General features: G+C 44.0%; 1 protein-coding gene across 2 annotated transcripts; it reads right to left on the reverse strand.

Moving 5' to 3' along the window:
* Window positions 1-19318: 19318 nt before the first annotated feature.
* On the reverse strand, window positions 19319-232995 carry TMEM91 (transmembrane protein 91). 2 transcript variants are annotated; one of them, XM_069207521.1, is made up of 4 exons: window positions 232341-232995; window positions 50768-51327; window positions 39823-39966; window positions 19319-22719 (listed from the first exon to the last, which is right to left on the reverse strand). In XM_069207521.1, the coding sequence occupies exons 2-4, from the start codon at window positions 51212-51214 to the stop codon at window positions 22561-22563; spliced, it is 750 nt and encodes a 249-aa protein (XP_069063622.1). In that variant the 5' UTR covers window positions 51215-51327; window positions 232341-232995; the 3' UTR covers window positions 19319-22560. The 2 variants fall into 2 exon arrangements, with proteins under 2 accessions (XP_069063622.1, XP_069063623.1); XM_069207522.1 differs by lacking the exon at window positions 232341-232995 and adding an exon at window positions 210396-211135.
* Between the last annotated feature and the right edge of the window lie 55363 nt (window positions 232996-288358).

Below are 288358 nucleotides of genomic sequence, written 5' to 3' on the forward strand. Positions count from 1 at the left end.
AGCAATTAATCTGCCCCATTGCATCATGGTAGATGTAGTATCTTCAAAAAACGAACTCCATTAATTTTTAAATATTTCACCTTTAACTAGGTACAGCCTTTACTGTGCATCTCTGGACACATGTGTTTCTGGGTTAGTCCCTTCTTCAGCAGAGAACATATTTGCGGGGTGCTGGGAATGCTGCCATAAATCACCCGGTTTCAGTACCTCTTCCCTGGCCTGCTGGTGCCTGCTCCAGAGCTCGTCAGCCCAATAGCTCAAGGGAGCCTTTAAAGTCACAAACAGTTAGGAGCGCACCTGCCTGACATCCCAGCAATTAATCTGCCCCATTGCATCATGGTAGATGTAGTATCTTCAAAAAACGAACTCCATTAATTTTTAAATATTTCACCTTTAAGTAGGTACAGCCTTTACTGTGCATCTCTGGACACATGTGTTTCTGGGTTAGTCCCTTCTTCAGCAGAGAACATATTTGCGGGGTGCTGGGAATGCTGCCATAAATCACCCGGTTTCAGTACCTCTTCCCTGGCCTGCTGGTGCCTGCTCCAGAGCTCGTCAGCCCAATAGCTCAAGGGAGCCTTTAAAGTCACAAACAGTTAGGAGCGCACCTGCCTGACATCCCAGCAATTAATCTGCCCCATTGCATCATGGTAGATGTAGTATCTTCAAAAAACGAACTCCATTAATTTTTAAATATTTCACCTTTAAGTAGGTACAGCCTTTACTGTGCATCTCTGGACACATGTGTTTCTGGGTTAGTCCCTTCTTCAGCAGAGAACATATTTGCGGGGTGCTGGGAATGCTGCCATAAATCACCCGGTTTCAGTACCTCTTCCCTGGCCTGCTGGTGCCTGCTCCAGAGCTCGTCAGCCCAATAGCTCAAGGGAGCCTTTAAAGTCACAAACAGTTAGGAGCGCACCTGCCTGACATCCCAGCAATTAATCTGCCCCATTGCATCATGGTAGATGTAGTATCTTCAAAAAACGAACTCCATTAATTTTTAAATATTTCACCTTTAAGTAGGTACAGCCTTTACTGTGCATCTCTGGACACATGTGTTTCTGGGTTAGTCCCTTCTTCAGCAGAGAACATATTTGCGGGGTGCTGGGAATGCTGCCATAAATCACCCGGTTTCAGTACCTCTTCCCTGGCCTGCTGGTGCCTGCTCCAGAGCTCGTCAGCCCAATAGCTCAAGGGAGCCTTTAAAGTCACAAACAGTTAGGAGCGCACCTGCCTGACATCCCAGCAATTAATCTGCCCCATTGCATCATGGTAGATGTAGTATCTTCAAAAAACGAACTCCATTAATTTTTAAATATTTCACCTTTAAGTAGGTACAGCCTTTACTGTGCATCTCTGGACACATGTGTTTCTGGGTTAGTCCCTTCTTCAGCAGAGAACATATTTGCGGGGTGCTGGGAATGCTGCCATAAATCACCCGGTTTCAGTACCTCTTCCCTGGCCTGCTGGTGCCTGCTCCAGAGCTCGTCAGCCCAATAGCTCAAGGGAGCCTTTAAAGTCACAAACAGTTAGGAGCGCACCTGCCTGACATCCCAGCAATTAATCTGCCCCATTGCATCATGGTAGATGTAGTATCTTCAAAAAACGAACTCCATTAATTTTTAAATATTTCACCTTTAAGTAGGTACAGCCTTTACTGTGCATCTCTGGACACATGTGTTTCTGGGTTAGTCCCTTCTTCAGCAGAGAACATATTTGCGGGGTGCTGGGAATGCTGCCATAAATCACCCGGTTTCAGTACCTCTTCCCTGGCCTGCTGGTGCCTGCTCCAGAGCTCGTCAGCCCAATAGCTCAAGGGAGCCTTTAAAGTCACAAACAGTTAGGAGCGCACCTGCCTGACATCCCAGCAATTAATCTGCCCCATTGCATCATGGTAGATGTAGTATCTTCAAAAAACGAACTCCATTAATTTTTAAATATTTCACCTTTAAGTAGGTACAGCCTTTACTGTGCATCTCTGGACACATGTGTTTCTGGGTTAGTCCCTTCTTCAGCAGAGAACATATTTGCGGGGTGCTGGGAATGCTGCCATAAATCACCCGGTTTCAGTACCTCTTCCCTGGCCTGCTGGTGCCTGCTCCAGAGCTCGTCAGCCCAATAGCTCAAGGGAGCCTTTAAAGTCACAAACAGTTAGGAGCGCACCTGCCTGACATCCCAGCAATTAATCTGCCCCATTGCATCATGGTAGATGTAGTATCTTCAAAAAACGAACTCCATTAATTTTTAAATATTTCACCTTTAAGTAGGTACAGCCTTTACTGTGCATCTCTGGACACATGTGTTTCTGGGTTAGTCCCTTCTTCAGCAGAGAACATATTTGCGGGGTGCTGGGAATGCTGCCATAAATCACCCGGTTTCAGTACCTCTTCCCTGGCCTGCTGGTGCCTGCTCCAGAGCTCGTCAGCCCAATAGCTCAAGGGAGCCTTTAAAGTCACAAACAGTTAGGAGCGCATCTGCCTGACATCCCAGCAATTAATCTGCCCCATTGCATCATGGTAGATGTAGTATCTTCAAAAAACGAACTCCATTAATTTTTAAATATTTCACCTTTAAGTAGGTACAGCCTTTACTGTGCATCTCTGGACACATGTGTTTCTGGGTTAGTCCCTTCTTCAGCAGAGAACATATTTGCGGGGTGCTGGGAATGCTGCCATAAATCACCCGGTTTCAGTACCTCTTCCCTGGCCTGCTGGTGCCTGCTCCAGAGCTCGTCAGCCCAATAGCTCAAGGGAGCCTTTAAAGTCACAAACAGTTAGGAGCGCACCTGCCTGACATCCCAGCAATTAATCTGCCCCATTGCATCATGGTAGATGTAGTATCTTCAAAAAACGAACTCCATTAATTTTTAAATATTTCACCTTTAAGTAGGTTCAGCCTTTACTGTGCATCTCTGGACACATGTGTTTCTGGGTTAGTCCCTTCTTCAGCAGAGAACATATTTGCGGGGTGCTGGGAATGCTGCCATAAATCACCCGGTTTCAGTACCTCTTCCCTGGCCTGCTGGTGCCTGCTCCAGAGCTCGTCAGCCCAATAGCTCAAGGGAGCCTTTAAAATCACAAACAGTTAGGAGCGCACCTGCCTGACATCCCAGCAATTAATCTGCCCCATTGCATCATGGTAGATGTAGTATCTTCAAAAAACGAATTCCATTAATTTTTAAATATTTCACCTTTAAGTAGGTACAGCCTTTACTGTGCATCTCTGGACACATGTGTTTCTGGGTTAGTCCCTTCTTCAGCAGAGAACATATTTGCGGGGTGCTGGGAATGCTGCCATAAATCACCCGGTTTCAGTACCTCTTCCCTGGCCTGCTGGTGCCTGCTCCAGAGCTCGTCAGCCCAATAGCTCAAGGGAGCCTTTAAAGTCACAAACAGTTAGGAGCGCACCTGCCTGACATCCCAGCAATTAATCTGCCCCATTGCATCATGGTAGATGTAGTATCTTCAAAAAACGAACTCCATTAATTTTTAAATATTTCACCTTTAAGTAGGTACAGCCTTTACTGTGCATCTCTGGACACATGTGTTTCTGGGTTAGTCCCTTCTTCAGCAGAGAACATATTTGCGGGGTGCTGGGAATGCTGCCATAAATCACCCGGTTTCAGTACCTCTTCCCTGGCCTGCTGGTGCCTGCTCCAGAGCTCGTCAGCCCAATAGCTCAAGGGAGCCTTTAAAGTCACAAACAGTTAGGAGCGCACCTGCCTGACATCCCAGCAATTAATCTGCCCCATTGCATCATGGTAGATGTAGTATCTTCAAAAAACGAACTCCATTAATTTTTAAATATTTCACCTTTAAGTAGGTACAGCCTTTACTGTGCATCTCTGGACACATGTGTTTCTGGGTTAGTCCCTTCTTCAGCAGAGAACATATTTGCGGGGTGCTGGGAATGCTGCCATAAATCACCCGGTTTCAGTACCTCTTCCCTGGCCTGCTGGTGCCTGCTCCAGAGCTCGTCAGCCCAATAGCTCAAGGGAGCCTTTAAAGTCACAAACAGTTAGGAGCGCACCTGCCTGACATCCCAGCAATTAATCTGCCCCATTGCATCATGGTAGATGTAGTATCTTCAAAAAACGAACTCCATTAATTTTTAAATATTTCACCTTTAAGTAGGTACAGCCTTTACTGTGCATCTCTGGACACATGTGTTTCTGGGTTAGTCCCTTCTTCAGCAGAGAACATATTTGCGGGGTGCTGGGAATGCTGCCATAAATCACCCGGTTTCAGTACCTCTTCCCTGGCCTGCTGGTGCCTGCTCCAGAGCTCGTCAGCCCAATAGCTCAAGGGAGCCTTTAAAGTCACAAACAGTTAGGAGCGCACCTGCCTGACATCCCAGCAATTAATCTGCCCCATTGCATCATGGTAGATGTAGTATCTTCAAAAAACGAACTCCATTAATTTTTAAATATTTCACCTTTAAGTAGGTACAGCCTTTACTGTGCATCTCTGGACACATGTGTTTCTGGGTTAGTCCCTTCTTCAGCAGAGAACATATTTGCGGGGTGCTGGGAATGCTGCCATAAATCACCCGGTTTCAGTACCTCTTCCCTGGCCTGCTGGTGCCTGCTCCAGAGCTCGTCAGCCCAATAGCTCAAGGGAGCCTTTAAAGTCACAAACAGTTAGGAGCGCACCTGCCTGACATCCCAGCAATTAATCTGCCCCATTGCATCATGGTAGATGTAGTATCTTCAAAAAACGAACTCCATTAATTTTTAAATATTTCACCTTTAAGTAGGTACAGCCTTTACTGTGCATCTCTGGACACATGTGTTTCTGGGTTAGTCCCTTCTTCAGCAGAGAACATATTTGCGGGGTGCTGGGAATGCTGCCATAAATCACCCGGTTTCAGTACCTCTTCCCTGGCCTGCTGGTGCCTGCTCCAGAGCTCGTCAGCCCAATAGCTCAAGGGAGCCTTTAAAGTCACAAACAGTTAGGAGCGCACCTGCCTGACATCCCAGCAATTAATCTGCCCCATTGCATCATGGTAGATGTAGTATCTTCAAAAAACGAACTCCATTAATTTTTAAATATTTCACCTTTAAGTAGGTACAGCCTTTACTGTGCATCTCTGGACACATGTGTTTCTGGGTTAGTCCCTTCTTCAGCAGAGAACATATTTGCGGGGTGCTGGGAATGCTGCCATAAATCACCCGGTTTCAGTACCTCTTCCCTGGCCTGCTGGTGCCTGCTCCAGAGCTCGTCAGCCCAATAGCTCAAGGGAGCCTTTAAAGTCACAAACAGTTAGGAGCGCACCTGCCTGACATCCCAGCAATTAATCTGCCCCATTGCATCATGGTAGATGTAGTATCTTCAAAAAACGAACTCCATTAATTTTTAAATATTTCACCTTTAAGTAGGTACAGCCTTTACTGTGCATCTCTGGACACATGTGTTTCTGGGTTAGTCCCTTCTTCAGCAGAGAACATATTTGCGGGGTGCTGGGAATGCTGCCATAAATCACCCGGTTTCAGTACCTCTTCCCTGGCCTGCTGGTGCCTGCTCCAGAGCTCGTCAGCCCAATAGCTCAAGGGAGCCTTTAAAGTCACAAACAGTTAGGAGCGCACCTGCCTGACATCCCAGCAATTAATCTGCCCCATTGCATCATGGTAGATGTAGTATCTTCAAAAAACGAACTCCATTAATTTTTAAATATTTCACCTTTAAGTAGGTTCAGCCTTTACTGTGCATCTCTGGACACATGTGTTTCTGGGTTAGTCCCTTCTTCAGCAGAGAACATATTTGCGGGGTGCTGGGAATGCTGCCATAAATCACCCGGTTTCAGTACCTCTTCCCTGGCCTGCTGGTGCCTGCTCCAGAGCTCGTCAGCCCAATAGCTCAAGGGAGCCTTTAAAATCACAAACAGTTAGGAGCGCACCTGCCTGACATCCCAGCAATTAATCTGCCCCATTGCATCATGGTACATGTAGTATCTTCAAAAAACGAACTCCATTAATTTTTAAATATTTCACCTTTAAGTAGGTACAGCCTTTACTGTGCATCTCTGGACACATGTGTTTCTGGGTTAGTCCCTTCTTCAGCAGAGAACATATTTGCGGGGTGCTGGGAATGCTGCCATAAATCACCCGGTTTCAGTACCTCTTCCCTGGCCTGCTGGTGCCTGCTCCAGAGCTCGTCAGCCCAATAGCTCAAGGGAGCCTTTAAAGTCACAAACAGTTAGGAGCGCACCTGCCTGACATCCCAGCAATTAATCTGCCCCATTGCATCATGGTAGATGTAGTATCTTCAAAAAACGAACTCCATTAATTTTTAAATATTTCACCTTTAAGTAGGTACAGCCTTTACTGTGCATCTCTGGACACATGTGTTTCTGGGTTAGTCCCTTCTTCAGCAGAGAACATATTTGCGGGGTGCTGGGAATGCTGCCATAAATCACCCGGTTTCAGTACCTCTTCCCTGGCCTGCTGGTGCCTGCTCCAGAGCTCGTCAGCCCAATAGCTCAAGGGAGCCTTTAAAGTCACAAACAGTTAGGAGCGCACCTGCCTGACATCCCAGCAATTAATCTGCCCCATTGCATCATGGTAGATGTAGTATCTTCAAAAAACGAACTCCATTAATTTTTAAATATTTCACCTTTAAGTAGGTACAGCCTTTACTGTGCATCTCTGGACACATGTGTTTCTGGGTTAGTCCCTTCTTCAGCAGAGAACATATTTGCGGGGTGCTGGGAATGCTGCCATAAATCACCCGGTTTCAGTACCTCTTCCCTGGCCTGCTGGTGCCTGCTCCAGAGCTCGTCAGCCCAATAGCTCAAGGGAGCCTTTAAAGTCACAAACAGTTAGGAGCGCACCTGCCTGACATCCCAGCAATTAATCTGCCCCATTGCATCATGGTAGATGTAGTATCTTCAAAAAACGAACTCCATTAATTTTTAAATATTTCACCTTTAAGTAGGTACAGCCTTTACTGTGCATCTCTGGACACATGTGTTTCTGGGTTAGTCCCTTCTTCAGCAGAGAACATATTTGCGGGGTGCTGGGAATGCTGCCATAAATCACCCGGTTTCAGTACCTCTTCCCTGGCCTGCTGGTGCCTGCTCCAGAGCTCGTCAGCCCAATAGCTCAAGGGAGCCTTTAAAGTCACAAACAGTTAGGAGCGCACCTGCCTGACATCCCAGCAATTAATCTGCCCCATTGCATCATGGTAGATGTAGTATCTTCAAAAAACGAACTCCATTAATTTTTAAATATTTCACCTTTAAGTAGGTACAGCCTTTACTGTGCATCTCTGGACACATGTGTTTCTGGGTTAGTCCCTTCTTCAGCAGAGAACATATTTGCGGGGTGCTGGGAATGCTGCCATAAATCACCCGGTTTCAGTACCTCTTCCCTGGCCTGCTGGTGCCTGCTCCAGAGCTCGTCAGCCCAATAGCTCAAGGGAGCCTTTAAAGTCACAAACAGTTAGGAGCGCACCTGCCTGACATCCCAGCAATTAATCTGCCCCATTGCATCATGGTAGATGTAGTATCTTCAAAAAACGAACTCCATTAATTTTTAAATATTTCACCTTTAAGTAGGTACAGCCTTTACTGTGCATCTCTGGACACATGTGTTTCTGGGTTAGTCCCTTCTTCAGCAGAGAACATATTTGCGGGGTGCTGGGAATGCTGCCATAAATCACCCGGTTTCAGTACCTCTTCCCTGGCCTGCTGGTGCCTGCTCCAGAGCTCGTCAGCCCAATAGCTCAAGGGAGCCTTTAAAGTCACAAACAGTTAGGAGCGCACCTGCCTGACATCCCAGCAATTAATCTGCCCCATTGCATCATGGTAGATGTAGTATCTTAAAAAAACGAACTCCATTAATTTTTAAATATTTCACCTTTAAGTAGGTACAGCCTTTACTGTGCATCTCTGGACACATGTGTTTCTGGGTTAGTCCCTTCTTCAGCAGAGAACATATTTGCGGGGTGCTGGGAATGCTGCCATAAATCACCCGGTTTCAGTACCTCTTCCCTGGCCTGCTGGTGCCTGCTCCAGAGCTCGTCAGCCCAATAGCTCAAGGGAGCCTTTAAAGTCACAAACAGTTAGGAGCGCACCTGCCTGACATCCCAGCAATTAATCTGCCCCATTGCATCATGGTAGATGTAGTATCTTCAAAAAACGAACTCCATTAATTTTTAAATATTTCACCTTTAAGTAGGTACAGCCTTTACTGTGCATCTCTGGACACATGTGTTTCTGGGTTAGTCCCTTCTTCAGCAGAGAACATATTTGCGGGGTGCTGGGAATGCTGCCATAAATCACCCGGTTTCAGTACCTCTTCCCTGGCCTGCTGGTGCCTGCTCCAGAGCTCGTCAGCCCAATAGCTCAAGGGAGCCTTTAAAATCACAAACAGTTAGGAGCGCACCTGCCTGACATCCCAGCAATTAATCTGCCCCATTGCATCATGGTAGATGTAGTATCTTCAAAAAACGAACTCCATTAATTTTTAAATATTTCACCTTTAAGTAGGTACAGCCTTTACTGTGCATCTCTGGACACATGTGTTTCTGGGTTAGTCCCTTCTTCAGCAGAGAACATATTTGCGGGGTGCTGGGAATGCTGCCATAAATCACCCGGTTTCAGTACCTCTTCCCTGGCCTGCTGGTGCCTGCTCCAGAGCTCGTCAGCCCAATAGCTCAAGGGAGCCTTTAAAGTCACAAACAGTTAGGAGTGCACCTGCCTGACATCCCAGCAATTAATCTGCCCCATTGCATCATGGTAGATGTAGTATCTTCAAAAAACGAACTCCATTAATTTTTAAATATTTCACCTTTAAGTAGGTACAGCCTTTACTGTGCATCTCTGGACACATGTGTTTCTGGGTTAGTCCCTTCTTCAGCAGAGAACATATTTGCGGGGTGCTGGGAATGCTGCCATAAATCACCCGGTTTCAGTACCTCTTCCCTGGCCTGCTGGTGCCTGCTCCAGAGCTCGTCAGCCCAATAGCTCAAGGGAGCCTTTAAAGTCACAAACAGTTAGGAGCGCACCTGCCTGACATCCCAGCAATTAATCTGCCCCATTGCATCATGGTAGATGTAGTATCTTCAAAAAACGAACTCCATTAATTTTTAAATATTTCACCTTTAAGTAGGTACAGCCTTTACTGTGCATCTCTGGACACATGTGTTTCTGGGTTAGTCCCTTCTTCAGCAGAGAACATATTTGCGGGGTGCTGGGAATGCTGCCATAAATCACCCGGTTTCAGTACCTCTTCCCTGGCCTGCTGGTGCCTGCTCCAGAGCTCGTCAGCCCAATAGCTCAAGGGAGCCTTTAAAGTCACAAACAGTTAGGAGCGCACCTGCCTGACATCCCAGCAATTAATCTGCCCCATTGCATCATGGTAGATGTAGTATCTTCAAAAAACGAACTCCATTAATTTTTAAATATTTCACCTTTAAGTAGGTACAGCCTTTACTGTGCATCTCTGGACACATGTGTTTCTGGGTTAGTCCCTTCTTCAGCAGAGAACATATTTGCGGGGTGCTGGGAATGCTGCCATAAATCACCCGGTTTCAGTACCTCTTCCCTGGCCTGCTGGTGCCTGCTCCAGAGCTCGTCAGCCCAATAGCTCAAGGGAGCCTTTAAAGTCACAAACAGTTAGGAGCGCACCTGCCTGACATCCCAGCAATTAATCTGCCCCATTGCATCATGGTAGATGTAGTATCTTCAAAAAACGAACTCCATTAATTTTTAAATATTTCACCTTTAAGTAGGTACAGCCTTTACTGTGCATCTCTGGACACATGTGTTTCTGGGTTAGTCCCTTCTTCAGCAGAGAACATATTTGCGGGGTGCTGGGAATGCTGCCATAAATCACCCGGTTTCAGTACCTCTTCCCTGGCCTGCTGGTGCCTGCTCCAGAGCTCGTCAGCCCAATAGCTCAAGGGAGCCTTTAAAGTCACAAACAGTTAGGAGCGCACCTGCCTGACATCCCAGCAATTAATCTGCCCCATTGCATCATGGTAGATGTAGTATCTTCAAAAAACGAACTCCATTAATTTTTAAATATTTCACCTTTAAGTAGGTACAGCCTTTACTGTGCATCTCTGGACACATGTGTTTCTGGGTTAGTCCCTTCTTCAGCAGAGAACATATTTGCGGGGTGCTGGGAATGCTGCCATAAATCACCCGGTTTCAGTACCTCTTCCCTGGCCTGCTGGTGCCTGCTCCAGAGCTCGTCAGCCCAATAGCTCAAGGGAGCCTTTAAAGTCACAAACAGTTAGGAGCGCACCTGCCTGACATCTTAGCAATTAATCTGCCCCATTGCATCATGGTAGATGTAGTATCTTCAAAAAACGAACTCCATTAATTTTTAAATATTTCACCTTTAAGTAGGTACAGCCTTTACTGTGCATCTCTGGACACATGTGTTTCTGGGTTAGTCCCTTCTTCAGCAGAGAACATATTTGCGGGGTGCTGGGAATGCTGCCATAAATCACCCGGTTTCAGTACCTCTTCCCTGGCCTGCTGGTGCCTGCTCCAGAGCTCGTCAGCCCAATAGCTCAAGGGAGCCTTTAAAGTCACAAACAGTTAGGAGCGCACCTGCCTGACATCCCAGCAATTAATCTGCCCCATTGCATCATGGTAGATGTAGTATCTTCAAAAAACGAACTCCATTAATTTTTAAATATTTCACCTTTAAGTAGGTACAGCCTTTACTGTGCATCTCTGGACACATGTGTTTCTGGGTTAGTCCCTTCTTCAGCAGAGAACATATTTGCGGGGTGCTGGGAATGCTGCCATAAATCACCCGGTTTCAGTACCTCTTCCCTGGCCTGCTGGTGCCTGCTCCAGAGCTCGTCAGCCCAATAGCTCAATAGCACCTCGTTTTTTGAAGATACTACATCTACCATGATGCAATGGGGCAGATTAATTGCTGGGATGTCAGGCAGGTGCGCTCCTAACTGTTTGTGACTTTAAAGGCTCCCTTGAGCTACTGGGCTGACGAGCTCTGGAGCAGGCACCAGCATGCCAGGAAAGAGGTACTGAAACCGGGGGATTTATGGCAGCATTCCCAGCACCCCGCAAATATGTTCTCTGCTGAAGAAGGGACTAACCCAGAAACACATGTGTCCAGAGATGCACAGTAAAGGCTGTACCTACTTAAAGGTCAAATATTTAAAAAGTAATGGAGTTCGTTTTTTGAAGATACTACATCTACCATGATGCAATGGGGCAGATTAATTGCTGGGATGTCAGGCAGGTGCGCTCCTAACTGTTTGTGACTTTAAAGGCTCCCTTGAGCTACTGGGCTGACGAGCTCTGGAGCAGGCACCAGCATGCCAGGAAAGAGGTACTGAAACCGGGGGATTTATGGCAGCATTCCCAGCACCCCGCAAATATGTTCTCTGCTGAAGAAGGGACTAACCCAGAAACACATGTGTCCAGAGATGCACAGTAAAGGCTGTACCTACTTAAAGGTGAAATATTTAAAAAGTAATGGAGTTCGTTTTTTGAAGATACTACATCTACCATGATGCAATGGGACAGATTAATTGCTGGGATGTCAGGCAGGTGCGCTCCTAACTGTTTGTGACTTTAAAGGCTCCCTTGAGCTACTGGGCTGACGAGCTCTGGAGCAGGCACCAGCATGCCAGGAAAGAGGTACTGAAACCGGGGGATTTATGGCAGCATTCCCAGCACCCCGCAAATATGTTCTCTGCTGAAGAAGGGACTAACCCAGAAACACATGTGTCCAGAGATGCACAGTAAAGGCTGTACCTACTTAAAGGTGAAATATTTAAAAAGTAATGGAGTTCGTTTTTTGAAGATACTACATCTACCATGATGCAATGGGGCAGATTAATTGCTGGGATGTCAGGCAGGTGCGCTCCTAACTGTTTGTGACTTTAAAGGCTCCCTTGAGCTACTGGGCTGACGAGCTCTGGAGCAGGCACCAGCATGCCAGGAAAGAGGTACTGAAACCGGGGGATTTATGGCAGCATTCCCAGCACCCCGCAAATATGTTCTCTGCTGAAGAAGGGACTAACCCAGAAACACATGTGTCCAGAGATGCACAGTAAAGGCTGTACCTACTTAAAGGTGAAATATTTAAAAAGTAATGGAGTTCGTTTTTTGAAGATACTACATCTACCATGATGCAATGGGGCAGATTAATTGCTGGGATGTCAGGCAGGTGCGCTCCTAACTGTTTGTGACTTTAAAGGCTCCCTTGAGCTACTGGGCTGACGAGCTCTGGAGCAGGCACCAGCATGCCAGGAAAGAGGTACTGAAACCGGGGGATTTATGGCAGCATTCCCAGCACCCCGCAAATATGTTCTCTGCTGAAGAAGGGACTAACCCAGAAACACATGTGTCCAGAGATGCACAGTAAAGGCTGTACCTACTTAAAGGTGAAATATTTAAAAAGTAATGGAGTTCGTTTTTTGAAGATACTACATCTACCATGATGCAATGGGGCAGATTAATTGCTGGGATGTCAGGCAGGTGCGCTCCTAACTGTTTGTGACTTTAAAGGCTCCCTTGAGCTACTGGGCTGACGAGCTCTGGAGCAGGCACCAGCATGCCAGGAAAGAGGTACTGAAACCGGGGGATTTATGGCAGCATTCCCAGCACCCCGCAAATATGTTCTCTGCTGAAGAAGGGACTAACCCAGAAACACATGTGTCCAGAGATGCACAGTAAAGGCTGTACCTACTTAAAGGTGAAATATTTAAAAAGTAATGGAGTTCGTTTTTTGAAGATACTACATCTACCATGATGCAATGGGGCAGATTAATTGCTGGGATGTCAGGCAGGTGCGCTCCTAACTGTTTGCAGCTTCTCATCGAGATTACAAGCAGTCAAACGGGCAGGATAAGTCATTGCCAGGTAGATCAACCTAGATGCTGCCAGGCCCTTCTCCATTACTGCTATTCTTTTCAGGGTTGGCTGTACAGTATATTTACATTTTCAGTCGGTGCATCCTTTTCCTGACGGACTGTCTGAACACAGTGGGCCAGCTCCCTGTGGTCTTTCTCATAGCTCAATGGTCGTGGGAGGACTTGTGTGGTGGCATTTGTGACTGATGGAAGGACTCTGGAGTTTATAATAAGTACCCTGTTATATTTTGATGCTATACCTAAAAAGTTAACCAATCGAACATTCAGGGGCTTATTTACAATGAGGAACAGGGTCAAGACTGATTTGCATATGGCTGTGTCCAAACCGGGGTGGCATGGTGAGCAAAAGAACGATGGATTAAACCCAGATCTGTGACTGGAGGTGAGTGTTTGCATTGTTCAGCACTCCGTCCATCATCCTTTTGTGTTGCTTATTTACAAGAACCTGTGTGCCGCCGGGATGTCCCTTTCATAGTGACGGTCTGACGGCGCACACTGCAGAGCAATATCTAAAAGGTCACATGAAGCCACCCTGAGCGGCTTTTCATGGCCTTGTAGATATGGAATGATGCAATGCAGCGCAAGTCAATGCCTTGCCTCACCCTGCCATACGGAGGCGTGCCATGAGCGTTAAGGTGGGTGTTCCCACATACCAATCATAGCATTTGGCACATTGCCATATTTATGAGATCCCGTAAAGCTGTGAATGCGTCAAAATCCTATGGGGAGGTGTAAGGGAGGTGCAACAAGGAAAAATACCTTTATTTCTAGTCGATTTTCCTCTTTCTATGTGTGTGCATTTTGCAGCACACATAGAAAGAGGAAAATGCCTCTCGTGATTGCTTTTGTGCAGAAAGGTGTCCCTTCCTGCACAAACAAAATCATCCCTGTAACCCAGATACCCTTGCACGATAGTGGAAGGATGCCTGGTTGGTGTATGGCAGCCCATTGTGCACTAGCACAGGGGAAAACAATAAGAATGTGCCATATCTCATAGATATGGTGCATTCCTGCTCTTTTCTTTTAATGCAGGGCAGCGCCGCAAGAATCCTTGCGGCACTGCCCTGCGCCAAAACCTCATAAATGATGCCCTCAATGTAGTGTTCTTAGGGCTCAAGTCGTCAGTACCAGCGATGCTGCAAGACCGGATTCCTAAATTGTTGAATTGTCTGTCAGTAGGGCTTTTCTTTCCTTTGGCAGTGCATGGCAAATGCAGACAATGTGAATTACTGATTTACTTCAACATCTACAACGTCTGCAGGTATTTCCTTGTCTCATTCTCAACCACTTGGGGATATTTTCTGGTTTTGGAAAGTACCTGAACCTCAGTGCCATAAACTTGTTCTTCTTAAAAATTGAAAAAGTGTTGACTAGATAGGCCTGGGGTTTTTGATCACATAGCAATCGATTGCCATCCAGGCACGAGATCGCCTTGCCAGTGAGTTTTTGTATTCTAGCCATGACAAGAATTTGTTGATGGCCATTTTGAATACATGCTGTGAAACTTGGAGATTCTTGATTCCTCTTACTGACAATGCTGCATTGTTGTTTCCTCTCCAAGCTTATTACACCAACCCTTCCTATCATGCAGACGGGAAGGTCTGACGCCCTACCAGTTCTATTTTATTTTCTTTCAGCTTAGAAGACACAAGCTGTTTAGATAACTGTGACCTAGGTTTGCATTCTCCCTGAATAAACATTGAAAGGTGACCACTTCACCAACAAGCATTTTCAAAGTCAAAGAGTCTTGCCTTTTGACATTGCCAATGCAGACCTATTTGCTTCGACAATGCTTTTTGCTGAAGTTGTTCAGCATTGATAAATGGAATTTATTTTTATTAACTATGCTAATCAAAACTGAAAATAAAACAAGTGCACCGGTTTGTATGTTCACATGCCTCATGACGCATTTTTGCATATGTGTCATGACTCTACGGCTGCCTGGTGTGATGACATATAAGTACGCAGGTATCTAGACCAGGCTTCTCCAACGAGCAGCTCATGAGTTACTAGTAGCTCTCTAGCTACCTGTAAGTGGTTCTCTTGAGTGCAGCACAGCCTCCTAAATTACAAGCTTTTATTTGGTTGAAATAAACATGTATCCTAAAATTGAAAGGTGTGTCTTTGCGATGAAAATGTGTGTGTTTTCACAACTAATAAGGTGACATTTGAAGAAAAATTGATTTTCTAAATATATTTAAATCTTATGTCTGAGTGATAGATCATACAATATTACTAATACTACCCTAGAAAAGGATGGAGACCTCTGATCTAGATGCATGTGTGAGCACATGTCAAAACACAGCGTCCATTGTGTTTTTTATTCTGAAAAGGAGTGTGGAAGAGCTTTTGTCGAATGGAGCGGCCCAGCAGTGAATTAAGCCTGCAGATCGTCCAAAACATTCTATCAAATTCTGTTAAAAAACACAGAGGGAGAGTAGTGGAGGGATTAGAGGAATGTTGGTTGTGGCAAACAATGAGGGAGCACCAGAGGGTGGGGTGATTTAGGAGGTTATTATCAATGCAGAGCATGATGAGGAGGGTCAGAAAAGCAAGGGGAACTGGAGTGTGAGTGCAACATGGAGGGCCCAGGGACAGAGGTGTGAAGAAGGGAAAAGCACACGGGAGACAGTAAGAAAACATGCACTGCCATGGAGTGCTAAAAGAAAATAAAAAAATAGTTTCCTGAAAGTAAGCCAGAAGGACACAAGTCATCCAATCTAAACATAGTAAAGAACAGATGCTCCAGAGGCGAGACAAAGGAAGAATAGGGAGAAAAGCCATCACTTAAGAAGCAAGAAAATGAGATGGACCAAGAAACCCTCCAGGCAAGAGCAAAGGGTTAATCACTATATTAACATGTTAGAATTTCTTAGAAACAATACCTCTTCAACAACAGACAGCAAAATCTGTCTACAGGTGAGACCTAAAAAACATGGGTAAATACCAGACAGGAACATGGTTCACAAATATAAATGACCAGCTCATACACGTGACAACATATCTCTTAGTTTAGCCTTAATAAATGAAATCCCTAATTGTATCCTTTTTGACACACAATAACACATATCAACAGCAAATATAAGTACTAAATACATTTTTATCAGTTTCAGTGACTTGATTATACCTTTGAATCCTGTTTTTGTTTTCTATAGCCATGCATTTCAATGCGCTTCCTTCCATCTCATTTAATGCTTTCCTTTCAGTGCTGTTGCATAATTGAAAATCAAATAATGTAAATTCTGTTGATCACAGGACATTAGTTTGTTTCTCCACCTGTCGGTAATGTTAAAACAGATAATAGAATTGACTGAATCTCTTTCATCCTATATGAAGCTGTCTCACATTGCACTGTTCGAATTTTGCAAGCATTTTTTTTATCTCTTTCATCCTCCCGAGAGATATTGCTAGGTTTTAGATCTTATCTAAATATAAGTGACAATAACATGGCCACATCTTCAAACCATCTCCAGGTAACTGACAAGTTGTTGGTTATGCACACCCTAGTTTTGTGAGTTTCATAGAGCGCATCTCAGATTCATCAGTTAAGAAACCCAAAATACAGAGCTAGGAGGCAGTTATTGAGCATTAAATGGGAGGGTAGTAGTGTCAGTATTCTAGATTTCCCTGTATGATTTCTGGAAAAAAGCCTCAATCTTTAACATGACATTTCACAATACCATCATAGTGTTACCAGTATAGGAAGAGGTGCCTAATGCAATGATTAAAGACATACCGCTCTCAGATAGCTTTAACTGTGGAATAATATGTTGGCCGTCTTTCACCTGTTTATCACCGGCAGTATCTTCATTGGTCATCAAATCTCAAATGTTATTAGTTCTGTATTTGGAATGTTATCAATTTCTGATTTTCTCACAAACTCCATAGTGTTCAATTTTTCTGCATTAACCAGGCTTTTAGTTCGGTAACTACATTACCCTCAGTAGCTTTCATGTGTTCCCACACCTAAAAATTTGCCTGAGTTCTATTTCTTTTCTCTTCTTGTATTCTGTCGTCAACATTTCCTTTTATCTTTGGATGTAGCCCAAGCTATTTGAGGTATTTGTATACTAGATTAGTACTCAGTTATTTTTCTAGCAATTGTGATATTAAACAAGATTTTCTTTTTAGTTTGATGCTGCGTATTCGCAGTAGACTAAGCTGTATCCTGTGGAAAGACGGGTGGATTATTTACTACACCTCTTGTCAGATTGTTGAAGCCCTGTTTACTTATCTGTACTCCCCTGTTTGTCGCCTTATAGGCCCAGGAGTAGAGGAGGTGTTTTGGTTTGAAAAAAGTAGATAGGGCCTAATTTATACTTTTTTAGCGCCTCATTTGCGTAATTTTTTGCCACAAAAGCAGTGCAAATTTACAAAGTTCCATTATATTTTGTACATTCGTGCCACTTTTACGTAAAAAAATGACCAAATACAGAACTAAAAAAGTATAAATCAGGCCCTTAGTTTCTATTTCATTATTGTCTTCATGTACTGAAGCTCATTTTACTTTCTTTACTATGTGCTTAATGCATATCTTTTCCCTGTAGAGCAGCAATACAAAACATTACATTTTGAGTGAGTAAATAGCAGCACTGCAATACAGGCATGAAGAGCTTAGTACACTTTCCCAATGTATCATGTTCCGCATTTTACCAGCAATTGCTCTGTGATTTGGTTATTGGTGGAAAATTGAGCAAGTTCAGTTAGCGATATTTAAGTCGCAAGTCACCCCACTATCAGCCGGTCCCGCCACGTCATTGCTCCATTCTTCACACTTCAGACCACACAGTCCAAATCCCCATAACTTGAAGGCCATTCCTTAGCCTGTGCTAATCAACAAATCCTCTCGATAGACCTCTTGGCACCTTTGTTTCCCCCATTTCTGCTGGGGAAACACTTGCGCCTGCGACTTTTCTGCTCCACAAAATGCCTTTTTACCTCAGCTATCCATGAGCATCTTTCAAATCCTTCGGCTCGGGATGGGAGCACAGAACCTAGCACAGACGAGATGATGACCAAATGGAGGACAGGTGAGCTGGATTCAGCAGCCAGTACTGGCACTGCTGGCAACATCAGCAGCACTAGCAGCACACCTGGACACCAATGTCCTTCAACCTAGTTTCACTGAACCACACCCTCTTATTCTATAGGTGCTCCTCAGTCCCACAAGCATGCTTAGTAGTGACCGCTGCTGAGGCAAATCGGCCAGTCAGGTGAACAGAAAACATTCCCCTTTGCTCTAAATATGAAAGGAAAATGTTAATTTTAGTTGTTGAACCACGTTTGAAGGCCATTAAGTGGCAATGTGGACACGTTGAAGGACAGGTACAAAATGAAATTGAACTGTATCTGAAGAAATGAAACATTACACCATAGACAAAATACGTGTAGCTGAGAAATTAAAACAACTACTGAAAAATAAAGGCAAGTGAAGAACTGCAGAACAACAGGATACGTCTAGCCTAGGGCGAGTTTGTGGGTGTGAGGCCACATCGGAAGTCTCACAAGAGGAGTCAACGAATAAATCAAAACTCACTAAACTCATGAAATGCTAATTGGGCATCAAACGTTAGAAATCAATCAATGTTTAGATAATCACACTGCACAGCACTATACTATTATTAGATTTATGCATTACTATCTTGAAATGCTTTAACTCTGGGACACAATAAGTTTCACAGAGGTGTTGCACGTAAAAGAAAAAACTACACATCTAGGAACATTGATCCTGGGACCCAGTGTTGGACTTGGACCTAAAATCGGCCCAGGAACCAGAATAAAACTGGCCCTTGTTACCAAACCAGATGCTACATAAGTGGCCCACATTTGCAAATCAGCCCAGTTTTGAATTTGTAAAGACACGCTGTATGTGTATTTTGCAAGGAATGGAAGACTGCATTCATTTGTGCCAGCTGCAGCCAGTGCTTGTGTTAAGATCAGGGAAATCAATAGTAAAAAAACAACCCATCTATCCATAAAACAGGCCCACAAACTGCTAACAAAGCGGCCACACACTGTCAGACCAGCCATTGGGCACTGCCTGATTGCTCTGTAGGCCAGTCCCACCGTGCTGGGACCTTTCCCTATCACCTTCAATGTTTGAACGCTTGGCAATGGGTATACAAGGTCAGTTAAAGCTGCAAGTTCTTGAAATATCATTCACTCCTGTCAAGGGCACATATTCACCGACAGGAAAATGGCTCGCAAAGACACCATTTTGATTCTGGCACACACATTTAGCAGAACTGATTGACAGATAGGCATGCTGCAGCTGCACATGCATGCAGGTACACATATGCATACCCACACACAAACAAATCCTAACACACATAGGAAAGATTACATACACACCATATAAACATGCTAAACGACTCAAGCACTCATCAAGTGGCCACGAAAAAAAACACATTTGTGTCACGTGTACTCTTGCCAGATAGCGAGTGAAAATAGACCAAGGCTTGGGATGCATTCCATGATTTATTCCGGGTTTGGAGTTCCAGTCCAATTCCATGAAATCCTTCTATCAGATACACTGTACAAACAGAACCAGTTGAGTCCTGGAGCCAAGCTCCACTACAAAAAGTGCACACAGTTCAGTCATCGAGCCTAGTTCCGGAAGGAGGAAGAGTGACTAAAATGTTTATAAAGAAAGTCTTGGATTTACTGTACAGGGAGATAAAAAAAAAACACATGCTGGACTTCAGGAAGGCTGATCAGTGGGGAGGATGGAGCTCATGGTTACCATAAGGCCTGTATCTGCCAACTTTAGTATCCAGTTCTACTCAACGTTGTATGGTCCCTGTTGCGTTTCCTTAATGCAGGTGTACTTCCTCTTCTTTTCATGGCTCTTGGAGCACATGCACGTTTTTCTTGTCTGTGAAAAAAGTTTTTCAAGTTCGTTTTGTAATGGCCATCTGGCAAATCTTAGAGACTTTGAAAGTTTATGCTTCATAACAAGTTAGCATTCAATTCTTGGTTAGACCAATAAAATATATACAAAAATTCTCTAAGTATCTAAAATTGAAATTGAGCTCTCAGTTCCAAACATTTTTTGATTTTATTAATCACAAATCCGTGGCCTTCACTATTCCACTTTGAAAAGGAGTAGACTTTTAATTATTAGCGCCCTGGCAATACACACATGGAACAAGTACCCCAGATTGTAATTAAATAAGTTTAAGCTGAAAGAATTTCGAACTTTGGTACAATCTTGCCTGGCACGGTGTGAAATCAGGCGTACAATATAATTGTATATTTTTTGGTCTGCAAGACATAGCGTGTTGTACACATATTTTTTTCTTTTTCGGCACAATTTGCAAAGTGCCACCACAATGGTTTCGAGGCAGCTTTTGAATTATCTCCCTAGACTACTCTGCCACTGTCTATGCAGCATCAAGGCTTGAAATATGCAGGGAAAGAGGGAGCGCCAGCTTGAAGAGGGATTTAAGGGGCGCCATTTATTTATTAACGGAATGCCTCTATGGGAGAAGATTTTATGACTTAACCCTTCCCTCTATACAGAAAACCATTAGAAAGGGGAGACAAAACGCCGACGGCAATAGTTTAACTAGGTAAGGACGATGCTTTAAACTTTGATTTCCAAAATTCAGTGAACCTAGTAAACCTCGGATATGGGCCATTTTGGAATAATTACTGGTGTTCACCAACTTCTCCCACCCATGCTAACAGCAGAAGATTTCTGCATTAAATTCGTTTTCACTATACAATTTTCTCACAAAAACGCTTTTGCATGACCTGTAGTTAGCTAATATTTTTTCTCTATTTTTTTCCCTTGCTGAAATGTATTTTTAGTGGAAGACCCGTGCTCATGCCATGGACGTAATTTAGGGGTCACCCTGGGTTGCAGTTGCGACCCCTGGCTTGCCCTTTCCAACCCTTGGCACTATCTTGGCGACCCCTGGCCTCAGAAGTATCAAAATCAGTGCCAGGAATACAGTGGCAGCTCATCCTTATGGACGTTGGTTGGGGCTCCACTCTGTTTTCTTTCGACGTTTCCATTAAAGGAACAATGAACAATGTTTCATTATACAATATAAAATACGGTACAATTTGCTGGAATACAGCCTTTCCTTGCAGCAGAGGTAAGTAAAATAAATGTGATTTTAAATGTAAGTTGTGTGCATGCTTGCGGGTGAGTGTGTGTTTATGTGAGAGAGAGTGTGTGGGTAAATGTAAATGTGTGTATGTCGGAGAGTGCATATGTGTGTGACATTGAAGGTCAAAGGGCATGTGATGTCCCTTCCGCTACCCCTAGCATTTTGGTGAATTGATGTTCATGCGCATCCTCCTATTTGTTTTTTAGTTTTCCTAAACTGTGTGAAGTCCACAATGAATGAATGTTAAGAAAAAAGCTGAGACATAAAAAAATAAAAAAATTACAACTTCGCAAACCCCCCTAAACGTAGCTCAATTTTACTGGTGTTTCATTCGTGTAACTTTTTCCTAGCCACTGGGGTAACTATCCAGTAATTTAAGTAGTGACCATTTATAATGTTTAGATAGTTTATAAGTGCTCCCAGTTTTGCAGAGGGAGGCCGAAGAAGATCATGAAATCTGCCTACTGACAACAGCTCCATTGAAATTGATCGGATAAATCTGAATAACATGTTAGAAAGAAATCCTGGGCCTTCTTGATCCACAATTGACAATTTAGCTTTTGGAGCATATATTCCCTTCTTCTGATATGGATCATAGATTTCTGTCAACAACAAGTTTGCCACCAGCATTTGGAAGGGCCGTTCTCTTGCTTCAGCCAACCTGTCCATCTCATCTGTTCCATTCCAATTAGGGTTTAACTTGTTACTGAAAAATCCCATTAATTTTGCATAAGGTTTATTAAGAGATCTTTGGAAATGTGGAATTCCTGGTCAACATTTATGTCTTTTTACCAATGAGGCAAAGGTTTTTTCATATAAAAAACGGTTCAGAGAAGGCTCCACATCTCATTGGCTGTGATATCAGCAGGGGAATAAACTCATCCTGGCCATGCGAGGTGTATTGATGCTGTAGGAGGGTGGGTCTGCAAGCAGAATTAGTTCAGACCTTTCCAGTTGCAGATCTGGGGAGAGTATCATTGTGCACTCGTGCCACACACTCAGTGAGGAACTTTTAAAGAGAACAAGAAGCCAGACCATTGATGTAGATGTAAGGGTGATGGTGCCATGGCTCCAGGTAAGCGTCACTCATGGACAATTGTACTGGTTCTGAGCTTTTAAAGCTCATTAATGGTCCAGGAAAAGAAGCAGTAGGCAAGTTAGAGAAAGTGGGCAGAACTTTGTTAGAAAGAGTTTAAAAGAATTTTGAAGTGGCATTACAATCTGACAATAGCTCAGTGAAAACATGTGTGGGTCCATTTATAGGTGCATCTGTGTACTTTTCAGTTGTAAACCCTCAGGCATGTTCTAAACAACCATTCTTGACTCGTGCTGATGTCCCTTCCTCTGACTGCGCTTTATCATTTTGAAGTGACCAACCAGTAGCATTGAAATTTTCTGCATTGCCCTTGCTGCTCCCTTTTCTTTTTGAGTATTTATCTTTCACCGCCCTCTCTGAGCGAGAGCCACAAGTATTATGCTCGATGCCTGTCTCTTGAAAAAGCAAAGAGCACATTGGGAGAGCGAGACCTCTGTAGTTGTAGCACACATGTCCTAACAAGTGTTCTTCTCCTTGGCAGTCTCTGTTAGGTGGGCACCTTATTGGACAAATAAGCGATGAGTGCCACAATAGCACCAATGTATGTGCAGGTGCCCAAGACAATGGATAGGACAGCCATGAAGAAAGTCTGGCGTGATGCAGTGCTGGCTTCATGGTAGTCACCCTTCGCAGATGCCTTGTTGGTCTGTGAAAAGAAAAGAGAAGAAAAAGAAGATTAGGGAGGAAACATGATTTCACTGTGATGGCTGGTTCATGGAAACACTTCTGAAACGTGGAAAAACTAAAGGGAACACCCCTAAAGGAGATTCGGCACTAATGGAAATAGCTTCTTTCATTTTTAAATTTTCTGAAATATACTTTTGTGTATGCAATACAGTTGGAAGATCAATATTCACATCCAATCACAATACTTATTAAACACCTCTAACGAATAATCATGCAAATGATCTATTCAGTTGACCATAATAATAATAACAAAAAAACTTTAAATATTTTTATAAGAGCTGCTTAATGGAGATGCCTGCTGAGGGCAGGGGAATGGTAATTCAAGGAACAGCCATTTCAGAGGCATAGATGCTAAAGGATGCACCTGCTAACTCATGCTAACACTCAATGGGGGTGGCATAACAGGGGGCAAAGTTGGCATAGGGAAATGACAGCTCAGTGGAAATGCCTGCCATGGAACATGGGAGGTGCAGTTTTTGGGAGATGACTGCCCTAGTGGTACAACTGCTTATTGGAGGCAACTGCTCAATGTTCACTGCTGTTTAATGGACATTATTGATCAGGTAGTTCAACTTTTTAATGGAGACCACTGCAAATGGAGGTGTCTTCTTAAGAGTGGGCACTTAAAGGGTAAAGTAAGAAAGTACACTTATTTCAGTTAATAAAAATCATCCACAATTGAAATCCACACACATGCAAAACCCTCCCCAGAGTCGATCGACAGTACAAACACATTCTGTCCACATTGCATGCATGCCCGCCTGAGGCACCAATAATGGCTTTTCCCTGAAATCCAAAAATATCCAATCTACATTTCTTCAATTTATATTTTACCTAAAAGGAGAGGTGTCAGCCAGAAAATGCCAGGATTTGCAATTCACCCTGAAGACAGCCTATAGCAACTTAAAGGGTGCGGCTGCTCAGGAGGAGGAGGGTTCATATTCGGAATCACTGACGGACCAAACTACACAACAACTGATCAAATGGATAATCTACTAACAAAGACAACCGTAAAATGTGATGGAGCAGTGCTTTAATGTGGTGACAAACCTTGGAGAAAAACTGTCCAGACCCACAGAGGCCACTTCCTAATAGATGTGCCTGTCATATAACAATGGCTGCGTAATGCTGTTAATTGCCTTGTGCTATAAGATTTAAAGTTGCTGATTTCTAAACAGATCAATATCTGACCTGGGGACTGATTTCAGTATATGATATTTGATGCCATTTATCATTTTTGAATTTATAAGTTTTAGGAAAGAGTTTGCTTGCTTTTCTTGCCCTCTGTGCTCTCTATGTAGTTAATGAGTGGTCTCTCCGGTTGACCCACCTCCCCTCTCTTTTTTCCCACTGCATATTCTTGCTTCTTTTTCTGTACCTTTCTTGGACTAGGTGTGCACTTATCCCACTTTCCCTCTCCATAATCTTTCTCCCTGCTCTCTTCGCATTTAAGGCTTGATTTAGGGTTTGGACGACAAGTTACTCCGTCATTAATGTGGTGGATAGCCCATCCATCGAATTACACGTACCATACACTGTAATGCACTTGCAATACATCGACAGGCTATCTGACACGTCAGCGATAGAGTATTCTATCCGCCAAACTTTACATCAGGCCCTAAGTATCCTCTTTCAACTTTCCATATTACCATGTCAAGTGTTGTACTGGAATATAATAGTGAGTTTTCTATATTGTGTTACAAAACGTTTATAGTGAATATATTCAACAACCAAAATATTCCTCAAGGGAAGTGTAGATAGGTACTTCAATGTGTACTGTACTTGACTCCACATGTATGTACCTCGATGGCATATAAATATCCACAAGGATGAAAATGAGAGCTACGAACAGTAAAACTGTACTTAATGTGTGTGTATATCCATGATATTTGAGCTGTCGATATTGCAGAAACATTCTTGTAACACAATGCTTCTGTAGCTGATATTCTGACATGCAGCCTGTCTTCTCACCTGTCCATACCCTACCCTCGCTATTCTTTTCATGTACTTTGCTACTTCGCATACCTGCATCCTCTCTTCCATCCATGCACCGTACCTGCAGTCTGTCTTATCTATGTTCTCTTTTCGCCCTCCATATCCTTTCCTTCCCCTCATTCTCTACCTGTTCTCCTCTCCCCTTCTCTTCCCATGTGTAGCCTCATCCTCTCCTGTCCTCTCTATACTGTTATTGTCCTTGCGCTTCTCTACCCGCCCTCCCTATTTTTTTCCCTTTTACGGCTATCATGTCCCAGCCTTATCTATTCTCTCCTGGCCTTCCACATAACCCCCAGCCCGAACCTAGATTTTCCGTTTCTGTCCCGGCCCTTCATGCGCTTTCCCTGAACTCCATGTCATCTCCTTGAATTCCATATCCCCCCGTACCTCACCACCCTCTCACCAACACCCTATTATTTTCTCTTTTCCGACCATTGCCATGTATGTTACATACACTCTCTGCCCCCTTCATGCCCTCTTATTCTTTTTATGCAATTCTTCACCTGTTTGCTCTCTTTCCTTCTCCCACCCACCCTAACCCCTAAGTACCCTTTATATCTTTTTCCCTGTCCTTTACATCATCCCTGCAATTCCATTCACTTCCTGTCCCATCCTGTTACCCAAGAGTTCACTATCTTCCTTCACATGCTAAATCCTCACCTTGCCCTTCCTAAGATTCCTATTTTTTTCTCATATTAACTATCTCTCTCCCCATACTCTCTCTACCCTTCCTATTCCTTCTATGCACTTCCTACATTTTCATTGTTACCCCCACCTTCTATATCTTCGTTCACACTCTTCTTCCACTGTTCTACTCCCCAGCCCTTCCTTCTCCCTGCCACCGCTCTGTCTTCTTGTCCTGCTTTCATCCCTTCCCAATCTTCTCCTTGGCCTCCCTATCCCCTTTCATTCTTCCTTTCTCTTCGTCATCGCTGTCCATCTTCTCCTCGTCCTTTTCCTATCATCCCAGTCTTCTCCTGTCTTTCTTCTTTCACCCTCAGCTGCACTCCCTCTCCCTGCTCTTCAACCCTCTCTCCTCACTGTGTCGGCACCCCAGCCATGCCCTGACTCCCTCGCTACCCCCTCAGTATATCCTCATCATGCCCTCTGCCTACTTTTCCCGTATTAGGCGTTCAAAGGGTTTTAGCGTCCCTAATCTGTATTCCCTTTTGCATGTGTCAAAATGCTCCTTCAGGGGCGTTACTGGAAGTTCATGAGCTGGACCCAAGGCATTGGATGTGCTCTGCTGCATAGGATGACACTTTCGGGTGGTGTGGTTGGCAGATCTCTGAGGCTGCCAGCTCGAAAGCACCCTGTAACACTCCACAGCTCCCTACTGACCGCCATTGAGATCAAGCTCTCATTTAAAGTAAAACATGAGTACTTACTAGGGGAATTACCCATTGCCCCTCTCTCTCTGTTTTGCATATTGGTTCTGTAAGCTGCATCATAGTGCTCTGCCTATCCCTAGAGTGAAGGAAATTCCACCATCAGGTTACCCATTGTATTTAGCCCTAGCTCGGCAAATCAAATATTTTTTTGTCTGGATTGCTTTACAACTCCATTAACCCCTACAGTGGCGGCTAGTGCTTAAGGGGTGCTAAAGCGCCACCCCTACTAACTCAGAAGGGACATAAAGAGAAGCTGTGTCTAACAGCTTTGAGTGGCAGAAAATGTAAACACCTGAACTGACAAATCTGTTCAGTTTTATTCAGGTGATTAGTTTTCGCGACAGAGTGTTGACATCTCAAAGTGCACATGTCAGCAGCACAAGCGTGGGAGTCACTGACGGGGTCAATTTGATTGTGATTGTATGAGGGGTGCTTTATACTGCAGCCCTCTCACACACTCACAGTTCCATAGACATGCCGCACATGCTTTGCTCAGCGCAGGTGGTCTAAAGATAGGGGCCAGTTTGGGGGGTGGCATGTTTTGAGCTAAGCAGCCACACGTCCTATGAGAAGGCTGAATAGAGAGGGGAAAAAAGGGCCAACCCAAGTCCCATCCTGGCTTCTGATAGGCTGTCAGCAAGGGTTTCTGTGCTTGTTGCAAAGAAGAATCGCGGAGAAGACTTGTAATGAAACAGAGTCGTAGTTTGAAAGAGTGGGATGAAATCAGCGGTTGAAGTTCAGTAATAAAAGTATGGGAACTGAGATGCTCCATGCAATGGGTTTGGAGTCAGTACGCGTGTGGGAGGGGTCAAACATGTAGCATAAATACCAAAATATTCTGTACGTTTTTTGCTCCTTTACTGTCAGGTAGCTACATTTAAAAAGACATGCAACTTAAATGAAAAATAATAAAATAAATGTTACTCATTGGAAAAAGCACTATAGTACATTATGAAGCCTGTATTAGTTCATCCACTGCAGAGGTCTGCTTGTGACCACTGAGCAAGAGAATTAAATCTTGGTTGTTGCAGTGGAGAATTGTGGCTTGTCTATTTTTAATGCTGTAAGGTCTTAGCCTGTGACAGAAAGAACTGTGAATATGAAAGTCATTATTTTAAACTTGCATTGCACACAGTATAAGCTGCTACAAAATGCCTAAAAAGTTTAAGATAAAATTGGGTTTCCAAAATATAGATTTTAGTAATATCCAAGCTGTACGTAACACCATTTTTTATTTTATAACTGTCCCTTCAACACCTCCTATGGGGTAGTATCCGCCATATAAATACAATTACAATTAAAAGCTTGCACTTCACTGCTCGGTTGTTATCTCTTTGCACTACCACAAAAAATACATTTTTGTCACCACAAAGCTTTGAGTCATTGGATCCAATAACGGCAGTACTGCTCCCAAAGATCTTTTACAGTTGGAGATTACCATTTACATTTGCAGATTAACTCCTTGTGCACATTTGCGTTTCTTTCAGGCAACAGACACCCTGGCAGGAAGTCTTGTTTAGCTGCCTTCTGGCTTTGGTTTCACAGCACAGAAGACTCACTGAATGATACTTCAGCTAAAGCATTTAAACTATCAGAATTAACATTCCCGGGACAGTTTTGGGGAGCGGTTTTTCATAGATCAAAATTGTGCCCCTTTGACCCCGCCCACTTTGACCTCTGGATGAAGTCCATCAAAAAAAAATAAGAGATGGCATGTGCCTGCTGCAAGTTAATGGGAGAGGGTGTGGAAGAAGTTTTACAGTGTGTGTGTATTGGCAGAAGATGAAGAGTGTGCAATACTTTTTACTTAAGACTGCATGTTTGTCCTCAGAAGGATGAAAGGCAACACCACTCCACAACTGGTAAACCATATGAGTTTTGACACTGGACCAATATGCTATTTTATGGTCTTCATATTTTTCCAAACACGCATCAGATGAACTGTGCCTTTTGGGATGCTTGAAGTTAGGAAAAATGTATTGTAATTCAACATTACATTTAATCGTTTTGCTGCCCTTTTAATGATGACTGTATAAAGAAAAAAGAGATAAGGCAAAACATAATGTTAAACAAATACACAACGCTGCTACTACTCCAATTTAGAAGGAATTTTAGTAGTAGTATTTTAGCATTAAAGCAAGCACCAAGATTTTTAGTTTTAATATTGTTCACAAAGGGAAGTTTAAAATATTACCACTGCTGTTTGTGCTTAAGATTACCTGCCTGATAAAACCCAAGTGAGCATAGCATCTATATATCTCTCATTCTCACCCAAAAGGCATTACTAATACTCCCATCTGTTTGCAAGCATCTTCTTTCTACTCTAGGAAGCACACCTTTCCCAGCTTAGTAAATACTTTTTTCATAAACTGATTTAAAGTCTGGGGCTCTGGAGTACCTAGAGTCCCTTTCAATAGCAGAGGGTGCCATAAATGCATATAGTCAGTTAAAAATCCAATATTTCAATGAGGGCCAACTTCAGAAAATACTAGAGGTGCTTAAAGGTGCTCACAGCTTGCATTTTGGGTCTCACTGAAGCTGAGGGGGAGAAGGATGCCTTGTGTGTTTAGAATATCCTGTATGATATACATGGAAGTCAAAGCAAAGACACATGGTATAGAATATCCTACATGATAGAAGTGGCTTTACCCCAGCAGATAAATTGTATTGTGTAGATGGAATCGTCTGATTTATAAAGAGAGACCAAGTCAGAGGTGAGTGCAATGTGTAGAGTACCCTGTATGGGGGAGATGGAGGTGCCCCAGAAGCGACAGATATGTTGTGTTTCAGTAGCACCCTGATCCAGCATGGAAGAGTCCCTTGAAGCAACAGTCAAAGTGCAGAATATTCTATATGTTGGAGTGGCCCAGGTAGAGTTAGGCACATTGTCAGATTATTCTACACAATGGTGATTAAGGCCTAGGCAGAAGTTCAGTGCCCCCATAAACAAGATTGTGGTCAAAGCATATACAAATTCTGTGTGTCTGCTGAATATATTGTAGGATTCCTTGATGAAAGCTCTGCAAGTTGTATATTATATTGTTGGCCCAGGAAGGCAGAACAAAGGACTTCCTCTGAGAGAGGGTGTAACACTCTCTCCCTTTGGAAATAGGTGTGAAGGTTGGGGAGGAGTAGCCTCCCCCAGCCTCTGGAAATACTTTGATGGGCACAGATGGTGCCCATCTCTGCATAAGCCAGTCTACACCGGTTTAGGGATCCCCCAGCCCTGCTCTGGCGCGAAACTGGACAAAGGAAAGGGGAGTGACCACTTCCCTGACCTGCACCTCCCAGGGGAGGTGCCCAGAGCTCCTCCAGTGTGTCCCAGACCTCTGCCATCTTGGAAACAGAGGTGTTTGTGGCACACTGGACTGCTCTGAGTGGCCAGTGCCAGAAGGTGATGTCAGAGGCTCCTTCTGATAGGCTCTTACCTCTCTTGGTAGCCAATCCTCCTTCCTTGGTAGCCAAACCTCCTTTTCTGGCTATTTAGGGTCTCTGGTTTGGGGAATTCTTCAGATAACGAATGCAAGAGCTCATCAGAGTTCCTCTGCATCTCCCTCTTCACCTTCTGCCAAAGGATCGACCACTGACTGCTCAGGACGCCTGCAAAACCGCAACAAAGCAGCAAGACGACTACTAGCAACCTTGTATCGCTTCATCCTGCCAGCTTTCTCGACTGTTTCCAGGTGGTGCATGCTCTGGGGGTAGCCTGCCTCCTCTCTGCACCAGGAGCTCTGAAGAAATCTCCCGTGGGTCGACGGAATCTTCCCCCTGCAACCGCAGGCACCAAAAGACTGCATCACTGGCCCTCTGGGTCCCCTCTCAGCACGACGAGCGTGGTCCCTGGAACTCAGAAACTCTGTCCAAGTGACTCCCACAGTCCAGTGACTCTTCAGTCAAAGTTTGGTGGAGGTAAGTCCTTGCCTTCCCATGCTAGACTGCATTGCTGGGTACCACGTGATTTGCAGCTGCTCCGGCTCCTGTGCACTCTTCCAGGATTTCCTTAGTGCACAGCCAAGCCTGGTCCCCGACACTCTAACCTACAGTGCACAACCTTCTGAGTTGTCCTCCGGCGTTATGGGACTCCCTTTTGTGACTTCGCGTGGACTCCGGTTCACTCTTCTTCCAAGTGCCTGTTCAGGTACTTCTGTGGGTGCTGCCTGCTTCTGTAAGCGCTCCCTGACTTGCTGGGTGCCCCCTCTGTCTCCTCCTCCAAGTGGGAACATCCTGGTCCCTCCTGGCCCACAGCAGCACCCAAAAACCTCTACCACGACCCTTGCAGCTAGCAAGGCTTGTTTGCAGTCTTTCTGCGTGGGAACTCCTCTGCAAGCTTCATCGCGACGTGGACATCCGTCCTCCAAAGGAGAAGTTCCTAGCTCTCTTCTTTCTTGCAGAACTCTAAGCTTCTTCCATCCGGTGGCAGCTTCCTTGCACCGTCAGCTGGCATTTCCTGGGCTCCTGCCCACTCTCGACACTGTTGCGACTATTGGACTTGGTCCCCTTGTCTTACAGGTACTCAGGTCCAGAAATCCACTGTTGTTGCATTGCTGGCGTTTGTTCTTCCTGCAGAATCCCCCTATCACGACTTCTGTGCTGTCTGGGGGTAGTAGGTGCACTTTACACCTACCTTTCAGGGTCTTGGGGTGGGCTATTTTTCTAACCCTCACTGTTTTCTTACAGTCCCAGTGACCCTCTACAAGCTCACATAGGTTTGGGGTCCATTCGTGGTTCGTATTCCACTTTTGGAGTATGTGGTTTTTGTTGCCCCTATACCTATGTGCTCCTATTGCAATCTACTGTAATTTTACACTGCTTGCATTACTTTTCTTGCTATTACCTGCATAATTTTGGTTTGTGTACATATATCCTGTGTATATAACTTATCCTCATACTGAGGGTACTCACTGAGATACTTTTGGCATATTGTCATAAAAATAAAGTACCTTTATTTTTAGTACTTCTGTGTATTGTGTTGTCTTATGATATTGTGCATATGACACCAGTGGTATCATAGGAGCTTTACATGTCTCCTAGTTCAGCCTAAGCTGCATTGCCATAGCTACCTTCTATCAGCCTAAGCTGATTGAAACACCTCTTCTACACTAATAAGGGATAGCTGGACCTGGCACACGGTGTAAGTACCTCTGGTACCCACTACAAGCCAGGCCAGGCTCCTACAGGTACCCAGTGTAAACCTATTTTATCTTTTAAGCTCTATGTAGTTAAGTTGTAACTGCTCTATGATCCTGTACGATCTAGCTAGCTTTTGTCTCCCAGGCATGTGAGTTAAAATCCTGCCAAAATGCAGCAGAGAGCTGAACTAGGTCAAAGACAATCAACCACATAGTGGAGGGGTAGTTAGCTTCTTAGCCTGGAAGTAGAGCATGACTTTGCTGCCATGTAGTGTTCTTTATAGAGATGTGTCCTTAACTTGTTTTTAAATTGGAGTAGGGTTTGGCTGTCTTCGTGGATGTCAGAATGTCACTGCAGATCCTGGGTGCATAGACGGAGAAGGCCTAAAGCCTTGTTTTTTTCCCTTTTTGCACTTCTTCATCTCTGGGGCAATGGTTGCCTAATAGTTACAGGTGCACCAAGAACCACTGGAGCTGATTGCTTATGTTACTCATGTAGTCAGATGTTGCTGATCCCAATGGCATTGTAAATAATAATGCTGGTGCAGGCTGGATTAGGGGCCAGAGCAGTCTTTATGGTGAGGGTGATGTGATAGATTTGTACAACCTTTGATTTTCCTGCCTGTCATTCCAAGTACAAAAATAGATTTTAATTATGGTTAAAACATAAAGATGCTGTGTACATTTTGGAAAACTGAGTGCCATTTAATAACCAGATTGTTTTAATTATAAGTAATGCATGTAGCTCTTTAGTCAAAGTTATCTTCTTGAGGGCAAAGCTTGTCTGGTACAGTACATAAATGTTGGAATAATACATTCAAAACCTCTGGATTTTTAGCAAATGTACAGTAACATTGTGCTGTGCAATCCACTATTAGGCCCTGCTGCTTAAACATTTTCACATTTGCAGAATCCATCCAAACTCCCGAAAAAAGTATCGGGCTATCTCGCTTCACTCTCTCCATACTATTTAAGGTAGGTGTTTATTCCCCACCACTTCCAAAGTTCACCTTCCGCACCTGCCCTAAAATGGCAATATTGAGGACTCTGATGTGAAAATGTTGAGAATGATCAAATTGGGGAATTTGTGCTTGCAACTCCCCACTATGCTGCATTACTTTTATTAAAGATTTATTTCATTGTTACTTTGAAAGGGTATTGAAAACCTTGCAGCACATTTGTACCTCAGTTGGTTTTGCTCCTTGATTACTGAATATTGGTGTTCCTAACCAGCAAAGGATTGGCAGTCTGGCATGACAATGGGGCTGCATTGATATAACCATGGCAAATAGTAGAGCAAACAGCAATGCAAGATAGGTGTATAAGTATGAATTTTATTGTATGCTAATTGCATTTACATAGCATTTACTACCCCTGACAGTACAGCACACTGCACAGGAAACCAAGGTTAGTCTATAGTATTGATTTTTAGAATTAACACTGTGCCCTCAAAAACAATCTATGCAATTATTCCAGTTTCTTTCTGGTAGATTGAGTTAAAATGAGTTACGTGTACTTTTTATGGGGCGCCCTATCCTACACAAGGCTCTGAAGCATTTCATTTTGAGAAGCACTCTGCTCCGGAAACCAAGATTAGTGATTAATCTAGTAGTATTTGGTTAATGTTGGTTATTGGGGCTAGTCTTTTTTCTCAAGAAATCCATTCCATACATTTACTCCTGTTTCTTTGTGTAACTATAAATTAATTGGAGTTAAATACAAGCATTAGTGGAAGGGGTTATGTGAGTCAATGCAGGTGGTTGGTGGGATTAATATAAGAGCTAGATGAGATTAGGTATTGTACATTAACCACAGCCTGAATTTCCACCAACTGTCAATAAGACTCCACTCCACCTCCCTATTGCTTTCCAACACTCCACACATCCACGGAAGCAGAAGTGGAGGATGTGCCTTCTCCCACATAGCAGCAAAAAAACGAAACAGCATCCCCACGCATCTCTGGACCATCTCCTCTCATCCGGAATTCAATATAGGCCTCACAACCTGGCTATTCGAATGAGATGCTGAGACTTGCAAGCACCTGGATACCCTTGATGGTGATTAGTGACACTTTACAAATCCTGTTTGATTGACTGATTGATTGTTAGGATGCGGGTCTGTGGCTTTCTAAGAAGGAGAGATTGTGATAACTGAAATGATGGGAAATTTGTAGGAATGCAATAATTGAGATTAAGGCAAAAATACACATGCTTTAGACTAGACTATGCTCTGACACAGAAGGCATGCAGAGGATGGAAAGTAAGACGAGAGAGTCATTGGAATAAATAAAAACGAAGATAAGACAATATGAAGAATTAGGTCAAGGGCAATTTTTTACGCATTGTTTTTGGAACACAGGAGAAGCTTTTTAAAACTGCAAGTAATGTGAGGATGCAAAACTGTAGAAAGAGTATAGTGCTATGTTAGGTACTTTTTGATATGCCTTAGAATGACAAGAATAGTCTTTCTGATGCTAGGCTACTATTAGATCACCACTTCAAAAGAACAGATGATCAGCTCAAGGGTTGGAAGTGTAAAATGAAATATTGAGAGCTTTAGAATGCACTAAAAAAATCAGTAACCTCATGATCATAAGAATGTGACAGGGTATCTCCGGTAAATAATGCTGACAAAAAGAAGATTCTACAGATGCTGGAGTGGATGTCTTCTGATGTTCATCCTGAAAGTCTGACTCACAGTATCAATTACAAAACTGAAGAAGGGTCCATTTTGCATGCCCCTGGGCAAGCAAAGAAAAGGATGTGGGTGACAGTGCTTGCATTCATTCGGTTGAAGGGTGGAGACCTAGACACTAAAATGAGGAGACTGGAGACAGGGCTGCTTTTAGAAATTCCACAAGAGCTTTTGTTAGCAAATGGCTGCTGATTAGTCCTCCCCAAACCTTAGCACTGGTACTGGGTTCATGGTGGGGGTGAGAGGTGGGACAGCAGTCTCCTGTGGAAGGTGAGGATCTCTTCAGGTGAGGCTTGTCCTTTTATCGCTCCCTAATTTCTGCTTCACTAAGGCTGAATGACAAACATGGCACAGAAATCTTACACTTCATAGTGCCCGTGCGGTGGGTACTGTCTTTGGAGCCAGGCCCATTGCTACCTTCTGTGAAAAGCATCACTTTGGACAAAGGCTGTGTCTCAAGGGCAGCCCAATCAGATAACTTTAGAGAGAAGCAAACCTAACAGGTTCTACAGCGCGAGACAGTCCTGGAATTCCCCCCTCCCCCTACCCCGTCTGATCATCGAACGTTTTTTGCTATAAAATAACAATGTAATGTTGTCACTCTTAACACAATAGTTGAATTACAGACAATTTAAACAAACTTTGGACGCTGTCGGGTAGTAGGGAAGATGGAATAAGTGAATAATCTGTCCCTCCTTTGAACAATTTGTGACACCCCACACTGACCAGAAAGCAGCTTCCAATTCTAAGCAGTTGCTACTTTTGCTATAAACCTGGAGCAATGGTTTTGCTCCGATTATCCCAACGAGGTGTTATTGTAAAGCCATAACGCATCCATCGGATTCGGTGTTTGTCTATTCACTGCTAAACAGCAGGCCTCAATGACAGGCTATGCCACAACAATGCACAGTACGAAATAGATTTGAGGGCCAAATGACTTACTATAGAAGAAAGACTGTAACTCGAGTCGAAAATGAGCTTTGAAAGACATTATAGCAATGTATCCATAAATTGGCGAGTTTAACTTCTAGAATATGAAGGGTTAATTTATGGGACGTACTCATCCAATGGGAACGTGAAGGATCTGCTTCTTACACGCTTTGTCGTTTAGATATTTTGTAAATCTGTCCCCCCCATGTCTGAGAAAAGTACCTGGCGACAAGCACATGTAACTCATTCATACTGGTTGAAATTCCAGCCGAAGTGACTCTTACTGCATCTAGTTGTTGCAAATGTGGTTCTGAAAACTCTGTGCTTTGTGTCCAGCAGTTAAAGAACAATCTTGCATTTTACTCGTGAAATGCAGACGTTTCACAATAAAAATACAACGTGGTGCTTCATAACAAATATTTTTATTAGCAAAGCACACTGCTTTGAAAGAACAAAAAGAAATGGAGCAGAGGCGCGTTCTGAAGTTGGGAGCGCATGAAATGGGTTTTCAGCTGGGGCAAATGGGTGTTGGGTTCTTCTCCGTACCCCAGCGGGGCGCGCACTCTCCGGCTCAACAGAAGTCAAGACTGGGATATCAACTGGGTTTCTACATGTCAAGAACCAGGACTAAATCCTGGCTGCTGCAAACACAGACATCGCCATAGCAAGAGTGCCATGGGTCCTTGTGGAAAGAAGGAAACATTGCCCCTTACTGCTGGTTGAGCAGCAAAATACTGTAATAATCGGAGTTTAGTGGGCCACTCAAGCTCTGGGCTTGGTGTCAGTGGACCTTCTGCACCACTGATAGCTCGACCCCTGAACATAGGTTGAATGATGCTGGCAAAGCACACATACGAGTAAATGTGTTAGGAAATAGAAATAGTGTCCGATATGAATATAATTAAATTGGTTAATACTTACATACATTATTTACAGTGCTTAGAAACGGTAGACATGGAGCATGATGCGCTATACAGAAGTATGCTTTGTATATGGCAAATCTCTTTGACATTGCACAAAAAAAAGGAAATTCAAGCCCAGATTATTACGAAACATTCACGCAATGCAGAGCAGCAACTAAAGTAGCATTGTTGCGTTGTGTAAAAGGAAAAGAGCAGAACAGTGCCTTACCTACTAAGATGTGGTGCTATTTTTTTCTCTCCCTGCCTGGAGCACTTCAGAGTGTCATGTGGCAATGCACATATACTCGCACCATAGTGCAAGGGTGTGTATGTTTTATAAGGAATATTTTTTGTTATAGAGGGAACCCTTTCATTACAAAAACTATCCTTTAAAATGCTCCTGCTTTTTTATGTGTGCTATAAAACACAAAACGCAAGCAAAGTAGGAAAGACAAAGAAAAATGAAAACATTTCTCTACCTTAGCACTGTCTGCGATGGAATATTGTTTTGGCACACATCTCTGTCTATGAATGTTTGTAGATAGGGTTTTGGCATCAAAACCCATGGATGGGTGCTTGGGAACATCTATGTACTAACCATGGAACTTCCCCTTGAAGAAAAGTAACGCAAAGCAGAGCATTGCGTAACTTTGCGTTACTTTGGGTACTATTCGAGATGGTATATACCAGCATTGCACTTTGCACTGAGTTTGCGTTACAAAATTGACACAAACCTGGTGCAAAGTATTAGTAAATTTGGGCCTCAGTATGGTGTGAATGAATGAGGCAGTGACGTCATCTCACCACCTTTCTCTTCATTAAACGTTGTTTCCAGACTGAACTCTCTCCAATAGTTTATACTTGAAATAAAATAATGAAATAGATATGAGGTAAGTGGCCGGCATAAAACTATTTTCTGATGCCTATATATGATGCCATTTTCTTTATTAACACTTATTCTTGTTAATTAGCCCTTTCCACGTCATTTACTCACCCTTTTTACAGCTTAATTATGGCCGGAGCTCATTTGTCCAGTTCCACTTGCCTTTAAATCCCTTGAGCACATAGAAACTGTTCTGTTGCATATAAATGTATCTCAAATCTAAGCCAACATTGTTGATTGGATCTGCAGTTAATAACTTGTTTTTTTACATGGCTCTCAACACTCTCATGTTTGATTTTTTTAAACGCTGTGAATACCAGGTACAGCTGTTAGCAAATTTAATGGTAAGCAGTTTATTGAACTCAGAAGCTGACAGGTTGCTGGTCTTGCTTGGATCCCAAAGCATGACCTTCAGAGTAGGTAATATATTAGCAGCAAACATGAGCCACTGATCCATTGTAATGGTTTGGCATTTCTGATAGATTGAAAACCCAAATATTATGTTATGTTTTATAAACAGAGACTTGTATGGTGCTGCATTGCCATTATTAAGGCCTGGCAACTCTTTTGGGTTTGGGTACCTTCACAAGGCTCAAGGATTTCATCACAAACCTGAGTCTAGTTTCTGTGTTGAGCAGGATCATCAGTAGTGAGGGTGTGGTATTCGTTTTGTGTAAATGATTGCTGGTGGTATGTTTTAGTGAATGTAGTGTTTAATTTGTGAATGTGGTGGGCATTGACACTCATTTTTATGGATCATGACTTATTTTTCATCAACAGACTTTGATCCAGAGTAAAAGAAAGAAAATCCAAAAAGGGGTAAAAGAACTTTCAGAAGTGTGAAAATGAGAAGTGCGGCTTGTGGTGGAAGAAAGAGGAATGAGATGGAATCAAAGATAGGCAGGATTGGTTTTTCACAACTCTGGCATTTGTCGACTGTGAGCTCCCAAAAAATATTTGGGCCTTTGCACTTAAAAAAAATATATATTTTAATTTAATTGTTGTTGTTTTACAAATAAAACACTGTGTGCGTGTACTCAGAGAACTTTACTAATTCAGGAATGTGCCATCTCAAGGGCAGCCGTATTTCTTGCCTTCCTTAATGTCTGTGTTCGAGATAAGTGGGACTATGGTGTCTTGTTAGGGTCCACAGTATCCCTTTAGGGAAGTCTACCTGCTGGGCTTTGAGTGAGTATCTGTGTAGTGTGTTATGTGTTGTCAATGGAAAGTTTCATTGTTTTCTGTAAAGTGGAACACCGTGTGATCTGGTGGAGGTTCAACAACATGGTGCCAATGAACTGAGATGTATGTATGTTGTTTCCTCTCATACAATTGTTTGGTGGAAGTTATAATTGCTTATTACTGTGGTTCGTACAGAAGTGAGGCTGATGGTAGCCACCGGTATGGAATATCTGAGCTGTTTTTTTATGTGTGTTCGGTGTTTGATGTGGTCTGTGAGCTAGTAGAACTCTTGGGTGTACAGTAACTTCTAGGTACCAATCACATCCTTATGGAATGAGCTGAAAATCACTGTCTTGTGTTCAATAATGCTCCAGAATCATTTGGAGGGAAACTTAACCGGTGAGGTGACTGCTCCTGTCACAACTGTGCTCTTCCTGCTTGTGTTGAAGCAGGCTGTGAAGGAACAACAGACCCTGAAAATAGTTACAGCTGTGCGTTATTCACTATTGTCACAGGTTGAGAACAGTGAATGACCTCAAAATAGGCAGTTCTATAAATTCATGCAGACGCAGAGCAGCAGATTTGCCCATCCTGTCGCAATGAAAGCTTCTTATCAAAACCGAGGTAGCAGTTTGCAAGTGGACACTTTGTTTTGCAAAGTAACTTTTGTTCACCACCAAGGTGTTGTTCAGCTTTGGTGCGGGGACAGTTCAGAAGCAATCGTGCCATAGATCAATGTTTTGATTATTCAGTATAATAGATAGAATTGTAAAAAGTGACTGTTTTACAAAAGTTGCATTTAAAGAGATACTGTCTTTCTAAAATAAACTAATCTGATCCTTTTCTGGAAATTATTGGAGCTAAAAAGGGCTGTTCTTCAGCGACCATCTGCATACTTGCAACGTCTGTATACTGATTATTGGCCATCGCTCCTTTAAAGAAAAGGGGGGTGTTATAAGTTGCATGTTCATTTTTAGTGCATCCTGCACTAATTGAGTGACTTTGACTCACAAAACTAGTTTTTCTAAGTCAACAGCTTTTGAGGGAATCTACTGGTCAGTCCACATCAGTGAACATCTACTTTATGTTCGTTTCTAATTATTTGAAAATCTCACGTTTCTTTCTGTCGTATGTATCACTTTTTAATCTCTATTTCTTCCCAAGTGTAACAATCATCCTTTTACAGGCCTTGGATTCTACTATGTCAGCAAAAAGGATGTAATTTGCTTGTTCCATTATCCACAGAGATGAGCACTTTTTCTTCTATGGGGATAGTCTGCGTAATTAAAAACAGTAATTTTGTGAATTTGCAAAGACTTCATAATGTTTGCTAATAGGCTAAATGGTTAAAATTGGTACTGAAGTCTGTTGCAAAGTCTTCTGTAAAAGTGGGAAGAGTGGAGCGATTTCCCAAATAGTAAATATTTTAACAACAGTAACAATGTGTGCTGCACCTTCTGCTCAAATACTGCCCTAAATGCAGTTCTTAGAAATTCATCATGCATACATGTTTTGTTACTCACACAGATGCTCTGCTGCCAAAATCCCACAAAGGCCCATAAATAATCTTCTGATTGTCGAATTTACATTCAGTTCCATCTCCCTCAATTCTATTAATAGTCCACTTGAGCCTGCATCTATATCTCAGATATGGTTGGGATTGATATGGACGTGAGTGATGTATCCGACTGCTTACTCCAAGGTGAATGATGATGCTTCTATTTCAAGTAAGCCTTGCTTCCTCAGCAACTGCTTTTCCTGAGGGAGTTTTAACACAACACGAAAGTAGATCAATTCTTTGTCGGCAACTTCTTAACAGGCTGTTTCCACCCCTTGCACTGAGCCTGGCCTAGGTGCCGCTTGTAGGAATACAGAAGTATAATACGGCAGGACTCTCTCCCAGTCTTCCTCACCCCTGTGATTGCCTCGATTATTTTTTATTTCGGTGTCACTTACCTTCTGGGACAGGTAAAATGCAGCAATTCCTAAGGGCCAGAAGCAGCAGAGCATGGAGAAGACAGACAATCCCAGGTAATCCTGAGGAATTATCATAGAAAAATTGCTCTCGCTGTCGGTGTCACTCTCGCTCGATGAGTCGTTCTGGAATGCGGCGGCGTGAGGAACCATGGAAAAGAATGGAAAAAGGCACGTGTTAATGTATCATAAAAATGCTCTTTCATTTCACAATCGATATACTCTTTTTATATAGAAAATACTTCGGTTTTCAAACTGAGAATGGCTGATTGATCTGTTCTCTGCACGAAGCATGTTCATTTGTGATTATAAATATCGAAACATATTTTTAAAGGCGGCCTGTTCTCTGTCTTGTTTTACAAATCCATATTTTACAATAACTACTTACATACTATTCTATGGGCTCTCCCACAGGTAAACATCTAACATTTACAACTCCGTTTACTGCCTGCATTTCTCCTGTCCAGGTCATTTAACGAATGTTGTAGAAGTGATAGTGATGTGTCCATTTAAAATAACAAACTAAAAGTCAGTAGTACAAGGGGAAATCAGCAAAATACGCATCGTTATTCGCCACTACCATACCACATTTCAATTTTCAATGCCCTGTTATGATGATTTACTGGACATAAAGGGGTCATCTGGTGAATAATGTCACTAAAGATCTCTAAATCCCAGCTGACATCATTCACGTAATGAACACATACTGTTGGTGACTGCTGGCGATCCTCAAGTGGGCAAACAGAATTGATTTTTTTCTTTGCATTGTATGGCTCCTTCAAGAGAAATACCCTGTCTCATTGGGAAAATGAGGATCCCAAATACATTACTTAGGAGGGGCCCATACGCCTCCTCGTAGTACAAAAGCTCAGAGCAGCAAGAAGTATTTTATTCTCAATATACTTCAGATGTTCACAACAGGACTAACTCTCACTCTCTGATAATTCCCTTGAGTGAATTTTAGTAATCTCTATCACCCAGGCTTGATTTGGAATTCTTCTTTAGATGTGTGATTGTCTCACCTATAAAATAATATGCACCAACTGATTAGGTCTTTGTGAGGGGGAAATAGGATTTCTTGTAGCTGATAGCGTCTAAATGTGTGAGGCAAGTCCAATTACCGGAGAACCTTAGAATATTCAATCATGCTGATTTGTCTCTGATAGTACCAGTTCTTGCAGTGCAGTACCCAAGGAAATGTCTTAATAGGTTGTTCAATATTGCTTTGAGTGATAGACTAGCGTTTTTCTCTGGAAAAATAATTTTGAGCTGGTTGTCTTCTGAAACCTTCACCAGCATCTACAGCGTGTGCATAGGCAAAATTAGGGGCATATTTAGGAGCCCATAGCGCTACTGGAGCGTCACTTTACTTGATGCTCTAGTGGCATCAACATCTGCTCCATATTTACAAGGAGGTGTAATGCCACTTTTTTGTGGCATTATGCCTCCTTGTAAATATGGGACCCTGCTACACAGTTTTCTGCATCAGAGGGGCGTGCAATGGGTGTTGCTGTGGGCATGCCACAGCAACACCCAAGCAACACCCATTGCATTTTGACGCTGCCTCCTATTTTCGAGATTTCGTAAAACCTGAGGCATCACCAAAATGTAATGCCATCCCAGGGGTGGCGTTAGCACCGGTGCAACGAGGAGGAATACTTTTATTCCTCCATGTTTTCTGCTTTTCCTATGCGTGCTGCATTCTGTAGCATGCATAGAAAGAGCAAAATGCCAGAAATGATTGTTTATGTGCAGGAAGGTGTCCATTCCTGCACATAAACAATAATTTGAAAATGACTCTTTGGCACTTGTGTGTGTGCTGCATTCTGCAGCACACACAGAAGTGCCAAATCACCATTAGTGATTGTTTATGTGCAGAAAAGACACCGTCCCACACATAAACAATCACACCCCTCAACGCAGACATCCTTGCACGATGGTGCAGGTATGCCTGCATTGGCAGCTAAATTTAGCGCCAGTGCAGTGGGAAACACAGGGGTGCGCCGTATTCAATTAAAGTGAATATGACGGACTGCAGTGCTCCTAATTTTTGCGCAGCATCGCGCTCCATCATTTTCCTATAAATATGGGCCTAAGTGTTTATACCCACAGTATGTATACACATATATTCTCTTAGAAGTAGTTTGCATAACAATTTCAAGGTAAGGAAGGTGTAAGCAATGGAGGGAGGTGGTTCTATTGCTTTGACTGGTCTAATATTCGAAACAGAGGAAAGGGTGTGACATTCTGGCAACCAGTGTGCCATTGTGTGGTAACAGGTACACCATTGCTAGCAACAGAGGTGGTCTTGTGGGTATCAGGTGTGGCACTGTGGATATCAAGTATTGCATTGTGGGTAGCAGGTGTGTCACTATACGGGGTATTATGGTAGGTACCAGTTGTCAAGGGTAGCAGGCAGGGCATTCTCAGAAGAAGGTACAGACTGTGGGTGGATTGTGCAGCATTGTAGATTGCAGGGGTAGCCTTGTGGGTAGTATACAAATCATTGCTAAAGGAAGTAACGGCTTGTGGGTACCATTTGTGACATTGTTGGTGGCTGGTGTATAGTTGTGGGTAACAGGTGTCCACCTTGTGTGGTGAATTTGGCTTATGGGTAGATGGTGTTTCATCGTGGATAGGGGTTTTATTTTGGGCGGAAGGCAGGTTATTTTATTCAGCACCACAGAGGTAGCATCATATGTAGCAGCCCTATCACCAATGGTTCTATTTGTGCTTTTATGTTTTTTGTAGTTTTTATACAGCATGAAGTCAGGCAGAGGGCATTGAAACGCTTTACATGAGAACCAGTTACATTACAGAAGATGAGCTTCATTTTGTTTTAGGCACGGGCAGATTAAGTGATTTGCTCAAAATAACAGGATGTTGAGCCAGCACCAGGACTCAATCCTGTTTCACCATTTCCAAAGTCGGCAGTAGAAACATACGTAGGAGGTGCTGTTTTCTGGTTAGCAAACGTGTATTGCTTGCATAATAGTTGCATTGTGGTGGCTGGCTTACATTCTGAGCTGTGACATTGTGGCCAGTAAATGGTAATATGGTTACCAAATCACATCTTGGGTCTAGTCTTCCATTTAGAATCTTGAGTCTTAGTCTAGCGTAGTACACGAGGTCTGGATCCATGTCAGATCTTTGAAATAACCTCTGATTATTTCATTGATGTTCATCTCAATCCATTGTATGATCATACGTCACTGGTGACTAATCTGTGAGTCTCTGGCCTGGCATTGTGGGACCATCAATGGGCATTTCTGATCCAACTTGCTCTGCGTAAATTAAACAGGTCTTCAAGTCCCAGAACACATTTTGTTATTAAATGAGTTGCCGCTCCATGTCACCGGTGTCACCTTAGAAGCCTCCTGAGATGGTTAGGCACTGTGTGGGCAGTGGTTGCGAGTGGTGTGAGTGAGTACTCGTTTTTGGGAACAGCACTTGCTTTTTACCATCAGACTTTAAACAAAATAGACAAAGCAAGAAAGGGGCGTAATAAGGAGGATTAGATGGATAGGAAAACAGTGACAAAGGGAGAAAGAAGAGATTAAAGAAAGCCTGCAAGACTGGGATACGGAGAGGAAATGTAGGGTGGTGGAACAAAACTGGCATGAGGTGAAGAAAGAACTATGCAGTCCTGGTCTCAGGGTCAGGCTGGGCTATAGGGTGATCAGGCCGTGCCCGATGGACTGGTCTCAGAGATCAGGTTGTGGACCAGTATTTTTTAGCATTTTGTTTTATTTTCCTGCCAGGTGGGCTGTTATGTACTGTTGAATTCTTTGATATTAAAACAAACGTTGCTTGCAGCAGACACAAATGCACGTAGTCTCTCATTACGTGCACAACATACATACAGCGTGTCTTTACAAGCTCAAAGCTGGACTGATCAGCAGAGGTGGGCCACGTTTTTAGCTATATGGCAGGCGCAGCCCGTCCTTTAGGGCGGAGGGGCCAACCCCACCTCCCCACCCCCCCACCCTCCCACCTTTTGCCCCTCATGAAGAGTGCTGGTCAGGCTGAACAAAGGTCAGCCTGACAGACACTCTTCATGTCCAGGTCAGGCAGCCAGAAGCAGACATGTGCGATTTGTGGCAGACTCTTGGCTGCCAGAGCTGAACTTTGCTGGGTTGAAGAGGTCATAGCTCCTGTGGGCGTGACCTCCTCGGCTCAGCAAAGGTGCTGTGAGGCCCCCCCCCCCCCGGGTGACGAGGGAAGCGTCACCTATTGACTTCGACCTGGCCGCTTCAGGTTTAACTCTTGAAGCGCCCAGGGCGAGTGACAATCAGTGACACCTCGTCACAGAGTGAGGTGGGATCAGCAGTCTCACTGAGCTCATTCCACTCTGTGACGAAGTTGGGAAGGCTGCCTTCCCTCAGGGAAGGCAGCAGTCCCAACCCTCCTGGGATCTCCGAGGCTGAAGGTAAGTGTGTGTGTGTGTGATCTTTTAAAATTAATGTTTGGTGCATGCGTGTATGTTCGAATGTTGATGAGTGTTGTTAATGGATGTGCGTGCATGTGTGTGTGAAAGAATGAGTGTGAGTGTGTTTCCCGCCTGCCCTCTCCTAGAACTGCCGGCCGCCACTGCTATATGGTTCGGTAACGGGGGCCACTTTTATTTCAGTGCACTGACTTATTTTATGTTCCATTCCAACTAGGCACCTCTGGTGCTTGACAGTACTGTTGATATGCTCCTAATAGAAACTTTGTGCTAATGCATTTATAATTTCATAAATCAGGCACTGATATGGTGTCTCTGCCCACCTGTGGGATTCAGGTGTGTCTCCCTGCTGAGTTGTTGTTATGGCTTTTGCCTATTCCACACTTCAGTTCAATTACTTTCCTTCCTGTGCAGCTTCCCAGGAGACTGCATATGCCGGGCTCGTTTTCTCCAGCATCACAACCGTTTTTCTATTCTGCACATGCTGCAATAGCAGCAGATGCAGAGCACTTTAGTGGGATATTGAAGATGCTGAAATGGTTGCTGATTGCAGATACGTGTTTCCCTCGGATTTTTGAGAAATTGATAGAAGAAATCATGTTTCACCTATTTTTCTACAATATTTATTTATCTTTCCTTAGTTCCTAGAGTTCTCTAGCCAACCACTGTAGCCTCACACACAATCAGGGCTGGCAGAGCATTTTTCCCGTTATTGTGGGTTCAAGATACGGGCCCTAACTCACGAAGCCATTTTAGTATGTATGTCAAACCTATATTTATAAAGAGCTCAACATAAAAGTACAAAGTTTTCACAAAAAGGTGACCTTCCACTTGCAAACTGTTTTATCCACGGGCAATAATATCTCATGATGTTGTAATACTGCATGTGAGTAAATCCCATTCAGGTCATGGGGAATGGGTATTTTATGGCTGGGTTTCCTTTGAGAGTTTGTGTAGTCCCATAAACCCTGGAGTTTATGGGTATTCTCAGACTTTTTTTTTCTTACGTGGACTCGTACGGAGTAGTGTTTGCAGAAGTGAGAAGGAGAAACTAAAGAGAGAAGATGTGTTGGCTGCTGGAGGAGGTTGAGTCAGATATTCACTCCTTCCTATGGTAGGAGTAAATCACTTTCCAGAGGGGAGGTGAGAGAACACCCAACACGTTGTTGGGCAGGTAGGTAAAGGTGTTTCAACACAGAATAAATCCATTTAGCATGTGGAGCAAACATGATATTGCACAACTGCTTTTCTCAATATACATTTAGGCACCGTGTACAACTGTGCATATGGGAAATGCCTCTGCGTAGTTAGAATTCCAAATTCAGCATTTGTTTCTGGGAATATGCCTTTGAAACTGCAGCAGCAGGTTTCCACACGCAATCTTGGAAACCACTGTAAATTGTCAAAACGAGTCAATGTACACCGCTGCGAGGTCCTAACCACCAGAATCGAGTTATTCATTTGCTTTAGAATTAGGTCCATAATATTTACAGAAAACTATCACTCTGTGCTGACTACATTTCAAACTTCCTTCTCACAGTCGACTGTACAATGAACATGATGTGATATCGCAGTAGACACTGAAACATAACCTCAGTCTATACCATACTTTGACTTTCCACGGGGTGTCGCCGCTGAGATCTTGCCCCCTCGAGGACATCAGTAAGTACCACTAGGTGTCACAGTTGCACCAGGGTATGCATGCTCTCATCAGGATATTAGCCAATGCAATATTCTGCTTGGCCAGCAGGTGTGTCATAGCCACAAAAGTGATGCGCAACTTCCATCAAATATATAGTTTGCAAGGATTGGATGATACACTGTAAAGAATAGTAGATATTGTTGCATAACTGATGATAAAACTGTAATACTTATTTCATAAATTCGAGTGAAGCTCCTAGAAAATCGTGTTTGATATAATCTCAGATTGTGCTGCTCCCTGCTGCATAATTCTAGTGGCCGTGCCTATAATATCAAACAAGCAATGCTTGATCTCCGAAGACCAGGGTTTTTGGGGGGTCCTGGTTCCTCCCACATACATGTCTGAAAGGAGCGCATAGTTACTATTTGGAAGAAGCACTTTTAGTTTCACTAAGGACCGCATTGTTGTTACAAAATCAGTTGTTAGGACGAGCAAGCACGACATACTGAACAGTTTGTGTGCTGATTAAAGAGTGCGTTCACATCGTTGTGAATATCTGGGGGAGCATTGTACACTGTTCATTTTATTGGCAAATAATGTTTGTCTTGATTGCTTTGTTCATTACTGTGAATTAAATTGTCATGTTTAAATAGCAAACTCTATCAAAGTCTACAAGAGCAGCCAATCACAAGATGATTCATTTTTACAAAACAAAGCACTTCTGGGTTCTCAGTATTTGTATAAATAGTGTGATTTTTTTAACGTAGCCTAACTTACTCAGCTGCTCGGGGACCAGGTTCGAGTTCAGTCGTCGGCTCAACATCCCGAGGCTGAGCAAATCACTTAATCTCCCTGTTTCTACAATTCCAAAAAAAGTGAATCTGATATTTTGTAATGCTGTCTGGTGTTCATGTAATGCTCCTGGGGCAAGTTCCCGCTATATAACAAAATGCAAAAAATAAAAAATGAGTCTGGTGTCCTGTGCAGACTAGGGTTCTATGTGGGGTGATTATGTTCGGTTCCAATTCGGTTCGGTTCTGTGCGGTTCAGTTCGGCCCTGCCAATTCGTCCGCTCTCACAAGTGCTGCCTTGGGTGAGGCATCCACAAGGGACGATTGCTCTGCGGTATGGTCTTCGCTGACCATTAACTTAGAAACATTTATTGTTAGTTGCAAATGTGCAAGAGCAATTCTCATGCAAAGAGTCCAAACATCCCATTAGTAATCAATGCAGAAGATGTGGCTTCTGTTCTGCCTGGAAGCACCTAGAGGTGATCTAGGTTATAGCACTGCATTATTCAAATTTCCTTCAGCTGTGTCTGAACCCCACAACTACCCTAACGTCTACATTTCTTTCGAACAACCTTGAATTTCTCTTTCATCCTCCCCACTGCTTTCACTTGGTGCACCTCGACAAAGTGTGGTCGTCTTTAAAACACTTTGGGGCATATTTACATGAAACTGGCTCAGTGCGGCGCTGCTCCAAAATTGCCAGCACTGTGCTGCCTCAGTTCTGAAATGCAGGGATGTGCCATATTAAGAAAAATAGGGCGCACCCCTGTTTTTTCCCTTAGCGCTGGCGCTAAATTGAGCTACCAATGCAGGCCTCCTTGAACCAAAGAGCAAAAGTGTCTGCGTCGAAGGAAATGATTGTTTATGTGCAGGAAGGTGTTCCTTCCTGCACATAAACAATCTACAATGGCGATTTGGCACTTCTATGTGTGCTGCAAAATGCAGCACACATAGAAGTAGCAAATCGTCATTATTGAATGATTGTTTATGTGCATTAAGGTGCAAGTTCCTGCACATAAACATCCATTAACGTTCTTTGGCTATTTCTATGTGCGCACAGAATGCAGCACACATAGAAAAAGTTAAAACTAAGAAAAATAAAAAGTATTTTTCCTTGTTGCTCCATGCTAATGCCACCACTGGAGTGGTGTTAGTTTTTGGTGCTGCCTCCGATTTACAAGTCCTTGTAAATCTGAGGTAGCGTCAAAAGCAATGGTGATTGCAGTGGAATGCCCACAGCAAAACCCTTTGCATGCCTCTCTGCTGCAGAAAACTGTGTCGGAGCGGCCCATATTTACAAGGTGGCATTAAGCCACAAAAAAAATTGGCACAGTGCCACTGGAGCGTCGCTATAAGTGACGCTCCAGTAGCACTAGGGGCATGGAAATATACCCTGAAATATCCTATTTTTATAAAGTGAAATACAGAACTTCAGCTGTCCAGGAAAAAAAAAGTCCCAGCACTAAGTAGTCCAGAGTTGAAGGCTTTCTCTTAGAATTCAGAACTCCTTTAATGAAGTTTATATAGGTTCATCTTAAATAAATTTCAATAAGACTCATCCGATATTTTTCATCAATAGATCCAAAAATTCACTAGGTGTTATGTCAAACATCCATTATGTGCATTAGTAGCCAACACATGTTTTGTAGCAGAGTGCAGCTTAATGGGCCAATTATTGATTATTTTCCATTCAAGCATTTGCAAATCAAGACTTTCAATCGGATAACATCCAGAAGCAATACCATTGAGAAAATGGTGAGTACAGTGGGGGCAAAGCTCACCATTATTTAGGGTTGCTAACTACTTATCCATCAAACTCCATAAAAGCTAGTGATAAGCCCAAAAGGTTGGGCCTCCTCCTTATGAATACCAAGTAATAAGGAAAATGGAGCAGGGTGTTGCTGTATCTTATAAACCGAATAAAGTGGTGATGCAGACTTTGGCACTTGATTTCTTCCATTTGGTTATACATTGTTAATTCTATTTTTCACTACAGATTAGCATCACACTTAAACATTGCACCACTTCGAAATTAAAGTATGCTCCCTCGAAACGAATTAAGTGCAGTTTCACTGTGCAATGTAAAACGTAGATTTATTTCCATACATAGTCAGACAACAAAAATCTAATACTGATCAACACACCTTAAATTAAACGCATTTCCAAATGTGACACTGAACAAATATAATAGGTGTTAACCCTCTACCTTTAACTAGATACCCCAAACCATCAAACCAGTAACCTAAATCCAACACCCAAAACCTATCACAGTACAACCCAAACAATTAATAACATTATCCTTAACCCTTTACCCTATGCTGTTAACCCTGCACTCCAAACTATTTCCTTCCCCTCATTATACTTATCATATTTGTTATCAAACCTTGCACTGCAAGTCCTTAACATTATACCCTTAGCTACAAACCCTAATCCCATACCCATAATCCTATACTCCTAACCCTTAAACCCCTAAATGCTATAGCTCATACTGTTAACCCTATTCCCTAACCCCTTATTCCTACTTGCAACTCTATACCACGAACTCTTGCTATTATACCATTAACCGGGTACTCCAATAGTCAATTCTTAACCCCTAGCCCCTAACCCCTATACATTAAACCCTTAACCCTAGACATTAAACCCTACACCCATAAACCCATACACCCCAACCACAACCCAAATGCCCTTAATTGATTGATTTACACTTTGCGCACACAAACCGTGGGAAGTATACCTCAGGTAAAGCATTTATTGTGATGCCTAAGTGAGAAGTGCTATGCTCAGAAGGGTTTATTTTGAAGTTTAGTGGCAGTGCATCCAACTTCCAAGCTGGTTTGACATATGTCGCAGCTGTTTCACCTTTTCCATTTGAGTTCCTCTGCTTTGAATCTATCTGGTGGCCACTAATCACTTGGGATTACCAGATGGCCAACTCCCCAACTGAGCCCCAAAATAAACATGGAGACTAAACGAGTCCTACGTGTATTCAGCGAGCAGTAGTGACTCCCGATCAACTTTCATGTAGATATTGATCCGTTTCTCTGTACCTCTTTACCAAATTTGAACCCAAGTATGAGTGCAAATTTGCGCTCATCATTCCGAAATGAAACCCATGCAAGTGTTTGTAATTCCAACTCTGTTCTCTCACCTCTAGTGTTTATTGAAAATGCAATACTGAGGCCCTGATTATAAATCTGTCATGTTTACTGATATAGTAATTTCACTGCTGGAATTATCAATACTAGGTTACGAGTAATTATGTGATACAGAAATGGATGCCATTTTATGTTAGGCCCTGAGAAATGGGGAATAACTGGGAAATCAGTGTTACCGCCTTGGTTTCTGAATACCAATCACTTGAATTGGTTCTTAGTGATCTGATTTATGAATCTGAAGGTGGGGATTACTTGATGCCAAAAAGACATTGCAATCTTCTTGGTTGGGGGAGCTTTTGAAAAATTGAAAAGGGCCTTAATTTTGTTGGCTCTGGTTTCCCACCTTGGCCACCAAAAGAAGATAACTATTGGACCCTTCAGCCAGCAAGTTTTACAATTTTCGGACATCCAGGTATCCTTGTGTAGCACCTCCTGCTGTGAAAACAGTCTATTAGCTTGCAGCCTTCTGGGAAAATACAAAATGATGAAATAGCCTGTAAACCCCAGAGGTAGTAGACAGACTGCAGCCATGAATAATTAGAAGAGGAGTCTTTCCGCAAAGTCTCGGGTAGTTTTTGGTTTGTAACACCTTTCTGCTCAACCACAAAGATAGTTGACAGACTGCTGGCCAAAACATTTGGTACTTAGTCACTATATACCCCCGATGGTAGTTTTTATTCTGTTTAAAGCACAGTCAGGGCAGCAGGGTTTTGAAATAAAATAATTTACATAATCTGTAACTACGATGTTGACAGAACTCACAGTCATTTAACTCTAAGTTGAGAAGCCACTTACCAGCTGTGATAGTATCCTCGTTTTCTTCTTCGAAAGAATCTCGGTTCAATCTTACCTCCCCCACAACGTGAACCAATTCCCACCTCAGATCACCTACCTCTAATTCCGGGAGGTCCGTGTCACCCACGTCGTAGGAGACTGTGTGAATATCCTTATCTTCCAACAACTTTTTAGAGAGGTCCTCATTTCCCACGAGCCCGCTTTCTGTGTCCACAAAAGTAGTTTCAATATAGTCTTTCTTCTTCCAGTTCTGGGGCTCCCCAGATTTCCAAAGTGCTAAATCGGGGTAGAGCCCCGGTTCAGGGGTGCAGTAGGGTTCCACTGTCCTCTGCAAGGTACCCGCATCCAGCAGTTGCTGGGTCAGTTTGCCGCTGAGCTCAGCGCTGGGGTAGGCCGTGTGTGGGAAGTATTTCCAGACATGCCCTGACAAAAAGCCTGCCTTGTCTGAGAAGGAGTCACTCTCCTGGATCAACAGGGCCTTCGAGCCAGTGGAGTTGCTTTTCTTGTCCAGCAGAGGGTGCTGAAGTTCATGGATGCTTTCCATTACGGGAACAGCACAGTACAAGATGTGTAGCAAATGCCTTACGGAGAACCAACTGGAATACCTTCTTGCAAAGAGACGTCCTCTGCTCTAACATTGAGAACCACACGCCTCATCTGTGGATTGAAATAAGAACAAACATTAATACTGTGTGGAATCGTGTTTTACCATATTTACAACAAAAGGGCACATTGGTGCTTCATCTTTCTGTTGCCACAAGACTTGGCTTTCATGCTATCACTATATTGTTCATTATTGCACTAACCAGTTTGAGGTATAAACACAGTGACCCGAAGAGCAAACCAGCAGCCCCATCTACACTGCCGATGTCTCTGTCTTCTGGAACAATATAAACGCAACTTGGTCTCCATGCCTAATTTTGTTCTTACACTTTCATCCTTCTTTTTATTTTCCCTTTTCATATTTTAATGCAAATTCTCTCACCCTCACTCTTGCTGGATCACTGCTACAAACATTTACCCCCTTTCTTTGTAGAAAATCCTTTTACTACACTTCAACCTGAAACCAAATATCCTTGAAACACTTCTCTGCTGGAAAATGCTTGTTTCATGCTGTCTCTGCACTCTTCCCACTCAGACCTCTCCTTTAGACTAGATTGATCATCTCCTTATATTGATCTACTGGTTTCTGGAACAGAAATGACGCTATATACCTAGTCCTACTTTGGTTTTTCTACATTATTCTTTAATAATTTTGGAAAAGTGACCTTTAGCATTGGATAAATGCACCTGAGAAGGCTTTACTGACAATGTATTCAATAATAACACCATTTTCTTCATGAAGATAGCAAAATGTTTACCTCTAGCCCTATCTCTTTCCTGATTCTTGTCACTGATTTATTGCAGTGTTTGAAAACTGAGGTGTTTGGATAAGATAGCCCAATGAAATGGCCTATAATATTTTTTCGTAACCAGCATCTTGCTTACGATCTCATTGTCTGGATTTGCATATTTCGTGTAATTTTGCTGGCTGGAGACTGGTACAAGACAAAAATGTTTTGCAGGAAATGTGAAGCTGGTGTTTACCGTGATAAAGTATGTGTTTGAACCAGTTTCCCATTGATATTGCATATAATTGTTGTATGTTATGCATGTCCTCGCCTATATTTTTTATAAAATACACATTGTTTACTCAGAAAGTATGCAAACTACACAAGGAAAGCATTTTGCAATTTTGCCGAACCATGTCCTGTGTGCTGGCTCCTAGCCCCTCGCACAAATTTCTTCCAGACACCCCTACTTGGAAATGCAGGATCTCAAACTCTACTGAATTACCTCTTAGATTTCACCTTTCTAATCACTCTTTAAGTTGACCTCTCTATGACCCACTCTGAAGCTACTTAGTTTGCGTAAGGACCTGTGCAGAACCGGTTAGAACCTCTTGTTGAAATGTAAGTAGCCTGGCCCCGTGATTATTCCTTGATCCAAGATCTCAGTTGTCTTATCAAGAAATCTGCCAGTTTTCACTGACACAAGCTTCACCCTTTTGAAAGCTACCTGCCACCAAGCCTCGATCCTTCTGCTTTAGAGTACAACATCCCCCCAATATTTCTTGCATGCGCATTTCCTTTAAATTTCTACTACCGATGTGGGGCTTACATGTCTTTAGCTGTAAGCCTCTTCATCATTGGCATGTTGGTGAACAGTGACCATGCATGCTCTTGTTCAGTCCTCCTGGAGCAGTTGAAGAAAACTGCTTGTTGCTCTGTCAAACCACTCCTGCACTCACTGAGGAGTGCAGGTACCTGGGGGAAATACCCTTCTCATCAATCGTAGGTTTTACTTATCCTAGCTTGACCACATAAATGGGTTTTAAGTTTCCCTCCGGTTTCTACAGCAAATGTAGCTAAAAACAATGTTTTCAGTACTGAATACTTAAAAATCTTTATGCTAATTCCAGTTTCTCATTCTCTGCACTAAGTGTCACTGGTGAGCTGGTATTTGTTGCTCCTACCAGGACCTTATTAAAGTCATACTCTGTTTGACTAATATTTGGTATTGATTATGGTTAGTTTACGAAAATGCATATAAAGCACTGATATGGCATTGAGTAAATTGAATGGACCATGCACTATCATGCATATTGTCAATCCCACTGAAATAGCAGGTGGTCCTCAGGGTACCAAGGGAAAGAGACTTGCATAGGGATGACAGAAGAGTAAATTGTGATATCCATGTGTACACAACTAAGCACCAAGACCACTGGTCAGCTGTAGGACTAACTGAAGGGGGGTGGGGGACTAAGGAAACAATTTATCTCTAGGAAAGGATGGTTGTGTGTTATATTTCGACCACTAATCTACCACTGGGAGCCAGTGGAAGGCAGGCATAGCAGAGAAATAGTACCTTATTATTTATTTTTATGTAGTGCATCACTACCAAAGTGATCTTCAAAGAGAACAAAAAATAGATAATACAATCTCCCTACATTTCAAATACAATCGGATAAGGTGAGAGAATAGAAAAAGGTTGCAGAATCGTCAGTACATTTGTGGAGCGATCAGTTGATGACTAAACTTGTAGAGTTTTGAAGGGGTGATATATGTGAATGTGAGATGAAAGAGTGAGTGGGACAGAGGAGGAAGAGAAGAATGAGAAAAAGCAGAAGTAAATCCTCTCCAGGACTAGACAGAGAAAAGGTGAATACATGCTGAGGTAATGATTGAAAAACTGAGGACCTGATTTAGTGTTTGGCAGATGCCCAGCCAAGGGCGCTGAAGGACATTAGCCCCATCACTCTGGCAGACTACTGGTCATCGTGTTTACAGAGGTCCATCAGCCCTGTGGAGAACTCTGTTCCTGAATAGCTGGTGAGCAGCTGCCATATTTTAAGCAGCTTCTCAGCAAACATTTCCTTTCTAAAAACAAATTTCCTCTAAAACAGGTCCTCAGTTTTCAGTGTTTTTCCAAAATAGTTTTGTAACATTTTCAAAATATTTCAGACCCTTGAAGAGACCGCAATACACTTTCTTGGTGATCAAGTCAGTCGTGCATTGCCATGCCTGGCTGTCAGAGGGCTTGTTTATAGTGTAGCCTATGAGCAGTGTGTTTGGTGTTGTATGAGGTTCGGAGGCCTGATATAATTGTGTCAAAGCTGGCATTTTGCAAGGCTTATGCTTGAAAGTGAATGTGAAAGTGAGTAACTGATGAGATTGCAGCTTCTGGATGCTTCTGACACTTTTGTAAACTGCATGAGATGCATCCTGCTTTAGGAAACACCTGTAAGACCAGCACGTTGCTGAATTCTAAATGATTGTTAGGGACCTTTATCACTGTAGGAAAGGTGTTCCACAGGATAAATGGCATTTCATCAAAATAACTCTTGCCAATGCAGGTTTGACAAAAGGTAGGGTGGCACTCTACTTGCATTTTAGACATTCATCATTGAGATTCAACTTGGGCAACTTTATCTGTGTCCCCGCTTTTGCTTATCCCTCATTCAGGCAGGCATCTTATTTAGATTACTACCAGGTTCTTCTCTTCATTGGCAGCTCTTGCTGTGATAGTGTCATCTATTCCAGGCATGTATTTTGCAATTAGGCAAGTGAGCAGGTGGAAAACCCTATGTGTTATGTAGATTTGTAGAAGGCCTATCAAGTCAAAGAAGTCTTTATTCGATATTTCATCATAAAAGACATGCTACACGTCATAATACTTATAAAATTGTCAGTGCTAATGATTATAACAATAAATACAATATTTCATAAAAGCTACTAAGAACTTATTAAATCTATCTAATGCGTCATTTGTTAAATATTTTAACATAATAATAAAAAGGAGTACATTACTTTAAAAAGGCTCAGTTCTAAAATTCAGGATAATTTACTTATCTAAAACATGTAGCTGTTTTAGTGATTCAAAACGAATTATCCATGCCCACCCCAGGAATTTGGCCACCCCTATTGCTATAGTAGGTGAAGGATCAGTTTTAAGGATCCTACAAGCAGTCTCGGCCGATTGTGTGCCCAGACTATCACCTGGCTCTGAGCAGGTGTGAGTCTAGGCACACCTAGGGCCTTGTAGGAATACTCAAAAAGCCAGGTCTGCAGCTTCTTGTGGAATTCAAGAAATGAGGAGGAGGTCCTTATGTGTAGAGAAAGGTCATTTGATGCTTTAGGAGTGATGTAGGGGATCATATCTGGTTTTCCGTTTGTGTGGAATCTGTCAAAGAGCGTCTTCCTATCTGGAGGGAAATGGACTAAAGGCAGTTCCTTGTCCTGAGGAACATCTGTCCAAGTAGCAAATAGACCCGATTTGTGATGTAACTTGATGTTAATTCGACCTTTCATGCCAGACTGCAGCAAATCATGTTTTTCTCTAAAGCAGTTTGTAGTTGAAAAGTGAAGGGGCTATGAAGACATTTCAGAAGAAGTGAGGAGGACAATGTACACCAGAGAGCTTCCCAGAAGGAACCATGGCTGCACAGCCCAAACATGACATGGGCACCCACTCGAAACACAGCCATGCACCCAGCTCCAATAGTCATAGATCTTAGGCAGGCCTATGCCTCTTGCACAAACCACACACAGATACTCGTAGGCACCCACACTCATACTGACTCCCTCCCTTTGTCATATGGTAAAGGTTAGGCTGTGGATACCAATGTGGGATTTCAGATGGAGAGCAGGAGTCCTCAACGTCAGGCATCCAGAAATCTTGAACCAAATTATCAGATAACATTGCCTCAACAGATAGAGTAAACCGTAGTCTAGTAGCGAGAGGTCTCCCTGAGGGTAATAAGAAGCCCACTCCTGGTATCCTCAATCAGCCAGACTGTAATTTTGTATCCATGGAGCCTTGCTACTGGGAACTTGGTGGGCAAAAATAATGCAAAAAAGGAAAACTTACTAAGGTACATAAATGGGCACACCTATCAACAGCACAGAGCATTGGATCCAAGAGTCTGAGAGTCCCATTACATCCCAATTATGGCTGTCCTTTATTACTCAAGCAGGGGGCAGAGGCCATTTTCATAGCCTACATTATAGCCTATGGTACCCTTACTAAGTCACTGGGTAGGAAAAATGTTGCAGCAGCAAAAGAGAGTTCTGGGCTTTTGTGCTTCCATGAAGCAGGCTGCAGTGTTCTGGATTGTCTGCAAATGATGTAAGATAGTGGCCTACCCTTTGGCCTACTAAGCAATGACCTCAATTCCAGACTCTTAACAAGAGATGTAACTGCTGCATAGGTTTTCTTTCCGCTAGCTCCAGATACCCAGTCTATGATATGCTCCGACTGGCTACTAGGGTTTAGTTAGATGTATAGTACAAAACATTACTAGAGTTTGTATACTGATTAGTTGCATGCAGTTTTTAAACTAATGAAGAGGAGGCAATGGGCGGTACAACTAAAATAAAATAAAATAAGAGATCTGTTACACTTTTAAATTATTTGTACACGTATATTCGTTTAGTCCAACTATGTCATTAAATCACCTAATATATTTACGGGTCTTCCCTACAAACCTTCCCAAAGCCCGAAAGCAAACTATCTGTGTTCTAAATTTCGAAATTCTGTAAATTTAAACATTTTACACAGTTTACCCTTGTGTGAGTGTCTTTGCTTATGATTTTGTACTAAAGGGCATACCTCGAGTACAAACACATGCTACACAGGTGCCTTCCCTCTGCGCTATCTTGCCATACAATGTATATTACTCCCTCTTACTTCCTGGCCATTCCCTCGGACAGGAAGTGATGTCCTTTGACTGGGCTGCAGACCCTCCAGCATCCGGGGCTCCAGGAACCTAGCGGCCCTTTATCTCTATTACACCAACATGGGCAGGAGATTTAGGGACAGTCTTAAGGGAAAATGACGGTGTGCGTTGCTGCGCCAGATATGGCAGCGTCGCGCACCTTCATTTTCACAATGCAGGGATGCACTGTATTTAATAGAATACGGAGCACCCTTGTGTTTCCCCCTTTGCCGGCGCTGAATTTTCTGCCATGCCCCAAAGCAACAACCCTTGTATGATTGTGCAAGGATGGCTGCATTGAGGGGGAGATTTTTTTGTGCAGGAAGGAACAGGAAGAGCAAAAATCAAGGAGAAATGAAAACATTTCTCCTTATTGCACCCTGCTAACGGCACCCCTCAGGGTGGCATTAGATTTTGGCACTGCCTCAGATTTATGGAAACCCGTAAATCTGGGGCAGCGTAAAAATGCAATGGGTGTTGCTGTGGCATGCCCACAGCAATACCCAATGCACGCCCCACCCACGCAAAGTGGTGCATGTGAAGGGGCTGTATTTACAAAGTGGCGTTATGCCACAAAAGGTGGCTTAGTGCCACCTTGTAATTACGGTGCAGTACATAGCGCCAGCGGAGCGTCACTAAAAGTAATGCTCTGGTGGCGCTAAGAACTCTTAAATATGCCCTTTAATTTCGATGCAATACTTAACATCTATTTCTGCTTACTATTAAAATAGGATATCACTAGAGAGAAGGGGAGCTCAGAAATACTCCTGTCAAAAACATTAGTCATTGTTCTTACAATAAGATTCAATATATTCAAAAACACAAATTAACTATATTAAATTAAAAAAAATAAAAATGATGGTTTCATAGTCTATTTTCGTTCGCTTTAACAATGCTAATTTAGCACAGTTGTAATGGGCTTCAACCATCCTGTGCCCCCATTAAAAGCATTAGTCATTGTTCTGAAAATAGTTGTAAATGCATTAAAAACACAAAAAAACTGTGCTTTATTTCTAAAACAATGAGAACGGTGCCCAAAGTTCTGCCCAGCTGCCTGTGTCCAGCACAATTAAATGTCTGCGGGGCAAGCACCAAAGCTGCTCAATCTTAAAACCACCTCCTGCCTCTTTAATCTACTACTAGACAATCCCTGCCCCTTTATGTCACTCTGGTAGGTTCCTGCTTTCTCCCTTCATGACAGGTTTCCCGTTTTTCTTTTCTTCCTCGTTGTGTGATTTTCTCTCTCTTGCTCTCAAGAAATGTCTGAGCAGGAAAAATAAGCGTGGGTTCCCAAAAATAGGTACTAGTGGCCTCCACCGGCAACCATCTCAAATTAAGCACAGTCAGTGACTTTGTTTGCAAAATAAGAGTTCCCTGAATAGGCCTGTGCCCCGTTTTCAGGCATGAAAAAACACAGCATGCTTGTTAGAAATGTAAGAACAAATTTCACAGTAGGTTACATTACATGTGGCCTCAGTAATGGTAAAAGGCTCCACATTGGTGATAGCATCTGAAATTCTGCTTTGGTTCACGTGGTCAGAGGCCAGCTGGACTGTCATCAAAGAGAACTGGCAAAGGCATTTCCTGCAGGTCCAAAGGGAGAGAAGTCCTTTAGATAGCTCCACAGAGCCTCAGAGAATGCCCACCATCGAGCCTAAATAGTAGGGTCCGCGTTTAACTCAGTATTTAGTTTGTGCAGGTGGTGCACTCATTTTTGGGGATCTGTACTTATTTCTCATCATCAGGCTTCAACTTGGAGCAAGAGAGAGAAAGTTAGGAAGGAGGGAAAGAAGATGAAGGCATAACAGCAATAAATGGAGAAACAGGGATGAAAAATAACTTGAAAGAGTGAGATAAAGAGGCAGGAAGTGGAGATTGGTGGAAGAAAGAGGCCGGAGGTGGAATCATGAAGGAGATATGACTTAATGCTCAGAGCTGCTCACTTTAGAAGTGGGGACCAGATGCGAGTCACTGTCTTGGCTCCACAGCCTGTGACCCTGGGCAAATCACTTGATCTCCACATGCCAAAAAAATGTATGATCTAATATGGCATTCATTTAAAATGTTCTAATGCCCTCGTCCAAGTTCAAAGTATTTTTTTTTTGTTATTGTGTTTTAAAAAAACTCAAGATTAATCAGTCTAGGTATTTAACAACCAAGGGATTCGGCAGCGCAAACAGTAGCTCATTAGAAAAAAAAAATTACCAGGATAATCCAGTAAAAATGAACAGAACATGACAAGCGGGAGTTGCGCAACTATCTAGTACACGCTATTGTACAATTGATGTAATTAGGAGGAGGCTCCACCTGTCGCCTTTCATTGGTGGACACATCATCAATTTCTATCTTCACGGTTCAGTGACTTTCTGTTTCCATGGTGCGGTTGGTTTAGGTTCATTTGCTGTTAGACCAGTGAGTTGGCTGGTGTGAAATGTATAAAGTGCTTTCAGAATAATGTAAGACTGCCTGTCCAGAAGTTTTACTTTGTCCATTACATCATCTATGGTCAAAGCTGTACGGGGGAGAGAACAAGAGGAAGACGTTTGTGAGTGTCTAAAATTCTCAGCATCGGAGCCAGTGCCACAAAAAACGTAAAAAAAATCCAACCTGGGGCCTGATTCACAGAGAAAGTCAGAAATATCAAATTGCAGTACTACGATCCCGCAAGGGGCACAGTAAGACTCGCCTGGCAACCGCGTTATGACTTATGGAATTAAACTCGGAAACCCCTGGAAATCTGTGTCAGTAGCAGCCTTCCAAGAGCAATCCTTAAATAGTTTTTGTGAATTCCTTCTTTTTTGTATTTGCTTTGGCCGAGGTATGTTGTAATTTCACACAAAATGCATTGAACAATTACTCACGTTTGCAATGCTACATTTGAGGTTGTCTCTACCAGAAAGCATAAGCTGTCAGGTTGCAAAAGAAATTTTGTAAATTTACCAAAATCTTACAGCTGGTATGAAGCACCCCCGTCCCTTACCATTGGCTTGCTTTATTGTCACTCTCGTTTGCTTGCTTCACATTAGATGGCTTGCCACGAGCATCTAATGTGTGCTCTTCCCCTGAAGCATATCCTCTTTACTTGAGTTCTTTCACTGCTCATTTCTAAGGAAATACTTTTTTTCTTTTTGACTAAGCACATCAGAAAGTGCATATGTTTTCTAGCTGCATCTCTCCTGTGCTTCTCTCCAGCACATGCTTCATGTTGCTCTCTTTTCTGTCTGCTTTTCTCCCCATGTGCTGCTCTTCTTTCTTTCAGCTTAAGCACTGCACAAGTGCATTTGTTTTCCAGCTGTCTCCCCTGTGTGCTTCTCTCCCCCTCCCGCTCAATGTTGCTTCTCTATTCACGTGTTGCTGTCTCTTTCCATGTGTTTGTGTCCCCCAAGCATGCACTGCCTGTTGCTCTCGAGACCCGCGTGCTTCTATGGTGTGCTCTCCCGTTTGTGCTCCCCACCTCATGTGAGGCCTTGCCACCTGTCAACCACACACAGTTCCTTGAAGATGATTTTTGACTTTTCAGCATTATATAGAATTTGGTACTATGATAAAAATGCCCAGAATCAGGTTATTGACGTGTTAGTTCTCTTCCCCATTAAGCATAATATGGAGAGAAAGTGCTGTGATTTTCACCAATGATATCAGAGAGCTAAAACCTATTTGCAAACACTCCTGTGAAGATCACAATATACAAATGTTAGCCAGGAAATGCCACTGCCAGTAATTCATCAGAAGTGGCATTCCTTGATAAACCTTGATCACGGATGTGCTCTTATAGCAGAGATCTGTGTATAATCTGCTGGCCACAAGCTTAACTCATCAATAGAGGGTTTAATAAGCCAGCTGCAGAGCACTACATATAGCCAGCAAATCACAGGTGCATATGGAGGTAAGATAGCCCAGTGAATTGATATGTTGGTTGCAGCAATACCTTTCATAACATACAGGTCAGAAATTAATTTCTTAATTTGTAAAAGAACACTTGTTACCAAAGTTTGGCTCAGAAGCCAACATTCGGAATCATCAAAGGTTGGCATGCTGAATACCAAGGCTGCGTACTCTTGATTTCACCTCGTGTGTTTTTAATGTATCACCAAACACTGCCTGCACTTTTATCTCACTTTTACAGGTTCTTTATCATCTCGGTTTCTCTCTTTGTCAGTATTTCTTCTTTCTTTCCACCTTCTATGTTTTTATTTCTCTTGCTCTGAAACAAGTCTATTGAGGACCAAATAGTGCCAGTTCCTAAAAATGAGTGCCAGTGGTTTTCACCCGTCCTTTTTTCACGGGCTGCCTGTAATTTAGCCCAATTGTCTGCGATGAAAGACGTAACAGAAAGCATTTGTCCCTAATTTTAGCCTTTCACCTAAAGTAAAAAATTTAATTAGGACTGATCAGTTTCCCCAAAGTAGAAAATGTAATTAGGACAGATCAGTTTCCCCAGATCCATTGAAAGGCAGGGAGGCTAGTGTGCTCTGAGGGAGTGAGGGGCAGAGAGATAAGAAACAGGCCTTCTTGGCAGGGTGTCTCCTTCCCTAAAGAAATTAAAATGTGTGTAACCAGTAAATCTGCAAATGCAAACAGGTTTGGAAACTTTCATTGATTTTAATCAAAGGAGTCACATGAAGCTTTCTGATGACAAAGATATTTTCTTTTGGAGAGGTACTTTAAGGGTGTTCCAAGGTGAGCTGTGGAGTATATGGTTTTAATGGACTGTTTAAAACAATGTTAATACTAGGTATAAACTGTATATTATTCAAATCTGTATTTTAGACGGTCTTTTTTTTTATTTACCCAAAATATATTTGCGCTTTTTGTAGCAGCCTATATTATGATGTGTGTAATTCATGTTTAAAATAAGAACTTACACAGTTCTTTCAGGTACCTCATGGTACTAACAACAATTGGCAACGCCAATAGGTCTCCTCTACAGAAGAGTCATTGGCTTTGCCAATGTGTTTTAGCCATGTTATACACCAGAGTGGCTGCTATTCAGCATGCCTAAAAGTTAGTGGCATAGTGGTGTAGAGTGAGTGGAGTGCAGTGGCATAGGAGCACTGGTGTAGAGTACAGTGGTGCAGCGTAGAGTGCAATGGGATACAGTGCAGTTGTTTAGAGTGCATTGGCAGAGAGTGCTGTGGTTTAGATTAAAGTGGCATGGAATGGCGTGGGGCAGAGTAGATTGGCATAGAGTGCCGTGGAGTACAGAGGCATACAATGGAGTGGAATAAAGTGCAGTAGTGTAGAGAGGTGCAGTGGCATAGAGTTCAGAGTAGATGCGAGTGGCATAGAAAGCATGGGTATAAAGTGGTGCAGAGTGTAGTAGTGTAGAGTGGTGCAGAGTACAGTATAGTGCTGTAGAGTGCAGTGGTGAAGAGTGGAGTGGAGTGATGTACAGTAGAGTGTCATAGAGTGCAGTGGCATAGAGTGCAGTGCCGTAGAGTATATTGATGTGGAATGCAGCAGTACAGAGTAGAGTTGTATAGAGTACAGTGGAGGAGTGTGCAATGTTGCTGAGTAGAGTGTCAGTGCAGTGGTGTAGAGTGGAGTAGAGTGGCAAAGAGAGCAGTGTCACAGAGTAGAGTGCAGTGGTGTATAGTGCATTTAGAGTGCATTAGTGCAGAGTGCATTGAAGTAGAGTGCAGTGGGGCAGAGTGGCATAGAGTGCAGTGGTGTAGAATAGATTGTTTGAGAGTAGAGTGCAGTTGCATAGAGTGGAGAGGTGCAGGGTAGAGTGCAGTAGCTTAGGATGCAGTGGCACCAAGTGCAGTGGTGTAATGTAGAACGTTTCACAGTGGAGTGAAGTGGCATAGAGAGAAGAGGTGCAGGGTAGAGTGGAGTTGCTTAGAGTGGCATAGAGTGCAGTGGCATAGAGCGCAGTGGTGCAGAGTAGATTAGAGTGAGGTACGGTGAATTGATGTAGCGTTCAGGGGCACAGAGTTGAGTTTTACAGAGTAAAGTACACTAGCATAGAGTGTTTTAGTAGAGAGTGCAGTGGCGTACAGTGCAGTGTTACACAGTGGCATAGCGTGGAGTTGTGCAGAGTAGATTGGTGTTGCCTAGACTGGAGTGGTATATCGTACAGAGGCACAGAGCACAGTGGTGTAGAGAGGCTTAAAGTACATAGGCACAGAGTAGAGTGGTACAGAGTAGAGAGGTGTAGTGTTAAGTAGCATAGAGTGCAGTGGCATAGAGTGGAGTGGTTCAGAGTGGAGAAGAATGTAGTGTCCCACAGTGCAGAGATGTGGAGTGGTGTAAAGTGGAGTGGTGCAGTAGCTTGGAGAGGTGCAGAGTGGAATGGAGTATGCATGGTGTGGTAACACACTCCAAATACAGACATGTTTTTGATTGAAATGACCATTACATTTGCACAGACATACAGTTTTTCAAATAAAACTATACAGTGCACAGATGATGATGTGTGGAAATAGCATCACCTAATGTAATGATTTGTTTTAATCATATAAAGCTATTTGTCTCCAGCACAGTTCAGAATTAACAAAAATGTGCTTCGTTTGTACTCCTAATTCTGATATATTCTGAAGTTTATTAAAATGTTGTTATGTGATAGAAAAAACCCTTTCCTATCCCCAGCACCCAGCAAGATTGTCACATAAATCCTCTCACTTTGAAGTCAGAGGAAGAAAAGTAAACACTAAGACCCATATTTGTACTTTTTAGCACTGCAAATGTGACACAAAAAAAGTATTATTATGGGCCTAAGTTCCCACCGAAGACAGAGCCTGAACTTTGACCTTGTTCTTTGAATGTACAGCAAATGTGATGAGATATGAACAAGATTTACAGGGCTGTGTACAGAAAGGGAGCATTTTGAAGGACACTGTAAATACGGTTTGGGCTAGGAAAAGGACAAACTCAAGCTGGAAAACCTCAAACAAATAAAGCCAGCAACTTGAAAGCAACAAATTGTGAGTTACAAACCACAAAGCCAATGGCAAGCAACTGGAGGAATGCATTCCCAAGGAGGCTCTATGAGTGTATTTAAAGTGACAGCCATGGGATACTTTGTGAGGGAAAGTCCAGTATTTTAGTCCAGTCCATATCTTGCAGATGTTTTGCCACATTAATCACCCAGGTAGTATGACGAGAAGACCTGGAGTGGTGTCAATTTTGCAAGAAATGTCTGTACACCCATCGTATCAGTTTGTCACCAGTCCCCATGGTGTAGAGTTTCTGGCACACCTGATGTAGGGTTAGTGCTAGGTGGCAGACACGAAAGAGGGCATTTAATGATTAAGGTGGTTGTAAGTAAGGAGTTGACCGGGGTGAAGATGGTAGTCTGCCACAAGGGTTTGGAAATTTAGTAGCTTGCCGTCCAGAAACAAATCCCACAATTTTAAGAGACCTGCAGCATACCACTGATGGAGTTTCTCTGAGTACAGCCGTCCTGTGTGAATGAGAAGGCTCAGCAAAGGTAATGCAGGAGCACAGGGTTTCTTCGTGTAAATGAGTTTACAGGTTCGAGCAAAGCAAGAGAAAACTGTGCATGATAACCCCAGATGGTGATCCATAGAATGGTCAGTAGGAAACAATGAGCAGTGCAGTAAGCCCTCCTTAAAAGTCTTTACGGATGAACCCCATCTCATGCAGGGGGGGCAGCAGAAAGTCAGTGAGCCACCCGTTGACCTGTGCAGCTGAATAATAGCGTTCTAAGTCCAGAAGGCCTAATCCACCCGCAGTCACAGGTAGCTTTAGAGTGGAAAGCGCTAATCGACTGCACTCCAGCAACCAAACCAGATGTGTGGCATGTCTGAAGGAGGAATGAATGATGAGCAGGGGAAGTTTTGAAAAAATAATACTATCATTGGGGTAGCACACCATCTTCACTAGTGCCACATGGCTCACTACAGAAAGCAAAAGAGAGGACCAAAAAGCAAACTGGGCTCGGAGGTACCGTGATGCTCATCCTGCAAATCAGTGAGGGAGTGGTAGTTATTAATCACTAGGTATTAAAAGGTAACTGGTTCCCAGTTCAATCGGAGGTATTGGATATAAAGGAGAAAACAGTGCCATATGTTAAAGAAACAATAATTACATTTTAAAATGTTCACATTTTGTTTGTGCAATTTACAGACCAAATATTTTGAAGATTCTATGTGTACTTAACACTTAGGGATAACCCAGATCACTAGTTTGGCTTTTGCTAAATTGCAAATCTATTTTAAGACATGACAAAGTAGGCAATTGCCTTGCACAACCTTGCAAAGGGTCTGGCCCCTGCTCACCCTTCATAAGCATAAACAGCCGACCATTGCACCAGAAGAGTTTGCCAAGGTGGGTGGGTGCTGCTTGTTCAACTACTTGACAGTGCCTCTTCTGTTTCTCTTCCATCTGCAGAGACAACTCCCCAGGTATGCAGTACCTTCCAATAGTCTTGGTGGACACATCTTTTCTGAGTTTAGGAATTTTCCCATATAGTTCTTCTCTTCCTTATTTATCCAGTTCTTAGCAACAACCCTTTGAATCAGTTGCCATTGATCTCCCATTTGATCTTGATTTCATCCTCTTCTTTTATTGTCTGTGATCAGAATTCTGGGCTCCCAGTTCTGAGATAAATGTAGAGTCCCAGGAATACACTCTAGGGCTTTGAGACTGCAGACAAGTTGTGAGTACTTAACAGACTGACATTAGGTGTGAGACTGTCACTCACACAATTTGCCCTGCCTCATTACATTTCTTTTAGGTTGAAAGTCCATGGGCAGTTGTGGTGAGCCAGATGTTTTTGTTCAATTTGTTTAAACTAGCATAAGGTCAGTTCCCAAACTGTTTGCCAGGGGTTTTAAAATGTTTAAAACTTAATAAAAATGTTGCTGTTACTTTCACTTCTGGAAAGATTGGGTAGATTTGGGTAGGGGTGATGGCCTTGACACAGTGCTGAAGAGCATTCATTTACTACTGCACAAGGACTTAATGTGACACCTGAATGTAACACACCAACAGGCAATCACAAAAACACCACAGTGAATAGATAGTGCTATGTTAAAAAAGAGTAACTAAATGCACTGATAACATTGTGAGGCATGGCCTCTCTTGGGTTTGTCTGAAAAATTGACATTTGTTAGTGAATTTTTGTCCTGAATTTTGACGCTTCATCCTGAATTTTTGCCCTGAATTCTGACCCTTTGTCCTGAATTTTTTACAGTCCTGTCCAGAATTTGCCTCAATACCAGGTGGTCACCCTACTGTGGAGGCCTTTGTTACACCACTGGCTTGACCCAGAAATGCATGAGCCTCTGTACCGGAGTCTCTAGTTTAACAGGAAGGCTAACCCCCTTTTTGCTGACTGCCAGGTGTGACAGGATGGCTATGGCTAGGACGGACATTTTATTCAATCAATTAATTCATTGTTCGTTTCGGAAAAAATCTATAAATCCCATCAGAATAAGTTATACAGGTGTAAAAAATTGTTCTCATTAGACAATAAAAAATAAAAAAAATCACAATTCAACAAAACAAGCCTAAATTGTATTTCTCTTCCACAAATCCAGTCAGAACAGTTGTGCTGTCCCCATTTGAGTATCAGGCCTTTGCAGGCTCCTCAGCTGAGGTGCCTGGAGTCACGCTGTCTGGCTGGAACCAGCGGCCTCCAATATTTGTGAATCCAGATTTCCGGCTGCGCACAATGCCAGATTCAAAGCCAATCTTCCAAATGGGCCTGGAAAATCGCCAGATGAAGCTGCACCTGTTAATAGCATTATAAAAAAATGTGTTTGCCAAAAGCCGAGCATTAAACAAGACTGTTTGCATGATAAATATAGCCTCAGCGGCGCAGCTCGGAGTGAAGTTCTCCAGCCTCTCCAGACGTTAGTGCGTGAGGTCACAGCAGTGAGGAACAAAACTGGACAAAACCGGAATTAGACGCCCAACATGTTCAGAGGGAACATGGGGAGCGGGGAAGTGTGTGTGTGTGTGTGTCTCTCTCTCTCTCTCTCTCTCTCTCTCTCTCAGTTTGGTCCTCATAGCGTGGGTAAACACTGTCAGTTCCAGACAAACACTATCCTTGTGAGAACCGGTGCGGTAGGAGGACCGGTCCCCGTATTGTGTTTAGGTAGTTTTGCAAGAGTGCATCAAAAAACTAAAAGTGCAGTTATGTTTGCCTCGGTCTGCCTTATAACCTTACCTACTATAAAAGTGCACATGGAGTTAGAATAGTGAATACACACTTCATTATGGTCAGTGGCCAGTCCTCATAATTATAGGTGTGTCATGTTATGTGTGTGTGTATATATATATATATATATCTATATATATATATATATATATCTATATATATATATATATATATATATATATATATATATATATATAGATATATATATATATATATATATATATAGATATATTTCGATAGATAGATAGCTAGCTAGATAGATAGATAGATAGACCATTTCCAAACAAGTTAATGCTAGATGTCAGTACTATCTATTTGAATCGTTTTCAATTTACAGGTAGGATGAAGGTTGAGTGGGTCTTTCAATGTTTCAAACTCGTGCCCTTTTGATGACCAAATACGTCTTTGCTGAGTTGTTAACGCACTTAACCATCTTACTGCCTGATTGTATAAATGAAATTACGGGAGATAATTTTCCCCTGGTGAATTACAGTGTTGCACTAGTACTGGGACATTGCGCAATGGCATTTTTACAGACTGATCAGTGCAAAATTTTATTTTTGTATTCGACAGTGACTTCAACTGTTACTTTTGAAATGATAAGTCAGGGGAAATGTTATTTGTGCAGAAGAAGAGCAATGCACATTTCAGTACAAAATGACCCAGCAATCTGCCACATGGTTGGGCCCATTCGGCATCTAGACAGCAGAATGTCACTTTCAATCAGGGTCAACGTCAGTTTTATGCCTGCTTCTTCATCGTCAAGTTGAACATCTCCTGCACAACCACAAGGAGGTTAAGGATAGGTGCCAAAAAATGCACTCTCTGAGGATGGCCTTAAGATTGCAGGGTTTCATGCAGATAACTGCCTGAGAGGCAATGTTACCCAGCCCTTCCCTTAAACATATCCGCCTCTCTCCCAAAATACACAAAAGCTTGCTGAGACTGCTATGGATGTCCTGGGTTGTTTTCACACCCCTTATTGACATTGATCATTTAGCACCCCCAAAGAGGAGCTGGAAACCCACTCAGTGCAGGGGTTGTCAACTCACTTTTCCTATTAGTGGTCGAATTTGACTCTTCACCAGCTGACTGTGAAAAGAGACTCAGGGGGTCATTCTGACCCTGGCGGCCGGTGACCGCCAGGGTCACCGACCACGGGAGCATCGCCAACAGGCTGGCGGTGCTCCCTCGAGCATTCTGACCGCGGCGGTTCAGCCGCGGTCAGAAACGGAAAGTCGGCGGTCTCCCGCCGACTTTCCGCTGCTCGGGAGAATCCTCCATGGCTGCGGAGCGCGCTCCGCAGCCATGGGGATTCTGACACCCCCTACCGCCATCCTGTTCCTGGCGGGTCTCCCGCCAGGAACAGGATGGCGGTAGGGGGTGCCGCGGGGCCCCTGGGGGCCCCTGCAGTGCCCATGCCAATGGCATGGGCACTGCAGGGGCCCCCATAAGAGGGCCCCACAAAGTATTTCAGTGTCTGCAAAGCAGACACTGAAATACGCGACGGGTGCAACAGCACCCGTCGCACCTTCCCACTACGCCGGCTCCATTCGGAGCCGGCGTCCTCGTGGGAAGGTAGATTTGCCCTGGGCTGGCGGGTGGCCTTTTGGCGGCCGCCCGCCAGCCCAGGGCAAATCTCAAAATACCCTCCGCGGTCTTGCGACCGCGGAGCGGTATTTTGTCGGGGGTAGACTGGCGGGCGGCCTCCGCCGCCCGCCAGTCTCGGAATCACCCCCTCAATGTCATGTAACACACAGTGGCACCATATGAGCTGGAAATTCTGCTTTTCTGTTCATATGAGAAGCTTGCTTATTGGTGTGGGCACCACCGAAATGGTGTGCGCCAGCGAGCAGATGAACCCTTTGTTATCAGAAGCTGTCATGCTCCTTTCACCAGCCGTGAGCGGCTTATCCTATGTGGAATAACTAATCCACTCACACCCTTCTGTCTCCGGGCTGTGATGGCTCCATTGCCGGTGGCTGGAGACGGGAGCATCCTTCAAGACGCAGCAAGTATCAGAGAGCCTCAGACACTTCTGTTCTCCCCTACACATCATTTTCTTCCGCAGTCTCTCACTCTGTTAGACACATATGCCCTTTTAATCCTCATATCCACATATTTGTGAACTCCATCTATATAAATCACTCTTTGCCACAACTACCATTGAGACCTATGAGATTATTCCTGTGTGCGCTCTTTAGAGAGGCCAAAGATTGGATGAACAAGTAGCTGTCCCACACACACCGACAGTCACTTTGACATAGAAGCACTGCCTTCTGCCTCCACTTTAGAGCTCTCAATTGTGCCCTATAATAAGCGTCCACCCACAATTTAAGCTTACTCGAACAGCTGGAGGTGATTATTTTTAAAGTATGCGCTATACAAGAGTCATATGTTGCGTGAAAAACACAACCCATTGAAAAAAACAAACACGCTTAGAGAATACAAGACGAAGTAAAATATGCAAAATGTAAACAGGCATTGCATGACTGACATGTAATACTATAAGGGTTTTAACAGTCATTGTTAACATATAAAACAGTCTTTTTTGCCAGTAAAGTTAAGAATATGAACAAAAAGCCTTATAGGAACCGGTTTCAAAGTCAGTTTTTTTCATTTACTGCCGAATCTGAAACACTGCCCACTTAAAACCCTGGGGACATACTTTAAAAAACGTACTTTGCAGCTCCTCTTATGATCAGTAATGACTGCGACACGCGTGAGTTTACACAATTACTATGATAAAGTGGAAATTTAAAGACCACATGTACCACAATGCAGTAGGATCACATTAGTACACACAACTGTGACTTGTTTGAGTGCTGTCATGTGAGAGTGTAACGGACCCCTTAAAAAGGAGTCGAACCCCAGGCAGCCCTGACAGTGTGGACACCAAGGGGTATTCCCCACAGGTTGGTGCTTCAGAATGGCCAGTGACGCTGATGAAGTCTCAGTCATATTTCTTTCAATAACCTGATGGGCACTGCAGTTCATCCCCTCACGCTCACGAAACCTCCTATGCGTGGTTTAGGGAAGAATGTGGCATCATCTCTTACTGATATTAATGCAGAGGCACTACGCATATTTCCTAAAAATATAGGGGCATATTTATACTCTGTGTACGCCGAATGTGCGTCAAAAAGTTTGACACACATTCGGTGCAAACCGTGCACCATATTTAAACTTTGACGCCCGAGCCCGCGAACGCCAAAATTCCGCTGTGTGCGTCATTTTCTGGATGCGGGAAACCACCTTGTGTTAAAGACATGCAAGGTAGGCATTCCCGTCCCAAAAATTACTTAAATACCCGTGCGCCTTATTTATCCAGTCGTGCAAAAATCCCGCACAGCCGGGACGCGGAGCCAGAAAATGACGCATAGCCCGATTTGCGCCTAAAAAGAATGCCTGGGTCAGGGCAGGCAGTAAAATGGGGCAAACACACCAGTACTTAATGAAAACACACAGAAGCAACAGTAGAGCTCCAAAAGGAAGACATGGAGGTGCTTTTCCTCCAGCATGCACGCAGACGCAGAGCACAGGACCAACAACAGCAGCTTCTACAACACCAGCAGGGACTCCAAAGGCAACGCAGAAGGCAGGAGAGGATATTCCGCACCAGGACAACCCTTCTGGGTCTCCGCCAACAAGACATCATCCAGAGGTACAGGCTCAACTGGCAAGCCATTCAGCTGCTGCTATGCAACGTTGAGCCACAGTTGGCACCCAGCTTGCAGACACCCCGCACCATTCCACCAGAAACCAAGCTGCTAGCTGTACTCCACATGTTGGCAAGTGGCTCCTGTCAAACCACTGGTGCCCTGGTTGCTGGGATCTCACAGCCCTCATTCTCTGCCTTCCTACCTAAGGTACTGGATGCCATCATCTCCCTCACACCCTGCCACGTCAGCTTCCCCAACACACAGCAGAAGCATCAGGAGACAAAACAGGACTTCTACCAAATCAACGGCTTCCTGCACGTGCTTGGTGCCATTGACTGCACACATGTAAGCATTGTGCCACCTGCTGCAACCGAACATCTATACCGCAACAGGAAGCACACACACTACATCAATGGGCAGGCCATTGTTGATCACCGGGGATTGATCACCAACATCGTGGCAAAGTATTCTGGGAGTGTACATGATTCATTCATCTTCCGCCACTGCACCATCAATCAACACTTCCAGGATGGACGATATGGAAATGGCCTACTTGTTGGTAAGTACAGAAACCTACTTATATACACACAGCACAGCAACCCTGTAGGACACACAACACATACACCACTACATTGACACGTGGCCAGGAAGACAATGAGGTTGTGACACTGCTAGGCATGTGTGATATCCTGACCCATTTGGATATACACCTATGGACAAATGACAGAACCAAATAACAACAGATGCCACTCCACAGACACAAGGGAACAAATTAAAACAACACAATGACAATGACATGGCCTCAACTGCCAGTACAACTTGGAAGATTGATCTTTCAATATCACATAAATAACATTCAATCAAACACCCTTCCAACCAATACGTACTGTGTAAGGGGTGTGTAATGTGTTCTGCTGCAGGTCAAACACCATGACACACATAGCATGATGATGACTACAATAAGGTGACATGGAATCATTGAGGCTGTACCAATATCTCACATCACTCCTGGGGTGACATTGCCCATTACCAATAAGCAAGTGGACTGTGCGAAGAACACATATTGATGTGACAATATTGAAAGTGCACATTCCTACACATACGGATTGAGACAATTTCACACACACACAATAGATGTACAGGCATACGGACCTTCTGACACTCCAAATGACAACCTCACAACCAAGTTAGCCATCTGAACTAGAACATGTTAAGTAGTATAGGTACACGTTAGAACCGGAGTCGACTTGGCAAGGGCAGAGAAATAGGTCTGCAGAGAATTTGTCACACTTGTGAAATTTGTGCATAGTCAATTGTCAACACGTCAGTGCTGACAACGTACGGAGATGTGTTGTACATTGTCAACTAGCCAAATCTAAGGGTCTCACTGATGTTTAAATAATTCTATTGCATATGTGAAATTGGATGGGATGTCCAGGGTATATAGATGCAACCGTGTTATCACCACTGTGGAACTGATTCTGTGTATGGAAGTATCATGTCACCCCCAGTTAAGACACATGTAAACCTCTTTCACATGACATAATGCAAGGGAGTACACAATGTACTGCAACCCTACAAAAATACTGCTGACATCCGGTCAATCAGCCAAACACCTGTTCAGATAAGGAAACAACCCAATGCTGATGGTACATCCTAGAAGCCTAGGATTCCACACAATAACACAAACACAGATGAGTCACAGACAGCACAAGAGAACAACTGCCATGCAAAGTGATAATCATGGTGCAAGCTACATCAACATGTTCTCACTCATTTTCTCTTTCAGCTGATCAGGGCTATGGGATCCAGCCATGAATCATGACCCCATTTGCAAACCCAAGCACTGCAGCAGAGCATGCCTATAATGAGGCACATCTGAGGACATGCACCATAGTTGGGAGACCTTTGGCATCCTGAAGTCAAGATTCAGATGCCTCGACATCACCGGAGGCAGCCTCCTATACTCACCTGAAATGGTGTACAAAATCATTTTGACCTGTGCCATCCTGCACAACATATGTGTAAGAAGGAACATTCCCCTATATGAACCCGACCCACAAATGCCTGAAGAGGAGGAAGAGGAGGAAGCTGTCCATCAACATGAGGGGGACCATCCAAACACAGCTGCAGAATTGCGTCGGAGGCAACATATTGTCCAAAATTTATTTTAACTCTACTCATCCATCACAACTGTCTCACCATATGGCAATAAACACCTTTAACTATTCACTATATCATGGTCTGGGTAATCATTTTTGCATAACTTATCCCTAACGATCAGAATCAGAGTGTAACCTCATGGAGCATTGCAGAAATACAGATTAGGATACAGAAAAATCCACATCATATTTGATGTGTATGATTGTACAGCCAACTTCACATACACTGTAAATGAAATATATCCTGTCCTTTTCACATTTGAAGGGCAATATCAGAGGACCACAACTATTTCACACATACTTGTTGGCAACATGGTTCATTTCAGCATATGGCACACAGCTAAGACACCATCAGTCAATAAGGTAACAAAATGCCTCATACATGAGGCAGTGGATGTGCTATTGCACTGGTGACAAGAAGGTATGATCAGACCCTTGACATCAGTAAGTGTTGCATCAGCTATCTTTGCAAGGAGTATGTGTGACAAGAATTCCATACAAGCAGCAAATGGATAGCACGAGTGCCCCAGGTATGACTAGCATTGCTCACAAGACATCCCATGCACATGCCAGCCCAGGTCTTAAGTCCTGCCACTGCCATGTTCCCTGTCTCACCCCACCCTTCTTCAGAGGGCCCTGGAAAGGGAATATGTGTACCCAGATAATCCCTCATCTACACACACACAGACTCACAATCTGAATCTAGTGTGCTTCCCTCTTTAGTATGGTATGTCATAGTCATTGTTCTTCTTCCTGCATGGACCTCTGCTTGAATAATACACTGCCTTGTAGTCTGTAGGACCTGTAATCACCTGTACATTGCTTCCCTTGTAAAAGGTACTGTTGGGCCTTTGACCTTGATTCTCACCTACAGGACCTATGAGAGACTGAAGCTGCACACACCTGTGAGCACCTCCATGCAGACCAGCCATTTGAACATGTACTGCCCTTGCAGCTGCCTGGAACAGCATAGAGGCTGCCATTTTATGTATAACACTGTTATGCATTGCCGTATAAATCACTTGTGTAACACAGGCCTTGGGTTATTGTGTTACGTTCCAACACACAGGACAAACACAGTTTACATTTTCCACAGTGTTGTCCCAGCTTTGACCAGTCTCAGTCTGCTCACTGTGTATTTGCCTTGTTAAAGTTTTTGATCCTGATTGTCCCTGCATCCTGTTAGCCTGACTGGTTCCTGTCTTTGCATTATCATAAAGGTTCCCTATGGCTAAATTAGTCTCATAGTTGCTTTCCAAGCCCTCACTTTCCTCCTGGGGTATTGTGTCAGGTGGGTCTACAGTGAATACTCAAAAACATTGTATAGCATAATCAGTTTACTTATCGTACCATGTGGTGGAACTTGTCTCTAAATAGCCTTATCATGGCCCATCCCTTGTCTGGGTTTCATGTATGCATGAGTGACAAATAGTGACAGTGAACCATGGCTGTATGCATGGATTGGGCATGGTGCCTCCTGCACAACAAACAACGTCAGATAATGTGCATGAAATGTCAACACATGTTAGGACCCTGACAGTCCACACGCTGATTCACATTGCCCCCAACATATTGATGGGGCTTGCATGGTGAATAGCTGTGAGATTAATCAGCACAGAGGCACTGATGTTCCCGGATGCAGTGGGAATATTAGAGGCCCACCTGTGTACAAATGTTGTGAGTAAACCTGCCGGTTTAAAATTCCTGATCCATTAACTTTGTCAGCACACCAAGGTTGCCCTGTTGTCAGTCTCATAACACTTCTGCAGTACCATAGCTGGACTATCCCCATGTGTGCTCTCAATTCCTCTTTGGCTTTCATTCAATTCAGCTGTGAAGGATACTTTGAAAAAGCAGGAACTGGCTCCACAGACTCATGACTAGACCTGCACGTAACTGTGAAAACATGGACCCCAATAATGACTCAGGCTACACATGGCCTCACACACTTGAACCGGAAGCCTTTGTGCAATTTACCACTAGAAATATGTGAACATGTGCTGCTTGGTCTGCTGGTCCTCAACTGCCACAGGAGAAACATGGCTCATTTATATGACTCCAACTGTGGCGTGACATGGCATTTGTGGCTTGTATTTGGGTCTCGGTGTCACAAACACCGTACCCACATAGCATTATCCAATGCCTGACTCATGGGTAGTATACAAACAAGTGCCTAGGAAGTAGTATCCAACATTCCAGAACATGCGATGGCTTAGTCTTGGAACATTGCCATGATCAACCGTCTTCTATCTATCCTGTGCATGGTTTGCCAGTGGTGGTGCTTATGTTCCAAAAAACCTAGGAAGTTCACACAGCATTTGTTGCTCCATGTATGACAAACACATTTCCTTTCTCATTTCCACACTGAATAGCATCTGATGGTTGGACACATTGACTCCACATGCATACAAGCAGATTTGAGAAAACGCGTCTTGTGATGTTCACACAGTGGGACAACTACAATAGTAAGAGCCAATTCACACACATTGACACATAGGCATTGAGTTACTGTATTGAGTTGCGTAGCCTTGCTATCCTCTCTTGACGCAAAACATGCCCAAACTGGGTAATACCTATTTGTGTCCCACATGTTTGGCCATCTATTGCATCAGTGAAGAGAGCAAATCCAGGTCAACAACTAGAGGATCATGGTCTGCAGTAGTATGATCTGTCGCATGTGCCCACACACCGGAATGCACAATTTTGGTGCAATCAGCCTATCTCTGTATTGTCACACCTGTCACAAATGAGAAATGACCCAAACCCAGTCATAGACAGAAATTTTGACGTATACGCGTCAAAAAAGACGCACATGCATAAAAAAATTACACATATGCATTGAAAAATGACGCTCATTGCCATGAAACATCCATTGGCCCTGGCCAGTAATTCCCTCACTCTACCCCATGAAATTGGTTAAGTATGAGACATATTTGAAAATATGGATGCAGGGTTATTTCTAAGCATGTGCGTAGAAAAAAATGACGCACAGACTGTAAGCGTTACAATATTTTGACGCATAGAATAAAAACGCCCCGCATTTGAGGCAGGAAGTGATATAATAGGATATCCTGTGTACAGAATTGGTACAGTGGGTGTACTTTCACTTTCACGTTGCAATCTGTGATATTTCCTGACTGTGTGGCTGTGTTTTGACTTGTCTCTCTGTGCATTTTTTGATTTTGTCTCCTCTGTGGTCTTTAAATTGTCTTTTTGTGTTTCCTACGTGTCTGTGGTATCCTGTGTAAGTGTATTTTTTGTCATTTCTGCTGTATAAATTTGTCTTTGTACTGTTGGGAATCTGTTGTGGGTAGTGTTAGTTTGGGGATAGTTGGGCTGTTTTCTGTCAATTTTGTTTTCATTTCCCTCTCCTACTTTCCCTTCATTCTCCTTTGTACCCCTTTATTCCCTTTTTTTGTGCAAGCATGTTGGGTAGGCCTCGTCTTGGCAGGATGGAAGAGGAGGAGCTGGGTGGATTTATTTGGCTGGTGTGCCACTTCCTACCCTTAATGATCGAAGCAGGTGGGCGTGTGACACAGGGGTATCACACAGAGGCAAGGAGGCTCCAGTGGGCAAAGGTCCTGTACCATCTCAAGCGAATCTACAACACACCGTGCAAAGACCCCCAGCTGAAACACCGTCGGGCTGACCTGGTTGCCCGGGAGCAAGACCTGCTGAACCACCTAGGGATTGTGATTGTTGGCCCTGTTGGTGAGTACAAATCAGAGTAATGTGCACATTTAAATGCACTGTAGTGACAGTAGCATATTTGTTCATCTTCTGCAGGCAATGTTTTTGGACATGTGGAATGCAAGTTAAACATACAGTTGCCTGTGAGTTATACAATAATTCCTACACGCCATTCGTTGACGCAACAGCTGCACTAACTTACAAAACACAACAGGAGCCTGTAAATTAGTGCTGCCTTCACGTGAATAGATGATGCAAATGTGGCTCTAACATATGTTTTATGCATGGTCTGTAAGTGTACCAGGAAAGACATGTTTTAAATCCAGATATTTTCAGGAAATAATGTGTCCCTCAATTCTTTTGGATACATGTCTGAACTGGATTCTGACACATACGTAACAAGTTATAGCTGACCTCAGGTAACATCTTAGACTGATATATGGACTTTGTTGTGCCACAATTAAATTAGGGATGGATGCCAAAAGTTATGCACACGGGTTCATATCTGATTGTTTGGTGCAACTTACCATAGCTGTGGCACATAAAATGAAGCAAATGATATAAATTGAGGGGTAACAACTGTCCCTGGCCCTCTGTACACTGTACCTTTGTGTTTTACATTGGTCTTAGTCACATTAGTCACAATAGCTGGGTGCCTGGTATTGCAGTCCTCCAGGAAAGTGGCTTTGCATGTCTCTCATGGATACACATGATGAGAGGAATACACTCCATGAATGAGTCTGCTAACAAATGATGGAGCATGTTTGCCACCACATGATAGTTAGGGCCACTGCATGTGTGCAGATATGTGTGTATCACTCACTGGAGTGCCCGGGTCTGTACATGTTTGCAGTATGTCGGATGCAGTATCATCATGTCTGAGAGGCTTGACTTTCTGATTTAATATTACACATAGTATTTGTATTTGGAAGTATTGTAAAGTGCACAGACATTGAGCACATTTCTCCCTTCCATGCTTTACAGGTGGACCTGCCCCTACACTATCGGAGAGGTGGCTCGATTTGCGGACCCAGACATCTGCAGTAAGTGTTGATATTTCTATTCTGTGTTGTGTTTGCTGCTGTTGAGTGATTGACTCCTGTGTGTTGGACACATAGCAAGGTGTGATGCGCTGGTCAATGATCGGATATGTTCCTTGAGTGGAGTATCATTTTTTACCCATCTTTGAGTTGGCCAATCATTAGCGTATAGCCATAATTTGGGATTGTATGCCAGTCCTGTAGGCACGGCCATGTGAATAGGGATGACTTTTGTGGCTAAAACTTAAATTCAGAAAATGTACCAGAGGACCATATTTGTGATTTAGTCAGCAAGTCAGGCCCTGATTCTCACAGAATAGGGATGCCAAAGTCTTACCCACAGACTTCAGCTTCCCTATTCACTAATGAACATGTTTGACTGTATGTTTGACTTCCTAGCAGCATGTAGCTCCACATGTTGTGCTACGAGTATGAGGCACTTGGGTACAATCCCCCACCCCCCCTCAGGCACAGGCGCAGGGTTGTGAAAAGTGTACCTAGGACTGATGATCCCAGTTTAGTGCACAGACATGTAAATCTGTAAGTCACTTGTCCAAACCTAGGATACCCACTCATGATTAGCAACTGCATTCTATCCAGGCAATTCCATTTCCAACTCGCAGATCTTGTGACCCTTGATTGTAATCAAGAAGATAGTCATTAGTTGGCCTGTCACTGGTGGAGGACTTGCATAATTTTTTTTTACGTGACAAATGGCTGAACAATGGTCATTCAAGTTGTTACCCATCTTTTAGAGTATTGCTGTGATGTTTTTTAGGACATGTGTAGGTTGCATTGGCATGTACTTCCTCAGGGACAATCAGTGATCCGTATGATGACATGGGCTTTTTCTGGTACATTAGATGTATTGTCTGATTAATTTCTGGAGCCATATCACACAATGAAGTACCTAATGTTTGGTTTTCTATTTGTTTTAACAGCTGCCAATATGAATCCCACACAGATTCTGGAGTTTCAGCGCAGGGCGATGAGTTACTGCCACATTCTGGATGTGGAGTAGGGGTTCAGCAACGTGGCAAGGTGTTATCGCCATGAAAGAGCCTTTGGAGTGTGGAGGGCATTTGCCCAAGGTGGCCTTCCGTGTCCACCACAGCCACCAGCACCACCACTTACACCCAGGTGGCACCAGCCTTAGCAGGCACCTTTGCAGGACCGTCAACCTCCACAGCAGCAGGACCTGTCACAGCACCACCTGCACCTCCTCCTATAAGCATGGCACCGACAAGGGGACATACTTCTTCAACTGGCACCCAGATGACCCCTACTGCAGTCATTGACCCAGCAGATTTTCAGCAGATGCAATGGAACTTGGACTGTATGTTACAGAAAATTACCAAACTGCAGCAGGAGGTGGCACAAGTAAATAGGAGGGTTTGTGCAATAAAAAAAAACCTGCGGAGGGCGAACTTGTAGACAATATACCCTCATCCATGATTCCCTCCCCTCCCTCCTCTTTCCTGGTTCTTTTAATTAGTGGGTTTAGGGGGCTTAGTGTTAGGTTAGTTTAGGCTGTTAGTTTAGTTAGTAGTAGTTGGAGGGGGGTGGGGCTATGATACTTTTTATATCTGTTTTTTATTATGTGTGTTGGATGATGTTGGGGTTTTGGTGTTTAAAAAAAAAAAAAAATACAAAAAAATATATATTTGTTTAGTATCAGATAGTATGTGTTTAGGTTAGTATATGTTGTCCTCCAAGTGTCCTGTCTTATAAGGGGGTGGGGGGTTAATGTTTAGATTGTTTAGTTAAATGTGATAAGTAAGTTTAGCTTAGGTTAGTTAGGGCCAGTTGTGGGTAATGTGTAGTTAGGATAGGCTAGGTTAGGTAGGGTGTTTCCCCTGCTTTTAGCTTCTGCTTTTACTGTTTAATAAATATTTAGGTAACCCTTTACAGTATATGTCACATGCTTGGGGATCAGGGCCTTGGCATGAGTGAACAGTGTCTCTTTTGTATTAGCTATTGTGTCCCATGCTGCAACCAAATCCCAACTGAGCTGTTACATTGGCAGCTACACAAAAGCTACTTAGCTAAGATTCTGCCATCCACTGAACCCACCACTCATGGTTACTACGGATCCCAGAGTGTTGTTAATTTTTTATGTATGTTTTCAATGTCACATACTTTGCTACCAGAATTGGTATTGGGGACACTGTGTTAAGTCTGCCTGCAGCCTGATGTCCAAGCGAATCCTTATAAGGTGAGTGGTAGTATGCTCTCATGTAGTATGGTATACATAACTCACACCTATCATTTGTTAGAATGTTCAGCCCGGTTACATATTTGTATGTAAACTCATACACATTCATTTATGCAGTATGGTGTGTGTTAGGTAAAATTTGGCTCAAATGTCACATACGTAAGTTTTGGTTTGAAGAAAAATTTGAAGGCAATAATTTTTGGCTTAGACTTCCCTGAAGAAGTGTTATTCTGTCCAGCACACCATTATGGTGTATAGTTTCTATTTTCCTCAGAAATAACCCGCAGGAAGGGCAGATGATGGTACAATCCAGACCACTGTGCATACTTATCAACCAATATTCTTTCAGGTCAGGTGTATTGACAATCTATAATCAGTGACCTGAGGTAAACATCACTGATCTACCTCTCGGTTAATGTGTCACATTACACAGAGACAAAGATGTTGTGTAAGTGCTATTTATTAGAAAGAGCTGTAGTGCAATATATGTACATTGTCCAGGATTGTGAGTCCATTAGTGTGACACCTTCCATTGTGATCCTACACAAGTGCAAAATGACATGCCATTGGACAGGCTGGGTGAAGTGTCAAACAGTGCAGAGGGACAGGATTTGTCAATTAGTTAGTGACAATCACAGGGCAGGGTGACAAGATAAAAAGTGGGCTGAAAAACAGTGCTTGAGTACAGTTGTTGCAAGACTGGCATGTTACAAAGCACAAGACCTTTGCAATAGGTGGCCATGTGGCAGGGACTAGTGCTACTGGGTACTCTTACGGGTGAAGGTGATCTGTTCCACGTCTTCATCTTCTGATGTGTGTGTTGTCTCCTCTGCCCTTGGTGGTGGTGGTTGTGAAGGGGCAACACACCCCTCAGTGTTTGAAGACGTGGAGTCAGACATACCGGTAGCTGCCAACTGTGGGTCTATTAAGGGCAGTGCTGCGGCAGGGAGGAGCTGGTGGTTCTTAAGAATAGCAGCCCACATCACTGTGGTAGGCATCCAGGTCGGCCCTGAGGGGTTCAATATTGCATTCATGCACACGTTGACAGGATTGTTGTTGTAGGTGTTGTGTCAACCCTCTTACACCAGTGCTGATTTTCTTCAACCTTTTTTCAAGTTCCTGCAAGATTGTTGTTCGCCCATGCATGGCTCCCGCCTGTTCTGCATTTGACATCATGCACAAACGCACCCCCTCTAGGCTGGCTGCTATATTTTCCATCCCCACCCGCACCTCCTTGGCCAGCTCCCGCTGTACTCCAACTACAGTTCTCTCAAAGCTGGTGCCAGTGTCGTCAGAGTCCTCAGCTGTGTTGGAGCTAGCAGGTCATGGATGGGTCCTCTGTGATGGCTGCTAGTTCTGTGCTCCTCCTTGTGACTAAAGGTGGGGTCTGGAGGACATCTTGGAGGGTCTGCTGGCTGATGTTTGTCAGCTCATCAACCATGTCATCAGGGTAGTCCTGGACAGGCATATCCGCAGGAGAGCCATCGTCCTCTGCAATGAGATATGGTACAATTAGTGTGTCTGTGTTGTGGGATTTGTAATGTGACGTACCTGCCTTCCTATTAGTTTCACATTGTGATCTTGGTTCCTGGTCATTGTTCCTGTCTTTCATAGTAGCATTCTCCCAGGCCTATGTCCCACCTGCATGTCACATGTATTGTGGTCAGTTTCTGGACTTGTCAGCATCACATCCTCTAGGTGTTGGTTCTGGCCAAATTGTGAATTGCCACCTTCTTGTCATACTCAACCCTCCGTCTACTTCCATTCTCATGGTGAGGCCTTTCACTGGCTGTGGGTGTTCTGATGGCACTTACACAACACTTAACATTCTGGAACTTCCCCAGTCTCTGATATTTCACATCCACCTTTATGTTGATGAGACCTAGCTTATACTATGTATTGTATTGGCATGGCACGATACGGATGTCAGTGTTGGTAGTGTGTACTGCTGATGTTGGGAAATGTGTGCTACACTGGATTGCACTGATGGCCCTAGCAGTGTTCCATTTCCTCCTCTGACTGTGTGGGTGTATTTTTGTAGCCAGTTACATATGTCCCCCCCCCTCAATGCTGTTGTCTGGCAGTATGACATTTGGGATGTTGCATGGTGTCATTGGTGCTATTGTGACCCAGGCATAGGGTGGACCCTGACATATGCAGCATGGGTATGACATTAGTGCTGTGTACCTCATAATGTTTATGACAATGGCTGATGTGTGTAGCAACTATGGACAATCACATTTGACAGGGTTGGAACATTTGTATTGATTTCAGGGGATTGATAACTTTGTCATCCTGAACCCTCTAATTTGGGTGCGTATGATCCATGGGGACGTTACTGTCATTAGCTACTTGACCTGCACACACAGCAGAGGTGGTAATGGCAACTGTTGTCAATGTTAAATTCCACTTGCAGATTTGGCCTGAGGTTGTTAATTGGGCCCTAGTTCATGTAGTGAGAATACTGGTTGACGTGTGACATCATGCCAGTTTTACATTGTCCCTACCCTCCTGGCCTGGCTTTACCTTTCCAACATCCTTGGCATGGCAGCACACCCCCATGCAAAGGTTGTTGGTGTAGGGTAGTACTGTGCCCCAGGTTTCCTCTGAACGGGCCATGCCCCCGTACAGTGCCCTTTTAACCATGCCACTCCCTGAATATCATGACTTCCATGCATGGTGTAGTAGGTATGCCCTCCCCGGTTGCAGTTAACAATTAGGCATTTTAGTTCCCCATGCGACTTACCCTGCATGTGTGTTGTCTTCTGGTAGTGTGGTGTCTCCGTCACCTCTTTCACCAGAATTTCCTGCTCCCCTGCACTGAAGCAACACTTTATTTTCTTCTTCTCCCTGTCCTGGGTCTTGTGTGGGTCCTCCTGGCAGGTTCTTGGTCATCTTCCTGGGGTCTGTGCAAGCATCTTAGCTCTCCTTAGCATATTTTGCTGTGTTTGGCCGCTTTTTGACGCAATTGCATCAAAAAACGACGCGTTTTCGGTCTGTGGCGTCGTAAACCGGCTCACAGTCATTTTCGCCGCATTAACGTTGTTTTTCTTTACGATGTGACGCATTGGTTTGAGTAAAAAAAAATGACTCACACCTGTGGTTTGCACCGCCGTGCGTCAAAGTATAAATTTGACGCAGCACGGGGTAAAGAAATGGCGTTAGCCGGTGGTAACATTTTTGACGCAAAACTGCATCGGTGCAGTTTTGCGTCAAAAAGTATAAATATGGGCCATAGGTTCTGATTTATACTTTTTGTGCCGCATCAGCATCATTTTTTGACACAAAAGCGACGCAATGTTACAAAGTACAATTGTGGCCCATATTTATACTTTTTTAATGCTGCATTTGCGTCATTTTGTGATGCAAAAGCGGCGCAAACTTGCAAAATACAATTGTATTTTGTAAGTTAGCGCCGTTTTTGCGTCAAAAAGCGGCACAAATTAGGCGCTAAAAAAGTATAACCATGGGCCTGTATTTTGAACGTTTGCGCCGCTTTTGCGTCAAAAAGCGGCGCAAATGCTGTGCTTAAAAGTATAAAAATGGGCCTTAGAGTCTCGCCAATATAACATTTGAGACAAGTAGAAAAGCAGGAGTGGTTGGGCAAAATCGGTGGGTGACAGAATTTAGAAAGGTCTACATCATACAGCAGCCACTGCATGCTGCGAGCAAAGCGGTGGATACTAAATGGCTTGCAATCCTAGTGATAACGGTGCACCTGGTAAATATCTATATCGCTTGAACAATGGACAGGCACGATAAAACTGGGGTTATCGACCTCAGTTGTCCAGAGATGCCATACAATGTGCATTCTGAGACCTTCCCTGTTTTGGTCGGTTCATTCCACGGTGCGACTGGCCATTGTAAACACTCTGGCAGCCCTGCCAGCTCTATAAGAGAGTTGGGCACCGGTGGGGCCCTCTGAGGCATAGCGCTGCCTGCTCCTGGCTGATAGCACTGGGGCTGCATTGAAGATAAGCCAAGCTGGCTCCACAGAGAGATTTATGCTTGAGAGATGACTGCTTGAAATAGATTCTGGCCTTCATCAGCAAACACTGCAGGCCCAGATCACCCATCATCTCTGATAGACAGCAGTGCTGTCGGAGGCAGAATGGGATCCCTGCAGATAAAGTGCCCAGGCATATCTACGAGCCTGTGAAATCCGTACACTAGATAGCGGAAAAACGTAAAGACAGGATTTTTCTTCTAAGTAATCAACCCCCTATGAGGGGGTTTTGATGAAAAATTATTTGTACAAAATAAATCATTAAGTTGTCAATGTAAATGTTTTCTCAGTTCTTGATTGACAGCACCACAGTCTCCATGACATATTGTAACCGATTCTTTAATATATTCCAGTAGTGTGAGGTTGGCTTCACTCAGAATAGTAGTATTCGCACCTCATACTATTGGTTCTTAGTGCATCCTTCCGCCTTCAAATCAGTACTTCCATTAGCATGAATGAGGGACTATTTTTATATCTAAAAAGTACACTGATTCATTGTACCATTTGTCACATGAAGTTTTGTGTCTCCTATAAGCATTCCATATAGAAAACAATCCCTTTTTGCTACTCTTTCCCCAACATTAGCAAAACCTATAGGGCAATCTTAATGTAATAAAAGCATTCACTATTCTTTATTAGGGGTTTTGGGCCAGCAAATAATAGAGCACACTGAAATGGTCCCAAGTTGCCATTCAGCCGGCGATCCTAGGTAGTATTAATAAGGCCCTTTTGACTGGCATGGGAGACATAAATAATCTGTCTGACCCAGTTTCGAGAAATCAGGACTTTCTTGCAATACAAAAGGACTTATACTCCGCAGTTAGTAACCATTTTCAAATTAATCATAGGAGGACCAGCCCCAACAGTACAGCTAGTACCTCGTGGTTAAATAAAGACTGTAGAGTAGCCAGAATGGACCTCCTCTCAGCCCTGAAAAGTGGAAGATGCAAGCTCATAAAGTCTAGAAGTACCCAGTACGAAGAATTGCAGCAGGAGGCACAGAAAATGAGGGATTCCCACTTTTAGGATGTCATATTAGATACAGTTAAGGTCAATGACCCTAAAACGTTCTGGAAGTTAGTAGCCAATGGGAGACAAACTACTCAATGTATCATGACTAATCACATTCAGCCTCCGATATGGTGGGAGCATTTTTCAGCATGCTAAGCCACGGTAGGGGAGGCAGACTCCCCCCACTTCTGATCCACCTAGGTCGAGGAGATCTGGTCCAGAAATGGCTCTCACTATAGATCCAGGAGTACAATCAGGAGCATTATCCCAGAAAAGCTGCAGAGATTAATGGAATCGCTGGGAATCTCTCTATTGCATGTATCGATAATTAGAACATTGGAATGCTGGAGGCTCCATTGAAAACAATGGAGTGATGCGGGCTTTTACTGGCTGGTAAAAGCCCGCAGCGCCAACATTCCAATGTTCACTTTGTTCACAGCAAGAGCTGTGAACAAAGCCTCAAGGAGCCCGAGGGGATTTTAATCCCCTCGGGCTCCGTGAACATTTTTTTTTTAATAGAACATTCTGCCCTGAGTGGCAGAATGTTCTAATAGCCTTAGAACCCCCCGTAGAGGGCTCTACCGGCTATTAAAGTCCCTCTCCCTTGTTAAATGCCCTCGCCTTCGGCTCGGGCATTTAACGTGGGGAGCGGGCCTTTAATAGCCGGTAGAGCCCGCTACGGCGGGTTCTAAGGCTATAATGGGTGGTGTACTTGAATAAGCTTACTAAGGCAATGCTGGAGGGTGCTGAGATCCCAGTATCGTGGAAAGCTTCCAAAATAGTACCCATCCATAAGAAGGGCCCAAAGGACACTCCACTCAACTATAGGCAGATTAGCCAACTTTGCTTCCCCAAAAATATTTGCAAGACAGATTCTATTCACTCTTGAAACCTAGATTGAAGAGGCCGACACCCTATCTCATCTCCAAGCAGGGTTTAGAAAAGAGGCAACACCATAGATCGTGATTTAAGATTCATTACACTTACTGGAAAATGGTGGTCATCCAGCAAGAACATATTTATGTCATCTTTGCGGATCTAAAAACGTCACCTGACTTAGCCTGACAAATTGTGAGAGACACTTAGAGTTAAGGGGATCCCTGCTCCACTTCTTGACATTTTACTACGCTTGCAGTTGGATACCTTTAAACAAGTTTGGTGGGGACAACAAGGAGAGCTCACCAAACAGATCAAGGTTAGAGATGGGGTGCATAAGGGCTGTGTATTAGCCCTTACCCTTTTTATGCTGTATCTGAACACATTTGTGGCCACCATGGAGCAGTGTAGAGGTGATGCGCCATGGATAGCTGGCCGTAGAACACTCATACTGTTATTGCTGATGATACTACAGACCTTGATGAATCGGTTTGCTGACTTTTGTGGGGAGAGAGGTCTTGTGTAAAGCTTGGGTAAAACAAAGTTTATGGCTATCAGCCCCCACAGTACCTTTGCAGGGTATGTCTCACTGTTAGGCACTAGCTTGGAAAGGGTGCCCAAATTTGATTTTTAGGCATTAGGCTTTCCTCCAAAATGTTTGGCTCCCACTAATCAGGAAAAGTGCCCTTAGTTGGCCTCACCATGCCTCAGGGGTTCTAAGGTTACATCACCTCTCCAAAAATAGGCAGGATTCACCAGCTCTTAACATATATCAAACAAAAGCAGTAGGGAGCACCCTGTATTGGGCTAAATTATAGGGCCACACCTGGCTTGCACCTTTGACAATTGGCGAAAACAGCTTTCTAAGATCACTTTTAAATCCTCCTACGAGCACCCCCACTCTCCCACTGCTCTGGGATACTGTAGTAAAAGCAATCATAAACAAGGCCAGATTTAGACTGATTGCCTACTGGCGGAGAATGAGGTCTACTTCAGCCCTAGATAGCTACCATTGTGCCGATAAAGAAATAGTGACCTTGGACAAAGGCTATAAGATCAAATGGCTATCCTTTCCCCAGTCAACTCTCTCTCAACTGAGCCTTGAAGACCTTTGGGTCACGGAGTCTCTTAAAACCCATCTCTCAAAGGACTAGCTAAAAGAACAGTAATGGGCTAATGTGTGAGACGTAGGGTATGTAACAAAAATGCAGGCTGTCTTACTGCCGATCTTCTGGACCTCAAACTAAACTGTAGGTTCGAAGCACTTTTGGGTTTCATCTCTGCACCGGTAGCTAGGAAACTGTACATTCAATTCCATTTTGGCACTCTTCCTGTGTTGATGTTTTGTCAGAATGTAAGGACGTATCTAGCCATGACACTATGGCCCATACTTATACTTTCTTAGTACTGCGTTTGCACCGCTTTTTGACGCAACAGCAGCGCAAAGTTACAAAATATAATTGTATTTTGTAAATTTGCGCCGCTTTTGCGCCACAAAATGACGTAAATGCAGTGCTACAAAAGTATAAATATGGGCTTATGTGCCCAGTCTGCCTACCGGTGGATGAGACAGTCTTGTATTATTTCTTCTTTTGCCCAGGCTATGCATGCCCCAGGAAGAGGTGGATTGTACCAATCCATAGACATCTTGGCTTCTGACACTGCTTTATTGCCCTGCGTGCTGAAACTAAATGAGGCAGTAGTGTGCGTGGTAGCCAAGCACTTACATTGGAGTTGAACTATTTAGGCAAACACCATGTCCCCCCAGTAGCTTGCTGCATTTAGCATATAAAGTCGACATTTAGGGGCTAGAACCTAAGAGCTTTGTGTAAAGGGGGCTTTTAATATGTCTTTTTTTATTATTTTATTCTTATGGTCTGTTTGCATTGTTATGCTGCACTTTATTTAATTTTATGACAAGACTGGAGACTCATATTATGCTTCTCTAACTTGCTTTATTTAAAATAGCAGCAGTCAAGAAACTACAATTCCCATGAGGCTAAAGGTGACAGAAAGCCAATGGGAATAAAAAACGTATTGGGAAATACATCAATCGGAACAAAGGACATAGTATAATCACCATACTTGACTGCGACCAGCCCTCTTTCTTGCTGCTCGCAGTCAAGGTAAGTGTTCAGTTACTCCTTTCTCGTAATATTTATGATATTTATATTTTTATATATATTATATACTGTGTTTTCTTCTGCTGCGCCCGCTAATTCGTGCCTATTATCTTGCGCCCGCTGCGCTAATCTCTTACATTCTCGCCGCTCCCCCCCTCCCGCGCCACCTCAACGCTGCACGCACTCTTTCCTCCTTTTAATGGTCAGAACGGGCGTGGCGTCAGTTTGCCGCTTCCGACCAGTTCCTAACTGTCTTTTTCTTACCACTGACTCCGTTTCTCTGGAGAACGTCAGTGAACCATCTCGGTTCTTCCTTGCTCTCTGGGCCGTTTTGAGTCCCCGCCGTCTCTACTCATCGTTGCCTCAGCTCCAGTCATGCCCTGTTGGGCATGTACTGTTTCCTTCGGTGCTCTTCCGCAAGGGATTAACCCTTTCTTTCCCTAACTCTGTTTTACATAATTTTTTCCTTATTTTTTCCAATACAATGGATAATGATAACTCCTCTGGGCATTTTAATAATGACGACGATATCTATTAATGATGCTGTGGCTAAAGCCATTTCCCTTACTATGGACGAAATTACAAAAAAACTCGAATCCTCTGTAAAGAGTATGGTTTCCAAATCCTTACTGGCCCATTCTGCGGGGGATAGCAGAAAACGTAAATTTAAGGATTTGTCAGCCCAAAAAGCCCCCCTTAAGGTCACCACGGATGGTGCTGCGTTGACGGGTGAAGCTTCTTCACCCCAGGTTGAGGACGAGTCTCCTCCCAGGCCTCCTTTGAAGGAGGGGAATTTGAAGGTCTCTCTTGAGAAGTGTGTTGCTAAAATGAAACATACATTGAGCGCGCCAAAAAAGATTGTGATTTCTCATTTTTCTGATACTGATGATGACATAGAGGATATGGATGACAGTTCAGACACCTGGGGCTCCCAATCTTAGTCCTCCCATCCTCCAAAAGAACCTAGACTGGACCATTCCTTCTCTAATCCTTTTGCAGCCAAATTGATTCTAGACTCTGATGGTAATCCCATGTTCGATCCCTCCCTCCTTCACCATCCCAACTCCACCGAATGGTTCCCCTCTTCTCACGTAGGAGATTACATTGCTTCCAGACTGAGACTTCCTTTGGACAAATACACAAGGGCCAAATTGAGATCAGAATGCCGTAGACCATCTCTTTGCTCCAACATTACCTCTACTCCTTCTATCGACCAACCCCTACTTACCTTCTTTTCAAAATTCGGCAAAGACCCACACAAGGGAGTTGACAAGGCCTGGTCGAATTGCCAGGACAAACTTTTGGACCTGGTGGGCCCACTGGCCCGTATTTTTGACATGGCAGAATCGGCCAGAACGGAGAATGCAGACATCGATCCTACGGATCTCTCCTTATGGATTCAGAGAGCCTTCTGCCTCCTAGGCAACGCAAATGCCGCTATTACGCATGAGAGGAGAAAAGGTATTTTGCTGAAATTAGACCCCAAATTAGCTAGTCTAGCGTCAATGGATCCAGGTATCAAAGGGGATGGACTCCTTTTCGGTGATTCGTTCATTAAAGACCTGGGCAAATTTGTTTCTGCTTTTGCCTCCATAGACAAAGCACAACAGTCCATCAAAAAAGTATTCACCCAATGGGTTTTTGCAAGGGCCGGTACAGGCAGGAGCCGCTTTACCGGCCGTTCCTTTCGGTTGCAAGGACTCAGAGGCTTCTTCAACTTCACGTATGGAGCACAACTGTTCAACCCCCAGTTCTACCCCCAACGAGGCAGAGGTTACCAGGGTTGAGGACAGCGTGGATTCAGGCACAACAACCAACAAGGTAAGCCCCATTTCTGGCCTTCCTCCAGTAGGGGGTCATCTTCATTTGTTTGCAGCAAAATGGCACACTATAACAACAGATCCATGGGTTCTCAATACAATTCAAGGTTATTCAATAGAATTCTACTTAATCCCTCATCAGACATATCTTCCCCCTCCTCTACGTTTTTCAACCGAAATGTCCTCTCTCATCTCAGAAGAGATGCAATCCCTTCTTTTGAAATAAGCCATCCAACTTTCCCTTCCGGACCCCTCAGGCTTTCTAAGTACTCTCTTTTTAGTTTAAAAGAAAAACAAAAAATTAAGACCGGTCATCAATCTCAGAACTTTCAATCGCTTAGTTGTATACAGACACTTCAAAATGGAAACTATCGTTCATTTAAGAGATATTCTTCTTCCTTACGATTACATGGTTCGCCTGGATCTACAAGACGCATATCTTTCCGTTCCTATCCATGTGGATCACAGAAAATTCCTTCAATTCCAGTGGCAGGGACAAACTTACCAGTTTTCTTCCCTTACGTTCGGCCTTTCGTCAGCACCCTTGTGCTTCACGAAGATATTGAAACCGGTAACAGCTCATCTCAGATCCTTAGGCATCAGGCTATTAATCTATCTGGACGACATCTTCCTTATGCATCAGAACCGTCTCTCTCTTCAGTCTCATCTCCAAACCACGTGCTTGCTCCTATCTCAACTAGGTTTCCTCATCAACAGGGAAAAATCTATTACAATCCCTTCCTAAAGAATAGAATTCTTAGGGTTTGTAATAGATTCTTCTTCCACTACCCTACATCTCCCTCAACAAAAAGTAAAATCTATAAAATCAGAAATTCTGAAGATTCTCCACAGTTCCCAAATTTCACTCAGATCCCTAGCCAGAATTGTGGGTCTTCTCTCCTCCTCAATCCAGGCATCTTTCCCGGTCCCCTCCATTACCGGGCTCTTCATAGATTCAAAATTTGTCATCTCAGAAAAGGTCTTTCATACTCAGAAACAATCAATCTGGACCAAGAGTCTCGCACAGAGCTTCAATGGTGGATAGACCATTTAAATGCCTGGAATGGCAGAACTATCTTTGCATCAGCCCCAGATCTTGTGTTAGAAGCAGATGCAAGCCGAACGGTTTGGGGCGCCTGTTGTGGTCCAATCTCGACTGGAGGTTCCTGGTCTTCAGAGGAGTCCAAACTGCATATCAATTATTTAGAGATGCTTGCGGGCTCCTTTGCAATCAAAAGCCTAGCAAAAGACAAGGTTCAATGTACCATCCTCCTCCGTATGGACGATGTATCAGCTGTCTGCTACATAAACCATTTAGGGGGCACCAGGCCAAAACCCTTTACGGATCTAACAAAATATTGGGAATATTGTCTACACAACGAAATCTCACTCACTGCAGAATATCTACCAGGTTCCCTCAATGAGACTGCAGATTAGCACTCTCGCTTCCTCAGAGATTCCAGCGACTGGAAACTCCACTCCTCAGTTTTCCAATCTCTCTTCCACAAATGGGGACCTTTCATGATAGATCTCTTTGCCTCCCGCCTAAACACACAATTACCCCTGTCCTTCAGCTGGAGACCGAATCCTTCAGCACTAGCCTCAGATGCTTTTCTACAGGACTAGTCCTCTTCTCTCAACTACGCTTTCCCTCTATTTATAATGATTACCAGAGTCCTCGCTCAAGTCAGACGTCAAAAGGCGACGTTAATAATTGTAGTTCCCTTTTGGCAATCCCAAGTTTGGCTTCCTCCTCTCTTGGAGCTGGCGATCGACCACCCTGTCCTCCTCCCGATTTTCCCTTTCCTTCTTCTGGACCCTCTAGGTTATCAGCACTCCCTCATACTCAACAATACTCTCACTCTTTCGGCTTGGAAAGTATCGGGTCTTCCCGACCTTCCATTCTTATTTCGGCAGAAGCTTCAGACTTTATTAACAAAGCCTGGGCTCCTGGCACCAGGAAAGCTTACAGTTCCGCCTGGTCTCTTTGGACAAGCTGATGTGTGGGAAGGGATCTCGATCCCTTTTCAGCCGATATAATTTACGTAATTAATTTCCTAGCTGCCCAGGCCAGTGGTGGTAAATCTTACAGAACAATCAAGTTGTGTAGATCGGCTATTTTCATGCGGCATGCTTACATCAATGGAAAACCTGTGGGAGAACATCCTCTGCTCTGTCGTCTTTTAAAGAAAGTAAAGTTTTATTTTCCTCCTTTACCCAAGTACTGGAAATTATGGGATGTTAAAGTTGTTTTAAATGTGTTTCTTTCCTGGCAGGATAATACTGACTTATCATTAAAAATGCTTTCGACCAAACTCACTATGTTACTCTGCTTAGTTTCTATTAAATGTTTATCAGATGTGAGAGCTTTAGATATTTCCTCTCGTCAATTTTCCCCTACAGGTGTTTTGTTCTCCATCAACAAACGTACCAAAACTAATATACGCTCAGTGTTTTATCCGTATTTCCCTAACCAACCTAAATTGTGCGTAGGTCAATGTCTTCAGGTTTATGAAGTACGCACAGCCAATCTCAGAACGTCCTCTTTTTCCCATCTTCTTATTTCGTTTCACAAACCTCACAAACCTGTAACTTCGGCTACTCTAGCCAGATGGGTTTGTTGGGTCATGTCTCTCGCAGGTATTGACACCTCAGTTTTTGGCGCTCACTCTTCCAGAGGAGCTATGGCTTCCAAAGCATTTTGGGTGGGTTCTAGACTAGAAGGCATTCTGAGATCGGCTGATTGGTCTAATGACAGTGTCTTTAGAACTTTTTACTGTAAACCAGTTCATACAGCATCTTCTGTAATAATTAACATGCTTTAAACAAGCATAATATGAGACTTCTGTCTTGTCATAAATATAAATTTTCCTAGTAATTTATGACAGAACATCTTAATTTTATTGAAGACACGGAGGCGAGTTTTATCCCACCACAGATTCTCTATAACTGTTGTTTTGTCGATTCTTTCTCCCTCCCTAACAGCATCGTCTACTCAACCTCAAAACTAATCTTGAATGTCAGACGGGACTTCCATCTTCAACAACTTCGTCCAGTAATCGATCTCGTTGCCATCATAAGCCACTTCCTGCGTGTTGGATTCCTCCTCCCTACCAGTTTAGGATGAACTCTTTTCAAGAACTTTGTTCTCTACTGTTGACAGTTGCCATTGTTCTAGCTATGTTTCCTTTGTTTTCTCACACTGATTAGCCTTCTCACATCAAGAAAGAGGGCTGGTCGCAGTCAAGTATGGTGATTATACTATGTCCTTCATTCCGATTGGTGTATTTCCCGATACGTTTTTTCTTCCCATTGGCTTTCTGTTACCCTTAGCCTCATGGGAATTGTAGTTTCTTGACTGCTGCTATTTTAAATAAAGCAAGTTAGAGAAGCATAATACTCGCCTCCGTGTCTTTAGTAAAATTAAAACTTACCATCAGAAATTACTAGGAAAATCTACATTACTTTTTTTTTTGCACCATTTTGTTCTCACCCACTTAAGACTAGAGACATTCCATTGTCTAGTCAGTTTTCCTGTAATCAATGACTGGACCACAGTATTGGAGAACTGTCCCTGTGATTGAGTGTCGACACAAAGCACAATGCACACAGTTTTTTTTGCACATTATATATTGAACAGAGAAAAGAATTTGTGATACCACTTTTAAAAACTCTACAAATACATCAGTGCCGTCCGGCCTTTTTGTATTTGTTAACTCTGCCATCTACCAAAATCTGTAATGCCCCTGCAGTCTATTTGTGTGCAGTTTTGAAGGCAAGAAAGGGCCTTTAGAAAAATTTGGAGATTTTTTATAAATGATTTTTGTGATGTCATGAGGGCTCCCTCCCTAACAAAATACCTGAAAATATGTATTCTATGTTTCTTTTATGATGCTAGCTTCTACATCGAATTTTATGACATAAATCCTAGCTTTTTAACACAAAATTATGATAATATGCTCTATTTTTACCACTAATTGATGCTAATTGGACTATTTGTGATATATGTATTAACTTTTTTATGTGCTTTTATGGTTGTTGATAAATAATCGAATAAAGTATTTTACTACTACTTCTACTACATTACTTAATTATATAATATGCAGCTATACCTTGATCCTGTATGGATGGCTATATGTGCAAAAATACTAAATTAGCTAATCTGTTGCCCATGTTGTACAAGTCTTGGGGCTGTGTACCATAAAACCAGGGTCGGGGGTTGTTATATATATGCCTTTAATGGCTTGTACACTTCGTTCTGTATTTTATTTTTAATTATAGGCATGGGCTGCTATGTTTCCCTCTTGCAAGGGCAGTATCTGGTGCAATAATTTCAAACTAGTTAAATAATTGATCATCTATAAGACCTCTTGTGAGCCCTGAAGAGGCTCAAGCTTTGCTGACTGGTCGGATCACGTTACATGGGCTATAACTGATTTCCATGCAGGTTTTATCACTACAGTATGTGAATATCTATAGCTAACTAATTGCAATCCTTACATGCTGTTTTTCTAAAGCACACTAACAATTATGCACTATGTAGTTTATTGGCAATTAGCAATTAGGTCTACCTTGTTTTAAATCATTTTTAAGCTAATTGAAATCTATCATGGAATAGTTCATTTAATAGATTTGATGGCTTGGGTATGCTTTTATGGTGTATTGCTGAACTAAAGTACTTGTGATGATGATAAAAAGCATTTGTGCATGCAAAACATGGAAAAATTTATGAATGCCTACCTTTACATGCATTGTTACGTTAAAGTCAGACCTATTGGTTTTGTCATTGCTGGTTCTATTTCATGAACAAAAATGGGACAATCTTTAGGTGAGAAGAATATAGACAAGCAAAGTTAGGGAATCAATACAACAAGGAGTATAAAGAAACATCCCTGGGTTGAACCAGGTCAACAAATGGGTAGTCACAAGTCTAGCAATAGGCAGGATTTCTGCTTTAAGACAGAGTCAAACAAAATGGAGGCATGCCACTAGATGCCCCAGGCACATAATGTCACTGTAACAATGACAAATCCCAGGCCAACACTAGATCTTGAGGTGAAATTTGCACCTGGTATAGACAATCTCTCTCTCTCTCTCTCTCTCTCTCTCTCTCTCTATCTCGCTCTCTCTATCTATCTCTCATGCAACACTTCTGTAGGACCTCTCACGTTTTTGCCTAATTGGTTTCCAATAAAATACTTCAGATAACATTATAATGAAGGGTAAATGGAAGTGATGGACGAAGATGTGAATGGGTATTCACACAATGGAGAATTCCATGTATTTATTTCATTGGTTATTATGACTTAGGGTCACACTGCATAAATATTTATCTAATCCTTTTCATTTGAGTAAGCAGAGGTGTCTCTGACATGGACTTCGGTACACCACATGCAAGGAGTATCAGAAGTGACAACACAAAGTCTTGGACCTTAGGGGCATCATAGGAGGTGATATCATATGACCTTTGACTCTCTATCTTCCCTGAAAGTGATGCCACATGGCCTTATCTCTGATATTGCACTACTTGACATTGACTGAAGATTCATAATAGCTGCAAGAATAATATAACACTACATGGACAGATGACTATTTTAAATACCACCTATATTGGAATGCTGACATTAGATATGCCAGGGGAACGATTACTCATTTATTTTTGTATTACATGAACAATATGTGTGCGTCTGAAGAGGACATAGTGATACCACTGGGAACGTTCATTATTTATAACAGAAACTGTCATGATTTAATAGTTTCCCTAGTGTATACCATAAAGTGGAATGTATTGATAAATCAAAGAAAGAGGTAAAAAGAGTCTTTAAAAACACCATAGTAGTTATGTTCATGTATCAATTGATAGAGACAATGTATTGAATATGAACTGTGTTATTGGCTTAAATTATCCCTTGGTGTTAGCACATTTTGATTGATGAGTATTTTCAAGGCAGTATCACATGTATGAAGGACAGAGTGTAAGGTTTTATTCAGTCACATAATTGATCAAATATTCACAGTAATGAAACATGGCAACAACATGTTCGAAATGTGTTTGTTATTTTAGCGATTTTTCTCTTTAATCAGACGAGTGCATATTGCACTGATGAATGTATTTATTTACAAAATCTAAAGTGTAATTTCCTTCTCCTAGTCGAAGCTGCAGAAGGTAAACATTCTCATCAAGGCACTGATTATCTTCTGTCACTGCAGAAACTGCTGGTGATCTTTGAAAGTGTAGGGGTATAGTACGTGCCTTGAATTGTGGCTAGTGAGCTCGACATCTTCTAGGGGTGATTCATGGAGGTTCTCCGATTGAGACGTTGTTTTAAAAAAAATGGGGCCTTGCTCAAATGCTATAAGCTCTAAAAGGACACTGCAGATATTGAAATAATTTAATTGGTGTGATAAGTAAACGAAACCTGTTGCTCTGCAGGAGTTTACACCATTTTTTTAAAATGTGTTCTTGGTGCCCCATAAGTCAAAAATTACCTCCAATATGCCAAGACCAACATTTTGCCATGGTTACCCCCCATATGCCTTAGCTGGCCCCCTAGGCAAAAATGACATAAAATATTCCAATGCCAGAATTGTTCTGTTACGGTTGTCCATACAACATGGATGACCATTATGTCAAAAAAGAACTCTAATATGCCAGGGCCAGCATTTTTCAAGATTACCTATCTTCCATATGCCATGGTTGTCCTCCCATATGCCAAGAATTATGTTCAATGTGGCAGCACCAGGCAGCATTTTGGAACAGGAACCCCTAAATCAACATTTACCTCCTGTCAGTAGCAGAACTTTTCCATGAGTATCCCATATGCTAAGTATTGCCTCTAGTATGCCAGTACCAGTATTCTGTCACAATCAATCAATCGATCAATTGATCAATCTAGGGTGCTTGTTCATTGCAAGGTTTTCACCCAGAGGGGTCTCCAGGCGCTGGGGGGTGGTGCTGCTGGCCTCATCAGGATGTTGCTGGGGGTTGAAGAGCCAGGTTTTTAGCTGCTGTCTGAAGTCCTTCAGGGAAGGAGAGGTGCGCAGGTGAAGAGGGAGGTCGACCCAGGATCTGGCAGTGAGGTGAGAGAAGGAGTGCCCTCCGTAGCGTTCGTGGCGGATGCGGGGAACATGAACCTGGGCAAGGAAGGCTGAGCAGAGGTCTCTGGTTGGTTGGTGCAAAGAGAAGAGGTGGTTGATGTAGGTGGGTCCGGCAATGTGGAGGGCCTTGTATGCATGTGTGAAGAGCTTGAAGAGGCATCTCTGCTGGACGGGGAGCCAATGCTGATCCTTGACGTGTGGGGTGATGCTGGTTCTTCTTGGTAGGTCGAGGACAAGTCTTGCTGCTGCGTTCTGGATGGTCTGGAGGTGGCTCATTATCTGTTTGGTGGTTCCGGCATAGAACACATTTCCATAGTCAAGTCGGCTAGAGACGAGGGCCTGGGTGACAGTCTTACTGGTGGAAATGGGGATCCACTTGAAAATCCTGTGGAGCATGCAGAGGATGTAGAAGCAGGCAGAGAAGAATCTTCATATAGGCTGATCTGTTGCTTCATGGTCAGTTGGGTGTCCAGGATGGTTCTGAGGATGCGTGTGTGGTTGATGGGCGTGGGTGGGGAACCGAGGTCGGTGGGCCATCATGTGTCATTCCAGGGGGAGTGCTTGTTCCCGAAGGTGATTTTTTCAATTTTGTCCGAGAGTAGCTTTAGACAGTTGGTCCTCATCCAGGCGGCAATGTCGGTCATAGTGTTCTGGAAGTTGGATCATGTGGTACTGTCTGAGAATGAGAGGACAAGCTGGGTGTTGTCGGCATAAGAGACAATGCTGAATCCGTGGGTGTGTGTGCTGTCTGCCAGTGAAGTAATGTGGATATTGAAGAGGGTAGGGCTGAGGGAGGAGCCCTGGGGCCCCCTGCAGATGGCGTCTTTGGGTGCAGAGACGTAGAGAGAGAAGAGGATCTTCTTTGTTTGTCCGAAGAAGAAGGAGGCAATCCAGCTGAGTGCCTTGTTTTGGATGCCAATGTTGTAGAGTCTGGGGGTGAGAGTGTGGTGTGAGATGTTGTCGACGGCTCCGGATAAGTCGAGGAGGATAAGGGCAGCTGTGGCTCCTTGGGAGAAGAGGCGCTTGATGTTGCCTGTAGTTGTGATCAATGCAGTTTTGGTACTGTGATTGGTCTGAAATCCAGATTGTGAAGGGTAGAGCAGGTTGTTGTGTTCGAGGTAGTCCGTGAGCAGGCGGTTGATGGTCTTTTCCAAGAACTTGGCAGGGAACGGGAGGAGCGAGATGGTGTTGTAGGTCTTGAGCTAACTGGGGTTAGCTGAGGGTTTCTTCAGGAGGGGCTTGACCTCGGCGTGCTTCTAGGAGCTGGTGGGGAAGGCTGTGGAGATGGAGGTGTTGAGGAGTTTTGTGAGTGCAGCTCCAATAGTTTCTCCTCCTACGTTGTAGTTACAGTGTGGGAAGGTTTCTGCGGGGATATGGAGTGGATGGAGGCCATGATGGAAAGGGTTTCCTCTGTTAAAAGGTGCTTCCATTCGGTGATCCTATGAGGGCAGAGTGGTGGGATGCGGTGTGGGGGTGGTCGAGGTCGGTGGGTTGGGGGGGTCAGAGTTGCTGCAGATGTCGGCGATCTTGTGGTAAAAGTAGTTCAATAGTGTGTCGCAGAGGGCTTGTGAGGGGTGAATCGTGTTCTCTGTAGCAGCGGGCAGAAATATTCTCTGACTATGCTGAGGAGCTCTCTGGCATGATTGGTGTTTGCCTCAAGGCAGGTGCTGAGTGCTTCTTTCTTGGTCTCTCTGAGTCAGTGGTGGTATCTTTTGGGAGCGGTCTTGAAGGTGTCGCGGTTGGTGGTGGTCTTGTTGGATCGTCATTGTCCCTTTAGTCTTCTGCAGTGTTGTTTGAGGGTTTGAAGTTCTGATATGAATCATTTGGTTTGCTTGGTGGGCTTGTTCCTGGTGGTTTTCTGTAGTGGGGCAAAGGTGTCAGCAGCTGAGGAGATCCAGTTAGAGGCGTTTTGCATGCAGTGTTTGAGGGTGTCTGCTGGGACAGGTCTGCTTACTTTCAGGGCGGCGATCCAGGGAGTTTCTGTGAAAGAAATGGCTCTAGTGGGGGCAGAAATTGTCAATGCTATGTTCGCCATCCCAAATCATATGCCCTTGCTTCCAATAGATGTCCAGGGATGGAAGAGTAATGCAGGAGTCACACCTTACATGGCCTCACTTCCATTAGCCCCTTAGCCTGTGACACACCTGTTGTCCTACCGCTCACCTCACCACCCTCTGATCATCCTTACCCCCCACCATCCACAGTTAAGACAAAATTACCTAGTATCCTGCTAACCTTCCATACCACCCACAGCATTAACTGCCCCACCCTCCCATTAATATAAAACTCCCTCGGCTCCTACCACCGACCCCACAAACCTGTGCAGATGGTTGAAAATATATCAGGTCTCCCATCACCATCTGTACATTCCCTTCCCTCCTTGTTCATACCAGCACTCTCCAAACTCACGTTGAGAGTGGAAATCCAGCATTGCTCTCATAGTGGCTTTTTGGCATTGTATAGTTTTCTCTTTCAATGAAGGTCAAGAGAGATCCATGGCTGGCAGGGAATATAGCAGTTGGCACTGGAAGTGTACCGCTCTGTTTCTCCCACCTCCCTGGGACCTGTGGTGAACTGAGAGAAGAGTAAGAAGGGGACTGGGAATAGCACTGACCATTCCACTGCTTCATTCCAGTGTTTAGAGAGCGGCGCAATGTGGCGGATCATAACAGAAGTGAGCGTTTTCTCTTATGACGTAGCAACATTGTATGACAACTTTTTCCCCACTGTATCTATGTCATAGCAGTGAATAACCAGATTTCAACACCGGCTATTTAGCTTATGGGTCCCATGAGAGCCATACATAAGAAAAGGGATTGTGAGTGAGTCATCAGCATTACCTACGAGTATGAAAAGTGCATCTGAACTGACAGACAACGTGTATGACATCTGGGCCAGAGTCCTGAGACTCTTGTGGTAGGTGCATTTGTAAAGATCTGGTGATCTAGTTATGCGCAGGGAAAGGAGTGAACCCTCTCTTTATTGCAGGAGATGGTCAGAGCAATGCAAGCACAGAGTATGAACCTGAAGCAGATCCTGTCATTGTTGCAATGAGCTTAACTCACATGCAAGTGACCTTCAACAGCAAGGGAGAGAGAAAAGCCTCTTTCAAACGTAATAGCTCCTACGAACCACAAGACAGAAAGCCAGTGGCGTAAAAAAACTTAAAGGCCTCCCTTGCAAAGTACCTATAGGGGCCCCCCTTCCACCCAGGACACAGTCAGGGGACTGCCACCTGTGCAGTGTATTGTGCTGATGGGGGCCTGGAGCTTGCCCCTTCCCCTGCAGCGTGAGGGCTGCGGGGGGCCTTTGTTACGCCAGTGCAGAAAGCCACTCCCTACAGCTAGGCTAGTGCTAAATTGATAAAAGAAAATTAGTACAGAGGCCCACCATTTTGCTTTGTAGCTCTCCGCCAGAGCTGCGACTCTGCACTTTCTGTTGCTTAATGTCACACTTGCAGGTTCATTTCATCCTAGCTTTCTCCACTTAACACTGTTTTACTAGCTTTGTGTTCACCTTCTATCACCCCTTTCTGCCTTTCTCTCCTTTACTCTGGGCAAAGTGTAATGATTGAAAAATAAGTCCGGGTCCACAAAAGAAGCCAGGCAGTTTTAAGAGTTCGGAGGAAGGTTAGGGACCGTCCCTTCTGGTCAACTGCAAGGCAGAATTTCCTTAATTATGATGTCCAGTGAGCGAGACATCCTGGAGCTGAAAACAATGTTGCATTGGCACCCTGCAAATCCTCCTCCAGTGCAAGCACACAGTCCAATGGAGGAGGATGGAGAAGGAGTTTCCTCTGTTCAGCCGGCCCTATTTTCACATTGTGTCCTTGCCTCTGGTGGCTTTTCACTTTATGGGTAGACGAGGGAATGCCCTTGAAGGCTTGATCCAGATGCATAGCTCTGGCTCAGCTTGTGGTCCACTTTGACCTGCCTGTCGAAAAAGAGCCAAGCTTTCATGCCTGCCATCCACGCTATTACCTCGGGTGCCAAAATATAAAGACAAAACATTGTTCTTTGATGTAAAACAGGAAAGAGAAAAAGATGCACAGCTAGTGACTGAAATGCACAATGAAAAAGCACAAAAACTGAAAGCAATTACGGCTTCCCCACTTGACCAAACTGTGTGATATTGGTGCAAATATTTTATTTCATCTGCCTCATTTTCCCTCATTATTGGATTTGAGAGCACCTTAAAATACGTGCTCGCATATTTGATTTCATAGTCTACAATCGCAATACGCACATGGGTTGCGCATGACAATTAATTTGCCTCTATTCTACTTATGGCAGGAATGTTTTTAAGCTCAAGTTTAAAAGCTATCACTTTTCGTAAATTCCTCTCAATACAGTGATATAATCTGGTGTACTAAAATGAAACGCTTCCGCATTTTAGAGAAATTTACATTCGCCCTCCAGTACTCATCTTTCTCTTCCCCTGACGTTTGAAAAACTATTTCTATACGTGTTTTAGCATCACTGCACACCCCGCTGTGGATTACTGTAGACATTTCTCTCTGGTACCCACTCTTTGCTCCTTTAGGATGTAGATATATGCATTAATGCTCTATGGGGATCTGCAAGAAACATGATATAATTTATGCCTCGGTAATTAGGGTGGCAACATACATTTTGTGCTCTGCATCAGCTGCTTCCCCCCGCTTCCCCGCCCACCTCCAGATCCTCTTGTCAACATTACAACTCTATGACAAATGTGGTGTGCTACAGTGCAATGTCTTCTTTGTAGATTAATGCATGCTTGAGACCACAATAAAGACAGCATGATAAAAAACAGAAAAACAATAACGAATTCAAAATAGAGAAACCTGGAAATTTATTTTTTTACGAATAATGAAAAAAAACAACAAAGAACACTAAAACAATTAAAATTCCAATATTTTTAAAAATAACAATGTGTCATCCGCGCAAAGTGTTGAAATAGCAGGTAGAAGAAGGGTTGCAAACAGGTTTAGCTCGAGTCTGGTTGACGCAAAGGTAAATGTCATGCAGATTGTAATATTAAGACTAAAGGTTATAGCTAGGGTAAGTGTTAAGGGCCTCATTTACAAAGATTTTGGGAAGGGCAGTGCTGCAAGTTGTTTTGCTGCACAGGCCTAGGCCAAATCAAAAGGGTAGGAATGCGCCACATTTATGAAATACAGTACATTCCTGTCCTTTCAGCCAGTGCCAGAGCACAATTAGTTGCCAAGCGCCAACCCAGGCACCGTTGCGCCATGGTGCAAGGGTGTCTGTGTTGTTGGCAGGATTGTTTTTGTGCAGGAAAGAATACCTTTCTGCACAAAAACTATCCGGGGAGGAGTTTTCCTTGTTTTATGTGTGCTGAAGAATGCAGCACACATAGAAAGAGGAAAAAATGAGGAGAAATGAAAACATTTCTCCTTGTTAAACCTGCTCTGGGAAGGCGTAAGGGTTTGGGGCTGCCCAGCTTTAAATGCTAATGTAAATCTGGGGCAGCATCAAAATCCATGGGTGTTGCATGGGACCGCCCACCACACCGCCTATGGGACGCCTCCTTGACGCAGAGTAAAGCAAAACAGCTCTTTGCACTGCTTTGCCTTACTCCATATCAATGAGGCCATGCAAAGCCACGGAGAGGTCTGCGCCACTGGAGTATCTTAAACATTGTTGCTACGTCAGCGCAGACCTCTTGTAAATATGCCCCTAAATTTCGAGGAAAAGCTAGGATTAGGGGAAGTATAGGGGTAAAGGTGTTTATCTTCCTGGTGTTTATTATTCAGGGGTTCCTGGCCACCTAGTGAATGTCTGTGAGATGCAGGTGCACAACGCCCATGGGGATAAAAGGGCTTTAACCCCGCCCGGTTCGTCGGTTTGGGCTGGACTGACTGGGCTGGCGCTGCAGGCCGAAGTGCTCAGTTAAAGTCTTGCTGCTCTGCCATTCCTAACAAGTCAGTTTACGGCTTCAAGCGCCCTGTACACTTTAGATCATTTACTTTTTCAGTGGCTGATTCCTCAATCCCTTTCCAATTGTTGCCTATTTAATCAGGCTAACCATGATGTGTTATAGGTGTCTGTGATTCAGTGTGGAAGCTGCCGATCTCACAACCCATCCACAATAACATAATAACCACAGGAGCTTCATGTACCATACCACCTGCAAAATAGGACAAACCACAAGCCACATCACTATTTAAATACCCAACAATTATATGGTAGATACCATCGTGCTCGAATTTTGCCATCTCAGGAAAATGCAAAGAAATATATGTTGAAATTGGAACAGACGTTTTCCTAAAGGCGTGTTTTATTTACAAGTGCCACGAGGCCTTCCAGCGAAGTGGTGGCACTATTTAAATGTAAACAAAAGAAGGAAATGTTACATTCTGACTTTGGTATGGTAAATGTTTGCTGGTGTGTTATTTTATATCATGCTTCATATTGCATGTCTTCTGTTTCCAAGCACTGGAATTTACTCAGTTTAATGGTATTCGTGTACCCACCTCAGAAGAATGGATGGCTGAGTCCACCTTGCTGAATTCAGACCGAACAATCTCATAATTTCTGCATCTAGCATTTACCCACATCTTGTATCCATCACATGTAATGCACATGATGAGTATGAGTATGTATGTTTGTGGCTACATGTTCAAGTAATGAACTATCTGCGGGGATTTATGTGTAAACTTCAGGGTTCTGTTTGTATCTCAGTAAGTGTATTTCATCAGCCTTAACTCCTTTTGCTCAACAACGTGGCTTGACTGCTTTAACTAGGGGCACTTGGTAACTACAGTACAGCTACTGCAAATCCTGCTGAAGAGAGCACTGTTTAAACATCCGCTATTGAACATTTCTTAATACAAAATAAAGTTGTCACTGAAAGATAAGGTTAAAAGGGTTAAACATTGCAATGCTTTAAATAGGTTACATCAATCTACAAATGTTCTAACGTTTCCTGAACAATACATGTTTGGCTGTTATGCTGTGTAATCCTGGTGGTCTCTCTGAATTTGTTAAGGATTTTGTATAATGAGTGTTTCTGAAAAACACTGTTGCTGATTTACAGCTGCCTTACTGTACCACTATCAGTGGGCAGGTGCATGTGCCACATTGCAGCAGGAAGATTTAAATTTGGGCCCTTTATTAGGGTCAGGAAATGTGGCTAGCACAACAGGCAAGTGGGTGGAATTCTGCCACATGCCATTCTGACTCTCCCACTAAACAAGATCTAAAAACCTTCCGCGAAGGATGCAAAAGGTACCACTCTTTTATGTTTGTCATGAGATGGAAATGCACTGTACTAAACCGGCTCCACTTGTAAACTGGATGTTTCATGTGAAACTGAAAATGAATGCACAAAAAAAACAAAATTATTTTCTTCTCCTCAAAACTTAATAGCAGCTTATCACCAGTATGGCTTGAAAAACTAGGGATACTAGATATTATCCCCAAAGCCATCTTAAAAAGATAACTCTCTAAGAGTCACTCTGGGTTCTAGACTTAGCCTTGATTCGAACATCAAAGCTGCTGCTCAATGTATAGCACTTTTTTATGCACTCTAAGAAACATCACGCATTTCCTACTCAAATCTTACATCCATCAATTGGTTCAAGCACTGGCCACATCTATAATCAAATATTGCAACACACTCTTCATGAGCTTCTCTCAATACAGCCTTGCTCCTTCAAAATCAATCCTTCACTTTGGGCCCGTTTTACTGTGGAAAAGAGGAAATCCGATAATATATCTCCTATTCTAAAGCCTCTAAACTGGCTGCTCAGGAGGCATGTAGCACCTTCAAAACTTCCTGTATTATGTACAAGGCTTTGCACTCAGATGTCCCTTCATATTCAGCCTGCAAACTGACTCTTTATATTGGACCAAGCTATTTGATATGGAAAACAGCCCTTCACCTCAACTTCAGAAGAATCAAAAAATGATCCACTACAAAAAAGCCTTTTCCTATAATTCATCTAAAACCTGGGCTGAACTCCCTTTGGATCTTCATACTGTTCCGTCCTTCCCACTGTTTCCATATAAACTGAAGAAGTGTCTAAAGGGTGCTAGCGAGAGTCATATCCCTCTCATCCTGGCACCTTTAGGCACTCATCTTTCCTGGGTACCGCTATTCCACTGCCACCTCATCTTTGCTTACCATCTGCTTTTCTCGTGAAATATTTATTTATTTATCTCTGCTGTATGTCTCACCTCTACTTTTAATGTGGTATTGTGTAGCATATCTCTTGTTTGTTTTGCTATCAGTAAAGCACACTGACACCATCCCCTGGGTTAAACTGTGCCATACAATTACCTAATAAATAAAACCCCCAAATCTCTGTGACCAAATGCGGTGCTAAAGAAATTCATAGGAACCTCGAGGAAGTCCAAGGTCCAGTGCACCATTAAAGGTGAAAGCATTCCAGAGACATGAGCACATGTTGAATTAGTAAGACCCAAATTCCAACCCTCAAAAGCCTGATGGTGAAAGGCATTGAAGTCACAATGCCACCAATGTCCTCATTAAGAGTTAAGGGCTACATTTCGTTCCCTGTGCGCAGGGATTGGAATTAAGATATATGTGATAACTATCACACTCTTGACGTTTTTCCTCGATAAAGTCTGGTACGTTAAACCTGATTAAATAATTGGGGGTAAAGGCAGATAAAAATGGCAAATACATGCAGAATTCAGGGTGTTAAAAAAACTTCACATCTTATGTTTCCAAATAGGAGATATTTACAACAAGCAGTGGATATCTTACCCTGGACTGATGATATTTAAGAGGTGAATACCATCTTGTTACCGTGCATCCATTGAGAAACCTTGCTTGCTATTTCCCTGTAAATTTAAGGTAGCGGTTAGCTGCCAAAGTTCCCTGTTTAGTAATACGTTTTGGGTATAGGAGAGAGAATCTTTCCTTTAGCTAAGATATAGCACTGAGTAGACTTTAATTTATTAAATGCTACTTGTGAATCAATGGGTTCTGATTGTCCAACTCTCATCACCTTCCTGATTAAGCTTTGCACTGCTCTGTCTCGCTATCCTCAGGGGTGTACTTGGTATTCAGTTTTGGATGCAACGGGAAAAAAGAAATAAATGGACCCAAATGAAACAACTGGAGCAAAGTAGACCTTTTTACCCTGTGGCTTACGAACTGTACCAATAGGGTTACTCATAACTAAAGTTCTAACTGTAAAATGTACACTTCAGCTGGCAAAAGAGAGGGCCCCTAGGCGGCAGCACATTGCCCACCCAATCTCTGGGGTCAACTGCCTGACGGTGCATGAGCCTCTCACTGGTATTTACATGTCTACTCAGCTGAAAATGGAGAGGAATTAAGAGAGGACTTCTCGGAAGACAGACACCTTTAGGTTTAGTAATGTCAGATCTTTCACCTATGGCTAAGAGTTAGCAGGAATGCCGCACACGAAACTGAAAATATCAAATGCAGGTTTTTCTCTCTTGGAGTATCCACTTCATGTCAGAAATTGAAGAACTCAGTCTCTGAAAATCAAATAAGTTTGGGATTAGGATTTCCAAGGCAATACCTTTAGCCTGCCTTGCTGCCAGCTACAAAACTGAAGACCCTAAAATGTGCCAAAGCCTGAAAAAATCTACAGGCACTATATAAAGTTGAGTTTTCCTTCATGCACTATTGCCAAATATTTGCACGAATGATGGTATGTTTTTAGTATTCTGCTGCTACCAATTATGTGCATATGCTGAGAGTTTTTGTGCCCTTGTAAATGCAGTTTGAACAGAATAACCAAAGTAATGCGATCAGCTAGCACCATTTATTATCATTTGTCCAAAACTTGATCTGGGGAACAGACACCTAAATAACCTTTTGAAAGTTGTTTTCATAAAGCCCTTTTAGGGTGAGATATGACAACTGTTTCAGTATATTTTGAATTGCACTATTACCCACTGCTTGCCACCACCATAGCGATGGCATGCCGGAGGGTGGAGGAGGGGGATGCCATCGCTATGGTGGTGGCATCCTCCCTGGGAGTTTGGCGGGCCTGTGGTGGGACCACCAAACTCTTATTGAGGTCCTAAATGTGTCTAAGAACGCAACATTTGCAAATTTCGTCTGCTAAAATGTCTTGAGCAAGAACCTTAAACTTGCTGTAGAGCAGTGGTCTTCAAACTTTTTTATGCCACGTCCCCCCAGTGGGGGGAAAAAGTCATCAGACCCCACTCTGAATTTTTCACAATTATTCTATTAAGTTGGCAATGTTTAAATATGTCTAGGATTATTTAAACATTGCAGTTAAATTCTGTCATCTTTTTAAAAATGCAATCAAATACATGTTAGACAAACATTCTATTCCGGTCAGACAGGCCTTACTAACATGTAAAGGTATCCTCAGTGTGATTATTTGAAGTGGAGGTGGGGGTTTTGAAGGGTTTTTGGAGTCCCTTCCCTTTTGACACATACTCCCTGCTAGGATATAAATGACAAAAGATGTTAGTGATGGTCCATTACAGAGCGATTTACTTCAGCTCATTTTTCCCCACTTAAAACAAAGCCATTTGTAGGCATAATGCTTCTTTTGATCAGAGCTTGGCGCCCCCCCTCCCCCCCACCCTGGGATCACTTGAAGCCCCAGCCCCTCAGTTTAAAGACCCCTGCTGTAGAGGTTGTTAAATCTCCCACACTGAGAATATTGTGTTATAAAAGTCAATGTGTCTCACAAATTTACCAGAAAAATTACACCCCATTTAGCACAATGTACCAAAATAGTGAAGAGAGTGCCCACAATCACTTTTGACTTGGGCTCTAAAGACATCTTTGTCACTATTGAAATGATAGTCCCTGTCTCACAAAGTTTATGTCTGTTTGTGCCCTTGGTGAGAGGCATTGTCCTATGGCATGTGAGCTATGGCTGGCAGCCTGTTTAAGGTTGACAATGATCTAGGACAGAGGTTCTCAACCTGTGGTCCCGGGACCCCAGAGGGCCCGTGAAGCCTCCTCAGGGGGTCCGCAACTGCTTAGAAAATCAAATAATATTACCAGATTAGGTCCCCAGCTTTCAGTACTGGATCAGTGGGGGTCCAGGATTCCAATAATGATTTAGTGGGGGTCCCTGGGATCCAGTAATGATAAAGCGGGGACCCACAGAAGTCAAAAGGTTGGGACCCACTGATCTAGGAGATTTCTAACTAGTAGTACCAGGACTGCTTCAAGAAAGGAAGGAGGATCTGATGGATTGTAAATGGATGATGCAATACATTGCTTGAGGTATGGGAAGTAACAAAACTACTTCAAATATGTGAATTGGGAAAGTGGAGCTTTAAGGCTACAGGGACCTAAACTGGGACCTAAACTATGGAACTAAATACCAATGGAAATCAAAGCTCACACAACAAGGCCAACCTTCAGGAAAGCTCTGAAAATGTGTCTTTTACGCTCTAAGCTCATGTTGCAGGTAAAGACTCTTTAGAGCATATATGAGCTTTATAAATTCCAATATTTTAAATACCCAAAGAAAGATAGATAGGTCATTGAGATACATTGAACAGAACCAGATAGGAACAAGAAAGTTCAACCCTTGTTGTGGATGCATCTTAAAGGGAGAAGATTAAGTCGAGTGGACTAGTGTCCATGCTAAACATGGTGCGTGCATCTAAAAGGTGAGGATGGCAGCTCCAGTACCATCCTTTTGTAGCGGAAGGTCATCCTAGGTAGTGAGCGAAGATTTCATACCACAATGAGTCTGGAAACCCACTAGGGAGTCTGCCAGGATGGTAAGATAAGCTATGTCTATGGTTGCACTTAAAAAAAGGTAAGCTCTGTGGTAAGAGTTTCCCCTTGTTGGTCTCGCCTACGTTGGGAGAGTGGTAACATATCTACATGCAGTACTTTTTGTAGTACACTCAAGCAGAAAAAAAGGTGGCATTTCACCCCACTACTAATTTATCACAATGTGTTTATTTATGTATTTATTTGTAGTTTAATATGGTATGGATTACACCCATCAAGGTTTCAAAGAGTTGTACATAGGTGGGTGTGAAAACACCAGGAAGAAAATTGCTGACCGGAGACATAGCAAAGAAAATATTATTTACAATACAATGTTTGGGATAGGAACACATCGGATTTTGGTACAGTGATTATAGAGGTAGGTAGTGGTGCATTAGGTTAGTTAAACACAGTGTTTGGGGAAGTTCAGAGGATTTCAGTACCAATGGACAAAAGTTAAGTATTGTGCATTATTCAGTGGATGTGACACAGCAGATAACATTGAGCTGTTAGAGATATGTGTAGGTGAAGTAGAGCCTAGGATATGATCTTGATTACTAAGTACGGACATCAAGAAATAAATGAGGGAATAGAATAGAGCAAAGATTTGTAAGGGGCATATTAAATTATAAAGTGGGCCTTATGAGCAAGAGAGAGCTGGATTACAAATAATCAAGAGTAGAAGATCTAAAGTGAACCCCTATAAATATCACCGTACTACAATGTTTTGAAAAATGACTACACAATTTATCTATGCCTCATCTTATGGAGTCTTCCTCATGGGCCTCAAATACATGTATGTAACATGCATATACTTTAGATTTCCATATGATCCGCACGAAAGCTGGAATTCAACACCTTTGTGGTGCAATGCATTCATCAATCAATTCGCTGTCGCCATTTACAACCCAGTCATAGTTTTCTCTATTGCCATTTGTGGTGGCATTTCTTCTGACTGCAAGATTCATTAGGAATATTTCCTCCATATAATCTTTTTCACACACAGGCAACACAGCGCTCTGATCAAACAGTTTTCACAAAGATCCAGATTAATCTTGTTAATAAATAATCGTCATGAAAAATATGAAACGCCTAGAATCTTGTTTAACTCACGTAGTTATGTAATCAAAATTAAGTAAGTCCACCAAAATTCACAGTTGAGTAAATGCTATGTACGTTGTTCTTCATAATGGTGGAATTTCCTCTCAGATTTTAAACTTTAGTTGCTGCAAATTGTGGCTTGACTCCGTGAAATGGGTTGTCAGTTGTGATATCTGATCCTTATTACCTTTTTTAGATTTCGGTTAGTTGACACAAACAGAGAGTTTTTTCGGCATAATGTTTAAGTCATGGATAATTAATCACATAAAGAACACGGTTAGACTCACAGGTTGTAAACGGTTTTAATTTGATTTATTTGCCCATTCTCAGTTGCATTAAGATCGGTCTCTTTATAACATTATTGCAGTTCCTTCACCCCAAGCACAGATATGTTCTGATTCTTGAAGGCTGTAATGGTCATAGTTTCTTTTGTTCTTGGCACAGACTCTTTTATTAACGAGCCACTAAAATTGTTCTTCCCTGCATGCACAAGAAGTGGGTTTTTCTTACATACTTTCGCAATGTCCTTACATATGTTTACAAAGAACGCATACATTCTCATCCAACAGAAAACAATTTCAGTTGTTTGTACTATTTTCCTAAATATATGATCTTTTCAGCTATATAGTAAAAACATTTCAGTGCATGAATCTAGTGTATGTACTTGTTCAATAGTCAATTCTGTGTCTTTTGATAGCCCATTCTCTGTCTTGATATTTGTTAGAATGGGGCCTGTAGTAGGTAGTCAGTTTGCACTCGGTCCAAGTAGGGACCCTCACTCTAGTAAGGGTAAGGGAATCACACTCCTAAAATAGCCCCTGCTCATCCCCTTGGTAGCTTGCCATGAGCAGTCAGGCTTATCTCAGAGGCAACGAGTAAAGTGTTTGTACTCACACACAGTAACACAGGGAAAACACTACAAATAGACACCACACTCGGTTAGAAAAATAGCATCTAAGTAAAACAAGACCAAAACAACAAAAATCCAAAATACCCAAGCGAAGATATGAATTTTTAAGATTAAATCCCAATAAAGCACTTAGAAACACAATTGCTCCAACTGGTGCTGTCACAACGTCATGATGGAGTTGTTCCCATCAGTCCGATGCCACTCACGAGAAAGTGCAGCAGCAGTCATGGAGACCCATGGACCCAGGTACAGTACCTTAGAAACAAGGCAGAGTCAAGGGCGTGGCACATAGTCGAGGAGGGGAGGTATTGCTGAAGCTGATGTGACGTTGGTTTCGTGCTGCTACACAGGAGGTGAGGTGTCAGTTCCTTATGGAGGAAAGGTGTTGGTTCATTATGAAGTCAGCTTAGGTGAAGCAGCGTCGGCGATGAGTTTCTGATGATCCGGCGGGGTCGATGGCTCCAGTGGGTCAAGACGCGGTGAGGTGACTTCACTGGGCCACGATCACACCACGGGGCTGGAGATGCTGCGGCAGAACCAGGTGTCACGGATATCGGTGACACAGCACTAGGGACTCACGTTGTCATGGGACTTCTGAGGCGCTGAGGCAGCATCGGACCAGTGGTGCCGGGCCTCCAGTATGAGTCACAGTCATTGCACCTCAGCGGGGACTACAGCTTCGGGTGTAGGCACTCCCAAGGGCCCAGGAACTGGAGTGGGCACCACCTGGCAAGTCAGGGTCCTCAGCACAAGAACCCAGAGGCTGGTAGGTAAAGTCTTTGCTATCCCTGAGGCTTCTGAACAGGAAGCAAGCTAATTCCAAGCCTTTGGAGAAACTTCACAAGCAGGATACATAGCAAAGTCCAGTCTTTTTCCTCTCCAAAGCAGAAGCAGCAACTTCAGGCAAAACCAGCAAAGCACACATAGCAAAGGGGCAGTACTCCTCCTCACAGCTCTTTGGCTCTTCTCCTGGGCGGAGTCTCCTTTTGACCCAGAAGTGTTCTTTAAGCCTGGGGTTTTGGGTACAATACTTATACTCAATTTTGCTTTTGAAGTAGTCAAACTTCAAAGATAGTCTTTGTAGTGCACAGACCCTGCCTTTCCTACTTTGGTCCTAGTCACACTCTATGGGGTTGGAGACTGCATTTTATAAGGACAAGGGCTGGAGAAACACAGACCCCAGGCTTGTGTTTGAGCAGCACTCTGAGCCGCTCAGACTAATCCTGATGCTGTTTACATGCTATGTTTAGCATGTAAGCAGCGCCAGGATTGCTGGGAGAGGACCAACGTGACTGGAGGCGGTGGGAGACAGCAGCACGAGGGAAAATGTAAGTTTTCTTTTTTTTTTAAATGATGTTGTTTCCCCAGTTGTCCCACGTCATCTCCCCCCACCCCCACCCTTGACATATGCGGCCGCCGCCGCTGAACTCATTGCCTATTTCTTCCTTCCAGATTATCACTTAAATGCCATATTGAGGCCACTAGCTGCCCCTTCTGCACCAGTGAGTGTGTGCTTACCCTCAATGACTTCAATGAATGCTGCACTTTTACTGGAGGCAATGTTTAACTGTTTCAGAAAGCTTTATTCTGTAATTAAATGTTTCGAAAATTCATTTAAATTTAGCATGAAGTCAGGTATTAGTCAGAAGCAGGACACTATTCGCAGAAAATATCTTTTAAAAAATTGTGCTCTCATTCATGCTGCATTTGTTACAATTGTGCCTGATTAAAATACCAGATAAAATAACAAAGCATAACATGGCATAACATAACATGGTAAAATATAACATAACATAGCGTGTCAGGACCTTCATTATTAATTTGGGGTATTTTTGAAAGCACAGTGATCACTCCACAAGGAGTATGTTGGCACTAAAATTCCAAACACCTAACACTCATGACTGGCAGAGTAAAGTTGGTACTTGCATGGAAAAAGAGCTATGTTTTTAAAGCATTTCCAAATGTAATAAGGCTAGGCAGTGATGAAACTTCCGGAGGTGTGTAGTTCTATAAAATGTCTCTCTGTACTTTGAAGTCTCTGTAGCCCCAATTAGTGTAAATGTAGGCCTAAATGTAGCATTGTTGCTTGATCTGTGGCAGAATGAGAGAATGCATCCCTGACATGCATTAGTGTGGAAGCTTTGGGCTAGACCATTGAAGATCTTCAACATTATACACACGGAGTAAAGTTTATATGTGTATCAGTTGGGAGCCAATTAAGTTGGCGTTAATGTGATCTAACCACATCAAATTTCCTAAGATTCCCAACCATTCTGACTAAAGAATTTTGGAATTTTTGCAGTCTCTGGGCAAATTGTTTATGCAACCTGAGATATGCAGAGTTGTCGTAGTCGAGTCACACCTGAATGAAAGCTGCAGTATTCTTATCGCCAATGGGAAAAAAAACAATAGGTGTAAGAACCTGGATCTCAACAGTGCAAGTCTTAGTTACTGTTATTCTACTACTCATTTTCTGCTAATTCAAGCCCTAAATTACTCAACAAAAGTGAATTATACAATAAAGGTTGAGATAATGAACAATGCATGAAAGAGCTAGAAAGAAAGGGCACTTTCCCTAAGGGGAACATGAAAGGGGAGAACCTTGGGCAATTGCCCAATTTGCATGTATGCCATAAAGCATCCCTGGTCAGATCAGTTTTCCCTCATGAATGGTAACATCTCTTGCTTTGGCAGATTCAGTTTTAAACAGTTAGGGACCAATTTATTTAAAAAATTGCAGCACCACTTTTCTAGAGCCCCTTAGCGCCCTCCTATCGCCACCATGTGTGTGCCGTATTTAATATATGGTGTACCATGGCGGTAGTTAGGGAACATGCATCATAATTTTTGACACTAGTTCAGGGCTTTGCAGGATTAGCATAAAAAATGTTGACTTTAATCCTGCAAATCCCATTGAGGCCCATTGTAAACAATGGTGTGCCTCCTTTTAACGCCTGCTCTGAGTAGGCGTTAAAAGTGCCAAAAAAAAGCCACTAAGAAATCTCTTAGATTTGTTTGTGTCATTTTTTCGACCCTCCTAGTGGGGGAACGGCCCCTTTGCATACACTATGCCTGGCGGAGGCATAATGTAGCAAAAAGGGTTATTTAGTAATGCAATGCATTCATTGCTCCACTTCGTAAATTTGGCACTGCAATTTTTGCTCATTAGGCCACATTAGTATAAAAAACATGACGCTAATGTGGTTCAAGGAAGCGCTAGGGGCTCTTAAATCTGCCCCTTAGTGTTAACCCAATTCTGTATTGCGACTAGGCTACATGTGAGACCTGTGAAAGGGTTGGACGGTCATCATCACGGCTGACGATAATTTGAGTATCTTCAATCTTTTGCAGCCACGCGCTGCTAAAACAGGCACTCCAATATTCGTTTGGCAGACTGTTCTCCCTCCTTTGGAAACATTCCTTCCGGTGTTCAGAATACCCGCTAGGTGTCAGTGATGAGGCCTTTTCTATTTTCTCCACCCTAGGATCTCAACAGACAGCTGAGGGAGGTGATGGCACGTTTGTTACCCAGGAAGAAATCAAGGTTAAAAAAACACATTCAGAGAAAAGAAGATTGGGAAAACGGGAGAGCACAAGCCGTCCATATGCGTTGGCGACGTGACATGCGTGGCCCTGTACATCCAAATACACTTTGACATCGTTTTGCTGCCTCCTCCCTCTCCCAGCCTATTCCAGCGAGTATCTCTTTCTGTTTATAGTACATCGCCTGCGTCAAATCCTTGTTCTATTTGTGTGTGATTCCCCCTGGCAGCGATTAGAATATCCCAGGTACGACAAGATCTGACACCCGCGCGGCAGGCTGAGTGACAGCCACTGCGTGCAGCACGTGACGCGAGGCTCGCGCGCATCTGGCGCGACAGAGACGGGTCCCTGGGTGAGACCTCTGTGTAACGCTCTAATGGAGACTAGTGGGCGAGAGGGGGGGGGGGGGGATTACCACTCGTACGGCCTCAAATGGATCCCGTGTCCCCTCCCCTACTAAATAAAATCTTCAAAGCCAATACCGATGTGAGCTCTCGCAATCAAACGGTGGCCTCCTGATAAATGTGTCAAGCTACTGTCAAAAAATACAGAAGGTCTTGGTGTATCTTACCCTCCCCATCTCTATCTGCCAGTCCAGATGCGCAAGACCGGCTACTCACAATGCCCATTGCTCCATCTGCGAAATGCTAACATTTTGGAGAACACCATTCCATCCTCTTTTCTTCCATCTTGACACCTCTTGTAGCCTCCCTTGGTCTTTTTGTTTCGTCTCTCCTATTCACCAAGCATAACAGAACACAAATCATAAAATGACATAACAAAAGATCGTTCTACATTGTGTTCTCAGATTGGCTTGTATGTACTCGGTTCAGACTGTTAGGCCATTGAAATGGCAGTGAATATCGTTTCATATCTCCTAAGCGTAAATGTTTTTTTTATAGTAGTCAAGCCGTGCAATTAATTCTCTTTAGACCGTGCCCCTACAACACAACGATGATCCTAAAAAGAATAAAATATGTCTGTGATTGTTGGTCATTTTTGAGAACTGCCCATTGTTGGCGGACCAGGAGGTTCTTCATGCATTTGGCTTTCATAGTGGGCTCGAGTACTTGATAAATGGCAGGAATTGTTACGAATTGTTCTTCTGACCAGCTGTCCTGCACGTTATTGTGGATATGTTTTTCATTCTTTGTGTTTGCTCGTCATATCGTTTAAATGGTTTTTCTAAAATATAAATGACAGTGTCAAAAAACGCCTTTATTTAGATTTAATTCTGGGTGGAAACATTCCCTGAAAACGGCCGACGAAAAGGCTTTCCAAGTTCCATTCAGAACAACACTCCATGCTGGTAGCAAGTGATTCTGTTCTCATTTTCATATGCAATATTAAAAATCTATTGCCAATTGTAGATGTGGTGTGCATTTTTCCTATAATTTATTAAATTCTTTGTCACACGTGTTATTTATTGTATCTCTCATAATTAGACTTTACATTTTTAATGCATCTTTGAAAAAAGAGATCACACACTGATTTGAAAACAGAAGAGACAAATTATTTGACTCGCGTGCCCATACCTACTGCACTCTAGCTGCCACTTTTTCTATGAGGAGCTTGTGTCCCGACTGCATGCGTGCTGTTCATCCTGAAACCCGTTGACTGTGGCTTGAGCCCCCTCCCCCCTCTTCATTCCCCCGAGGGGAAGATGGGTGGAAAAGCTGTCGGAGACAAGTGAATTCATCTCTCGCTCTCTCGTGCCGGGCATTTTATAGAGACAGATTGCGTCATTAGACGCGTTCCTAGGACGGCAGCAGTGTTCTTGATAAGGCACTCTGTCTGGGGAAATCGTTGATCCCATTTGGTATCCCATCTGTCAGTCAGAAATCTGTGCCGCCCAGGAGGCAGATAGGCCCATGGCTCTCACAAAATATAATAAGCATTAGCAATGCCAGTAGGTCTGGCTGTACCCTGCATTCTCACAGTGCACCGCTCACCATGTATTTTTTTTTAGAGCGTGAAATTGGCCCGATGGCATTACACGTGCACCAAATTAAATTGCACACAGTAAGGTTTTTTTAAGACATAGAGATCAAGGCCCAGTTTAACTAGAAAATGAGCGTGGCGCTGCGCCAAATTTGGCAGCGCAGCGCTTGTCATTTTCAAAATGCAGGGATGCACAGTATTTAATAGAATTTGGCTCCCCCCTGTGTTTCCCCCTGCGCAGCGCTAAATTTGCTGCCAAGCGCCAACGCAGCCACCCTTGCGCTATAGTGCAAGAATGGCTGCGTTGAGGGGGAGATTGTTTTAGTGCAGGAAGGGACACTTTCCTGCGCAAAAACAATCTTAAATGGAGATTTGCTCTTTCTATGTGTGCTGCAGAACGCAGCACACATAGAAATAGCAAAAGACGAGGAGAAGTGAAAGCTTTTTTCCTCCTTGTGCCATTCTAACACTACCCCTGGGGTGGCGTTATATTTTGGGGCAAATGCACCAAAATGCAATGGGTGTTGATGTGGCACACCCACAGCAACCCCCATTGCATGCCTTTTCCACTCAAAGTGCTGCGTGTAAAGGGGATGTATTTACAAGGTGGCATTAAGCCACAAAAAGTGGCTTAATGGCAACTTGTAAATACGGCGCAGGGCATTACACCGCCGGTGTGTCACTAAAAGTGGCGCTCCGGTGGCAATAGGGACTTGTAAATCTGGCTCTAAGTGATTTGCCCAGAATCATAGTATGCTAAACTGGTTTCCAGGACTCAAACCTGGCTCCCTAGTTCCAGAATTGGCTGCACTGCCCTTTAGGCCACATGTCTCCCTGTACTTACAGGAGCAGAGCTTTTCACCTCTGGTGCAGTACAAGTGGGACTGGGATAGGGCGTCTTCCTGCTGCTGTTCGATGGAACATGGACACAACCAAAAGTGCTTGAGAAGAGGATTGACGCATGTGAGAGGGCCCGCAAGACAGATTTTAAATGCTGAGCTACTGAGGCAAAGTTCCAGCAAGTGCCTTGTGCATCATACAAAGGCCCATATTTATACTTTTTGACGCAAACCTGCGCTAGCGCAGGTTTGCGTCAAAAAGTTTAACGCTGGCTACCGCCATTCCAACTTGCCAGCCGGGTGTCATATTTAATGAATGACGGTAGCCGGCGCTGCGGTCTGGTTAGCGACAAAATAAATGAAGCTAACTGGGCAGCGGAGGCGTAGGGAAGACTGGGGGTTGTGTGTCAAAGAATGGTGCAAGTTAGGTTAGAGTCAAAAATATTGACTCTACCCTGACTAGCATCATTTTTTGACTCACAACCCCCATGAAAATGACTCATGTCTTAGCAAAGACAGGAGTCATGCCCCTCTGCCCAATGGCCGTGCCCAGGGGACATCTGTCCCCTGGGCATGGCCATTGGGCACAGTGGCATTTAGGGGGGCCCAAGTTAGGCCCCCCATGCCACTTAAAAAAAATACCTACCTGTACTTACTGTAGATGGGTCCCACCATCCATGGGTGTCCTCTAGGGGTGGGGAGGGGGGCAGGGGGTGTCCCTGGGTGCAGGGAAGGGCACCTGTGGACTGCTTCCATAGTCAGAGACCATGGAAATGAGCCCACAGGTCCTCTAATGCCTGCCTTGACCCAGGCGTTAAAAAATGACTCTAAACAGACTTAGAGCCATTTTTTTAAGGCCCTCCTCCTCTGCGTCATTTTTGTACGGAGCATAAATTAGGCCCAAATGCCTTAGAGTCATTTTTTGCCCGGGAACGCCTACCTTGCATCTCATTGACGCAAGGTAGGTTTCCACGGTAAAAAAATGACTCTAACTCTATAAATTTGGCGTTAGACCCGTCTAGCGCCAAAGTATAAATATGAAGTTAGGTTTGCTCTGGATTTGCGTAAAAAAAAAAATGATGCAAATCCGGCGCAAACAGAGTATTAATATGGGCCAAAGTTTCTTAAAAAGAGCAGTTTATTCACTGGTAATCTTTGGAGGAAGTCCAACTAGGATTTAACAGAAGTGTCGTGGTGTATGCTACGTAACAGATGTGGCCACTGCATTTAGCAGAATTTGAAGGTGACAGATAAGATATTTAGGTAATCCAAGCAAGACTATATTACTATAACCAAACCGGATGAGACAGTTACCTGGATCACTAGATGTCAAAACCACTATCAGAAGGCCATGGGAAAAGCAGGGGTTACCGGGCACAACCTCAGGATTTGTGACCTTTTACCATGCTTTCCTGTGGCTTGACACACTATGGGTCATGAATAACTGGGCCAAGAACTACCCCTTTTAGCATTTGACTCTCAGTGGTAGCAGGTGTTGGGGGGGGGGGGGTTGAGCAGTCCATGGCTCTTCGAGGCGGAGGTAGGTGTGAAGCATGCACAGGCTCAAGTCTCAAAGTACACCAAGTAACTGAAAGAAGATGATTGTCCAGCCAAATATTTTAATGTGATTGGACAAAGCATAGAATCCTATCACTAAATAATCCACACAGCCTGTTAAAGTCAGCGTGCTAGTGCCGTCACCAGAGAATTCCTCAGTCTATCGGTCCCATCCAGTGTGTTTGGTTATTCCCTATTGTATATTGGGGGCAACTCCCAGATGCAACACATGATAGTCCACTAACAACAAAGTCTTTGTCTCACCTTAAGAGTTAATGCTAGCAGAGTTCAGGTGCTATACTTTGCAGGTCCTCAGCAGGCCTAATGGCTTGGAAACATCTTACCTGACCAATGGCAGCTGGCAATCCTGGGAGGACCAGGGTGCTCATTTGAGGAACTTTGCTCTCTGACACTGAAGGATACTGAAGGCCCACGACCTCTCGTGGTCATTCCTGGTCTTGGCAGGCAGGCTTAAGGCTGGTGCACTAGGCGCAGGACAAGTGGTCTTAAATCCTTGAGTCATGAATCCTCACCCAACATTGGGACTAGCAGACTTTTGTCCTAGGACCCATGTTCCAATCTTTATAGTCAAACTCAGACACAAATCTGATTGAGAATCTGATCCTTTTTAATGTTGGATTGTAGATGTCTGATCCTTTGAAGTATCCTCTACTCTGCATTCTTTTTGTCAAATGGACAGGGTACCACAGGAGGAATGGCTCAAATTCTGATTGACCCACAACACAGGCCAAGGATCAAACCTTGCTGTCAGCCTTCACTGAAATATGTCTCATAAAGGTTCCTATCTGTTCTCTGTTGCAAAATGCCAGGATTATCAGTTCCACTGTGTCCCTGACAATTAGATCAGACTTCACTGACCATTAACTCTCCCTGGAATCAAAGAGACGTTTGATATGCAGAGAGAACGCTCTGCTCTCCTTCCTTCAGTATGTGCTGCCACCCCAGCGCTTAGGAATGTCAGCAATACACATCTCTTGTCTGGAGAATGAAGTCCTCACATCCCCTAGCCTTTTCAGGCCCTATTTTCCAAAATGGAACCCAGAGGCTTCCATATTATATACCATACACAGGCACAAAAACATCCCATCAATCACAGACATGTAAAATGAGCTTTCCAGTGCTCCCCACAGTCCATGCAGGCCAAGAGTAAGATAGGTATACAGCCACAGAACTTCACATTAGTGGTCGACAGGCACCACTCGCATGATACGCTCTCAAGGCCCGTTCACACTACTGATCACTATGAAACACAAAATGGGTATGCTGCCACCATCGTGCTCACATCACTTGACTCCTGGTAAGAGCAATAGCCCTCTACCATCACAACAGTAGCACTTGGTGTGCTCCTTCTAGTCCACTAAGATTGCATCACCATGAGACAGGCCTAGGTCATGGAGCACACGCATGATCAGCATCCACCCATGACAATAAATCATTACCAGGAGTCCAGATATAAAGGCAGCCAGGGCACTCAGGGCAGGAATGCAAGTCTGTCACCATGCAGGGGACAATTCTGTCTCAACACTAAGCTTCTCCCTTCAACTCAAGGAAGGTAAAAATGTCCTTAGGGTTTTCCAAAGAGAGTAATATGTACCATCAATCTTGTCAATATGAGGGATGAAGGTGAGGTTAGGGTTGAGAGCAGCACCAATATTTTTTGGTCATATCAGCAGCAGCTCACAGTGTTCCAAGTGTCAGTGGCTACCAAATGGATGTCCAGGTGTAAGGACAATTCCATAGAACCACAACCTCAATTTTGTCTACGTTCAATTTCAAAAGGTTGTTGATCATCCGGTGTGTGACAGAAGCAAGTCATTTTCGAAACTTAAGGAGCAATCAGAGTTACCTCCACTTTGTTCTACTAGGAATTGAATATCAGCAATGTAATTAAAAAAACTTAAAGACAAAGGAATTAATTAAAATAACTAAAGGAGTTAAAAACATTAAAGAACTGTACACAGTGCCCAATAATTCTTATCAAACCAATATCTAGTTTTTTGACTTAAAAAGAAAACATATTTACATTCACAAAAAGCTAAATAATAATATACAATCACAAGTGTAGAGAATGCAAATGAAAGCTCTGTAATACCTCCTGAACTAGAAATATATGCCAGAAGGTCTCTTAGTGTTAACCAATTCTTAGTAACTTCCTATGGTGTTCATCCAGTACTTCCCAGCAGGAAACTCTTCCTATTGTAATTGTCACACACTCCTGAAAGATCAACCTTTTTCTCTTTCACTTGTCAACAAGTTCACAATATAAATCCCATTCCTGTTGCATTTGTCAAAGAGTTGACAATGCCACACCTGACTCTCAGAATATTGAGGCAGGGCAGTTAACCGCAGTCTTCCGTAGATACCAAGCATTCTCAGTGACTGGACGTAAAAAGGCGTGTAAGTACTAAGGGGCATATTTATACTCCGTTTGCGCCGGAATTGCATTTTTTTTTTTACGCAATTCCGACGCAAAACTAACTCCATATTTATACTTTGGCATTAGACGCGTCTAGCGCCAAAGTCCATGGAGTTAGCGTCATTTTTTAGCGTGGACACCTACTTTGCGTTAATTATATGCAAGGTAGGCGTTCCCGTCTAAAAAATCGACTCCGAGGCATGTGCGTCGGATTTATACTCCCAGACAAAATTCACGCCCGGGAGTGGGCGGGTAAAAAAAAATGACGTATGGCCGCTTTTGCGCCGTTTTTTAGCGCCTGCAAAAGGCAGGCGTTAAGGGACCTGTGGGCTCTGAAGGAGCCCAGAGGTGCCCTCCCATGCCCCCAGGGACACCCCCTGTCACCCTTGCCCACCCCAGGAGGACACCCAAGGCTGGAGGGACCCATCCCAGGGACATTAAGGTAAGTTCAGGTAAGTGTTTTTTTTTATTTATTTTTGTGGCATAGGGGGGCCTGATTTGTGCCCCCCTACATGCCACTATGCCCAATGACCATGCCCAGGGGACAGAAGTCCCCTGGGCATGGCCATTGGGCAAGGGGGCATGACTCCTGTCTTTGCCCAGACAGGAGTCATTTCTATGGGGGTTGGGAGTGAAAAAAAATGGCGCAAATCGGGTTGAGGCGAAAAAATTGCCTCAACCTGACTTGCCCCATTTCTTGACGCCCAAGCCCCATATCCCCCTACGCCGGCGCTGCCTGGTGTACGTCGTTTTTTTTAACGCACACCAGACGGCGCCGGCGGCTAACGACGGCGCCGGCGGCTAACGCCGGCTAACGTCATTCGATAAATACGGCGCCCGCATGGTGCTTCAGAATGGCGTTAGCCGGCGCTAATTTTTTTGACGCAAAACTGCGTTAGCGCAGTTTTGCGTCAAAAAGTATAAATATGGGCCTAAATCCCTTCCTATTGCATTCGTCAAAGAGTTGAAAATGTAAAATCCATTGTCAAATGTTTCAAAATGTAAAGTCTCTTTCTATGGTGTTTGTCAGGGAGTTTACAACGTATACCTCTTTATATGGCTGCTGCCATGCAGTTCACAACGTAAAACACTTTCCTATTCCATCTGCCAGACACAATATGGGTCCTTGGCTTATTGCATTTTCAAGAAGGTTAAATAGGTAAAGCCCCTGATTGTAGTGTTTGGAAATGAGTTCACACTGTAAACCCCCTTCCTATTGTATTTGACAGAGAGTTCACATTGTAAAGTCACTTACTATGGTTTGTGGTAAACAGTTCACAGCAAAACCCTCCTTATAATGTTTTTCACAGTGATCACAGTGTGAATCCGTTTCCTACTGTACTGGTCATAAGGTTTCACCATGCAAGAACCCCTTCTATTATATCTGACATGGGGTCTGCGTTAACAATGCCCCTGTCAGTACTGAGCAGAGCAACGGAATTATCTGCAGGGAAGAACCAAATAATGAGGTGCAGTAAGTAAACTATGCAGTAAGAAAAGGCAAATAGCGCGGTATAACTCAGCACCTTTGATGAGAGCGTTACTTTATTATTTTGTCATTTTTACGTGTTTACACTGTCTGGGCAAAAGTGTTGCCTCATTAGTAATGGTTTAATACCAAAATACAGGTATACACATTTGAACAGTGACCAGAAACCCTTTGAAAAGGGCCTTCTACTATTGGTACTTTTTGGGCCATATGCGCTGGAAACAAATGCTTTGTTAAAATCTACAAATCATGCAGCAAATGAACCATTATATGGCATATGTCAGAGGTAAATGTAACCCTTACCTACAACAGTAATCTTCAGGAGCACCTGTTAGATAATACTTATCTATAGGCTTTAACACAGCATAATAGCTGTCCTCTCATAAAGGCCTATTGGCCTTAACATATGGCTTTCACAATAAGTTATTCAGGCCTACTGCGTTTATCATAATGTTTCATAATACATAGATCAGCCCCATGCCATCTGACATAACTTTCCTAATGAAGCAATGAGGCCTACAGACTCGATCAACAGCTTGTCACCACAACCAACTATATAGTGTTGAGAATAATTTGTGAAAATACAAGCACTCTTTTTCAGTGGAAACTCACAACATCTGCCCAATCGTATCTAGTAGAGAGGAAGATCAATATGTGGGTAGGGTCAACACCCCACTCTCAGTAATGTTTCTTAAATCATTATTTTTGTTGATCATGTTAGGTAAGTGACAGCTGTGCTGCCAAGTCAGACCTCAAACAAGACTTTTCAATGTACTACCAAAGAGGAGCTATGTGGCCCTGGGTTCTAGGAAAGAGGTGGAAGTTGGTGAAGACTCAGCTATGAATTATGCAGCATAGTTTCTTAAATTACTCCAAGTGACCTGGCCAGGGTCATACTGGTACTGATCATTACCTCAAGTTTGGAAATGATGAATGTTCTAAACAGCATCAAACACTTTGGTGTGTCCACTGCTGGTTTAGGGCTGCTCTGTCGCCCAAGACTTCCAAACTCTGACCTGGACATTGTAATTTTTCCAGATCAATGACATCTGCAAGGTCATACCAGATAAAGGCAGGATACTATTGCTTCATCCCGATGCAAAGAGAGACATTAAGGTGACAATATATATTTTTATTTTTGCGAATTACCAGCTCCAAAGAAACCAAGGATTAAATCAGAAATACCAATTTTATACATTTATTTTAATTTAGTCACTTCAATATGCTCAAATGAGGAGTGGAAATCAAATTTTTACTCTCTAAGAAATCAGTTAACACTCAACTTCCAAACGCCCAGAGTAAAATATTCCCTCTTAAAAATGCATTTGGAGCCATGGGTAGAGTCGAAATTTTCTGTATGATTTGGAAACATTTCAATCTGGCACAAACACTGACAGATTCTGGACGCCGTTGTGTTCATTTCCACACCTGCAGTTGCAGCACTGTTTAAGTAAATGCTGCAGTGCAAGCGGTGAAATGTCTAGCAGTATAATAAACACTGTCTAAAGTTAGCATACCCCTCTGTAAATATCTGTTTAATATTATGTTCAGTGGCGCCTGCTGCTAGGAAGACCTGGAGGGGGAGCGTGCAGAGTGGGCGAAGGGGAAATAATAAGAAAATAAAGACTTACCTACCGTTGCCAGACATCCGTGTTCCTCTGCTCCCACCGCCTCGGTTCTTCTCTTCTTGCTCCCCTTCCCACCCAATCCAGATGCATCTCTCATGCTGTTACCCAGCATGAGAGAAGCACAAGGATTGGTCTGAGCAGGCTGAAATGCTGCTCTGTTGGGGACTGGGAGCCTGTGCTTGTTCTCCACCCGGCTGTGAAATACAGCTTGGGTGGAGAGTTCTAAGTGCGCATGTCAGTTTGGCCAGCCTAAGATGGCTGCCCGAACTACATCTGCGCGTAGAGTGCACCTACCATGCCTCCTCTGCCTACTAAGGTGGAGGATAGCCCACCCGGCCGGCCCTACACTCGGCAGACTGCCTAAGTAGAAAAATAAAATGATAATAAAATACTGTTATTATTGTTTTATTTTTCTGCTTTTTACTTCCTTTCAGCCGTGGGGCGACTCTTCTCCTTCGTAACTGAGGGCCCACTCCTGATGTATGTTACCTGTATTTTAATAGCACGTTTGCCGGTTTTATGACCTCACAGCATAGCTGGTGAATACCTGTTTAGTGTTGTGCTTACTTTCCAGGAAGATGTATCTTGTGACATGGTATACTAATCTAAACTAAATGAGAATAAGGCAAAAAAATATTGAGCATTTTTAGGTGGCTGGCCATCACATATGTTTATTTGCAACAGAAATCCTTAAAAGGAGTTATCAGTAAGCATTACTACTAGACCGCAGACTAACATTGAAAGAACCCCTTTAGCACTTCACCCCCAGGGTAGAGAGGTAGGTCATTCCAAGTCTTTCTAAGGGAGGTAATGCAGGATAGAAACCCTGAACTCAGCAAAACAAACAATATTACTTAATAAATCAATGTCCACCCAGTACCTTTACTCACAAAAAAAAAAAAAAATAACCTACATAAGACAGACTTCGAAAGCTGCAAATAGCAGATTCAAGGAACACAGATTTCATTAGAAATATGACATCAACATCGACAGTAAGACAACACTTTTTTTGAGAAATCAATTAAGGACCTGTTTATGATCTTGGCAGTTGGAAAACTCCATCACAAACTTGACGGATATTCTGTACGCCATATCATTATTTACATAGGATATCACTGAACTGTAATATGGCGGACGGGATAGCTGTCACGTTTGGATGGAGTAACCCCATCCGCCAAGATCGTAATCAGTCTCTAAGGTTCCAGGTTATAGATCAAGTCTCATATTGCATTAAGGAGGCAACAGACAAAAGTTATTGCAGCACAAGGAGGCATGGTGGATTGAAGAATTTTCAGCAGTTAACCCCAAAAGCATAAATGCATTAGATATTCAAGCTTTTTGAGTTATAATTATTTATTATACTTGGAATCTTCGCAGCAACCTTGCTCCACGTTCTGCATCACATCCGCCCCCCCTCCTAGGAGAAAGACCACCCCTACAATGGCAACAAATAAGCAAAATGTCCAATATCTCAGTTGTGATTCGCATCAAGGCTCCAAACAGGCGCTATAGAGAAGCCCACCCTCAGCTGCAAAATGAAAACAGTTGATGACAGACTACATAGTGGCACACACAGGTACTCCCTACCCTCCTATCAGCACCTCAGTGGGCAGTGTGTGAGAAGAAAATCCCCCAATCTGAACCAGGAAGCCAGACACTTCGAAACTTCCCACTCCTGATTAAGAAGTATCCCTACCAGCCTGCTCCCCAGACCTCAGCCCGTCCAAGTAGGTCTGGAATGGACCCCAAATATCTCGGGGGTGACTGCAGTTGGGGAAGAGTTTGCCGTATGTATCTGACTGCAGATTACAGTATGTCATATCCCTTATCCATTCCCCCAACGTAGGCAAAGGTCCCCTTTTCCAGCGCATAGCTCCCTCCTTTTTGCCAATAGGAGACCTATAGCCATCAACCTCCTATTCGCGGGAGGTAGCTGCTTATCATAACCGAGCAATGCCAGCATAGCATCTGGCTCAATCAATTTGTCTATAATTGAACTCAATTCTCTGAAAAACGTTTGCCAAAAAATGATTATGCCTGGGCAACTCAATGCTATATGTATAAATCCGGCTGCATCCGCTGAACATCTAGAACACATTGCGTTCTCTCAGAGGCTATACCTATGTAACCTAGACAGGGTGGAGTATACCTGGTTGAGGTTCTTGAAATGTATGAGCCTATGGCTTCCATTGAGGGAGATGGTTTTAGTTACTGAGCAACAATATGCCCATTGCGATTCCTTTATTATGGTTCATAGGTCCCTTTGCAGGCAAGCCTGCTCTGGTCACCCTCGACCTGCGCGCTTCCTGCGTTAAGGCATACAGCCTCAATGTAACATTCCCAGGTGTGGAATGCTGGAGTAACGACGTCAGGGCAGAGACAGGGGGAGGCTCCAGGAGATCGTCCCTCAGTAGATCCCGAAACCAGGCATAAGCTCTGTAATAATAGAACATAATTAGGGGTGTAATATTCATCTTGCCTTGCCGCACCGCCTCCCATCCCTGTAGATGGCCGTACTTGAACACATCAGCCAAATCTTTTAACGCTTTTATAGCACCCTGCCCCCATGTCATCGGGAACCAAGTACTCCAAGCAAGAGGCACAACCAAGGAATACAGTAAGTAGCCTGCCTGTCTTTCCAGTAACCTCTGCCATGCCCACGCCATCATGTTCAATGAGTCCGATAACATATACCGCCGCTTTGGGCGACCAAACAAAAACCGAGGCAATTTGATTGGGGCAGCCATCCCTCGGTCCAGCCGGACAGGCGGCAGATCCAAGGGGCCATACACCCAGTAATGCGCAAACTGTGCCTGCGCGACCTGGTAAATCGCCTCCAGGTCTGGCACGCCAAGACCCCCAGATCATATGGTAGGGTCAATGTCTGCCACCCTACTTTAGATTGTTTTCACACCCAGGCCTGCAGAGGAGAGCTTTTAGTCTGTTGAAGATAGCGCAGATAAGGATGATCAGGATATTCAAGGACAAAAACAAGAACCGCTGTAGCACTACCATCTTCATGATTGCCACTCTCCCCCACAAGGGAGAGGGGGAGTTTGATCCAGTGTTCAGCTGCTTCAGACAGGCACTCCACCGCTGTGCCTTAATTCTCCTGCAGCACTATAGTCGGATCTGAGTGAACTTTGATCCCCAAATAACAAATGGGGTTCTCTGTCCACTGCAATGGGTAGGCCAGCGATACCGGTCCAGTACTGGTAGTAAGAGGGAACACCACTGACTTATCACAGTTTGCGTGGTGTCCAGCGTGACTCGTAAATAATCCAACCTCCTGCAGTACTGCTGTCAAGTCATGCTCTGGATTCCTAACATAGAGCAAGGTGTCATCCGCATATGCAGACACTATAAGCGTGTAATATGGAAATTGCAGTCCTCTATGCGAATGATATTCTCTCAGTGCACAAGACAACTGTTCAGCAACCAGTGCAAACAATAGAGGATATAGGGGGCACCCCGGCCTCGTCCTTCTCTCTATAGAGATTGAAGAAGTCACTATACCATTCAGCCACAGCCTGGCCACCGGCCGATTATAGAGGAACTTGACCGATTCCAAAAACATATCTCCTACTCCCATATGTCACAGCACTGCCTGCATGAAGCCCCACTCCACCGAGTCAAAAGCCTTTTCGATGTCCAAGAAGACTGAGATCGATATAACCTCTATGTGCTGCATTGCACCAAAGAGAGTTAGTAGATTTAATGATAGATTACGTCCTGGTACAAACCCCATCTGCTCTACCCCCATCACTCAGGGCAAGAGGAGGGCCAACCTGTTTGCCATGATTTTGGCTTACAGTTTGGCATCTACGTTCATGAGAGACAGTGGTCTATCTGAAGAGCAGTGATCCGCTGATTTGCCTGGATTTAACAGGACCACCAGCAATGCCTCTGCTCGAAAAGTGTAACCAGGTATGGTATAAGTATATCCTGATAGGCTTTATAAAAGGCCACTGTGAGACAATCAGTGCCCGGTGCCTTGCCCACCGGCATATCTTTCAAGGCGGCTTTAAGCTTTAATCTCTTCTGGTCGCAGCAGTGCCATTAACCTTTCCCTTTGCTCAATGGTGCGTTATTCCTCTATGTCCCGACCCAACTGCTCCCTGAACACCTCATCCAGAAGTGAATTCAAGGGGAACCTCCAAGAAAAAGCGGGGGCGGAGGCGATATAAATAGATAAAGCCCCAGGAGTATCGACTAATGGTCCAAGTATTTGCTCAGCAGGATCTTGCAAACCTGGATCTGGGAGGCCAACTGCTGCGAGCATAGCCAGTAGTCAATACGGGTGTGTATGTCATGCACCGTTGAGTAGTGGGTGTAAGCTGGAATAGTCGGGTATTAGTGGGACCAAACATTCACTAACCCCTCCTGTTTTAAGATCTCAGTAAGAGCCCGGGCAGCCAGTCACGGTTGCCTGGGAGGACCCGACGACTGGTGTCGAGCGGTGTTCAACACACAATTTAGATCTCCACCCCATATCTGCTGAATATCCGCCCTCTTCTGTTGTCTGGCACTAAGGGTGTAGTAGAAATTCGAGTCATCATAACTTGGGCCAAAATACCCACAATCCACAGTACCTGATTCCCTACAAAACATTTAGCCACAACATAGCAGCCAGTCGGGCCTGCACACACCTTCTGCAACCTGATCCCTGCCCCTTTCCTGGCCAAGATAAGCACCCCCCTCGCATTGTGAAGCCAGCTGCACAGGCCTACCCCTGCATCCTTCGTTGTAGCGACTCGTCCCCACCAGGGGCCAAGTGTGTTTCCTGGAGGATTGCAATATCTACTGTGTTTCAACACAAATATGCCACAACCTTGCAGGTCTTTCATTTATCATTTAGACCCTGGACATTCCAAGTGAGCAGCCGTTAGGGCCTGGATCCTACGCAATATTTCTTGTATGAATATTCAACATTAGACATACAGCATGCCGAGAAATGCACAGTGTGAACATCAAACGAGTTACCTGCCATCTAGTGTTGCACCCCAATCAATACCAACCACTCTCCCCCACCCATGCTGCGCTGCCCCCAACTTGCACAATCTACATATTTCCTCCCCCGAACCACTTCCAGTACCCCTTACCAAAAAGGAGCACACACGGGGACAGATAAACCAAGTGCTTCATATTACTCATGTCCACTACTGTGGCCGACTGTGACATCATCTTTATGCATCAAGGGTACCACTGAATTAGTTCAGCGTCAGTCTCCTGGTGGGGCAAGCTGGACACTTCGGTGCAATGCCAAGTAAAATCCCAGCATCTTACATCCTGATACCTGCTTACCAATCAAATATGTCTCGGTTCAGCAGGCAGCGGCTGCACATCAGAAACCTGACCTGTCTTATCTGGCAACACAGGCCACCACCAGCAGTAATGCCGGTCAGGCAACCCACCATCCCGTCAGCTGTATCAACAAGTTGAAGGAGTCCCCACCATCCATTACTGGAGCAGCATCCGCATCACCCCTGCACCTAGCTTCACTCGTACATCGTCCATCTCCTTGTCGGCATCTCCACTGCCAGCTGTCTTCACATTCCGCCGTTGTCCCTTGGCCTCCTTCTTGGCTATAAACTGCTGCAACTTCTTTGAATCAGTAAAAATCAGGGCCTTTCCACCTACCATCACTCGGAGCCATGCCGGTAAGAGCATATTATAGTCCAGCTTCAGGTTACGTAGTTTCTGTTTGCCCTGCAAGAACTGTTGCCTCGCTTCTTGCACTTGTTGCATGAAATCAGGGATATTGTGGCCCCATCATGCCGCAGGGTGCCCACATCTTGGGCCCTCCAGAGCACTTCATCCCTGTCACTGTAATCAAGAAGCCTCGCAATGATGGGGTGCGGTGGGGCTCCCGGCAGCAGGCACGGTCCGAACGAGCGATGCGCCTGCTCCACCACGGACATATCCGAGAAGGTTTTGTGACCCAGCAAATCAAACAACAGCTGCTCTACATACCGCTCCATGTTATCGATTTGGGTTGATTCCGCTATGCCCACAGTGCATACATTGTATCTGCGGGAGCAAGCCTTTAAATCCTCCGCCTTCGCCTGCAAAGTGAGGAGATGTCTACCCACCTTCTTCTGGGCTGTCGTTAGTGTGTAGTGCTCATCTTCCGCCTCCGAGACTCTTCGCTCCACCTGGTCTACACGTTGAGCATACTTAGCGAGCCTGTCCGACATTCAGTCCATCTGGTATGTGAGGGCATCAATCTTCCCATCAATTTTTGTGAGGCTGTGCTGCATGGATACCAAAATTTGTTTCAAATCCAATCCATGTCAGTCCCCGCAGGAGTCCCCTCCTGCCCCTTTTCAGATGTGCTCACATCAGCGCCCCGTGTTTTGGGGGTCTTCCTCAACTCGAATTGCAGCTTTGTCTGTATCCTGCCTGGCCTTTCCAATGGTGGTGCCCTTTACAGCAGGGTCCAGGTGCCCTGTTCAGCACACCCAGGGTGGACGCAGAGGAAAGGCACCCCGGTAGCGCTGAGGGCAGTCTCTTGTTTGCACCCAAACTGCCTCTATTTCAATGGCTACCTCCTGGCCGTCTCATTATGCACCCCGCAACTCTGTGCGTGCCTCCAGTTATATTTCACCTCATAGCACTCTTGGCCCCACCAGGCCTTTGCTGGAAGCAGCTGCCCCACTAAACCATAGGTGTTTTGTGCATCCTGCTCCTCTGGCCTGCCGGATACTTCTGTCTCATAAGTGGGGCTCTGTTCCATTCACCTACCGTCTTGACTCTGGGGTCAGGGCCCCCTGGATAGAACTGCTGCAGGCCAAGGAGACCCTGTACTCCGGCCAGCCGCACTGACGGGACCATCCCATGTATTCAGGGTCCGTGATCGTGAAGCTGAGTGTGCTTCTTCCTGCCTCCCAGTCCCGGGTTGTTGGCATCGCTACTCACACCGATGTGGGTCACTTCTCCTCAGCAGACGGAGTCCTTTCTGGCAGCAGGCCGATTGGTTCAGGGTCCCCTCCTCTGTATACTGTAAGGTCTTGCACCTCAGAGCAGTGCCAGGCCCTCACTTGGCATTGCAGGGTCTGTAGTGTAGTGTCCTCCCATTGAGCCTCTTCACTTTTCATGGACCCCGCCGGCCAGTCTCACACTCCACGAGTCTGCTGAGGTCCAGCTGCTGGTAGTGCCATGCCCATCCACACATGTGCCGCTCGGATCTCCCCAGGCCCGCAGCGAGCACAGGGCCGAACAGGCCACGCCGCTGTTCTCCATTCCTGCGTTGCAATGCTGCGAGCTGGGGGGGTCCCCCTCGTCCCCCTTGTCCGCCAGACACAGCGACAGCTACTCCGGGCGCTGACTGAGGTAATATTGCGCTCCTGACACCAGGATAATCTAGGATTTACTTCTCTGCTGGAGGAGCTCTTTGCCTAAGCGGCAATTTTGTCGATAAGCAACCTCCACCCCCCTCCCCACAGTCTTTTCCCTTCTTTAATTTAATTCAAACTTCAAAATTTAAAGGTTCATACTGAAAGGTGATCTCACTTGTTTTAAATGACAAATACACTTTTCTTTTTAATTTGCCCTAAAATATCTTTTTCTACGTATATAATTCTTCAAAGCCTAAATCGCTGTCTCTCTCTGAATCTCTGAATTTCTCTCTCTCTCTCACTCTCTCTCTCAGGGTTGAATGGTTAGGGGGATTTGGCCGCAGGCCAGGTCCTGCAACCAACCCCACCACAAATGGCCAAAGGCAGTGCGTGGCACAAGGTTGGGTGGCTATAGAGGGGTTGGCCACAGGACCTGGCTAAAGGCTAGGCTCTGTGGCCAACCGCCACTGCGCATGGCTGAAGGCTGTGCGTGGCGGTGGTTGGATTAACATATAGTAATGAAAATTACTTTACGTTAAAAAAACATAGAAATTCACTGAAAAAAAGGTTGCAGGGACATTATAGTTAGGAAATAGAATTGAAAAAACATAGAAATTAACTTAAAATAAACAAAGGTTACAGGAACGTCATAGTTAGGTTCTGAATTTACTCATACAAAAACATAGAAATTCACCAGTTATAATTATAGTTATCTCAAGTAACTTTAACTTGTGCCCTAAGGTAACTATAACTCCAGCCCTCACTATGCACTAATTACCCAACAAATTATGGCACTCATGACATCTTTGATAATATCAATGTAATATTTGCAGTCACATTTGTAAGGAAAAAACTGTGCATGGCGGGGCACAAGTTATAGTTACTTTAGTGCATGAGATATAGTTATTTGAGATAACTATATCTGGTGAATGTTTTTGTACAAGTAAATTCAGAACCTAACTATAACATCCGTGTAACCTTTGGTTTTTTAAGTGTATAAATATAACAGAGAGTGGAGAATGTAAGGCAATATAGATTTCTGGTGGCTGGAGGAGTGACACAACAAAGTGTCATATATACATATAAGGAATACTGTAAAGCATAGTAGGAAGTAGTTTACTTCATGCCCGAAGTGCACACCCTCAGAGTCTCATTTACAGTATTCTTTATGGAGAACTGATTAAAGCAAACAGAATCTGCAATACCAAACAAAGGGGGTGATTCTGATTCTGGCGGGCGGCGGAGGCCGCCCACCAGAATTCCGCCCCCATTATACCGCTCCGCGGTCAGAAGACCGCGGAGGGTATTATGAGTTTTTCCCTGGGCTGGCGGGCGGTCTCCAAAAGACCGCCCGCCAGCCCAGGGAAAAACTCCCTTCCCACGAGGATGCCGGCTCGTAATCGAGCCGGCGGAGTGGGAAGGTGCGACGGGTGCAGTGGCACCCGTCGCGTATTTCAGTGTCTGCAAGGCAGACACTGAAATACTTTGCGGGGCCCTCTTACGGGGGCCCCTGCCGTGCCCATGCCATTGGCATGGGCACGGCAGGGGCCCCCAGGGGCCCCGCGACCCCCCCTACCGCCATCCTGTTCATGGCGGCTTTCCCGCCATGAACAGGATGGCGGTAGGGGGGGTCAGAATCCTCATGGCGGCGTAGCGCGCTCCGCCGCCATGAAGGATTCCCCCGAGCAGCGGTAAGTCGGCGGGAGCCCGCCGACTTGCCGCTTCTGACCGCGGCTGAACCGCCGCGGTCAGAATGCTCGTGGGAGCACCGCCAGCCTGTTGGCGGTGCTCCCGTGGTCGGTGGCCCTGGCGGCCACCGGCCGCCAGGGTCAGAATGACCCCCAAAGTTTTGATATAGAATGTAAAGAGATGGTCTAAACATTTAAAGTAAGGAGTTTTGGAAATAAAACCATTCAGACAACATTTGAAAAGGTCAATCATATAGAAAGAAAGGTTTTGCTCAAAATTGAGAATAAGGTAGAGGGGCAAGATGATGATATTAGGATTGTGAATACATTTTCGAATTGGGCTAAACAGGTTAGGGGCATCCTTACAAAACATTGACATGTACTCAATACGGACAGTATATTGGCCAAATATGGGTGAATACCCCAAAATCACTTTTAGGAAAAGTAAATCATTGAAGGATATCTTATGCCACAATCTGTTTCAGGATAAGTAAAACAGCATCACTTTAGGAACTATAAGGGATTTTAGGATGCCTACACTGCAAAGCTTGCAAAAACAGCAAACATGTGGTGAATTGCAAAGTCCCAAAGAAGAAGAAATATTTTGAGATCAGGAAACATTTGATATGTAACTCAGATTACTGTGTGTATTGTATTAACTGTCCCTGCAATAAACTGTATATAGGTAGCACGATCAACAATGCAAAAGAAGTATCCTCGAACATATGAGGGCCATCCAACATAACGACAAGCAATTTCTAGTTGCTAGACATTTTCACGAGTGACATTTGCAGAATAGTGAGCGTTAGAATGTTTTGTAATTTGCAGAATCAAGAATAATATCAGAGGTGGTAATAGGATCATGCCATTGAGCAGATTAGAATCTAGAAACATCGTTGATTTTGATACTCTGATTCCTAATGGCTTAAACTCTGGAGAGGAATTGGCTGTTCATCTAGGTTGAGATTAGTTTGAAAAGAGAAATGTGTTTTTTTGTAGTTTTTCTCCTTATTGCTTCTGTAAGTGTTGAGGTTCTTTTTAAAACAAATGATTGTAATGAGAAACGTTATTATTTTTGTTTTATTCATACAGGTGTTTTGGAACTCTGCCTATCTTCAAGCTGTTTGAGCTAAGAAACATTTATCATTTTTGCCTGCCTTATAGTTAGTATACAGTTGAATTGGTCAGCATGCAATCTAATTATTTTGTTCAATATAAGATGATAAATCATGCATGCATGAATTGCCCACTTCGGCCTGATTGTAAAGACTTGCATGTCTATGGGTGACAGAACCATGATTATATTGGTTATTAACTAATCAAAATTGCATGATATATTCTAATGAACTTGTTCAGTCATGTTAACCGGTCATGTTGAAGCATGGGATCTCTTGAATGGCCTATGGGAGCATAAATATTTAATTTTATTAGACTCTGTTTGTCCCTTTTTTGCTTTAGTATTGCCCACTGTGGGGTACTGATTATTGGAATCTTGTTTTTTCCGGATGTATTTAACTTTTTTACTCAAATAGATGATGAGGGATCACAATCCAATGGAGGACAGTATGAAGTTTACTGTACCTTAACCGAGAGTATGGCTGCTCATGTCATACCGGCACTTGGGGTTAATTGCTGTAACAACTGTATTGATCATAATATCCATGACTAGTACATATGTACAGACTCTCTGATTACAACTAACCATTAAATGTTTGAGTGCCTTAGCAATAAATACTCAGCTCCAAGATGGCTGATACTTATTTAATGAACTGGTGACTCAGGGATATTACATAAATATTTGGTATTTATTTTGATGTATTTGATGTTGTTTCTTTAATATTATTATTTGTGCATTACAATAATGAGATGTGCCAAGCCTAGTACACTATGGAGGTTGTTTTGTATATAACTTTACTTCATTTAAAAATGACTGACACAGGATCCGAATGGCAGGGACACACAAAGTATTTGTCCTTCTTGTATTTTTATTTGTATACCACTGGTGTTTTTAAATGGGAAACAGCCTGAACAATTACAGCTGAATAACGACATGCGTTGTCCACGAAAGCGGAACAATGCTTTCGTGAACAACAACCCTCTTTTTCTCTGCCTTAACCATGCATGTCCTGAACAACGAACATGCGTGGTTAAGGCAGAGGAAAACTGACTCAGAATCAGAGAGAACGCAGTCAGGTAAGTTCTTTAGAGGCAGGGTTGGGGGTGTCGGGGTGATTTTAGTTTTTAGGGGCAGAGTGAGAGGTTGGGGTAATTTTAGGTTTAATGGCGGCGGTGGGTTGTATATATATATATATATATCTTCAAACAAAGAATGGTCTAAAAGTTACTGGGTGGTGCACTCTGCTGCCGGTGCTCGTGACGGAGAGGACCAGTCTCGAAAAATATAATTCACCAAAAATGATCACTGCACTCCATGAGATCCAAATAGTGCCTATTTATTGACGCCAAATTAACAACCACCAACGCGTTTCAACTCCCCAAGGAGTCTTGTTCACAGTGAATGAGTCCCTTTTCCCTTTTGCTATTTATACCCCATAGTGCCTCATTATTTACAATGCATTCTGGATAATGTCGTTTTTAAAATTAAAAAGCATATGTGTGATTAACCCTATTGCCAAAAATAATAAAGACAGCAAAAGATAATAATTCCTTAAAATAGTGCTAAAAAAAACCCTAAACCATCATAATATAATACTGTGATACTTGTTACGTACGTTTTCCTATATTGTGCTATTAAATTCAATTGACAGTTCGTACCTTAATGCTATTAGTATTTATCCCTAATTGATTTGCTATATTCAATAGGGCTGAAGAGCTACACATAGATGACACACATGCAGTGATCATTTTTGGTGAATTATATATATATATATATAATATATATATATATATATATATATATATATATATATATATATATATATATAAAATAAAATTCATAAACCAATTTACTTTAATACTTTAAAGTGCATATGTGCATATAACACAATAGACATGTATCAAGAGATATTGCTTGGTTAACTGCTTTCACACGTCATGCAAGCACTTATATCACTGGATGTGATTTGGAGAATAAGTACAAAATAATGCTGAAATGAAGCACAATGTCTACCCCTAATGAAGGAAGCAGTGTATGAGGTAGGCAGGTGACATGGAGGCTTTCTCTAATGTATCATTAAGTGTGATGACCAGTAATTAGAAATACATGGACAATAGAGATATCTGATAGCTGACTCGGTGCTTTGTCGTTAGTGAGGTTATGCGTCTGTGTTTCTTGCCTTAGGCAGTTAATTTATGTTTTTGGAGACTTCTGGTAACTGCAAGTGCACGGTTATTACTTGCAAGGATGCCGTCACTATTTGCTAGAATACCCTTTGAAAAAACCTTTCTATGATTGACTGCTATGACTGATTGCTAAATATTATTTGCTACATAATATACTTCTAAATGGCTTAACAAAAGCCCCGCAGCAGGTTAGTTACTTCTGTTTATTGGACCTAGATAGGTCCAGCCAGTTCGCTTGTGAAGCGGATGCAGTTAGGCAGAGGCAACAAGAGTCAAACAATAAAGGCGAGAATATGACCCCTCGCCCACCAATTACAGACCTCCGCTCTACTATAACTCTGGGGCGAATAAGAAACATTCCATTGCATGTTCTGAGGCCAGGGAAACCCTCTCCAGCGCCCCTTCATTTATATTGGCATTCACACAAGGGGAGTCGAAGACAGATTCCCTGCTGCATCCAGCCGAGAACACACAGAGTCCACACTCATCCTGCATAGAAGGCGCCAAGTGAACATGCACCCCCTATAAATATCCAACACAGCTGGAGCAAGAGACTCAGTTAAGCGAAATTGGCTAAAATCTTTAAACAGGAGAGTCCAGTATGTCCACAGATATAAATGAATTGGGTAAAAAGGCCTGCCCTTCCATGCTGAAGCCTCAACAAATCCCAGAACACTGTGAGAGGATTGTAGATCATGTGGCTTCAAGAAAAGTATTACAACCTTGCTTTTATCAAGGTAAAGTTTTCACATAGAAGTGATGATATTTTTATCAAGCTCGCTCCCTAACACCATGAAACCTGCAGATGTGCATACACATTTTAAGTCCTGGGTGTACAAAGTTTTTTGTCATAAAGATTTCAAAATCTGACAATTTTTGCCCTTAGCAAAGCTTGTCAAGTTTCAGTGTTTACCTTTGTCTGCGCTCCTGTTAAGTTTTTATAAATATTGAAGCATAATGTTGTTTCCATAGTGAGGCTATTTTCAATCTAATGTAACCCAGCCAAACTGAAAAACGCATGAAGCTTTATTTTCTCTAACAATGTACCATTTACTGAGCTTTCCCATGTACAAAAGTGAATATTTATGAATATTTACAGGATCTTTCTCTGGAAGTTTTCCAATTGCTGAGTTTTTCATGTACAATGGAACTGCACAGGAGAATAATACGAACTGTTCTCTACTAAGTATGTCTTATGTAGCAGAAGTTGGTGTTTTAGAAGAATAATTACAACCCATTGTCACAAATGTCACACTATTCAATGTAGCACAGCTAAAAGCTTTGCAACAGTTTTTCATAAAAAACGTTTGCAACTTTTCAGACCCTATTTATAAGCACACAAAAATGCAAATATCAAAGTTGTGAGTGAGTAGAATCCAATGTTCCCTAGTGAGAGGAGTGAATGGGACATTAAAAAATGCTATCATCAGCAACATATCATTGGTATACATTATTACCCCCTCGACCCTTCCTCACTTCAGTTCATCCAGATATGAGGCGGTACTGCCTCCATAGAGACCCCATGCACTTTCAACTTCATCCAAAAGGGTCCCTCCCCCACCACTCGATCTGTTGAGTAGAGAAGCTTAACTTCCATTCAACTCAGTTGTACTGAATGTCCAAGGAGGACAGGAGAGTTGTATCAATTAAAGCAAGGGAGTAGGACGCAGAAAAAATACAATTATATTTTAGTTTTGTTTTATTTTTTAGCTGCTAGCTCAGCCAGCTTGGTCAGGGAGGGAAGGGACTGGGCCATGGGAGGGAGGAGGAGTGAAGTGCACTAAGTGCGCATGTCAGTTTGGCCAGCAGTCTTAGGCCGGCAAACTGACATGCACACTTAGGTTTCTCCAACCCGGCTGTGTTACACAGCCGGCTTGGAGAAACTGCGCAGACCCCAATGCACAGTCTGAGCTGCAGACCAAGCCGCTCAGACCAATCCTGATGCTGCTCTCGTGCTAGGCATAGCATGAGAGAAGTGCCAGGATAGATTGGGGAGCCTGTGCTGATGTCCCAGGGACTTCTGAGACACCAGACGAGCAGGGGAGTGAGGCAGCAAGCAGCGTCGGTGGCGTCGGAACAGTCTGTTTTTTTGTTGAAATTATTATTTTATTCCCCTCCCCATCCCCCATCTCGCACACCCCTTCCCTTGAGATTTGCAGCGGCTGCTGCTGAGCACAATATTTCTGTGGTCGAGATTCTGTCTACAGTATGTTGTACAAAAAATACCATAATATTTAGGACTTTGTATTCTGCTAGTACAGTATGTGAAGTTGCAAAGTTTAATAATTTAGAATCTTCCTCATTTATTTTTAAATTCAGTCGGCTTTGCATAGTAGGAATCTGCTGAAGTATTCCATTCAAAACATTGTGGGCAGAAAAGGGGCTCTGTCCAGTAGGTGGAATGATCCTGCTACCACACAGGGTCGGAGTGCACTGCTGAGCAGCTGCTTACTGTCTGGCAGATCTGCTGGATCCTCTTCACTGTTGTAGGAAGTCCCAGGGACTTCCAGTAGTTGTGAAAGGGAGGATGCATGCACTGAGTGGCTGTTATTACTATTCTCTGGTGCCACTCATGGCTAAAGCACCTTGAATGAAAGTGGGAAAAGTCAGTTTCCTGTCATCCTGAAGTCCTCCCTGTGTTGGGCAGGACATCCATCTGCTGGCAATGGGTCAGGTGATGTGAGGTTTAGAAACTTTGGCTATCTTTGAAAAATTTGAAGTTTTGCTAACTTTGAGTGGCTACTCTATTGAAGCATTTCACTTCTTCCTAAACTGAAACATTCCAGTTGTTTCTTGGGGCGTCTGATGTGGCATTTCTGGATGACAAAAGAGAGAGGACAAGGCTGACTTGCCTATGCTGAGGTTCTATCTATAACAGCATAGACACGCTAAAAGGTAACGCAAAGGAATAAAGGCTCAAATTGATTCAATACATTCTATTCACCCCTTGTTTTGCTGCCTAAGTGAGCCTATAAATTGGAAACAGTGAGTCCAGGCATGTCCTGTCGCTTATTGTACAACAGCACTGAACTTGCTTCTCACTCATGAGGCAGAATCTTATCTGAAATTCCTTGTGTCACCCAAGATTGACTGTCCGTTTGAACAGGGCCGAGAACAATTTGCATATGGTTGGCCCCTCAGTGTTATGGCAAAGTCAGCCTAAAAATAACAGCAAGAAAATGGAACAGAGTAATTGCCACTGATTCCGATTGATTCAATCATTTCTATCTAACATTAGGCCGAGCGCACAAGTGCTCTGGCATGTTGTAATCAATCTGTGGGCTTCTAACAATGCCCACTGCACGCCCATCACTATCACTCGTTCATGCACTTGCCTTTCAAAAAACATTTGTTGTCATTGGTAAACTCTTTATGTTTGTCCCTCCCTAGGGCAGTTATGTTACCGCCTTCGCCATCGACCCTGTTGCATGTATAATTGCACTTTTGGCGATACGTTTGACTGTTGGCAAACTTTTTTCCTTTTGTGTCTCTCCTTCGCGCTCATGGTCATGGCAGCCATGATGGTTTGAATTGGCTTGCTTATGTCAACTGTTTTACTTTTGATTTTCAATTTCCGTGGCAAGAAAAGTCCAGTTAGGAATTCACAACGCTAATAGCTCTAACTCGAGCAAACACAAGACCCATTGCATTGCACATGCTTGTTTTTTTGCTGCCATCAACCCCCTGCTTAAGCCTGGAATTGTCCTCCTTAGCCACTGTATCTGGAGAGGGGACGGTGCCAGCTGCAGCAGTGAACAAAGAGCCTAGGAAGGGAACAAAAGCAGCCTATTCCAATCCAACTTTGAAGAGTTTGGCAGACACTCAAAATGATAGAATATTGAGCCTTTATTAAGCTAAACTGCAAACTAAAATGTCTCTTGCCCCTTCACGAAATCATCTCAAATAATGCATTTGAAATACACTCATTTTACTGATCTCGAAAAGATGAAAAGTGGAGCCTGCACCATTGTGATGAAAAGCTGGGTCGGCGCCGTCATGATTCGGCTGTATGAAGAGCTTTGCTTGTAAAAGAATGAATGCCCGTGCCCAGGGCTCTGCTCAGAAGCCTGCAGCTGGTGCAATTAAATGTTGGCGTGCCAGATACCAAGGTTGTGTAGTCCTAAAGCTACCTCAAACCTCTTTAATCAACTATAAAACACTCCCTGCCTCTTTCTCTCGCTCTTGTAGGTTCCTGCTTTCTCCCTTTGTGGAGGTTTATCCATGGTTCTCTTCCTCTGTCTTTCCGCTTTGTTTGTTTACCTCCTCTCTCTTGCTCTCCTAAATGTCCGATGACGAAAAGTGAGTGTTGTCCCCAAAAATGAGTGCCAGTGGTCCCCACCGGCAAACACTGGCTCAGATTAGGTACTGCCAGCAGGTTGCCCATGGACTCAGTGGCGTAACGAAACTTGAGGACCCCCCCTCCTGCACAGTACAGGGAGGGGCCTCCCCCTGGACTCACGCAGGAGCTCCAGAGCAGAGTACAGTGCTGAGGGGGGGGGAGGGGGGGCTGGAGCTCGCCCCCCCCCCGCACCTCAGCAGCTGCGGGGTACTTTATTAGGCCACTGCATGAACTTGTGCAACACTCACTTGCTTCTGAATTAACAGCAGTGCCTAAAGTGCCTCTGTTCACGGCAGGCTACTTATTCATTTATCAAGAAGTAACTAATTCATGACTTCAAGGATTCATTTCAATTTTAAGCGGAGAAGGTAGCTCACAATCAAAGGCCTCTTTGCTTTGCTCATGTAGATGTCACATGTTGAACTGCGCACCGTGTTGGATAAATCATGTTCTGTCAGGTTAAATAAGTCATGAGACACCAGGCTGCAGCAGAACCAGAGCTGAGAACACGAACTGACCGCTTGGGTAGCCGTGGTCCGAAGCTCAGGGTACAGGGGCTGGTGATGTGGCTTTGCACGGTACCTGGAGGTTTGGATTTACACGGCTTTCTCTCACTGGTGAAAGTAGAACAACAATTGTGTTTTTCCAAAGGAATGTAAAATTCTATTTTTTTGAGAATTTTTTTAAATTCCATAAAACGTTTGCAAAATTCTGCCTATAGAGCTCAGTGTAATTTGCGGGTATCTCCCATGACTTTTCAAACAAGCACACGCTTTTCATAAAAAGTATACTAGCAGGAGACTGGTTTGAGTAGAAAAAGTCTCTTGGAGAGACATTTTCTGCACAAACAAATCTCCCACGTGCAATAAATTATGCAAACATTTCAGAATGCGAAGTTTCATGAATTTCACTAAATGTGAAAATTTTAAATGATCTCATTTTTCCCGTGTAATTACATTTTTTATAGTATTTACTGTCGCTTCACAGACCGTTAAATGTTAGCTGTTACGTTACCCAAATCAAATGTCAATATGAGTTATTCTCATATAGCATTTGATATCAAATTGCATCCCATTTCAAAAGCCTCACAAGTTTGGCCAAGGAGGCAATAGAAGGCCTAGGAGATAAAAATGATTTGCCCAATGTCACACACTTTTCTTAAGTCGGAAAGACATGATCGAACTCGGGTAGCCTGGTTAGAGGGTGAATACCTTTGTCACCAAGCAATATCTCGTCATAAGCATTATATTGACCTTGGTGCCCTGAACGAGGTTAAAATTCATGACCTGAAGGTTGCTAATATACATCAATACCAGATGCATTGGCCTGCTGAGCTTTCTAACTAAAACAAGCACCAACGAAGCAAGGAGGTCTGACTTGCATTTTCAGATATATACCAGACCTACAGGCTTTGTCAAACCTGCCAGGTCGGTTGAATTTGCCTCTGATCACCCCCCAGTGGCAGAAGAAAAGTGGTTCAGGGGGCATGCTGATTAATATTTGCAGCCTCGTGCCTAAGTGTGGTTGCTAGGGATGCCAAAGGGCTATTCCCCTAAAGAGAATTATCAGAGGATTGACCTTTTGTTTATCCGTAGCAATTCATTTGTTTTGCCTTGAAGGGAAATAATGAGTCTCAGTGATAAAATAGAACAAAAGAAGATTGCTTATTTCATACAATTAATGCATAAGTTAAAGAAATGAACATTCCAAAAAATGCACTTTTCAAATGCGTTTCAATGGAAGTCATTTCTAGGATGTAAAAGTATACAGCTAAACGGCCAATAGCCTGATGGTGAGACTAAAGTACTCCTCTTAGCTGATCCAAGGTGTGACTCACAATTTTGCAGCCAGTGGCTGAGGGAGGATACCCGCGCAAGCTACGAGTGTGAATGGGGCTGAACCAAAGTTCACTCGCAGTGTACTGAGTACAACAGGTTGGCTTTATCAGATATAAAAACAGCCGTAGATGAGCAGGAAATGAGGTTCTTGCCAACTCCAGCCTCACATGGATGGTGGCCTTTGTGGAAAATGTGCTCCTTCTGACTTCAGGACACAGCGCCTGGTGACACTGGCAGAAGGAAACCTTAACTAGACATGTATGCCCAAACCTGGGTCCTGAAGCTTGATATGACATCAGAACTAGGCTGGATGTCTCAGGGTACCCAATGGGGCTCAAACATGTCTGGAATTGCCTGCGTCCTTGTATGGAGTGAACGTGGCGTGGTGCGCCATTTTGGGCAGGCTAAGATGGATTTGAATATGGTTGATGTCCATCTGTAGCGACACAATGAAAACAAACCTGTCTTAGATTAAAGAGAACTTACTAATGGCTGGAATGTATTCAAATATTTTAGGTTACTTTTTGTTATTTTTATCGAGGTAGAAGACCCTGTGCATTGGATCCATCAGGCTTCAGCCCAGATTCCAGATATTTTCCATTACTTTTTACTTGACATAAGACAATTATGTTTCCTCCTCCGCTGTTGTTTATTTTAAAGTAAAAAGTATGAATCCTTCCAACTACAATGACTACAGGACATGTGTGAGACTGGGGACCTTGCTACAGCTCAAGGTGAAGACAGACTGTTAGTGTATTTCTATGAAGCATGTTGAGGGTGTATATTGTAGGACTCAGTACTAATTTCTATAGAATGCAAAATCTTGGTGTGTGCATGTGTATGTTGTTTGTGCGTGTGGATGTGGGAGGCACAGCATTAAAGGAAAGCCACTGGATGTACAGGCACTAGCCTTGCCTTTTCAGCTTCTTCTGCCTTCACTTCTTCACACTTGCCAAGCTGGGGTTCCCGTCTTTGAAGGCTCGGCTTTAGACATCCCGTTTTTGACCTTTGAAGAGTTGCTGCCACCAGCCACATGTTCTCGGTCCCTATGCCCTCATAAGGCCTCGTTAAGGGGGGATCCTTAACTTAAGCAAAAGAAAATAGGCAGGATTCATTCTGGCAGTGGCAATTCACAACCCTAAAACATGTAAATCAAATTATAGTTGCCTCACATGATGAGTAAACCATTCACCATGTCAAACATAGTCTATCTTTGACAGATAGAGACTGCATCAAGCTGCAGACACACAGTCCTTCAGGGAAGGCTTTAAGTCAGTCTTAAAGTTCAATTATAGGGCAGTGCAAATAAGCAATGCGGTCCATATGTGACATTTAACTTTTGATTCCATTGTAACAAGGGACCCCCCTGAAATAAATGGTGGTTCCTGGGGCAGGAGAAACATATAACAAATTGAAATAATATTTGAACCCACAATATAGAAAAATAAAAATCATATTTGAAGCTACAACATAGAAAAACGTTATAAGCCACTGCTTTTGAGTCATTGGGATTCAAAATACAGTTTTGATTAACATGATATAAGCTACAATATCAAAAGAAGTAATATAACAACAATAATATAACTAAAGAAATGACGTAAAGTACTCTAATGTTCATATGTAAATACATGAAGTATGTACAGACAGCATTGTGAATAGAAAATGTTGATGTTTTATAATATATGACTACGGGTAAGTTTGAGTGATTGAGCTATGTATGATATAGAGAGAATGTGTGTGAATGAACGTGATGGCAGGATACATTTGTTTATTGATGAAATGTGCATATAGTCATTTTCTACATGGAACGAAAATAAAAGAATGATGTAAGGGTATACTGAACTATAGAGGCTAAAGATATTGTTATAAATGATTGATTGAGCCATTGTTAGTAAGAGCATTGTGGAGGACATAATAAGTTAGGTTGCCTCGGTTTTTTACCTTCAAATTAGTGACATTGATTCAACTTTTAAGTCACAAGGGCGCCTTCATGGCTTTAAGGTGAACTTACCAAATAGTCAAATACTTCAACTAGGGCTAGATAATGTTTATTTTTGTTTAAGGGACAAATTAAACACGGGAAAGCTAGGCAGCAATCTTCCATTGCTCCAATTCAAAAATATCAGCACATCCAGTGAAAAAATATACTAAGCGATTATTTCAGAAGGTGTCATTTCCTAGATGGGACGTATTATTTAATGATGCCTGGTCTTACTGTATTAAATCTTGGCTATCGTTCCTTTATATTATTGTGTTAATCTGTCCATCTATATAATTCGTTTTAATAGCGCCTGTCCATTTTATTAAGCAAGATTAGCCCGTCTTTTATCCAATAACCATAAAAGCATTTTCTCAGTACAGCTGATACCATTTTTGTGCCACACTCATTCAGCCTGACTTTGCAGTTTAGACTCACTTTTTTTAGAGGCTCGCTCAACCCTCCCAATTACTGAAGCTGACCACAAACCTCACGCCATGCAATATGTGCTACAACAGAATCAGCGCATCTGAACTCAACCCGTTCTTTCGATGATGGAATTTTTCAGTGCAACTACCTGTGCTGTTTACGTTCTCCGAATAAGGGAAGTTAGCATTGCTTCTATCTATGTTTGGATGTTTTCGTGTTGCTGAAGCCATCCAATGTGACTTACTTCTAAACAGTAAATGCAACCAAGCACATTGTCCACGGACTAGCTCAATGTGAATCCTAGAACTGTAAAGTGTAACTTTAATTGTAAATTGTATTTATATGGCACTTAATACCCAGATGAGACATCGAAGCACTTGAGGGCATATTTATACTCTGTTTGCTCTGTTTTAGAGTCATTTATTTTTACGCTAAAATGGCACAAACTTAACTCTATATTTATATTTTGACACTAGAACCATCTAGCATCAGAATATTTGAGATAGTGCCATTTTTTGGATGCGTGAACCCACTTTGCATTGATGAGATGCAAGGTAGGCGTTCCCGTTCAAAAAAATGACTCTAAGCCCATAATGCCATATTTATTCCCCCTTCGTGCAAAAATGGTGCACGGGTGGGAGGCAGACCTAAATAATGGCGCAAACCTGCTTAGCGACATTATTTAACGCCTGGGTCAGACCAGGTGTTAAGTTACCTGTGGACCTATTTCCATGGCCAAACATCATGGAATGGGTTCACAGATTCCCATCCCACGCCCCAGGAACACCCCCACCCACACCAGAAGGACACCAGAGGACAGGGGACCCCATCCTGGGTAAGTATAGGTAAGTAAAGGTAAGTATTAATTAAAAAAAATATATGTGCCATTGGGGGCCTCTTACATGGGCCCCTCCTGCATGGCACTAGGTCTAATGGCCATGCCCAGGGGACACTGGTCTCCTGGGCATGGCCACTGCGGTGGTGGGCATGACTCCTGTCTTTACTAAGACAGGAGTGATTTTTGGGTGCTATTGTGTCAAGATATATTGGCGTTAACCAGACTAGCATCATTTCTGGTGCCCTAACGCTATATTCTTCTATCGCCACCCCTCCCCAGTAAGAACCTTTTCTTAACATATACATACCCTTATGCGCATGACACCTGGCAATGTTGTATTGACTGGAAAGAAACCCTCAACGTAAATACCCATACATGCACTGAAACAGCAATATTTAATGATGTGTGATGTGCACGGTTATCCTGTGATGAGTTTACAAATTTTCTCATGACTTTTGTTAGACTTTTAATAGCAGGTGTAGACTCCTCCAAATATGGCGCCTAGATTTTAACAGTGCTACTGCATCATACAAGTAGCAGAAATTTATAATATAAATGAATGTAACGTCGTGCAGTGCTGGTCTGTGTGTGTGCGAAAGAGGCTTTCACATCCCAGGGTGGACCTGGCAGTTTCCTGACTCAAGGAGCTCGATTTCCAGGGCTGTTAGTCCGCTAACTTTTAGATAAATCAGTTCCTGATGCCAAGGCCACACACAATTATTTGATGCCATATGGGGATTTGTTAGCCATGAGTCTTCTGCACAGAACAAACTCAGTATGTACCTGCAGGATAGCTCAGCAAGTTGAGGAGTTGTTCCTGAAGTACGCGCTTGGTCTGCAGGTTGTATGCTCATATTCCTGCCTAGGGACGTAGTTTGGCCAATAAGATTAAGGGGGGTGGTGCACTTCAGATTTCCCAACAACAGAGCTGGTATATCTTGTTAAAATATGTAAAAAGAGATGCAGGGCATTGGGGAGGGGTTTTAGAGGCAGTGCTTATTTTTAGGGTACTTAAAACACAATATTTTCCAAACAAACCAACATTTTTTAGTTCTTTAGTACAGAGAGAAGAGAATCAGTGTGTGTGTTTTTGTGTGTGAGTATGCAAAAATCCCAGGTAAAATCCGACAGACACATCTCCATCCCCGACTGAAAACAATTTTACACAACTAGTATTTACTACAGAATATATTTTTAAGGGGGTTGTAACACCCCAAACACCGACTGAAGCTATGCCCCTGTTCCTTCCATGGCAGACTAATCTTTCTTCATCCTTATCAGGCAATACAATGAATAACAATTGTTATTGGTTAACAATAACAATGTAAATAAATTTATGCACAGCGCAAGGACAAAACTTCCCAATAAATACCAGATTACTTTTAGTCCCGTTCTGAAATTAAACACGAGCCCTTTTATAGTGATCAGGTGGCAAAGTCCAGTACATTTATTCACATTGTTGAAAAAATACTCTGTGCAAGCTGTCAGAACTTGCCCAGTAACTGTGCCACGCACTGCTTGTATCCCTAGAAGCCTGGCCTCTTCTCTGTTGGCCCAATGTGGGTTATTCGGTGAGGCCAGGGGGTCTAGAGGCAAGGGAAAAGTGTTTGGTTGAAAAGAGCAAAATATATAGCAATTATTTTGTTGGCATTTCAACTATAGCTAACTGCATAAAAACTGATAGTTTACATGTGTTAGTTGATTTCTAAAGCACTGTTGATATTTAAACACATATGCAACATGCGAATGTGAGAAGGTTGCAATTTTTATTCAATGAACACAGAATTGCTACCAGTGCACTGCAGGGAGGGAGCTGTCTTACTAGGTTTGGAATCTGTGACACACAGTTTGCGCAAAGTTCTCCGCAGTAGGTGCATTAACCCTAGGACCTATCTCACTATAATTGGAGCCCGTGACCAGTATATGGGCACAAGCCTCTCAAATATCTTCAATAGCCCACTATACTTTCTCAATGGGACCAGAATCTCTGGAACAGTATTTGACTAAACCCAGAGTTTTTGAAGAATTAGAAGCTACAGCAAGTTCATCCACTGTAGGTCATGCATTCCATATTTATTTATTTCTTTTAGTCTCTCTCGCTCTCTGTCTTTTTCTCTCATACACACAATAATCACTTAAAAACTAGTAAAAAAAGGATAATTATGCCCAGCTAGTATCTTAAAGGCTGTTTGAAGGATCCAAATGCTCTGTGATGATTTGGAACCAGTGGCTGCAATTGCATTTAATTGATGTCATTTAGTGTCTGCGAAGCCCCTAGCCCTGCAAACCCCTCTTTTCAGCAGCCCATCGCCCCTACTCTGAGGAGGGTGGAAAGGGGGTGGTAATTTCAAGGGATTCCTTATAAATTCTTCAGGATTCACTAACCACCTTTCCTTTCCCTCAGCTCAAAGCACAGTAGGGCAGCTCTGCAGGCCTGGTGAAATTCAATTTTAACCATTCAGGAATGGTTGCCTTTATAAAAAAACATATAAGAAATGTTCAATGAAATTAAATAAAGTTGAGAACACTGTTTCCAACCAGTCCTGTCCACCTCCACCCCTGTCATTAACCCATGACAAAGTATGCATCTGTGTGTATAACTACATTGCACTTGTGTTCTTCGTCACATGTGCTTTTTACGAGAAAGAAGATGCTTGGTGGGAGCCAACCGGTTCACAGGGGAACAGGGTGACCTGTGGTATAGTCTCGTCTTCCCCACATGTCAACATTGTGTAATCCCGGGGAAATCACTTTTTGTCTGTTTGTGCCATGTCAGTCATCCGCTAGAGACAAGAGCTCCCACGAACTGGGTATGAGCATTTATTCTTCACTGTATTACAAAGCTGGATGTTTATACATGTTGATAACCGTGCTTGAACGCAGACTCCTTTCCCCTCTGTTATTCGCTCTCACTTGCAGTTCCTTTGAGTTCTTTCGCTCAATCTCATCTTTCTTTTTCTCCCCTTTTCCTCCACATCAGTCTTTCTTTAACTTTCTCTTTTTATTCCCAGAATTCACCCCTTTTCTCATATTTTCTCTATATCGACTTCCCTAGTCCAACAATATCCCTTCCTTTATTTTACTTTCTCTTTTTCTCACCTAATTCTCTCATCTATCTCTCGGATCTCGTTATTACTTCCTTCTCCACCTTTCACTTAATGTCCGAATATAATTCTTACTACCGTGGTCGGCTCCGTAGGTGATGAGATTTTGCACCTAAGAATGGCTGGTAGTTTGGTCAGAATTGAAATCTGAGGCTGAATAACAAAACATTTTTGAGTGGTTTCTTGTCCTTGGTGCAAGGTAAGTGAAGGCGATGCTTGCTCCATGAACCTTTCACTAATGTATTATGAAAACAGGTTTCTGGAGGTGGTAATGTGTGGCAATAATGTTCTTGTGTGATATTTTGTTGTGGTGCTGGTGCACTCTGATTTTTTTGTGCTGCTGTGTTTGTGTGCTGCATTCCTGCAACGTGATTTTACTGTGGTTGTTGCGAAGCATTTTGGTTTGACTGCTGTGTTGTGCAGTGCCATGTTATGTTTTGATGCTGTTGTTATAGTGCTTTTTGAATGGTATTATATGTTTTGTTTTTTCGATACATCAACAAATACTATGACATTTCCAGCTAAAGAAGTATATACCTTGAAAGTTCAAGTGACTAACATTTACATCTGTCTAAGATGGGAAAATAGTGCTGCTACTGCCCTTTAACTACGTAAGACACCAGTTAGCACAAAACAGTCTCAGAGACTGTGGTCCTCATTTACAAGTGGACTGTGCTATTGGTGCATCACTTTTTTTGATGCACTGGTGGCGTAGGCTGCAGGGCCCTATCTACAAGGCCACGCAAAGCTACTTTGCGTAGCTTTACATAGCGGTGTAGATATGGACCCCTTTCGCTCCATTACTCTGCGTGAAAGGGGCATTCCATGGGTGTTGCTGTGGCTGTTCCCAAGCAACACCCATGGAATCTTACGCATTCCCCGGTTTACAAGGATTTGTGAACCTGGATATGAGTCAGATTCCTATGCCACCCCAGGGGTGGAGTAAGGGTGGTACAACAGGGAGAAATAACATTATTTCTCGCTGTTTTTTCCTCTTTCTATGTGTGCTGCTTTCTGAAGGAGGGAAAAGTCTCCTGTGTTTATTTTGAGAAGAGGAAGGTGTCCCTTTCTACACAAAAACAATCATCTCCACAAAGCTGGCATCTGTGCAGCATCGTGCAAGGGTGCCTGAGTTGGTGCATGGTAGCAATAAGTGTGCCAACACAGGGGACAAGGACAGGAATGCACCATATCTTGTAGGTATGGTGCTTTCCTGCCCTTTTGTTTTGACGCAGGTTAGCACAGCCAAAATGTTTGCAATGCTGCACTGGGCCAAAACTTTGTAAATGAGTCCCTGTGTCTTAACTTAGTACTCCTTATGCCATGATGTGATACAGCCCCAACAGTGTCTAAGTCCCTTCAAACTAGTTCTAGCAATTTCCCTACCATAATGATAGTGTTTTATTGTCCCCTAGACTGATGGAAGTCTGACTGAAGCAATTAGGATTTATTATTGCCTCTTATAAGCAATCTTCACACCACTTTATTGGGAGGTTAGCCCACAGAGAGGCATATTTTCAACAAAGTGGCACATCAGCATTGATGCACCATTTTTCTTGTTGCCCTCCCCCCCACCATGGCACCATGGGTGTGCCGTATTAACAATGTGCACCATGGAGCACAATACCACTATAGAGTCAACATTTTCACTGTGCCATTTTTTGGGCCTCCGTGCATGGGACCAACCCCCTTGCATACGTTATGCCTGGTGCAGGCGTAGTGTGGTACAAGGGTTTACAAAGTGGTACAATGTATGCATTGTGCTCTTTTGTAAGTATGGCATAGGGAAATTGCCTCCTTAACGTCACATTAACGTAAAACAAATTACGCTAGTGTGGCACAAGGAGGCGCAAGGGGCTTGTAAATATGCCCCAGAGTTCTTTAATTGTAGGTTTTATGTCTGGCCCCCTCTTTACTTGCTCAGTGTATAACTGATGATCCTTACCCATTCAATCCTTGGTCTCAGTGTAAAGCCTCTCAACCACAAGCAAACAAGGATACTTTGAGTGGCACAAGTGGGATGCCTCGAGCAACTGGGACAGGATGTCTCCTGTACTGTCCTGCATGCTGTAAATGTAGCTGTGTAGAGAAAGGGCAGTGACAGACTAGTATTTGTTTACAAGGTAACTCAGAGGGGAAAGTTCCAGCTTAGAAGGTGTGATACACAAATGCAGTTTTAAAAACGTGTAAGGAAATGCCTCTTTTTGCATGTTCACCCCGCCATTTTTGGACCAATTTGTACTGGGTCATGCTAAGCAGACCTCAGTGCCACTGTTGTAACCAAATACAATTTGCATGCCAAATGGCAAATGGCAAGGACTGACTTACTTATAAGTCCCTAGTACATGGTACCCAGGGATGTAAGTCAGAGTGCCCACTCAGGGCTGCAGCACGGTTTGTGTCACCTTATGTGTGACAAAGTCCAAAATGGCTTATCACCTGCCACTGTAGACTGAAAGGACAGTGTTTAAATTGCCAGCCTGACTTTGCAATTTAAACCAATGGCAAAGCCACCCTTTCCCTTAACAATGTATATGTCTCCGCTAAGGAAGGCCTATAGAGTCCTACGGCAGGGAGCTGTGTTTTGTTAAGTAGGACATATAACTTTCATATATAACAGCAACACCTCCAAATTGTCGTTTTGCTGTGGATGAGCTAGTAGCCCATTGGCTACCACAGGCTTACCGGTTTGCATCCCAGCCTGGAATACATCTGAATGGGACTACCTAACTGAGTCATGTAAGATATCAAATTAATCATGCATTAAACCCAACCTGATGTCCAGGTCGAATTTAATGTCACAATTAAAGTTTAACAACTTTTATAAAGTTGTCACTCTGTACTCCAGCTAGCCCAGTGGTCTCACGAAGGCCCTGGCACACAGACAGGGGAGACATGTGAATGACTCCCAGGGTAAGGAACAGAGGCAGTTGCCATATAGTGAGGCGATACCTCGCTTCTCTTGGTGGCCTGTCAGGGTGATAGCCCGAACTGTGACCTTCAAAGGAGAAGCTGCCTTGTGAGGGAAGTAATGAAAACACCCCTGAGCACGATGCATTTTGTTCCTGCAGACCAAGTGGAAACAGGGCCAGAGAGGGAAAAGCCGTCCCCAAACCGTGTTTTTTACTATGGGTGTGTAGAGCTCTGATAGCTACACCTCTAGGGTGGGCTACCAAGCTCCTGGCAGCCAAAGAAGAATCTTAAATGGGGCAAGAATGTTGCACTCTGGAAAGCCCTGTGCCACACATCATAGGAAGCACACCACTAGATGGAAGGTGACCCAGTAGCCCATTGGCTAATGACCCCATGGTCCACTCATGGCTCTTTTCTGGGATAAATATGGCACCCCTAGCTCCCTGGTGAGAGGTGACAGAAGAAGGATTACCAACATGTCCTTACAACTGCAAAAAGAGAGGCTGCACCCTGGGAAGGACTGCATCTGCTGTTCTTTGGGCCGATGAAGTTTGGTCTTTGTCTGTGGTTCGTGGCCTGGGGAATAGTTGATTCCCGGTCCCAGATCAAAGCGGTGATTCAAAGGATCATTCAGCTGATCTCCTGGAACCAGCTCCATGGAAAAAACAGCTGAAGAAGACCAAACCGACAAGGTGGTATCTATCACAGATGTTTTGCTGCTACCAGCTGTTCACCCAAAAGGACAAATATGAGATAGTCAAAAATTGCACCAGAGTCTACCTGACATGGAAGTGCTGTACAAGACTGGATTAGTCGCACCCAAGGGAAAGTAGTCCCAATGTAAGTGTTTTGCCCCAACCGTGATGCAAGGACACTAGTAGCCCTACATAGGCTGGCCTGCTATTGCAATGTAGAAGACTTAACAGGACCCCTATCTTTGTGGCCAAAGTTGCCCCACTTCACCTGTGGATGGAGGAACAACCACAAAGACGCCCCTGTTGACTGCACCTGAACCAGAGTATCCTTTGAGCATCTTTTGCCTGTATCTTCAGCATCAACAACACTCCATTGACTTCTATGGAGGTCATCCTGTAAAGTTTGAAAGATGTCTTTACAATGCTATAGTAACTGTCCAAAGTGTCCACTCTGCCCCCCTAGACCTCTTGCCTGTCAGAACTGGATTACTGTGGTGGATTTTATTCATTAGGGTCTCCAAAAAATAATAAAATTATAATCTATGTTTATAAGTTAGTGTCTGATTTCTTCCTTGTGCGACTTTCTTATTTTGTTGTTCTGTGCTACTTAATGCTTTACACTAAGGACCACTTGTACAGAGCGTTTTGGTGTTCGCAAATGGTTTGCAAAAACAAAAAGGCTGTATGAAATATACAAAGCCCTGTTTGTGATTTTGTAACCTACTACCAAATTGCAATTTGAGTTTGCGATTTGGTATTAGGAAGGGGCATGTTTAGGCGCCCCTTCCTAATACCGAATCACAGTGGTATGTAAGAATATTTTGTGCCTGAAATGCGGTTGCAAAACATTCACATTTTACCACTTACTTCAAGTGGGTGGTAACCCCTTCACAAATGGGACCCCCTCCCCTTTATGAATGTTTGTAAACACATTTTTTAAGAGCAGACAGTGGTCTCAAGGACCACTGCCTACTCTTAAAAAATTAGATGAAAGCTTTTCGTTTTTCTTCATGAAAATGCTTTCCGTTTCCATTTAAGGAAAATGGGCTGCATTTTTAAAAAAAATTGCTTTATTGAAAAACAAACATAGTCACAGACATGGTGGTCTTCTGACCCCATTATTTTTACGATTCCTACTGGATAGCAAACCAAGACCTACCTCACTAATATTCATGAGGTAGGTCTATTTGTGACCCACTGGGACTCACAAAATGTGTAAGACACACATTTCTACATGGGTCTTTGCGATTACCAAATAGCAAATCACAAAAATGTGCTATTTGGTAATCGCAAACACTTACCTTTGCACATGTGGCCATAAGGTCCTTTGCCAAGCCTTACTGCTCCCAACCACAGCTACCCGGGGGTGAGCTTAAGGTTAAGTGAACAAGCCTGACTGGACCCAAGATGGTATTTGAGAGTGTACTGGACGATAAGGCTCCACAGCCATATCAAGTAGTACACTCAAACCCTCACAAAATGCGTTACCTTGACATTCATCTGTCAGGAGATCAAAAAGTACAAAAGGTGGCATGCAAGGTGAATGCACAAAACTGTATACCATCCAGGCAGAGCTGTCTAAGGTTGGACCAGAGAGGTCTGAGACAAGCTAGAGATCTACATTCCATAGACTGTGTTACTCATACATTTTATAAGTTTGCAATCACATATTTACAACTTTGCTTGAATGCAGATTTCTGAATTGTTTGAAATTCACAAAGGTTTTTAAAAAAACGGCTGGACCACTTGCAGGTTGGCAAATAGTACTGGACATCTTTTGTGAATACCAGCACATGACCACGCAGAGGCAATCGCGCATGGGTATTTGTACAGGACGCTCAATTACGCATGGGACAATGGTTTCATGCGTGTGTAATGGCATATCCTTGTATATTTGTTCACCACTAGGACAATATTTTTACCCAAAGCATCTTCTACAGCCACCAGTTTTTGAAGTGTTTTCCGTCCTAATCCCACCCTGGGACGGGATTCTTGCACCAAACAGGAGTAGATCTCCGACTGTCTCACTTCCTTCGAAAGATTAGACTAACTGACCGTTTCCAGGGTGGGGGTGGGGCCGAAAAATATGAATACCTACAAACAAGATGTGCACAAACTGTCAGGACATTTCAACCCTGGAATGACCACTCCTACACATTCACAGCTCTTATCATAACAGAAGAAAATTAAGTGAATGTATTTACCATATTATGGTGGTCATTCTGACCCTGGCGGTCTTTGACCGCCAGGGCGGAGGACCGCGGGAGCACCGCCGACAGGCCGGCGGTGCTCCAATGGGGATTCCGACCGCGGCGGTAAAGCCGCGGTCGGACCGGCACCACTGGCGGGGTCCCGCCAGTGTACCGCGGCCCCATTGAATCCTCCGCGGCGGCGCAGCTTGCTGCACCGCCGCGGGGATTCCGACCCCCCCTACCGCCATCCAGATCCCGGCGGTCGGACCGCCGAGATCCGGATGGCGGTAGGGGGGGTCGCGGGGCCCCTGGGGGCCCCTGCAGTGCCCATGCCACTGGCATGGGCATTGCAGGGGCCCCCGTAAGAGGGCCCCTACATGTATTTCACTGTCTGCTGCGCAGACAGTGAAATACGCGACGGGTGCAACTGCACCCGTCGCACAGCTTCCACTCCGCCGGCTCGATTCCGAGCCGGCTTCATCGTGGAAGCCTCTTTCCCGCTGGGCTGGCTGGCGGTCTGAAGGCGACCGCCCGCCAGCCCAGCGGGAAAGTCAGAATTACCGCCGCGGTCTTTCGACCGCGGAACGGTAACCTGACGGCGGGACTTTGGCGGGCGGCCTCCGCCGCCCGCCAAGGTCAGAATGAGGGCCTATATGTTTTTGTTTCCTATCTAGTCCTATGTGCCACATCTTCTGTTTCAAAACTTGGTAAAGGGGCTACTCTCTCCCAATTTAATGACACTCAATTAACTAACCTCAGAAGGATGAAAGGCTCAGTAAGCTTCGCTGACATGACACAGATGTGAGTGCAGTTAATAGCTCTGTGTGTAGAAAAATAATTGTTACATTGCTGGGGTCAAGAGAGGGCTCTCGAGGGGTGGTGGTGTACATAGGATGACTGTGGAGGGATCGCTGGTAGGATCCCTAAGGCTAAAGATGGGAGAAATGTTTGTGAAAGGAATTGCGCTTTGGGGCACCTACCACACCCTTGAACCCACAATAATGGCTCTCACAATTGTACTGCAAACTGGCCGTGCTCTAGAGAGCTTCTTAGACAGGCGTCAGAGGAATACTACATAATAACATGCATGTTTGTAAAGCACATATTCATGTTTGGATTGAAATAGCATACTTTATTGTTATCAAACTCAATGGTTCTCGTTTTATTGAGCCAAGATGGATTAAAACAAGGTTCAGATTTAGAACCTGTGACTGTGAGGAGGTCGAACACGGGTTCCTGCAGCGGATTCATTAGTCTAATGAGCCACCAGACCCGACAGTCTGAGACATAGCAGCTAGCAGAGTGGCTGAGCGAGTTGAATGCTGGCCTCAAAAACGTAAATGTAGCTCATTACTTACAAGTTTGAGTTCAAGCACTGCACGCTCATTGTATCATCCTTCCAAACTGAATAAATTCAGGCTGGCTACCCTGAATCAGTGCTTAATTTGTGCTTGTTGTTTCTGGTGCTGAGCACTGGCACTTATTTTTGAGGGCCGGGACTTATTCTTTTGCCTCAAGCATTTGCTGCGAGCAAAAGACATATGGGAAAGACGGATGATGGAAAAACGAAAAAGCGTCACAAAGGGAAAAAAGTAGAAAGCTGCAAGAGTGAGCTAAAGGGGCAGGGAGTGGCTTTATATGGATTGAAGAAGCCCGAGATGGCTTCAGGATTAGGCCGCCTCGGTATTCCATGTTCACACATTTAATTGCAGCAGCCCCGTGTTTGGAAGGAGGGCTTTGGGCACCGGCACCTTTTTATTTACAAATTAAGCACTGCCCTGAATGATAGTCACAGGCGGCCTTCACCATGCAACACCCATAACATTCAAGGCAGGGCACTACACATTAGTATTGTAGTGTGACGCACAGGAAGCAACGTGAGTTCTCGGCTGTGCTTGAGAAAAGTAATACCAGCATTTTTTCCTTTTCTTGTGCAAAGCTGCTGGTGCTACAAGTAATTCCCTGAGGGATGTGAAGGGCTGAAGCTTTGTCCAAGCACCCAAATCCCTTGTAGCCGCTCATGGTCTGACAATACAGTCTTTTTAGCATTTTCCTTTGTTCTAGGGAAGTGTTGATGTTCGCCCATTAGTAGTGGTATATTAGTATCTACACTTGAAAGGTCATCTGCACCCTCTGCCATCAAGATTGCTTAAACCTCGATTGCTTTAGAGAGTAAAAAGGCAGATAGCAGGGGCGGCTCACGGGGCGCAGAAGGGGTGGGGTGGCGTGCGGAGGGAGGGGAGGAAATAAATATTAGATTAATTTAACAAAAAAAACAGTCCCCTTCTCCACCGCCGCACCGCTCCTCTGCTGCAGGAAGGCACAAGCTCACAGCTTGCCCTGCGGCCAATCCTGATGCTGCTCACAGCAGTGTCAGGATTGGCTGGAAGTGCCCAGCCAAGGTGCTCCCAGGCAGACTGGGAGCCTGTGCAGGCTCTCTCCAGCCCGGCAACTGTGTTGCTGGGCTGGAGAGAGCCTACTGCGCATGTGTGTTTGGCAGACCCAACATACATGCTGTGCACTCTCCCTCACTGCTCCTCACCCCGTGGCCCTGTCTCTTTAAAAGAAAACGATATTAAACAGTGTTTAATATCGTTTTCTTTCAAAGGTTTTGCAGGTGCTGCTGCTGGTGGGGGCGCGATGCTCCTCCGCCCTAACAGAGGAGCAGCCCCTGGCAGAAAGTTACAAACATAATTTTATTTCACTTTTAACAAGGCTGCCAGATAGCCTGTCTTAACTTTTTGGTCACTGACATGCTGCATTCTGGGACATGTATTTTGTGCTTCAGCGCTGTTATTATTGGCTCAAACATCGCAACTTACAAAATGATGTTCTTAAAAATTCAGAATTGGCCACAAGTATCACACATAAACTAAGCCACTTGGCCGCCATGTTTTCATAATATACAACGTGGTCTAATCCATTCAAAGACTATTTCAGATGCAAACCCAAAAGTAAACACAGTACATGTATTTTGTAAGGGCTCACTCTTTTATTTGGACAATTCATTACCACAGGCAATGTTAATGCCAATCGTTTGTGATGAACAATTTTTTTTTAAAATACATATATATATGTATTTTATTGGCATGTTAACAGACATAGACATCTTTCTTTGGATAAATTAATGGGTCAAAATCAATGGTAACATTTGCGTTTCATGGTTTCGCTGTCCACCTCCACTTATCACCATGACCTGCCCTGGTGGGAGCGACATACTAAACTTATTACACATAATGAAGTGCTATTCCACAATAGCATACCTGGTGCATTAATGTGATGAATCAACATGTCTAAACATAATTCCCTCCCTCCTCCCCCCAAGCTTCCATCAGTTACAAAGGAATCAATACGCTGCTTCATATTTAGGAGGGTACTTGTCTACGACTGTAGAATGTAATACCGTCTATGGAGCATTTATCTCTCCTGTACACATGTAAGGTTCTAAGCATGGGTGAACCCCCAGCAATTTAAAGGACGTTCATTTGAGGTAATGAACGGTCCTTCAACACTTCACTAGGTTCTGAGTATTCATTCCTCATGCCAGTAGGTCGTCCGATAGTTGATTGTCCTGTCAAGCGCATCACATGTGTGCTTCTTCCGCCCCTGCCCATTCTATGATGTAAACCCTCCACCCCTGTTGGAGATCGAGGACTTAGCCAGTGCATCACCATACCCATCTTAGTGACCATCATCCCTAATGTTGTACATTTTCTGCTTAATTTCGTTTTAGGATTTGCAGGAAGTAAGCCCAGAAGGCATTTTTTGGACAGCGTGGGTACTATCTATCCCGTCACTGTTGCAATACAAGCCAAGACTTCCGTCCAGAATCTTGTAATAACTGGGCACCACCATACCATATGTACAAAGTCCACCAGCTCTGTACCACAGTGTATGCAGTGTGAGGACCTATGGGGGCATAGAATGTAATCATTTTAGGGAAAAGTGTGCCATTTGAATATAATTATATTGTATTAATTTTATTCTCGCATTAACAGAGACCTCTTTTAGCCCTGCATGTATGTTTTCCCATTCTTTGGGTGTAATCTGTTCCTCACAGGTGTCTTGCCATTTTGCCTTGATACAGAGTGGTGCTATGTGTCTGTCTTCCCAGAGTGCACGTTATATATGTGTTATCGGTCGATGGCTTCCAGCAAATGCCAACAGAGTGACTAACGTTGGCATTGATGCGGGGCACCAGGGAAGGATGACCATAACTGCTTAGCAGTGGAAGCCATTTTTGCATATTGCGGGCATTGTCTCCAGCTCAATCCGAACGTGTCACAAGCCTCTTTTAAGGTAATAAAATAGTTCCCAGGAAAAACGTCTGAGACCATAATGCAGCCTCCCTCCCGCCACTGGTCAACTGCCACCACCTGTACGATCTGTGCAAAGAGGTGTTGTATCCATATTTCCAAGTCCATAGCATTTGTATCACCCTTTGTATCACACGAATTGCCCAATCCCTCAATCCGCAAGTCAATCTGATGAAGTGGTAGGGAGGCTGGGATGTGTCACCCTCTAACTAGTAGTTTGCCCAACTGGTGTCCATCGTGGGAGCCCGCCAGAAGGAACTGTTCCCAGTTTTTCTTTCCATCCAGCCAAGGAACCACAGGCTGTAGGTGGACCGCCAAGTATTAGAGCTCAAGATCTGGAACTTCCAACCCTCTCTTACCCCATTCTCATTTCAGGGTTGCAGGTCCAACTCTACATCGTTTCCTACCCCACAGTAAGTGAAACAGAAGTTTATTCAAGCCCCTAAAGATTTGATGTGGTTTTTTGTACATAGCCCCTTGCAAGACATAGAGACACAGTGGAAGTACCACCATTTGTATCAAAGCTATTTTCCTCATTAGTGACAAGTGTAGTGGATTCCAATATGCAATTGTTGGGCACAAGGAACCAATTACCCGTCCAAAGTTGGGGTCAAATATGGCTTGCTCCCCATGTGCAATCTGAATGCCCAGATATTGCACCGTGTCTGTCTTCCACCGGATACCAGTCTCCATTAGTTGGTCAACCGACAGTTCACCGAGCCACCCTATTGGTAACAATGCTGTTTTTCCCGCATTGACATGGTGTCCTGAGAATTACCCAAACTCTTGTATAATGTTCAAGAGGATGAGAAATGTCAGATTGGTGGAGATACACCATTGCATCACCTGCATAAAGTGAGACCACATGGTCTGTGAGTCCCACTTTAATGCCCCATCCACACAGAGCCATTCTCAGGCAGCATGCCAAACAACAGGGGAGACAAAGGGTACCCCTGTGGCGTGTCCTGCTGAAGTAAGATCTCTGTCAGTACAGCACATCGCCATTGGATGCTCACATATTAGTCTCACCCATCTAACGTAAGTCTGTCCCAGACCCACCACCTCCAGTGCCTGCCACAGGTATTCCCAGCTTACTGAATCAAATGCCTACTCTATATCTAGAGAAGCCAAGGTGTAGGAGTCGTCCGGCAGACCATATAAGTGCAGCATAGGAGTCAGTAGTCTTATATTTTATAGGGTATTCTGTCGGGAAATGAAGCCGGACTGGTCCACATGGACCAAACATGTGAGGAACGGCAGGAGTCTCACTGCAAGCACAGAGCTGAACAGCATGTTCAGCATTGACAATGAGTGGTAAGACACTGGCATCATCGGGTCCTTCCCCAGTTTTGGAATCAGGTCTATCAGGCCTCCCTCATAGAAGTGGGGAGTACCCCCTGTTCAAATGCTTCTCTATATACCTCTAGCAGTTTTTCCACAACTGCATCTGGGAAGACTTTGTAAAACTCTACAGGGAGCCCATTTTCCCCGGGAGTTTTAGCAGTTTTAAGATTTTTAATGGCTTTCTTGATTTACTGCTGTGTCAACGGGCCCCCAACACTCTCTATGTTCATCCGTCAGCTTCGGAAGGGACAGCCCTCCCATATAATCAGGAAGCTCATTCACATTTAAATCAGGTGGCACAGTATATACCGTCTGCAAATGAGCTGCAAACACATTGTTTATCTCCTGCTGTGCTGTGGCGATTTGTCCCTCAGGAGATCTCAGCTCAAGGACCGGTTGCAACAAGGATTCTGCCCTAATCAAACTTACCAGCATTTGATCTGCTTTATCTCCATCCATATATATCCTGTGTCTGTTCACCTATCAGACATGCTTTTTGAGCTCGTCCCATAGCCCTCACACCCGGTGTCTTTGTCTATCCCATTCCGATTTATGCTCCTGCTTGTCCGCTAGCAGTCATTCCATCCTGGCCAGTTCTGTTTCTCCCTGCATTAAGTCCTGCTCTAATATCCACCTGAAGCCCACAGTTGTGGACATGCAGACGCCTCTGAGAACTACCTGGAGTGTTTCCCATTCTACTGCTCTGCAAGATACACTGCCCCAGTTAACTTCAATGTATTGTTGCAGGGCCTCTAGCAAGGTGGTGAGAAAAACTAGGTCTGTTAGTGCCTCCATCTGAAGACACCACAGTGGCATTCTAGGCAGTGTCTGGTGTAGTGAAAAAGTCATTAATAGTGGGGAGCGGTCTGATAGGTAGTGTCCTAGATAGGACATTTCCTGGATTCAATTGGCGGTCGCCGACTGGACCAAGAAGTAGTCGATTCTGCTTTGTGTATCTGACAACATGAATTTTCACTGGTGTTAGGGTGGCATGAGTGCCAAATGTCGACTAGTCCCAAACCACTTCTCATTTGTGCTAGCTCAGCAGACATGGTGGGTTTAACCCCAGATCTAGGAGTAGAGCGGACCGTTGTTCCATTTAGGACACAGTTGAAATCATCATGATGATTATTTCACAGTCAGTGGATATCCCCGTTACTGTTTTGCCAAAAAACGCCCCATTGTCAACATTAGGCGCATGCACGTTCACCAGACAGAGGTTGTGCCCATGCAACTTGCCCACCAGAATGACATATTATCCCTCCACTTCCACTTGTACCCTGGTGTGTTTGAATGGTGTGCCATGTGCCACTCATACGAGAGCTCCGCGTGTGTAGCCAGAAAAGGAGGTACCATAGATCTGCCCTCACCACCTTCTCCGTAGCGAGAGTATACTTTCACCCCACACATGTTTCATGGAGGAATGCCACTTGTACCCCATATCTTTTGAGATAGGAGTAGACCTGGTTTCGTTTCGAGGGGTTATTTAGACCTCTAGTGGTGAACAATCTTATACCAAGCTACAGTAACACACATGACAGGTACATCCCAGGAAGCAGAGGAACAACCTCCTTATCACAAAGAGTATGTACAGGACAGGTGTTAGCAGTGCAAAGTTCTGTCTCACACTCACACAACAAGTACAACACAGGTAGCAACAGTGAAAGCTTCCCCTTCCCACATAATACGTACAACTGGAGCATTAAAACAGAATGGGGTAACACCAGTAAGAAATACCTTTTCTATATAGAACAAGCACAGCGGAGACTCACTTAGGATCATATGCTTAGCATTTCATTCTGTGAACTTTAAGACACTGACCTCCCCTGCTGAGAAACTGTGCATTATACAAAGAAACAAAACTCCAGGAGGAATGAAGGGTTAAAGCTTTAAAGTTAGAAATTCAACATGCAGAAAACACTCACTGACGACTGAGAAGGCACCAAGTATGTCGAATAATAACCCGTAGAACAGAGGGTGACCCTGGCATACATCCCCTTTAAAGGAGGATTAAAATAATTTTATAATAAAATAATAATTTTATTTACCCAATAAATATTCTGTGATCTAACTCAGCTTCCGCTGAGCCTGTTCACCTTACCCCAAATATTGAACTGATTTACATGTGTCACCATTGCAATTAATACTTTTCAATTTGACTCTCAAATATCCTCGTATTTGTACCGATTTTCCGAAGTGAAGATTGAAGTATATTATTGTGTGGCAGTTCTTACAAAGTTTGTTCATTTTGCCAGTTGTGTAGTGTTAGATCATCATTATGATGAGGTCCGTGCTATATAAAAGTCAAAACAAATAAATAGGAAAGCAGTAGGTGCAGGCATACCCCAGTGAGCAGTTACAGGCTTGGCAAGGAACGGGACAAGCTTTCCTCCGTTACAGATGGGGTGGTATATATTTCTGCATCACCTAATCTATCATTTATACTTGTTCCCTTGCCTGGGCATTCTGAGCAGCCTCCAGGTATTCTCTACCTCAAACGTGGCCCTACTCTCTTCACTGTCTCACACATATCCTCTCTTTCTCCCACCGCCTCCTCTCAACTATTTTCTATCATTTATCAAACTACTTTTTCTTAAACTCACTCTCTTCACTCTTTCCCCTTTCTCATCTACCTCACTGCAATTTCTCTGTCTCGCATACCCTCATTACTCACCACTCTTATTCCACACTTTTCATTTGCAAGCCCCATTTCTCGCCATTGTCAGATACCATAATCGCGCTCCTTTTTATTTTCCTCACATCTAAAACAGGTACACACCATATTCTTTATGGCTGTCGTCACAGTTTCTTCACTCACAAATTATTTTCAAATATCTTCTCATATCCCTTTTTTCTTACACCATTCTCTCTAAGAGGCTGCACTGTCCCACCCACTACTCGAATTAACGTGTCTCTCACCTACACTGTCACACGCTTTCCACAGAAACGATCCCCAACACACAAACATAAGCTTCCTTCTGTCAGTTCCTCATTTCCACGCACAGACTCAATCTGTGTCTGTGTTCTTTGCACACCCTACCACTAGTTTAAATGTTGCATGAACATGTTTGAAATTTACACTGGTGAAAACACAGCATTACTCTACATTTAAACAGTACTGACTAAATGGCTCTGCTGCTGCTATCTAAAGCAGACATTATGTGCAGGATGGTATATTTAAGTCAATGCAGTGATTTCAAGATGGAACTTCAATATTTAGGACCAGATGTACTAAGAACTGGTCACCCAAGCCTGATTGCAATTTGAACCAGTATTTTTGTAACCAGTAAATTATTTTATGAACTGGTCTTTATACTTATAAGTCGGTTGATAAAATTCCCATTTGGAGTGAGCAGCAATATAGTATATATCAACTCGCTCAAATTGTAAATCAAGTGAAAATGAAATTAAATGAACATGTATATGCATATTAATCCCAGGGGCATCTAAGTGCTAAGCCAAAAACAGAACTCCTTAACGATTAAAAAGTCCAATAAACTTAAAACGAGAAAAAACACTTCTCAAAGCTTTTTTAAACACATGAAAAGAATTGAGCCTAGCAATAAGGGCAGGCAAAGTGTCCCAGCAGCCCTATAAAAGGAATATGACTTTCCTACCTGAAGAAGATCTGAGCAACCTGCCTGGAACATGCCAATTAAAAAATGCAGAAAGTTGTTTGGAGCCTTTTTGATGAATGGCTATAAATACAACGCATATAGCCTTAAACATAGCCTGCTTCTTAACGGGAAGTCAGTGTAAAAGTGAATGCCCTCTCTAACAGAAGCTCGTTTAGGTATGTGGAGACCAGCTGCGTTTTGCACCACTTGCAATCTGTTCAATAAGGAGTCATTAATGTTCAGATAAAGGGCATTGCAGTCATCGAGTCTCGATGAAATTAATGCAATGACCACTGAGCCACCCATTTCAATATGAATAAATGGAAACATTTTCCTGAGAATCCTAATTATGTGAAAGCATGTGCTCATAGTACGATTAATCTGTGCCTCAAAATTCAAAGAGGTATAAAAGATAACCCTGAGGTTTTTAGTATCTTTCACAGGGGTAGGTAAAGGGCCACATACCTCAGCCACTAGCTGTTCGTCCAGATAGAGTCTTGAGCACCTAACACAAAGACATCAGTTTTATCAATGTTAAGCTTTAAAAAAATACTTCAACTAAGTATTTATCGTGGTCATGCAAAGATTGAATTTGTTAGCTACAGATGCTAGATTATCAGAGATAGAAACAATAATCTGTGCCATCAGCATATGACAGAACTTGAAATCCAAAAGAACATATAACTTCTGCAAGTGGGGCAAAATACAGATAAAAAAAGTAGGGCTAAGTGAGGACCCCTGATGGATCCTACTAGGAATACTGAAGCCACCACCGCTCACAACTTATACCCTGTTGGTAAGAAACGATTGGCAGAGGTCAGGGGCCTTCCCACTAACACCAATCTTGTGGAGTTGCTGCACCAGGCACAAGGGTGAGACGGTGCCAAAGGCTGCTGACAAATCAAGCAGCACCAGGACAGCTGCCCCACCCTAGTCTACCGGGTGCCTGATGCTATCAGTGGCGGCAACAAGAGCTATCTCAGTTCTAAGACCACTTCTAAAGCCATTCTGCGAAGGGTAAAAAATGTCACCATTATAAATAAACCTCACAAGTTCTTGATTCAGATAATTCTCCAATATTAGGTGGGTGTGGGCAGAAGTGAGATAATGCAAATGTTTTTCAAATCATCATGGTCAGCATTAGGTTTTTATTGCAGTGGAATAACAGTAGCTTCCTTCCACAATTGTGGAAAAATCCATGAGTCAATAACGCAAATAAGTACTCTCTCTATAGTCTTGGAAATGCACTAAGGAGCTAACTACAACATTTTAGGTGAACAAGGGTCCAAAGGGGACCCTGACTTAAGATTCAGCAAGAGCTCCTTGGTGTTCTGTACAGAAATCCTAGAAGGTCCAGTTGACAAGGCTTCCATCGAAAAACTATCTTTGACAGAAGGAGGGAAATCAGAGTGAATATCAAACATGTTATCTCTAAAATAAGTAGCTAACCTATTACCGAATTCTTGTGATGGATCATTGGGATCAGGAATAAGGGGCTGACAAAGCATTCTGACTGCCCTAAAGAGTTTGCTCATTAGAGGAGTTACCTGACTCTCTTATTTTTTTGTGTAAAAAGTGGATTTAGCCAAACAAATGGCAAGTTTGCAATGATTTAGGAGAGCTTTCTGACTCACTTCATCAGTAGGATCACGATAAAGGTACAATTTTCATTCTTTTTTACGACATGTCTGCTAAAATTATTTAAATCATCAGTAAACCAAGACACCAAAGGTTTAGATCTGGTACAGCATTTGGTAATCAAGGGAGCAACTATATCAAGGGCAGCCCTTATCCAGTTCTGAAAACCTTCAGCCGAAAAATCAGGTGAGGCAGATGTATTAGTTACAGTCTTATTAAGTGCCCACACTTTACCTTAGGCCTATAGGCTGCCAGCCCCCTCACCTTCAGCATCAAGGATGGATAACTAACTCTACAAATAGTAATATGTGATCAACCCAGCTGAGCAGGATGGCTTCATTAAATATAAGGTCACAGTAATTAGAAAATATACCATTCTGAGTATGCCCCACTATGTGGGTGTGGGCTTTTACCACCTTGGAGAAGCCAAAATTCAACATTGATTTTATGAAGGCTAAAGAGCCCCTATTAGTTAATTCTTCTAGGTGAACATAAAAATTACCTAGAAGGGTGAAGTTTTGATTGACAGAAAAGGATTCAAGTGCTTGAGACCAAGCTTCAAGAAAATCCGAGCCTGGGCCGGGGGGACAATAAACCAGAAGCCCACACAATACAGGAGTGGCTTCAAGCTTAAATCTAAAAAAGGCCATCTCTATAATCTCTGAAGCATGCAGTGTCACAGTTTCTAAAATGCAGTTCAATAAATCTTTGAAGATGATCGCCAGGATGCCTCCTCTACAGCCACAATGATCCTGCCATGATATGGTGTATCCTCAGGGCATAGCTGCTACCAAGTCAGGTCCTGAATCTTCAGATGCCCAAGATTCAGTGATAAAAAGGCAATTAAGATGGAGGGCGATAATGAGTTTATGAATTTCAATGTTATGTTTGATAAGGGAATGTGCATTAAGTAACACACAGCTAATTTGGGTGCAAATTATTGTGCTAGCACCCATACCTTTAATAATCTCTGTAGTACTGGACATATTGGTGATTTCTACTAGCCAGTTGAACTTACAATTACAACAACACGGGCAACTAAAAGTCATATCATTAGTTAGGCCAGCCCTAATACAATCTCTGTGCTTCCCTGGTTGATGACGCTCAAGACATTGCATCCAGGAATAACGTATTGGGATGGAAACAGATTGATCTAAGGGAAAACTGTCAGCATCCCTGGGGGCATCGAGGCACAAACGGGTGCAGAAGGGCTTGTCTTAGGCACACCTCCGTCACATGGTCCTCAAATAGACAGCTCTAAGAATGGTGGAGCGCCTAGACTGCTAACTTTCCCCAAAATGGCTGCCAAACGTCAACAGGGAAGTCAGGGAACAAAGATAACTCCCTCTGCACATACAGAGGTACTGCGCAGACCTTAGAGTCAAAATCTGTTGTAAACTGTAAAGTGAGACATACAAAGTGTCACTAGAAATAAAAACAAGTAAAAACCAGTGAAAATTCTCCCCAGGTTAAAATGCCCAAGTAGATCGAAATCTTGCCTGCTACAGGAGACTATCAAATAAATGGTGGCTACCCAGGGTTAGAAGACCATTATGTCTGTGATTGCCTTTCAATAAAGAAAAATGAGTTTTAAAATGCAGCCCCTTTTCCTAAAAGACGTTTCCCCCCAAACCTTTTTTAAATATTTGCAAAGTGGAAGCAAAAGCATTTTCACTCCATATCAGGACTTGATAATTTGTCAATGTTTGGCAACCAAACTTCGGTCACAAAACATTGATAAAGAAGATACTAATTCAGAAGTTTGAAAGGATGTCTAGAACACACCCCTTTCAAATACCAACATGGTATAGGGATCACAGACCCACATTTGGAGTCGGAAAAAGTTTACTAACTCCTAAAAAAGGATTGGTACATTCAAGAAACATTTTAAAGGTTGCAAACACCAAATCAGAGTGTTTGCAGCTGGTGAAATGATTATTGCTTCTGGCCCTAACTTGTGTAATAGAAGCAAAGTAAAGGTTTGGGGCCAGTTACCAAATGCCAGAACGTATGTTGAATCTTTGTGTTTTTAGGTATCGAAGAGTAGCTGTAAACTATTAGGCAAGTGTTATTTGGAGCAGCTCAGCCACATCCTACTTAACAATTCTCAAGGCACTCATGTGAATGCTAGGGCCTGATTTAAGAAGCCCTAGCGCCACCTTAGCACTGCCACAGCATAACTTCTTTGATACTAAGGCGGCACTAAGGTGGCTTTTTACACACACCATATTTACAAAGTGGCGCAGTGCATTTATTGTGCCACTTTGTAAACCCATGCGCCGTGTTGTGCCTGCACCAGGCATAATGTATGTAAGGGGGGCGTTCACTCATTAAGGGGGCAGAAAAAATGGTGCAAGGAAATCTAAGAGAATTTGTTGCGCCATTTTTTTGGCACTTTTAATGCCTGCTCAGAGCAGGTGTAAATACAATGGGCCTCTATGTACTGTGCAGGAGTAGCTCCACAATTTTGGTGCTACTCCTGCAGAGTACATCAACAGAGTCAACATTTTTTATGCTTTTGCCTGCTACCCTGCGCCATGGTGCCCCGAATCTTAGATTCGGCGCACACATGGTGGCATTAGGGGGCGCTAAGGGGTGCAAGTAAGGTGGTGCTGCCTTAAATCAGGCACTTAGGCCCATATTTATACTTTTCTAGCACCGCATTTGCATCATTGTTTGACGCAAAAACAGCGAAAACTTACAAAATGCAATTGTATTTTGTACGTTTGCGCCGATTTTGCGGCAAAAAACGACGCAAACGCGGAGCTAAAAAAATATAAATATGGGCCTTAGTGTATTGGGTGAATTGAATGCATGAACATCGAACCCCTTGTGATACCAGCCTGGGTGTTACACCTGTTGAAATTGTTGACAGCTGTCACTAATATAGATAGCACCGTTTACAAGTACTTAGAAACAGCGGAAGTACTATGCCTTCACAAAGGGACCTCTGAGGAGTGTATTTTTCACTTTTGCACGTGCAGCCTGTTTTATTTGTTGCAAATTAACAAGCTTTGTCAGAGATGCCTGCTGCCTCTTGCTTGACAGGGCTGTTTTTATAAAATATTACTGTGTTTTCTGCAACTGCTTCCTCAACAAATGTGTTTTCTAAAAGCAAATGCAATAACAAACACAATAAAAAAAAGATTGAATCTTGCTTTGTATGTTCTTTCTTCCAGGATTCTACAGTTCCTTAGCAGGAAATGAGAAATGTTATCCTCACCCAGACCACGAATCAATATTTCAGAGAATTTGGAAGGATAAAAAGCTGGGCAAACCCTTTTGGTTCAAATCAATGACGCCGCCAAAGTGATGACAATTCTGATGGCCATTCTGCATACCTTGCTTGCAGGACTAGCGACCTCTCTGATGCAGTTCTTGCAGTAGTTTTATAACCGTCTCTTGAATGAGGAAAGACAGAATTCAGATCCCAGAAGACACTCCAATTGCCGAAGGATAGGAAGCAAGGGGCGAAACAGAAATACATCGAAGTTCAGAATTTCCCTAATAGTAAAATATAATGAACTGGAACAAGCGCCTTGAAGCCAATAATAACATCTACGGGAGGGGTGAAACAGAGGCCCCCGTGGAACGGGGGAAGGTTTACCCATACTGGAGGGGGTCAGTCCCTAATGATGTAAGTATGGGGGGGCCCTTCAGCGTATCTTGCAGGGGGGTAACGTTTTGTTACGCCACTGGTGTATGTGGCACTATACAAATGCTTGCTATCCCTACTTAACATGATAAAGAATAGTATGTTCCTGCTGATTCTAGTTCTCCAGGCCACGGAATCTGCCCATATTCAAGAGATGTCCTGCTCGTTCTTGTGTTGTACCTCAATCATTAACTTCATGTCAATGGAGAAAGATCTTCAATTCGTGAAAACATACCCTTTGGCCAATGAGTTCAATAATGCCACAGGCATAATTTTTTTTTTTTTTCAGTGGTGATGGTTCCCTTTCAAATAGTCCAGCTTTTGTGATATGTGCTACATACAGCATAGGTGTGGTCTATTTGGGTAGGTTGAAGATTAGTTTAAAACCCCACGAGGCTGGGCACAGTTTAGAAATATGCCCTGTGGGCCTCCTTAAACAGCAGGGTTTTCACAAAATAATAAAAATCGAATGCCGTTGTTTTTTCAAGTTGAACCTATAATTTAAATCCAGCATGTGTTGTGCCTGTACTTAGAAACCAGTCTTTGTTGAGCCTACGTGCAGGATGCAGACTTTGCTGATTTTGTTTTCTAAAGACAGTCGTTGCTGGAGCTATATCCAGATACCAGACTTTGTCAATCCTATATTACGGTGGGGAGGTCATGTGGCTGTAGTCAGAAGCCAGTCCTTTTTGAGCTTATATTCAGAAGGCCGGTTTGTTGAGTCTGTATTTACAATCCAGTTTATGATGAACCTATATTTGGAAGGCAATTCTTTTGCACCCATAATTATAATAATGATATTCTTCCTTGTACTTATGCTTGAAAGTAAGTATGTATTGATCCTGTATTCAAAATCACTCCTTGCTGATTTTACATTCAGGAGGTAGCCTTTGTTGAACGCATATCCAGAAGGACATCTTTGATGGTCCTATGTTTAGAACCCAGTATTTTGTGAGCCTGCGTTCAGATGACATGTGATGCTCAGTAAAGATGAAGGGCTCACATCAGATGGTATTTAAATAGTTTAATATTGTCACAATGTCTTGTCCCAAAATAGTGCCTTGGTCAACCCACTCTCCTTAACATTCCTTCGCCCCAGTTCTTCGCAAGCTATCTGAACTATGGACATTTTGTCATGCAAGCCACAATATCACACACCTCCCTTATTTGTATAGATGCAAAACATGAGAAAAACAAATTGACTTGCATAAGGAATCTGTGACTGCCCCAAAAACAAAGTATTTATATGTCTACAAACTGCAGATGGTGTGGCGAAAGTTACAATTCTCCTTTATAAAACATAATCCCGGCATAATACCATCTTTAAAATGTGGCATCTCAAGTACCACCTCTTTATTCCCTTTCTGCCTTTATTATTTATCTCATCCTAAAGTTTATGCTTCTCATTCATTACTCATTCTGGAATAAACAACGCGACTGTAACATTCAGTGAGCCTGTTTAAGTTCCAAATATGATCTTCGACTGTCTTTACTTCATTCGTAAGCAATTTAACTACCATCTTGGGCATAGTGAACATCTTGCTTCCTACCAAAACTTTGATCCCAGTCCAATCACCCACATTCACGTCCTTAGTATCCTCAGCTTTCCTCAAGTTGAATTTACTCAGCCTTTCTTTGTGCTTCTCTATTTCCTTTTTCTTTCATTTTTTCATGCTGACTGACCTTGTGCATCACCTCATCCATGTTGAACACATATATGTGGTAGGTTTTCTCTCTCTGACCCAGTTCAAATTGATATATGCCTGTGGTTAAATGTGTGCTAAGTATGTACACATTCTATTTATTATAAAAATCCTTCTACTCTAAGACATTGCTTATTAGATTGTTTCTCTAGATGTCCTTTTAAACCTCCCTACCATCCCATCGGACTCTGGATGATTCAATGAACACCTCTTACATTTTACCCCTTGGCGGGTAAATTGGGCTGATTGCAGGAGCCCCTTCACTTTTTACCCCAATTTTTAGCTGATACTGGTGTTTACTGACTGACTGTGCCCTGGGGACTGCTACCAAGTTCCAGAGCCAGTGCTCTGCTTAAAATGGTATATGCAAATTAGAACTAATCATAATTGGCTCTGACAACCTACCTATGAATGCCTAGTACATGCCAGGGAATGTTAGTTTAGGGATCCCAGTATAGTTAGTGCAACCATAAATGCACTGCTGTGATGTCGAATGCCATTGTAAAGGCAGCCTGCTTTTAAAAGTAACCCAAAATTCAACTTTGGAATTAAAAGTACTTCTAAAGTCTCAAACTACCTTATTTTTACATATAAGTCACCCCTAAGGTCTACCCTAGGTGCCCCACGGGTTGGGAACAATGTAAATATAAGAAGGGACTTTATAAAAGATGTTTTGTAAGCCCTGGTGACAGAAAAACAGCCAAAGTTATTTTTCCCCATTGCAGTCAATGGGCGCCATAGGCTAACATAGAGAAATTTTATTTTAAAATAATAAAGTCTCTTTCCAATAGAGATGAAGTAAGTATAGCCATTTTGGTACCAAATGTAATGTTATAATAAATCCAACCACTTGCCAATGTTGAATTTAATATAACTAGCCCATGGAAAGAGTTTTAGAACTCTTTCTGAAAGTTACCAAAATCAGCTTTGTAGTGCCCTTTCCTGATTGGTCAGCCTCTGGAAACTTGAGCCAGGCTACTCTAATGAGGTGTGAAGTGGCCTGGGCTGAGAAAAAGGAAGCATCTCGGGGACAGAGAACTGCTGAAGAAGATGGCAGAGCAGGATGGGGGAACAGTAGCCAAACTGCTTCAAAGGAGGGAAACCCACTTTAGACTGAAACTGGACCTCCCCCATTTCCTGCTCCCCCCGACAGATGATAGCCCCACTGATTAGATTATGAGAGGGGCTGGTAGGGGTGAGCTAAGGGAGACTTAGCCACACCAGTCGGTGGACTCGGCCTGATCTAACCTCCAAAGATGATTTTTTGCCATCTTGGATTTTTAGAGAATGTTGCTTTCTGGGAATGATTTTTGCCACACTTCACAGAAAGATGTCATCCCAGAGGGTGGTAGCCTGTTCCTCATTGGACAACACCCCCCTCTTTCCAACCCAGGAGCAAGGATAAATATGGCAGGGCTGCCCCACAATTCAGATCCCTGCTGGAAGAAGATACTGGAGAAGAAGGGCTGCCCTGTTGGACCCCTGGCCTGTATCTTGAGGCTGCACTCATTAGGACTGCACCAGCTACACATGTTGGGCTTCAACAAGAAAAGGACTTTGCCTTGCTTCTGCAACTCCAGGAGTGGACACCCTATAAGCTACAGGTACAAAGGAGCTGACCAGAGTCCCCTGCATCAAGTCCTGCAAGAGGAGCCCAGCTGACAAGCATCCATTGATCATTTGAGGATTCTGACCAGGTGCATTCTAGGAACTGTAGTCCAAACTTCCAAGGAGCAACTCGGAGCTTCTGGAACCTTGGATCAAGTTTGTGCACATTTCAAGGACCCAAAAAAGACTTCTGGAAGATGTTTGGAGCAACTTTGAAAAAAAAGCTCCATAAGTGGACCAATCCGACGTCAAGAGTCAAGTTGGCTACATTCAACCACGACCCGGCCTGAATTTCAAGTTTGTCCCGCTGAAAGCTACAGACTTCCGGGATTTGACCGGGGGCTTGCAGAAAGGCAATCTGATGAAGTTGCATCAAAATTGGCTTGCTGAGGAGGATCGCACAATGTCGAGGAAACAAGCTCCGCAAAAGTTTCTCAGTGTTAAGGTAAAACTTTGACCAATGTCTCTTGCTCAGTGTATCTGAGCAGGGCTCCATCGCGGTCGGCCTCAACTTTTGACTTTGCCCCGGTCTAATGCAACCATATGTCCCCTGTTGGTGCCTTTGGTTTTTAGGAGCTAGAAAGCCTTTTTTTTTGTTTAATCTTTAACAATTCAGTTCTCCAGTGCCCTACATTGGATTTTTGCTCTTTTGGTGTCTTTTGAAAGATAAAAATATTTTCTATTTTTATAAATTCATGTTGGATCTTTATTGTGTGTTGTGTTTTACTTATTTACTGTTTTGTTGATATTAAATACTTTACATGCCTGTCTCCTAAGTTAAGCCTAATTGTTTGTGGGCCACGCTACCAAGGGTTGAGCAAGGACTAACTTATTTAGTGGGGGTTTGTAGCCTATTGCTAAGTGTAGGAACCTACCTACCCTTACTAATAACCCACTTTCCAACATCCCTCTTATCTAGAAATGTTTCCATCTTGCATTTTGTCATCTGCATCCATTATCTATGAGAATTGTAGTGGGACATCCATCTCTCTGAAAGATGCGATCCAAAAACCTCACCACCTTACTTGTATTAATCAATTTCATTTTTTTTCAGAGTAAAAAGGATAAAATTCGGGGGGCTCTTCCCTTAACTGGTGCTGGTTAAGGTATGAACTGTATGGACCTATGGTTGGGAAACACCCCTTTTGCCCACAGGAATGAACCTAATAAAATGTGTGCAGGTTGACAGTTGTGGTAATATGAATCAATATTTTAGTAAGTCTCCACTCAGAGGTACATTTGAAGTGAATTTGCAGTTTATTAATCAAGAATATTTTTAACACGTCCCTAGGCTAGGGGAATGAGCTAACACATGTTTTGCCCCTTAAGCAATCAACCATATTTGGACTGATCGATAGGACGATTGCGCTAATCATTATTCTGACAAAAGAGACAGGATAATATCCTTCTTTCACATCAACAGATTATAGAATGCATTTTGGCTGATTACTTGAACTAGAACTTTAGACGATTGATTTGATAGCTCTTGAAACCTTGTCTGTATGGAATCACAACTATATATTTAATTCCCTATGATATCTTACTACCTTGAAAAGGTCCCAGGCCTGTGCACCAATTAAGGGGCAAAACACGTGTCAGAAGTGTTAAAAAAGCTTTTCTTGATTAATAAACTCCAACTTCACTACAAATGAACCACTGACTAGTGTCTTACTATACTATTGCTAAACATTGTCACAACTATCTACTCACATTTTATTATAATAATCAAACTTAACAACTCACTCAATTCCCAGCCATCTTGAAAATAATTGCATTTGACATTTTATTCTCAATTAAAATTACTATTTTTATGTGTTGCCCATCCACGCCAATGAGTACATAACATGACAGCAACCTATCCCAAGCTTTTGACGTTTCTCATTCACACTCATATAAACTCCTTTTTCCCAATGCTTATTATGCACTGTAATGAGACATTGTTTTCTTCCTTTTTATTGCTGACACCCACTCTCGAGGCAGCACCAGATGGCATTTAAATCATTTTCTCCAGAAACAATGTATTATCTCTTTCAGCAACTGCGTAGGCTCTCTATGCATCTATCAAAACTCTATCTCTTCTCCCCATTCCACGAAAACTGCCCTATGCACATTCCGTGGAGTAGTCCAAAATAAAATGTTTCCGTTTGCAACACCTGTTTTAAGATGTATTTATTTTAGAATCGCTTGTTGTCACCAGTGATTGTTTAAGGGAAAAAACGAGGATGAACCATTTTTTCTTCTGTTTCTGTGTCATCCAAACGAAAACCTATTTTGTAATTTAAAAAAATGCCTTACCTAAACTGAAATTTGTAGCAAGTCAGGTACCATGATCAAAATGTTTTTCCTGGCATAGATTAGATTTTTGCAAGAGACGTGTAATGTGTGTGCCTGAAGAAACTGGGGGACTAATTTAGGATAATGGGTGCAGATTTTTCATCCAATACAGTGGCAAATATGTAAAGGCGGTAGAATACATTCTTACGCAACTCCATGGAAGTGGTTGTCAGCGATTTCTCACGTAAACAGATGCATCCTTCATAATAGGAGACACCTCAAGAGAAACTCACTGGTGGAACATTGACCAGATTTAGGTATATTGCCATCGCAAACTTTCCAACACCGATCACCATTTGCTAAATTTGCGTCCGTAATTGAGTCGTAAATATCGATCAGCATCTGGACAGTTCAGGACAGTTTCCTGTACTGCCAGTTGCTTTTAATATCGACAAGGTTTTCAGTATCGATCCAAACGTGGATAGCTGCCGTCATAGACTGAGGCTGCCAATATCGATCCGCCGTTGGTGAGCTTCCCTCAGTGAATGAGGCGCTGAACTTCAGTATGAATCAGCACCTGGAGAGCTCCCCGATTCGACTGATCGGCTCCCTATGCTGACTGAAGCTGCTGAGGTGAGGCAGCACCCGGACAGCGCCCTATAAAAACCGAATCTTCAAATATGAAGCAGTACTTGGACGTCGCTCTGTAAAACCTGAAGCTGCCAATATAAACGAGCACCTGGACAGCTCCCAAGAATGGCTGAAGCTGCAATATGAATCAGCACCTGGACAGCTCCCTAGGCTGACTGGAGCTTCGGATACAAATCATCATCCGGACAGCTCTCTGCGGTGTCAGGAGTTTTTTTTATTGTAGATCAATGTGTGGAGAGGAATCTGCAGAAACCGAAGCTTCCAATATGAATCAGGACCTGGTCAGCTTGAATGAAGCTTCCTATATACGAATTCGCGTCTGAACATCTCCTTTAACTAACTGAAGCTTGTAATAAGAAGCAGCACAGGACAGCTCCCTGTAAAACCTGAAGCTTCCAATATGAATCTTCACCGGCAAAAGCTTCATGTAAAAATGTAAGTTTGGAATAAGAATCAGTGTCTGGACAGCTCCATGGGGAGAAGGAAGTTCCCAATATGAATCAGCATGTGGACAGCTCCCTGAGCTGTCTGAAGCGTTCAATGTGAACCAGCACATGAACAGCTAAATTCAAAGATGGGCTCTTCCAATATAAATCAGCACCTGGACAGCTCCCAGTAGACAATCCAGCTTTAAAATCGATCAGCAGCTCCAGGATTCGCAGTAGACAGTTCCCTGCAGAGCTGAGGCTTCTACTATCGACCAGCACCTGAAATGCACACGGCACTGATTAAGATTATTAAATACTGATCCACACTGGGATAGTTCCAGGCAGAGACCTTAGTGCAGATTACAAACTAAGGAGTTTCCTGCCCGTCCCCACCTGGAATTACAGTTATTAGGGGCACATGATGTTCCATGGTTTTTCACCCAGGAAATGTTATTCAATGTGAACAAATCTAAATCCATATAGTCTAAGCCCGTGAAGTTACACCAGATTTGGTAATCTGTATTTTGCTGGTAACTCCAATTACAGGCCAAAACAGGATTAGAGGTGAAAATGTAATGAAACCCTAAGTGTCACTTGTCCCAATATTACTTCGGTCACACCTGGGAGATCTCCTTAGCCACAAAAAGGAATGTACCCCATTTTGGAGGGAAAACAGGACCTGGAATGTGTTTCCTACTCTTCTTCTAATGAGTTATCCTCTATTAGCCAGGGACTGTTAGGAGTCAGTCAGTACTCTCAGAGAATCGCTGAATTACAAGTGGCAGCATAATGGACCCACTCACTTGTATTCCCAAATCAGTGTGTACACCGAATGAAAGGTATTTTACAGTCCTAAGATTATTCTTATGCAGTCTTTGTCTACAAATCATGTGTATTAGAGTGCTCATAATTATTATAAATTATTATAAACAAGTCAGCCAGTGCTGGTGCTCAATGCTGTTGTTTGCCGGTGCTGGTGAATATCAGGATTGCCTAATTCTGAGGCTGTAGTCTGGATTATATCTCATGCCTCTTTCTTCCATCACCATGCACTCCGTGTCCCTTTAGTTGATTTGTCCAGACTCTTTTGCATAGCTATTTTCTCCCTGTCACTGTTTTGCTGTATTTCACTTGCTCTTCCTTTCCTCCTTGTATGTTCTTCTCTCTCTTGCTCGGTGTCAAAGCTAGATGAGGAAAGAGTAGTGTCTATCCCCAAAAATGAGTGCCAGCTGCCCCCACTTGCCAACCTGCCACTACCAGCTCAAGATAACCACTAAACCAAGACAATCATAGCCATATTAGAGCAAATATTGTGAAATCTATGTGCAATGAAATTGTATTTTATCACACACACCCAGCCTATTAGTGTATTCCTTGCCCAACGTGTTTCAATGTTGTCAGCCATCTAATTTATGTAGTTGTATTTGTTTACTAAGCCTTAATTATGCTAGACCATGAACAGTTTTCCTGCCTATCTTATGCTGTCATCAGACCAGAAGTCGAAATTTAGACCTTCAGCATCTTCCCTCGGTAACCAGTCCATGTCTCTAACCCAGCAACAACTGTCCACAATGATGCTGGAAAAGCCTCCTCCACCTCACCCCTGCAAAAGCAAACTTCAGCCTTCACGCCAGACTTCAGAAGGTAACCCTTCAGCAACCTGGTCCCTGTCTGCGACCTGCACTCCATTGCAGTTGGCCTGAACTTGTGATCTTCCCTGGTCTAGGAGGGCAGATTAACCACAAAAGGTGCTTTGTGCTGGTTGATGCTATTTTCACCCAAAACTTTTAAAACTCATATCTCCAGTTGGATTTTGATAGCTTTGACATACTGTTATTTATTAAAACTTACTCTATTTTTCAAAATTGGTTTGGGCTTTGTCTTGTGGTTTCACTTTATTACTGTTTGTGTGCTGAATAAGTACTTTACACATTGTCTCTAAGTTAAGCCTAACTGTTTTGTGCCAAGCTATCAGAAGTTTAAGCATGTTAATTTAGTGACTTTTGTGGTTCACCCTAACAATGATTATGTTTATTATATGAGTGGAGCTTTCATCCCTATCAACTAATAACCCAATTTCCTTCAATGGCTTATCAAGAAATGACCAACTTTCTAACAAGTGATTTACTGTCCAAAACTAATATGACTTTCACAGATGCAGTTTGGTAACAAACCTTCTGATAACTGACATGCGACTGAATCTGTCAAACCCTGCAAGATTTTCACTGGCCAGGCATGCCAGGACTCTTGATGCCTGACACATGACAGCCAATGGCCTGTCATAAAAGGTCCCGCTATCTTACCTGTGGCTGTGCCTGACTCTGTCACAGCCCTATTATCCCTTGAGACATGGGTGCTGGAAGTAGCGGTTCAAGGGTGTGTTGCAGAACCTCCAAAATAACCATACTGGAGTTCAGAAGGTGAATGTGCAATAAAGATATGTTTCAATTTTGATTTATCTTGTGACATTTGCAATGCATGCAAAGACAGAGGGCAAATGTAAGGCATGTCCTCTGATAAATAGCTGCTTATTCTGTTAACATATATATTGGTGTTAACCTTTCTTTCCTTAGTTGCAAAGTTAAAGAGTTTTGTAAAGTGAACTATATGTTGATCCTGGGGGGGTACATGGAGTATGAAAGTGAAGGCTGTAGGATATCACTTTTTTTAACACCCAACATTTAAAAACATAAATGAACTGTACAAATGTTTTAAAATATATCAGCAGTTAAAAAGGCACAAATAAAGCACATTTTATCTATTTCTGAAGTGTGATGGAAACATAGAATGTAACAGAATCAAATCAAAGCTAGACACTGTACTCGGTGGTTCAAATGATACATATTTGCTCACATATTATTTGTGCGTTCTATAGTTTTATCAGGAAACTGCATGTCAGAATTAATTTTGTGGCCATTTCAATTCTAATGTGCTGTAAATGACAGTATGTTACTACACCATGCTTTAATAATATATTTGTGACAGTGTGCTCCAAAATTCACCAGCGGCTACATACCACACCCTTTCTTTTGTCCTGATGAATAGAAGTAGCTCATTTGGTTTGTGTGATGCTTGGATTTTTCATGGTGTCTATGACATAACATTGATGGCAGCACCCCACTCTGAAAATTGTTCCAGTACCACTACCTTGAGAGACTATCTGGTCATGAATTCTTCTAATATCTGACTATCTCTATACCAGGCCTCCTAGACTTTAATAAGCAATGACCTCTCATTAGTGTTGCCACTATCTGACATTTGACTCTGTCCCAGCACTAGCAGGCCTCCAGAGGCTCCAGGCCGTTCATGAAATCGCTCTCTATATACCAGGCCTCGTGACCTTACAGAAGCAGAGGTCTCTCGTTGTCATTGCCGCTATCTGACATTTGACTGACTCTGTCCCTGCACTAGCGGCCCTTCAGAGACTCCAGCCGTTCATGAGTTCTTCTGCTATCTGACTGACTGGCCGTGCTTTACTGGCTTTAACAGGCACAGCCTTGTGGAAAATGTGCCCGGTAATTCCTTTCAGAGTCGTGCTGTACCGAACTCTGGGCTCAGCAGGCCCCACCCGCTCTAAGAGAAACATCTTATGGAAATGAACTTCAGATAATGGGACCAGATGCATTTTCTTGCACTGGGAGCCACAGGTCTGCATTAGCATAGGCTGCCCTCACTGCAAGCTGCTGGCGTGGGAGGAAGAGAGGGTGGCGTCGGGTGTTGAATCGGCGGAGAGGTTAGTGGATTTTTTAACCTGATGTTTTAAATCCCAGATCAATAAAAATACAATTTCCAGGACAAAAGCCAACAAAACCCGTTTAAATACCCCAGCGCTTCTACGACTGATCTCATCAAGGTGCCTGGCAGCGAGGGAATTCCATCAGGCTGCTGCAGATGTCTCCCTTGCAGTCGAACAGTTAGAGTGAGAGAAGAGAGCCGGAGGGGGGGGGGGAACGTAGAAGGGGGGCGGAGGGATAATGCGGTTGTGAGAGAAAAGGAAAAGACTAGGGGCCAGATGTACGAAAGGATTTTACCCATTCTGTGTCTATGGGAAAAAGCTTTGGTACATATGACCCAAGATGCGGTAGCGCAGTGGGTTAAGGCATCGGCTGCACCAATTTATGCTCGCCCTGGAGGTACAGGTTTACATCCCAGTGGACCAACTCACTCTTTCATCCTTCTGAAGCTGATAAACTGAGCGATTTTGATGTAATAGTAACACTTTTTATATAACTCGGTGAGGCTGCAGGAAGTGCTGTATGAAAAGCAAACTATTACTATAACTCGACAGAGCACGGTGGTACTTTCCAACTATCCATGCCCTGGTCAATTTCTTTGTAGTGATACTGTTCCAGCTCCGGTCTGCGTTCCGCCTCATCCACCACTCCGTGAGGGCCTGTCTTAACTTCGTCTTCTTTTTCACAAATTCCACTTCTAATATGTCCCCCTGAGGCGCCGGGTTACAAACACTGCTCTGATGCTGGGCAACGTAAAGGTCTCTCTGTCTGACTGACCACTACGAGGATTGTATCAGTATCTTTTAAACAATGTGATTTCTGAATCACTTCGGAAGAGAACGGTCAATGTGTTATCGCAGCTGTAACGTGACACTAGGTTGGGAGTAGGACCTGTAACCAGGAATTTTAAATGTAGACGATACCTATCTTGGCCACCTGAGCTTTTCAGCCAGCCCCCGCCATCCCCCCACCACCCAAAAACACCTCCAACCACGACCTCTTTACTACACTAGCTTAAAAAATGTTGACGTTACTGTCGCAAAGTGCAAGGAGGCCCATTGATGACAATGGGTGCGTCATGTTAACGCCTGCCCTTCAGCAGACGTTAAAAATGGCACCAATAATGGGCAAGTGAAATCTTGTAGATTTAACTGTGCCATTTTTTGCGGACCTCCTAACGCCAGAATGCCCCCCTTGCAAACATTATGTCTGACACAGGCATAATGTGGCACAAGGGGTTGCAAAGTGGGGCAATGCATGCATTGCGCCACTTTGCAAATATGGCACAGCGAAACTTGTCTCCTTGAGCCACATTAGCATAAAAAAATGTGACTAATGTGGCACAAGGAGGCGCCAGGCCTTCTTAAATCTGGCCCTTAGTTTCTACTTAGAGAGGCTGAAGAAAGATATTTGATTCATACTATGGATGGCAGTTGAAGTGTTTAGCCTTTCACCTATGGGTTGTTGCCTGGTGGGTGATAACTGAAGTGGCCATCTCCTAAAACATACGGCAATTACGAAGATGTGGAGCTAGGAATAGTAAATCTACACATTCCTACATGCATTTACCTTCTGATATATTGTCCCCTGATATTCTGGCCTCGATATTCAGCAGTACAATCATTCCTGCGTTCTAACATAAAAATGACGGCTTTATATTTAGACACAATGCCACCTGAACAGGGTGAATCTAACATGCAGTGTAGAGTCGCCTTAGAAGTGTCTTGTGGTGTAGAAGAGTGACACCTGAGAGCCCAGGGATTCCTGACAACACGCTGTTCGTAAATAGTCAGCAGTAAAGATAACATAAGGAGCCCGTGAGAGAGACTGCGACTGACAGCACAGTGATGAGATTAAGGGGCCCAGTTCACACTGGGATGGTTCCGCCTGATCTCAGCAGTGCCTCCAATCATGGGGTGACTAACAGCTCCCCATGGTTTGTTCTTTGCCATGTCAAAAAGCACAGAATAAAACACTAGCATGGGGCCAACCTCCAAACTGCGCACTAGAGTGTGGCGTGTCAAGATGGAAGCAGGCAAAGCCACATTTAAATACGATAATTGTTTAAAGGGTTAGCTTCCTGAGAAAATGTTGCAGTATGAACAATCATAAAAACATTTAATTCGGATTATGTTTGGTCTATCGCTGTCCTCTTCTACGGTGTTCTCATGCACTGTGCAGTGCTTTACATTTTTTTTAAATTCCATTAATACGTGCAAACTAATACAGAACAAAAGGGCTTAGGTCCAATAATTCATATATGCATTAAAAATGCACAAGGGATGAGTGTTTTATACCGTACAATTATACAGTGAAATATTGAGTTTTGTGTGACCCGGTCAAGTACGCTCACTAAATTAAACACCTGATTGTGACGTCTGCTGTGACCTACAGAACACTCGTTCGAATCACGATTTAGCCAACTATTCTTCTGGGGTCAGTTAATTACCATTAAACTAAGTAATTGTAACAGTTGTTTTCTACAGCGATTAGAGGCAACAATACTGTGGCATACGGAGACCAGTGCAATATGTAAAAAAATGTCAGGCTGCCTGTGTGTCTGTTTATATTGTAACTCCTCTTTACTCGAGGGGTAGTTTCTCTCTCTCTCTTACCCCTCACACGCCCACCCTCCTTCCCCATCGCCAACTTCTTCGCCCCCTGAAGTAGAGTCTCTCCTTTGTCTCTCTATTAATTGCAGAGAGCGCAGGCATATCTCCCCCACAGCGACTGCCTCTTAAATCCAATCTCACAAGCTCTTCAAGGGTATTAGATAAAAGTAAATTGAAACTGGAAGATAAAATCAATTGAGCAGCAGACGTTCCTTCCGAGATCGACTGGTAATCATCATTACTGTCTCACAGGCACATAACTTCAATTCTGCAGCCGCAGGAAGGTATTCAGCCCATCCTGCTCGCTTCCCTGTACCTCGTTGGCAGACAGGTGAGGTACGCCTCCACCCCGTCTTCTCTTGGACAATCACACTGGCGCCTAGGAATCTCGAGTGTAAACATAAGGCACATCCAGTCTGACATGTCTAACTTGGGAACATCAGCAGCCAGACTTAACTCTGCAAGAGTGCCTGCCTCCCCCTTTGGCACTGACAGACACACATGCTGCTTCAGTGGTAGGTTCCTTCTGTTTTCATTTACTGGCCAGTGTACTGGGTGGTTTACAGAAGGAGCGGTGGGTGGTGAAGGTTCAACCCTTCCATTAGCGCCAGAGATGGTAAAGACAGAGGCAGTGATATTTCCAGCTGATGTGATGTACACCTCTAATTCCAGATGAAAAATGCGAAGAGTTTACAATTGTCCAATGTGCTGAAGAGTGACTGAAATTCACAGCATTGCCTTCACCTTCACCCTCATGTATGGGACATGCAAACGTGGTGGTGATCTAACAAAGGGTACTAGGCCTCAGCTAAGGGGTCTGGGTTTGTTTGCCTCTGAAGTCCCTGAGTTCATCCACTGCTTAATATGAGCCGATGGGGCCCAGTGGTACTTATGTTTAAGGATTGATACTTATTTTTCCTCATCAGTCATATACAGAGAACTAGACAGGAAACACATAAAGAGGAAAAAAGGAAGAAGAGAGAGAAGGAGACACATCCCAAAAGGAGAAAACACGAACCTGAAAAAGTGAGATAAAGGCTTAAAGAGTGTCTGCTAGTGGACTGAAGAGACATGAGGTGGATTCAAGATTAGGCAGCCTTGGCATTCAACACACAGACATTTATTAGCTCTGGCCATTGACTTCTAGGACGATATTTTGTCACCAGCACTCATTCTTTTATAAATTAAGCACTGAGTCTGCCCTACTATGGCTCTGCAAATTTCATGTCTCCATGTTCAAACTGTGCTCTGTGGGGAACTGGCAACACACTTCTTCTCTCGCTCCCACTTCTAAGAGGAGATGTGTTGTTCACAGGAGGCACCTCTATCAGTCCAGGCAGGCTGTTGCAAGAGACGACAGTGGGGAATGATTGAGTGTCTCTGGCACAAACACAGGTTTTTGGAGTCACAGGGGCGCACAGGACAGGGTAGTTGCCTCTCAGCTTCGGACGCACTTCTGGATTACATGGTGAGACATTGCATGTGTGACCACACCTCTTGAAAGATGAGGTCACAGTGCTACAATTGGTCAACTGTAGACTGCACTTCCTGATCACAGAGGGATTGTCTGCTACGGGTGCACTTCTTGTTCATGGCAACAAGGACTACCGCCGGCACACTTCTTGGTCACAGCAGCATGGACTGCTGCAGTTGCACTTTTTGGCACAGCAGCGAGGTCCGCAACAGTCGGGCTTTTTATTGGCACAGTGATGAGATCCACAACAGTTGCTCTTCTTGACACAGTGGTGAGGTAAGTAGAGATGTGCAATTCTGGCCTGCATTTGCAATAATGGAGAAAAAGATGCCCATCACTCATGGGGCTTGGAGATTGCTGTATTTCATTTTCCTGCTCCTTGTGGATACGAGCAGCACTGGAGTCTTGCTGCTTCTGGCTCTACCTGGACAATCAGAGCTCTGCAGGGTTAAAAAAGCTCCTTTCTTCTATAAGATGACAGACTGGCATATAGGTGCCCGGAGGTCAGCAGAACAGCTTCTTCTAGCAAGACAAGCCTTCAGATGATGTCCCCTCACTTTTGGGAAGCTGACTGTCAGGCAGACACCAGCTCTGGTTGCAGAGCAGCCTCCTGAGTACTCCATCTAGCACTCCCTTCCACAGTAAAAAACTAAATTAAAATTGGAACTACAAGTGCATCAGTGGCTCCCACTTCTATGCAGCCAATGAAAACAGGCAAGTGGATTCTCTGTACTTTCAGAACCCATTTGGGGTGGTTCTTTTTTCATGTGTCCTTTCCAGGCTGCAGTCCAGACACAGAAATTGTGTCGAAGGATGCTCCTCAAAGCAGGATAGTCTCCGGTTTGTACTACCCACAACGGAAGCAACAAAAGAGGTGTAGACTTGCTGCTACTATCAGCCATACAGAACAGTGACTGGGGAAAGTTTAAAGGCTGGCATCACCTAAGGGGTCCCTTTCACATTTAATAACAGAGACTTAATTCTCACCCTTCACTTCCACCATCTACCAAATGATAGTGCTACAGGAAGACTTATCAGTAGCTCTTCTGTGCAAAAGCCCAACTGATTTCTAAAAGAGCCTTATCTCCTTTCTTGCCCCTTCTGTGTATAAGTCTCCCCACTGCAGGTTCAGGAATATCAGCAATACACTTTCACTGTCTGGAAAAACAACCTCATTCCCTGTGCCCATGAACAGGCCAGGAGTATCAAAATGTTCTCAATTACTTTGGCTAACTCATTGCACACAATGCATGTATTATACAAACCACATTCACTGCCATGCACAACATCCACTTGACATGTGAGAATTAGAATCTTGGTAAGCACACAGAAGTGCAACTTTACTCATATGTCCCAGTAGACCCCCATTCTAGTGACACAGATACAAAGGTCTGGTCACAAATACTGATTCAGAAAATGTGGTATGAAGCACCTCTGTTCCACATGCTAAACCCATGGCAGGGACAGTAGTCCATCATCAGCAGAAGGAGAGCACACTTGGTGCATTCCCCAAGGTCTCAGGATAGATACAGGACCTCCTTTATTCCTGGAGACAGGCCTAGGCCTCTGCTCACACACCAGATTAATGAAAGACACAAGACAAAAACCAGAGTGGCCCATTCCTCTGAACAAGCATTTGTAGGTAAACTTGTTCAAAGGCATTCCTTCAGACTTTTCTATAATGAGTTTATACCCTGACATCTCAGAATATTCCCTTAGCTGGTCAAAAAAATTGGAAATGAGGTTTCTGGTTTAGAACTATAAAGAAGGATGTCATCCACATATGCTGTGAATTTAATGTGTGTTTTTAGCAATTACTTTTCATGTCATACTTTTAATCCTACCTCTGTATGTGATTATATCATCCTGCCGAAGTAAGATAGTGTTCAGTCACCTAAGTTGTTTTTGTATGATAGTATTCACCCTCCTTGCATGTGAGCTATATTTCACCCTGCGTGTTTCACTATAGTTTTCAGTGTTTATGTTGGTGCTGGGAATTTGGTGATGCTAACTGAATAAAACGTGTACTTTATAAAGCAAATGAAAGCTGTAAGCACAATGCAGAATGCCTGTCCACAGAGAATGATATGAAGACAGCAGCAAAGACCTAAAAATAAAGTACCGATGGTAAAACTTCACATTTGTTGATGTGCTGAGCTTTATACATCACAGAACGCATACTTTTAGGCTGACCATAATACTCCAAGTTACCGTGGACACCAGCTGTTTGGCATGTGTTTTCTTTTACATTCCATGGTAATCTGAAGGTTTATCCAATTTACTGTTTTGAAATAAAAACTCTTCATTTCCCAGGTTCACAGGGCCAGGTTACAGAAGTGTCCTGATGCCTTAATGCATGTTTGTACCTGCTTTTTTGCTATGGGGCACGGCTTAATAATGGAAGGGTCACTGATACTTGCATAGACCCTTCTGCGATACACATTGCATGAGCACACATCTGATGCCTGCATAAAGTCACAGGCTGCTCCCTCTTTTCTATGGGTAAATCTCCCCATGGAAAAGAGGGAAAGTTGTTGCTTCAGTACTAGGGCCATATCACTGATGTGGGTGCAGGTGCAAAGAGGACCTGGAGGTACCCCGGCTGTACACCAACTAGAATGTGGCGCACAGTTTGTCAGCCACCCAAGACAACGTTCTAAGGAGCAACCGAGTGTCCCAGGAACACCCAATCCTCTTTTGGAGAGGGATGCAATCACCAAGTGCAGGGGTCCTAACCAGTCTCCAAAACAAAAAGACAGAGCAACACTGTGAAACTACCCCTCTGTCCTTTACTGTTTTACTCTACCAACAGAAGGGACAAAGACTAACAATGAGGATGCTCTATAGCATGGGTACTCACAAACATTTCCTCAGGGGCCACAAAGAACTCTGTATGGCTTGCCCGAGGGCCGCACCTAAACCAGCAGGGAAGGGTTCCGGTGATGAAAGGTGGGGGGATGCCAAGTAGATGTGGACAACAAACCGAGCCTTAGTGTGACTTCTGTCTGCCACCAATGCTCTATTCTAATGCACCAAGAATTAAAGTCAAAGCATAAACTTCTCATGTGAAACGCAAGAGGAAAAGAGAGACTCATCTGATGGCTGAACTGCAAAATGTGAAGCCAGAAAACCTGGTATCTGTCCTGGCTTCCCACTTGACCAAATTGTGTGATCCTAGGCAATTGATTAATTTCACTTTGCCTCATTTTTCTTCATTATCACATGAGAGTCCTTGAAATACACGAGTTCCAGATGTGCGCTGCACAATACCTTTACTTGTTGTTTATTTAATAAACTATAATGTTGTTCCAGTTATATAACAACCAGGGCTATGCACAAGGTGCACCTGACAAATTACTCTTCTTTTAATAATGCCATTGATTTCCGAATGTGGGCAGCATGATTACAAGATCATGTTTGAAAAATAGCACTGCTAATAAATGTCTCTCAATGCAGTGACATAACCTGATGTACTAGGGAAAAACGCTCATTCATGTTAATAAAGCACACTTTTTTTAAGTTTTCAGAGAAGTTTATCATATCTTTAAAACTAAAGGTGTTCCCAAAGATAAGTTGGCTAGGACACCATCTTTGCTTCTTTCCTATTACTTTAGTTAACGTGTAAATACATTATGTGCATTTCATGGTTTTCTGAATGTTCCTTCTGTCATGTGCACAGCAGCCCAGTGCTGCCATTAACCATGGGGCCACAATTAGAGGTCAAGAGGGCCGCATGCGGCCCCCAGGCCATACTTTGAGTATCCCTGCTCTAGACCTGGCCTAAGTACTGTTATTGTAATATGTCATCTGGATGTTAAAGGGATTAGTCCAGAGAAAAAAAAATGTTTCTCTTTGGGCGGTCCTGCATCGCTAACAATCACCAACAATGAGCACTCCAAAATGATCTTTTGTTCGATAATGTCAGAGGGGTTTTTGAGATCTATTATGACATCATCCACCTTATGGCCCCTTTAAATAGGACCAGAGGACTGTGAACAGTCTTTCCGTTCTCCTTTCCACGACCAGTAATGGAGCGGTCTCCCAACATGTTATTTCTCCTGTATAGCCAGTGGGGATGGGTCAGTCACCTATCAGAAAGATGCCTTCAAAAGAATTTTATGTCTCGGGGTTTTAAAGTCACGTGTGCTTCTGAAAGGTAGGTGAGGCGGCTCCTCCGCTAAGGTGAAAGAGCGTCACCCCACTGGATTGAAGGGAAATGAAAAATAAAATGGTAATAATGCTACGTTATTATCATTTCATTTTTCCCAGGAGAAGGGATGGGGTGGGGCTGGGCTGGAGGGAGTGGGCAAGAGAGGAGTATGTGCACTATAACATGCGCATGTCTGTTTGGCCTGCCAAACAGACATGCGCACTTTGCATGTTCTCTACCCGGCTGTATTGCACAGCTGAGTGGAGAACATGCCCAGGCTCCTACTCCAAATCTGAGCAGTGAAGCAGGCCGCTCAGACCAATCACAACGCTGCTGTTGCTGGTGACAGCAGCATCGTGATTGGCTGGGAGCTGGGGAGCAGGAAGACGAGGACGGATGGGAGACTAAAGTGTCTCGCCCACAGGTAAGCTTTTTTTTCCTCAATTTTCATCCCATCCCTCCACCCCATCCCCCACACAGCCACCCACGTTGAGTGGCAGCCACCACTGAAGGTAGGTGGGGCGAGCTCAGAGTTCAGCAACGTGTAGAACGCCAGATGAGCTTGGCCGTAGTGACATGTTGTAAGCTCTCTGCCTCTGTGTCAAATAATGGTGGTTGAGACTCTGAACCTGCCAGATATTCTCTGCATGTGTGGGGCTCCTCATGGGTAAGAGCTTGTTCGTGCAGTGTGACCGTCTGTTAACACTATCTGCTTGAGACGCATAGTCTGTGTGTGAGACCGACCGTGTGAGACTTTCTGTGCATTTATGTCTTCTTTTTGAGAATCTCCGACTGAAGAGGGGCATTTGCACGTGAGAGACTTTTCATCTCTTGGAGCCTTAAATATTGTCTAAGACTGTGTGAAACACACCTGTCCTGTGACTCTTTGCAGTTTAACACTCTCTCCCTTTGCCGAATCCTGTGTGTGTCCGAGTGTTGTGTCAGATGTGCGAGGGTACCTAGATTAGAATCTGTCTGAGGGGCTCTTTGCTTGGAGGGTTCAGAGTATGTGTGAGTCTCTGTGTATGTTGCTCTGCATAGGTGGAAATATCTTCTTGTGCCAAACTCTGGATGTGTGAAGCTGTGTCTTAGAGAATATTTTTGTGTGACACTGCACGTCATATTCTCTTTTGGTGTGAGACTCTCTAGCTACGAAACTCACTGAATTTGTGATACTCTTCTCATCTAGGACTGTACATTTATGAGAGTTTGAATACATAAGGCTGTGTGACCGAGACTTCATGCTGATGTAAAATGTGGCCTGGTTTAGGGTGCCTGACTGTGAGACATCCTGCATGTGTTTAACGTTTGTACTACTCTGCATGAATGAGACAGCTTGTAATGAGGGTCCTGTTATTCCAATACTGCAATAGGTAATATTCCTGTTTCAACTGCATCGTTTCCCTCCCTCACCAAGCACATTTACAGAGTCAAAGCATTTCACACAGAAAAATATGGCACAATGCCCAGATCACATTGATGTACTTCAAGCTATAAGATTGATTACAGTGCTAAAGAAATACTGTGACTAAGAGCAAGGGAAAATAACAGAAAATCATATGGTTGTGAATATGTGGGGCACCTAAGTACCACCTGGTAATTGTCACAGATACAGCAGTAAGGGGAAACACCACAAGCAAGGCTGGAATAGAAATAACATTGGTTCCCAACAGTTAAGCTGCCCTTTCCACTGAGAGGCAGAAGTTTATAAAACACCTGGCAAACCAGAAATTGGCACTGTAAGAACTTTACCCAGTAGACTCAGTGAGGGGGGAGGGAGTAGCCAAATATGTTTTGTGTGCTCTAGCTAATTTTACCATAACAGACTGATGAAGGGGACATCACAGAGACAAACCACAGACAACCTGTTAATATTCATCTTTCTTTGAAACCATGGGCCAAGTTTGCAAGCAAACTCAAGTAGAGATAGAGAGGTTCTAGGAGGTGACACATGAAAGGGTACTTCATTTAAAAGAATAAAGAATGTATGGTTACAAACAACTTCTCAAGAAGGAAAAGTGTATGCTCTACCAACAACATGAAATGACATCCTTGATGAATCCTGATAAGAGGTGTGCTTGGATACGGAAAAAACACACAGGATTTGTTACAGTTTTAAAGTATAGACAAAATCCTGTAGAATCCTAGAGGTGTGTGTGTGTGGGAAGGAGGGGTGGTTTGAACCACGACTCTGAGAACTTTAGAGTCCAGGTACATAATTGGCCTGTGTGCCAAGACTCCGGAAGGGCTCAATATGGATGGAGAATTTGTGATACATTTGTATTCATGAGTCCTCTCTGCTTCAAGGATCATTAGAAACAACTTCATGAAATTGATGGACTCTGAATCTGTAACAGAGATGGCATAGACATATATGAAATTAGAGTAAAGGGAGATGTCCACTGGGATGAACTTAATAGACAACATAGAGAATATGTAGATGGATTATCTCTGCTGATGGATGGTAATTTGAAATACCCTGTAAATTTGGCTTTATTCCTGATGAATTGTTCAACGATGTATATGTAACAGATAGTCTTATCTCTATCTCAAATGAAGAACGTGTAGGACTGGAGTCCTTCTTTACTGTTTTGCACACTATGCAACACTAACACAGAAGCATGCATCCAGCCATTTTGTCTGCATGAGAGGTTTAATATATATATATATATATATATATATATATATATACATATATATATACACATATATATGTGTATATATATATATATATATTATTTATAAAAAAATGTACTTAAAAAAATGAAGGTTACAGGGACGTTATAGTTAGGTCTAGAATTTACTCACACAAAACCAGAGAAATTCAACAGTTATAGGTAGAGTTATTTCAAGTAACTATAACTCACGGCCTATGGTAACTATAACCCGCACCCTGGCCGTGCACATTCTTTTCTTCAATAATTTGACTTTTAATGTTTCATTGATATTTTTATTGATGTTAGAAAAGGTTGTCATGAGTTCTGTAATATCTCGGGTAATTAGCAGTGCATGGCGAGTGCGAGTAAATTCATAACCCAACCATAACGTCCTTTTAAAAAAAAATGTAACTCTATTTCCTAACTATAACGTCTCTGTAACCTTGATTTATTCAGTGAATTTATATGTTTTTTTTAATGTAAAGTAATTTCCATTACTTTAAGTTAATCAAGTCTCTGTGCCAACCACCACAACCAACCAAAACCACGCTGCGCACGGCCAAAGGCCAAAGGCTGTGCATAGGAGGAGTTGACAGAAGGGCCTGTCTCTCTGGGTGTGAGAATAGGCGTGAGAAGGTGTCTCTGGGTATGAGCATGGCCGTGAGAGTGTCTGGTTGTGACAGTGGTTGTGGGAGGGCCTATGTCAGTGAGAGTTGCTGATTGTGTTCCAATAGATGAAAGATGATTTCACCTCCACAAATGATTTCTGGATGGTTTTCAGAATGAAATTGGGCAGTAAATACACTTGCGTTGCCTTCGCCACGCCCAGGAGTCAGGATCATTTCTCCTTTCCAGAAGTGGAGCTTCAACTAGGGCACCTGCTACTTTCATATTTGTAAGTGCTTCCTGTTGAGGTTTAATTTCTGTGAAATGAGCCTCATGGCCAGAAAGGAAACTCAACTGCTCGTGTATCCAACAAGCGTCCACAATTTTGCACACATTTCTGTCCAACTGTAGCACTTTCTACTGGTTAGTTCATAAATGCTACTTCATTGGGATAATGGCCAGTGTGGGGGGGGGGCGCGTGGCCCCCCTACCCTGGCTGATTTTGACCTGAGGAGCCCAATTCCCTGGGATCCACTACAATTCAATGAGAGGGGCTCTCTCTCCCCTGGCTGATTTTGCCCCTAGGGGCCTCATCCCCCAGGGCCTGGCCATTTCTCCTGAGTGCCCTCCAGAGCACCCAGTGTGCAATGGGACTGGGGGGGAGCCTGGAGGCCTCCGTGGTCCCAACCAAATTCCCGCCTCCTGCAGGAGCTGGCATTGCTGTCACATTGTAGTGAATTTGGGGCACATGTTTTGTAAAAAAAAAAGTCCTTCTTGCCCTGGCTGGGTCCCTGTGGACCCCAGTATCAGAGCTAAGGGGTCAGGGTGTCCCCTTTTCTTTTTTTTTTCTTTTTTTTTCCGGGACTCGGCGAAGCAGAGTCCCAAGATGGCTGCCAACACTTCCTGGTTGAAGTGTTGGCAGCCAATCAGAGCTCTGCAGATCTCTGCACGAGCTGGTATTATTCGCAAAGTCGTCACGAGGGACCGCAGTCCTAGATAAATAAATTTGTTTTTCCCTTTAATTTTTCTTAAATTACTGAAGGGATTTACACCACATAACAAAAAGCGTAATCTGCGGATCAAAAGCGACCTATCTGACAAATTTAGTGTAATTCCGTGGAGTGGTTCAGGCTGTAGTCGTGTTCAAACTCCTATGGAAATTAACATGGGAAATGCAACTTTTTTGACCCCCCCCTTTTGTCTCGGTCCCTGCTTGACAGATCACCCCGAAACTTTCTGTGCGCAACAAGAATCACAGGGGCACTTTTTGGGGGAATATTTTGTGAAGATTTGTCAAACGGTGCCAAAGATATAGGCAAGTAAAAAAATTATTTTTTGTGGAAACATGGTCCTAACTATAGCTGCCTACTGGTGACTGCCAGTAGGTAATTTATATACTGAGTAATTATATTTAGGACTGAGGGCCTGATTTAGATACTGGGGATGGATTACTCTGTCACACCGGTGACGGATATCCCGTCCGGCGAAAACTTAATCCCATAAAACATAATGGGATTTAGATTTCAGTTGACAGGATATCCGCCTCCCTTGTGACGGAGTAACCCATCCACCAATTTCCAAATCTGGCCCTGAGTTTCCACAGGAAATTGATTTTTTATTTGCTAATAACTTTGGTACCATCTTTCCAAACTTTCCACAAAAAAAGGTTAAGCCAACTCAGCTCCTTTTTGGAAAGCTTTGGGGTTGTTCCCTCAAGCAGAGATGAGAAAAAGTGGACGTCCCAAAACACATTTTCCACATGCAATTTCCCATAGGAAAATTGAACAGTGCTATAGCAAAAATGGCTGAATAGTGGCTGAAACAAAATACAACAAATTTGGCAAAAAACTAGGTCTTGATCCAGAAAGCGTTTATTTGTGATTTGGTGTAAATCAATTCAGTAGTTTTATGATATATTTGTATATTTCGCACATTGAAGTGTCCTTGGGATGGAATTAGGAAGAAAACACAAGTTGAGCATTATTTGCTGACATGCTTTTCTAGTTTGGAGGCATGTGTCTAACCTTTAGATTCAAAAGAGTGAGTCTTTTTCCCCTCCCACAGCTTTTTCCTCCACCTCTAAAGTGTAATATCTCAAATAGCTGTAAAGAGACTCTGCCATTTTTCAAAAAAACAAATGAATAGATAATTCCCTTGATGTCTGACTACAGTATGATCTGTTCTTGCTCTCCAGCTTGGAACCAGAGTCCCCGGAGATTAAAATTCTCTCACTGTAATATCCTGAGAGCGAAGGTTGTGAGGTAAAATGTTGAGATGTGATCCGCAAAGGGTTTAGATTTTCCTCAGAGTGAGACGGACAGGAAACCGCAGGTCAAAAAATCAATAGGCCGGGAAAGCTTCTCCCAGCAGATGATGTCTGAACAGAGCTGTTATCTCTAAATAAAAAGAGATGAAATGGCAGGAGACAGCATTGCTTGTCTGAATGACAAGTGACCGGTGCCCTCAATGGATAGCCTTGCAACACAGAAAGGGTCATGGAAACCTCGATGGTAATGAATCAGTGGGGTTTCAGGTCATCAATATGACCATACTAAGGATATAAGAGTTGTGGTATGATACTGCAATTTATGGAAAACTACACTCTTTTCAGGTGTCCTTTTTCTTCAACGTATTTGCTAGAAGCAAACAGTAGACTGCAAACTCAAGTTCTTCTTTGTTGTTAATTTCACTGAATGTTTCTCCTTTTAGTACTTTCAAAGTATGCCACTTCTCTGTCATTGACAGGTTATCCTTAGGGATTCTGTCATAAGGAATTCCAAATACTTCTTCGTTTTTCATGGATAAACACACATACTTTCATTATTTTCAATTTACAAATTTGAAAAGGTCTAATGTTGTTCGCTTATAGTCCATATGTGCTAAGGGGCAAAAGGTGAGCCTTAGATTCAATAATTCACGTTCAAGTATTATCATTTTACAGTGAGTGAGACTGATCACAGAATAGGACTATTGTCTTAATTTTTTGCTCCGATCCTGCTGAGTCTCTTCCTCGTTGGCATTCTTCCATTTTAGTTTTTTTGTTTTCTGCTCCTCCAAATCGTTTTTTCTACCTGTGCCTTCTGTTTTTTGGTCTTGTGCAGTCCTTTCTGGGGTTTCCTTTGAGTTTATCTCATGACTCGAAATTTGTGTAAAAACTGTAAAACAAAGTACCATGGGAGGCTGTTATTCACAGTGGGTGGTGAGCTCTGCTCTCAAAGCCAACCCCTACTATGGGTCATAAGCAAGAGGAGCTGCCCGCTCATGCAGGGTGGCTGCTGGCTTTCGGTGCTGGGCTTGGCCAAAGACCATGACCAGCGGCCACCTTCTGCTGTGCACAGCCGAAGATCATGTACAGAATGTGTTGGTGGCCTGAGCAAACTGGTACCTGGCCCTAGCCATTGGCCAGGCCTGGCAGCCACCCCTGGGTACATATAGGCAAATGCAGTGCGCAGTAGGGGATGACAATAAAGTGATTTATACAAAATCCTAGAAAATCACAAAAAAAAATAGATAAAAATGAAGGGCATATTTATGAGAGGCTTACACTGCCGAAGCATCATTTTATTTTACACTCCGGTGGTGCATGGCTCTCAACAATAACTATGTGGCCACACAAAGCCACTTTGCATGGCTTTGCATGGTCTTATAGATCTGGAGTAAGACAAAGCAGAGCAAACCACTGCATTGCCTTACTCTGCATCAGGAATGCGTTCCATCGGTGTTGCTGTGGGTTTTTCCATTCAACACCCATAGATTTTGACGTGCCACAGATGTACTTAATCACATGAACCTGGGGAGCACCAAATTCTTGTGCCCCCCCAGAGCAGGCATAACGAGTACAAATATTTTCAATTCTCCTGTTTTTTTCCTCTTTCCATGTGTGCTGCATTCTGCAGCACACATGGAAAGAGAAAAATGCCTCACTGAATTGTCTTAGTGCAGGAAAATATCCCTTCCTGCACCAAAACAGTTCTACCTGCAATGCAGGTACTCTTGCAACATGATACAAGGGTGCCTACATTGGTGCTATGCAGCCAATTGTGTGCTAGCACAGAGGGAAAGGACAAGAACTCACCATATTTCGTTAGTATAGTGCATTCCTACCTATTCACATTGGCGTCGGGCAGCGAAGCAAGCAGACTTGCGGCACTGACACCGATTGCCCATACATATGGTCCTGAGTTGTTGTCCTGACTCAAACAAGCAACACCTTTGAAATTGCCAGTTATGATAAACAACGCATGTAACACATGCCATAACCCAAGCACCTCGCCATGCCAAATACACCACTCTGTCAAAGGCACAGAAAGAAAAGACAGTCTATCTAGAGAAAAACCTTATGAATGGCTTGAGTTATGGTGTGCTTTGTATTCACTGCTCACCATGACTGTCAAAGTTCAGTGGTTTTGCATGCTTGAGCCAGAACTATAACTCAGTTGTCAACTGTGGTTTATCTATATTTTTATATCTATATAGTCACCAAAAAAAGCAAAGATTAAAGTGATGTTATAGTTTGGTAAATAAAAACAAAAACTGAGAAATTCACTGAAAAAACATAGGTGAAAGTGATGTTATAATTAGATTTTTTGTACATCGTATGCCCCCTGCCCAGATATTAGAATAAAAAGTACTGCACCAATCCCCCCAGTGTCCTGGCCCAACCCAAGAGGATGATAAAAGAGAAGGGCTGGCAGGCCTCCACTGTTTTTTTAATTTTTTATCTTGGTACTGCCATGCACTGCTTATGACCTCACATTTTACATCACTCTAGACATGTCCTACGACATCATTAATAACATCTCTGATGACATCTAAAATTACATTTATGACACCAGTGTGCATGCTGAGTGCTAGTTACAGGTTCTTTAGTCAACTATAACTGTTGAATTTCAGTTGTTAGCGTTTAAAACATTACATTTCACCTAACTATAATCTCACTTTATTTAAGTCTTTATTTTTTTCACTGTTTTATATATATATATATATTTATATATTTATATATTAAGTAGTGGCGGTCGCCACTAGGTAGTTATAGCTACAACCTAGTTTCTATATAGAAAGTGGTTTTTGCTTGCCTATATCTTTGGCGCGGCTTGAGGAATCTTCACAAAACTTTCCAAAAGACGTTGTCAGATTTGTCAGCTGCTGCAAGAAGAGTTTTGGGGTGATCCAACCGGGTGGGGAGAGAGAAAAAAGGGGGGTCCCAAAACATGTTTTGCCCATTCATTTTTCCATAGGGATTTTGAACAGTGATAGCGCAAAAACTATTGGACGGAATTACACCAAATATGGAAGGAAAGTAGGCCCTGGTCCAGAAAAAGTCATTTTTTTTGTTTTGGTGCAATTCCGTTCAGTAGTTTTTCAGAAATTAAGGGAAACACAAATGTGTATATCTAGGGACGCAAACGATTTGTGACCTCTAACAATGTTGTACTGAGATCTGATTGGCTGATAACACTTCAACAAACAGAAGCTGTTGAAGTGTTGTCAGCCATCTTAGGACTTGGCTGCAGCCAAGTCCCAAAAAAAAGAGGAAAAAAGTTAAAACAAAAAGGGCTGGGGTAGGAACACCCTGACCCCTTAGCTCTGGTGGTGGGGTTCCAAAGAGATATCCCAAGGGCTAAAAAGCATCTTTTTAAAACATTTTATGAGCGGAGATGCATTGGATCCGTGAAGCCGCTTGTAAATTGTTTTTTTTTAAACGAAGCGCGGGCTTAGCCTAATGCCCCCAGGTGGACACGTCTGGGGTCTTTTTTTTTTTTTTAAAGTGGAGGGCCCTCCTGGCCCCCTCCTGGTGCCCCGGGGACCACCACCTCCCTAGGGAAATCCTCTTAATTGATGCAGAGGGGCCCTGTGACACCTGCCGCAGGGACCACCATCCCTTGGGCAACATGTAATTTGGAGCAGGGGGGGCGAGCGAGCCCTCCCCACTGCCCCGGGAACCACCACCACCCCCGGGGCAACATTATATTTGGATTGGGAGGGCTGCATGCCCCCCCCCCCCCCCCCCGGGAACTCCACCTCCTGGGACAAATGTTTATAAATCGAAATTAGGTCCCTATGGGACCACTGCACCCAGGGAACACCGCCCCCAGGGCTAAATTCTTATTGGAAAGTGGCCACGCTGACCTCGTCATGGAGCCACTGATGGCCCTAGGGATTGCCATCCCCTAGGGCTGGCTCCTGCTATGTCCCAGGGATGCGAACCCCCTGGACAAATCTGTTTGCTGTGGCTTGACTGCAGCACTGCAGTTGCAGCCAAGCCACAGCTAACACTTAAGGTTTTGACAGTGGGACCTTTAAAGCATGCCCCTCTGTCAAAATTCAAAGTTTCATATCTGTCCCCTGCATGCTTGAAATGCTTCAGCATGCATGGAGCTCCTGCCAAAGCAGCTCTGTTCTTGCTGAAGCATTGGCACTGCGAGGGAAGTCTTAGGGCTTCCCCTGAAGTGCCAGGTAACCCATAAATAAAATTCTAAAAAATTAGGGACCGCGGGGGGAGCCCTTGAGGTCTCCCTCGCGGTCCCACAAAGCCCATTAAAAGCTTTGTAATAAAAATTAAAAAACAAAAAATACAAAAATGTAATTGGGACCTAGGAGGGAGCCTTTGAGGGCTTCCTTGTGGTCCCACGTAGCCCACAAAGGGCTCAAAATAAAAAATAAAAAATCCCTGTAGCTCAGTGTGAAGATTGCAGACCTTCACAATGAGCTATGGGGTTCGAGTCCAGGTGGAGTTGTTTCCTTTTTTTTATTTAATAAAAAAATATATACTTTTTAAAATATATTAAATACATTTTTTTGTTAAATCCAACAAAAAATCTAATTCTAAGTATATGAGATATTAAAGTCTAAAAATACTCCCTCTTTCTTTCTCACTTCCTTTCTCTTTTTCTGTCTTTCTTTCAATCAATTTCTCCCACTCACACACCCACTTAGACACTTACGCACTTCTATGGTTTTGTACGTTTCAAATGTGAGCCTAACTATAACTTCCTTGTTTTTTTAAGTGAATTTCTATGCTTTTTTTAACTTCTATTTTGTAACTATAAGATCCCTCTAACAATTGTTTTATATATATATATATGTTAGTCAGCTTGTGAATAGCTGAATAGAATGGAAATAAAACATTGCCCTTTTAACATTTCCTGTAACTGAAACCTTTTGTAATGCTAGAGAGTCAGAGTGTGAGAAATGAGACACAATACTTTATCAGGTGCTGCAATATAATTGTATCTGATCTAGATTACAAAATTAATAAATTACATTTAACCCCACATTACTAGAATCATATAAGTAACAAAGGAGGTCTGTGCCATATAAGCTAGTGTGACGGCTCAGTGAACTAACCTTGCTACTAGTATTTGCAATGACCTGAACGTCAAGAGTCCCAATTCCAGCCAGGCAGACTCATCCTTTCAAAGGTAAAGAGTATAATTTAACACCAGTTATGCACAGATTTAGAAAGTGCAAAACGGCTATATAAGGAATGTTAATAGTCTATGAAGTAGGATGCTTTAGGCGGATTGATTTTCATAGAACTTGGAGGCGTTTTAAAATATAATTATCATGTATTTAATTTTGATACATAATTTAGACTTCTGGTGCTTGAAGTTAGAAAGGTGCTCACTATAAAACTAGGAAACCCAACTTCTTGTCCCGAATTTCCAAAATTAAGTCACACATGGCAAAGGACTTAATCTTCCTCTGATTTAGTCCCACAAAGAAAGCTTAAAACTACACAGACTTTGATACTAAGCGAGACATGCTATGACTGTGTGCCTAGCTATTGTCTGGGCATACTTATGTACACACATTTTTTTATGTTTATTAAAAACACGGTAATAATTCAATTTTTTAAAAGCACACTGGATGGTGACATTATACATAACTGTTCAGATGTCATTGCAAATTACGTCATCAATGAATTTACATGTAATAATATTGGATATGGGGTTTCTGTTTGGCTAGGGTATGCACCTCAGCCGGGCAGAACCCACCACTCTAGTTAGGGCAAATAAGTTACACACCAAAGCTAATCTGTGCTCACTCTCTGGTAGCTTGGCGCAGAGCAGGCAGGCTTGTCATCAGAGGCAATGTGTAAAGCATTTACACAACATACTCACACCAGTGACACAATAAATAGACCACAAAAGAGACTCCACATATGATTATAAAAATAGGTTTCTCAATATAAATACATCATGACACCAAAAACGACATAAACTATAATTACTTAGCCTACTAGGCAAATTAACAAGCATCACAATGAATGCAGTAAGAAACAAGCTAATAGGATGCAAACTTCCTGAAACAGTATCACTGTTCCAGGAAGTTTGTCAGAAAAATAGAGGAAGACAAAAAGTTTGGGGTAACACTGCAAAAAGGGCCAAGTCCAACAGGTAACATATGTGAAATAGTAATTTGAAGACCTGTTAAGGGGGCCTAAAGGATCTTGTGCTGTGCAGTCAAGTAAGTACATTCAAGTAAGTAAAGTCAGAAAATAAGGACTTTTAGTGCCCTTGTAAGGTTGCCTCGTGATCTCACCCTTGCACTTCTCTCTATGAATCAGTAAAAAAAAGAGGCATTCAAGATCTTCTATTTAAAACAACATATTAAGGGGCATATTTATACTCCATTTGCGCCGAAATTGCGTAGTTTTTTTTGACGCAATTTCGACGCAAAACTAACTCCATATTTATACTTTGGCGTTAGACGCGTCTAGCGCCAAAATCCATGGAGTTAGCGTCATTTTTTAGCGTGGACACCTACTTTGCGTTAATTATATGCAAGGTAGGCGTTCCCGTCTAAAAAATGGACTCCGAGGCATGTGCGTGGGATTTATACTCCCGGGCAAAAATCACGCCCGGGAGTGGGCGGGTCAAAAAAAATGACGTACGGCCGCTTTTGCGCCGTTTTTTAGCGCCTGCAAAAGGCAGGCGTTAAGGGACCTGTGGGCTCTGAAGGAGCCCAGAGGTGCCCCCCATGTCCCCAGGGACACCCCCTGTCACCCATGCCCACCCCAGGAGGACACCCAAGGCTGGAGGGACCCATCCCAGGGACATTAAGGTAAGTTCAGGTAAGTGTTTTTTTTTTTTTTTTTTTGTGGCATAGGGGGGCCTGATTTGTGCCCCCCTACATGCCCCTATGCCCAATGACCATGCCCAGGGGACAGAAGTCCCCTGGGCATGGCCATTGGGCAAGGGGGCATGACTCCTGTCTTTGCTAAGACAGGAGTCATTTCTATGGGGGTTGGGAGTGAAAAAAAATGGCGCAAATCGGGTTGAGGCGAAAAAATTGCCTCAACCTGACTTGCCCCATTTCTTGACGCCCAAGCTCCATATACCCCTACGCCGGCGCTGCCTAGTGTACGTCGTTTTTTTTAACGCACACCAGACGGCGACGGCGGCTAACGCCGGCTAACGTCATTCAATAAATACGGCGCCCGCATGGCGCTTCAGAATGGCGTTAGCCAGCGCTAATTTTTTTGACGCAAAACTGCGTTGGTGCAGTTTTGCATCAAAAAGTATAAATATGGGCCTAAATATTTCATGATCTTTCCCTGCACTGTACCGAGCATCATCAAAAGAAAGAGGGCTCCAAAACCATATCAGCTATTCATGATCACTCCCTTGCACTTTACTAAGTGAATCAGCAGAAACAAGGAGGCCTCCATGACTGAAAATGTATAACACCATATCAAGCATCATCATGATCTCTTCCTTGCACATTACTAAGTGAATCAGCAAATGAAAGAGGCTTCTATGGTTGTCAACTTATAACAACATATCAAATATTTCATGGTCTCTTCCTTGCACTTTACTAAAAGAATCAGCAGGACAACTACACCACAAAGAGCTTAAATTTATAACACATGAAATGTTTCAAATTTTGTAATTGGCAAATCATAAATTTATTAAAAATTAAATTTATGTAAATTTGATTAAATCATTTTATGGACATTATAATTAGAGATCTGATTGGTTGCTGTTTTTGTTTGCTCCCGCTTTTGTTGCCTGCAAGAGAGCAGGCAGGGAAACAAAAATAAGCTTCCACCTGGTGAGAGCAAACAAAAACAGCTGCTCTTGCTGGGCGAATGAAATGCCAGGTCCCACAGCACCCAGGATATGTGTGTTCGGTGACCCGGTTGGGGCCATGGGGGGTCCTGGGACTCCTTTAACAGCTTCTAACTTGGTGTTTGGTGGGTGTCCTCGGGGGCACTGGGGCCCCCACCCAGAAGGAACACAGATCCTGGTTGATGGGGTCCCAGGGGCCTATTTAGGCTCGGGAGGGAACCTCGCGCCCCTGCCCCTTAACATATATGATATATGACCCCATCACTGGGCCCTTTGTGACTTGGGATAGGGGATGTGTGCTGCCTACCCATTATAAATATATTTTGGCCTCGAGGGATGAGATCTCCGGGGCCACTAATGGCTTGAGAGGCGGACAGTCCACCCTCCTCCCCTTAAAAAAATAAAGGACCTGTGGAATGGGTCCCATGGGCCCAAAGTGGTTTGGAGATGGGGACCATGCACCTGCCTTCGCTTTACAAATATATTTTGGCACTGGGAATGGGGTCCCTGGTGCCCAAAGTTTCTTGGGTAGGGGGTGCTACATGCTCCCCTTTTAAAAAACCAAAGGCCGCAGCCATGTGCTGATGGTTGACTCTACATATGGTAATAGAGTATTACTGTACATAAAAAAAAAACGCTTAACATTCACTGAAAATTACAAAGGTTAATGTAACATTATAGTTATGGGGAAATTTCAGTGACAAAATAATGTTTTAAATGTACAAACCACTGAAATTCACTATTATGATTATCTCAAGTAACTATAATGCGTGCCCTAAAGTAACTACATTTTATGCCCTGTCCATCCAGTACTAATTACCCCACATATTACATCACTCATAACAACTTCTGTGACATCATTGATAACATCCTTTCAACATTGGCTTTTAAATTATTGATGACAAAACTGTGCATTGCGCAGACATGAGTTATAGGGCAGTCATTACAACAACCTGTCCCACAAAAGACACTAATGTGGAGGTTGCAGAAGGAGGCCCTCTGTAGGGCAGGAAACTACCTTTTCTTATGGAATCATCTGTCAAATTTTCACGCAAAATAACACACTTTATAGGGCACATTCAAACACAGATATGGACCTCAAAAAATCAAGGCAATAAAAAACAGGGCTCACTAATGGGATTGTTATTTACATAGACGGTCAGTAGAATTCATCCCTCAAAGCCATGCTTTACCCCAAATATTGAGAATCCATGCCAGCAATCTGTAGCAAGGGGAAATATGGAGAAAGCATACTTGAACAGCAAAGGAGGTAAAGACATTTTGGTCACATTTTCTTACCAGCAGCCTAGTTGTCTGTGGAGAGGCATTAGAGTTGGTAGATGTTCCCTTAGGTAAGGGAACATTGAGACACACCATAAGCAAACATATTTGGAACAGTCAGCCAAAACCAAAATCAAACAAACATTTGCAAATACAATAGGTCTCGCCTATACATGAGTTATTGACTTGGCATAGTTTTTTGCCATGTTGTACACCAGTGTGGCTGCTGGTCAGCATGGCTAAAAGTTAGTGGTGTGGAGTTCCATAGAGTGGAGTGGGGAAGAGTGGAGTGGAGTTTTTGGAGTAGAGTGGAGTAGAGTGGAGTAGGGGATTAGAGTTGAGTAGAGGGGAGTAGAGCTCAGTGGTTCAGTGGCAGAAAGTGTTGTAGAGTGCAGTGTTGTAGAGTGGGATGGTGTGAAGTGGAGTGGAGTGGGATGGGAAGGAATAGGGTGGAGTGGGTTGGAGTGGATTGAGGTAGTGGGTTGGATTGGATTGGAAAGGAGTGGGATGGCGTGGATTGGGGTGGAGTGGGGTGAATTGAGTGGACTGGGGTGGATTGAAATGCGATGAGTTGGACTGGATTGTGGTGGATTGAGGTAGTGGGCTGGACTGGATTAGAGTATAGTGGGATGGATTGGATTGGAGTACAGTGGGGTGGATTGAGTGGACTGGGGTGGATCGTGGGGTAGGATGAAATGTGGTGAGGCAGATTGGATTGGGGTGGATTGTAGTGGGGTGGAATAGATTAGATTGGGGTGAATGAATTGAACTCGATTGATAGGGCTGCAGTGGGTGGATTAGAGAGGGGTGAATTGGAGTGGGCTGGATTAGAATGGGGTGGATTGGATTTATTGGATTGGAGGGGTGGACTGGAATTATTGGAGTCAAATATATTGGAGTGGAGTGGAGTGGGGTGGATTGGATTGGGGTAGACCCAATAGGGTGGACGTTATGGGTGGATTGGAGTGGGGCAGATTGTTTTGGATTGGAGTGGGATAGATTGTGGTGGATTTGATTGGTGTGGAGTGGATTCGGGTGGAGTGGGGTAGAATGGATTGGGGTGAGGTGGGTTGGATAGAGTGGGGTGTACTGCAGTGGGATGGACTGCAGTGCGACAGATTGGAGTGGGCAGATTGAAGTGTGGCAGATTGGAATGTGGTAGATTGTTTTAAATTTGTGGGTAGATTGTGTTGGACTGGAGTGGGGTAGATTGGGGTGTGGCCGACTGGAGTGGGGCAGATTGTTTTCGATTGGAGGGGGCAGATTGGAGTGAGCAGACTGTTTGGAATTGGAGTGGGCAGATTGAAGTGGGGTAGATTGTTTTGGATTGGAGTGGGGCAAATTGGAGTAGGGCATACTTTTTAGGATTTGAGTGGGGCAGATTGTTTTGGATTGATGTGGTGCAGATTGTTTAAGGTGAAAGTGGGACAGATCATTTTGGATTGGCATGGGGCAGATTGGAGTAGGGCAGATTGTTTTGGATTGGGATGGGACATATTGGAGTGGGGCAGATTGGAGTGGGACAGAATGTTTTGATTTGGAGAGGGCAGTGGGAGTGGAGTTGTTTTGATTTGGAGTGGGGCAGATTAGAGTGAGGCAGATTTTTCTGGATTGGAGTGGGGCAGATTGTCTTAGATTGGGGTGGAGCAGATTGGAGTGGAGCAAATTGTTTTGGATTGGAGTGGGGCATATTGTTTTGGACTATGGTGGGATAGATTCAGGCGCGGCTTGCGCAACAGTGAAGAGGCGGGGCGGCGGGCAGGGGGAGGGGGATTTACAGAGGGGAGGGAGGGAATTAAATAAAAAAATAAATAAAAAACCCACTTACCTGTGCCACTTCCACCATCTTCACCACTGCGCTGCTCCTCTCCTCTTCTCTCCCTGCAGGCACAGGCTCCCAGCCTGCCCTGCGCCATTCCTGATGCTGTTCAGAGCAGCGTCAGGACTGGCTGGGAATGCCCAGCTAGGACACTCCCAGGCAGAGTGGGAGCCTGTGCAGGCTCTCTTCAGCCGAACAACTGTGTTGCTGGACTGGAGAGAGCCCTGTGCACATGTGTGTTTGGCCGGCCCGAGAAGACCAGTCAAACATACAGGCACTCTGAGGGGGAGTACTGAACACTCCCCCTCACACTCGTCACCCTAGAGGCCCCGCTCCTTTTCTACAAAAATGATAATAAACAAAGTTTATTATAATTTTTATGGAAAAGGATTGCAGCTGATGCTGCTGGTGGGGGGGGCAACACTCATCCGCACTTATGGAGAAGCCACCGCTGGGCAGATTGTTTTTGATTGGAATGGGGGCAGACTGGAGTGGGCAGATTGGAGTGGGGAAGATTGGAGTGGGGTAGATTGTTTTATACTGGAGTGAAGCAGAATTGGCATGGGGACGATTGGAGTGGGGCAGATTGTTTTGAATTAGAGTGGTGCAGATTGTTTTTATTGGAGTGCGCAGATTGTTATGGATTGGACTGGGGCACATTGTTCTGGACTGGAGTGGGGCAGATTGTTTTGGATTGGTTTCGGACATACCCGACTGGGGCAGATTGTTTTGGATTCGAGTGGAGAAGATTGGAGTGGGGCAGATTGTTTTGCATTGGAGTGGGGCAGATTGTTTTGGATTGGAGTGGGGCAGATTGTTTTGGATTAGAGTGGAATGCAGATTGCTTTTATTGGAGTGGAGCAGATTGTTTTGGATTGAAGTGGGAAGATTATTTTGGACTGGAGTGAGGTAGATTAGAGTGGGGCAGAGTGGAGTGGGGGAGGATGGCATGGGGAGACTGGATTGGGGAGATTGTTTTAAATTGGAAGGAGGCAGCTTGTTATAGATTAGAGTGGGGCAGATTAGAGTGGGGCACATTGTTTTGGATTGTACTGGTGCATTTGTTTTTAGGAGTGGGGCAGATTGTTCTGGATTTGAGTGGGGCAGATTGTTTTGGATTGGAGTGGGGAAGCTTGTTTTGGATTGGAGGGGGGGAAGCTTGGAGTAGGGCATACTTTTTTGGATTTGAGTGGGGCAGATTGTTTTGGATTAATGTGGGGGGATTGTTTTAGGTGACAGTGGGACAGATCACTTTGGATTTGCATGGGGCAAAATGGAGTAGGGCAGATTGTTTTGGATTGGAGTGGGACAGATTGGAGTGGGGCACATAGGAGTGGGGCAGACTGTTTTGGATTGGAGTGGGCAGACTGGAGAGGGGCAGATTGATATGATATGGAGTGGGGCTGATTAGAGTGAGGCAGATTGTTTTGGATTCGAGAGAGGCAGATTGTCTGGGATTGGAGTGGGGCAAATTGTTTTGGATTGGAGTGGGGCAGATTATTTTGGATTAAGGTGGGGCAGATTCGAGTGGGCAGATTGGGGTGGTGAAGATTGGAGTGGGGTAGATTGTTTTAGATTATAGTGGAATAGATTGTTTTGGATTGGTTTGGGGCCTACTGGATTGGTGCAGAATCTTTTGGATTGGAGTGGGGCAGATTGTTTTGGATTGGAGTGGTGCAGATTGTTTTTATTGGAGTGTACAGATTGTTATGGATTGGGCTGGGGTACATTGTTCTGGATTGGGGTGGGGCAGATTGTTTTGGATTGGTGTCAGACATACTGGAGTGGGGCAGATTGTTTTGGATTCGAGTGGAGAAGATTGGAGGGAGGCAGATTGTTTTGCATTGGAGTGGGGCAGATTGCTTTGGATTGGAGTGGGGCAGATTGTTTTGAATTAGAGTGGGATGCAGATTGGAGTGGGGCAGACTGTTTTGGATTGGAGTCGGCAGATTATTTTGGACTGGAGTAGGGTAGATTAGAGTGGGGCAGACTGGAGTGGGCGAGGCTGGAGTGGGGAGACTGGAGTGAGGGAGATTGTTTGAAGTTGGAATAAGGCAGCTTGTTATAGATTAGAGTGGGACAGATTGTTTTAGATTAGAGTGGTGCAGATAGTTGTAGACTGGAGTAGGGAAGATTGGAGTGGGGCAGATTGTTTTGCATTGGAGTGGGGCAGATTGTTTTGCATTGTAGAGGTACAGATTGTTTTTAGGAGTGGGGCAGATGGTTGTGGATTGGAGTAGGGCAGATTGTTGTGGATTGGAGCAGGGCAGTTTGTTTTGGATTACAGTGGGGCAGATTTTAATGGGACATATTGTTTTGGATTGGAGTGGGGCAGATTGTTTTGGATTAGAGTGGGGAAGATTGGAGTGGGGCAGATTGGAGTGGGCAGAATTTTTTGGACTGGAGTGCTGCAGATAGTTTTGGATCGAAGTGAGCAGAGTGGTGTTGGGCAGAAGGGGCAGGTATGAGTTGGGTGGGTTGGGAGGATTAGAGTATGGTGGATGGGAGTGGATTGAGGTGAGTGGTTTGGAGTGGTTTGGGGTGAGTGGTTTGGATTGGAGCGGTGTGGTTTAGATTGGTCTGGGGTGAATTGGATTGGTTTGGAGTGGATTGGTTTGAGTGGGTGGATTGGTGTTGGTGAAGTGGGTTGGAGTGGTCGGGAATGGAGTGGATTGGATTGGATTGAGGTAGATTGTGGTCTTCTGCACAATTATATGTTGAAGAATAATTCCAGAAATTACACATAAGAAAGAAACAATGTTGCTTTGCAATATTTAGAACAAGATAATTGTCATCTTTTGAGAGCACTGCCCATGAGCAAAAACAAAACATGGGTGCACACCGAGAAAAGAAGACTTTGGCAAAATAAAAGAAATTAGTTAACTTTCAAAAATAAAACTTTGCAATGTTGTTTGTCCTGCTGGGCACGTTTTTTCCAACTAACACCTTCTGTTGCTGGGCCCTAGAAGTTGAAAATAGGTACCTTTATCACGTTCGGAGCAGTGGACGGGCTTAAGTTTAATCAATCAGTGCTTGGTCCATGCTCCACATACAGGAATGAAAATGGTGCTAGGCCTGCAGTGACCAATGACGAGACTATAAAGATGAGTGCCATGCAAGCCAACAAATAGTAAGCAACGGGCGAACTCTAAGCCCACTGTAAGATTACAAGAGTCTTAAAGAGACAGCACATGCGCTGTTCAGCCAAGACCTAAAACACCAGGATAGAATTGCAGGTATGATCAACTGTGACCTTTTGTCCCTACAACGTATCCATTGAACAGTGTACCCGGTTTACAACCTCTTTTCAAGACCTTGCTTCTCCTATCATTTATTCCCCTTCCTCATTATACTGACCACCTTCTCCTCCTGTTCCCTTCTGCTGTTGTCCTTTCTTCCACCTCCTTCCTCCCTCCTGACCTGCCAATCAGACTCCTAGGGCTGGAGACTCAGAATGTATTACCATTCCATCTGGTAAGGTACTAGCATTTTGAGACCGATTTGTTTATCCACAAAGCTATATGTTTTTCTTGCTCCTTTGCCGCCTCCTTTGCTAAATCGTGGTTCCTCTTTCCAGCTTCACATCCACCTTACTGCTGTAGGGATGTATAAAGTGGCATAAAAATGTTGACAGAGCATAACCCGTAACAATGGAATGCCGGACGTGTATCACAGAGACATACCCAAATGTACCCAAATATTACCATGAACCATACATACCCAAATGTACCCAAATATTACCATGAACCATACATACCCAAATATACCCAAATATTACCAGGAACCAGAAAGTGCAGACAGTTTAACACCCAGGCAGCCTCTCAATGGCATACGAGGAAGCACTTTCATTCACACATCACAGTGACAGGTGTGTTTGCAGGGCATTACTCTAAAGTCAGGAACTGGAGCTGCTGACCATATGTCGCAGGCAGAGGGCTGTTCCGTCACCCTCACAACGTTGCCATGAAATAGAGGCAGCGGCTGATGGACACGCAATACAAGGGGGGTGGTTTCCAATATCGCTTAAGAGGCAGGGACAGTTGTGTTCGCGATGCTGCAAAACAGGTATTCATCGATGGGATACAATCCCGAAATCAAGGACTTCTGGTTTATACGTCACACAAAAATGTGTCCAATTTTCATGGAACCATAGACCACGGTTGTAGACAGAATAACAGCGGCAATGTATTTAATCCACCATGCGTTTGCAAGAACTCTGAAGCGAGAGTCCACACTGCGTATATTTTATTTCCAGTTTAGTACGATCCACCTAGAACACGAACTGCTTCCTCGCCTGCTCTTCATCAACTGTCCCTGTTATTTAAACTCCCCCCACCGTTCCTAAACCCCTGTTATGACATCATACGTGCCATGCATACGACATCAACAACCCACGTTATAACATGTCCCCTTTCTTTACACAAAAAACACTTGAACTCCTTACGAACACATTTTACAAACATAACAATGAAAAAGAAAAGAGATGATTAATTCCAAACGACCCCTATTATGATATCATATGTGCCATGGTTACGATATCAACAACCCAGGTTATAACAGACTCACATAACCCCGGCTGATGATCATACCTGACTTCCATTAACTTAATCTACCCCAAGGAAACTGGAGTAAACACATTGAATGCACATGACTAATCCCTAAAACCAATAACCACTGGATTAAACATTAACCTTGGGTTCCGGAGTAGTGTGCCTCTCACCGTAAAGTGCTTCTTCAGCGACAGTAAATGGTATACAAATGCAAATACAATGAAACACAGTGATGTACATTTAGGATGCAGTATTCCTCTACAGATGTGGCTGTCACTATGCATTTTTGCTCATGGACGGTCCTTAAAACTCTGTGTTCCTTCGAGGAACCATGATGGATCTTCATATCACAGGGACAGATTTGTTTGTGTATACAGCTTCAACACATCACCAGCGGTAGTAAACGCCATATAAATGAAATTACAAAACAATTAAGCAGGATCTTTACAATAAAATTAGAGAGGAGTAGTTGTATGTAACGGGGACATATGTTTCTTTACACATCCCTCTAATGCCGGGGGCTACCAACAGTATACTACACGGGCATTCATTCCCATCCGGACCTCCAATTCACTGTCAGCGCAAAGCTGCAAAGCAAGCATGGACGTGAAAGGAGCACCCTAAATATCTAGATCTTCTCTGAGGGGCAGTGAATGCTCATCATGTATTACAAGGACAGGTTTGCAAGACTTTGTATCTTCACCGGATAACTAGAGACAGCGAGTTGTGTATCACAGGGGCAGGAATGTCTGAATGAAGACCAGCAGTCCCCTAATGCCAAGGGCTGCTAGCAACATATCGCCGTTAAACTCCCTTAACTGCAAGGAACACTAACAGTATATCAGGGTTGAACTCCACTAATGCCACCGAGGTAGAACAATATACCAAGTTCAAATGTGTATTTATCTACAGATAAGATGGACAGGAGTCATGGATTGTGTATAAAAAGTCTTCTGCTTCATGTTTCACAGCGAAACGTGCCCATCTCAACCTTGCCCCAGAGCAGTGGAGGGCGAACGCTGACTGCATATTACAGGAAATATATTCCCATCAATACATCCACATTACATACATCCGAGAGGGCTGCTAGGAGCATATTACAGGGACAATTCTAGACCCAGCATTACCATCAAGTCATCAATGGCTAGATACCAAAAGGTGAGGTGCGTCTGTCTCTAGATTAACAGCCTCACAAAAAGTCCTTTATCCTAAATCACAAAGGCATATGTGTATGTATCATGCTATAAACAAAGACATTATATGTTGTGCTTTTAAAAGTTCTCTCTCTAAAGTAGCGCTATCAGTAACGCTGCGTGTGTGAGGGGAGAGACCCTCATGCTGCTGGTCAGGTAAACACCTCGTGAAACACTGAATCACATTCCCTAATAATCCGTTTCGGGAAGGGGTTAGCCCAAGGTATGCTGGCCCAGCTACAATACAGAAAAGACACTTCTCAGTCATGGCCAAGTTACAGATGCACTCCACCTGCAAACCACAAGCACAGAAAGACAACCCCCCGAAATTAAAGAGTTAAGAAATGGCAAAGATTTAAAGGTTGGAACTTCCACAATGACGAATGATGCTCAGCAGTTTGACTTCTCTGTTCTCGCACTGATGCTGCACTCACCTGTCTTCATGGACAAGACATTGCTTTGTCCTCTGCACACCCACCAGGTGCCCTCTCCTCCACAACTTGAGATACACTCTCCTCGCCCGACACGGCTGTCCCTTCACTGCACTCCCTCCGACCTGCCAGAGGTGGGTGGCGTCCGTCCCTTGTCCGGGGTGGAACTGTGCACCTCTCGCTCTCATCGGAACTGAGATCCGCAGCCCGTCCGCCAGCTTCCCGGGCTGGTGACCGCAGCGCCGCTTCTCCAGCAGCAGCAGCGCTGGGTTTTGCTGCTTAAAGTCCCGCTGGCCCTGACGACGGGCTTCACCCCCTCCCACCTCCTCTCTCACCGCGAGGAAGCGACAGCGCGCGAGGACGGCAGCCCCCACCCCGTCTGAGCCCCGCGCTGCTTGCGCTGTCTCTACCGTGGGGTCGGCGCTGCTTCGAAATAAATATTTTTTGGGGGGTGAGGGGCACCTCACCAGAGATGTCATCATAACGAGCGGACTGTCTGGTACTAGTGACACTATCAGGCGCCCCAAGATCAGTGTGTGATGCAGGAATACTTGTGAACACGCACCACTTGTCAAAAGCGCCTTAAAGCAGCCTAGCAACAGTATACAACGCCCCCCCCCCCCCCCCCCCGCACCCTGTACCGTAATACTGCCCCCAGTAGCGTAGCAAGGTTGCCTCGGGCTCTAGTGCTAGCAACGGAAATGAGCCTTCCATTCCACTACTGGTTGGTAAGAAATAATCATGATTGGGGTGCAATGCTCATTCAAAGCCCTGGGCCCTGGGGCCACAGTTCCCACCACTCACACCGTCTCTTTCAAATTGCTAAGTGCAGGGACGCAAACACCAAAATATTTCACACATCATCACTCAAAAAATCAACACTTTTACAACAACGCACTTCTCCAAGGTGTAGAGTGCCACTAGCCAATGATGTGCTTCGATGCCCCCTTACGGGGCATGAAGCGCTCTATAAATGCTACAATAAAATTGAAACTACGCCCTCGGCTGCCCTAAACCGAGCTAGTACGTGGTGAAATGTGCCAGAGAAAATTCTTCCCGCTGTTTCTATGCTTGTGTCTGATAATACGATGTTTACTTGGCTACAACAACACGTGGGAAGAGATTTCTCCCCTGGTGGGACGCGTACTGACGGGTACTTTGAACTTGTGTGTGCTGCTGTCAGGGGCGTAAACATAGAGGATTGGGGGGGTCCCCCATCCCTCTGCTCGAGGCCTTCGTAAGTTAGTGAAATCACCACCATAAGTGGATTTTAGTGAGACGTCACCAAACGTTGATGGGTGTTCTATCACTTGTCTCATGACGCGTGCTGCTTGTTGGTGGTGCAGTAGGGATGGGGCTGTGGAAGTGAATGTGTGGTAGCGACGGAGGTGGATACACCAGGACAATCACAGTCCACCCACATCAACTGTTGCGCTGGCAATAATGGGCAAGAAAAAACACACTTGATGTGTGTTTCTAGGTCTGAAGATTATGACTATAGCTGCCAAGGAGGAGGGGATTAAACGTGTGCACTCCCACACAGACAGTGTGCTTGGCGGCAGGCCAGGCTACCGTCAGCGGTAGCCTGAGCTTCTTTCTCACACGCAACATGTACAGCGAAGCCAGCTTCCGTGCAAGCTTCACGTAAACACACAGAGCAATAGCGCAAGCTTCAACCACTGAACAGGAAGAGCGCAACGGCGCGCGAGCGCGGCACTGAGACCAGGAGGGCACGAGCCACTTAAACACACAGAAACAGATGTAGCAAAGATAACAATAGTATAAGCTTCACTTGCAATCATAGATCAAGTAAAGCACAAACGTCAGCACAGTAAGTACACACACACACACTCTCTTTCGCTCACTCTCACTCACCCCCCCCCCCCCCCCCCCACACACACACACCTCCCGTGGGATACTGATCTGCCCAATTGTACCAGGGCTGGTGTTCCAGCACCTGTGAATAACGGACCCGATTTTACCGGCTGGCACAGCCCTGCCTCAGCCCACACCACCACACCCTACTCCCCTTCCACGGGACGGTGGAGCACAGAATGCCACCCCATGCAAGCGCGCAGCCTGTGCTGTGCTGACGCCTTCCTCTCCCGGCGTCTCTTTTCCCTCACCGCCTCTCTCCCCACACTTCAAACTCCCATTAACCGCCTGCTCAGAACAGGTGGTAAACTGAATCATACTTGTCCTGGACTCGTTAATTGCGGGGCTACATGTTGTTCCACCATTCTGGAGGCAAGCACTGACTGGAAACATTTTTTCTGACAATATGGTGCATGAATCCGGCCACCTTGTATTTGAGGCCAGTAAAGCAACGGGGGCAACAGAACAAAGTTCGCTTATTTAGAGAATCCGCCCATGTGCCTGTCACTCTCACTTATAGTTCTGTAGTTTTATATACATGTTCTTATAATCCTGGCCGTCTTTCAATGTCTGGACAGATACAGTGCCAAGATTTTTACACCTGCAGGTGAAGTGGCATAGTCCCAACCCTGGTACGAGTTTTTGTTTGTAGGGGCAATCTAGATCCATCTTGTTGGTTGCGCCGTTCATAATAGCCTAGTCTTACTTGTTCATAGAACAATTCCTCCTTACTACACATCCTCTGAGGGCAGAATTTACAAAATGGTGACTGGTGGCAGAAGACATATTAACCAAAGCACCATTGTCTATCTGAGGTGTTAGCTGATATCTAGGACGCCTCTTTCCTGTGAAGCTGAGTACTCATTTGTAGGTCTGACCTGGAGAGTCACTACACAGATATTCATTGGCTCTGAAGCAACATCTTCAGCACAAGATGTGGGATGGGAAGCTTTGTACATTAACCCCGTTCCAAAAATGCCAAATCGATGGTTCATCCCCATCATGACCCTTCATAAACACCTTCCTCCTTGAACCTTCCTAGGTCACGTGGTCTGTTTCCCTTTAGATTAACCTTGTAACTCTTTCCTCTGAGGGAGAAGGACTCTGACCATTCAGGACTGGCCTTTCTGTATCCTAACTCAAAATCAGGCTTCTCTCTGAGTTATGACCTTTATAACTGTTTAACCCATTATCTCCAACTGAGTCTATATTTCTATAACCATATCTATTCAATCATAGCCTTTTGGCTGAGTTAGAAGCTCTATTGGTGTGGAATCACGGGCCTCTTGCTAAGTGAGCATCTAAATGATGATTTAATAGTAGGTCCGGCTTTGAGAGAGAATTTGTAGGTCAATCCCATCAGGAGCCTATGTCTGAGTGAGCACATTTACCACAATCAATTATAAGCCTCTCGCTAAGTGCAACTATTTTATGATTTAATCACAGGAATCTGTGAGCAAAAGCTATAGGCCCTGTCGATCATATCTCTCTCACAAAGTGAGCCCTTCTGTAAGCCTCAGTAATAGCTGAATGATAACTTCCAAGTCCCTTCAATCATAGTCCTCTTTCCGAGTGAGGATAGCTCGGAGATATTTTAAGGCATGGGCAAAGTATACAATTGCCCAGGGTCTCCGCCTTCCAAGGGGGCCCATTGGAAAGCAAACTTTTCGGTTCATCTAGTTCACCTTTGTCTAATTATATGTTTCAGCCTCTCTCCTCTCTGCCTACCATTATGTCTGAGTCTGTCTCGCTTAGCCAAGGGGCATCTTAAGGATTTTCGGGGGCCCTTGAAAGACATATTCAACGGTTTATCTGTGAACCCCATTTCTGAAAGTTTGTTTAGTATTGTGAGGGCTTCAATTCACAGAAAATAGGCAGTCAAATTATGAACAACAGGCCCCAAAATATGTCTTGTCCGGTTCCCAAAAATCCTTAAGACAACACAGGGTTACCTATGACCAATTATTCGGCTTTTCTCTACTGAATCACAGAAATCCTTTTGAATAAGGATACCTGTGCTTCTTTAATCTTACCCCTCTCTCCGACTTCACAATGTCATTTCAATCATAGGACTCTCTTTACGGGAGCGCCTCTATATACCTTCAGTCAAAGACCTGCCTCCCTCCCAATTACCTCGGGAGAAACTCATGAGAATTCATTGAAGTGTAGAAGGACCCACATTTAAGAAATGAGTATCTGCTGAAGTATATGAGGACAGTAATACAGGAAATATGTGATAATCCACAAAAAAGATTGAGGGCAGTGTGTTAAAGAACCATCGATAATTCATTTAATTTCATCACACCAGTGATCGAAAGAAGGAATGAGGATCAATTCAAGTATAAATGGGTACACTTCAGGGGTATAGGTAGATATCCATTGAGGTACGTGAGGGAGCAATGTGATGAAGTCATGGAAGAAATGAATATGATAAATGGATGCGCGTGATGGTAGAAATGTGAGGAATGAGTACCTCCACTGATATGTACAAGGACAGTAATGTGATTAGTAAGTGAAGCTGCATTCAGGTGTATTAGTCCTGTAATCTGAGTAACAAGCGAGAAACTTTTCACGTATAATGCCTATGGAGGCTTATTTCCACATCTCTTGAAAATCACCACAAACGAATGATTTGATTTTGAACAGGCCCACCAGATGAAGCAATACTTTTTTGTAAGAGGTTTAGAGATGCATCAAATAAATTCTTTTTTGCATAAGTGTGAAGTCTACTTAGACAGGCATCGTCTTGTGTGCACAAATCAATAATAGAGGCTTAGGTGTCCTATTTTCTGCTTGCCAAATAGTGGTAGCAATTTGCAACCAGTATTTTTGCAATGTATTAATTATTTTCCAAGCCAATCTATGCACAAATGACTTTGGTTCAGAAAATTCACATTCAAAGTGGATCACAATTAGACCTACCTCATTATTATTTATGAGGTAGGTTGCAAATTACGACCCACTCTGATAGGAGGCCAGGGCAGGATAGTGGTCTGCTGAGGTAAGCCGATCACCATTTATGTGATTGCATTTCAATAAAGTAATATATATTTTAAATACAGCCCAATTTCATCAAAGAAAACAGACTGCATTTAAAAAGAAAAGTTTACTTTAAAAAAAAAAAAAGTATGTTTGATAGTTGCCAGTGGTCACGAGGACCACTGCCTACTCCCCAAAAACCTTTTCTTGCAACATTCTTAAAGGGGATGGGGTGCCCTGGGGACCATTGCCCTTTTGCAAATGGGTTACCACCTTAACCTTGGAGTCAGTGACTTTTTAATGGTCTATAACAACTATTTGAATACTATACCATTTATACATTTGAATAGGAAGCACTATTTGAAAGGGACGCCAACAACATTCCTCATCCAAATACTGATTCCTAATCCATTTCTAAACCCAATCTGTGGAGTCAGAAAAAAGTTTCAGACTCCTAAACTGGGTTTAGTACATTGCAGCAGAGTGCTTGCAACCACAAGAATGCTTTGTACACCTCACTCTAAATAACATAATATGTATTTGTATGTTATAAGTTCAGATGAGGGGATCTTGGCTAATGGCAGACTGGTTTTGCTATCCAACTCAATGGTACTCATGTTATCCACCTCGGGAAGATGAAAACCTGAGTGGCCGTACCTGACTTTGAGCCTCTGACCATGGGGATAAACACATCCCTGCAGGAGGTGAATGAATCCAAAGAGCCATCAGACCTGATTAAACAATAAAAAAAGAAGGAAGATGGTAAAATTGCTTCCAAAGCAGGGACATGTGAAATGGTTTTCTACTTGAAGTTTGTTGAGTTATTTCCAAGGACATCTTTCACTGAGTTTTGCATTCAATCAAAAAGTTATTTAAAGGCAATGGTAAACCCATAGGTTCAAACAGAGGTGGCTTCTCCATGGGGGTGGAGGGGCGTCGCCCCCCGCCAGCAGTGACTGCTGCAAAACTTTTACCAAACAATAATAGTAAACTGCGTTTATTATCGTTGTTTGGTAAAAGGGGCAGGGCATTGGGGGTGACAAGTAGTGAGAGGAAGTGGTCATCAGTCGGCTGTCTCAGGTCGACCAAACACACAGGCTCTGTAGGCTCTGAGAGCCTGCACAGGCTCTCAGCCTGGCTGGGAGCACCCTGGCTGGGCGCTCCCAGCCAATCCTGATTCTGCTTTCAGTAGCATCAGGATTGGCCGCAGGGCAGCCTGGAAGCCTGTGCCTGCAGTCGACGAGGGACAGAGGAGCGGCACTCAGCGGAGGAGGTACGTTTTTTAAAAACATTTTTAATGTTTAATTTTATTTTAATTACCCCGCTCCCTCCCCCTCCCCCATGCGCTGCCCCACCCCTTCACCTTGCAGCAAGCTGCTCCTGGATTCAAAGCACAATTACAAATCCAGTACAGTGTGATCACATATTAAAGCTATTTCAGGGTAATTGGCCTGTCCATGGAAGTTAAAGAGATACAAAAAAGGGCAGAAACAATATTTCCAGCAAAAACAATTAGTTTTGTTTATCTGTGGAGTACATATGTAGTGAAAAAGAAGCCTCAAAGCACATACCAATAATATACAAACCACAATATGATACAAAATTCTCAATCTCATAAAAATAAAAGTAACAATTAATGTAGTTAAAAGTAGATATGCACAATAAAAAAAATCATAGGCCACGTGCTCCAAAGTGCATTACCAGCTACTCTAAACATCTTGCAACATTTCTTAGACCTCATTTACTTGGTGCCAGTTCCGGGTCAAATGAGGAAAGAAGTACTCTACAACATTTTGTGTGATGAAAACAGTCTCTCAAGTATTAAGGGTAAGGCCCTTGCACAGATTGGCAAATAAAGAGGGCGACTCAAGAGTGGATCATTTCTTGATTTGGCAGTCAATCAAGAACCTTACCGGGTTCGGGTAGATGGCGAGATTTTCTAAAGGAACACAGTATCAAAAGGTACACATTTAGAAGCTTGGATTTTGAGTAAGTTGTTTTTGGTGGTATTTAAATGGGTAACTGATAGCTATCAATAGCAGAATAGTACAGTGATCTAAGATATGCTACTCCATGAATTAACAAGACTAAATAATAGGTCTGTGACAAAGAGGGCACTTTTGAAATATATACACGGTAGTGAGTGGAATTAGTCACAGCACCAATTTGGTTGCCAAAGGGCACAGTAGAATCAAATAACACACAGAATGCATCATTTCAGTATCTTCTAACTCAGTGGACCAAAATTCAAAATTAGCTTCTTCAGATTCAACCAATAGCATTTCTTTCTTACTGGCATTTTGGCACACACGGTTTATAATCAACTGGAGCCTAATGTTTGCCAGAAAAGACATTGTTGCTGATAATCGAAGAGATTTCGCATGGAGAGCTACTCAGATCTGTGCATCACCCATGTATGTTTGGTACTATAGTCCATGAAGAGTAACCAAGCAGACAAAGAGAATCATATCAATGTTAAATAATAGTGGGAAGACAACAGAGCTTTGGGTAACACTGCAAATCAGGACTCGGCAGTAGATCTAAACTATCCCATCCGATCACACTGAACGCTGTTTGATGAAAAGGAGTACAGCATTTCCAGGGCTCTGACCTACACCTTCTCTGACTACTCCGACCCCTCTCATAGCAGCCCACGGTCAATGTATTAAATGACGTGGACAGGCGGAAAGAATTAAGGCAGCTGAATGGTTATCACCATGGAGTAGGAGTATTTGTTCTCGACTATACCGCACTGCTATTTCATTTTTCCTTCAAACCTTTAATGTCTTCACTGCCCTAATGAAATATACATATGTCATTTATATTGGGGGACGAAACTTGGCTGGATTAGGGGTCTCTGGACCCCACAAACTCTACAACCCCCCACAGGACTCCATATCCCACAACACCCAGAGCCACGAGGTGTGTGCAGAGGCAGCCTAGGAGGGGTCGGGACAACCACTGACACACTGAAAAGCACTGCCTGAAATCCTGCGGAGAAGTTTGCCCACGGTGGGGTGAGAACATTGTCACAGATATCAACCGGGGGAGTTTTCAAAATGGTGGAGCCCCAGAACATCACACAAATAGGTCGGATTGTCTTTCATGTAAAGCCCCATAAGTGGGTATAAAGAACAAGGAGTGTAAAGATGCCACATTCTGGGAGCCATTTAAAAGGTTGACAAGCAAAGGGAATCAGGAAATAAATAGAGGATCTGTCACAAAACGACAAAGTATGGGCGCTAAAACATCTAAAAATATACATGACCAATGTTCCCAGTTTACTTGAAAGAGTAAGAGAAGACAGTGAACCATTACAAAATAAAGCTATCCATTGGATCAGGAACATCAGGCACTGCTTCTCTGTAATAAGGTCAGACATTGTAAGGGTGATACGCTGTACTGGCAAGATGAGAAGTTTGATTATACAGCAATCAATATGAGAACAGAAGATTATGATTCTGGGCTAATAAATCTTGATCAACGAACCTTCCCACACCAGGGGCACAGCCATACGATTTAAATCAAGCCCCTGACTTAGGGAGTACCCCAAATACAGCACATGCATATCAAATGAACCTAAATCAACAGCTAGGAAGGAAGGTATATTAGTGGCCCCACTGATACATAGCGAACAAGAAGGACTAGATGGAATTGATTGACTGGTGCCGAGATCTGGGCCTGTACCAATAGGCAGGTATACACTGGTTTCTTCACATCAAGATGAGGTAGTACAACCAAGGGGTGGTGGAGGGGTTACCAAATTGTGGATAGCGTGAAACCGACATTTTGAGTAATGACGACATAACAAACACAGTTAGGCATAAGGCTGCTCTTGTACATGATCATAGGACGTTGATTACAGTGAAACAGAGAAAGACACAATGTGATGCAAGATCTTTGAGAATAAGCACTGCTCAGCAGGCATAAAATAGATCGTTATTCAGATTGCTCAGCTGAAATGTTGTGGGATTGTGATCCAAAGTTGTAGATCCTAAGTGGGGAACTTACACTGATAATTTTGATATTCGTGCCTTTTAAGAGACGTGGACTCTTCAACTTATTTTTAGGATAAGATATGTCAATTCTAGCATAGAGGTGGCACGTTCTCTGATGGGATGACCATCAGGGGGTCTTACAATATGGGTTAGGACGTCTCTAGCGTGTAAAATAAAAAGGGTTAATCATCAGTATCAAAGATATTCTTACTCTTGACATGAGTATAAAAGGTTCCTTTGCAATGAGTCTCCTGAATATCTGTAAACGCTTTTCTAGCCCACCTCAGGAATCTGTTACTATGAAAGCTGCAGAGGATCTCTTGGAGTTCACCAATGGAGAGGGCCATTTTATCATGGCGGGGGACTTAAACACAACATTTGAACACCTGGAGATTATCCTGAATTTCACTCACAGTGAAGACGAGGAGTGGGGCATGCAAATGCTATCTAGTCCCCATTAAAGGAATGCTTAACAGTGGAACTCCAGGTTGCATCCCTTACAGTATCTCAAGGTGTCCGTGCAGGCAATGGGCGAAAGAATTCAGAGAGAGGAGCAAGTTACACTTACAAGAGGGTGAACTCCAGGAGTAGAACTGATTATATTCTACTTGACTTAAATCTATAGCCTATGGTATGAGATATGATGGTCGTTGACCTGTCAGACAGTGACCATAATGCCTTATAACTAGAGATGAAGGTCTCTTTTTCCTGAATGACTCCCTGTTGTCTTGTCCAAGAGGACCACTCATTGTGTCCACGAATAATGGCGGCAGAATAAAGTGGTCTTTCATACAGCCTGATGAACGCATACTTGCTGTATATATGGTAAAATTGTTATTGCCCTAAATACATTTAGAAAACCTGAACAGTCAAATGAGGATGTAATAAACACATTTAATGACCAATTAGTGTCCATCCAGGAGTATTTCTTTAGAATCTTTAAGGCGCAAGCGTATAAGAACCAGGGGCTCATAATGGTTTGACATAAACTGTAAAATAGCCTAACAAAATCTGTTGTGTGCTGTCAAGAGTGGGTGCTGTATGGCTACAATACCAGGAAGAAAGCTGTATAAAAAGTACAGACCCAAGCTAAAAACAAATGGGAGGTATCTGGCTGGAGAGAACTTGCCAGTGCAGCCAAGCTAAAAGACACTAGAACCTTTTTGGCATTTGCTTACCAAAAGGGTATCCTTCATTGTAAGTGAAGATTCCTTTCATATTGAACCACATACTTGGGAGCAGCACTTTACTAGTATTTATTCCACCACAGGAGTATCAGAAGGTGCCAGTAATGAGAAGGGCAAGATATATGACTTAAATATTGGGGACAATGCACCTATAGTCACATTTATCCTGGCTGAAGCTCAAGCAGTTATCAAATCAATGAAGAAGCGTAAAGCCCTGAGATTAGAAAGGATCCCTGGACATTTGTTTTGCTCCGAATTCTCTATTTGGGGATATCTATTAAATATAATCTCAAACGCTATAACTAAAGGTGCAGAGATACCAGAGACCTGGAGAGAGATGGAAATAATCCCAATTTACAAAAAAGGGGATGTGTGACCTTGCTAACCATCGTCCTTACGCCTGATTGATAATACCCTAAACATTTTTTGTAAGTAGGTATTGGGAAGGATACAATCCTGGATGGATGAAAATCAAATCCTATCCAATTTTCAGGCTTGGTTTAGGGCATCCACGTACATCAGAGAGCAGGAGCTTCAGTTTCTACTGATATTGTGGAAAACCTTTGTTATTAATAAAGGTCATCTAAATACAATAGGCTCTTTTGCCCGGCACAAGGCACTTTAACAGAGGGATTTTTAAATGTAAAATGTATCCCTGTTTTTGAAAATTTTTGGATCAAATAGAACTGCCCCTGGCTAGATCGTTTTTTTGAGACTGAGATATGGAATTGTACCAGTAACTGAACCCAGGAATAAGTGACAGGGAAGTATGTCGTCCCTGTGCCCAGTGTCAATATAAAAAAGGAGTTCCACAGGTTTCTCTGATGAAAAGTTCTGGGATTTGAAGGGGAGAGAAAACCTCCCACCACCCATTGTTTCCACTTATCTACCAATAAAAAATAGTGACTGGGATATGCAAAGGTCTATTGTAACTGACAGGAACAGCCAACATACTTGACCAATTAATGTCCATATATTGTGACAATGGTCTTCACAAGGTCAGAACTTTGGCTATTCCTTGAGGTATGTAATAATCCTGCCTACATATGTGGAGTACCCTTTTTGTCCACAGAAGTATGCGAAGAGTGGATGGTAGGCCTTTTGCCATTTGCCTAAAGTTCTGTAGTTTTATGTCATAGAAAATTGAAAAAGAAGATTTTTGTTCCCACTCTTTGACACTTTCAGGTGACTGTTGGTAATAACATATGTTGGAATTCATACAAGCCACATCACCGTGGATTCCCTGTGTTCTTAGGTTTCAGAAATGTCTAGGGTTGGTAGGTTCCCGGGTGTCAGCTAACCCTGTGTCGAAATACTGCAGAAATCCCCATTGGTATTTAACTCAACAAAAATATTTCCTGGTGTCTAGAGTGTGCATCTTTGCTCAGACCCATGGAAAACGCATCCATGACTCATGATCCCACACTCAGACAATCTAGAGAGACACAGATTTGGGCCAAGCCTTAGAATGGATAAGCTCCTGTATGAGGTAGACCGAAGGAAACTACCATGATTTTGGGAAAAGAGGTTGAAAATCTAACAAATGTTGTGTTCAGCGCATTCACCTATCCAGAAAATCTAACAAATGTGTTGTTCAGCACATTCACATATCCAGCCAATCAGGATGCCAGCAGTCTGGAATTCAGACACAGAAACCTTATAATGTGTAGATATTAAAAATATATTGTTGTGGCATGTTCTTTACAGTCCAGGGGTGATAACTGTGACTGGAATACTGAACTTATCGCCTGTGGGTACCCTGAAACCATAGAAAACTCATGCATACCCATACACTCAGACCTAGTAGAATAAAGTTGAGGGTCAAGTGTAAGTGCTGATGTGTTCCAATGCAAGGGAGACTGGCAGGGATTACAACGTTTTAGAAAAAAAAGTTAAAAGTCTAACAAAGATCATGTTCTGTGTGATTTTGTGGCCAGCCAATCAGAGTGGGGAAGGTTTAGTACCAAAAGACAGAGGCCCATGTTTATACTTTTTGATGCAAACCTGTGGCAGCGCAGGTTTGCGTCAAAAAGTTTAACGCCGGCTACCGCCATTCCAATGCGCCAGACGGGTGACATATTTAAGGAATGACGGTGGCTGGCGCTGTGGCCTGGTCAGCGTCAAAATAAATGACGCTGACCGAGCAGCAGAGGCGTAGGGAAGACTGGGGGTTGTGCGTCAAAGAATGGTGCAAGTCATGTTAGAGTCAAAAATATTGGCTCTAACCTGACTTGTGCCATTTTTTGACGCACAACCCCCATGGAAATGACTCCTGTCTTCGCAAAGACAGGAGTCATGCCCCCCTGCCGGATGGCCATGCCCAGGGGACTTTGTACCCTGGGCATGGTCATTGGGCACAGTGGCATGTAGGGGGGCCCAAGTTAGGCCCCCGTATGCCACTTAAAAAAATTAAAACATTATACTTACCTGCACTCACCCTGGATGGGTCCCCCGTCCAAGGGTGTCCTCCAGGGGTGGGCTAGGGTGGCAGGGGGTGTCCCTGCGTGCAGGGAAGGGCACCTGTGAACTGCTTCCATGGCCGGAGACCATGGAAATGAGCCCACAGGTCCCTTTACGCCTGCCCTGACTCAGGTGTTACAAAACGGCGCAAATCCGGCTGGGCGCCATTTTTTAAGGCCCACCTCTTCCTGTGCGTCATTTTGACACAGGAGTATAAATAAGGAGCAAATGCCTTTGAGTCATTTTTTGGACGGGGACGCCTACCTTGCATATTATTAGCGCAAGGTAGGTGTCCATGTTAAAAAATTACTCAAACTCCATGGATTTTCCAAAGTATAAATATGGAGATGAGTTTGCGCTGCATTTGCGTAAAACAAATTATGCAAATCTGGCGCAAACAGAGTATAAATATGCCCCAGAAACTTTAGCATATGTGGATGGAAAAACTATATCTCAGTAGCATGTTTTCATACAGGCCAGTGGTGATATCTGAGACTGAAAAGCAGGGCCCCTAAATCGGCATGTCGCTTGTAGTTGCTTTCCAAATTTCCAAAATGAAATGCACCCAGTGTATCACCTGTAGGCGCCCTGACCGATGGAAATCCAATATATGTTCAGTATTCCATTACTCCGGAAACTCTGACGAACTAATTTTAAAGTCTAGTCTTGGCAGGGATATGTTCCTGCACAAAGGAAACAGAAAGGAATTGCCATGTTTTGGTAAAAAGTGCTGAAATGTGACAGATGTCCAGTTCAGGGCATTTACTGGTCAGCTAGTCAGGGCAAGGGAGGTGTGTCGTTGACCAATAGATTCCTTATATCATACAGAATTACTATATATATATATATATGTATATCTATATATTTATACTTTCATCTAAACCTGAGTTTGATATCTGTCATAAAATTAACAGTGCACCATAAACTTTGATTCAACCACTATTTTGTGATCTGCACTAATATTACATCATTGATTGCGCAGACCACATTGCCTCTGAAAATGTACATATACTTGGTATTGTTGGACTCGAGAAGAACAGGAAAACATTTCCTTGGGTAATGTTTATGTTCAAGACATGCAAATATCTCCACACTTAGCATTGTGTCGTCGGGCTGTAATGAGATATTGATGCACGGTTTCCACCAATACACTGCCCTGAATGTGTTAGAAAACATACTTTATGTGGGTGCATAAAGGGACCAAAGAGGGGCGTGCAATTGAATAATCTAACGCTGATTTCTTGAAAAAAGCGCTGGAAAAGAGATTTACAAATATCCCAGCAGTGAAATTCTTGAGGAACGAAAATCAGACTGAAAGCCAGTGAAAAATGGAATCCAGATAGTTCTGCATTTGCTCAACTATAACCTTGTCCAGAAAGGGAAGACTTGATGTTGCGCTATTGCTCACTAGATTTTAAAGGTCAAGAGTGGATTTCACTTTGCGATCAGTAGGGCACTCGTTAAAAACAGGGGAAGGGAAGACCGTTGAAGAAAGGCATTAATTAAATTGTCATGTGTTCTGCTAACAGGCCAATATTATTCCTAATGAGTGCTGCAGGGAAAACATCATCTCTTGAGCCCGATGGTGTTAGCTTACCTACAATTTGTATTCTATCCTAGGGAAAGCCACAGGAAATTTCCCAAACTCTGCTCTTGAGGAATAATAACTTATGATTTTTTAGGCCTAATTTTATAGGTAGTCTTTTTAAAGCAAGTTGATCAATTAGATTATCGTTTTCCTCAAAATTTAAGCTCAGCCCATCAAAAATCTCTGGTACAACAGTTTTGTAGAGGTATTTACCGACGGATGGCTTGTCGTTTCATTACAGACCTTAAAGACTTCCTGTGTAGTACACTGGAGTCCTTGAATATGCCATCCTAATATCTTCTCTTACAAGCCATTGTCATCTTTTTGTAACAATAGTAACATATACAAGCTAACCTGTCATCCTTCGATTTGGACCTAAGCCATTCACCTTCAAGATGCGGCCTTCTTGTTTTAACTGCATAAGTTCAAAAGAAAACCACGCATTATAATGCATGCTACGTCGAATTATTTTCAGTTTAAGAGGTGCAAGTACATCTAACATTGATGGCATTTGATGTCAAAATCTTCTAAGGTTGTTGCTGGACAACTATTTTTTTGGCCCCCCCTAACTGGGAAATGCCCCCTTTGCATACATTATGCCTGGCGCACGCATATTGTAGCATAAAGGGTTACAAAGTGGTGCAATGCATGTATTGCGCCACTTTGTAAATATGGTGCTGCGTTTTTTGCCTTCTAACGACACATTAGCATAAAAAAAATGATACTAATGTGGCATTGGAATGGCGTTAGTGGCATTTAAATAAGCCCCTAACTTTTCGGAGCTAACATATCTTCTAGATCACGATTAATGATCTATGCATTCAAAAATATCACGGAGCATAAAACATAACTTAACAAATAAAACAGGGTAACATAACAAACCGACCATATCACATACCTTAGGATGAAATAATGCAGTTCTTGGTCACAGCTTGCCAAATTTAGAAATAACTTGTATAGGAAAAAAAGGAATAAACTTAGAAACTGAGTTAAACCTAACAAGTAGATATCCAGTAGGCAAGCATGTTATTTAACTGAAAACATTAAAGTTGATTTCCTGTCACGCTTTATTTGAAATGCACAAAAGTCCTGATAGGGGGCATGAAGGTCTCCAACTAAGCCTAACTTCCATCTCAATACATTATTAAGGATTTCAGCTATAGCAATACAAATAATGTTGTTAATGACTTAGCAACAGCATATTAACATCTCGAACTGGTGCTTTAGATGGTGCGCCTTTGATAGGTCACCAACTATAGCCCACCTGGTTAGAACTCGTTGCAAACAAGATCACTATTAACAGCTGCTGTGTTATAAGTTCCATAGGATATAATGGAACTTGTAATATGGCGGGTGGGATATCTGTCACATTTGGGACAGAGTAATTCCCTCTGCCAAGGTCGTAATCAGGCCCTTTATGTTTTTAAATTGTTTGGTCAACTCCCATTACAATGTAGCTTACACCGAAAACTTATTTTCTGATATTATTATATTATTTGCATTATTTTTATAGATAACTTCTAACCCCCCGTGAGTCATGAGCCCACATAACTTGCACAATCACAACTGTGATATTACAAGATCGGCTGTTACATTAAGTAGATGAATGTCATATCTATGTCAGGCATTCACTGCAGCACAGAAATTGCAAGGCACATTAAACAAACACAGCTCACTACACTAGGGTTCATCGAGATGCCGTGTAATTAACACTCATTTCTAATTAACTCCATTTTACATGAAGGACATTCCTGCTCAACCTTCGACCAGATTTGGCTCCATATGTAAACATCATCAATCTGATCTTTGTGCATTAGGTGACATTCAGCCTAAAGTTGTGTACTTACTGTCACATAACATACCTGGAGAGACTCTTGTCACACCCCAGGCTGACACTGAGGCAACGTGAAAGCAAAGGAAAGTCAGATCTATCGGACAGCCACAAGCAGTAATCAACCAGAGACAGCCACTGTGCGCAAGAGACTGCATGCAGTCTACAGTGGGACAGCTATAAATGTCTACAACCTACTAAGTCACAGCGGTAACAGGCACGCACTCTGCGTTGTATATCACAGGCACAGAAAAGTCAGCAGCCTGTCATGTCTAAAAACCATTATATTTGTTTGTTAGAGAGGCAGCTGACCATATACCAGAAATCTTTGAAAAGGGGAATGTATTGTATGGACAGGAGTGTATGCCTACAGACAGCCATGTCCAGTGCTTTATATAACAAGAGTGCCGGTGCCTGAAGCTCTGGTTAGAAGCCCGTGGCCGGTGCACTTAGAAGTGGCACACAGCATACCAAGGCTGGAAGTCTTAAATCCACCTCATGCATCCACTACCAGATACTCTCTCTCTCTTGCAGCTGTCTTTGTCATTGCTCTCTTCCTCTTCCTCTGTCTTTGTGATATCTGATATGTGTCTTGCTCTCTAGAAATAACCTGATGTGGAAAAATGAGTGCCGGGCCCAAAAAATTAGTGCTGGTGCGCTCCACAGGCAACCACCAGCACAAATTAAGCACTGGCCATGTCCCTAGGGCACCGAATGCGATGTGATGTATATCAAGTGACGGAGGTCTCTGCAGCAGGTCATGTCATATGGACAGGAAATGTGTGTAGATCATAAGAACAGGAGTGTCTGCAGCCTGCCATGCCCCAAAGGGCCCCAAAGGGCACTGTAAATATTAGGCAGTGGTGGCCCTCAACTTTTTGAACAGGTGGTGCACTGAGGTTGAGATTGTGCAGCATCTAGCAAGCCCGCACAGGAAACCTTTTCGTAGAGGTTGGTGCCTTTCGCTTGTCTGGAGCATACTTACTAAGGCTGTCTGTAGCTAGGCTGGTCCAGAACAAACAAAGCATACTAGGCTATACCACTTGTCAAATAATGGAAAACAACAGACTCAACACAAACAGTTGACATGACTTTTGCTATGGTGGCGTGGAATATGACATAAGTGAGAACTGTGTCACAACTCTCACATTCACTCACTCATCCACCTATACATTCCTCTCCGTGAGTTAAAGACCTCCTCCAATGATCGGTGTTTACATATATCACTTATGGCTTAACTGTATAGATTCTGCTCTTGCTGCCTTCCGCGACAGAGGAAAGTTACTTTGCTACTACTATGGTGTGGGAAGCATAGCTTGCACTGCTGATTTGTGAGTGTTGTGTGATGGGAAATGTGTGTGCTGCTCTAGTTGTCCCATGAAGAAGAGAAGCCTGCACTGTTTCTGTCCAAGGTGTGCTAGTTCTATGGAGAAAGGGTCTTTCCATTGCTGTTGCCACATCTAATAAACAATGGAAGCATTGAATGCACTTGTCTAACATACCCTCTGAACTTAGTACTGTTTCACAACATTTGATGAGAGATTCACGGACCTATAGCCCTGAGGAAGGTGGCTAACCCCACATGGGCATAAAACAGTGTCCTATGCTTAACTCTTTTAGATTTATTCTTGTGGTTGGGAGACATCAGTAAAAAAACATTTTCAGCTCACCCACAAATAATGTTAATAGATTTCACAGTTTACCCAGGACATAAATGTCAACATATGGGGCATTACCTTACCCCAACTAAAGACCCCATAACTAGGGGACCAAACAGCTAGCGAACAGCATTGCTCTCAGATGCTTCCGAGTGGTAGAGGTGAAACCGCCTGTTGAAGCATCCCACACTCGAAGAGCGCTCATCAGCCTGTGTGAGTACATGAATGTACGATAATTCCATAAGAGTTTGGCTGTTTCTGTATGCTTACCGCTACAGAGAACATACCATGCTCCTTTACTTCCTCACTCTCTATTTAGTGTGTTAGCTACCGGTGTTGTACCTGTTCTATATATGTGAGAGAGTAAATTGACATTACTCCTCCTACTGCCACATGATCTTTACTCATTGTTTGTGTTAGGGAACATTGTGCTGCTGCTGTCCACATTGTAACTTTGTTGTGTTGTGAAGCTTAGTACAAACCTTTCCACTACTCAAAATACAAAATCATTTGCATTGCCAATGCCTGTTTTAATGCATAATGTGAATGAAAGACTGAACTGTTACAGAATGTGTGAACAAAGTAAACGTTTGGATTTAAGTGTGAAGCAAGCAGTTTTTCAAATGCTCTAGATCACGTTGTAACATTTCAAAACATAGCTGACATGGCTCCATGCCTTGTTTAACAACTTTGGCCGATTCTGGCATTGTATCCGGTATCACTTCGCATACAGGAATGTTCAGTTAGTGATGACACTGCTATAAGCAAAACTATATGCCCCATAATGCAACATGCTGTTGGGTGAACATCCAGGAACTGCTGGTGTTATGCCACAGTGCCACTTGACAGAATTGTGAAATGCGTGATAAAATTGAGTTCCTGACCTTCTGCCTTTTTCTTGTTGCTAGTCATGGGTGAAGGAGCCAAGTGGCTGAGAGGGCAGAGTTAATCTTTCAAAAACAGATGCCAGCCTCTCACTTCTGACTGACGAACACTGCACTCCTTGGATAAATAAACACCATAGTAAAAGTCAAACGCTACCACAATGCAAGCAACAGCTGAAGAGAGACTGGGAAAGGAAAACAATGTTCCAGTATCCCTCTTCCTGTGCCTATCCTCCATCTAGAGGTTGGTTGATTCAGGTGGAGGCCTTGAAAAGCCATGGTGATGCACCCTACCTTGAACAGGTGCAGCATGTACTGCATATTCTGCCCTGCACACGCCACCAGTGAGATTAGGGACAGCAGTGAGTCTGCAGGCTGGCCTGTTCCAGAAGACACTGATGTCTGTTTATTTCAGATACACACTACCACATACTGGAAAACCAGAAGCCTCTGAAAGGTACTATGTGTTGTGTGGCATAAGGACAGGGTTGCAAATCTACAGTAAGTTGTGTTCCAGAGGACACCGAGAAGGACTTTTGGTGTATAATCAAAGAGATTGGAGTGTTCGTCTGCAGCCTGCCATTTGCCTACAGCCTCCTGTGCTTGCAGACACTGGAATGGACAGTTGGTGTACATCATGTTGATGGATGTGGATGTCTACACCGTGCCATGACACAGAGGACACTGAGAAGGTCTGTTGTCTATCAGACTAAAATAGGGTCATGGTGTCTATCCACAGCAGGCTTCTTCAATGAGTAGCTCAAGAGCTACTGGTACCTCTGCAGCTGATTGTAAATAGCTCTCCTGGGTGCAGCCCAGCCCACTAAATTAAATGCTTTGGCTTGGTCAAATTAATATATGTATACTAAAATTGTAAAGCATGTCTGCAATACAAAGTTGACTGTATTTTTTTAATCATGAACTGATGTTTGGAAAAAAATGGTTTACTTTGTAAGATATATTTAATGCTTTTATTTGAGATATTAATCATGAGACGTTAGAGAGATTTCTTATTGATATTTTAGTCTGGTACCAGGGACATTACAGATATGGTTGTTATACATTACCCATGTAGAGGTATTCCAAATTGGCAAAGCATTTTTATGTGACTGGTGACAACTTTGTCTAAGGTAATTACTGCTGGTCATTTTGCATGGAGTAGCCACTAATATAATCTTGTCTGATATGCTCACTGTTATGACAGTCGTAACAGTAACTCTGGATGATATTCATTCAACAAAAGTTGCCCTTATTACGGAAAAGGTTGGAGATTCCTGATCTACAGCCTGCTGTGTACCAGAGGGCTTTGAAAGGGACTGCGTGTTGTGTATCAGACGGGCAGTAGCCTATAAATCTACACTACCTTACACATGAGGAGACTGAAGGGGGCCAGGTATCTGCATGTCAGGTGGACAGGAGCGTCAGTCTACAGCTCGAGTACGAGAGGACGGTAAAAGGTACTGGGTGTCGATTATCAGAGAGGCAGTACCCTAATCCCTACAGACTGCTTTGCTCAGGGGCACAGAGTGGGATCTGGTGTTCACTGTTGGAGGGACATCTGTAAATCAGGGGGTCAGGGGTGTGAGCTGAATATCATAGGGAAAAAAGTGTGCCTACAACCTTATGTGTCCAATAGGACACCAATGTTTGTATATGGCAGAGATAGGACGGTTCCATTACCCCATCAATGAAATGTCAACAAAGACAGAGGCTGTCAAACATATTTCACAGGTGCTTGTCGGATTAACAAAACCGAGGAGGCATTGATTGGCAGGTGCTGTGGCGGTATGTCAAAGGGATGGTACATAAAAGAGTGACAGTGATTTGCAGGTGCCAAGCATGCACACCCGAGATCCCATGAGTAGCCCAAAAGATCATCAGTGCAGAGACAGTTGCCCATCTACCAATGGGGAGAGAAGTGTCATAAACAACACACTACCCTAAATCAGATTCAGGAATGGTGACTTCAGACTCTGAGTTTTCTATCTATAACCCATCTCTATGATGAACCAGTAACTGTTGTTTTATACGAAGAGAAGATTACACCCATAGACTAACATTACCATAGACAAAGAAACTGCCAGTCATAGATATCTGTAAGAGGTGCACCAGCCTTCAACACGTTACCATAAACCAGAGAATGCAGGACAGACATCACAACGGGTTCTGTCTATGACCTCACCGCACAGTCCAGAGACTGGCGTGTGTATGAGAGGGACAAATCTTTCTAACCCTAAACCTGGGCCGCCCAGCTATCGATTACTGTGAGAGGTGTGTCTGTCTGTGGGGAATTACCTTAAAAAGGGATTATGGGACACCTATCACAGGGAAAGCGGGTTCTACCTGCAAAATAACTTTATGATAACTAAAGAACTGTGCATCATAGGATCGGTGATTACACTTCTATCCCAACATTATCATAAGCCAAGGTCTGTCAATCACTTGTCACTGCAAGACGCATGTCTGTTTCCGTGCGTTTCCATCAACCAGTGACTGTGGGATGAACATCTGAAAGATGTGTGTCTGTAACCAAACAGTACAATAAACCTGTGATTGGTTGTGCATCACATGTTCCCTGGCCAAGCATTACTGTGAACCAGGAACTGTCAAACATTTATCACTTTCTGTACATACATCACATAGAAAATCTTTCTATTAATGTGCACACGGCATGGAGAGACATCAACGCCTCGTCAGGGGTAGTAAGCGCTATATAAATACTATTACAATACTCTTACAATCTACATCCATTGCCCAATATTACCATAAATCAAGGGCAGCGAGACGTAGTCGAAAGGACACGTGACTCAAGTTGGCCAAAAATTCCATAAACCGGTAACTCCATCTATTGTCGAACACAACTATAAACCACATTATCTCAGAGAGAGACCCACACGATCTAGTAAACACGCAGGAACGGCTGCACATCATAGGTACGTGTGCCCCCCTATGCACCCATCATAAAGTGGAGACTGATGTACATGTATCACAGGAAGAGATTTGTCTAGTACAGCAAGCCCTGGGAACACAGCCAGAGCTACCCACTACATGCCACCGAGGAATGTGTGTCAGACTATTGGGCCTTTTACCTCAAAAGCGAGCAGATCATGCAGACGCTGAAGATGGTGCCTGCAGCATCTCAGCAGTTAACCTGAACGTCACCAGTAAAGTCTGTGAAGGAGAGAAGAGCTGGGCAGGGGAAGGTGAATACTCTACAAGCCTGTAATGTTTTTTAATTACTGTAGTGCAAGTGCGACACGAGGAGTGGAGATACTGTCCAAGGTACGTGCACAGGGCAACCAGGGCACCATAGCTGCCAATCGTAGGCACAATTCATTTCCACCACTTACAACACACGCACAACAATCTCAAATCAGCAACCTCGAGGAACCCGACCTCACAGGAAAACGAGAAAACTTTCTCTAGCTTGAACACACAGGAGAAAGGGGTGCCCTGGCTAGCTTTCCGGATAAACGGTGCCAGCTCACCTGTCCTCACGCACAGACGTCCCTGGAGCTTGTCTGTCCTCTAGGCGCTGGCCACTCAGCTTCCAGCGCACACTGTCCCTTAGACAGAGCTGCCCCTCCGCCCGCACCGTTCCGTTCCACTAGATAGGGGCTTGCTTCTACCCTCGTCTTGGGCACAGCCGTCGGACTTCTCAGTCCAAGGGAGCGGGTGTCTCCTCTGTGGTCCGCTGAGCTCCCGGCGTCTATCTGCTTTCTCCGCTTTTTTCGCAGCAGCGCTGGGTTTTACTGCTGGAAGTCTCGCTGGTCCTAGCTACTGGTTTTACCCCTCCCGTCTCTTCCCTCACCCTGATCCTCACACAGGAAGCGACAGCGCGTGAGGGGAGGGCGGCAGCCCCCACCCGGTCCGAAGTCCGCGCTGTCTCTGTCGCGGAGCGGAATATCCGCCTGGTGCCAGTGACAATGTGAAGAGCTCGAAGACTAGTGTGTAAAGAGCCGATATGACGACAGTGACTAAGTGTCTCTATCGTGAAGCACAAACACCTAACAAAAATCATGGCACAGCGATGGTGCATTATCACAACACATATCTCAGTGTCAGGTACGATTATGAAAAAAAAAACTTGTCCAATAGCCGTTGGCCGTATGCCATGTGTCACACTATCTATCAGCCAGTTCTGGCTTTTAGCAAGGAACATATTGCATTCTAGGACTCATGGTTCCAATTTTAGACTAGGAACCAGGGTTTTATAAATAGCAGCATGTGTAATGCTGGTGCGCAAAACGCCAGGAGACACTGAAGGAGCTACATACTTGAGGGCACCTGGCAGCTGTATATTGTGGCTGTTCTTTGAAAGCAACGAAAAACTGCATTTTTAGTGTACACATGCCTAAACACAATTTAAAACATTTCACATTGTAGGCAGTTCGCCTCAAGTGAGCCCATGTCAGGTTTGATAGCTTTGTCAGTTCTGGTCTTTTAAAACACTGAGTGTTGGGATTTTAAAGGGCGCCCCTACAATGGGAAAAACGTGAAACCACAAGTCCCAGAATGCAACATGTTATTGCCTAACTAGCCTCGTAAGGTTGAAGGTGTCAAGGGTGACGTGCCCATTTGCATTTGGCGGTTATGTAATTAGCTGCAAAAATAAACTTGGGGTCACCACTGGTCCCCAACAGGTAAGCACACCTACGCGGCAATAAATGTGAGTGATTGTGTCAGGGTGGTTGTAGCCGCCCAGTCCCTCCTTCAGTCGCTTAGATGCACGCGTGACTAGGCTGAGAGCTTGTGCCGCGAGCTCATGCTGGTCTCCAGCTCAGGGGGCGTACGGATCGCGACGAGCCGCTATCAGCGCTGCAGGGCCCCGGGGGCGCCTAGTGCATTGCCTGCCCCGTGACGTCAGTCAGGATTTAGGGGGCGAGTGTTTCGGAGTGGAAGGCACGCTGTACCCGGGAAAAAGACCAAGAAGGAAGATTCCCGCTAGGCCAATTACCAGCCTCATAAAACAAACATTGACGAGAATAATACTGGCTATCACGCCGGGGTTGTGAAGATTATGAATACTGACTGGTGCTCTCGAGAGGTGGTAATCACAGCCCTTTCATCAAAACCGACAGAGTAGAGTTAGTGGCAGTGCAAGTGCTGTCCTTACGACCATGACAGGTGCTGGAGAGACAGAACGGCTGTGTGAGGTGCGTCCGACACAGCCGGTATTGTAGCACAGATAGTCGGCCCGAATCCAAGCAATTTCAATGGACCCCCACTTCCCCGTTTGGGTACTAAAAGAATGCCATAACTGTGTTGTAGCGGGCCCTGTACAACCACAGGTCTCGGCAACCTTGCACCTCCTGCATAATGAATAGTTAAGCTAGGGCACACAGAACAACAACTGACCATAGGCAGCAACTGTGCAAAACAAACATAAAACAGATACACCCATAGCTGGCAAGTTTGCCCTTGGTATGTGTGTGACATTTCCACGTACATAGCGTGCTTATGCGTGACATTCCAAGCATTATGAGTGACATCTATGTGTGACACGTTGAATAACATTTTATTGCATTTTCCATCCTTGTTATGTTAATTTCAGAAATAAACTTTTTTGCATTACAAGGGACTAAAATATGCATTAGTGTAGTCTAGCTGTAAAAAGATATATTTCTTTGTGCATTTTTATTATCATGCTATGAGCCTCTTTCTATGATTCTAACTAAACTGGATTCTGTAAATTGGAAAGCAACATCCATTAAGTTAAACTGCACTGTCCGCGTTTCACTGAGAAATGGCCTCAGGACCTACAACAGTGTAAATAGAAGCATCCTTACTTCTCCCTCACCGTGCCCCGGCTCCTGTGACAATCCTTACTGGTAGTCTGAGACTGCTGGGTGCTGATCTGTGCCTACCTCTGTGCACAGGTGGACTGACCTGCCCAAAGGGCAAAGATGCCTTCTTTCAACTGCAAGCAACATATGTATACCCAACACACACAGACCAGGAACCCACAAAACACACACAGAACAGGCAGCATCAGCTTCACAGAAGAGCAGCAAAAGAATCAGTGGAGGAGTAAGCTTCATTCTGTACAGTAGAGCAGAAGAGCCAGAGTCAGTGAGCCCTTCACTAGCATACAGAAGTGCCCCAGCAAAGGGGATGGAAATGGCAGTGCAAGCTTAATTTTCATACAGCAGAGTGACTGAAAAACCACTGGCGGTGCAAGTGGCTCAAGAATGTACAAAAATTGAATGTGATCGAAAGGGCTGATATGATTCAGCTCACCTGGCTCCATCAAGCCTCACATATCCCCCGAACAGTTGGTGTTACGTGATACAGTGTCTCAGAGCCAGAACACCCTTGGAATTCTGATGCTTTTTTGTTTCACATTGCTTATCCTAACCCAGTGGGCTATGCCCAAACTTTCCTTACCAGCACACACTCCACTGGCCAGGCAGCAGGACAGGCCATTCTGCACACTCACATGCTTACTGATAGTGATCAATCAGTGTCAAGGGGAGGTGGTCAGGTTAGTCTGGTTGCACAAACAAATAAAACATTGTCCAATCACAGTGAATCAGCCAGCTTCATCATAACTTACCAGAACATCTACTGGGTGCTGAATTTCGTCTGGCCCACTTCTACTGGTAGCCTCACGAAAAATAGCAGAGCTGATATTATACAGCGCAAAAAATAGGTAAATCAATCATCTTTTTTAATAAGTTGATCTGCGTGACAATATTGTTACTTGCGGTAATGTGGTATATTGACTTACATTGACTTAAAATGCGTTAGTATAAAGCGAGATGTGTGACGCTTGCCAGGGCTGATACACCAGAGGCACCACCTGGGCAGTGAAAGTACAGGAAGCACACATACAAGTGCCAAAAGTTCCCCCTTCCTTATCTCTCGCCCCCAGCCAACCACCACAAGTAGTTGCAAAGCAAGCTTCCTTCACTTGAATAACAGTAGCAGATAACAGAAAAGCTAGTGCAATGCATTTTTCACTGCCACTCGATTGGCAACAGAAAGCTAGCAAAAGGCGGCAAACATGCAAGCGACCCTGTCCGCTTCCCTCACACTGAACATACAGTAGAAATGCATTGTTCGCTCAAAGGTAACAAGCATTTGCAATGCAATAGGTCTCACATTTGCTTGAGTTAGAGCTATTTCCATTGTGAATTTATAACAGGACTTTTCTTGCCACATAAATTGGTCAACCCTGTGTCATAATTTTGTATTTTCCTGCCACATAATTCCAGTGGCCCTGCATATATCTAAAGCACTTCCATATACCTTCTTCCTCTATCTGCAGCCAAAAATGAAAATGTTGCCATTTAGCATCCTAATTTAATTGTGCCATGCTAATTCCAATAGAATACCACTTTCACCACCCCACCATCAGAGTTGCTGGCTGGCTAACACAAGTCCCCAACAAAAAGGCACAAGACAGCCACGGAGGAGTAACAAGAGAAACTAGAAGGGTCATCAAGAGTGTTCAAACAGTCATAGTTTAATAAGGATGTTAAGTTGGCCTGAATCATGGTCATAATTGCAATAAGGAGAAATTAATAAAACATATACAATTATCATGCAAACCAAATAAAAACCTTTAGCAGAAATAAACATTGGCATTAGAATGTAATGCTCAGAATAGCCCCTAGAAGACACCGCAATGAAAATAGCATTTGAATGAAACATGGTCACGTAACCAGATAGTTAGCCACTAGAGATCATAACCACATGAAAAGAAAATGTCAGAAAGTATTGCAGTGCAACCAGATATTTAGCCCTGAGAGGGCATAGTGCCTTACACATTTGGGAGCTGACAATCCTATTGCAAAGATATTGTAAACAAAGCCCATAAAAGACAAACCACTCCCACCTATAAAACAAATGTTCCAGCTAAGAGAGAGCTTAAACAGACACTGAATGGTGGGTGGGGTTATTATTTTGGGGTCCCCACTAACATAGTGGGAGGACCCAAAGATGATGTAGAAAGAAAGAGAATATTGTCGTGAACATTTTTGGTAGTGGCCCCATTGTCCTATGACCACAGCAGGTTGAATTATAAGCTAAAATGTTTTCTAAAAGTAATGGCCTATAAAGCTTTATGGGGCAAGTTTCCCAAGTGCAATGAATATTATAGTATCAACTCTCCTAATGTGTCAGAAGAGCCGCTTTGAGGATTTCTGTGTTTTTTACATATAGCTTTTAGCAATTACAAGTGTATCTGTGAAAGCTATGGAGCGTGAAGGGGTAGAGCCAAAAGAAATTACTCTGATTAGGTAACAGTGTGAACAATGTGACCAGCGCTTCAATACTGCTGATGGAGTTTGCGCTGTTCGAGCTGTGAGCACCATGGCCACCATGGAGATCGAAGAGGAGAGACAAAAATTAAAAAATAGATTGCCCACACTGAAGTATATCAGCAATGATGCAATAATCCATGTAACACCGTCAGTCTGCAAGACAGTAACGAAACCGCCCCAAAGCGGGACAAATATAAAGCAATTACCAATGACATCAAGGGATTTTCGAAAGGCAACCCCACGAATGAGTGTAAGTGATGGGCATGAGATGGACATGGTTAAAAGCCCACAGAATACTTACAACAGGCCAAAAAGCGCTTGCACGCTTGACCTAACAATATAAATTTCTGCTTCACACCTGCAGTGCCTCACTTTTTTCCCGTTGTTCGAGGATTATTTTAATGCAATCTGACCAAGCTCTCATATGCTTAGTCCTGTATTCTAATGGAGATGCTCAATATAGCTAAACAACTTCAAATGTATCACTTGACATGTGTAGTGACAATTTAATCATCAATAACTCATGACCCACAAAGCAGTAGGCTGGTCTTAAATGCCTGCCATGAATCTTAAATGTGACTGTCAGCAAGCAACTAGATACTGGTCACTGAATTAAAGTTGTGGCCAACCACTGGTAACTTTGGTGACAACATACAAGGCCAACATTCTACATTGACCAAGCCACAAAGGGTAGTACTGGCCACATAGTTGCATGTCAGAATGGTGACTACAAACATATTATGCAACAAAACTTTGCTGGCAACATACAAGGCCAACATTTTACACTGACCAAGCCACACTGGGTAGAACTGGCCACATGGTTGTATGTCAGAATAGTGACTACAAAAATATTGTGCAACAAAAATACTGAACAGGGAAGATATTGTGAAGTAAGTATACATAGGTAGGTATAGATTTACTGTTCTTAACTCCACATCTAAGTACCTTCATGATCTAAATATGGTGACGATATCTGGTAGCAAAATATCGACAGTGCAAATATCATGAAGGTAAGTACAACTAGGTAAATATATATTTACAATTTCTAAATCCACATGTATGTAGCTTCACGATACATTTAGGTCTCGATGTTCTGGTAGTATACCATGTGACAAAAAGAATAGCAAAGCCATGATTAAAGTGAATAGAATAGGCGAGCCTGCGTGTCACTGGCCCTCATGTAAGGAAAGAAATGGGCCCTCTGGCTTCTGTTTGGGTCTTAAAATACAGCAATAATAGGGGCTCAGTGGGCCTGCAGGGCTCTGGGCCTCGGTGCCACGGCACTTGCTGCACCAAAGGAAGCCAGGCATCGGATTGTAGATCCAGCATAAAGAGCTCAATCAACATTGTTTGATGTGGAAGATACACTGCAGTGCAGCAACGGCTTTATTAATTTAACAATAGGTTGCCGTCATTTAAAGTAACAACAAGTAGTCCCAACCTAGAAGTGCTGCCAGGACGATGGATTTATGAAATGATTGTGGTTGGATGCTCAAATTGTATTATGCGTACAAGATAAATCGTGTTTCCCACTCACGAGGGGAATGAAATTCAAAGAATTATCACGTTAAATCTGCACCCTGAAACTCACATTTTTCCCCAAATGCTTTAGCAGCTTCTAAATATCCCCTCACACAGGGTCAGAGCCTCCTGGTTATTTCTGCTATAAATCTGAAAGAGGGGTATGTTGGCTTAAATGACAGATTCATTGGCTGGCAGCAAGCAAACTCCAAATGTGTAACATTCTCTTAGATAACACGATGGAAGCGTTAGCTGTACTTGCATCACCGACTGAGCTAGCTTGTGATCCAAACACAATGAGACTTTTTGTCTAGTTCTGCCCAGTGACACCCCCATGTGAAACAGCGAATTTGAACGTGAAGGGTACGACAAGGGGATAGCAGCACTCTCTGCTGCCTTTTCATTTTCTTTAAAAACAGACTTGATTCCAGCAGAGTTGATAATGCCAGTAATCTGCCCCAACATCTGGACACCATCAAAGAAAATCAAGCCTGTTCAGGACTCCAGTGACACTCGGCTCTGACAGCAATAAAAACAAGACAAGCAATGTAATGTAAAGGCATCATGTCTGTTTTACCGAGACGGTGAGGGGGTCAGGGCTGGGATGCCATTGGAGTTGCTGCGGCCTCGGCGCGTGAGCCGCAAGGTCAGGGCAGCGAGAGACACAAAAGAAAAAAGAAAGTTTCTCACAGTCAAACATATTGGCAATCGTGCAATTATCCATGTAACGGGGCAGTCTGCAAGGCGGTGACAAAACCTCTGCAAGGTGGGACAAACGTACAGCATTTACCAATGTCATCAAGGGATTTTTGAAAGGCAAGCCCACAAACGAATGAAAGTGATGGGCGTGAGGTGGACATGGTTACAAGCCCACAGTATTTACGACAGGTCAAAGCGCTTGTGCGCTCAACCTAAAAAGCAATCATTGGCAGCAACAGAGACACCTATTCTCACACAAATAAAGTGTATATTGTATTTACATTGTGCTTTATACCCTGAAGAGTTTTGTTGGACCTGGCCCTTTCTTCAGGATCACCCCAGAGTTTTGCTTTCCTTTGCTGAATCCGTTTTTGTTGCTTTTGTTTTAGCACTCTGCACTTTACTCTTCCTAACGAGTGGTAAAGTGCATGTGCTGTTCCTTGAAAACATGGTTAAACTGGACTACATCTGATTAGTACATTTAATTACTTATAAGTCCCTACTATATGGTACTATATGTACCAAAGGCTTGTAAATTAAATCCTACTAGTGGGCTATAGCACTCATTGTGCATTCCACTAAAGTAGCCTTGTAAAACATACCTGAGGCCTGCCACTGCAGCCTGTAGTGCAGTCCTAAAGTCGGTTTTCACTGTTGTATGGTTATCTTCCCAATGGACTATCACTGGGCTACCTTATTACACTTAATAAGTGATAACTTCAGTTTGGGACCAGATAGAGAAATGTTCCTTACATTCAAATTAATTGTAGTTTTAAATCCTCTTTAATGATAAATTTGGATTTTGAGTTACTATTCTGAAAATTCCACTTTACAAAGTTGGCATTTTTCTGACTAAACCAAATGTGCCTTTATGCCAGTGTTCAGGGTGATATGACTGTGAATTTGTCTCCTGTGGTGTTTTGTGTAATCCATACAGGCATGGAGACAAAAGGGCTTTAGGTGTTGGTCAGGGTGTTGCTCTCCTGAGCAGGATGCAATGAGGGGTTGTACTCCGCCTACCTACCCTTCAAAGGAGTAGCGTAAGGAAGCCGGAACTGCCACTGATAAATAGCTACTCAGACCCAGGCCTGCCCGCCCTTTGTTACCCTAGGCAGTTTGGAAGCAAACCCAGAAAAAGGGGGAAGGTTAGACAAAGGGGCAACCTCTACCCACATGCTGGAACTAAGGATAAAGTACCACCTTCCGAACTTCTCATCAAAACAATTCTAGACCTCTGAAAGTTACAGAACTGACCCACTGTCAGAATAAAGAAGATTGAAACAGCCTGCTTTGAAACTAGGCTCCTCAAAAGTGACTCTAAGGGTCAGTTGGCTAACCTCTTGTTTCAGGTACAGGGACACAATAAGCTTCCAGAGGCCTCCCTGCAACTGCTCAGCTGACCAGCATTAACTGGATTTGCCTGGATCTGCCCGAGCCCTGCTGTTGGCCTCTTCTGAAGTTAGTCCTGAGCTCCAACAGGAGCCTACCAGATTCTTGACCCTTGTCCAGCAGCAGAGTGGACTTTTCATGACCTCCTGGTGTAGATACAGACGTTTTGGGCTCCTTGTGACTGCAAAGGTACTTCTTTGCACCAAGAAATAACCGCTCACAGTAACAGCCAATACAAAACTCTAGCAGGACCTGCTCCTCGCGCCGACAGCGTCCGTCCACAATGATGCCAACGCAATGCTCTAGGGAGACCTGCACTTCGAACCGCTAGCAACATCCAGTGATGACCCCTAAGGTGAATCTCCAGCGAGGACTGGCACTTCATGCTACAACAGCAACCATCCACAACACCTGACCAGCTCCTCACACTGACAACAACCTCATTGTGGCCCCCGCCAATGTAAACGGTAGCTCCTCATTCAGACTTGAAAAGGTAAGTTTTCAGTTTGATTAACATGGTCCCTGTATCCAACCAACACTCCATCACAGCCTGCCTGAACTTGTGACTTTCCCCTGGTCCAACGTGACCAGATAACCATGATTGGGGCGTTGTGCTTTTTGGCACTATTTTCACCTAAAAACGTGGAAAAAATAACATGTCTGGTTCTACTGATTGGATTTTTGTTGTTTTGGTTTTATTTTATGGATTAAAATATTCTTTATTTTTTAAATTAGTTTGGGATTTTCTTGGTATTATGTTTTCACTTTATTACAGTTTAATACCTGATTAAGGGCCAGATGTATCAAAAAAACAAATGGCATTACTTAAATAGCGAATTTTAAGAAATCGCTATTTAAGAAATGCAAAATGGTATGTATGATTTTTGCGATTCGGTAATAGCGATTTCTTAAAATTCGCAAATGCTATTACCGAATCGCAAATAGAGCATCCAACTCCATTTGCACCTATGGGCCTGCTGCAAATGGTTTAGCATTTCCTAAATTGCAAATTCCAGTTAGGAATTCGCAATTTAGGAAATGCAAATCCCAGGGTGCTGGGGGCCTAAGGCCCCCTCTGCTGCACCCCAAAAATATTTTTACGGACATGTGAAGCACACACATGCCTTAGGGGCTTGTGTGCGCTACATGTCAATTTTAAAAATGCATTTAAAATGCATTTTTAAAAATTGCACATGGTTACCACCAAACTTTTGTTGGTGGTAATTGCATTTCCTAAATGCCCAATTCACATTTAGGAAATGCTTGATACATGTGCTTAAGAAATCGCAAATAAGGATTCCTTATTTGCGATTTCCTATTTAGAGAATCGCAATTTGCGATTCTCTAAATGTGGTCGCAATTTTAAGGAATCTCTATTTTAGCGATTCCTTAAAATTGCACTGCGAATGCTTTTCATACATTCTGAAAGGCATTTTTGCATTCGCAATCGGCCGAATTTTGCGATTCGCACCGTTTGCGAATGCAAAATCGCTTGATACATCTGGCCCTAAATACTTTACACATTACCTCTAATTTTAGCCTGGCTGCTTTGTGCCAAGCTACCAGAGGGTTAAACACAGGTTTATTTGGTGACTTATGTGGGTCACCCGGACTATGATTGTGTTAATTGTTTGCGTGGGACATCCACCCCTCCTAACTAATAACCCAATTACTTAGAAGGCTCCAAGGAGCAGTGGAGATGTTATGCTGTACAAAAGTAGAAGGGACCATACACTTAGTTATATACAGATTTCCACAAAAACACCCAAAGACTTTGCTCAAGAAGAGGCCATAGAAATAGGAGAACATATCCAGTGCCTCAGGGTGGGAGTGGAAGGTTTCAACCCGTACCAAGCAGGATCAAATTTTGCAAATAGTGAATCAGGTTTGCAAACAGAAACAATATATGTTAAATAAAAGTAAATGTGTGCCTCACATCCAAAGTATGATGAAGAACCTTCCCAGCAGACAGAGGCTCTAAGGTGATATCAGAACGAAATGTATCCTGTTCCAAGTAGAACACAAAGTCACTTTTGGAATAAATGAGTGGTCCAAAGAAGATTTACATCTGCTTAGTAGCAGAATGGGCATCAAGAAGAAAACTTTATGAGTCAGGAATCTGAGATGGTCAGTTTCTAAAGGCCCAAAAAGAGGAAACTGAAAAACCTTCAAAACGCAGACAAGATCCCAAGAGGTGCCAAACATCTCATAGAGGGACAGGGTACAGAAAAAAAACCTTTAGGAGTTTAAGAACAAAGGATTGAAAAAAGGATTCCCCTCAACAGGATTCTCAAAAAGTCTTAACAACTGCCCTTTTGAGATGAGGTGAAGAAGGAAGCAATCCTAGTGTAAATCCATCCTGCAGAAAATGAAAATATGCAAATATTTCCCAGTCAGATTCTACCCCTTTCAAGACACATCACTTCCTAACATACGCCCAGTGACAGGAATAGAACTGCAAAGTAGAAGACCTACAAGAAGGTACAACAGCAATTTACAAGTCCTGTGTTAAAGCCTTGTTTTGAAGGCCAACCCGCTCAACCTCCAAGACGATGAGCAGTGTTTTTTCAGAACCTCTCTGGAAAGAGTCAGGAACCTGAGAGGAGAAGGCTGGGATGGAATCAACCAGTCCAGCGCTGGGGGCCCCACATTCTCTACTCCACTTCCATAGAGTTGTGGATTTTGCCAAAACTCCATGGGGAAGTGCAGAGATTAGATATGGACACATCAGAGGAGGCAGAGGGAGACCAACTGGATGATTTATTCCAGGATAGCAAGTTAATGACGGTTCAGGAATAGGAGCTGCTTACTTTTTGACATATCATACTATACAGCGCATATTATGCATGGGACACTAGTGATGCAGCACCTACTCTATCCCCCACATTACATGCGATATTGACACACTGCTCCATGCGACACGCCATTACTTCACTCTATACTTCCCCTAACTCAACCCCTATAGGGCCTGCGGTAGGGGCTCAGGACAAGTGGAACAGGATCCTCCCACTGCCACTATCGGACAAGGCCTGGTTCAAGGCACTTCAGCACATGAAGGATGTGTCTTGCAATCTGAGATTTCACTTCACTCAATTCAACTTCGTGCACCAAGCCTACCTCTCCCCACAACGCATTAAGCAATTGTTCCCGGTCCTAGCTCCTGAATGCCCCACGTGTAAGTTGGTAAATGCTGGGTTCTGTCACATGGTATGGTAGTGCCCAATGCTACAAGTAATCTGGCGCGAGGTTACCACCATTGTCGCCGAACTTGCAGATTATGCCTTCGCACCCATACTGGAATCTTGCCTGCTAGGTATACGGCCAAAGGGGACAGGCATTTACACTGGTTTATCAACCTCCCAAGCGACAGATAGCGATGTGTGGAAGGCACCTACGGCTCCCGATCCCCAGTGCTGGCTAAGAAAATTACTGACATGGGTGTGCACAAAAGTGAACACCCTTAGACTATTTTGGATGTGGAGGGACTCTAGTGTAGGGGCTAGTGTTGTAAGTCCTACCTCATTAACACTGAGGAAAAAAACTGATATGCGCCCCCCATGAAGCAGACGATGCGACCAAGGATTGGAGACCACACTACTGCCTCAGAATGGATGCATTATGGCCAAGGGATGACGGGCACCCGCAGGAACCGAACACTTAGTAAGGGCCCCCAACACCTGCTCCTCCTCCACCAGGAAAGCTCAATTCACAGTGAACATGGGAGGCCCAGGAGTTAGCACATCATGGGGGTCATTCTGACCCCGGCGGTCTAAGACCGCCGGGGCCAGGGTCGGCGGGAGCACCGCCGACAGGCCGGCGGTGCCCCGCAGGGCATTCTGACCGCGGCGGTTCAGCCGCGGCCAGAAAGGGTAAACCGGCGGTCTCCCGCCGGTTTACCGCTGCTCTTAGAATCCCCCATGGCGGCGCAGCTTGCTGCGCCGCCATGGGGGATTCTGACACCCCCTACCGCCATCCTGTTCCTGGCGGTTCGCCCGCCAGGAACAGGATGGCGGTAGGGGGTGCCGCGGGGCCCCTGGGGGCCCCTGCCGTGCCCATGCCAATGGCATGGGCACGGCAGGGGCCCCCGTAAGAGGGCCCCACAAAGTATTTCAGTGTCTGCCTAGCAGACACTGAAATACGCGACGGGTGCAACTGCACCCGTCGCACCTTCCCACTCCGCTGGCTCAATTCTGAGCCGGCATCCTAGTGGGAAGGTTGATTTGCCCTCGGCTGGCGGGCGGCCTTTTGGCGGCCGCCCGCCAGCCCAGGGCAAATGTCAGAATCACCGCAGCGGTCTTTCGACCGCGGTGCGGTGTTCTGACGGCGGTACCTTGGCGGACGGCCTCCGCCGTCCGCCAAGGTTAGAATTAGGGCCCATGTGTGTTGATGACAAACATGTGCCCCTTCACTTATATACGTGGGAACCCCCGCGCTGACCTCCTGTATAGATACATGTGCTGCTACGCCCCTTCACATGCGATGGCGCTGCTGCACCTGCAACATGCCATTGCACTATCGAACAGGCCCAAGGTTATTCCTCGGGAATTCGGTGTTCCCACACGATAAACACTACCTTTCTCCAGGAGCAGACAAGATAATTTAAGCTATTTTAGTTTGTTTTCTTTGGATTTTTATTTCCTCCCCCCTTCGCAATTCCTGTATTGTGCATAATCCAGAGAGTATAATACTTGGGTTGGAGAATCACGTACACATGTTATGTTGTAGCGGTGTTCTCTTACATGTGGAAAAAAACAATTAAAAAAACATTTAAAAAAGAGCCCAGAGCTCTCATCAGTCATAAAAGAGGACACCAAGACAACTACAGCCAGGAACAAGGTCTACACAATGAGTATCAGTGGTACCCCAACCATGACCCCTGGCATCTATTGCCACAATCATTTGGGATGCCTGACAAACAGGTATTTCTTTAGTAAAATGGCATTACTTCAACTGCAACAGGAGCTCCTATCTGGTAGATTAAGGCAGAGGAATACTGAGCTCAAAATCGAGAGATGCTCACCTCCATACTGAAAGAAGAAGACGCGCAAACAAACTTTAGATGTAAGCTGGACCAGGATAGCAACACAAAATATGATACCATGTCTGCCTGCACCTGTGTCCATGCTTCACCTCTGGTGTAGCCTGTCCTGATAGCAATGCCACATGATACTCAATTTTTAAATTCTGCTTTTCAGAAGAACTACTAGATGTAAAGCTGTACGAATACGGGCCCAAGCGAACTCCATGTTTTGAGTAGGAACTTATTGAGATTTTTACCAGATGAGCCGCAGACCTTCCTGAATCTCCGCTAGAATCATTTCATCTGTTCCCAGGAGGGACAATAAACCATCCAATTGTCGAAGTATGGCTGAAGGAGGATACCTTTCTCATGAAAGCAGAGCACAGCTCAGCAGAGGCACAATCACTTTGGTAAACAAACATGGGGCCAATTTGATGGCAAATGGAAGTATTGAAACTGGAATTTCAAATCCTCTATGCAAACCTTAAGAACCTTAGATGACATATTTCTTCGCAGGAATGAGGAGGTAGACATACTGTGGATCTAATGTCACAAGTACCCAGACTAAACTAGAATAATTATCTTCTCTAGATAATCCATTGTGAAATGCACAGTTCTTATAGAAACATTTTAAAGACTGCGTTAAACCCTTTTTTCGATCAGAAGAATTGCTCTTTTTTTAATTAATACTGACATGCCTTCCCACAGTGCTTTTGTCTTAATCTTTTTTTCCGAGGTTGGCAGCAGAGATTAGACCTAAATCTGGAGACTTGGAGAAAAAATTGATAGCATAAACTGATCTCTCCATTTTCAATACCGTTGATTAGAAATGTTAAAAGGGCAAAGTGAGGCAAACTCATATTTATGTTTGCTTACTAACCCCAGGTCTTTCTCTGTTCTCTAATAGCGAAGTGTTGCTCTTTTTGACGTACAAGAGAAGCTATTGCTGATTTCTTTCCAGATTGTGATGGCTGTAAACGCCAGAGGCAAGAGGAACCAGTAGACTAAAAGCGCCTCATTCCTGTATCCAAAAAGAATCCTCGTTTAAGGAGGAAGAACCCTTATCCTTTTATAGAAAGGCATGCTTTCAATCTTTGTAAGGTTTTACAACCATTGTTTCCAATTGATCCTCAAAGTTCTAGACCCCGCAGATTTTTTTTTTTCAGTAAGACTGTCAACTCCCCTTCACCCGCCTCACAATATGCCATCCTGCCTTCAGCCACATTCCAATATGTCAGCCACATAGGTCGACTTGCTAGTCTGAAGCTGCTGAGTCAAAGGTGAAACCTTTAGCCCATCTCACAAGATATTTGATGAGAACCGGGCCTACTTTTTATGTGTTCTAGCAAGGCCGAACATTGCTCCCCTCCTATTGGCCCCTGGCAGGTTTGCGAAGAATTTCACTAGCTGAGATGTATAAGTTACGCACGTTCCCCACCTCAATGACCTATTATTGCTGGCATAAACTGTTTTTAAAGCGTTTTCAATCCCTTTGTCTACAACATCTGTAGGGGAACAGTCCTTGGGTTGACACAAGTCGACCCAGTCAATGTCATCATCTTTGAATCAGTCTTGCAAAAACGGAGGCAACAGTACTTTTGTATCAAGAATACATGTGGTGTATTAGGTATGAGGGGCTAGATTATCCAAATTTCCCCATTTACGAAGAATTGAAATGTTGATTTTATCATGAAGGGGAAAACCAATTCTGACGACTTTTCACATGGTGGAAATATGGCTTGAGAAGTGTCTTTCTCTAGTTTTGTCAGGAGAAACCCCAGCCTCTCAATAAGGTGCTCCTAGATAGTCTCCATGTATCCATGTCATACATATTTGCCTCCGCTAGTCTCAAATTAAGAACCATGTTCTCTTTCCAATCTCTCTTTTTTGTAAGAAAGGATATTTTCCTCTCTTTTTTTAATGGCTTCCCAGTAAAGACACCTCATGCCACAACAGGAGCCATGCATCGTTTAAACCAAAGGATCTCAGGTAAACTAAACAACTCTACACTTAGGGAACATTTTTTGTACAGAGGGACACACTATGCTGCCCACTTCTTGGTGAGGATGCTGTGAGACTTGCTTATTTTGACCCCCGTTTCTTCTGCAGCTGACACGGAACAAAGCAAGGGACAAGCTCGTCAGGTCCTTATACAGAACCACAACCTAGGGGGCATTCTCCGAAATTTATCTGTGTCACAAACCCTTTGTCCTTCCATCTGCTGGTCCTAGCCCCAAAGAGTCCGGGAGATAACATTTCATTGGTTGGGTTCTTGACTCTGAGCTCGACCCTTCCTAAAGTAAACAGCAAAATAATAAAGAAGTTGGTAGAAATGGGGTTGGTCTCTAGTTGGCACTGGTTTGCATCCTGTACAAGTAGGGACCCTCAGTCTAGTCAGGATAAGGGAGCCACACAGCTAAGGTAACCCCTGCTCACCCCTTAGTAGCTTGGCGCGAGCAGTCAGGCTTATCTCAGAGGCAATGTGTAAAGTATTTGTACACACACACACACACATATACACACACACACACACACAGAGTGAAAACACTACAAAAGCACTCCACAACAGTTTTGAAAAAATTGCCAATATTTATCTGAATAAAACAAGCCTCCAGAGTGGTACCTCCAGAAACACCTTTGACAGCCGCCCCTCCCAGTTCCCCTGACACCAGTTGTATCTCATTCCCCAGAATGCATTCTATGGGCATTTGGGGACTAACTATGACCCTTCTCTGGGTCACCTCCACACCCCACTCTAGTGGCACCAGAGCCATAGGGTGGAAAAAGTCCTGCCTATGGGCTGGAGGCACTCTACACACCTGGCTGGTGTACTGCTCTGGGAAAACTAGCTTTTCCACAACCATGGTCCGGCTTGCACCGGTGTCCCTCAGAGCAGTGACTGGGACCCTCTGGGATCACCAATTCACCCTCTGAGTTCACCTCCCAATTAAGTGAGATTATGGCAGGGTCTAGGCCCTGCCCCTGGGGATTGTCTCCCCCTAAGGCCACAATGGCCACTGTAGAGTGGGGGATTTGCTTAACACAGACAGAGTCCCCTTTTTTGTATTCTACCTGAGAACACTCAAAGCAATGTGGTTGAAAATGGGGAGCCCTGGGCCACCACCCACCAGAACCTCCATCCTTCCTGTCAGAAGGGACATGGGTACTTCCCCCCCACCATCCTGGGACCTAAATGTGTCTTACTTGACTTCCCCACTTTCTTCTGCTGGAGAACTGCCCACCCTTGGATGGGAGTTCCACATACAACCTCTTTTGGATCCTGGTGCTGAGCCAGGGGTCTGCCTCCTTGACAAGCTTCCTGGGGTCAGTAAGTTTGCTGTCAATCGAGTGCAGGTGCAGCACTGGAAAACAACAACTGGACAAGTGCTCTCATGCAATCAAATTTAACAGCCCCTGATAGTCTGTTACCTCACTGTCCTTCACCCAACGATCCAGTGCTCTGCAGAAACAATAAACATACTCCCCCCAAGTACTCTCCCTAAACTTTAGCCTGTAATTCTTTTGGGTGAGTCCATACCTCCTGGTGAGGTTGTCCTTCATGGCAGGGTACCTCATCTGATCCTCTTCTTCTAAAGCCAACAAGGTGTCCCTCTCCTCCACTGACAAATACTTCCACAGGCCTGCCTCCAATCTCTCTCAGGGACCCTGTGCACCCTCCGTGCAAACTCATAACCCATGAACTACTGCTCTATGTCATCCTCCACAACATAATCTTTCACCACATCCTTGGACATGTGCACCTTCCCCTCAGACCACACTATAGAACTGCTCCCACCATCTGTGCTGGACCTGCTCTTTAGATCCAGCTCCTTCAAGTTCAGCTCTTGAGCTAAAAGCATTTTCTTCTCCTCTATGGTGATTTTCTCTCTTTCTTTTGAACCTGGCTAGTTCCAAATGAAGCACTATCTTATGTGTCAACTTGAGCTTCTCCAACTCCATCTGGAGCCTCCTACCCTCCCACCTGTCCTCCAGCTCCTCTGGCGTCAGACCTCTTGAGGAAACACTGCTGCTTGCCCTGGAAGGTGCCCTCCTCTCAGGCAGATCCTGACTCTCCATCAAATCATAGTGTACATTTTGCTCCTCTCCCTCAACAAAAGCATTCTCCTCCCATATGTGCTCATCAGCCTCCTTTGGTGCCAACCAGACCCTCAGCATCTTTTGCAGTGCCTCCTTTTGGTAAGGCCTTTAATAGGACAATTGAGCTCCTTGCAGAACTTTTTGAGCGGAGGCACCAAATAGATCTTCAACCTCTCCTGCTCAAATGCCAACTCTGCAGCTCCCACCGATGGCTCACCAGACTGAGACACAATTGTGAATCAAACTCAAAAGTTGCAAAAAGAGAAAAATCAAACCAGTATGTTGGAGTGTAATGGTCTGTGCTATGGAAGAGGTGCACACCAACCACTGTATGTAAAGTACAAATACAAGTCCAATCATTACCGCTAATCCCCAATGTTAGAAATGTGGTCTCTAGTTGGAAGTGGTTGCATGCACCCTGTTCAAGTAAGGACCCTCACTCCAGTCATGGTAAGGGAGCCATACAGCTTAGATAACCCGTGCTTACCCTATTGGTAGCTTGGCCCGAGCAGTCAGGTTTATCTCAGAGGCAATGTGTAAAGTATTTGTACATACATACAGTAACACATAAACACCACAAAAGTACTCCACACCAATTTAGAAAAATAGACAATACTTATCTGAATAAAACAAGCCCAAAACTACAAACATCCAACATACACAGTTAAAGATGCACATTTTCAAAGGTTAGATATGAGTAAAGCGCTTAGAAACACAAGAGCTCCAACTGAGGCTATAACGACGTCTTGACGGAGTCGTTCCCAACAGTCCAACCTCAGTCGCAAGGGAGTGTGGACCAGTCATGGAGTTGCACGGACCCCAGGCACAGGACTTTTGAAAACAATGAGGAAACAAAGACATTGTACGGAGTCGGGAAGGTGAGATGTTGCTGGAGCCAGTGCAGCATCGGTTCTTTACTGCTACAGGGGAGGTGAGGAGTTGGTTCCTTACTACTAAGCAATGGAGGTGAGTCATCAGTTCCTTTCGGTTGTGGGGGAAGTGATGCGGTTTAGGTGGCGAGGCTCTAGTTCCTTACGGTCCAGCAGGGTCGATGAATCCAGTAGGTCAAGACGTGAGGCGTCAACTAAGCGGTGTTGTGATCACACTATGGGGCCACAGGTGGTGCAGCGGAGTCAGGTGCCATAGACATCACTGACACAGCACTCGGGACTCACACTGTGGAGGGACTTTGGAGGAGCTGCAGCCTCGTTGGACCTGCGGCGTTGGTTGCCATCATTGCACTCAGCGGGAACCAACGATCCGGTGCGTGCAGCAGTGCGGAGTTGGACAGTGGCTCCGGTTCTGAAATTGCTCTGGAGTCAATGTGTTTGGTTTCTTCTTGGTTACACCAGAGCCTACTCCCAAGGCCCTGGGACTGGTTTGGCACCACTTGCAGAGTCAGGACTCTCAGAAAGAGAGCCTAACTGCTGGCAGATGAAGTCTTTGATGTCCCTAAGACTTCTAACTGGGGCAAACTCAGTGCAAGCCCTTGAAGAACCTTTTGATGCAGGATGTAGAACTAAAGTGTGAAAGAGGGGGCAACATAGGAACACTCCATCAGGGAAACAGGAGACAAACTACAAGAGAAGGAAAACTGATACACCCTCCCTCAGGTACACCAGCCCTTACGCAGAGAAACACGAAGGGAGGGAAAGGAAAGTTTAAACTTCTAGCTCAAATAAAGACCTGGAGAAGCCTCACTCAAAGCTCTCCATTTTGTTTTGCAAATCACTAAAAAGGGGTTCAACTGAACCCAGCTGTGCACCCTCATTCTCCATCACTCACACAAAGTGTAGGTACACTCCCTATCCAATTTCCACACACATGGAGTGAAATACATGGTTATGGAGGACATTACCTTTAAAATAGGGGAGGCCCATAGACATCTACCCCTTGAAGGAGATAGGTAATAAGGCTTGCCCTTTCCGTTATGAATCCATGATGCCACCACTGCCAAAACCACAAAGCACTGCAAATGTATGTTGCTGACTCTCTCTATGAGGGTGCACTCAGGTGTCCCTTATGACCTCAGAGTCACACACTGAGGTCTCAGTTTTTGGAACAAAAGGAACGCATGTGGCTGCTATGTTCTTTAAGTTAAAGAAAAAACAAATAAAAACACACAGAGTGTGGAAAATATCATACTCCAATGATGCATGCTATTCCAGACCCACACACAGGACATGCCAATCCCAATGCACATAGACAACAATAATTTGTAAAAGGAAAGTCCATGCCTGTAAGTGTTGTCTGGTAACATGGAGCAACTAGTCACTTTATTCATAAATCTCTCTCGGAGCTGAAGCTTGTAGAAGGAGGGAATTAAGGCCAGTCTCCTTCCTGTCACCCATTGACAGAGGTGCAGAGCCAGTCAAAAGAGGAACCAATTGTGTTTTTGACTGCAGCCCAAAACACTACTCATGGGGTATGTGACTGGTCAGAGAATTTAATAATATGAACAGATTAATCGTGCGTACAAATAAAGAAGCAAAATGTAAAATGTAAAATTTTAAAACCTCCTGTACATGTGTAAGAAATGCTTAAACCAGAGGGTTTTAAGGTAATAACAACCATACTGGACCCAACCCACTGGGTTGACAAACCCCTGGAAAAACAACCCTAGTGCCAACATTTAATGAACCACTTTAACAATAAATGTTACAAATTAATGGAGGGTCCAAAAAAGGAAAACATAATTACACTGTTTGAATTAAAGAATAATTGCATTTATTATGTTGAACATCTACATACAATACTCATTTCAAAGGTTCTTTATTTTAATTTTGCAAGTTCATATCTTCACATAGTACATGACATTACCCCCGAAATTCTGTGATGCTAGTTTAAATGTTATTGATGTAGTACAGTCAAACAATTTCAAATTTCAGTAGAGTCACTTTCTTTCCATATCTTGTGCAATAGTTGGTGTCTTTAATGTTGTAAAGCCAACACAATTTTTTCAGCTTAAAGTGAACTATTATTTCTTCAGGACTGTTAAGAATTAATATTGACAAAATAATTAGAAAACTTGCATTAATTGATAAAATCAAAAAAGTGCCATCTCAAAAAAAGACAGAGGTGTTCTCAAATTCATCTGTATTTACTTCCTTAATATTAAAAAAAGATACAGAAATCATAAAAGCAAAAAAGATTGAACATCAAAGGTGTCACTATAAATAAGCATTCACTTATTAACCATTTAGCTGAAGTAATTGCCAAGTAACCATTTTGTCAGGATGTATTTGTTTTAAAAGTAAATTCTGGTTTTAGAGTTCTACATGTTTCCAGACTACTCTAAGTATATATGCATGCCTTAATCAAATCTCTTCAAATATGTTACCTCGATTAATAGGTAATCAAACCCTCTATTCATTAAATCCGGCATACTTTCTTGTGTTGAACTATTTCCTTATTTGTTGAAATGCATTTCTGCTAAAAGAAAATTATTGTATCTTAGTAACCACATTTTGGTTTGGAGATGCTGACATATTTTCTGACCACTCACAGTGTATCTACCTACCTTAATCAAATCTCCTCACAAACTACTATTATAGGATTGTTGCTAAAAAACAGCAAATGTTCTCTTTTAGATCCACCATCACATGAATCATTCCAAAACCTTCAGATTATAAAAAGACTCTACATACTGCCAAACTAAAATAGAAAAGAAGAAAGAAAGCCATAATTGAACAGTATTCAAATTATATTGCTTATAAATTTCTTCCTTATGGAAAAAGGGGAGGAGGAGGAAGAGGGGCACTCTGCCTTTTAAGAGATTCCAAAGCTTTTTCAAAACTTTATTTACCAATTATCTTAAAGATCCATAATTCACCAATTCGTGATTCAAAATTTTAATATCTGGTTATATGCACCACAACTCTTCATTATTCCATAACATTTAAAATTAACAATTTGAAACCAATAACCTTACTACAGTGTTTTTGTTCTGTAATCCACCAAATGATAACTGTTGTCTAAATTATTTAGAAACTCTCTAATACTTCAACATTTTTCAAATTCCCTTACTTATTAAGCAAACCCTTTTACACATACTTCAATCCCAATGTTCAAAGGATCAACCACAATTCAATGTCTCCCATCTCAATTTCCTTAAAATTAATAGGAAAATAAAGAATAATCAAAGATGAAATTATACATGTATTTTCCTTTCACCTAAGGATTACAAACTAACTGTAGTTGAAGTAAAAAGTTTCAAAATCTTTCCAGTCAAAATCTTTTGCCTATTAATCTTCCTAATTTCCACCATGTTTATCATCCCACCAGCAACCTATAAGGTCCTCACCTTCACCACACCCTTTATATACTTGCCGACTAGTTCAGAATAGGCCAACGCAAACACTGCTTAATAATCACTAGAGATAAAGAAATAGGAGCCTGAGCAAACCAATGCAAACAGTGACTCTTCATTTGACTGGCAGTACAGCAATAGGGACCTGAGTTTTGTACGTTCACCAGGTAGCTCCAAATTGACCAATAAAAACACTGTTTCCTAATTTGACTTTGAGTACACCAATGGCAAGCTTATTTTTTTAATCCCAATGAAAAATACCAATAGGGACTTAAATTTATTAAGATCACCAAGTAGCTCAAAAGTGACCAGCATGATGCTCACCAACAGAAAGCTATCACTTCCAGGCTAAACAAAACCAAAAAAATAACAACCATCACAGTAGAACACAACAAAATACCTGGATTTATGGGTGAATAAAACTCCCTGTTCATTCAATTCAAAGTACTTTCCTGTGTATTAACCATTTCACTATTCACTCAAATATATTCCTGATAACAACAATAAATGCATTTATTATATTGTTATGTTACTACTCACAACAAATTACTCTCATAGTCATTAATGCATGAGTTCACAAAAATCAACATTAGGCTTAATAATATCCATTTAAATTGTTCACAATTTACCAACTCCTACCCTTAAAGATCACCTTCTCACTCTACGAGTCACAAGTCTCTTAAATGATCACCTGAAACCCTCATCCTAATTATTGAATTATAGGAGCTGGCATAATTCATTCTCAATATTAGGACCATATTCAATATAATCTAATTTATCAATCCTCCAAACTTCCCTAGTGCAAAAAGGTTTTGATTTATCCCTCCTCTTCTGTTGCCTAGAACACACTCAATGCCCCAAACCTTGATGTCTTTTAGATAAGTCATATCTTGTACTGCATTGAAATGTTTTGCAATGGATGAGTTTCTTTCCATATTTTTTATTGATCTTACATGTTCTTGCCACCTGGTTTTCAATATTCTAACTGTGGAACCAATGTAAATCTTCTCCCAGATGCATTGAAATGAACAGGCTCTAAATACTATCTTGCAGTTTATAAATGTCTTTATCATATATACCTTTGAAGAGTGTGAAACACAGAAAACCAAAATTCCAGTCGGAACGTATTGAGAGCAAATACAACTTTGACATCTGTATTACCATTCTAGATCATTTGGCAGCCACGTTTTCTCTTTTTTTTCTTGTCATTGTTCGACCTGCCATCCTTGGCATGGTCTCCCCTGTCTTTTTTGCCTCTGCTTCCCAGGTTTTGACTGTGTGTGCTGGACTCTGTTTTTGTTGGTTTTGGTTCTCTGGGATCTTTACCACTGCTGACCTGTGCTAATGTGCAAGTGCTCCCTCTGTAAAATGGATTATCCCTGATTGACACATTTGATTTACTAGTAAGTCCCTAGTAAAGTGCACTATAGGTGCTTAGGGTCTGTTAATCAAATGCTCCTAGTGGGTCTGCAGCACTGGTTGTGCCACCCACCTGAGTTGCCCTGTAAACATGGGTCAGACCTTCCACTGCAGTGCCTATGTGTGCAGTTTTAAACTGCCAATTCAACCTGGCAAGTGTATGCACTTTGCAGGCCCAAACCCTCCCTTTTTATGCATGTAACACACCCCTAAGGTAAGCCCTTGGTAGCCCCACGGGAAGGGTACAGTGTATGTTAAAGGTGGGACATGTACTGATGTGTTTTACATGTCCTAACAGTGAAATAGTGTCAAATTCAGTTTTCACTGTTGCAAGGCCTATCTCTCTCATAGGTTAACATGGCGGCAGTCTTTAAATAACTTTTAAGTGCAGATTCCCTTTGGGAGCAGATAGAAATATGGAGTTTGGTGTCTCTGAACTCACAATTTAAAAATACATCGTTTGGTAAAGTTAATTTTAAATTGTCAGTTTGAAAATGCCACTCTTAGAAAGTGTGCATTTTCCTGCTTGAACCATTCTGTGACTCTGCCTGTTTGTGGATTCCCTGTTTGGGTCAGACTGACAGTTGAGCTGTTTGTGAATTCCCTCTAGACAGTGAGACAAAGGGAGCTGGGGAGTAGCCTGCATATCCTGATGGGCCATCTGAGCTAGAGTGGAGGGAGGAGTGGTCACTTACACCTGAATGGGCTGGGCCTGCCCTCAACCATTGTAGTCTCCAACCCCCTGGAGTATGTCTGGGGCCTGGCCTGGGCAAGTCAGGATCTTGTGAACAACAGAGACTTTCCTTTGAAGTTTGCCTACTTCAAAGGCAGAAAGGGGTATAGGTAGTGAACCCCAAACCCCAGTCTTTTAGATTACTTCTGGGATCAAGAAGAATCTCTTCCAAGGAGAAGAGCTTAAGAGCTGAGGAGAAGTGCTGCCCCTGCCTGTGACTGTGCTTTGTGGGGCTATCCTGCAGTTGCTGCTTCTGCCTTTGAAAGGGGACAAAGACTGGACTTTGTTGTTCATTCCTACTTGAGAAGAATTTCCAAGGGCTTGAACTGAGCTTGCCTCCTGTTTTGAAGTCTCAGGGCCATCAAAGACTTCCTCTGTCAGCAACTGAACTCTCTGCTAGGATCCTGCCCTGCCAAGTGGTGTCCCATCTAGTCCCTGGGGCCTTGAGAGGTGAAGATGGCAGAACAAGGACTTAAATCCACGCACAGAACTCCGTGCGGGGCAATTTTTGATGCACCACCTCACCACCTGCAACTCGGCTGAAAAACAATGCGCCACCCACTTCATGGCAAAAAATTGATGCTACACCTGCATCGCGGCTGGAGTTATGACGCAACACCCGCTTGCGGCTGCTGTTAATGCAACCCCAACGTAGAGTGGTTTTCCACCACCGTGCTGCCGGATTTCACACCCATCATTGCTGGGTGTCAAAAGTCAACGCAAGCCTGTGTGGACCCGAGGAGCCCGTCTGGAAATCGACGCATCGCTCTCTTGAGGGAGAGAAAGATGACGCAGCACCTACCTGACCGGAGAAGAAAATGACACACGGTCTCGCTTGTGAGGGAAAAATAGACGCATCAATGGCTTTTTAGATGCACACTCCCTTTATTTTCGATGCAAACCAGGTACTTTGTGTAACAGCAACGTTTCCATTGTTTTCTATGGAGTAAGACTCTCATTCTTTTGAAAATTCATATCTTGACTTGTGTATGTTGGATTTTTTTTGTTTTGGTCTTGTTTGATTTAGATAAATATTACCTATTTTTCTAAACTGGTTTGGTGTTAATTTTGTAACGTTTTCACTTTATTACTCTGTGTGTTGGTACAAATACTTTACACATTTCTCCTGAGTTAAGCCTGCCTGCTCTTGATGTTGTTAAGGTTCTTTTGGTTCTTTCAATGGTTTGCTGCTCAGACAGTAAATAAAAGGTTAATGCATAATGCTAGCCTCCTGTCTTGACATAAAATCTCCTGATATAACCTCTCTGAACAAAACAATTCCATGCTTGACACTCTTCTTCATTATGTATTTTAACATCTCTAGAATTATGTTTCAATTGCAATAATTCCTCATATGGAGTATTGCTTATATCACCATGTGGATGAGTTGAATAAGATGAAGAATATTATTGCTTGATGCTGGTTTCCTTCAATATATTTCCAAATCCAAAAAGTGTATAAAGCACTGTTGAATTCCATAACCATGTCAATGTTAACTTTTTTCTTCTTCAAGAAACTGATATAATTTAAAAGAGATTGTCCACTCCCTTGCCACCTCATAAAAATGTCACCTATAAATCAAATCCATAGTATAATGGAATTGCATTAATTTGTTAGAGTGTCGTTCGAGGCATGCTCCCTCTCCTACCAACCATAAAGAAATTGGCATTAAAGGGAGTAAACTTGGAACCCATCGTCATACCACTAATCTGTAGAAATAGTTCAGACTGATAATAAAAAAGTTGTTATTTACTGTAAATTCTATCTATTCAGTGATTATGTTTACCTGCTGTAAGTAACTACTGGATTTTTCCAAAAAAAGGGCTCTTAAATCATGAATTTGTTTCTTCTGAAGATGTAAACTTGCAAATTGAAAATGAAGAATTAATTAAATTAATATTGAATTAAGGTGTTTAAGAATTAAATGTAATTCTTTTTTAATTCAAACAGTGTTATTCTGTTTTCCTTTTTGCACTCACCAATTCGTAACATTTATTGTTACAGTGGTTCATGATGTTCTGTAAATGTGAAGGAATTTGAAATTGGAGACAAAAAAAATAAGTCTGTGTCCTCTGATTGATTAATGTGAGCAGTGAATGTGCATAACACGGAATATATAATGAATGATGAGTCACTTTAGTTGAATATAGAAAAGCTCAAACCTTAACATTAAAATGGGATGTTTTTATATTGATTTCTGCAATAAATCGAATATTTTATCATTTATGTTTATGTTTTACAAATGCGTATTTCTGTATTTTAAGGTCGATTGTAAGCGTACAACTTCTTGTATACTTTTAAGTATATTTCTTCTGTGGGCTTTCAGTGATTTCATTTGTTAGGTTTAGTGTCATTTTAAAATCCATGTTTGCTAGTGGTCAGTCATGCCTCTTTGTCGCACCTTCTTCTGTGTGGGAGCGTGGACCAACAACTGTATAATTAGGCTTTGTCATGTTTATCCGGTTTGTGGGAGACTTTTTAAAACTCTGTTTCCTGTTCCTGTCCAGGGAAGCTCCCCTTTTCATTTGCAGAGCTTTCATCCCCTGAGCGTATCTGTAAACAAGGCTATAAATCAGGCTATTATCATGGTGTTTGTGGGCACTCTGCACCCTCTTTCAGCTGCCTGTCTCCCACCCTTCCTTTGCTTGGAGTTTCTTTACCAAGTGCGCCTGCCTGTGTGCTGAGAGCAAGGGTGGCGGATCGCTTGTAATTGCTTATAGCTTAGGCACCCAGCTCTACCAGGGCTCTGCATTCCTTAGAGACAGTGCCCACTTCTGCTCCATATTGGGACCCCACTCCCAGCTTCAACAGTGCACTGCAGTTCACACACTCCAAGCCCTCAGCTGTGCCAGTGCCAGGAACCCCACACATTCTGTCTGTCAGAGCACCTCAGTTCTCGCAGTCATTAACTCTGCTGCTCCAGTACAGGGACCTCGGGTGAAGCTCCATCAGTGCACTGCAGTTTGCAAACTCTAAGCCCTCAGCCTTGCCAATGTCAGGAACCCCACACATGCTGTCTTCCAGAGCACCTCAGTTCTCACTGTCAGTACCCTCTGCTGCTCCAGTACTGGGACCTCAGGGGCAGCTCTACCAGTGAACTGCAGTTCACACACTCCAAGCCCTCAGCTGTGCCAGGCGCAGGAACCCCACACACGCTGTCTGCCAGAGCACCTCAGTTGTCACAGTCAGTACACTCTGTTGCTTCGGTACTGGGATCTTGGGTGCAGCTCCAACAGTGGACCACAGTTCACAAACTCCAATCCCTCAGCCGTGCCAGTGCCAGGAACCCCACACATTCTGTCTGTCAGAGCACCTCTTCAGTCAGTGCACTCTGATGCTCCAGTACTGGGACATCGGATGCAGCTCCATCAGTAAACCGCAGTTCACACACTCCAATACCACAGCCATGACAGTGCCAGGAACACCACACATGATGTCTGCCTGAGCACGTCAGTTCTCGCAGTCAGTACACTTTACTGCTCCAGTACTGGGACCTTTGACACAGCTCCATCAGTGCACTGCAGTTCACACACTCTAAGCCCTAAGCCGTGCCAGTGCCAGGAAACCCACACACACTGTATGCCAGAGCACTTCAGTTCTCATAGTCAGTACACTCTGCTGCTCCAGTACTGGGTCCTAAGACACAGCTTCATCAGTGGACCGCAGTTCACACACTCCAAGCACTCAGCTGTGCCCAGTACTGGGACCTCAGGCACAGCTCAATTAGTGCATGACAGTTCACAAACTCCAAGCCCTCAGCCGTGCCAGGCCTAGAAACCACACACATTCTGTCTGTCAGATCACCTTGGTTCTCACAGTGAGTACACTCTGCTGCTCCAGTACTGGAACCTCAGGCACAGGTCCATCAGTGCACCGCAGTTCACACACTCCAAGCCCTCAACAGTGCAGGTGCCCCACACATGCTGTCTGCCAGAGCACCTCATTTCTCACAATCAGTTCACCCTGCTGCCCCAGTACTGGGACCTGGGGCGCAGCTCCACCGGCGCACCACAGTTCACATACTCCAAACCTTCAGCTGTGCGAGGCCCAGGAATCCAACACACATTTTCTGCCAGAGCACATCAGTTTTTGCATTCAGTACAGTCTGCTGCTCCAGTACTGGGACGTCGTGTGCAGCTGCATCAGTGCACTGCAGTTCACACACTCCAAGCCCTCAGCCATGCAAGTGTCAGGAACCCCACACACACTGTCTGCCAGAGCACCTCATTTCTCAAAGTCAGTACACTCTGCTGCTCCAGTAATGGGACCTCAGACACAGCTCTATCAGAGCACAGCAGTTCACACAGTCCAAGCCCTCAGCCGTGCCAGGGCCAGAAACCCCACACACACTGTCTGCCAGAGCACCTCCGTTCTCACAATCAGTAGAGTCTGCTGCTCCAGTACTGGGATCTCGGACACTGCTCCATCAGTGCACCACAGTTCACACACTCCAATCCCTCAGCCGTGCAAGTGTCAGGAGCTCCACACATGCTGTCTGCCAAAGCACCTCAATTCTCACAATCTGCTGCCCCAGTACTGCGACCTCGGACGCAGCTCCATCAGCACAGCACAGTTCACACACTCCAAGCTCTGAGCTGTGCAAGGGCCAGGAACCCGACACACGTTGTCTGTCTGAGCACATCAGTTTTTGCATTCAGTACACTCTGCTGCTCCAGTACTGGGATCTCTGGCACACCTCCAGCAGCGCACCGGCGTGCACACACTCCAAGCCCTCACCTGTGCCTGCCAGGAACCCCACACATGCTGTCTGCCAGAGCACCTCAGTTCTCACAGTCAGTACACTCTGCTGCCCCAGTACTGGGACCTGGGAGGCAGCTGCATCAGCACACCACAGTTCACACACCCCAAGCCCTCAGCTGTGCAAGGGCAAGGAACCCCACTCACGTTGTCTGCCAGAGCACGTCCGTTTTTGCATTCAGTACACTCTCTGCGCCAGTACTGGGACCTTGGGTGCAGCTCCATCAGTGCAGTGCAATTCACACACTCCAATCCCTCAGCCATGCCAGTGGCAGGAACCCCACACATGCTGTCTGCCAGGGCACCTCAGTTCTCACAGTCAGTACACTCTGCTGCTCCAGTACTGGGACCTTGGGCACAGCTCCATCAGTGCACTGCATTTCACACACTTCAGGCCCTCAGCTGTGCCAGTGTCAGGACCCCCACACACACACACTGTCTGCTAGAGCACCTCAGTTCTCACAGTCAGTACACTCTACTGCTTCAGTACTGGGACCTCGGGCGCAGCTCCATCAGTGCACCGCAGTTCAAACACTCCAAGCCTTCAGCTGTGCCGGTGTGAAGAACCCCACCCACGCTGTCTGTCAGGGCACCTCAGTTCCTGCAGTCAGTACACTCTGCTGCTCCACTACTGGGACTTCGGGCACAGCTACATCAGTGAACCGCCGTTCACACACTCAAAGCCCTCAGCCGTGCCAGGAACCCCACAACTGCAGTCTGCCAGATCACCTCAGTTGTTGCAGTCAGTACACTATGCTGCTCCACTACTGGGAGCTTGGGCACGGCTCCATCAGTGCACTGCAGTTTACACCCTCCAGGCCCTCAGCCATGCCGGTGCCAGGAACCCCACACATGCTGTGTGCCAGAGTACGTCAGTTCCTGCAGTCTGTGCACTCCACTGCTCCAGTACTGAGACCTCAGGTGCAACTCCATCAGTAAACCGCAGTTCACACTCTCCAATCCCTCAGTTGTGTCAGTGCCAGGAACACCACACTTGCTGCCTGCCAGAGCACCTCAGCTGTCACAGTCAACACACTCTGCTTCTCCAGTACTGGGACCATGGGTGCAGCTCCATCAGTGCACTGCAGTACTACCACTCTAAGCCCTCAGCCATGCCAGGGCCAGGAGCCCCACACACGCTGAGCACATCATTTTTTGCATTGAGTATACTCCTCTGCTCCAGTACTGGGAACGTGGGCACCTCTCCATCAGTGCACCGCAGTTCACACACTTCAAGTCCTTAGCCGTGCCAATGTCAGTATCCCCACACATGCTGTCTACCAGAGCACCTCAGTACTGGGAACGTGGGCACAGCTTCATCAGTGCACTGCAGTTCAAACACTCCAAGCCCTCAGCTGTGCCAGGAACCCCACCCACGCTGTCTGTCAGAGCACCTCAGTTCCTGCAGTCAGTACACTCTGCTGCTCCAGTACTGGGACCTCGGGCACAGCTCCATCAGTGAACCGCAGTTCACACACTTGAAGCCCTCAGCCGTGCCAGGAACCCCACAACTGCTGTCTGCCAGATCACCTCAGTTGTCGCAGTCAGTATGCTATGCTGCTCCTATACTGGGAGCTTGGGCACGGCTCCTCAGTGCACTGCAGTTTACACCTTCCAAGCGCTCAGCCATACCAGTGCCAGGAACCCCTCACATGCTGTGTGCCAGAGTGTTTCAGTTCCTGCAGTCAGTACACTCTGCTGCTCCAGTACTGGGACCTCAGACACAGCTCCATCAGTGCACCGCCATTCACACACTCCAAGCCTTCAGCTGTGCCATGTACCCCACACTTGCAGCCTGCCAGAGCACCTCAGTTCTCACAGTCCGTACACTCTGCTGCTCCAGTACTGGGATCTCAGGTGCAGCTCCATCAGTGCACCGCAGTTCACACACTTCAATCCCTCAGCCATGTTAGTGGCAGGAGCCCCACACATGCTGTCTGCCAGAGCACCTCAGTTCTCACAGTCCGTACACTCTGCTGCTCCAGTACTGGGATCTCGGGTGCAGCTCCATCAGTGCACCGCAGTTCACACACTCCAAGCCCTCAGCCATGCTAGTGGCAGGAGCCCCACACATGCTGTCTACCAGAGCACCTCAGTTCTCACAGTCAGTACACTCTGCCACCCCAGTACTGGGACCTGGGACGCAGATCCATCAGCGCACCACAGTTCACACATTCCAAGCCCTCAGCCGTGCATGGGCCAGGAACACCACACTCGTTGTCTGCCAGAGCACATCAGCTTTTGCATTAAGTACACTCTGCTGCTCCAGTACTGGGACCTCGTGTGCAGCTACATCAGTGCACTGCAGTTCACACACTGCAAGCTCTCAACTGTGCCAATGCCAGGAACCCCACACACTCTGTCTGCCAGAGCACCTCAGTTCTCACAGTCAATACACTCTGCTGCTCCAATACTGGAACCTTGGGTGCAGCTCCATCAGTGAACCGCAGTTCACACACTCCAAGCCCCCAGCCGTGCCAGTGCCAGGAGCCCCACACATATTGTACGTCAGAGCACATCAGTTTTTGCATTCAGTACACTCCTCTGCTGCAGTACTGGGAACTTTGGCACAGCTCCATCAGCGCACTGCAGTTCACACACTCAAAGCCCTTAGCCATGCTAGGGCCAGGAACCCTACACATACTGTTTGCCAGGGCAACTCAGTTCTCATAGTCAGTACACTCTGCTGCTCCAGTACTGGGACTTCGGGCGCAGCTCCATCAGTGCACCGCAGTTCACACACTCTAAGCCCTCAGCCATGCCAGTGCATGGATTCCCACACACGCTGTGTGCCAGACCACCTCAGTTCCTGCAGTCAGTACACTCTGCTGCTCCAGTACTGGGACTTCGGGCGCAGCTCTATCAGTGAACCACAGTTCACACACTGCAAGCCCTCAGCCGTGCCAGTGCCAGGAACCCCACACATGCTGTCTGCCAGAGCACCTCAGTTCTTACAGTCAGCACACACTGCTGCTCCAATACTGGGACCTCTGGCGCTGATCCATCAGTGCATCTCAGTTCACACATTCCAAGCCCCTCAGCCATGCCCGTGCCACAACCCCACACATGCTGTCTGCCAAAGTACCTCATTTCTTAATGAGTACACACTGCTTTTCTAGTACTGGAACCTCGGGCGCAGCTCATCAGTGCACCTCAGTTCACACACTCTAAGCCCCTCAGCCATGCCAGTGCCACAACCGCAGACACGCTGTCTGCCAGAGCACCTCAGTTCTTACAGTCAATACACTTTTGCTGCTCCTGTGCGGGGACCTCTGGTGCAGCTCCATCAGTGCACCGCAGTTCACACACTCCGAGCCCTCAGCAGTGCCAGTGCCACAACCCCACACATGCTGTCTACCAGAGCACCTCAGTTCTTACAGTCAGTTCACTCTGCTGCTCCAGTACTGGGACCTCAGGCGCAGCTCCATCAATGCACCTCAGTTCTACCCCGGAGAGGTATCTTCCTTTCCCATACCGGGACACTGCTCACATACAGTTCCATCAAAGCAGTTCAATTTCAATATTCAGTCCCACTTCCAAGCCAATACTGGTCCCAAAAGAAAAAAAACACAGTCCAGCCAGTGCACCTCAAGTCTAACATCCAGCGTAACTGTTGATGGGAACCACCACAGCTCCGCCAGAATCCATCAATTCTAACATTCAGTGCACATTTCTTCTCAGTACTAAGGCTAACACACACGGCCTTCGGGACTTCTCGCTTCTGTGGTCCAGCAGCAATGCCACTCCCATACTGAGGCCCACTCACAGAATCACCAGGGCACCTCCAGGTTAACAGTGCAACATTGGCACGCCAGTACTAGGCTCCATTAACATGCCTCACTTCTGACCTTATGTGCCCATTACTATTCTAGTACTGCAGCCCACATACAACTCTGCCAGTGCACCTCAACCCTAACCGGCAGTGCCCCATTATTCCAATACCAGGAATTACACTGCACCCTGTTTCTCATTCCTCTCCCACTGCCTTTCTGTTATTCCCGCACTAGTCCGGGACACAGCTCTGTCTATACTTCCAATCCTAATCTGAAGCGTCCCAATATTGCTGTATTGGGGTTCACATAACTCTGCTAATGAATGCACCTCCTGCTATTCTGCAGTGCCCCATGCTGTTCCACACTCTGACTTCTGTTTGAGGACATGGGGGAGCCAATTAATTGCATTCTTATCTGCCATCCTTATTTGTGAGGGTCTGTTTCACCTATCTCACTCCATTCTTCACTTTATTCTGTTTACTCTCAATGTTTTCTTTTCTCTCCCACCTTTCTCTTTCCAACTCTTAAAGTCCACATGTTAACTGTTTTGCTCTTTCTTCCAACTGATTATTTCCACTCCTCTCCCTTTTTTTTATTTCGCTCTTCCTCTTGCTACCTCCCCTTTCAAACTCGAAAAACGTGGCTATTTCTTTCTTTGTTTCGTTTATCTCTTTTTTCTTCATTAGATGTTTATTCTTTCACTATTTTTTCTCTTACCTTCATTTTTTCTTTCTTTTTTTATTTGCTTTTTCCTTTGACTCAGTATGCAGCCTTTCACTTTTTTTTAGATCTTTTTTCTATCCTTTCTTTGATGTTTTTCTTATCTGTATTTGTCAATTCAGGTTTTACTATAAATCCCTCTTTTTCCCGTCTGTATGGTGAGGCCACAGGTTACGTATTGGGATCCGAGGTATGAAAGTGGTTTTCCCATTCTGTGTCTGTGTGAAAAGTTCAGTACACACATGCTCTGATTCTTTCGCTGCTTGTTTCTATCACCATCTCTCTTTTTTTCTCTAATGTTCATTTTTCTCTTTCTTTTCACACTTCTTTCAATATTTTTTCCTCTTTATCTTTCGTCCGCTAGCTTCCTTCCCTTTTTTCTTTTGACTCACACGTTTGCTCTATTTCTTCCCTTAGTTGTGTTTTCATTTTCTAGTTCTTTCTTTCCCTTCTTTCTTTTATTTCTTTGCAACACCTTCTCTTTCTTCCTTTTGTCTGTTGAATTCCTTTCGCTTCTCTTTTTCTGCCCATCTACTTTCTCACTTGAGGCCTAGTTATCAATGGAGCAACAGGTACAGTGGCACCAGGGCCCAGAGACCTATGGACCTCAATCAACTCTAATTACTGATGCATTTTCCTACTGAAATCGCAGTGAACCATTTTACTTTCTTCCTCCAGGGCCCATGACACTGTTACTATGCCACTTGTCCTCTTCATCTTTCCTCCCGGCTCCCTCTTCCCTTTCACCCTCAAATCTGTTCCAAATTATTTTTTTGGTATGGTGTTTTGAGCACTACACTTTAAAGGCAAAATTTTATTTCTGATAAAGGTTTATATGATAAGTGTATATATTTGAAGATAGAGGAAGAAGGTAAATCGAAGTGTTTAGTTAAATAATGGGGCACTGGAATTATATGGCAGGAAAAGATGAAATTATGAGGCAGGATTGACCAATTTATGTGGCAAGAAAAGTCCAGTTATGAATTTTCAATGCCAATAGCTCTACCTCAAAAAACTGCAAGACCTATTGCATTGCAAATGCTTGTTTGTATTGTTCTGCGGTTTAAATCATGGAAAATGCTCAGGCCAGTGTCCCTGACTTCCAGTTATGACTAAGTGGGGGTCCCCAGTTTTCCACATTAGACTGTGTGTGTGGTCTCATTTATTTTGTCATTGTTGCTGCATGTTTCGTATTGTGCATTATAAATTGGAGCCACTTGAGGCTAAAAGTAGGGATGTTAGGCCAAAGGGATTGATATGGTGTCTTAATCTAGTTTTCAAAGATTCTTCCCGGGTGCTGCAGCAGCTGTGGCTCTAGCTAGGTCCTAGTGTCAATCGCAAATTAACCAGTTCACAGCTATCCAGCTTCATGGTTTTCTGTCTTGGTTAATGCCTCAATCAGGGTTGAACTGAAAAACGAAATTAGCCCTTGCAAAATGCTCAAACCAGCCTGACAGTGTAGGAGACCGCAAGCAGAATGGGGCAGCAGCAGCACCACTGAGATAAAACAGCCCACCCTGCTTTGGATGGAGTCTCTTAAGTCTGCAGCCTACTGGGAATATGCCAGCTGACAGAATGGGTAGTCTACCTTTGGCAGAAAATATAGATGGTGTGACATTCCAACTAAACAGTTCCCAGAACCCAGTTATTTCTATCACTCATTAACTGTATGCTCACTTTTGACTCTGCTCAGATCTCCACTGTCTTTTGGCTAGGTTCACACCATCAAATACCTCATACGTATATATAAGGGATAAAGTACCCCGCTGTACATTATTTGTAAGGATATTGGAAGTCACTGAGGCATTCTGTAACCTTATAGAGGAACAAGGCCATAGTCTGGGTTCCTTTACAAGGTTATGAAACTCTGATTTGACTGTCAATATACTTATCCTGTATGGAAGGGGGTATTTTATTCCATAAAATACATGTTTACAACATCTTCATTTCCCATAAACTACTTAAAACCTTGGTGCATGGCTTTGTCATGTGAAAAAGATATGTTTGCATACACGAAGAATAAAAATAGAACCTATGGTGCAAAAACAAACACCTCAAAGCCTGTTAGATATTTATTGCAACACTATATTAGAAACAGTTCAATATAATGTTAGTTTGTTTAAAAAAAAAAAAAAAGGTGCAGTAGCTCATGATGTGTAGAAACACGCAGAAAGATTCTAATGTTTCCATAATTATCTAAGAAATGCAAAAAAATTCATATTCTTTCACATTGTCACTGTAAAATAAAAAAATAGAGCAGAAGAAAGAAAAACAATGTTTCATTTTTGTTGCTTTAAACAGCTGCTCTGTGACCTGACATTCCTTTCAACGCGGCTGCTGGCTCTCGCAGCAAGAATTGTAATGCCAGAACTCAACTGTAATTACTCATAATCGTTGAGTTCTGATGCCTTTTTTTTATAATGGGTGACTAGGTATGTCACGATCTGATGATTATAAAAAAATTAGAGATTGGCATTTATACAGGGATTACAGAATCCCATGTATTATATAAGAGATAGAGTTACCTTCGCTGTAGATTATAAGGATATTGCAAGTCACTGAGGAGTTCCATAACCATATAGAGGAATGAGAACGAAGGATGAGTTCCATCATAAGATTATTGAACTCTGAGGTAACTTGCAATGTCCTTATCATGTATGATAGGTGGTATTTTATCCCATAGAATACATGGTCACACCATCACCTTTCCACAAACCACTGAAAACCTTCATGCATAGCTCTTTCATGTGAAAGAACAAGCATGTTTGCAAATATGAAGAATAAAAATAAAACCCCTAATGAAAAATTAAACATATCAAACACAAACAGATATTGAAAATAAAGCAATACAAGTCATTTTTTTAAAGTGCCCTAGCTCTCTATCTAAAGAGTGCAAAAAATAAACATATTCTCTCTGCTTGTCATTGTAAGCTAAAAAATGGAGAAGAAGAAGAAAAGCAATGTTCCATTTTTATTGCTTTAAACAGCTGCTTCAATTATGCTGACCTGCCATTCACCTCATCTGTTGGCTCTGACAGCAGGCATTGTGACATCAGAACCCAAAGGTAATAACTTATAATAGCCGGGTTCTGGCGTCTTTTCTTTATAATTGGCGTATGGGTGTGTCACAAGTCGCCGATCATAATTAAATTAGAGACTGGTGCTTATACAAAGATAAAAGATTTCCATGTATTATGAAGACATTAGAGACAAATGTTTATACAGAGATTGCAGAATCACACATATTATAAATAATTACAGACTGTGCAACAAAATCCTCACTGCGGGAGCACTTTATGGGGGCAGAGGTTCAGAGATTGTTCTTAGCAGTGCCCAACACTAGGGCTGACGATGACAACACAGTTGTAGTCCACAACACACACAAGAGCCTGTAGATAAATTCAAACTAAGAGTTTAGTTGTAAAATAATAAGCAGATGCTGAGCAAATCCACTAACACCTTTCACTGTGTCTGCACAATCTTGTCTGTGTATGGAGAATGGTGAAGCCTGATGACGTAGTTTGACCACAGGCTGTAGATGAGAGTCCTTCTACTAAACTGTGACAGCAGTTTCGAGGGATCCTGAAATATATATATACCTTATTTTGGAAATGGATGTGAGTCACACCTGGGATGCTTGCATGGGACTGACGCTTCTCCATCTGTCCACTGATGCTGGAAGGGATAACGATCTTGATTTATGAAAATATTTGACCCATTCTGTGTCTATGGAGAAATGTGTTGATACAAAAGGGCTCACATACTGAAATAAGAGGTACAAACTGTAGCCAGAACAAGCCCTTGTGAGAAGGGTAAGAAGAAAAGTGTGCCAACTGAAAGGGTGGCATTTAGACCTTCTGCGGGCGATTCATCACTGAACAGGCTGTACTCTGCAAATGGACACAGCACTTCTCTGTGACACTCCAACCCACTGTGCTTAGGTATGCCTATGAGTTTCATATCAAAAGCCTGAGGAGGGGCCGGAAGAAAACTGTTCCATGTGCAACAACGCAATCAAGACTGTCAATGAGACTTCAATAAGACTCGGGCAATGGATTCTCATGACCGTGGTGGCCATTATGAATTCATAATCTCGTTAATTGTGATTGGATCAAATCGAGACAAAAACGCATCCCAAATGCAAAACAATGGTTCAAGTCCTGGAAGCTTCTGCCACCTTGATTTTTGCCGAACTGCTAAAATCCAACCCACGGCAGAGCATCACTCAAATATTATTTACCTATCAACACACCTCCCGTCGTTTTAGGGGGCACATTCACAACAATGTTACATAAAAATGAGCCACTGTCACCTATCATCAAGACAGAAGATGGAAACAGTGCCCACCTGTTTTGCGGCACTATCACTTCAGAGGATTAACGGTGCACTAGTTTTGCACAAATGGGAACTGGATGGAAGGCCATACTCATTGGAGAGGGATTCCTTCTTAACAAAATCAATGTGCATACACACAAACAACTTAGCATAGTACATGACTCTGGGCGCTGCGACGCGGTCACAGTCCAGTTCATATGTGCCCCCTAACCAAAACGGAACTTATGAAGCGGGAGGAGGCCAACCTCATCGAGATGGTGAGAAAGCAACCCACAGGATTTACTGAGTCTTCTTCAAGAAAAAAGAGAATCCGCCAGGAGAAGTACGACTATGTATGTATGTAACTGATGAAGTGTAATCAGTACATCACAGAGAATATTAACAACATTCTGGTTGGCGTAAATGCCACCTGATGGATATTTACATAAAATCTTAGATTTGGTTAATATCAACTCTAGCTTCCCAAATCTGTGTGTTACATTATCCATGGAAAGTGGACAATGGAGCTACAAGTGCTAACAGATGCTGTATTATCAGATGCAAACGTGTTTCAAAAACCGTTCTTGAAATGCTGGCCTATCTTCATAGCTTCCAGAACGCTTGTGAAGGCATTCTCCTCCATGTCCTGGCAAACGCAACACCACAAGCATGGAAGAATCATCCGCAGAAAGGCAGCAGACTTATGATGTACTATAGCAAGTGCATGTTTGTAGACAGGATCCAGACTACTTCGGTTTTGTCATAATGGTAGAGAGAGTGCCTGCTAATAAAAAACAAGCTTTTGTAAAGCTCAAAGGTCTTTGCTTTTTTGTTAGGGAAAGTGTTTGGGAATAGTTGGGGGACTTTGTGTATTCTGGTCCGAGATGCTCTCTGCAAAGTATTCAGGAAGTAAATAACTTATTGTAGATGATGAATAACTTTGGGATCTTCGTGCCACATTTGCCATTCTCATTACACGTCTAAAAGACCTGCTAAGAAACCAGGGGCCATATTTATACTTTTCGACGCACAACTGCGCCAACGCAGTTGTGCGTCAAAAAAGTTAACGCCGGCTAACGCCATTCTGAAGCGCCATGAGGGCGCCGTATTTATTCAATGACGTTAGCCGGCGGAGCTGCCTGGTGTGCGTGAAAAAAAATGACTTACACCAGGCAGCGCCGGCGTAGGGGAAAATGGAGCTTGGGCGCCAAAAAATGGGGCAAGTCAGGCTGAGGCAAAATATTCGCCTCAACCCGATTTGCGCCATTTTTTTTTACTCCCAACCCCCATTGAAATGACTCCTGTCTTAGCAAAGACAGGAGTCATGCCCCATTGCCCAATGGCCATGCCCAGGGGACTTATGTCCCCTGGGCATGGTCATTGGGCATAGTGGCATGTAGGGGGGCACAAATCAGGCCCCCCTATGCCACAAAAAAAAAAAAAAAAAAATACTTACCAGCACTTACCTTAATGTCCCAGGGGTGGATCCCTCCATCCTTGGGCGTCCTCCTGGGGTGGGCAAGGGTGGCAGGGGGTGTCCCTCGGGGCATGGGAGGGCACCTCTGGGCTCCTTCCGAGCCCACAGGTCCCTTAACGCCTGCCCTGACCAGGTGCTAAAAAATGACGCAAAAGCGGCTGGTCGTCATTTTTTTGGACCCGCCCACTCCCGGGTGTCAGTTTTGCCCGGGAGTATAAATACGGCGCACATGCCTCGGAGTCATTTTTTAGACGGGAACGGCTACCTTTCATATCATTAACGCAAGGAAGGTGTCCATGCTAAAAAATGACGCAAACTCCATGAACTTTGGCGCTAGATGCGTCTAACGCCAAAGTATAAATATGGAGTTTGTTTTGCGTCGAATTTGCGTTAAAAAAAAACGACGCAAATCCGGCGCAAACAGAGTATAAATATGGCCCCAGATGTTTTGGAATTAGTCACCATATCTCGAGTGATTTCAGGCTACTAAGGATGCAGTGCTCGTGGACATTAAAATAATATCCTTACTGCCGTAAAGGAGCACACGTGTATGTGTGGGATGCCAATAGAAAAAAACAGGCAAAGTCATTTGGTCCGTCCTCTTTTTAAAAAGAAGACTTAGGGTCTGCACAATTATAATATTGCCAGCACCATTTTCAAAGGTGACACACTTGAAAGCTTAGCTATTTACCACATTATAAAATTACAAGATATTATCTCAAAGCAATCACATTTTTTATGCGTGAATCCTTCGTTCTAGAATGAGGTTTTGCAGGTTTCTTTTCTGCAAAACACAATTTTGATGTCCCCAATTTTGTGACGCTGACAAGGATGAAAAGCATTAAAATGAAACTTTATATAGTTAGCAAAAGCCAGCCTTGCAAATTCTCAGCATTCTTAAAGCAGTCCTTCTGGAAACTTCAACAACATTTGATCTGCTTCACATAAAATGCTAGAAGATAGCCTTTTAAGTTTGGTGCATTGCTCCTTTTAGCAATACCTCTCTTGCCTTGCTGTATAATTAAACCTTCATCATACCCAAGGGACCAAATACACATTATCATCCCAAATTCGGTCATGCAGTGGGGCAATTTATTTATTTATGCTATTTGTTTATAGTACATTTTTTGATAAATGAAATGTGACTGCGGGGGAAAAAAGGAAATAAACTCACGCAGAACAATATTATAATCATTAATCAGGTCTATGGGAACTGCTTGCTTGTAAACAACAAAACACCGTTTGCTTTGGAGTTCCTACATCAGCATAATTATCATTATAGCAACCAAATTCAGAGAGCACTTTTTAATATGCTTCACAGATTGTTGTGAAGCAGGGCCAGAAAACAAACTGGATTGCACCTTTTCGATGCAATGTTCAGCTCATTATACTATATGTGAGGAGTAAAAGCACACGGTTATATTTATTTTATCACTTGCACAGTTGATGTCAATGTGAATGAAAAGTTGTATTATTTCTTGCATTTCCGTAATTTAATAGCCAGACAGATAACCTGCACTTCTTGGTACTCGGTGACTTATGTGGTTATTTCTACCTTATCTTAATAGTGCGGACACCTATGCGCCCAGAAACCTCGTTAATCATTCATTTATGCATTACGTGTCAGGTAGAAGCTTCCGACTCAGTCATGATCTTGTTCTGTAATCTCAATGCAGAATTGGCAATAGGCAGAGGTTGTGTCAAAGGCCCCGATTACATTCACGTGAATAACTGCGATATGTGCAATAAGCACCAAAATCCAGGTGTTATGCCCCATTTTGCCAGCAATAGTCACAATTGGGAGAAGCCTATCAAATCTGATAAACTCTGATCCCTGCTGTGTTGGAATATATTAGATGCAATAAATATTGAGCATTTTCAGTGTTCCCAGTAATTAGAAATCAGTGAAATCAGCTTTGACAGGGGATCTGATGCCAAGGATCAGCTCATCATTGTCAGACAAAGAGAGACTCGAACCATAACCCTCTTTAAAATGTCCAAGTCTGGCATCACGGCTCAAGTCTTCTCATCAGCTCCAAAAAACCATCTCTTCCAAGCACATCTCTTAGCCCCATATCTGTCATCATTCTGTGTTTTCCTCTATCAGCCAGGCTTAAGAGGCTCTCTAATAAAATCAGTTCCGCTGGCCTGTTCATGCACACAGGTCTTGGACAGGACTCTACCCAGTTAATCACACAATAGCTATTTTATCGTCGCTGCCAAGCTTCCCAGTACAGTTTTTTTCTGTGACTTCTGGAACTTGAGGTTCTGTTTTATAATGGTTTAAACAACACTACAAGTCCTAGAGTTCAAATAAAAAACCTGGACCGGCGTATGGACCTGGGAACCTTGGCAGAACGGTGTTATTTCCCATGTCTCATTCACAACCCCAAGTTCTCAAACAAGAAATACAGATGTTCTCATACATAAAACCGACATCTTCTGACTTGCACTTGTATCAAACTTTAATCCTCACAAATAACAGTAATATGCAGTACCCTGAGATCACATCTGCCTTTCTCTGAATGCCAATAGCCACCCTTCTTTTTACAGCACTTCACAGTGTTTATCTGTGTACAGTGGGACATGATTCCTAAATGGTCATTAGCATTTAAAATTATGTTTAGGTGCAGATGAAGAATTTACTTTCAAAACTATGCATGCCCTAAAGAAGGTATTCCCTGAAGTGGACCCATGCTCGCTTCGCCAGAAGATCCAAGCCGCATGAGCTGAGGCTGAACAAGGTGGAAACCAGCTGTTGGAGCGTAGCTCTTATAATCAAAATTAACATGAAATGTTTATGAACTAATGCATAGTAATGCTGCATAGAAAATGTATTAATATGTTTTACTAACGTGAGTCCGAAATGTGCCCACGGGTAGTGGCCGCCAATATATATGGGGACTAATAAAATTGACTAATAAAGAGTTATTGATGCACTACTGTATGATTTTGTATTAGTATTAAGAGCTATATATTAAGGTTTTGCTAATTAATTCACTAGGCCTTAGTTAGCATGAGTCGGGGCCTAGCTGCCCGGTTTCATATTAAATGTGTTTTTCTAACGTGCAGTGTGCTGACTTGCTGAAGGACATGTAATCATATTTTTCCAGAAGCTAGAAGATGAGTGTAACTGTAGTAGATCCATTCTCATGAAACTCGACTTACCCAAGGAAACATTCTTGCTGAATGCAACGATGTAGACTCGCAAAAGGTACAAGGTCGCCTAAACCGGTATAGACAATGTAACTACTGACTGGGGATGCGAGAGGACCACGAGAATATGAAATCATAACGGACATTCTACCCATTGAAGACGTCAATCACAAGAACCAATAAACTACGTGAGAACTGTTATGAGGTGACAATTTTGATGGTATGACTGGAAAACCATTGGAGGGAGATAGTGGTGTGCCAAACCTGCCCAATTAGAAATTAGGGGACTGTACAACAGAAAAGGGATAAAAGCCTTTGACACGAGGAGCCTTTAGGAGATGCCATTGCAAATTATTCTTGCTATGACCCAGACACTTTGTCACTCTGCCTAGAGACTTTGCTGTTTGACTCTTCAAACCATCCTCACCCTTACCTTGCCCGTTCTATACTTCTCCTCCTTATGAGGGAAGTGTCTCTACTTACCTCGTCTTGCTGAACTTTGCTGTGTTTCCTGACTGATGGCAAATCAACTGATGTCCTGAGGACGGAGACTGACTCTGTATGCTGACCCATTACGGAGGGTAACTATATGATGATAAAATTGTAATTGTCTGTTTGCCTTTCCTTTCTAGGTACCAACTGCTTCTTTTGACAGAGACTATAGTTAGATGTTTTCTAAATTTGTGTTACCAAAATTGTTTTGCATGAAGCCCAACATGCCAATGCTAATTCGAGGTTAGTTAAGGGGTTCACTAGACGGACGCAAATAGAGAAATGACTGAATCAAGGCTTTATTGAATAATGCGCTAATGTTACTCTGCTAAGGTTAACCTATGTTGACGTCGTGTTATGTTCTAATGTTTGTGATCTTTGCTTTGATGAAATCTTATTCAAGTTGCCATATTTTGACAATGCTGATGTGTTTCATGGTTTTGAGACTAATAAACTTACTAGTAGAATTGTAATCAATAGGGAATAAACATCATAAAATCGTACTAAACTGGTGTGGTTATTCATGACTGAAAGGTCATGGTGGTTTCCGAGTCTTATTAATGTTATTGATTAATCTAATTGATTTGTTATGGTGAATATTGATGACGTTATTGACTTATTGATTGGCATGTTGATTAGAGATCTCACCTTAAGGTGTCTTCAATCAGGGTCAAAAGATTCCCAGAGTGAATAAATAATATATAGTAAGGGACGCGTTAGCAGTTTTGGTAGCAGAGGACAGTTTGGCCCTTTGGAGGCCCTAGGACGAGGGACCATTGTTTAAAAGTGTTTTTGAAATAATGCAAATTGGAGGTATGATGTGTCTCTAAGCCCCAAATGACTTTCCCCGATTCTCAGAGCTTGCCTAAGTGAGTTGGGTATGTTCTTGGTGTCCCAGCATGCGTGAAATAGAATTTGCGCTTGCTCAGCTTATGCATATCGCAGGTGATTTGTGAAGTTTGTGTGAATTTAGGCTAGGTAATGTTTTAGTAGGAGTGGGCATACTCCGCAGTATGAGAGTAGGGAAGTTGGCGAACTTCATGTGAGTGTGGCGCTTTGTGCTCAAAAATTGTCCACGTGGTTGTTGGTGATGTACAGACCTGTCGTGGTCTGAGACTCCGAAGTATATTGAGAAGTGTATGAGACACTTGGTTTATGTTGTAATTTGTGCAGTTTAATAGGTCAATCAGGCGTGGTTGACGAGTCGAGTTTGAGTCAAATGTGTGAATGCAACCTTCGATGGAGATTTGGCAAGTTCTAAAGTGCACTAAAACGAAACATTGACAAGTCGAGAGTAGGATTTTCGGGTCGAATTCTGCTTGCGAGTGCGGGAGCTGAGAAGGAGAGAGTAGCGGCCGAGGCTTCAAGTGAAATCTCTGTAAAGTTCTGAAGCGATTGTGTTACCCTTCCTGTAGTAAACCGGCAAATAAGAGTTTATTGTTAAGGTGCTTGCAGTATATCGCATTATTTTCTGTGTGAGGAAGACAAGCCGCAAGACTTTGTCAGCCGCAGTGTGTGTGAGTGTGACGTCATTGGAGCTGCGCTGGGATAGGTCAGTTGCCGAAAGTGGTCGCGTACCGATTGGCAGCCGTCCGTGAGGGGCAATTGGTTGAGAAGGTAGGCGAAGAGTGTTCTGGGAATTAAAGTCACTTCCTGATTAGATTCTATACAAAATAAAAGACACAAAAATGAAGTTTTTCAAAGCTCTAAAGAGTGCTTTGAGGGGAGATACATACATTACAGCGAGTGTCGGGGAGCCTACTCCACCAGAGGATACTCAGGCTTATACCGTAATGGAGGAGAAGGGAGTCGCGCCATGTCTTTGGTTAAAGCAGTGTTGCAAAATGACAGAAAAAGGAGGGATGTTTAGCGTTTCCGGAGTACTGAACATTTAATATAAGGATTTTGGAAAATTTGCAGAGGGTGTTAAGTGAGCAAAAACCACCTCCAAGACCCGCTCAGTTTGAGGCATTAGCGATCTGGGATTTAATGGCCATACAACAGAGGCAGCAGAAATTTGTGAGGAGAATGAGAAAAGCAGAAATGACTCTAGCGGAGGCTAGATGGGATAGCGAAACCAAGATGTGGAGAAGGGGAATAGTTGACGGAGTTAGAATGTTTCCGGCAGTAACACAAGAAGCCGAGACACAGGGAAACAAGGACACTTGTAAGACAGACAACGGCTCTAGTAAGCCAAAGGAGACTCAGAAGTCTTGGGCAGATGCAGATGATTCAGACGATGAGGAGTTTCTTAATCAGTTGTTACATGATCGCCCGCCACCATGTGCCATGAATGATAATGGACCGAGTACTAGTGCGGGTCCTGAAGATCCGACACAAGATAAGGGAATCACGAATCCAGTACAGACAAGCAATACAGTTAAAATACAGAATGGTGTCAGTGTACCCACTGCACCAGACACACAGATACAGTTGCAGCCACCGCCAATTCAGAGGCTCTATCCTGATGTCCCAGTATTGGAGACAACTACGAGTTTGATGGTGCCGCCTGATCCAGTATACACGAAAGCAAAGTTAGTGCAGATTGAGCCAACTCCACAATTGCTACCCTAGCCGCAGCAACAGGTGGTTCCGAATTACACTTTTGTCACAGGACCGCAGTCGGTAGCCACAGCACCCGTGATGAATCAAGCTATGGGAGTTAATTCTCCACAGGGTTTGGGAGTTGGACAGACACCAGCTGCTATATCATTGCCAATCATTGTTGGTCCACCAGTACCGCTGTATGCGCAAGCTAAGCCTAGCGTATGTGACAAGGAAGTGATGACCCAAGAGGCGATGAGAGGAGGGTTCACAGGAAACTTGCAGGGAATAAAACAGGGGGGACAAACAGCCAAAAGATCTAGGTCCTTGTTGGACTTCAGTCCGATTGGGGTTCCTTTGGAGACAATGAGGCAAGCAGGGTTGGGTACCCTAACCCCACAGGTGATGAGTGCAAATACGTCACAGACATCAATGATGCAGTCTGGAAATGTCTCGTTGCAAGGCTTAACAGCGCAACAATTGAATGAGTGGTTAGACAAGCTCAACACTCCGCAGACTACTTCAGTGACTACAGAGAGATCAGAAAGAGAGGAATACCTGAATTTTGTGAGGTTGGGTGTGGAAGCCACAGAGTTAGTAGAAGGAACAATGGGGGTGAACAGATTAGAGTCATACACGGAAGCAGAATTGAGGTTTCTGTGCCCCAAAATAACCAAAGAAGTGAGCAGGGTACATCAGAGGTTGGCAAACCTAGCGGACAAATACGGCATAGACTTAGACAATACTAAGCATTTAAAGAGGAGTTATAGGTTAGACTTTGAACCTAAAGATTTCGATCACATGAAATCCACAGGAATGAAGGCACATCTTAAAGAGATATTGCAGAGTGCTCAACTTTGGGGAGCATTAGAGAAGTGGGAAGGCAGATGGGCAAAGAAGAGAGATAAAGAGAAAGGTGACTGCCTGCAACCGAAGCAGGCAAAAGCTGCACCAGACACGGGGACAATAAAATTTGTTACCAATGAGAGAAACAGCTGGAGGGTTTCTAGTCCATGTACCGTGGTCTAGGGGTGACATCCTGTCATTCACAAATGATTATCCCAGGTTGAGGGAAAAGCCAATAGAGTGGTACCAGCAGACTGAGAGGTTGCGAAATGTCTTTGGGAAGACTTGAATACACTGTTTGAGATCATAGTTCCAGCAGATTTGTGGCTTGAGTGCAAGAGGGGTGTGGATTGGCTGGCAGAGGAGCCGGCAAGGGACAAGATTACTGGAGCACCGTCTTCTGAAGTGATGAGGTATTATCATAAGGTGATTGAGTTTTTGAAACAGTAGGTGTCGCCGAAAGTTACTGATTGGCAGAAAATAGATCGAACGTCACAGGAGGGCAAAGAGTCGATACATGCTTACTATGAGAGGCTGTTAAAAGCATTCAAACACTACAGTGGCACTGAGGTCATAGAACCGAAAGACATGAATCACCTTGTGTTCAGGTTTGTTGATGGGTTGAGACCAGAGATTAGCCAGATGATTAAGAATCATTTGTTCTGTTGGCAAGCAAAGCCAATTGATGAGGTGTTGCAGTATGCGAAATACTGTAGTGATGAGATTGAATTGAAACAAAGAAACCTGAAAGAAAAGGTGATGGTGATGCAAATTAAGGCAGCTCAGGCAGGGATGCAGGGAAATGGAGTACAGCAGGTGGTACAACAAAAACCTCAAGGAAACAGAATGTTTTAGACGCAACAAAGAGGCAGAGGTCGAGGAGGTTTTGTGAACCGTGGTCCAGATTTGAATACTGTTGTGGTTCAAAATGATGTGCAAGGGATGAAAAAGGTGTTACCATGTCACGCGTGCGGGGGCGTGGGACACTGGAAGCGGGAGTGGCCAATGATGGTGCAGGATGGTGTTGTTCAACAAAGCAATGATGTCGGTACATTTCAAAATGTGAGGGGTCCAAGAATCAAAATCTGAACTTCCAGAATAACATGGTGCAGATGCAGGGTCTCCAGCCTATGCAACAAATGCAAATGCCACGTTTTCAACCAGCACAGATGAGGCAGGTACAACAGCAGATTCCCATGGTACCTAGACAGCAAATGCCGTTACCACTTGCTCCAATGGGACAGCAACAGGTGATGCTTCCTCAACAGGTCACAGGTCAAACAATGAGTCAAAATGATACAGTACAACAGTTCCCATTGCGTGGTGAGGATGGAATAAACGATGAATGGTTGGATGATTGTTCAGATAGTGAGGAGTACAGGCTTGAAGCATACCTGGAAGTAGATCAGAGGGGACCTTATGTTCAGGGAAAGGTGATGGGTCATAAGGTTTCGTTCCTAGTTGATACAGGAGCTACACGCTCTACAGTCAGAAGTGCAGAGGTTCCGAAATTGCCACTTTCGGGACGTACCATAAGGGTGGTAGGAATAGCAAATCAGTTCCTGACAAATCCAATTACAGATCCGGTCCAAGTTGAGATTGGTACCTTCCAGGGATTACATAGGTTTGTAGTCTGTGACTCAAGTCCCTACTGGGAAGAGACTTAGGGGGTCATTCCAACCCTGGCGGTCGGTGTAAAAGCGGCGGCCAACCCGCAAACAGGCAGGCGGCCAAAAAAATGGAATTCCGACCCTGGCGGGAACCGCCAACACAGCCCGCCACTTTAACACTCCGACCGCCACGGCGGTAGAGACAAGCAGCGCAGCGGTCACCGCCAACAGACAGGCGGCAGACAATGTACCGCCCACCCTATCACAACTCACCAATCCGCCACCTTTTCCGGGGCGGGAGCCCCGCCGATAAAAACATGGCGGAAAAAGACTTCGAACGGGAAAACGCTCACCTCTACACACTCCACGAGGAATCTGGACAGCATGGAACCCGAACTACACATCCTACCAGCCATTGTCTGCCTGCTCCTCTACCAGGAGCACGAACGCCGGCGCAGAAGACCACGGTAAGTACTGCACCTACGACACAGGGGAGGGGGGAGGCAAAAAATTACGGGGACACACATACGCCACACACCCACCCCCACCCTCACCCACTACAACACACACATCAATGCAGAGCAACAAGTCAGAGTGACACCACCCAAACCCCCCGGAAGAATGCAAAGACAAAATAAAATGATCATTAAAAATGAAGTATATTATAGCATAATTGAAGTTAAGTGAAATATGAAATATATAAATAAAATATATTACATCATGAACAATATATACATAGGTCAAAAGTCCGGGCCATATTGGCTATCATCCATTGTTCGTGGGCCAATGAGCATAAACACATGGGCAAAGCCGACACACGAGACCCGATTCCATTGGAGAGAACACTGCAGGGGCATCAGATAGTAAAACTACAGGCACCTCAGGGGGAAGGGAAGGGGGGCACCTCAGCCAGTTGAGTCCACGACGCCAGATCCACGAGGGGCCTCCATGGCCACTGTACCATCCTGGGGAGTGCAAAGCCACAGTCTCACAAGTCTCTACAGTGGGTGGGTTGCCCACTGTACCATCCTGGGGAGTGCAAAGCCACAGTCTCTCAAGTCTCTACAGTGGGTGGCTTGCCCGTTGATCCATCCTGGGGAGTGCAAAGCCACAGTCCATCAAGTGGATTACAGACTCCACTGGTTCTGGAGGAGGCATGGTGCCCAGAGTGCTTCGTGAAGCCCTGGCCGACACAGATCCGGCCCTGCCAATGGGCCAGCGGTGCTTGAGCTGAAGGGCCCAGCGGAGCGGTGCTTGACAGGAAGGGCCCAGCGGAGCGGTGCTTGAGATGAAGGGCCCAGCGGAGCGGTGCTTGAGATGAAGGGCCCAGCGGAGCGGTGCTTGACAGGAAGGGCCCAACGGAGCGGTGCTTGACAGGAAGGGCCCAGCGGAGCGGTGCTTGAGATGAAGGGCCCAGCGGAGCGGTGCTTTAGAGGAAGGGCCCAGCGGAGCGATGCTTGAGATGAAGGGCCCAGCGGAGCGGTGCTTGACAGGAAGGGCCCAGCGGAGCGGTGCTTGAGTTGAAGGGCCCAGCGGAGCGGTGCTTGAGATGAAGGGCCCAGCGGAGTGGTGCTTGACAGGAAGGGCCCAGCGGAGCGGTGCTTGACAGGAAGGGCCCAGCGGAGCGGTGCTTGAGATGAAGGGCCCAGCGGAGCAGTGCTTGAGATGAAGGGCCCAGCGGAGCGGTGCTTGAGATGAAGGGCCCAGCAGAGCGGTGCTTGAGATGAAGGGCCCAGCGGAGCGGTGCTTGACAGGAAGGGCCCAGCGGAGCGGTGCTTGACAGGAAGGGCCCTGTTCAGCGGTGCACGGCGGGGCCCTGTTCAGCGGTACTTGTCACGGCGGGGCCCTGTTCGGCGGTGCTTGTCACGGCGGGGCCCTGTTCGGCGGTGCTTGTCACGGCGGGGCCCTGTTCGGCGGTGCTTGTCACGGCGGGGCCCTGTTCGGCGGTGCTTGTCACGGCGGGGCCCTGTTCAGCGGTGCTTGACATGTGTTCCCAGGGAACCAGATCGGGCCAATATGTTCCGCTCAGTCGCCATCCGACCTTTCGCTTGCGGGGCCCTCCTGTGCTGGAGTCCTGGGCCCGTGGGTGTCCTCCTTCACACCCGAAATGGGGCTGGTGGGGCCCTCCTGGGCAGCTCGCCTGCTGCCGGAAATGTCCGCCCTGCTGCCCTTGCCCTCCTTCGCCAATTCTCTGGGGCCCTTGCCTCCCTTTGTGGATGTGCCAGGTGACGGTGCCAGGGTAGTGCCTTTGGGGGCTGCCGTGTCTGGCCTCTCGCGCCGGCCCTTCCCTTTTTTAGTTTTTTTCCCAATAGGTGGGCTGGCTGTCCCCTTGCTGCTGGCCGATGTTGCTGCCCTAGAAGCTGGTGGACTCCAATAGCCCTGGACTATGGTCCTTGTAGGTGCAGGGCTTTTGGTGGCTGAGGTGCTGTTTGGACTCTTATGAGATGGAGGGGGTGGGTCAGGTGATGCAAAGAGGTTAATTTTGGAGAGGAAAAACTTTTTAGGAGCAGTGGGAAGGGTAGGTGCAGTGGGTATGGGAGTGGAGGAAGAGGATGTGGTTGTAGGAGAGTCAAGTGTGCTGTCTTTGGGTGCAGGTGCTTGTGACGGAGGCTGTTGTGAGGTGGATGGCTGTTGGGTGGGTGGCTGCCTGCGTTTGTGTGGTTTGGAAGAGGGGGTGACAGATACACTGGGAGAGGACACAGGGGACGTGTAAATGGCAGTGGGGGTGGTGACTGCACGTGTGTGGAGTGTTCTGGTGGGTGTGCTGGTGATGGACGTACTGGCTGATGGTGGTGTGCATGCAGGTGTGAGTGGAGACGTCACAGGGAGGGAGGAGGGAGACAAGGAGGAGAGGGACACAGAGGAGGCAGTGGCTGTTGGCATGTCTGCATGTGGATGTTGCATGTGTGAATGCTTGTGTGATCTGTGGTGCTTGTGTCTGGATGAGCTGCCCTTGGGTGTTGATGTGTGTGCAGGCTGGTCTGTAGGTGTGGCTGGGATAGGCAGAGGAACAGGGGAGTGGGACTTGGATGAGGAAATTGGAGGGGGGAGGCAGGAGACAGGGACAATGGCTGCCGACAGTGCTGAGGCCAGAGCGTTGAACGATCGCTGATGGGCAGCCTGACCCGAATGAATGCCCTCCAGGTATGCATTGCTCCGTGCACCTCCCTTTCTACACCCTGGATAGCATTCAAAAGGGTAGACTGCCCAACAATGAGCGTCTGGAGGAGGTCAATGATCTCCTCACTGAGGGCAGCAGGGGTAACTGGGGCAGGGCCTGAGGTGCCTGGGGCGAAGGAGATGCCCGCCTTCCTGGCCGAGCGGGCACGGGGCGAACGCTGAGGGGCTGCTTGGAGGGCGGAGCTGGTGCGCGGGGTGGCGGCTGTACCTGTTGTAGCGGTGGGCACGGATGTTGCCGCCACCACAAGGGAGCTCCCTTCCGAGGACGTGTCTGTGTCGCTGACGTCTCCACGGGTCCCCGTTGTGGAGCTCCTCTCGCCCTCCGTCTCACTGGTGAACTTGGAGTCGGTTGCATGGCCCTCCGGGGCCATGTGAGATGCAGCTCCGATGCCACTTCTCCTCCGCCTGATGATGCTAATGCACACATGAACAGGAAGACCACAAAAAAGGGGGGGGTTGAAAAAATGACATGTTGAGTGCATGCATTGGCGACACCGTTGGCGGAGAGGACAGACACAGAAGCCCCCTGCACTACGCCGCGCACTCGGTGTACACTACTCAATTATTGTGACTTGGCCTACAAGCCTATGGACGACAACTGCACACATAGGTGACCCAGGGCCATGGATAGCTGTACTTAGCACCCTACAGAGGTGGGGGGCGGGGGCACAGGGCCATGTCTTACGGAGGGGACCAGCCTACAGAAGTCGCCCTGGCCTAGAGATACCCACAGCCCTCCTTCCCCACCCAGACACCTCCACTGTGCGCTAACATAGCAGAATGTGCTGGTACTCACCCCCTTGTGTCTGCTGTGATGTCCTCACGCGCCCATCCAAATCGGGGTAGGCCACCGCCAGGATCCGGGACATCAGGGGGGTCAATTGACGGGAGCCACCCCTCTACGTTAGGAGGCCATCCCCAGCAGAGCCTCCGCGGTCTTCCTGCTCCCGCGGCGGATGTCCTCCCACCTCTTGCGGCAGTGGGTGCCCCGTCTGTTGTGGACCCCCAGGGTCTGGACGTCCTTGGCGATGGCACGCCAAATGTCGATCTTCTGATGGGCGCTGACCTATGTGACATGGACAGGGTGGGAAAATAAATATCATCATTTTCTGCAAGGTCGATGTGAGGGGCCCCCCCTCCCCAACCTTGCCATATGGCACATGCTCTCATCTGTCGTGCGATGCATGCCTCATTCGCTCCCCTCCCCACCATCTTTCATCCACCCCACTCAACACAGGCATTGCCCACAAAGCATGGTCCCAGTGTACTTACCTGTTGGTCTGGAGGACCGTAGAGTAGCGCATACTGGGGGAGGACCCCATCAACAAGTTTCTCCAATTCCTCAGATGTGAAGGCAGGGGCCCTTTCCCCAGTCGCAGCAGCCATTGTATCTTCCAGACCGAGGTCACAGCAGCACTTGCAGTATAGGTCCTCTCCTGTGGATGATCAGGTCTCGAGTGATTAAGCAGATAGAAGATGGCGGTTACGCCTGCGGCGGTGCGTACCGCGACCGCCGGCGCACATCGTCATTGACTCCTGAGACCCATAGGGTTCAATGTTAACCAATGCTGCTTTGCGCCGCGGTCTTCGACCGCCTACCGCCACGGTGTGCCACGCCAGTGCATTGACCTCACATCCCATTGTCACACTTCACAGGTCAGGCAGCCGCCATTTCAAGGGCCCACATGGCTTAATTTGTACTGCGTCACACAGGCCTAGGCCTTGCATTGCCACTCCTACAAGCCATTCAATGCATAGCGAATCGTGTTCTGTGCAAGCTGTGGTTACGTACCTGTGGGTTGCTTGACTCTGTGCTCCATGTTGTCCTTCCTAGGCACCGTCCGCTGGGATTTGCGAGGAGATGGAGGAATGTTCCCGTGTACAGACCGCTGGTGGACCTGTCGACAATGGAAGAAAGACATGTCATACTGACATACAGACTTGACCGAGCCACTATACAGGAACTGTGTGCCCAGCTGGAGCCAGACCTGATGTCCCCCATTCGCCAACCCACAGGGATTCCCCCTCTGGTGCAGGTTCTGTCAGTACTCCATTTTTTGGCAAGTGGATCATTCCAAACAACAGTGGCCATATCATCAGGGATGTCTCAGCCTATGTTTTCTAAGGTTTTGTCCAGAGTGTTGTCTGCCCTGATGAAATACATGCAGAGCTACATTGTTTTCCCTGAGGTGGGCGATTTGGCTACAGTGAAGGGTGATTTCTATGCCCATAGCCATATCCCCAACATCATTGGTGCCATTGATGGGACCCACGTGGCTTTGGTTCCCCCCAGTGAAAGTGAGCAGGTGTGCAGGAACAGAAAAAGTTATCATTCGATGAATGTCCAGGTGGTCTGTTTGGCTGACCAGTACATCTCCCATGTAAATGCCAAGTTCCCTAGGTCAGTGCATGACGCGTACATCATGCGAAATAGCAGCATCCCTTACGTGATGGAACAGCTACAGAGACACCGTGTGTGGCTAATTGGTGACTCTGGTTACCCCAACCTGTCGTGGCTACTGACCCCAGTGAGGAATCCCAGGACAAGGGCAGAGGAACGGTACATTGAGGCCCATGGGCGTACTAGGAGGGTGATCGAGCGGACCTTCGGCCTCCTGAAGGCCAGGTTTAGGTGCCTGCATATGACAGGTGGATCCCTAATGTACTCACCAAAGAAGGTGTGCCAGATCATCGTGGCCTGCTGTATGCTTCACAACCTGGCTTTGCAACGCCAGGTGCCTTTCCTGCAGGAGGATGGTCCAGATGGTGGTGTTGTAGCAGCTGTGGAGCCTGTGGAGAGTGAAGAGGAGGAAGACGACGGGGACGACACAGACAACAGGGACACAGTGATACAACAGTATTTTCAGTAGCCCACAGGTACGAATCAACCCCGCCATTTTACATTTACTTAAAGTCTCCTGCCTCTCTACTGTCTGTGTTTCGCCCCAGTTCCTGTTAACTGAGTTGTGACTTTCCCTTCCGTTTTCAGAGCTGTGGGCCCCACTGCGTGACCTCTGCTTTGTTTGCCCATGGACTACAGATGTGTGACAGTGGTATGTTGTCATCACAATGTGACTGAACATTTTGGCAACGTTATGTCTAATACATTTGTTCAAAATACAAGCAGACACCAGATTTTTTAAGTGCAATAAGTGATTTTATTAAAGTGCTAAATTTAGGGACATGATTGCAAAACGGTGATGGGTGATGGTGGAGTAATGTCCATGGCAGAGTCCAGTTTTCAGTCTCACAGGTGCATTGTCCATATGCCTGTGGAAGGATGGAGCAGGGGCAGTTTAAGTTTGGACAGGGTGACAATGTGGGACAGTGGGATGACATCAGGGGGTATCGTTTGCTGGCGAGGTTCTTGGCATCCTACTCTGTCTTCTTGTGAGATCTCAGGTACCGCTTGCGGGGTGGTTCTTCTTCTGCAGGAGGTGGGGTTCTGGTGGCCTGTCGTTGTGTGGGGGCCTCCTGTCCACTAGCGCCGGCGGAGGTGGTAGGCTGTTCCTGGTCCATGGTCCCCATTGCGGAACTAATGTTTCTCAGTTCCTCTCTGAACCCCATGTACTGTTCCTCCTGCAGTACCTGGATCTCCTCGAACCTGGCCAGTACCGTAGCCATCGTCTCCTGGGAGTGGTGGTATGCTCCCATGATGGAGGAGAGGGCCTCTTGGAGAGTCGGTTCCCTGGGCCTGTCCCCCCCCCTGTCGCACAGCAGCCCTCCCAGTTCCCCTGTTTCCCTGGGCCTCTGTCCCCTGGACCGTGTGCCCACTACCACTGCCCCCAGGTCCCTGTTGTTGTTGGGGTGGTGGGTCAACCTGGGTGCCCTGTAGTGGTGGACACACCGCTGATTGACGTGTCCTGGAGACAGAGGCATGGGCCCGCTGGGTGGGAGCTGTGCTGGTGTTCCCAGAGGGGGTTAGGTCTGCTGTAGCCTGTGGCTGTCTGTGGGGAACTGACTGTCCCGAGGTCCCCGATGGGCCGGGCTGGTCATCTGGCTCCAGGGAGACAGAGCTGCTGTCATCACTGGGGGCCTCTTCTGGGGGTGGGATGGACATCTCTGGACCCTCCTGGGCGGTGTGGTGGCGTTCGGGTCCTGCAGGGGTATTATAGTATGGTTATTGCTTCTGTGTGTGCCATTTCGTGTAATGGGTGGGTGGCCGTGTACCCCAGTGCTGGCATTCCCTTGTGGGGGCTTTTGTGACGGTGGCTTGTGGGGGAGATGGGTATGTGCAGTGGGCATGCTTTGGTGATGGGTGTCCATGCTTTGGGGAGGCATGCAGGGCTAGGTTTTGGGATGGGTGGGTTGTGATGGTGAGCCATTTGCAAGGAGTTGGTGTGATGGGGGTGGGGGTATGATTTGGCATGCAGGTGGGGTGGGGGGAATGAAGTAGGGAAGATTTGACTTACCAGAGTCCATTCCTCCGCCTACTCCTGCGAGGCCCTCAGGATGCAGGATGTGCAAGACTTCCTCCTCCCATGCTGTGAATTCTGGGGGAGTAGGCGGGGGTCCACCGCCAGTCCGCTGTACCGCGATGTTGTGCTTTGATACCATGGAACGCACCTTCCCCCGTAGGTCGTTCCACCGCTTCCTGATGTTGTCCCGATTTCGTGGATGCTGTCCCACAGCGTTGACCCTGTCCACTATTCTGCTCCATAGCTCCATCTTCCTGGCAATGGTGGTGTGCTGCACCTGTGCCCCGAAGAGCTGGGGCTCTACCCTAACTATTTCCTCCACCATGACCCTGAGTTCGGCATCAGAGAACCTGGGGTGTCTTTGGGGTGCCATGGGGTGGTGTGGATGAGGTGAGGGGTGGTGTATGTGTTGTAGAGTGTGGTGAGTGTAGTGGAGTATGGTGTTTTGTGCGTGGAAATTGTGTGGGTGATGTTGTGATTTGCCTCTGTGTGATGGTCTACTCTATGCTGTGCTGTCTCTCTCTGTCCTTCAGTCGCAATTGTGGTCGTAAGGGTTTGTGGGTGATGTGGGTGTGTGTTTTATATTTAATTGGGTGTGTGGGAGTGGTGTGTGTATGTGTCTCAGGTGTGTGTATTTTGAATTGTCCAATGTGGTAGTGTTTTGTAAAGGTGTGTGTATTTTGACCGCGGCGGTGTGTACCACCAATGGAATACCGCGGTTGAAAGACCGCTGCGGGGATTTGTGGGTCGGAATGGCATGGGC

Source organism: Pleurodeles waltl, chromosome 9 (genome assembly GCF_031143425.1).
Source record: "Pleurodeles waltl isolate 20211129_DDA chromosome 9, aPleWal1.hap1.20221129, whole genome shotgun sequence".
In the NCBI taxonomy this organism is placed as follows: Eukaryota; Metazoa; Chordata; class Amphibia; order Caudata; family Salamandridae; genus Pleurodeles; species Pleurodeles waltl.

Bases quoted from the DNA above. Each gene is read 5' to 3' on its own strand.
- TMEM91 (XM_069207521.1), bottom strand. From the start codon at position 51,214: ATGGAAAGCATCCATGAACTTCAGCACCCTCTGCTGGACAAGAAAAGC. The intron at 39,967-50,767 runs GTAGGTGATCTG...GCCGCATTCCAG, and splicing joins CGGACCTCCCGGAATTAGAG to AACGACTCATCGAGCGAGAG. The intron at 22,720-39,822 runs GTAAGTGACACC...TTCTTTTCACAG, and splicing joins CATTTTACCTGTCCCAGAAG to ACCAACAAGGCATCTGCGAA.